Here is a 271737-nt window from a genome sequence, read left to right as displayed (position 1 = left end):
TCACTGTCCTTGCTATCCAGGCTGTAACCTGCAACTTTTCCATGCATGCCCCTTACGCAGCCGAAGCTTGAGCGTCTTCCTTAATTTCCTGTCATTGTCCGCAACATCCTGCTTCTGTCGTGCTCTTACCTCCCACTGGGTGGCCTTCTAGTAGAGACTACTCACGATAGATAGATCTATATTAAAAATTTGCTCCCTACCAACATACCTACCTTCCGACCGTCAGTGCCTCGAAACCTATATTTGAATTGCTAATCAAACGGCCATCCTCCCAACCAACTTTTGGCCTGCGGTGGGTTCAACCTCATTGCCCCTACGACATTGCGTTCTGCATCCCAGTTGCTCGACGCTGTCTAAACTAGGGGAGGAAATGCATTTGCCGCTCGCTCGATATCTTGGTAACTGCCAACTAGAGTAGTACTCAGATAGGCTAGTTATAAACCAAGCTTCTAAATGCAGAAATTGGGATTCATACCCTACCACGTATAGTGAGAGCCGCTCAAATACGAGAAAACGCCGGGCGGGAAGATATAGACTAAGTTGGAAGTTAGCTTCATGTTGAGGTAATAGGGATACACTTGGTCTCTTAATAATGTAAAACCAAACTGTCCTTCCTCAGCACCTGCCCACCGTGATCTAAATTCAAAACCGCAGACGAGCTTATCTAAATTTTCTATGTTACGTCTTGGCCAAGGACATATTTAACATGTGGTTATACGCCAGCGTACCAAGCGTGGCGAGGAACAGAAAGATAGCTCGAGAAATCTTCCGAATAGCAGGAACGGTGCAGGGGGGGGCTGGGGTATAAAAGGGGGTTATTTCTTATATTGGGATTCTTCGAGTAGGGATTGGGGGGGGGCTTTTAAAGTTCAATATATAGACATTTGGCTATATATATTTTAGAATAGAAAGATAGGTGTTGGAGGTCGAAAAATTATCTTGGTTCGAATTTATGTTTATAAGCAATATTTTAAAATAGCTTTTTGGGATTATCTCTGAAGATCTTCTAGCGCAATTTAAGATGTTCAGAGATAGTAGATACTTTAAAGATTAAATTTCTGGAGAAATATGTCCTACCCAAAACTGCGATATGCACTGATACTGCTAGGCAATTGTTTTTATTTATTTAAATATATTGCTTTTATTTTGTACAGCCACGGCGGAATGGAAGGAGGCAGGGAAGACGGACTTTTATTTGCAACAGTTTTAATTTTTTTTTAATTTTATACGATTAGAAGGACTGTGGGTTCTAATGGATAAATCATCACAGCACAGCCCAGCTGGCTGGCAAAGTAAAATCGAAACTCCTTACTATTTACGAAGTGGCCGTGCATACGTTTTACTTATTCCCACTCTACTCCTTGCCCATATCCCAAGACCATCTATTTCCACGGCTACCCCGTAGAGTCTGGGTTTCGTCACCTACCCCTCCATAAAGCTATCCTTGGTCTTCCATCTCTGCATAACTATTCCTTCCTCTCCCCCTTGTGTCCCTAAAACTCTCCCGTCCAACCTCCTAATATCCTCCCCCTTGACCCACAGCGCCGCCGCAACAGTGCTCGCAATAACGATCTGCACAACCGCCAACGCAATAGATGTATCTTTCAACCCTGGGAACATATTGTCCCCACCCCCCTGTACCCAAAGCGGCACGCCAATAATAAAAATGCCCGTCAGAAGATCCTGGAGGGCCCTGTGTCCACCTTCAAGCGCATCGGCCTCCTTGACTGAAGCGGCGGTAGCTTTGATGTGCATAGCACCTGCATAGTTGAGCACCACCGCACCCGAGACAGTGAGTCCAAATGCAAAGGACGCGATTTTCTTGTTGAAATCTTGACCTTGTGTATACAAGTCGAAGATTGAGTTTGCCATACTTGCGTCCGGTCGGAGGGTGCCCTCGACATAGAGCCCGAAAGCGAGGATGCCGGCAAAACCGAGCAAAATTCCTGGAATGGCTGCTCCGAGGTTGCGGAATGAAGAGGAACGACTTCCTCGGCGTGATAGCATATGGGATGTGACGGAGACGATAGTGTAGAAAATGAGGCCGCCGACGAGGGGCCCGGTGAACATGAGGCCAAGTTGAGTAGGTAAGGCCATGACTGGGGTGGGAGCGAAGAGCATGGAGAGTAGATGAGCGGTGCCAAATGCTGTGGCGACGAGCGGTGCGGTTAGGAAAAAGGTGAGGATGGTGCTAGGTGCGGAAAGGGCGCGGAGCGGGTAAAGGGCGCGAGAGAGTTCGAATTTGGATGTCCCCTTGGGGCTCATTGGGTGTAAGGATGAGAGGTATGACTTGAATCCTGAGGATGTACCGGCCGAAACGGTGGTGACGGTCCCAGAACGGAAATGCCCGCCCACATTTGATCGGTCAGACGCCCTCTTGTAGGAAGTCTCTGGCGTTCCGAAGATGAGGAGCACAACAGAGAATGCTTGAATGATATTGATGATCATAATCTGGTTGCGGAATCCGTCTACTCTCTGAGACACAAATCCTCCCACCATTGGTGATCCCCAGGTAAAGATAATGTTGGTGATGTTGTAGATGGTGATCCTGCTAGATCTTTCATGTACCTATTGGAAGTTAGCATGGCCATATCATTTCAAAAAGAATATAACTTACAAAATACATATCCTTCACCGAGAGCAAAACCAACGACTCGAAAGTACCCCAAGCAAATCCTTGTAGTACCCTCGAGATCATGAATTGCGAGTAGCTCCCGAAAATATGCATAGTCCACACCGCCGACAGCAGCAGCATCACTGAGCTGATGAGATATAGCAATCTCTTGCCCGTCATATGCGAAAGGGCGACACTGTGTAGGCCTGCAAATGCGCCCACTATTAATGGCAATCCCGTGAGAGCCGTAGTTCCCATATAACTGGTACCTAGTTCCACCACGAGAGCGCTGGTAACCGTGACCAGCATTGTTTTTAGGGCACCTATCACAGCGGTTCCTAGAAGGAGGGAGCCAAAAGCAAGCTCCTTCTTCCATTGTGGCCAGTTCTATACCATTGTTAGTAGCCACAGTGGCCTCACGGGATGGGGCGGACAAACTAGAGGATCTTCTGAGGAATCACTAGGCTGGGGATCCAGCTCCACGCCTGCGTTCTTTCCATTGCCAAATTTTGGAACCCGTCTTCTGTCACCCGGTTGGGCTTCATTCCTGTCCAATGTCGATACTACTGAGATGCCCCTCGAGCGACTTGGCTCCGGTTGTTGCGGTTCGGAATTCATCTCGTCCAACCCTGTTCGATCCAATACAAATAACTGGGCGGAGTTTCCTGTTTCTTTTCTCACACTTAAATGAAGGAATTGATTTGTGCCTTGCGAAAGCTAACTCGATTAAAAATAATAAAATAAAACTCGGTGTCTCGGTATCAAACCAAATACAAGAAACGTTACTGAACTAGCAGTCGAAGAAGAAGTCAAGGAGCGATGGTAGAAGTGAAAGGGCAATGGAAAGAACGGCGGTTTGAGTGGGAGGACCTGGATGGAAACGCATGAGATGAGAGGACTACACATATATCGGGTGTTTTCTCGGCTGACGCATTGCATGAAGACGAGATGGGATCCAAAGATTCCGGCGTCAGAAAGGGACTAATCGCACAGCATACATCCGAACGCAGACCATGCACGTATCACCAAACCCACCGTGCTTCTCCTTCTGGCAGCAATCAGCAATCTCGTGATCGCGAACCAGGTTGAACGAGAGAGGATAAGCATAGATGCGAAGCCTAAAGGGCGGTCTCGTCCAAAGCTTAGCAGCCGTGCGTGAGCGTGGGTGTGGTTTCGATAGGTTTATTTCGAGGTATTCATCCCAGATTCTCTTGATGCAGCGAATGAAAGGAAGCATATTGTTGCTCGACTAGGTGCCGCATGATAGAGTTGGAGGCTCCTGAAACACGTTGAGACTCAGACATGGAGTGAGTGAGGGGAATGCGGTTTCAACATCCTTGCGGTAACCACTTGCCGACTTCGACCACTAAAAAATCACGACAAGATATATAGAAGTGAATTGTCGTTTTGAGCAGAAACCCGAGCGTACGCGTTCAATCGCGCGATGCCAAAGCAATCAAGTCCAGAATGGGTTCGATATCAAGTTGAAATAAAGACGACACAAGTAGCATTGATTCTACTAGCAAAATAAAGTACCGTAATTGGGGGGAAAATAGGTGTTGGGATTGCTAAAGGTTGTATCTGTATTTCAAAAATGTCAGTTATCGCATTCAATCCGTTTTGTAGAGATGAAGGTAAATAAAACTACCTGATGCAATAGCCCTGGACTAGAAGTAGGTCATACCCGAATTGATGGAGCTTATTAATTGATTCTTAATTTTGGATTAAAAGAGCAGGCTTTAGGCTAGATATAGCAAATTTCAGTGTCCTCCAGTCCTGAAGTTAGTGCAAATGACAGTCACAGCCTATTCGGCCAAACAAGGTGGAATGAAATGCATGCATTGCCAGACATAAGAACCCACTCGAAAACCATACAAAGGTAGCGATGTTAAAAACATGATTGCTAGTTACGCATTCGAAAACGAACGTGGGGGGGTAATTCGACCCGTATCTCGTTTATGCTGATAGAGATCGACGACTGTATTGCTTCACTTTACTTGGATTTCATGAACGCTTTCAGCAGTTCAACGAGGATTCTAGGCCCGAGACTTAGCAACTGTTTCATGAAACATTGAGAAGAGCCTCGGCTTTGTCTGCCAAGGAAAACCCCTCCATCTTGAATCAGCGCTCATGAACTTCATACCATAATATTGATTCGGGATCCAGGTGCTTGCCCTTTGTGAGCTTCCGAAGCGGGGTCCTTTCACACGCCTTCAAAGCTTCAGCTCCTTCCCAGCGGCCTTAGCAGCCTTCTCCCCATCAACCAACACACACCAACCTTCATCTCCAGCCCCTCCATTACCTCCAACGGCCGCCTTAAATTCCTTAAGCGCAAAACTCAAGATCTCGTCATCGAAACTCCCGGGTTGTAACCACACAGCTGGAACACCAAGCTTCTTCGCCTCCTCTAAAACCTTCTTCGTGACTTTCGGAGGCGTGATGATGGATATCGAGGTCTCGGTGGGATGAGGAAGAGCAGAGATGGAGGCGAGCGCGGGGTAGGATTGGATTTCTACAGAGGGCCATGGTGGGTAGGCTTTTATGTGAGAGGAGGAGGGGTTGATCGGTGTAACTGGGAGAGAGTGATGCGTGTACCACGTAAATACTATAGTATAACTCGTTAGTTTTGTAGTCGGAGGGAAACGGACGAGAGATCGTACTTTTGTGTCCGAATTTGGTGGGGTCTGAGGATGCGCCCACGACGGCGAAGTGGGGTGAACGGAAGAACGTTCGTGCTGCTGCTTCTGTTGCCATCTTCCTGGGGGGTTTTTGATGCCGTTATGCGACGTTATTATGGTAATGGTATTCGAACTGACGGCTGTAGTCTGATGTGTAAAGTACTTGGTGATGAGTGAATGAGTGATGAGGACGGCGATGTAAACATTGATTTCAAATGCCTCGGCGATCGTTCGGATGCCGTCATCCTGCATGAGCTTCATTCATCTGGCGTGCCGACTGTCTTCCAAAGGTCGCTCTCAGCTCAGAACTACAGTAGAAGGTTGGAGTTGAGCCTGGAAAGGCGAGGACAACAGAGAAACGGCAACTCTGAGTGTAACTGGTCATCATCACTCCGTGCTGAGGAGGGGATGTATATACTTCTCGCCGCGTCAAGTATACATCCCGTCCAGGCCCCTTGCTCTCCACTGCAGATTACTCCGACTTCTGTCCTTGCTAGCCATGACTATTCCACTTATACTATAGTACTGACTGTGAGGCCAGTCGTTCTCACAAACCTCCAACCAGGCCTCTGTCTCCGCCTCCCGCATTTCCTAGAGGAATTTGACAATTCGAACTTCCACCATGGCAACTTTTGCGTAAGCTCCCTCCTCCACATAAACCTCACTCTCTGACACAACCTAGCAAAGCCTCCTTTAATGCCGCCTCTTATGCTACCTTCCGCCCTACCTACCCCCCTCAGCTATACAAGAAAGTACTCTCCTACCACCGCGGGCCCTCGTCTCTACTCCTCGACCTAGGCTGTGGCCATGGCCTCATCTCCCGTGAATTCGCCCCATTCTTCACCCGCGTCCTGGGCACCGATCCATCCCCCTCAATGGTCGAGCAAGCCAAGTCATCTACTCCCTCCTCCCTCTTAAACATCTCCTTCCGCCAAGCATCCGCAGAGGACCTGTCATTCGTCGAAGACGGCACCTTAGATATGGTAGTTGCGGGACAGGCGGCGCATTGGTTTGACTACAAGAAAGTATGGCCAGAATTAGCTCGGAAGATGCGCAAAGGCGCCACGCTGGCCTTCTGGGGCTACAAAGATAATTATTTTGTGGATTATCCCAAGGCCACGAGCATCATGGATGAGTATTGCTATGGCGAGAAAACCATGGGCCCATATTGGGAACAACCTGGTAGACAAATCTTGCGAGACTTGTATAGGGACATTGTGCCTCCCGAGGACCAATGGGAGGACATAACGAGGACTGAGTATGAACCTAGGATGATGGGAAAAGGGAGTGGGATTGGGGAGCTATTGATGTATAGGAGGATGAAATTGGGGGAGATAGAAGGATATACGAGGACTTTTAGTTCATTTCACGCTTGGGCGGCTGCGCATCCTGAGGAGAAGGCCCGGAAGGATGGTGGAAAGGGCGATATTTTGGATGAGATGTTTGATAAGATGCTGGAGGCAGAGCCAGAGTGGAGGGAGAAAGGGGATAACTGGCGAGACTTCGAGGTTGAAACCGAATGGGGGAGTGTTATTTTGATGGCTAGAAAGATATGATGATGGGATGAACTATGGGCAACAAGGCCGCCTTTGAACATAGATACCTACCTATGCCCCCTTTGTGGAGAGACTTTTCTTGTCGACGCCATCAGTCTCCTAAGAATAGTTTGAGCTCTCCTCCTCATATTGTAAAGCTACTAGGGGCGCGGATGCTGCTTATTTACTACTAGATAGATGTATCTTCATAGGGAGTACGAAGTACGGTACGGTACTTCAGACGCCAAAGTGGGATCTCGCGTGAATTAAACAACACATCGTCCTTTGCAGGCGGCTCGAAGGTCTAATTAGCCAATCTCCGTAATTCATGACCCAAGACGAATCAATTCCCAGCCACCAGCAACCAGCAACCAGCAACCATCAATCGTTTCGTTTCGTTTCGTTGTCAATATTGATCGCTCACGCTTTCAGGCTCACCGCCCGCCGTTGCCATGCCAGCTGCGATTGATTGACGGCAAACCCCCATGCACTGCAGGCACGGACACAAACCAACCAACCTGCCAACGCTCTCTCTCGACTCTGGACATCTACAAACAACTTCTGCCTTTGCAAAATACACAAAACTCTCAATCGCGATCTCTCCGTCCTCAAATACCATTCTCTCGACCCACGTGCGCCGGTACAGCAGACAAGAACCATGGTATGCAGCCAACCCCCTTTCTTAATAAAATACACGCACCCTAGACCTAGGGACACACCTACAGAACCCGCCGAGTTGGCTGTGTTGTTAGGTTCCCCCTTGATCCTCCTAGCAGAGGAGAGCCCCACCACAACAAACAGTTGGTGCGCGGCTTCACGTTCTCACGTTCACATTCACATTCTCAAACAAGCTCTTCCAAGTTTCAAGCTACTTTTACCCCTCCAACCCGAATCTACCCTTTTTCCTCCTTCTCTGCTACGTTCTACGGCTATCACCGAGGGAATAATACTATAATGGCATCAACTAACAACAAACCTTCGTCCTACGACGCACAGGCCTCAACAAACTACAAGGAAGCATTTGCGCTCTTCGACAAGCGCGGAAATCAACGTGTCGCCCTCGAGAGCCTCGGTGATCTGCTACGTGCGTGCGGGCAGAATCCTACATTGGCCGAGATCAGGGATTTGGAAAAGAATGTTGGCTCCGACTGTACGTCTACTCCCATCATCTTCCGACATCAAAATATATACGTGGCTATGCACACGGTGGGGAGAAAGGCGGCCTAGGGCTGACGGCAATTTAATACGTGTAGTTGATTTCGAGACCTTCTCCAAAATTCTTAACAGACCAGGCGGCTTCCGCGATCCGGGGGAACCTGAAGAATACTGCCGCGGCTTTCAGGTTTTCGATAAGGATATGACGGGTTTTATCGGGGTTGGCCAAGTGCGATATATCTTGACGAATTTGGGAGAGAAGATGAGTGATGAGGAGGTGGATGAGTTGTTGAAGGCGGTTGATACCAGTTCTGGAGAGATTAACTATACCGGTAAGTCCACATGCTTTTTTGCGCCCCGAACAAGGGATGGAGGAAGTTGAGGACCCTACGGCTCACTTTTTGGAATTACAGATTTGGTACGCACCATCCTCGCGAATTAGACATGGGCCAACACTGGAAGCGTGGTGTCTGAAATGAATGGATGGAGCTTAGTTGGTTGTATGATGGTACGGCAGGAATTCACGGCATGCAACAATTCATAGGGAATATGGCATCACCCAGGAGTGGGGAGTGGATGGCGTTTATGTTTATTGTATAGATTTGTTCCTGCTCGAATCGAGCTGGCAGGGCGGATCTTATGGTTCTTTTTTCGTACTTGGCCTGCGAATAACGCACGGCGATGAGTATGCTACAATGATGCATCTTGACAATGTTTTTGCTTTCCCCGTGACGCCATGCTATGCCCGCACGTACCTATGCCCGTCAATTCCAATGCTTTAAATGCCACTTGGTATAATTCCGTTGATCATTCAAACGCCGCCCTGGTCCCAGCATTAATACCAGCATCCACATCCGCCTCCCCAAGCTTCCCTTCCATCATAAAGTCCGTACTCATCAACCCCCCAGGAAGGATATATAAGACCTTCCCTCTATATTCTTCCCTCCGCCCACCCTCCTTCCCTTTGCCCTCGTCTATCCCGGCATCATCAACATCCATCCGCTCTCCGGCCTCCCCCTGCCCTGTTACAGCTCCCAGCGACGGCAAAAGCTCATATCCAACCACAATCCTACACCTCCCACACCTCCAAAGAACCCTCTTCTCAAACCCATCTTCCCTTCTTAGCAGTGTCGGTTTATTCGCGCTATCCCGTGTCATGCCCAGGACTATACTGTATCCTTCTTGTGGCATGTCCGCGACATCGCTGCCCGCTTCGGCTTCCTCGGTTGAAAATGGGGTCGGTGAGGAGGGAAGTGGGAGCGGGAGGATCAGCGCACTGTCGAGGCCAGCGTTGGGAGATGTTGAGCGTCGGGGCAGCGTGGAGAGGGTATGTGTGCTGGATAGAAGGAGGGAGTTGCAGATGCAGTGGTAGTTGTGGATTGTGGGCGATTGGATCGCCATTTTCCCTGTGAGAGGAGTTCTATTTGACTTCGATACTGACCTGCAGAAGAGGTGGCTCGTAGTAGCCGGGGGAAGGGCTGTCAGGATATTGATACTTTGTAGGAGTACAGTACTGCGATCGACCACAAGGCTGCGGATTTCTTCCGGATCTGGCGCCTCGCTCTCAAGAGTAAAAGCGGCACCAACAGGTCTTGTGTAGTAATGCCTATTAGTGCCCAGGCTTAAATCATGAGCCATGGCTAGAACTGTTAATTTATGAATATTAATCTACTTGAATTGTAATCTTTACAGTAGCAGCTACTCCGTACTATGTCGATTATCTATTTCTTTGCAAATACGTAGCATAGGCAGACTTTATAGATTAACTTTGGTGTGCCGCTTTTATTGTCAACTGCGAGCGCTGTGTTATGTAGAGCAATAGGTGGCAATGCTGCTGTAATAATGTCTCTGCCCAGCCTGGTCGCCCCTCAGTGTTTCACTGGGGCCCACGGACGAAGTCATAGTTACCTATCTTTACCTACCAACCTCACTCCTCCAGAACTCCAACCACTCAAAGAAATCTAATAATCATTCACCCTTCTACGACTACCACCGGGGCGTAGTCTCACACGCTCAACAGTGGCTATTCCCTCACCCCTTCGCTTGCGGTCGGCTTTCCTTGCTGCCTGCTTGTTCATAGCTATAATAGCTATCCTGGCTTCCACCCGCATCGGCCCCAGGCTGACCTCGCTCTTCACCCAACTTCGACCCTACGTCTCAACATCTTCAGTTCCCTCTTCCAGACCCATCCTGACCAGCACCATGGCGCCCAAAGAATACCGGAAGCCTCCTCAGGCGCCGCCTAGCTTCATAGCTACCCCGACCTCCCTGGTGGAGGATGCGAAGAGCATCTGTGACCGCACACGCAAGCTGCTCGACAAGATCGCTGCAGATGTCACGCCCGAGACTGCCACCTTTGCCAACGTCATTCTTCCTATGGCAGAGGATGAGAATGCGGCGGCTCTTGAGACCAGAATTATTGGCTTCTATCAGGCTGTCTCCACGGACCAGGCCCTGCGTGATGCCTCGTCCAAGGCAGAGGAGATCATGGACGAGTTCGGCATTGAGGCGTCGATGCGCGAGGATATCTTTAAGCTTGTTGATGCTGCGTTTGCCAAATCCGAGGATCTGGATCTCGAGAGCAAGCGACTGCTGGAGAAGGAGCGGAAGAGCTATATCACGAATGGGCTGAACATCCCTGCCGGTCCACAGAGAGACCGCTTCAAGGAGATTAAGAAGCGTCTTTCGCAGATCCAAATAGAGTTCCAGAAGAATCTGAATGAGGAGAGTGGAGGCATCTGGTTTACGAAGGAGGAGCTGGAAGGTGTCCCGGAAGATACCTTATCGACTTTTGAGAAGGGTACGGGAGAGAATGAGGGCAAGTTGAGACTTACGTTCAAGTACCCGGATCTGTTCCCGACGTTGAAGTTTGCGTTGAATGCGGAAACAAGGAAGAAGGTGTTTATTGATAATGAGAATAAGGTGAGTTCGTGTTCATTATAAAAGCGGCCTATGCTGATGCCTTTAGTGCAACCAAAATGTGCCACTCTTCAAGGAAGCTATTATTCTCAGAGATGAGGCTGCTAGACTTCTCGGCTACAAAGATCACGCCTCATTTAGGGTCGAGGACAAAATGGTCAAGACACCCGAGACGGTCAATGAGTTCCTAGACGACTTGAGAGTCCAGTTAACTCCCGGGGGAAAGAAGGAGATCGAACATCTACTAGAGATAAAGAGCGCAGATCTAAAGTCGAGAGGCTTGGAGTCATCATATGACGGCAACTTTTATCTTTGGGACTCACGTTTTTATCAGCGCATGATGGTCGAGAAGGAATTCTCTATCGATGAGCAGAAGGTTGCTGAGTATTTCCCTCTTCAGCATACCGTTGAGGGCATGCTTGGTATTTTTGAAGAACTTTTCGGGATGGTTTTTGTTGAGATAGACGGGGAAGAACGAACTAAAATATCAGGTAGGTGATCTCCCAATATTTCACTTTGAATTCTGCTAATGATCATAGAAACTGGAAAGGGGGCAGATATTGAATGGCATGAGGATGTGAAAATCTTCAGTGTTTGGGATGATGAGGGAGAAGGCGGAGCCTTTGTCGGTTATCTCTATCTTGACCTACATCCTCGTCCAGGCAAGTATGGCCATGCAGCAAACTTCTCTCTTCAACCCGGCTACCTCTACCCCAACGGCACTCGTCGGTACCCCGCCACAGCCCTGGTTTGTAATTTTTCCAAGCCTACACCGACAAAGCCATCTCTTCTCAAGCACGACGAAGTCGTTACCCTTTTCCACGAGCTAGGTCACGGCATTCATGATCTAGCTGCACGGACGAAATATGCCCGCTTCCATGGTACATCGGTCGTTCGTGATTTTGTAGAAGCACCCAGCCAAATGCTCGAAAACTGGTGCTGGACTCCATCCCAGCTAAAGGCACTCAGCACCCACTACGTAACTGGCGAGAAAATTCCAGATGATCTCATTGAGAAACAAATCAGCGTTAAGCATGTGAACGATGCCATTTTCAATCTTCGCCAGCTGCACTTCGGCATTTTCGACATGACGGTCCACACGCCCAAGTCCCATGAGGAAGCAGAAGGGTTCAAGCTGTCAGAATTATACAATGATCTCCGCACCCAAATTGCCGCCATCAAGGGCCCCGAAGCGCTCGGACTCCCCAGTAATTGGGGCAATGGCCAGGCAACCTTCGGTCATCTGATCGGCGGCTATGATGCCGGGTATTACGGATACCTCTCTAGTCAAGTCTATAGCACAGATATGTTCTATAGCGTTTTCAAGAAGAATCCAATGGATGGAAAAGAGGGGAGACGATATCGACACATGGTACTGGAGAAGGGTGGTGCGCAAGAAGAGATGAAGACCCTCGAGGATTTCTTGGGACGGAAGCCAAGTACGGAGGCTTTCTACCGGGAGCTGGGACTAAAGGCAAAGTGAAAGACGACTTTTGCTGCTTTGGCCTAAGGGCGGTCTGTTACCTGGATAAGTGGCTGATCGCTAGCCAAAATAACTTGCGCTTTCCACTTAAGATTAGTGTACAGATATTATATTTGGCGCTATCTACTTGCATATCCCAAGTCGTGACCTTACTCATGGTTACGAAATGACCCGACCAAGTAGCTGGGCTGGGATATCGTCAATGGTCAATGTAAGTTGTCAAATCCCTTTAGTGTCCCTACTGCTCAGTTGATACGGTTGCCGGGTATATGGAAGACAGCTTCCAAATGCGAAATAGTCTTTGCTTTCGAATCATTTGAGATGTTTTGAGCCCTTATCACGCCTTAATTTTCTTCACCAGTCACAAGTGTCCCTCCTAGATTAAAGCCAGTCATTAGTCCGCCAGAACCGGCATGTATTGCGCGATATATCTTACGCCTCAACTGAGATATAGAAGGTATTGTGAACTAGCAATATTCCGCACCTATTATCTCATAAAGCTAGGATTTGTCAGCCAGGTCAAGCGATCCCACTCTTGGGTTACTTATCCCGCAATTGAAGGGGCATATGAGGACATATTGCCGGTTGATTGATTTACTCTTGCGACTTCTCGTAGTTATATCACTCTAGACAACTCCAGAAGTCTACCTCCTTCTCCCCGAGGGATGGTATATTAATATTCTCTCATTCCTATCTTCTAGTCGCGCATTTTGACAAACCCATCCGTACGTCTATTACGTACTTTATATAGCTTGTTTCTCCTATATCTTTATAACCTCCATTCTTATAAACTTGCTTTCAGTCCACGATTCATCATGGTGAAATCAGCTGAAAAGCTCATAAACAAAAAGATTGTCGTCGTGGGCGGAACATCAGGGTGCGTGCCATCCCTTTTTAGCTCTTAAAACCCCTCAAACTAATATCTATGTACAACCTAGAATCGGTTTCGGCGCAGCACAAGCCTTCCTGGACGCCGGCGCAAAAGTAACAGTTATCTCCTCCAACCAAGAACGTGTGGACTCGGCCGTAAGCAGACTGAACTCCTCCGATGCCTCGGGCGCTGTCGGTAATGTACGAGATGAATCATCATTCGTTGAAGTGTTGCGTGGTCTTGCGCCTATAGATCATATTGTATTCTCGAGTGTGGATAAGATTATCCGTGGGAAACTTGAGGATTTAGATCTTGATGATGCGAAGTACTTGTTTGGTGTTAAGTTTTGGGGTGCTGTTATCACGGGGAAAGGTAATATCCCTCTTGTTTTGCCTAATTCCGTGGCTTTGGCAAGCTAATGAGTGATTTTGCAGCTGTGAAGAAATACGATATCATCACCCCAGGTGGCTCTCTAACCCTCACCTCGGGAACCGCAGCCCTAAAGCCCGGAAAAGGCGCCTCGACAGGCGCAGGCCTAAACGGTGGTGTTCTCTCCCTCACTAAGGGTTTGGCTGGTGACCTCGCAGACAAGAGGATCAGGGTCAATGTGGTGGTTCCTGGATTGGTAAAAACCGAGTTATGGGGCAAGTTGGGGAAGAGTGATGAAGAGCAGAAGGAGTTGTATGAGAAGACCAGCTTGCCAGTGGGGTTTGTGGCTACGCCCGACGATATTGCGGAGGCGTACTTGTATCTCGCTAGGGCGGATTATGCTACAGGAACGGTTGTGGAGATTGGTGAGTTTATTGCTTGGGACAAACGGGGTTTGGGGACGTTTGCTGACTTATGACTTAGGTGGGGGGAACTTGCTTTAAGACGGCCGATGGTAGGTAGGTGGTTTGGTGAAGGCGCTCGTATCAATGTCTCTACCCGTACTGCATATTTTAAAATGATCTCAATGGGATGTCTCTTTCCAAGTTGCATATTCTCATGACTCTTTTGTTTAAATGGCTCCGCACTGTCTGGACATTCCGCCAGAAACCTGTTTAGTACCTCTCTGCCGGTCAGCCTCAGTAAAACCTTCCCCGTTTGCTAGAACACTTTCCCTACTTGACAGTGTCTAGGTGGATAGGACGCAGACACCAGTACTGCGCTTCGCTTAGGATTATCTTGGGATATAAGGGCAGCCTCCCTCCCTCCTTCAACAAACACGCTCCCTCAGAAACATCATTCTGATTAAGGCCAGTTGTTCAACTAAGCTCAGTAGTATTCAAAATCTCAAGCAATTCAGAATCTCAACAACCTAAAATCTCGGTCAATCCACGTAAGTAACCCTCCTTGTCTCCAGTGGAGGCATCCAGCTCAAGGTTAGACACTTACACAGCTATGTTAGAACGCAAAATGGATTTGCGAAAATGTTCCGGCTTCGATTGCAAACAGAACGCTGTTTTCGGCTGTATGTTCTGCAGCTCACGTCTCTACTGCTCATTATCATGCTTTGAAGGAGACCAGGACTGGCACGGAGATGTGTGCAAGAGAATATACGAGTTCGTTTCGGCCAGCCCTAGACCTCCAGCTACTGAAAGCACTTCCTTCAAGCTGGGTCTTATGTTCCCTGAAGACTCTGGAGATGTGGAGCCCTATTGGGTTGAATGCACGCTGTGCCCCGCTGATGAAGAAAGCGGAGAATCGGCATTCGAAACCGTGGAGCTGCCATTGTTTGACCAAGGGATGGAATACCATGATATCGCGAGACAGAGACAAAATCCTGGCCCTAACATCAGAATATGGTTCGGGCTAGCCTTCCTTGTTGATGGTTCAAAACTGAACAAATCTATAAATCGACTCATTTGGAAGCTTTGCCGCCCTCCAGGTCAACAAAGGCGAGATTGGAGAGGTCCATTTTTAGCAATGAGCCTCGCTATTTCCAATGCCGACAAGGACGAGGAGATCTATCAAGACATGTCCGCGTCCGGTTTCCGTGATATCGCCAAGTATCTGGCTGTCCATGGCATCCCAGTCGGTATGAATGCTGTGGATCAGTTCCATAGGACGTTGGCTACTTTTCCTCTGCTTGGCGAAGTGCGAGGCGTCCGCATTAGCTGCTTGGGCGACATGAATTTCGACAACAAGGCGAAGTACCTTAGCGTCAATGTTTCGAAGGACCATCCAATCATGGTAAAAGGAATTGTTGCTGAAGTTTCTGGGCACATGGGCCTGCCTTTATATGTGCAGAAACTCACGCCCAAACCTGAGTGGGAAGCCCGACTCCATGGATTGAGCTGGGACCCTTACCAAAATTTCGAGCCATGGTTTCTTATCATGGGTACAAACCCGGATGAGGAAGTAGAGGATTGGGGAAATGCAGACCTTCAAATGTGGGATCTCTGTGTTGGGCCAGTTCTGGTAGTTCGGCAAGATGGCAAGGAGATCACCCCAAGCCAGGTTGAGGTTTTGGTAGCGTGGGGCCGTCATCTTAAGAGTGAGATGGAAGGAGAATTGGAGCCAGACGGTGAGTATTGGGAGAAATATGGGGATGTATCAGATCGTGAATTTGGAGTATACGATATGGAAAAGGCCCGCAAAGAGTTCATCAAGACTGAAATGTGTCAAGCCAAGTTTGAGGAGTTCCTTGAGGAGCACAAGAAGATGAAGATCAAGGAGGGCGATGCTTCCTGGGCTAGTGTTATTTCTCCTTTTGCAGTGTGATACGGGGTCGCTGCGGACAATGAAAGGAGGGCAGCAACGAGGTCAAAAGCCTATCAATGTTTCGGCTTTAGTAGGACGTCTACTTTCAAGTACTGAATTTTGAGGAGTTTGCTGTCTACATATCTCTAATACGCTATGGAATTCGTGGGAATAAGTCAAAGGCTTTGAGACGTTGTTACAAAAGATTAGCGACTGATCCAGTGTCCTCAAAATAGTTGACTCCCTCGAGGGCCGAGGTATTAATCTAGTCTCCGTGTATCTCCCTTAGGCAAAGCCATACTACCTTCATCGTCCCTCTCATACTCCATCTTTGCTATTGCCTTTGACTTGAACATTATTTTAGAACTACAAAGTGTAGCCTTTTTAATACCCCCCTCTCATTCCGTGTCACAATCATAATGCCCCTCAGCTTAACCAACTCACGGTAAAGACCACTACTTAGCGAAACTTCCAACTCTTCGCAACTAGACTCCTAGTCTACAGTCTACAGAATGCGACGGGGGTTTCGCTCTAACTGTGAAACCCAAACCCTGTATTGCATTGTCTCAATATGGGGCTTCCCAGTATACCTAGGTATTACATCGTTGGCAATATAATCTCATATTACCGTATCACTGGGCACACCGTAAATTCTCGACATCCACGTCCAGAACGCTATTCAGAGGATCAAGAGCACGGTATTCTGGCCAATCGATCTCGGTTCGGGACACAAGACCTATTCATTTCAATTAGCTAAATCAATCAATGCTCCCCGGAGTTTCTGCGCTAAAAGTAGCATGGAAAGCCATTGCATCGAAGCGTTGTGGTGGTAATCACAGTGTATTTCCATGGCTAATAGAAAAATTTCCCAACGCAGGTCGCCTTTCCATTATTCAATCCTGAATATTCGCCAATCAAACACATATTATATGGCCAGACCGTCCGCCCATCCCATATATCCCGCCCCTTCGCTATTGCCCCCGCGACATACCACTCCGCCCGCCTAAAGGATCTTAATAGCCTCCCCCTCTCATCGCTTCTTACAACGACGCATTTCCAAACTTCGCAACCATCTGCTTCGCCCACTCATCGTGCTTGGGATGATCAGGATGCGCGGGGTTCTTAGGATCCTGCGCTTCGCGCGCCAAGGCAGTGGGATCGAATTGCTGAGCGCGGCTGGGGTTGAAGCGGGGATCGACGTAGGGAGATGGGATTGCGCCTTTCTTCTGGGGGGAGGAGGAATTGTTAGTTTTGATTTGGTGTTGCTGGGAATGGGATGGGAACATACAGGTAATTGTGCCATTATGGATTGGAATTGTGGTTTTGAGAGCATGCTCCGCTCTAACAGGAATTCGCATTCCACGCTGATGGTGGAGACGGCGCGGTTGATGAGTGCTTTTTCTGGCATATTGAACGATAATGATAATGATATGTACTGTTTTGGACTGTTTCTTCTCTTAACTAAGATTGGTGTTGGATATTTCGCGGGAATAAATGGCGCAGGTTTAATGTATATATAGGGTTCTGTACTCTGTCGTCGGGGCGGAGTCGGCGAGCTGAGTGACAGTTGCCCCACTGTCCCTGTTGACGTCACTTGAATATTCTACGATCTTCCGCCGCTGTGGGCCAAAGACATCCCCCCCGTATCTGCCCTTTTGCCTCCGAAATAGGAATACTGCAATGTTAATAGTTTTTGCTGGTAGCTTTGCTCTGACTTGCATACAGGCTAAAATAAAAGCTTGTTATTCCTTGCTTCTGCCAAGGTCAGATAGATAAGAAATACTCTGAATTAGGAATCCAAATTACACCTGCTTTACGAAGTAGACCCACGACCAGAGGCAATCTTCTAATCTACCATGTATACCTAGGTATATATAGGTAGGTATTTATCCGTATAACCTATAATAGGGATTAGGTCAAGTAATCAAGTGATCTGGCTCTCTATGTTTTCGGTAAGCCTTTAGATCAACCTCGGATACTCGTTCCGTTAATTGCGAGCTGAACAACTGGGCTTATGCCGTCAGTTCCGCCAGGAACAACCGCAAGCAATGGTTCGGTTTCTCTATTAATAGGGTTTGCCGGTGCAAATCCGAAAAGCATCGAAGCACGCCAGAATCTCACGCCGAACTTTGTCCGGAGTGTTTGGCCCTGTTTTTGAAAGTTAAAATTGGATGGGTCACGGGATCTGCAAGGTCTGGCTTATGCCAGTTCCTGGGCTTTCAATTACTATTTTCTACCTAAGAACCTAGGTAGATAGTCACCCTTGTTTTGTCCTTATAGTTTCATACTCACATTATGATATATCATTATATTCCCTATTAAATAATTTGGAACCGCGAGGCTAGAGTCTAGGAGATCGCCCTATAAACGGGGGATCTATAAAGCAGTGCTAGGACATCCATATTCCTATTCTCATTTAACACCAGGCCACCCTGATATAGCAAGCCAAAGAACTTTCACCGAAACTGATTATCCTCCCCCATGCCATCGCTCCTCGGAAGTACAGAATGATAATACTGGTCTAAACCCCCACCAAAGACATCCCCACTGAACAAATCTGGCTGCAGCTGGAACATGGAGAAATCCTCCGCTTCCTTAGTCCCGAAGAGGTGACTTGCAAAATCTAGGTTGAAACTATTCCTCGCTAGCTCTTCGCTCTTCCCTACCGCGTATCCCTGCGCGGACAATAGCTGGCTCTGGTCGAAATCTAACGATATAGGATCGGCTCCTTCTTCCAAAGTGGTGGCTCGCGGAGTGCCGGTCGTAGATTGGTGTTGGGTTACGGGGTCTTCGTTATCCGCGGCGAGGAGAAGCTTCTTGGCAGTGGTCTGATCGAGGAATTGGAAGAAGAGCTGGAGGACCCAGTTTGTGACGTCCCATGTCTTTTGGAGCTCGCGCAAACCGAGGAGGCAGAGTTGGGCGCGGTATTCGGCGAGTTTGCGAGCAGTATCTTTGGATCGCCGGAGGCAGATTGTGTGGATGCAAAGCGAGTTGAAGAGACTCGTGGTTCTGACTGCTTTAGTACTTTGGGGTGTTATATATCGGCATATGTTTCAACTTACACGTGTACGTTGCTGTGCTGAACTAAGTCTTGTGACAGGACATCTTCAATGATGCGAGTATTTCTACATGCGGCCTGCAGCGCAATATCCCCAAGATCCTCCTGGGGAGTCCTCTCCGATCTAAGGTATGCAGATCGATACAGGAGTATATACAAGTTACTATGTCTGTTAGCTTGGCATCCTGGGAGAAATCCCCGATACGCACTTATATGATAGATGCAGCATGCTGGCCCAAAAGGAACTGGCAGTGGCGGAGGCTCTCATCTCAGGCGAGAGTTCGGATTCCCAGTTAATAAGATTATCCTTAAGCTTCGACCTCTCGGAGTCTGGTTCGGGCGCTTTTATAGGAGTAAATTCTCGTAGCACTACTTTTCCAACTGCAAACCTGTTAGAATTCATCAATAGAGAAACCGCACGGGGAAACCAACGATAAACGGCTAGTTTTGCCATTTGTATAGCGTAAAGAATATGCTCTCTCTTTTGAGTCCCTAAAAATCTAGGGTACGCCGAATGATCTTCCTCCTCGAAATCCGAAGGATCTAGCATCTCGATATCGCAATCTTCATCTCGGATACGCGTGGGAAGTCCTAGTGCTGCCGAGCACTGACGATCCCGTACCTTCTATTTGTTAACACTAGCGATGAAATATGACAAAAGACATACATATAACGACCACCAAATTCTCTTCCGCAATTTTCCATTAGCAAAGCTAGTACTTGAGGATCTATCACAGGGAATTAGCTTCTGATCATGGGAATTAACACAGGCGAGACTCACGAGCGATGCATCCCCTTCGTCTGTGCAAGACTAATAGCAGCACCGAGCCAGTGCCGGGTATCTTTTTCTAAAAGGGGACCTGCTCGCCAAAAGCTCATTAGAAACAGTGCCTGGGAGACGGTAATTTTATCCGTCTCATAATCTGCATCATAAATATCTTTGGCACGATTGTACAGAGTATTTCGAGCTTCTTGACGATCCGAGTAACCCATGTTCCTCATAACCGCCCCATTGCAGTGACTAGCGCCAACGAAAAGCACAGCTTGGAATAAGATGGGGGAAAGCGTGTTTGTGATGTAGGAGTTGAAAAACTGGTATCGATCTAGTACTGGGAAGCAGGGATGGAACCAGGAGAAGTAGGCTTCAAACAGAACTTCGCAGACATCATTCGAGGGGAATGAGAATGCGCCATCTTGCGTGAGATAGTCGATCCTGGCCGCTTTTCGGCGACTCTCAAAAGGCAGTGTAGATGTCTTCGAGCTCACCGCGGCTGGTATAGGATATCGAAGCTTATCGGTTGGAGAATGATGGCTGGCGGCTGCTGAACTCTGCGCGGTATGAACGAGGGATATGGAATTGGATTCTCCTAGGAAGACGGTGTCGGCACCATCTGCGCCGTTCAAAGCTCCCTGGGTTGATCCAGGTGAGGGAGGAGTGATATGGAAAATGGGGGATGCGGCGGTCTCTTCTTTGTGTTTGCCCGGTGCATTCATACTCATACTCGGGCTGGTATAAGTAGCATGGTCGTGTTTCGTTTCACTCGCGGCCGCTTCGAATGGCAAGGATCCGTTGGCTTTAGTTGTGCCAGCCCCAGAACTATTATTATTCGACTGACCCGAGCGGGTATGTTTAGGATGTCGTTCATATCTATAAACGCGGTTAGAGATTTACCACCGTTGAATTAACTTCTTGGATGTGGACGTACTTTCCGCGCCTCGACTTCATCAACTCGCACGGTATACTCGCAGTTCTGCAATTCTTGCACGGCTGCTCCTCCATAACATTGCATTTCACTCGGCGGGAATTGCATGTCTTACATGCCTTCTTCGCGCGAGATCGCATGCGCTGTTGCTGAGCTGTTGTTGCGCCTGGGGTTGTCGGCGGGTTCGTCTGGGAGTCCGCTGGAGCGGACGCTGGGGTGTTCGTCGCATCCAACATGATGTGGTCGCGAATTGGCCACAAGACATCTGAAGCGCCAATGGTCTAGGTGTAGCATTATAGGGCCTGCTCATGATATTTGCAGGGCATCGGGAGGATTAAATGCGGGGTTGAAAGACGCCGAGAATATCGTTGTTGATAGATACTCGTAGTGTACGTAGTATTTACGTCGGAGTATGGATTTGGATGTCGTCGGGAAGTCTGGGGGATTCCAGAGAGCGGGGCGGGGCGGGGCGGGGGCCGGGAGCGGAGTCCTCCACGCGCTAAGCACCTGTTACCAAGGTAATGGGAACCGGAATAAGCATATGTACTTCGGATGGAATACGTACATACAGTATACATATATATATACCGCAAAAAGAGAAAACAAGCTTCTAAATAAGTCGCCCTTACATCTTTAAAGCGACCAGCCTAGTCTAGCAGGGCCTGGTGAGGCTCTACTAGCGAGTTTCGTCACCACTCATATAGGGATCCCCGACTTATATGCGCAGCGTAAGGTATATAGTTGTATAGATAGATGTATTGAGATGATGTGATGCGAAGAGTGCGGTAGATATTGTACACTTGTCCCACTAAATATAGTATCCATATCGGCCAACACATGTCCTGATTCCCTGGCTTGTATTATACACATTACCTGGCTACGCCAACTATCAGTTCAGCCACATAGGATATCCCAAAACACCTATTATAGTCCGTCCAATGCTACAACCACATCATCAAGAATAATTCGGTCGTCGTAAGTATGCGTATGTTTTCGCATATCATTCATCAGGTCATCATCGTCATCTAAACTGGTCAACGCGGGGGGGATCTCAAAAAGATCAGGATCGGTGGTGCCGGGGAAATGTGCGCCGCCGCCGACGCCTACTAAATCCCCAGTGGAGGATGATAAGGAGGATGGTTCTGGGGGTGCCGCTGCTGTGGGTCGCGGTTCTTGTTGGGTTTCTGGTATTGGTGTGTATTCTGTCGGTATGGGTGTGGGTATAGATGTGGATATTGTTTCCATTTTCGTTGCTTCTTGTTCTATGGGTCGTTGTTCTTGACCGTCGTAATCATTGGGTAGAGTCGCTGGAATTGGTAGGGCCTCTTGGTGTGAGGTCGTAGCTGGGATATCATGTAGTGGATCCCGCTTTTCGGATTCGGGATTGGAGATCACTGGTTCAATATGTTGTGATTCGTAACACCGCTCTCTGCAACTAGCGGCAGCAGTCAAGATTTCTTCCAGTGGCTCAGAGTTGGATGGCGTATGCCGCCCTGAGTCTAAAGAATTGAACCTGGCATTGGAGGCGGCTAGTCCTGTGGGATGTTCCCCTCGAATATCCTGCTCGACCGAGCCAGAGGCCATCGTGGGCGTAATTTCGACTGGGTCACCAGCACCTGAGGTATGCCGACCTGGGGTTTCTGTGGTTTCCAAAATCTCGGATGTAGTACTCGACTCTGGTAGCGGAATACTGACTTCCGGAGGTGGAATATGGGCTTCTAGGAACGAGATACTGACTTCCGAAAACGGCATGACAGTCCCAGCCTTTTCGAACCTCTGAGGAGCCGGGGGAGACCGGCCTCGTCGTGGGTAAAACTCAGTGTCGTCCGAAACGTCAGTTACCGCATAATCATATACGTTGATTGATCGGTCTATTCCCAACGAGCTATATGGAGGGCTATGAACCCCAAAACTGCACGGATGATTACCATTTGTATAAGGCTTCTCATCCATATGCTGGGCATCGACCACGATAGGCACCGGCTGGGAAGGCCCTTCGTCAAACCTGTCTTCCATCTCAGGGAACAACGTGAGCAGCGCGGAAGCTTGTAGACGCCGTCGAGGATCATCATCAAGACAACGATGGCAAATATCCAGGAAGTAGTCTGGAATCTCCGGCGGAAAGCAGGCTAGATTCAATGGTCGTTGTGTTTCTGGTTCATCATGTTGAGTGGCCAAAGCAAACATAACCATGCCTAGTTGGTACAAATCTGATTTGACTCCAATGTACATGGATATCCGTTGGTTACTGTCAATGAGATCGCGAACTTCAGGGGGTTCCCAACCCACGGGGCATCCCCGTCTATTGATGTCTATGATCTTGGCGCGGTCATATTCATCAATGACGATATTTGAAAGAGTGAAATCTCCTTGCACAAAGCCTGCCTCGTGAATCTCTGCAAGGCCCTGAACAATCTCCCTAGCCCACCGCTCCCGCCTCTCCCAGGGGAGCTTGCCGTCTCCGTCGTAGATTACATCTATCAAGGCGCCCTGCTCAGCAAAACTAATGAGCAGTCCTTTGACAAACTCGCCCCTATTATCGAGGACCACGCCTCCAAACTGAATCACGCTGCGTGAGCCGGAAAGTTGATGGAGTGCATTGATCTCATACAAAAATTCATCGACTGTATCCGGGCCGGGGATCTCCTTTTTGATGAAGACTTGCCCGTTAACCCTGACCTTGTAGACGAAACCGGAGAGATGGGAGTCGAACACAAGCTCATCCTCCCTGATTCGCCTGCAGCCCAAGTGATTGATGGCTCTCACCGGAGGATAGGAGATAATCTCCGAAACATCTTCGACCACGTGAACGTGAAGCCGTTCATTCTCAGTCTGCAATTTCAGATTCGTGACCGTGTCATAGAATTGAATATCTGGGAGGGATTCTCGGATAGCCTCATATATCCGTGCGCTCTTGTCCCGCTGGAATTTGGTACGGAGGAGCTCCTCCTCCAACGAGCCCTCGGGAGCATTCCGGTAATCCAGCGAGACGGTCACCCGTCGCCAATGCGTAGGGGTTTCCGCAAACGTCACGAAGAATTTCTCCCTCTTGGACTTATCTCGAAAATGCATGCTCAGATTCAAGATCCATTTCTTCTCGAGCTCTTCGAGGATCATCTCATCGAATGCTTCGGTTGAGATGGACTGCGTCTCGACAGCTGACACATCCTTGGAGACGTCCACATATTCCTGGACCTCCTCTAGCTTCGTCTCTGGCGGGGGCTTGACGCCATTATCTAGTACTGCCTCGATGGTATCTGTAGTCTCTAGCAACTCCGGGGCACTTAGCCTGGGGGAACCGGCCAAAGCAATTGACGAGTCTCGCGCGGAGCCATTAAGCCTCCTGTCAACCGACACCGTCCGCCGCTCATCGGGGTTTGGAATGACGGGTACTAATCGATCCCGCAGCTCTGACTGCTGTCTCTTGAAGGTCCCCTGACGTGGTATGCCTGGCACCACCTTTCTCGAGATCCGGCGGGCGATGCCAATACCGGGCCGCGTGGTATCCTCCTGGAGGGGAGGAGGCAGAGGGGGGTGATGATGATTATGGTGATCCTCCTTGCCGAAAAGTCTCTTCCAGGACCACGGCATCTTATGCTCGGGGAATGCGGCTGTTCCCTCACGCGGCGGCTTCTCCGCCTGGGTCATGGTGGAGTCGAGTTCGAGACGGACCCGGCAGCTAAAGACCATGGTTAGCAAGGATGATCTCTTCACTCTTAAAGGCTCCAACGGTAACTGGAGGGGGGTCTCCCGCGTACATGCTGGAGATATCGCCACGGCCACGGCCAGAACTCTTGGAGAACCAGCGCCTCGACGCCTCAACCCAATGCTGATGATGCTGATACTGAGAGGGGGATGTTGTGGTCAGCAATTCGCAGCGCCGGGGTGCATGTCGGCACGCGGTCGCTGGTGTAGCATGCAGGTATCCGACGAGATCGACGTGGACGAGAGCAATGGCACTCTCCTGTTCTTGTACTGGTGGTGTATGGGAATCATTGCATTGGCATGATGTGTGCAATGGCGAGGAGGAGGTTCTTTTGGGGGGGAGGGGGAGGACGAGACAGATGTAACAATGGTTGTTTATAGGAACGAGAACGAGAACGGAACGAAACGAGGCGGTCGGGGGACGAGGAACCGCTGGCTGGCTGTTCAAGGGCGTGCTCCGGACAGTAGTGAAGTAAAGGCTAATAAGAGGGCCAGTGGCCAGTATTCTATGTGATGCGGTGAGGGAGTGAGGGAGAGAGTCTGCAGCAGCCCGAGACTGCAAATCCAAGAGTAGTGCAGAGTGCAGCGCAGAGTGCAGACAGAGCGCAGGGCAGTACAGTAGCAGTAACAAGGAGTGCGTCGTCCAGGCAGCTAGTTACAGGGCGTCCAGACTCTGGAATTGGCTCGATACAGGCACGAGATACAGGGCATCAAGACTGGTCCAGTAAGTACCCGTACAGCACGGTGAACAGTGAGGATACACCATCGTTCGAGTGCTTCACAAGTATGAGGTAGGTACCTATGAAGTACCTCCAAAGTACGAGTGCCGGGTACAGGTACCTCTCCGCTACCTCCACATGGTAGTGCTGCCACAACCCAACCTCCAGCCTCCAACCACCAACCGCCGGACCTCGTCTCCTTAGATCCTCGAAGCTTCATCCTCCTCCACCAACCCCCCGACTTCCAGCGAACGACACTGTAACACGAAGCAAAACGCCCGTTCGGCTCCGAGTTCCGGTGCATTGCTCCTTGGCTGCCTCGCTCTGCTTCACTCTGCTTCACGCTGCTTCACGCTGCCTCACTCTGCTCGACTGGCATCCATTGAGTCCAGCCGGTTTCTGGGCTGCGGACGGGCCCGACGAACGCCTGAAAGGTCGATGAAACTGCGCCCTGTCAGAGCCCTCGAGAAGCATTTCCTTCCAACCTGATTCCTGCCGGCCAATCCCACACCGTGCCGTCTATTTCTTTACGGCGCATTTCGCTGATTGGCCTCCCATTTTGAAGATATTCTTCCCCCCAAAGTGCGTGGGTTGAGTGTGGGAGGGTTTCTTTTCGCGCTTGCTTTATTAACGCTGTGCTTTTTCCTTGGTCTTTATTCTCGGGGATGCCGCTCTCGAGAGTCAATTCATGACTGTTGATCATTATGTAGATCGGCATCATTGGATCAGAACTAGAACAGAGCATCGCGGGATGTTTCTGTGGGTAGGTAAAACCTCTAAAGCTACGGAGTGGTGGACCTATGGGTGGTTTTTAGGGCTATCAGTCCCTGGGACCACATCAGAAAAACCCCCCTATTCTGCCCTATCTCTCCCTATTTAGGTCAGTAAGATGTTGACTAAATGCAGTACTCTATATCCATATCCAGATCCAGATCCATAGCTACAGTTACAGCTAGAGCACAAACAGATACAGATTCCCCACCCATTTCCACCCATTCCCACGCCTCAATCTTTTATTGATGCCCAACTCAGGCACCGCTCCCGTGCTCCGTCTTACTATCGGGTTCTCAATGAGGCTGGTTCTGCCCCCTCGCGCATGTCTGGACAAAAAACGTTACACGTACTCCATGCAATGCACCCTCACCCGCCTGCCTTCCATCGTCCTTCGATTGCCCCGTATTCCCATATTCCCACCATCAATTGGGTATGGGCGATGCGCTGCTACGCTGCGTCGGGGCTTCGGGACATCGCATCACAGCACAGCGCAACACACCAGCATCACCTAACGTGGCTGGGCGATGAACGAACCTATCTTCTTATTAACGCGTCGGTCGTGGTGTGATCTGGGGCTGTCTGCCCATGAGTGCGTAGATAGGTACGTACGTACGAACTGATACTTGAATGTCTTCTTGATGTCGAATAGCATTCCAATGTAGGGTTCGAGCCCAATCCCAATACTTCTCAACCCAGATACTCTTTAATTCAACCGTTTTAGTTCATCCAACCTCTGACCTAGCCGTTCTTGACCCTTTTACTCCCCCCTTTTCCCTTCTCCACCACTTACTTCCGTTTGACCACCGCCCACACCACCCCCACTCGCCCCCCCTTATCCACTCACGTAGGCTACCCACCTCCATCAATCCAATCTATACCTCCCTCCTCTAAAACAACCATCCAGATCCAGATCCAGAACTCGAACACTTAGCCAACTCAGAGCTATGATATATTCCCTTCGCCTCGAGATCATATTTCCATGCCACGCCTCGCTAGATCAACTGGCAACCAGCATTCCACCATAACCGGAACCCCACCCCCCTCATACACACGCATGCCATGTTGCGCATACGCATCCATTCGCAGGCATGTATGTATGTAATCATGCCATGCGATCATGATGTGATCCACATGTTCACTTACACTGAACTCTTCCATGGATAACCCGGGGAATGTATGTATGGTGGTCCGATCTTCTTCCAGTAGCCAGACATGATCCAGGACAACTAGAGGTGACATATCTGGTTGAACGGCCAGAAAATACTTATATCGCCACGCGTCGGGCACCAAAGCCAGATCATCACTCCACGGTCGCCAGCAACATCTCGTCGAAAATCAATAGATCAACTTGGCTCGACATGAGAGATAGAGATGCTAGCGTTCGGTTTCTTCATTTGAAATCTGGCTAATCTACATTTTACATTATATATCGTATCGTATTGTATTGTACACCAACCAACCCCCCCCAACGACGTGTAGGCGGGGCGCCAATCAATCAATCTGCCTTGATATCTAGATGCAGGAGAGAGGAGAGAGTATGTTTCTGTAGTTCCCGGTTCCCATTTGGCTCTGTGCTGCTGCGTGACGATGTATAATATGACCCCAACATGCCAGCCTGGAGGAGCGAGAGAATAAAACGCCCATGCCTATGCCCATGCAATCATAAACTCCCTTCTCTTTTTGTCTATATGCAGCTCATCCCAACCTCAACCGCATCGTATACATTCCTGCCCGATACTGACGTCGTGATGACCGGGAAATGCAGGGAAGGGTAGTATCGCACGTGTATACCTTACTGTACAAGATCAGCTCGAGTCGATGGCGGAATGATCGCTCGATCAATCATCATCTTCATCGCTCTTATCGCCCTTCTTTCTGGCGAGTTGCTCTTTCCATTGGTTGTTCACCTGTTCTGAGTCGAGGTCAGGAAACACGAGATCAAAGACGTCCGAGTACCATTTCGCTGGACGGCCCTCGATGCCTTCCTTGATGTTCTATTTGCTGGGGATTAGTTGCAAAGTACGAAATTAGAAAGGGTAATGCTTTCCACTCACCTCTGGAAGTTCCAACCAGTCCGACATGTTGTCATCTGGGAAGATGATCATCTTTGACCCCGCCCGCCTTGCCGCGACTGTCTTCTCCCGCAGACCCCCAATTCTGAGAACTTTCCCTGTGACTGTAAGTTCACCAGTCATGGCGATTGTGGGGTCAAGTGGTTTGTTCAGAGCTAGCGACAGCAACGAAGTGGCCATTGTGATACCTGCCGAAGGGCCATCCTTCTGAACTGCTCCTTCTGGGCAATGTAGGTGGATCTTAGCTTTATCAAAGAAATGGTTGTCTGAGAACTGCTTCGCGACCACTGACTTGGCAAACGAATAGGCAATTGCCGTTGATTCCTTCATGACAGCTCGTAGATTTCCAGTCGTGGTTAAGCCGGCGCGAGAATTCGGGGTCAGGGCACTTTCTAGGATCGACTCGACATAGAGAGCAGCACCTCCCATCTGCGTCCATGCAAGACCCATGGCTACTCCGGGCGGGGTGATATCGTACAGCCGGTCCGATGTAAAGATAGGAGGCCCAACATAGTCCTTGAGGTTATCTTTACCAATCGTAACATGGACCGTATCAGGAACATCAAGTCCAATTCGCGGAGTCTCGGTAGTCTCCTTCTCGATATTCTCTGGCGTGACTTCAACTTTAGTCTCGTCCTTCTTTGATTCTTCCATCGCAGCCTGACCTTCCTCTATTAGAGCCTCTTCCTCGGCAAGCACCGTCTCGCCAACATCCTGCACGATCTTCAGTGCAGCTTTGCGATAGACCTTCTCGATCTGCTTTTTCAAATTTCGGACGCCAGATTCCCGACAATAAGATTTGATCAACTCTTCAATCGCCTCTTTGTTGAGCTTGACATCGACATCCTTCAAGCCTGCTAGCTCCTTTGATTGTGGCCCGAGGTACCGTTCTGCGATCGCCATCTTCTCATCTGCCACATAACCAGACAGTTCGATCGTCTCCATGCGGTCGAGGAGAGGGCGAGGAATTGTATCCGTCATATTTGCCGTACAAACAAAGAGGACCTTGGAAAGGTCAACGGGAACATCAAGGTACTGGTCCAGGAAGGAGTTATTCTGCTCCGGATCAAGCAACTCCAGCAACGCAGAAGCGGGATCTCCTTGATGTCCTCTTCCTAGTTTATCAATCTCATCAATCAATATCAGTGGATTTTCTGTTTGACATTTCTTTAATGCTTGGATGATTCTTCCCGGCAGGGCACCAACGTAGGTTCTTCGATGGCCCTTGATTTCAGCAACATCGGCAAGACCACCTACGCTGAACCTGTAGTATTGCCTATTGAGTGCCCTTGCAATACTCTTGCCAATACTGGTCTTACCAACCCCAGGGGGGCCGACGAAGCACAAGATCTTGCCCTCCACAGTTCCGCGCAACTTGCCCACAGCAATGAACTCCAGAATTCGATCTTTGACATCCTTCAGCCCGTAGTGATCTTCATCTAGAACGGTCACTGCATGCTTGATGCCAAAATTCTCCGCGCTACGCTGGCCCCAAGGAATCTGTGTCAGCCAATCCAGGTAATTTCTTGTGACGTTGAATTCTGAGGCCGCAGGCTCAAGGTGCGCGAGTTTGTTGAGCTCCTCATCAAAGACCTTCTTGACCGCTTCTGGCATGGCGAGTTTCAAACCCTTCTCCCTGAATTTCTCGACCAATTTATCTTTGCCGTCTGATTCGATCCCCAGCTCTCGTCGGATACCTTTCATCTGCTCCATAAGCCAGTATTCGCGCTGTCGCTTTTGAATGGATTGTTCAACATCTTTAGAGATCTTGGACTGTAGTTGAGCATTCATAAGCTCTTTTTTCAGGACCAATAATGCCTTTTGCAATCTCTCCTCCACATTGAGTGTCTCAAGTACATCTTGAAGCTCATTCACCTCGCCAGCAGAGACAGCGGCTGCAAAGTCGGCCAGCTTGGCAGGTTCTTGCATTATATTGCCTGCCGACTGGCTCATTGAGAAGGTGGATATCTGATCGCGGAATAGGCCGTTGAGACTGGCGACTTCCTTGAAGACATTGACGATCTCATTGGTGACGGCCCGGATGATGGGACTTTTTGGGTCGTGAGGCTCCTCGGAAAGGTTCTCTACCTTGACAAGGCTAACGGGGTATTTGTGGAGGAAGGACGTTGGTTCGTATGCGGAGGGAGGTGTCTCAGTGCCCTTTTGTTGCTGTACAGCGCCTTCTTCGAAACTGGCCACCACGTCGCCCTTCTTGTCTTCTGTCACCTCAGCTTTTGTTGGTTTCGGCGGGATAGCATCAGGAACTGGTGGTTCTGACGGGGCTTCAGCCTTCTTTGCCTCGTCAACCGGTGCTTTCTCCGGATTAATCAAGGCAGACATCTTGATACGCCGATGGGGGTACAGAACAGTGGTAAGTCCGCTCCCTTTCTCCCCAGAAACTGGGAAAGCGCTAGTAATTTGTGCAAACACGCCAACATCATGGACCTGGTCCATATTCTCAATCGTGTCGCCATCCATATTCTCATCCTTGAACAAAAAAGCTCCTATGTACGGTTGGCCCCTCTTAATCATCTCCTGAATCGCCGCAATGACATTGGGATCCTGTACGGTAACCGCCTTGTAGAAACCCGGGAAGAGAGGCCGCTTGGTAATAGGAATCGCCATCACCTGGGGATATATGTCCGGAACCGTGGGTTTCTGCAGCGCCTTCTCAGGCGATGCTTTTCGTCCTTTCTTCCCTCCATCTCCATTCCCACCATCACCTGCACTTCCTCCAGACGCAGCGCTGCTCCCTCGGCCATCTGGAGCGCTCCCAGACGAAGCATCGCTCTTTACAGAAGTTGCAGAGTCAGAACTTTTGCTCTTTCCTTCCACCGCGGCCTCACCACTTGTCTCCTTAGCGGGCTCTACTTTCTCTTTCGTGTTCCCTTCCGTCGATTCCTCTATGGCAGGCTCTTTGGGATCCTTCGGTGCATCTTTCCGCCTTGCAGGTGAAATCGAGAATCGGGAGACGCATAAGGGCGTGGTCTGGGTAGGGGTAGGTCGTGAGGAGGTGGCTGAGAGCAGCTGGCGTTGTAGGGCACGAGATGGCGAGGACGTAACGTAGAGCCGGCTGGCGCAGATAATTGAATTGTGCCTAGCTGGTAAGGTCCGCGAGGAGTTTCGGAGCGCGAGCCGCCATGGTAGATTTTGGCCGTATAGCATAATAACTTCTCTTCACGGTTGGTTGATGCTGTACCTGTTTGCTGGGAACCTCACATGGGCCGGGGGCAAAATCCGAATATAATCTAAGATATAAGACGCAGAAAAGGTGCAGTAAATCTAGCCGAACAGATATACAGGAATGGAGGATGTGGTGGGAAGAAACTGGCTGTAAGTGATGGTGATTCGTATCCTGGAATCAACCTGGAGATTTATTGTCTTTTCGTCACCAACGGAGCTGCTTTCAAATCGATGCGGCGTTTGTCACGAGAATGCCGACAAGAACCATTTTGTGCCTAAGGCCACAACAGCTATTTTCCATGCGAGCTATGCCGAGGCTATTCACTCTACTTGCAGTATGGTCTGTATGTTATTATTAATAAAAGACGAAGTGCTAGATCATAGTACTCCCACTTCAAAATACTAGTGGACCCCCAATGGTTTAACCTAAGCTTCATTGTACTGTTCTACAATCAGCCAGGCTGCGAATTAATAGTAGGCTTTGTATATTCCTAATATAAAACCACCGATCTAAAATATTTAGAGCTGTTCTGAACTGTAGATGCGTAATGCATAAAAGGAAAGGTATCTATAGCTTTAAATTAAGATATTGAGCATCGCACTTTCTAGTTAGACTTTATCATGATATGTCCGAACACCTATGACATATACGGGTCAAACGGGCAGTACAGCTGGCTTCATCCATTGATATTTTTACTAATCCTAGCTATCACTACCTCCATGCATTAAGCCCCGCCCATGGATCGTTCGAGCCTTGCCCCGAGTTCTGACGTTGCTGCATCGTATTCTGTCCATGCCCATACTCTCCATGGCCCATGGCACCGGGTTGCGGGAACGTTTGCTGGGGCCCAAGCGGTGGTGGTCCTGGGGGAGGAGGTGGTGGAATATAGCCTGGAGGTACGTTGAATTGCTGGTGGGGCATAGGTGATTGGGGTTGTCTCCCATATTGGTTTTGCGAGAATTGGGTTTGGGTTGGAGGCGGCGACATTTGCGCAAATTGAGTCTTTGTCGGCGGTGGTGACATCTGTGCGAATTGGGTCTGGCCTGGAGGTGGTGATATGGGTTGGTTTGGATCACGAGGTGGATACATGCTTGGGTTGTACCCTCCTTGAGGTTGTGATCCATGCTGCTGGGCAATGTATATATCGGGTGGGTGCCGCTTCTGAGGTTGTTGGGCAAATTGAGATCCATTTGAAGGAGCGAACGATGGATGGGCTGACTGAGGGTGTGTCGTGGTTTGTGGAGGTGGCGAGGTGGGGACTTGGTACTGGCCTGCGAAGTTCGTGGTAGGATATCTGGTTGATGGCGATGGGTTTTGATATGATGTCGATTGAGATCTAGCGGGGTGGCCGGATGACGGTGATGTTGAAGTGGGATCCATTGACATACGCTCCATAAGCCCCCGAAGACGTTCGCGTTCCTTATCAGCTTTCCCGTTGGCATTGGCAGCTCGTTCTTGCTCAATCTGGTTGAGCAGCTGGGCGCCCTCCGATCGCCGATTGTTTACGAATGTCTCAACATTCTTATCTAGACTATCCACGGTATCTTTCATCTCGCTGTACCATTGCTTCGCACTTTGGAGTCCAGCCTCAAGATCTAAAAATTCCTGGTAAATCCGCTTATATTTTGACATAACGGCAGATCGCTGCCGTGTAATATTTTCATATTTGCTTTGCTCTGACCGGACTCGCTTGTCCTGCAACAAAGTATTGAAGGTCGCTGTGAGCTCCTTCATGAGCGATGATTGTTTATGGTTTGCGGAGAGGAGCCGATGTTGGTGGGGTCGAAACTTTTCGAGCTCCGCTTGGAAAAGCTGCGTCTCGTACGTGGATATGGCCTTCTTGTTAAGGATTAAGACTTGCGAGATGTCGTCGTTATGAACCTAAAACATGTCAGTGATTTGCATTACCTGTATTATTTGAAATGTATACCTTTTCCTTCAAGTCTTTTAGGACCTGGGATCTCTCACGCTTTAGCAGATTCAGCTTTTTGAGAATCTCTTCTACCTTAGAAACCTGGTCCATAACACTGAGACCAGTTTCCTCGAAGTCATCATCTAGTAGATTCCCTTGGCCACCAGTTGGGCTCCCAGCATTTCTTGACTTCCCGCCAACTTGAATATGGGCCTTTTGGAAGAGCACATCGGCCTCGCCAGTTTCACCAGCTGAACGCATCTCACCAAATTCTACTTCGTGCTGTCGAAATTTCGCATAAAGTTGACTGTCACTCCTTGCTGCCTCATCAAGGGCCTCTCTATAATTTCGAATATCGTTGCGAAGGGTGGATGTTAATCTAGAGCTTGGCTGTTGTGTCCAATCCGCTTCATATTTGGATCGCATCTTCTCGCATACGCTCTCTTCCATGTCCAGCTGCTTGCTACTCCGATCCAGCACGGTTACGACATCCTCTTTCTTCGATTTCAAGTAGTCGAAAGTAGCCAGAGGACGGTCTTGGCTTGCTATATCGTCGCACCACCCACGAAACTCATCATCGACAGTCAGTTCTTGGTCAAATCCGCCTTTTAGAACCTGCAAAGCATTGGGTAGCCTTAAATAGTCCAGACTTGCATCCATTTCGCTGTTCGCGGTTTCGACCCTCTCCGTTTCAGCTCGAATCAATTTCGCCTTCTCTTCGTCATACAAACTTGCCGATTCCGTGACCGACATCGGAACAATCTTTTGGAAGATATCCGGACCCGTAATACGTTGTATATCTTGTCCGGCATACAGTTCACTGACCGGAATCGCCTTGGCCGCTGGAAGTTTTGGAATAACTGCAAGAGCAGCCTCTGCCGGTACAGTTTGATGATAAATGTAGTCGTTGTCTTTAACGAGGGCAGTTAATTGTTCCTGAACGTTGGCGAGATGGCGTTTGGTAATTTCAACAAGAGCTGCCCCGGTTTCCGAGTTGAGATTGGAGTTTGCCGGGACATTCCCAGGAAATGAATTTGCCAACTTGGTTGCATCTCTAGCAGCGGTCTCGGCGACTTGTAGACGGGAGATCGCTACTCCATGGGAATTTGCATCATCATCTGCCAAAGCTTGATAGTACTGAGCTAAGGATGTCATGTAATTTGATTTGATCTATTGTGATGTCAGCCAGCTCCCTGATATATAACGGGCCATATCATGATGCGGGTACAAAGAGCCCGGCAAAGTAGGCGGATATCTCTATATATACCACGTATCCCACCTAGTTGAAAATGAAGAGAGCATACCTGAACCACGAGCAGCCACACCTTCTCAAAAATGGCTTTATTCACATTATCTTGCGTGCCCTCAACCGCCTGAGAATAGAGATATCCAGCTTGACTCGCAAGTTTCGCCAGAAGCCCAACCTTCTTGTCGTCGGCAATTTGCTTTTCCAGGAATACCTCCTGGCCCTGAGCCAACATGACCTGTATAAGAGTCTTTACCGTATCGCGGCTGAGATCTGTGGACGGGGCGTGTAGGAAGTTCTCGTTTATGTATGTGAACATGCCCGCAGATGCTTGAAATGAGTGGTATGCTGTTTTGAGACCGGAGTCCTCCGATCGGGTCTGTTGTGCTGCATGACATGATAGCACCGCAGAGATGTTAAATATGATCGAGGCCTTCTCGTAGGCTAAGGAGTATTGGGACGTGGGCTTGTGGGTGAAAGCGTCGAACCTGGTAAATGTGTATCCATTAGCTACATGTCACATGCATGTCCTTCAACCAAACGGGGGTCGCCATACCAGGTGAAAGAAATTTTGATGTGGTTCTCATCCACGGGAAATCGAAGATCCAGTAATTCGAGCTGCCCGTAATATCTGTAGAGGAGATCCCGTCCAGCGGCGCTGTCCTTGCCCGCGCCCCTCATATCCTGCCGTAACCGGTTCAGAGTGGCGCACTCTTCATTATACCGTTCCGGATCATCCCCATATGTGGCCCGGATGTAGTTCTTCAGCGGTTGTATCCAGTCTATCTCGTTGGTGGCCTTCAACGGCACCGAGATCATCGGCGCCTGCATTCTGATGCTGTGCTGAGCTGTGCTCTTGCGAGCCGTAGCCCGGACTCTCTCTCCTCGCTCTGGGGACACAGCACTCTGGTCGTCCGCCCAGTCTTTTCTTTCCCTTTGGCAGAGCAGCGGGGGATTCGGGATAAGCGGCGGTATCCAGAAGTCGTCGAAGAAGCCTGGCGGGGGATCAGGTCTGTGGTGCGGACAGGCGATAAGGATGGCGGTGGAGAAGAGGGGTGATGCCGGTGATGTCGTGTACTCGGTATGGAAGTATGTACGTAGTAGCGAAGTATTTAGAACCTCAGGTACGAAGCACCAGCAGGTATAATATAACACAAGTACTTTCTACAGAGCAACTCGCTTTCTTCCAGCTTGCAGCGCCAAGTAAAAGTATGGTATGGTATGATACAGTGGCACTACGTACCAGCGCACGTTGCAGCGGACATGCGACTATTCATGGTCCTTTGGGGTCGGAAAGCAGCGTGCTCATTGGGGAGGGGTGGATACAGTATTACAGTGCTGTACGGCACCAGATTCAAGCTCCTCGACTCCTGAGTCCTGGGAGCTTTGGGATTGGAATTAGCAGTCAGGCCTGGAAGCTTATTCGACGAGCAGAGCGGTTTTCCCTTGCATTGGTACGGCAAACACCTGCAGCTACAGACGGATATGTGGCCGCTCAAGAGGCCAGCAGGGCTTGGAGTGCCGATTGCACAGCAGTAGCGGACGCCTATGGTTGAGACGTGAGACTTGGGGGTGAGATATGATATGATAAGCGCTGAGCTTCGTCCGCCACCAACAAGAGCAGCGCGGCGGCGTGCTGCTACAGCGTACACCGTGCAGTAGTTCCGGGAGGCTACGAGTATGGGGTTGTATGGAGCATAGGGCATATATAAGTAAGGTATACATGTATCAGGCTAGACGCTGGCGATCCTGACTTCAGCAACTCTGGACTCTGTGCGAGAACAGCACAAAAGCACTTCAAGCCCACTCCAGAGCCCAATATTGCAATGTAGCCGCCGAGCTGGACTCTCTCAAGGGAGCTACTCTGGCTGCTCTACGCTTTCAGGGCCAAAATGCCCAACCGAGGTGTGCTGGACATGCCCGCCAGAGCCAGTGGCGTGTTGAAGGCCGGCCTCCGGAGTGTCATTGGCTCTGGTCCCAAGCTGCCGGGAATCAACTGCTTCGCGGTCCCAGGTTCCAGGAACTCAGGAGTCGAGACTCGAGACTGGAGAGCCAGGAGTCCTCAGCAGCCCAGGGGCAGCTAGCTACTGTATGTAACCGGTGCGATGCGACCCGCGACCGCGCAGATGCTGGCCGGAATCTGAGTCTCGCGCGCGCGTGGCGTTGGCTTTGTCTAGATCGAGCTGCCATTCCGTTATCACACTTGCTAGCGATCAATATCAATATAAAAAGGGCGATCACGGCCGGCGGTAGTAGGGTAGGTTCTTGACCCTACTTCGCCGTATCACAATCCAGGCACCAATAGCCAACTACTGGATGTAAGTGCAATTATACTAGGACTAGTGGTGGTGGTGTCAAGGTCTAGAGCAGAGAGTACGTCTATATGCGCCGTTCTATATTGTACATGTTGAGCATCGGGAGATGAGCTGATGGTACATCCTAATCCTTTCTCTCGATTATGCATACAAGACGCCTATTCTCCATGGCCATCACGAACTATAACCCCGCTGATACCGTAAGTCCCAGTACGATACAAGGCGACAAATGCTGTTGTACATTTCAAAAACTAAAAGTTTGGCGCTGAGCTTTTCTCAATATTACCCTCATCGCTTGATGGATCATTTCCCCTTGGACTTATCTGACGGCTTGTCATCGTCCTTGCCCGGATTTTTCTTGCTTGAATCCTCCTTCTTATCGTCCTGGGTCGAATCCTTTTTGGTTGCATCCTCCTTGGTCGCGTCCTGCTTGGTCGAATCCTGGTCTGTTAATTTATGCCAGATGGATTTGAGAAAGCCCTCCCGTTGAGAGTCCGGAGCACTGGAGAATGTCAGATCTCATTGTGGCCACAGTATATGTCATTCATTACTCACCTAGACTTTCCAACGTTCATTATACGCTTCGCCGTCTTGTCATTCAGCTCATCTGCTAGCATTTCGACGATGGTGCGTTGGTTGTAACTTAGGTACTTAGGCATGGCAACCTTGAACTCCACCTTGAGATCTCCCGAGGCGTTTCTTCTGCGCTCGAGTTTCTTCATACCCATCCCTGGTAGGGTGATCTTATCCCCAGTGGCAGTGCCCGTGGCGATCTTAACATTTACTTCGCCGTCTAAGGTTGGTATCTTGACTTCGCCTCCCAGTATAGCAGTGGTGAGTGGTATCGTAGCCGTGTATAATACGTCGGATCCGGACCGGCTAAATTTGGGGTCGGTTTGGACCCTTATGAGGACGTATAGATGTCCCGGAATACCTTTGGCATCCGGGTTGGCAGCAGTCCCAGTCACTGGCGCATCTCCCTCTTGGTTGATACGCAATCGCTGGCCATCCTCTATACCTCCAGGTATGTCCACATCTATCGTTTTCCGCTCTCTGACAACTCCATTTCCGGAGCACGGCCGGCACTCTCCTCCTTTTGGAGTCGTGACACCTTGGCCGCCGCAAGTACCACAGGTGGAAGCCATCTGGAAACCTCCTGACATGAAGTGTACACGAGTTCCCGTTCCTCCGCAGGTCTGGCATTCCGACCGTTTGGTCCCAGGCTTCAATCCGTTTCCAGAACAGGTTTTGCATGTAACTAGAGGCGTTATAGTAATGGCCTTCCTGGTACCCTTGGCGGACTCCATGAATGATATTGTAGTTTGCACACTAATATCGTCCCCAACCAAGATTTCCTCCTGGAATGGGCTTGGTCCACCTCGTCGGGGCCTTCCGCCACCCTGAGTAAATCCCCTGAATAGATCCTCGAAGTTGAAATCGGCTCCGAATCCAGCACTGCCAAATCCACCAGCTCCTCCAAATGGGTTTCCTCCACCGAACGGGTGTCCAGCACCTCCAAAGGGGTCCCCGCCACTTCCAGGACTGGGTCCGGCGCCTTGGTCGAAGCCGGCCGCGCCGAACTGATCCCAAGCGGCCTTCTTTTGCGGATCTGTGAGAAGCTCGTACGAAGATTGTGCTTCGGCAAACTTGTCCTTTGCAGTAGGGTCTTTATTCGTATCGGGGTGGAACTTCTTAGCCATGCCATAATACGCCTTCTTTATCTCGGATGCCGAGGCGTTCTTATCGACACCAAGGACTCGATATGGATCCTTCGTTGCCAGCTGCCGCGAACTTGCATGGAAGCCCTTTAAAACGTCAGTCGGTTTACAGTGGACTGGGTATTGACATGAACACTCACCCTATTTAGGCCTATCCGTACGGCGGAGGCAGTGGATCTCATCGGCTTAACCCTCGATGACGGAGCTGGGCATGCGTGGCATAGCTGACGTTTCTGTACGTTCGACACATCTTGGTGGAAGTGTTGCCGTCGAGATGTTCGTGCAGGGCATATGATCCGGGTGGTTGTGCCGGCCTTTGCGAGCAGGCTCGTTGTACCAGTCTTCATGATGTGCGATTAAAAATTCCTCATCTATGCCCAAAAACGACGCTCGAATTCTGTTCCAAATTATGGCCGCGATTATATTGACGCCCGGGTTGGAGGGCTGGAGGCGGTTTGCGATGCAATAGTTGCAAAGTTGGTAACTAGCAGAGTACGGGATGATGGCGCTGCTTGTCAAAACTTTTTTTGGCCGCTCGTGATTGGCTGCGGACTAAGCTTCTAGTGCAGTCCGAAAGGGGCCTGAATTTATTAGAGCTTTCTGGAATCCTCTCAGGATAATCCTCGGAGCACCGAAGATTTCTAGTTTCTAAGTTCTCGGTTGTAAACTTGTCGCCTCCGTACAACCAGATTAGACGCATTTATTAGGTTTGTCTAGAAATTCGTTTTCATACATGGTCGAGCCATGACAGAGTCCAACCCCACCTTTCATTATAACCTCGGAAATGCAACATGTATATGGTTTCTATCAACAAAGTACAACCCTTTTTAATGTTGGGTTTAATTCGATTGCCTATACGCCGAATAAATAGTACTGTGTGTCATTCTTGGACACAGGGTATCAAGCTCCAGTAGCTTTTAGTATTACGCCGATTCCAGCCCAAGTGTCAACCATGTGTCCAATCCAGGAACGCCCTCCAAATATAACAACCCCAAAATATACACCGTTATCGGGGCCGCTGAGGGGCAAATCGCATTCGGAAATTTTTATCTGTAGAGTTGAATTGTCAGTTTGGGCAAGGCGTAGAGTAAGCGGGAATCCAAATGAGGCGGGTAGACCAACCTTGCCATCGAACCTTGTACAGGAAATCCACAACCACTTCGTTTTCAGCTATGCCCATACTGTTAAAATGCTTGCGTACAGCATTTGCCAGCTGGTCTTTGCCTTGCCTCCGCTGCTCCTTCCGCCTAGCCATTGTTGGGGACATGCGACCAATTGAAGAGTGGGCGAGCACCATCTCATTGTACGGCTTGTTGAACGCAGCCGGTGTATTCAGGCGATAATCATATCTATATCCGTGGAGTATTTCGGGTTCAAAGCTTGACCATTGAAGCTGTTGTTCTGAGTTTCAGCAAGGGTTTAATTTTCGAAGGTGGGCAATACTAACACCCGGGGCAGCATCGGCACCAGCTGTTCCTGAGACTGCCGCAGGCGTATTACTTGGGCCTGCTGTTACCACATCTCGGAGTGAGCTTCCAGCAGCTGCTGTACCTGCTATCCGCCGGTTCTTGCCATTGGCCGCGGTTGAAGAGTTGGATCCAGGCTTCTCTTTCGTGCTCGAAGCCTCGGACCTCGAGTCGTCCTGGTGCTGTTTTGATTTCGAGGGCGGCATGGCGAGACAACAGGCCGCCTGTTTGAGAAGCGGTTGGTATAATCGTAAAGCTGTGATATATCGTTGTCAATAATGAGTAATGTGAATAGGCAGTCCCATCTCGTGTTGCTGTTGGGTGCTTGGGAGGAAGAAGGCCATCGTAAGGGTCGGCCATTCGGCGCCAAGCTGCTCCGCGTCCGGACTCCACACGTTCAACACGAAAAGACGCGCTAGAACAACGCTAGGCGAATACTTTATCCGTATCCGACCATATCAGCTATTCAGCATTGCATGTGTGCTGATCCGGGTTCCTGCTTCACAAATCTCGATTTTCTGCGCTCCAGGCGGCTGTTCGAGATAAAATGCTTCGTGTGACCAAACCCAAAAGCCGCCTCGTGTTGCGCGATTTACTTGGTCGCCAGGACGTCAACTCGTGCTCCTCGCCTTATTACGGACGAGTTCTTGCTCGCGTTCAATATTGGTGCTTGTCTTATATTCCTCATTTTCCTTTTCATGATGGCTTGCATATTGTTCTCCTGCTTAAGTCAGCCAAGGCGCCAAAAGGCGTGCGGTTTGTGTCCTGTGGCTGTGATGCGCAAATCAGATGGCCTTGAATAGCTTGAAGAGAATTCACTCCCACCTCAGCCTTCTCCCCCCACCCCCAAAGATCCCCGGATTAGCGCAATCGTGTGACGGGAGGCCGTCGGCGTCGCCGCAGGTGCTGGAGGCTAGAAGGCCAGAGGCCCTCATGCTTATGAGATCAAGAAGGATTCGAAGTGGGAATTTCTTTGCAAAAAAGCAAATTTGCTGCAGAACCGTCTCCTCGGAACGACAACTCAATCTTGGTGGCGGGCCCAGGTTCTAGGATATCGGCGACCGGTCGGTTGGCGCTCTGCCATTAATTTTTTCAATTTTTCCTTGCCCGTCGTTGTTGATTCGTTGCTAGTTATTCTTTTCAGCTTCCTTTTGAGTGGAAGAAGTCTTCCGTTTCATCGAAGAACTCTACTGAAGCGCGCTTTGGATTGTCCGACTTAGCTAAATCGGAAACGCATCACCCCAAACGTTGCTGTTTGCCACTAGGGAGATTGCACGGTGATCAGTGTTGATGATTTTGATGACAAGCAAGAGAGTAAGAAAGAGAAGCTAGCCTTGAGAAAAAAACAAAAACAAAAAACCTGATATGAAACCACGGCCACTGTATGAAGGCCCACCTGGTAAACACAGAGCAGCTCGAGAATGGTTCGGGCAACATGGAAAGGATCAAGCTGGAAATAACCCAGTACAATGCCAGAGATACTGAAGATCGCAAGGACACGAGACAACTAAGGCGAGACACTTGTCCCCAAGCCGCCGACTTGCTCGTTGTGGCCGTCTGACTTTGTGTGACGGTATCAATGGGGATGAGAGCATCACGACCAAGGCGTTTTCGGAGAGATACCTCGAAGATGAGGCGTGATACTCCTTATGTACATTCGTACTTCGTACTTGTAGTGTCGTGTAGTGCTGTAGTCTTGCAGCGTTGTGCTTGGGTTCCTCTGGTCGGGCTTGGATCTCCGGGCCTGGTTTGATCCCTGGTTATACGTCATGTGGTGTAGCGGCACACCAGTGGTGGAGGTGGAGGTGAACGCGGAGGCGGAGGTGGAAAATGGGATTGGGATTGGGATTGGGATTGGGAATGGGAATGCGTGATGCAGGAGCCGTCACAGCCACCAAAGTTGGGGAAACGACAGAAAAGTAAGTCGGTACCTAGGTATGTACGTAGTATACTACGCAGAGTACTCTCGTTAAGTTTACCGATGGCTTCATTCTATCCAGGTGCTCCTGAGGCTACCTAGGTACCTAGGTAGGTAAGGCAGTTATACGGAATAAGGCGAAGGGAAGACCTAGACTTGAGCATCAATATTAGCCGATCTACTTCGTAGTATGCCTCAAGACTTAAGACATTAGGGTCGTGGAGTCGTGGAGCAATGTACAGAGTACGTATGTCGGCACTCGGCAGACTCTCAACTCGAAGCACGAGAGAGACAGCTGACGGGGGGGGCGTGGGGTTTTTTATCCAGCCGAGCGAGCACGCAGCGACGCAACTGATACTTGGCAGCCTGGGCAGGTATAGGTACCTTACTCTGTACGGAATAGGTACTAGGCACTAGGTACTCACTCGTAGGCTGGCCACTGGTGGCTGAACAAGGACGACCATTCGATCGCTACCACGGTTTTCCCTGTGGTTGGCTTTTGGCCTCGTGCGTACGGAGTAGGTTGGTATTTGTCTGGAACTATTACCTACCTAGGTAGGTAGGTAGGTACCGTGGAGGCGACTTGTTAATATAATATTGTACTTCGTACATGTATGTATTACCTACCTTACCTTACCTTACGGAGTAGGTACCTTACTGTACTCTATATACCTTAAGACCAAGCCCAAGCTTTTCCTACAAGAGCCCGTGAGCCCGCGAGCCCGCTACCCGCCGCCAACAGGGACCACCAGATACATGGAGTAAGGTAAGGTAAGGTAAGGTAAGGTAACCAGAACTAGACCCTATTATTATGACTACGTCCGACTAGAGGGCTTACTCCGTAGAATGCCCCATGCTGATGATCCCATGTTGCGCCGGGCACGCCCGTGTCCTCCGTCGTAGTATAAAAAGAATGGGTACTTGGTGCTTCGTGCTTCGTACTACTAGGTAGACTATCACTCTCCACAACTACTTCGCATAACTCCTATTCTCCGGCGAGTACGTAGTCCAGGATTTCGTACAGTAGCCGCAGCTCATACAAAGTAGGGCTATATTGCTGTACCCACCTGATCTGCTTTAAAGCTTGTATGCGTATGCTCTCTTCACCTATAGCTACCACATAGCTACCTAGCTACGTACCTACCTAGTAGGTACGTCTCGATAGCTCAACTTCTAATGTGTACATGCACCTATAGGTACCTTGCCTTATGTCCGGAGTATATCCTTCCTGCTTCCCCTTCCTCTATGGCTCTAAGAAGCGCTTCGTTCCCCGTCCCCGCAAGAAGTCCCTCCCTATGTAATGTACGTAGTTAGAATACCTTTGCTTTGCAACCAGCTTCTCTCTCCTGCATCGCCGTTCAACTCGTGCAGGGAAGTTTGCAGTGCGCAGACGCAGGACCGCCTCGATGCGGCACCACGTACAGGCAGTCTTCGTAATATACGAGTACCTACAGGACCTACCGGGCCTCTAGACTCCAGACTCCAGTGCTATTGTGCTTGTAACTACACTGTACTGTACTGCACTCTGTACCTCCAGCATCGCCCAGACCTGTCAACGCCGTCAACGCCTCTTCTCCTCTCCTCCTCCTCTGCCTCTTCTGCCGCCGATCTCTTCCAGACCGCGCAACGCCTCACCACCGAGGTCGAGTGCTACTGTACGAGTACCTTGGGCACTACTACCTACCTTACCTACCCTACCTCCCCAAACACTAGCAGCAGAGGATGCTTGCTTAGGCGTACTGAGGCGCTGGCAACCCTGAGTTCGTAACTTTGCCCCGACTGCTGATCCCTGGAGAGAAGTTCCTCGGCGCCCATATACTGGCAACTTATTATAGGCATATCCGGCCCCCCCCAGATGCTAATAAATACTCTAAATAGTCGCTGGGCCCCCCCCGTGAAGCTGTGAACGAACCCCCACCGAGCTCAGTCCCTCGTCCGCATCCGCATCCACTTCCCTCCGCCGCCAGCCCCGATCTACCAAGTGCTGTACGCACTCCAGCCATCGACGGTATCTCGTACTCAACCTCAACCTCAACCTCATCGTCCTCCTCCACCCCGATCTCTCCACTGCTCCCACGACACGACACACCACATATATACTATATACGCCCGAACCACCAGCGATCTGCCCTGTGTCGCATCGTACTCCAACCCCGAGTTACACATCCACCTCCACCTCCACCTCCACCTCCACATCCCCACCTTCCCCTTCCCTGTGGCCCCCCCGCCGTCCCGCCCATCGCGCTACTTCGTCTGTAGTCGACTTCGTGGACGCGATCCTCGTATCATACCGAGCATTTTGTACGCTCAAACCACATGCGAGTGGCCCCTCCGCCAGCTTCCCCGTGCTCTTCCCGCAATCAAGTCCAGCGTCTGCATCGCGCAGAGGTACTCGGCCTTCCCGGCATGCCATAGTCGGCTCTCAGGTCAATTGACCCCGCGGTTGTGTGCGTGCGTGTGTGTTGAGTGAGAGAGAGAGGGAGAGGGAGAGGGAGTGAGAGACTTACCGCGTGTATATCTAGAGCTGTTTGGTCTGGTCTGGTCTGTTCTGCTCTGCTGTATGGTAAGTCGACCGGCCGCATTCCACATGATTACACGGCACGCCATTAGTTTGATGCCAAAAGCCTGATCAGCTCAATTCGAATCTGAACTGCGAAAACTCGTTGCTCATTAAGCCAAGTTCTAATAACTCTGGTTTGGTCAGATATGGTCAATGTGATTCGCTCATTTCGCCAGCCCTGACTGACGCCCTTGATTGTTACTCGCTGTCCGGCGACTTCCACCTCCTCTACGACCGAGCGATAGAGACATGGGACTATGACTTCCATTCTAGCGCCGCAACCTCGTCCTTTTCCTACAAGTAATATCATGTCACAGATGGACACGCCCGGCATGGCCCAGGTCCAGGATCCTCCCTTGCAGCGCCGGCCAAAGGGCGAGCAGCCTGATGAGAAGAGCCGCGGCAGGCGCCGCAGCCGCGCCAACATCAAGAAGGATGAGGATGGAGACGGGTCGCCCGTCGATGGCGCCGAAGGGCACTCGTCGGGGACGGATGGCCCCTCCAGGAAGCGCCGGAGGAGCCGCAAAGGCTTGGATAAGAAGTTCGAATGTCCCCACGAAGGCTGTGGGAAGAGTTACTCCAGAGCCGAGCATCTGTAAGCGGGCCCTACCTCTACTGCCCTTGGGGCGTTTTTACCCTTTGCACTCCTAACTAGCGTAAATTCAAAGCTACCGGCACCAGCTCAATCACACGCCGAAGCAAATATTTAGTTGTGATTTCCCCGAATGCACCAGGACGTTTGTCCGGCAGGACTTGTGTAACCGGCATCGGGATCGGCACACGGCGAAGGGGTCCCAATTGCATCGGAAGGATTCCATGTTGAGCCACAATCAGCCCTCGCCCATGGCGGATTCCGGAAAGCCATTGCCAATGCATGGCTCTGCTTCCCCAGAGGTGATGAGACCCAATCTGGCCGGTATCAAGTCCCGTCCAAATCAGCTTCAGTATCAATCTCCACAAGAGATGAACGCAAATGCTTATAATGGTAATGTATCGGCAAACGGAGCAGACCACTTCCAACAGGCTGGTGTCTTCAAACGCTCCAATAGTGATGGGATGCCCAGGGAGCAGCCATCCAGCACTGGTATCCCGAATAGTCGGCAGCAGCGTCATTCGAGCTTTGGGGTTTCCGATTCCAAACCCGTGGACTTTTCGCGGGCCCCGTTACAGACGACCGTGGGGCCTTATGGTCTGCTGTCCTCTGCTTCGGGGAACCAGAATTATCATTCTACTACAGCCAGCCCGCAAGGATATGTGAGCCAGCAAAATTTCCCTCCCTTCAGCCTGCCCCCTCCTGGGTTTGCTACTGCCACAACCACCGCGCCGGCTACACGAGAGACTGAGCCGACCTACACGGCCTCGATGTCTGCAGAGTATCCAAGCGATCCCATCCACCACCAGCAATCAGGACCTGATATGATGTTGCTGGATCAGATGACCGCGCCTAACACAGTGCCAGTATTTGGCGGGGAAGGATACAACCGATCACCTTTTGCGATTCCCGAGGACTTTGTGGCATATTTATTCAGTAACCAGCAGTTGGAACATTCCTCGCCGATGGGTCATATGGGGCCCCAAGGCTATGCAGCGTTAGTCTATTAATCTTTACCCAACTGTGTGTATGTGTGCAACCAAGTTTACTAACTAGCCGTCAAGTTACCCTGATGCTCAGAACCAGTATTTCGCCCCTTATTTCACCAACGATGCCAATCTTCCAGGGTTCTTCCCCCCAGGTCAGCAGCCTCACCATCCCATGGCTGTGACTAGCCTCCTCGATACTAGTCTTCCAGAAACTGTGCTCTCTGAAGAGAAGAGTCAGCAGATCGTCGACCTCATCAAGGACCGATTTAATGAAGGGGAGCATACACCAGTTGCCAAGCAGAAGGAAGCGCTCCTGGATGGCGACCGCAATGATGACAGTCACATGCTGAGCCGCAAGATGATGCAAACATATATTGGATCATATTGGTATAATTTCAGTGAACAGGTTCCAATCCGTTTGTCTCCCTTCCCCTTTCTTGCAAATGGTTACTAATTAAATAAACCAGTACACAAGCCAACGTTCTCGCCAGACAAGACGCCAAATCTTCTTCTGATAGCTATGATGGCAATTGGTGCTTCGGCTTTGGATAAAATGCATGGCTACGAAGTGACCGAAGCCAGCGCACATCTCTCAAACTTCCTGGCTTGGCATCTAAGGTGGGAGATATTCAGCGATTCCCACTTCCGACCTCCCGCAAAGTTGTGGGTCTTCCAAGCTCTGCTATTGCTGGAAATCTATGAAAAGATGTATTCAACAAGAGCTTTGCACGAGAGAGCTCACATTCACCATGCTACTACCATCACCCTGATGAGACGCGGCAGCTCCCTCATTGGAAGGTCGGCTCTCGACTCGCCTCCTAGTGTGCGGGACGACAAGCTCAATGAATCCCGACACTCGTCCACGTCTGGTGCTAACACTCCGGACGAATGGTGGAATCACTGGATAACCAACGAGGCCACTCGGCGTGCTGCGTTTGCGGCATTTGTTATCGACTCGACTCATGCGACGATGTTTGGCCATTCAACTGTCATGGTGGCTCATGAGATGCGGCTCCCGCTTCCATGTGATGAAGCCCTTTGGAACGCCACGAACAGCGCCGAAGTAGGCAGAATCGAAGCCCAACTACATGCCAGTGGCGTGAAACCTATTTCTTTCCTGGAAGGGCTCAAACGGACACTGAACGCACAGGAAGTGCGGACAAACTCCTTCGGGCGAACTATTCTTATGGCTGGCCTTTTGAGCGTTAGTTGGCATATGAATCAGCGAGACCTCCAAGTCAACTCCCTTGGGGTCACACAAGCGCTAGGCGGACGAGACAAATGGCGGGGAGCCCTTACTCGAGCCTTCGACCTATGGAAGCAAGATTTCGACAGATCTTTGGCGCGTAGCTCGGATAGTGTTCCTGGCCCTTACATGTATACTGAAAAGAAGGAGGAAAATGTTGTCTTCCAGAACAGGATGGTCCTACATCACTTGGCCCACATGGCCATGCACGTGGATATCGTGGATTGCCAGATATTTGCGCGGGCGAAACGCCTCTTAGGACGTACCATCGGCTCGCAGGATCTAAACAGTGCTCAACGCCGGATGAAGGATAGCTGGGCGCCAACGGCGAAGGCGCGGGATGCCACGTGGTACGCTCTCCGGTTTCTCTGCACCGTTCTGCTCCCGGGAGAATCTGGCTCCGGCATTCATGGCGGTTACGATGATCCGCCTTTCGACTACTCGGCCCGAGATGACACCCTCCTTAACCGACCGTGGGTGATGTATTTCGCAGCGCTGATCGTGTGGTCTTATGGATTCGCCTTGGAGGGGCCTACAACTGCGCCTGTTCCTGCGGCCCATGATTTCCCTGCCCAGGTCCGCGATATGCGTAGTTATCTACGACAACTGGGCCGGATCCGATCACCGGAGGAGCTCAAGTCTATGCGGGGATTCAATGGCTGTAGCGGCATGCTCATGGTTCTTCGAACTACCTTCGACAAGACCAGATGGGAACTACTACACGAAGCATCGCTATTGTTGAATAATTGCATTGGGCTGATTGGCGGCAGCCAATCCTAAGCGCTTGCTCTGTTAGAGATATGGGGATGTGGACGAGGGAGGGATGTGAATAAGCTGACAGTATCATGTCATATCATGATCGACCTATGTGTGTTGTGTAAATGGACGGCTCTCTTGACATATATCGTTGTATTTTATGGGACCCTGCACAATTGCAAGCACATCAAGGATAAGGGTGGGACTCATTTGTTTTCTCCAAACTATTGTTCGGGAGGAGGATTATTTTTCGGATTTCTTGTTGCTTTTTTTTTCTTCCCCCATTGCATGCATGTATACCCTGGAACGAATACGCCATACCTTTTTGCGACTTTTTTGGTGGTTGATGAAATGATATTTATGCATAGATGCTGTATGAATCGCTGGGGAAAGATGGGAAATACTTCTAGCATAGCATACCTAGGAAATAGGGAACGAGGGCCTGGAAAATAAAATTTTATTGGGTCGTTGGGAATGGAGAAAAACCTTGATACTGTCGTTTGCATTGAATTTGTGAGAAATGCACGCCTCCGAGCAAGAGGGTTTCCATCTATTTCTTTGACGATACGCCCATGAATAGGTATGTATGTAGGTAGGTAGGGAGGTACGTATTTACTTTCTAGTGCACCCTTATTTTGAATAATAGAGAGTTGCAAGAGAGTAACGAATAATTTTTTTGGTCGGTTTGGTGCTAGAGGGCGTTGAATGGAGTTATTAGATGATATGTGATTGATTGAATATATATATGTATATAGGTACTCAGTCTGGCCTAATGATATAATCGATATAGTAGGCGGAATCGGGTGACGTGCGTATTGGTGGTGGCGCTGCGGAAAACGCCCTGCGCTCGCAGTCGCAGCCTTACACTACCCGCGCTACATACAACGGACTTTACACCTTCAGTCAATAACTATTAGCACCTACTCGGTACACGACCTACCTACTCTACCTATTATCCATATCCTCACGACATACATCCCCGCGATCTCAACATCATCGAGCCAGAGTCGAAGCAGGAAATCTCACCCGGGGAGCTCTCTCTCCGCATCCGCCTCCAACAGATCATCACTCCTCCGCCTTGCTCCTACTGCATCCCAAGAGTCAAGATGCCCCGTGACCTGTTCCAACAACAACCACAGGACAAATCCCCTCCGTCGCCCTCGGCACCGACAATGTTTTTGAGCGAGTCTCCTAACAATATGTCTTCGGGCCCGTCAAGCCCAGACCCTGCCAATCCCGAGAAAGGCACTACTGAGCAGCAGCGACAGTTCGTCATCGTGCCGCCAGACCAGTGGTTCCAGGCCCATCCGCGCTCGTCCTCGCTGCTTCCCGCCAACCTGCATCCTTATGTGAGGCCGCTGACCGTCTCGGACGTAGAGTCTTGTGTTGCGCTAGAGAATGCCGCATTTGAGGATCCGAATGAGAGAGCGTCGAGAGAGAAGGTATGTAGACCTAGTGTGAGGTAGTTATCTGTTTGCTTTTCACGTGCTGGGTTTTGTTGGTTTCACATATCACATTATCTGGGCCGACCTATACCCAGGCAACAAAACATATATCTTCCAAGTGATATAATTAATCATATGATACAGTCACTAATATCAAGCGCAGTTCATCTACCGCCTTACCAAATGTGGCGAGCTCTGTCTGGGTCTCTTCACCACCGTCACCCCAAACAGCAACCCCCCCTTTTCATCCCCAACCCTCGCATCAGCGCGGGTTATCGAGACAGGTCGTCCCAGCGGTGACGTGAGCGTGCTCCTCGCCCACATTATCGCGGTTAAAACCACCAGTCATGTAGTTACAGATGAATCCATGGATTTGCCGCGGGATTGGGACGCCGTGAATCCAACGCCTTCGCCGCTTGGCCACCAGGAGAGGGGGAGGACGATTGTTTTGCATTCCGTGGCTGTGGCGCCGGGGTTCCAGGGGAAGGGTTTGGGTCAGGTGCTGATGAGAGCTTATTTTGGGTTGATGAATGGGGCGGGGATTGCGGAGAGGTTGGCTTTGATTGCCCATGATGTGAGTTTGATTGATTGTTTTATGGTTTTGGGTTATATTTTCCTATGTCTCTGGTCTCGTGGCACCACGGGGTGCTGCTTTCTATATTTGATCGCCATGGCTCAGATTGGCTATATTTCAATTCGACTCCCAAAAGCTAATCCCTTCTTCAGCATAAGGTATCATGGTATGAGAAGCTTGGCTTTACCAACAACGGCAAGAGCGCGGCTCAATTTGGTGGGGGCGGTTGGTACGACTTGGTAAGTTCTAACATGAATATGTAGCTATAACGTAGAAGGAGCTGGTTATTGACTTCTGCCCAGGTATACGACTTGCAACCGGCAGAGAAAAGGGCTAGATATGGTTGATGTCACCAGATTTAATGTATTCATTTTTATACCCCAGGTCTGGTTGGGTTTCGCCTCTTTGGCTGGCTATTAGGGGCTCAATGGATGTTACGGATATTTTGGTCTCATTTTACTGTGGATATGACGATGGCATGGTTAAATGGATGGGACATTTAGAATCGGAAGGGAGATGGGTATCATATTGTCTAATCGCAACACTTGTACTTGGCTCTATACTCCTACGTGCATCTAATATCCTCATAAGAAACCGAATCGTTCAAATCCCCAATAAAATTACCAACGAGCGAATAGCCCAAGACGGGAAGCCATATACCTTCGGAATCTTCCCAATAGCATTCGGTCCTGGCACCCTCTCGGCTTCACCGTGCCAGCTGTCGTCACACCATCTAAAATCAGCGCCCGCTTCCTCTTCAGCGGCGCCCCATCGATATTCACCGCTTCTCAGCAGCCCTTCACCTCCTTCCGGACAAAATCATAACATATCTAGCGGTATTTCCCATGATGTAGATGCGTCAACTTATCAGACGTCGCCGTTACTAGTGTCATGCCTCTACAAGACGGAGACCTATGCCGAATTCGAGATCAATGGGTGAGTTTGGAGGAGCGGCCTCAATAGTGGCCTTTGAATATGCGGTTGACATGGCGCAGAGTAGGTAGGCACGAAGAGTTAATATCGAAGAGAAATAAATGTAACTGTTGGACAGGAAGAAGAAAGTTGTGGAAATTGTTGGATAACAGCCTAGTTGCGATAGGCGATAGAGCGCAAGAAGCATCAAAACATTTCCAACGTGGGGCAGCATCTCGCTTAAGATAAGATTAGATTAGCGCCTTGGCATCACAGAATTTCTCGTGCAGCATCTTTTTGAAAATTGATTTTGAAGCCGAGGACAAGAACCTCGAGAACTTCCCTCGACATCCCCCCAACTCGAACTGCAATCTTGTTCGCGCCCCCGGACAGATACAGATTGCCCATCATGAAGACCACTTGGAAGGATATCCAGCCTGTTCCGACATCCCAGGAATTCCTCGATATTGTTCTCAGTCGGACTCAGCGGCGACTGCCCACGCAGATTCGAGCCGGTTTCCAGATAAGCAGAATCAGAAGTGCGTGCGATGCGGCACCTTATGTTGAAAAGTAAAGGAATAAATGGCTAATGCTTTGCAGATTTCTACACTAGAAAAGTGAAATTTACTCAAGAGACCTTCACAGAGAAGATTTCCCTCATCCTCGATGGCTTCCCACGGTTACAAGATATCCACCCGTTCCACAAAGATCTCCTGAATACCCTCTACGATGCCGACCACTTCCGGATAGCCCTCGGTCAGCTGTCGACGGCCAAACATCTCATCGAAATTGTCTCGAGAGATTATGTTCGTCTTCTCAAATATGCGCAGTCCCTCTTCCAATGCAAACAACTCAAGCGGGCTGCGTTAGGTCGGATGGCCACCATCTGCCGGAGGTTGAAAGATCCCCTACTTTATCTCGATCAAGTCAGGCAGCATCTTGGTCGTCTTCCCTCGATCGATCCTAACACGAGAACGCTACTCATCTGCGGGTATCCGAATGTGGGGAAATCGAGCTTTTTGAAGAGCGTTACCAGAGCCGATGTGGATGTACAGCCATATGCTTTCACCACTAAGAGTTTGTTCGTTGGGCATTTCGACTACAAGTACCTTCGATTCCAGGCGATCGATACCCCTGGTATCCTTGATCATCCCCTAGAGGAGATGAACACCATTGAGATGCAGTCTATCACCGCGATCGCACATCTCCGGTCCGCCATCTTATACTTCATGGATCTTTCCGAGCAGTGCGGATATACCGTTCAGGCCCAGATGCAGCTTTTCCAAAGCATCAAGCCGCTTTTCGCGAACAAACTCGTTTTCATCGTCATTAACAAGATTGATGTAACCCGACCAGAAGATCTAGACGAGGAAACCCAAGCACAACTGCAGGCTCTCCTGAAGCCAGGCGATGTTGAAATGTTGCAGCTCTCATGTACCACCGCGGAAGGCGTCCAGGAAGTCAAGAATGCAGCTTGTGAGCGGTTAATTGCCGACCGCGTGGCGCAAAAGCTCAAGTCGGGAACAAACAGCAGTGGTGCAGTCGGTGGGAGATTAGGAGATGTCCTCAACCGAATCCACGTTGCGAGACCAATGGATGGCGTGGTCCGAGAGCCATTTATCCCTGAAGCCGTGAAGAATATGAGAAAGTTCGACAAGGATGACCCAGATCGACCAAAGCTGGCCCGGGATATCGAAGAAGAGAATGGAGGTGCGGGTGTCTATAACGTAGACTTGAAAGACAAATACCTCCTCGCAAACGACGAGTGGAAGCATGACAAGATCCCCGAAATCCTTGATGGTAAGAACTTCGCCGACTTCATCGACCCAGACATCGCAGCCAAGCTCGCCGCGTTGGAAGAAGAAGAAGAGAAGCTCGAGACAGAGGGATATTATGACTCTGACGAATCCATCGAGGACGCCGAAGATGCAGACATCCGCATGAAAGCCGAGCTGATCCGCGAGAAGCAAACCTTGATCCGTAACGAGGCCAAGATGAAGAAATCGCTGAAGAATCGCGCCATGATCCCCCGTACTGCCACCCGTATGAAACTCTCGGATATGGAGGACCATCTCGACTCCCTCGGAATCGACACCACTGCCATCGCCGAGCGTGCCCGCTCGCGCTCTCGTGGCCGCAGTGTGGTCCGTAGCCGCACTGGTACGGAGGATGTCATGGATATCGATTCACCAGATTATGAAGCCAAGATGAGGGCTAAGAGCAGGGCGAGAAGCCAGAGCAATAGACGTGATGATGGTGTTACGAATGAGGTTGCCAGGAGCAAGGCGGATAGGGCACAGAAGCTCGGTCAAAGAAAGATGAATCGTATGGCTAGGCAGGGTGAGGCGGATAGGCATGTTGCTGCAGCCATGCCGAAGCATTTGGTATGTATTTCCGCTACTGTCTTTATATTGAGGATGAATATCGCTAACACGATCACAGTTTTCCGGCAAGCGCGGCATGGGCAAGACAAACAGTCGTTAATGTCTCATCTTTGCTTGCATTTTTTCCTGTTCTACCCCTCCCGCTCTATCTTGGAGTTATACGGCGCAAGATCAAGATGGTGGGATTCAGTACTTCACATTTGCGGCCCGCCGTCGCTGTCCTTCATGTGGCGGTGTCATTTTAGGAATGAAGGTTAAGATTAAGATTCACGATTATCAAAAGGAAACGAAGTAGTAAGGAAAAGGGGGGGAGTTATGCTTCTGTAACGGCTCGCATGCGTTATGTGTATGTAGCAAATCACTCTCTTGGCTCTGTGTGCATCAGTGCTCAGATTGGAGTAGAGTAGATAATCTGACGTATAAATAACCAAGAAGCGGCGACTTCCTAAGGAAATAGCTAGATTGAATTCGCCGTGACTCTGGGTGTGTCTTTCCCTTGTCCTGTACATCTCTACGTGTACTATTCGATATTCTCCCTATTCGTTGCCTCGCTATACTCATCGTTAAATAACTACATAATTTGCTAAATAATGAAGGCAAGGAAGGAAGGCGTTTGCTTCTCCTGACGCTACTACTTGCTATACTGCTGTAGATGCTGCATGAGACTTAAAAAATAATTAGTCAACTGCTGGCAGGATTTCTAAATAAACTAAAGGCCGACAGATTTGGTAGTAAATAGATGTGTGTTACTAACTAGTGGGTAGATTAGTAGTTGTTGCCTGTCAAACGAATGGTTTATGCTGAGAACATGTGGCCATCTTCAATAGTTACTAACTAGGTATGTAGTAGCTGCGCTCCATCTACGTAGTATGCTCCTTGCCATTAGCGGATGTCGGTCGGGCCACGAACTACGAGCACCTTGTTCTGAGTAGAAAAACAGAACCCGATCTTTTATTTTGCCCATGCTGCCTTCTTCTCGCTCACCACATCATTGATTCCAACATGTTGGCTACGTAGGTAGGTAACACTCTATTCGTTCAAGGACTATGCCATATTCCTCACGAACTTCCCTCAACGCGAGAGATCCGAGTGGCTTAACTAAAAACGCCAAGGTTTGAAATAGCGAAATTCTTGTATTAAATTCTAAGTGATAACCATAGGAAGTAGCTGATCGAAGATATGATTCGATTCTAAAACCTATCCATTAAGAGAAACCAGCAAGGTAACACAGCTATGTTCGTTGCAGGCAGAAGTCCAAAATATAAGAGCCCGTGTCCTCTGTTTGTCTTTTACCTAATAATTGGCGTATCCAAGTAGAGAAGTTAGACTCACTTCCATGCCAACAGGTTTGTAGAAGAGACGGGCGCAGACCTGGCTCCACCGTATAGATTCTCTTAGTAGGCAATAAACTACCGTATATACCATCCAACTGCTTAGACTCCCTAGGAGCATGTCGTCATTTGCGAGTTGACAGTCATGCCTATTTTGCAATCAGCAAGGGAGGGGCTTATGAACATCTTTGCAGAATCTCCTACCGTATTCAGCTGCAAATTCCATCGGACCGGAATCTTGATGCCATTCCTTGTAGTGCTAAATAATAAGGGTGTAGACTTCCAAGGCTGCCAAAGCTTGCTGGCATGTCTGCCAGCTCAGCAAAGTGGACCCCAAGTCGTTAAAAACTTACCTTTGATCCTTGTCTATACAAATTATCAACATCCCAAGAAACACTAGCCACGCACAAGAAAAGAAGCTAAACTGGCAAAGTTAGACCGAGGGATTGCTGCCCGACGAGAGGCATAGTCTTTACGTTCGTTGTAGAAATCATGTAATCTGCTCGTTTCCGCGTGTGACATCAAGAGGGTAGGGAGGGTTGCCACCCTTGCCTTCTCCCACCCCCCGCCGTGACGCCCCTATTGTGACACACAGACCGGATCGGGACCCGTTCGGGTCGTTACGAGGCGGAGCTGGAAAGGGGATCGGTTGTGGTATGAGCGTCCTTGGGCTATCTTCGACGCAAATCTCACCCGTGCTGGATTTAGTAACCCACGCCAACAAGAAAACCGATACGGGATATTTGGCCGACGAGAATGATAATCGTCGCTCATTGTGTGTTGAGCACACACCGTGGCTTTAGGTGAGCCGGGCAGAGCAAATACTTCAATTTCCCGAGGAAGACAGTAGCGTCCAGTACCAGATAGGCGCTCACAGCCTTGGCCGTATAACTGGCCGGACTGTCGTCCAGACTCTTGCCATGAACCAATCTCTTGCTTCCCACTGTGTCCCGAACCAGAGGAATTGATGTGGGGAAAGTAAGCAGAGCATAATTATGCGTAACATAGAACTCAGATCCCAGGAACCGTACGGCCGGCTTCATCCATATGCCTTTAGGGGTTACCGCTGCTCTTGCACCTTCAAGCTCTTAGGGGGGCCTGGCATCGCGGTCATTGAGGTGCAGGTCCCACTAAAGTAGTGCAACAACATCCCTCGTCTAGCATCGGTAATAGACTGACGTGGTTGGAGAGGGAACTGGAGAGAGTTGATTCTTGTGACAGCAAACATTTTCGACCGCTTTCGTTATTGGACAATCAAGAGGAGACCACCAATGCTGTCACGTATTTGGGTAGAATTGGGTCTCTGCGACGACCTTCGAGAAGCCCGTGGGGGAGAGTGGACTGGATGATGATTCGTCCTCCCACGTCGGCGAAAAGGCAGGTGGGCCAACCGTATACTAGGACGAACCATTAGATGCTGGATTTGATGGGTCAATGACAAGGCCTGGTTCTTCCTGTCTCTCCGGCTCTCGTTTCCCTTTAATCTAGTGTTTGCCTACCCCTGCACAGGACATAATTGATACATCCTTCTGACCACTTGTAACACTGACTGACTCTTGATAGATGGCGGCTGTGGAGTTATGCCTTTCCAGCAGGGCGGATGAACAGGCTGTGGCATCTCCCCATTCACGTATCCGGACAAATGCTCTCATATGGCAACGGGTAGGCCAGAAAGGGTAATAGAATGTGCCTCCGGCGATTGGCATATCTTCCAAATCCCACGCCTTCCTAGTCGCTTCCCCACAGCGTTGTGGCATTCAGCGCTGATCTACCGAATTACCCCAGTGGGTTAAGTGATATCCGGACAGAAAGCCAGTCTTGTCTCTTCCACCTCACCCTGAAGGTCTGTTCGACTTGGACGTACCTTAAATTATAGGGGTATTTAGTTCCGCAAATTCATTGTACGAGGAGAGCAACCACCAGCGCAGAATTTCTCGTTAAATAACTAAAAATGGCGAGGTATGTCGGCGTTCTTGCTCGTCCCCTGAATAAGAGCCTTTTGCTAAATCCCGCCTGGAGCAAAGCCATCCGGACGAAGGGACTAGTTCACTTGACGATAGCTTCCTAGAAACGGTCACAATACACAATAGAGAGTATCAACAGTATAGTATAACCAACTACGTGTACTTGGCACCGATCGATGAGGTAAGTCTGCCCAAGAAGTCTCTCACGAACTCCTCTAACTTCTGTCAATCCTCTAGGATGAGGTAGAACGACTTCAGATAATGCACGATGTCTTGAGCAGGGTATTTGATCAGCGGCTCATATTTCCTCCGATAACACGACCTCGTCGGATACTCGACGCTGGCTATGGAGCTGCCTCGTGGGCGCTAGAGGTTGCTGAACAGCACCCGCAATGCGAGGTATGCGATAACTATTTTTTTTTCACGCTGTTCAACTTTATCGTACCCGCTAGGGCCCAAATTGCGCGAATAATAGATGAATATGGACTGGCAAAGGGATGGACTAATAACAAGGCTGATAATGACGCTTAATAACGGATTAAATAACATTCAGAAATCACTAACATGTGGTTTCAGGTTATAGGAGTCGACATCAACCCATGGCAGCCGGAGGAGAGGCCAAACAACTTGTATCTACAGGTCGAGGACTTGAACGGAGGGTGAGAAAACCATTAGCTATTGCGGACAAAGCTAACTATGAAGATAGGATTAGTTTCCCTTCACGCAATTTCGATCTCGTGCATTCCCAAATGATGGCAACAGGAATCCATGCCAATAGGTGGGCAAGCTACTTGCAAGATATGTTCCGAGTAACAAGAGGAGGGGGTTGGTGTCAGATGGTTGAGCTATATTTCAACGTGCAGTCTGATAATGGAAGTCTAACAGACGGTTGGTCCAAAGCTGCTTGCTAAGGTTCGCTTGCTTACGAATAATCGCCCATCAGCTCATGCCTTGCGGCAATGGAGCAGCAGATATCTAGAGAGCCACGAGGGTCTGAAAGACCTTCGTGTTCCTCTGCGGCTTCCAACTCTGATGAGGGAAGCTGGATTCGTGAACGTGGAGCATCGGATGTTGCAACTGCACACTTGTGCTTGGTCAACGGGTGGGCATTTAGTTGGTGTATCAAGCCTTCTGTGCTAACATGCCCACAGACCAACGGGATAATGACATTGGTGCTATTAACAGGGAGAACGTACAGCGGTTCCTATCGTCGTTGGCAATATACCCTTTTACGGAGAGGCTAGGGTGAACCCAACAGTCCCAATCTCGAGTAGTAGCAATCTAACATTGCTTATTAGGATGGCTGTCCAAGACGCCCATCTGCTTATAGCACAAGCACGACTCGAGGCGGATAACCCAGCTTTCAAGGTGCTATATCCCTCAATAGCCCCCCAAGGAATTGTTTGCTAAAGGTTGTTCCAGGCCTACTTCCCGTTATATGTCTGTATCGGGAGGAAATCTCGTTCGCAGCGATAAAGCTGCCATGCTGTTGGGCTCTCTGAGGGACGGCGCTCTCGGTGCCTGACGCTTTAGGGTCGGATGGCCAAAGGAAAATGGTGTGGTAGAGTATCCAAAGTCATCAGCCATGCCTGTATTGTTTTGTTCTTCTTAATATCTTGTACCTCGGCGTAGCTTGACAGAAACCAACCTCCTCGCGCAACCGTCAAGTACTCCGTAGGAGGTGGTCCTGAATTCGTATCATGGAAAGCGCTTTCAAGAGTTTCTGCTCTCTTTGTCCGTGGTTAGCATCAATTTCATCAATTTATTCCCCGTTTTCTAAGATTGAATGGGGGATGCTTTTAAAGAAGCTGAGGCACGCGGAATGACATTTTGGTAGAATTCATAGCAACAGATATGCGAACGTTTCTCCAGGAATGCTTACGTCATCATCCGTTTTGCAAGTGTGAATAAGATATACGCTGGTTATACAGCGAAAGAGTCGTCTCGTCGGGCTGCGAGAAGGTGAGGGCGATTGTGATTTCCGAAAGCTGCAGGATCTAAGAGGGAGAGAGAGCAAGGCAGCGGTTGGAGGAATGTGGCCAAGTCTTTCAGAGCTCTCCCTTACGGGGACCCAATCCTAATATATCGGCAGAGACGCTGAGTACAGCATCTGAGAGGTTCAGGGGCTTGGATGGGAGTTCGAAGATGGTTCTGCTTCTGTTTGCCTGGCAACGCGAGGTAAGGACGTTGAAGGCCGGAACGGGGACGTAGTGACAGTCATGAAGACTTGGAAGTTGCTATAAAAACGGGCGTGGAAAGAGCGACAACGTGCTCCGCGACGGATTAGGCTTTCTGAAGGGAGGCATCGGTGGCATCTACTGAAGTCTGAGAAGATGGGAGCGGATGTAATTCGTACGCAGTATGTCTGTAATAATAGAGAGATGTGAAAGCGAAACGCGTTTGTCAATAGAGAGCTCAGGGATCCATATCCTAGCGGGAAAAGGGGCAGAGTTCGGTAATATCCACTCATTGCGGGGATTCCCTGGCCAAATATAAACCTTGACCTGGTTCTATTTCTACTCTGTACTCTGTATTCATACACTACTCTGCTTCTAGCCTTCTAGTCTCTATCCATGCAAGCGCCGGACGCTTGAGATCCCCCCTCGCACTCATTCGAGATGTGAGTGAGGAGCGAGAGCCTTACCAAGTACGAAGTACGAAGTAGGATCACCATCTCAACTGCGGAATACCACTATTATGACTGGGACTGGGACTATGATATCATGTTGTTAGACTTTATTAGTTGAATGGTTGTTTAACTGAAGTTGGACGGCTATGTACGAAATGGCCAGCACGAGAATCTGAGTGCTGGATACCAAGTTTTCCTAAACTCATGTTTGCCCCTAACGATCAAATGCTGATTCTGGGTTCTTGAGGACAAGACCCCGGAATAGCGGTCAGTTAGTGCAGTCTCCCCCGTTAGCAACAGAGGCTTAAGTGCAATATGTGGCTTGCAAAGCCTGATGCAACCGTTTCCCAATGGGTGTTGTGCAGCATTGGCGACCCGCGGAAGCGGCTTCACCGCAAGTAAACTGTATCATGTGATCATATTCTCTTGCGTTGTCATTGCTACCCGGGAAGCATGGAAGAGAATTTTGAGTGCAGCCAATGCCTGGACGGGCTGGAGGGAATTGTGGCGATTGGGGATGGGGATGGGGATGGACAGAAGTCAGGAGGGGCCAAACAAGCTGTTGCGGTGGTCTAGTAGTGGAATAGAAAACGGGAAAAAGGCGAATCCTAAAAGAGAAAGATATTGTTTTGCACTATGTGCTATCTTAAAAAAATTATAAAAGCCGGGGATATGGGCATATGCCATAGTATATACTACCAGAAACAGCTTTCTATAGCTCCCTGCAAATCCGCATAACAAACGCCATTGCCAACATTTAATGGCAGCCCTAACACGATGCTGGATAAACGCCTTCGCCATGCACAACCAGGCCCACAATCATACGAACAGCGGGTATCTATCATACGTTACGGATTCTCAAACGGTGGCTCTGAGGGTTCCCCAGTACCCCAGACATTCTCGAACGCTTCTCCTTCAAGGCCGTACTTGGGCTTGAGAAGAGCGTCAGGCTCCTTAGTCTGCCTCCAATGCCGGGATTCTTCCGAATCATCAGGACTCTCCGCTCCATCACCGACCGTAAAGGGATCGTTATCGTTATTGTCTTTAGGATCAACATCAGCACTACCTTCAGCAGGTTCATAGCCCTCGCGAATGTCTTCGCCCTTGTCCTTTCCATAGGTGCGTCTGGTTGTATTGTTAGCTAAATCTGCATGACCAAGGTGGGTGCTTACACAAAATGCTTGGGCTTGGTAGCATTCCACCCTGCACTGCCCTCCTTCCGTGCGCGAACTCTCTCTGCTTCTTCTGCAGGAACATCTTCAACAATCAAATCCACCAATTGGCTCCGATCGGATTTGGCGGAGCTAGATGAAGATGACTGATGTTGTAAGTTTTTGCCAAGTAGTGTCGGCGCTCGTCCTTCCTCTCCAGTTGAAATATACTTTGCCTTGCCTTTCACATCGTTCATTCTTTTCCTCTCTGTAGCGGAAGAACTGTGCTTGCGCTGCGTCTTCTTCGCAACTTCGTCGACTGTCTCTCGAATATTTTGCTCTCGTCGAATTCGATTATCGCGGGTTGGCTGTAATAGGTTCCGATTGGTCGACGTGGTTAATAAATCGGGCGATGCATTAAGCCATCGTTCTCGGGATGCTTGATGTGCGGTGATCACCGGATACTATACAAGTGAGAAAATAGCAACAGTGTGAAGGGTCTCCAACTTACGTTCCAGTCCCCATACTCTAGTTTTCTTGCCTTCTCGTACAGACGTTCTTCATCGGGATCTAGGCTGTCATCATCATCTGCGCTCCCATAGCCCTGGGCTTGACCATCGCCCTGGGCGGCGGTAATCACATTGCGAGGCTCACTTCGCCCGCCAGTATTGCTCAGTAACGGTGTCCGCGAGTTTACTGCTCCAGGGTTGGGAATCCAGTATTTCCCCTTTCCTCCACGCTCGTACCGCATGCCTTGCATCATTCTTGCCACGCGCGAAGCAGACTCTTCATGGGCGATTACATTATCACCCGAGTCGAAAAGTCGGTATTCATATTTATTCCCGCTGAAAGTCTCCTTGGTGTCCTCGATAAGATCTCGCACCCCAAACGCATCACGAAGGGCGTACCAAACAGGCATTCTAGCTGCAGAAATTGTGACATCTGCATAGTCGTGCCAAGAGAATGCATACCAGTGAGCAACTGCGAATATGGGCATTTCCACACAGATTAAAGCATCTTGTATAGCTGCTGCTAGTGTGTCCGACGTATAGCCTTCCACATTGTCTGGGATTGCACCTAGCCAAACCAGAATGGACAGAAAGAACCCCTGCCAATATGATGCGAAAATGATGAGTTTGACACATAGGAACTTCGGTACCGGGCGAAAAGGTTGCAGGTCTTTCGACATACAGGCCCAGAACATCCCGAGAGAGTAGAGGCTGAGAGTAACACTGACGTTATAGATAATACCAGTCCATAAGTACCCCGAGGTCAAACCGAGATTCCCCTCTTGGAAGACGTCGGTAGCTTTCATAATTATAGTTGCAAGCCCAAGTATGGGTTTGAGCCATGCATATTGAAGAATCCCACGTTTAATTGCCAAGAAGGTATGAGGGTCCGATATGTCGACCTTAGCAAGATAGTGATTCAGAGGCCATAAATGATGAACTGGTTCCCGACCGTGCATCATAATGATCAGAGATCGTTCCCCACCGAGAAAGTTGATTAGAAGCTGGAGGAATGTATATATGGTGAAAGCCTAGGGAGGTGAGCTATATATAGAGCATAGGCACGGCATTGGGATATACCTCATAAATATCACGGATGGGCTCGACGAACAGGGCAGCTTTTAGTGAGACGATACTCGACCAGGAAGATATGGAATATATTGGCACCCTACACTGTATCAATATCTCTGCACTTAGTCTTGGGACTTCAAGACCTACATGAACAATATTCGTACAACATATCGTTGGAGAAGAGGCTTGCGGTAATTTTTCCTGAGGCCATGTCAGTGGTTGAGTGATTCGTGGAGGGATCGATGTCTATACGTTTGGAGCCATACGGACCTGTGGGCAATGGTGGTTAGCAGCTGCCTGCCGCGGAGTTGGAGATAACTTACACAATGGACAATAAAGATGCCAGTAAAGACGCAACTCCGGCTACAATAATAGTAGCCCGAGTTAACCTCTCCCCCGTGCCACCTGAGAGCCCTCCCTCCGTCATGATGGCCGCGGAACGCCGATTGAAGCGTATACGCGTTGACGTGCGAGAACTTGGAAGCCGCGTTAAATCAGGTCGCTTTTAAGCAGAGAAAGAACGAAAGGCTGACATGGCCCGCAACTTCAGCTCTGGTGGCAGGAAAGTAGATTGAATAATTTGCAACCACGGAACCTCCTTTGGAAGCTGTGTCCAGGAGTCTTGATAGCTTGGGAGCACTTCCCACGGGTAATTGGGCGGTGACACCCGGCAGAATGTTTACCGTAATTCGCAAACAGCATAGTGCTGTTCATAGAGCTATCACAAGCACGACACTTTCGACTCAGAGCAGGACAATCGCTTACTGCGCATTGTGGACAAACATAAACCCCTGTGGAGCTATCGAGGAAGTTATAATCTTTCAAACCGGCTCATATCATACTCGTGCTGGTCACTCAGAACGCATGGCGAGTCCTTCTCGACTGGTCTGCTGGCTGAGGAAACGATGACCGGCGCGATCCGCTACTCGTTGGTTCATTGATGGGAAAGATGTCCACCAGCAGTGGAGGCCTAACAGCATCCCCGTTAAACGGTAACCTGGGATTCAACTGGTAAGCTATTTATGACAAGAGCTGCGATTATAGCGCTAAACTTCTTCAGGATTTTTCTGGTCGAGTTAATTGTCTGCGGCGTGCTGTAAGTGACACTGCTCCAGACTGCTCTGTCACCCTAGCTGATCACCACCCAGGAGCCTCTTCTTTCTCTTCTACTTCAATCGGCTTTTTGCAACGCTTGTATCCTACGGTCTGCGGGCATGGACATGGCATAAGTACCGGGTGTATATCGACATACAAGCTTTACAGATATCTCTATTGGGGGGCAGAGTATTCTTCAAGGGATTCAGGTATCATGGAAATAACGAAACCATTTTGATTCACAGCGGTTTTATTACATGGTGTTACTGGCATTGGAATGTCAGAGAACTGAACGTGAAACAGGGGAAAGATGCAGACACGAAGCGCGTGTCCTCTGGGTCGGAAGAGGAGGAGGGCCAGAACCAACACAGTCGGACATTCGATAGAGCGGAGAAGGGTGGCACGAAAGTTTCTACGAAACTTCCCTGCCGCCTCAGTGTCTCCTTGAATGGCGTGGAATGGTTTGTTTACAACCGCAGTGCAGCGTACGATGCCGTTATCGCCGGCATGACCCAGCCGGTCAATGAACGTTTAGGGACGGTTTTCAGTGAGATGACTGAGGATGAGGATTCAAATATTCGATTTAGAAAGAGAGGAAAGCCTACTGGATCAGGAGAGGTGGAAACTCCTTCCAACCGTTCAGCAGATATTGAGCGAGATATCCCACAGTTCACAGAGAAGCATGATTTCAATGTCCAACGGGATGATACAATACCCCCAACCTCGTCCTCAAACTCTCAATCTGGAACGATTGAAATGGATGAACAAGATCACACCTACACGGAGGGACCCTTCATCCTGCGGTTCCTCCCAATTCATGTCAGTTGTGTTAAAGCTGCAGTTGTTGTCGGAAACGAGAATACCAAAAGCGTACTTATTGTCAAGGCGGAGAAGGCGGAGGGAGAAATTGATGCGTCAGAGTCCAAAGCTTTGGATCAATACAGACAACTTTTTAATTTCAATTTCGAGCACCCCGTCGTCCAAATGAAACCTAACGATGACTACAAAGAAGACCAAACAACCGTTGCCTCACGAGTCAAGCGTGGAGACACGGATCAGCCAGATCCAAAAACGAATCATATCCACACCCATAGCTTCGTGCACCGTCATCGCCGGAAGGTGTGGCATGCCTTACAAGACCTTGTGCCTGCATTCCGAAGCTCAGTAGACTCTCTTTCAAGCTCAGACGAACCATATGGGTCTTCGGCACAAACCGTGCACGGTTCGAATGCCTGGAAGGGGCTTTCCCGATATATTGACGAGAGCGAACAGGACGATAAGGCTAGGTGGAATTCTATTGAGTACGCTACAGTTTCCACAATCGTCGATAGCCCCGAGGCCTATATGAGCTTCTATTGGGACGTTGTAGGAACTGTCCCGGAACAAAGCAGCCAGTCAGACAGAGATTGCGAAAAAGACTCGTTAAACATCAACGGAGATATTCCACCTGAGTGGGGATTGGACCTTTCACTAAAAGGGGGGCTTATTAATTACGGTCCCTGGGCGGATAGGCAACGTGTTGATATTCAGCGAGTTTTCTTTCCCAGTTTATGCAAGGACGCTTCCCCGAGCAAAAGTCTTGCACCTGGTCAATTTAGGATACCGACAGAATTCAAAGTTTACATAGAATTCAATGACGAGACTACGCTTCGCGTTCCGATTAGAGAGGGGTCGAAAAACTGGAAGTGGACGAAACAAGCAGATTCCGCAGACGCCAAACAAGGGGAGAAAAAGAGCCGTGGCAACAAGTATCGCAGGAGAAAGGCCGATAAGGGGGCTGCTGGACCAGAAATTCGTCCGTTCGGCTGGCTTGATATTAAGGTTGGGGCAAATGCAACTGTGGCATACAGAATGGATATGGTAGCAGGGTCATCCGGTTTTGCAAACAAATTGGAGCTCGACCTGCCAGATACCGAAATTACAACAAGCGTCAACCATGGCTTGCTCTGGCGGTCTGTTGAAAATCGAATTTCCTGCGACCTGTCCAACCCTCTCCAGTGGAACGGCCTGCGCACGTGGAAATTTGATATTACAAGCAATGGCCTAGAGCTCTTTATCCTTCGAGAGCATGTGTTTTTGCTTATAGATCTTATCGATGACTGGGGTAGCGGACCGCCACCGGAGTATCTTACATTTTCGCCATTTATATATCTGGTCAACCTGCATTTGGGCGATTTCAGGCTGTACCTGAACGTCAACGACTCTAATATTATAAACAATCCATCAGACTTTGACGATAACACTTTCATCATCATTTTCGGTTCCGTCCTGAATTCAACCATTCGCATTCCGCTGGACATATATCGGCCACACCGGAACGACATATCTTTTGACGTTGATGGAAAACATGGTGGACTCAACCTCCATGTTCCCCCGTGGAATACTCAAGCTACCTTTTTGAGCTCAACTGAGCTGGCTACATTAAAGGATCTTAGCATTCGAGGCAAGTACCAATACTGCGCCACAACATCCACCAGCAATACAGATACGTTACTTCTTAATGTACACGGCGACGCACCATCTGCTCATTTCTACGGCTTTGTCATTCGGTACTTCCTCAAAATCAAGGATAACTATTTCGGTGATGACATTCGATTTAAAACTCTAGAAGAATACCAGGATGTACTTCGTGCGAGGCGCGACGGGCGCGATGAAGGGCTTGACCGCCAACCTCACAAAAAGTCAAATGACCTAGATGTGATTCTTGCAATAACGGCTGATGACTCAAGTGTCATTCTTCCTGCAAATCTTTATAGCGCCAAAGAGCACACTCGGATTGAAATCGCTACTTTGGCTGCCGACCTGAGATTTACCAACTACTACATGGATTTAGACGTTGTATTGAGTACGTTGGCGTTTTCTCTGGGTAGCGAACAATCTGGAACATGCACACCTATAAGTGCAACTTCCAGCACACAACTTTTCGTGGATGGTGTTACTGCTTATGGAAACAGGCTCTTTGGACTTCCTCCAACAGAGCCAACCTATGTCTGTAACTGGGATTTTGCCATTGGCACTGTAACCGGCGAATGCACAATGGACTTCTTTGGTCGATTGACGAGGGGCGCTAAAGCCTTTGCATTTTCTTTTGATGATGATGAAAATGCCCTGCCATCAATTTCCGAGGTTATACTGCACGACATCACGTTTCTTCGTGCATCAATCGAATCTGTCCGTGTGTGGCTGCATGTCGAAGAAGCAGCGTTTCTGCTGTCTACAGCGAAGATATCAATAAATTTCAACGACTGGGCTGGGTCACATTATTCGAGCAAGTTAAACCTCACTGTCCCAGAGTTACAATTGAGTTGTGTCGATGCAGAGTCCGCATCGAGACATAGGTCACGAGTTCAGCATCCAGTTGAAACACACGCCTTTGTTCGAACTGCTCTATCAGTGGCTATGATCCAGCGGAAACTTGGGTTCGAGAAAGACCGACAACTACAACAGGAGCATGTCAAACGCCATGATCAGCGGACCCATAGGGCCGATTTTTTGTTGCATCCCTATCTACTTGATGATTCGATGCTGATCGATACGGACCCGCCAGCTATGTGTGTTCCTTCTCTGCCTACGCCTGTTACACAGGAGACAGAAACACATTCAGAAGCCCGGTCAGTAAAGTCGGACAAGTCGTCGTTGCAACATCGGAAGCGTTTTACAGAACGTAAAGCCTCGTTTCTATCCGTTTCGAGCTCAAGTCACAAAAGTGATAGCAGCGTCCTCCGTCCACTGAGCTCACGCAGATTGGGTGATCCATCTACCGTTGACTCTAGATCGAGAAGCTTGCAGACTAGTGCTGGCCCCGGTCGCCGGACACCGCTAAGAGACGTCTCTACTTCAACGGGCCGGCGCTCCTCATTCTACAGCGCTGTTGGAGATTCCAGGGGCTTGCCCCCATCTAGCGCTGCATTATCGAGTTCCTACATGGCGCCATATTTTCCACTGGAGGCTGTGGATCCGGATAGTAAAGATCTTCCTGTTATCCCGCAAGATTCAGAAAGCGACCTCGAGTGGAGTGAACCCGATTTCAGCTTGGAGGATATTCATCCCGACCACATTGATGGAAATGCTACACATTCTAGCTTTATTGTGGAATTACCGTCTGGTTTGGCTGGAGTCTTCAATCCCAAAGCCGTTGATGCGGTAGCAGGATTGCTTACCGCTTTGCAAGTTGATGATCCAGTCGACATACTAGATGAACTTCAAATTGATTGCGGAAATGAGATACCGGAACTGAAGAAGCAGAAGAAAATCGCGGGAAATATTGTTGACTTGAACGTACGAGCACAATGGCTAAACTTTCGATTTTTGAATGCTTTTCCTGCTAGCATCTCAGGGAACATTCAGGATATGCACGATCAATACGACCTCTCCATGCATAGGCTCACTATTACCGCTAGATCTCAGACGATGACAAGGAAAGAGGACTTATCCCAAGATGCTAGCAAAGCGTCGACGCTTCACTTGGCTCTGGAATCAGCAAATGTTTCTGCAAAGGAACGATACAGTGATATAACCGACCCGCAAGCAGCCATTAACGGATTACTCGAGGACGTCACATGCTGGGTAGTTTCGGGAGAGACTACTTCCGCAGCGGTAGCATTCAAAGGCATCGAGGTTGCTACTGCTAGCAGCAAAATTGAATACCTCGCCTCTTTACTCCATCGCACTGGTGTTATAGCTGCGGATACAGCAGAATCCTTCTCATCTCTCATTAGCCAGCAACGCAACCGCCTCCAACTCTTCACCTACCTGGTCGCCACCGCTGGCCAGCAAGCCGCAGACCCGCTCTTTTTAACCAGACCATCATATGTGTTGCGCTCGGCTCCAGATCATCTACGAACCAGTGATTCCTGGAAAATTGTGACTCGTCTCCATCATATGTACGATAGCCTGGATGCATCAACAAAGGAAGGGATCGCAACACGATGCTTGAATAATTCAGAATCGGTTCCAGAGTATGCGCGGGATCATGTTCTCGCTGCTTTTGACAATTGGAGAAGCTGGGATCTGAATGATGTTAAGGGGTGCCGTATGATGAGAACTATTTATGGACAGAAGGCCGAAGATGATTCGCACACTCGGGAGCCATCTCGACCGGCTAAACTAACCTTCAGAACCGAGCTGATTCGACTCGTGCTTGATCCTGGTCCTAAAGAGAACGAAATATCTTTAGTGGGTATATCTTCGACTTTCGAAGACAAGACTCTTGCGGTTGGCTCTGAGTCGGAACCACCACTAAACGCTGATATTACGTATATCACCACGATACAGCTATTCTGCGCCGATGCTTCGATCAATCTAAATTGGGAATTGTGTGAACTAGTTGATGATATCATGAAACTGAATCAGAATGAACAGCCTTCAAACCCTGGGAGGAATCCGTCTCCAGTTAGATCTAGTCGGAGTACGCTAAGGAAGCTAAGACACGAACTCCATGTGATTGTCGCAACGGATAAGGGCTCGATCACCATTGATACTGTAAATATACGGCTTGTCTCAATAAGTCAAGGTTTAACAGGATCTTTTGTCATGATTGACAACGCAGTTGGCCAGACAAAATCAACTGCAAACCTGATGCTTGCTGCTGAAGCTGCCACCTCAAAGATCAAAAGTCATTCCCAGGACCTATCTCTTTATCAGATTCGGTTCCCAAGCATTTATACCTCCTATGAAAGGCAACTCGACGATGGGAAACTGATCAACGCAATCAAGTTTGCTGGGAATTGTCAGGAACTGTCCTTCGTCATTCAACAGGATATTCTAGCTGTAATTGAGGTGTTGGATCTCATTATTGGAGATGAGATTGAACAACTTTACCGCTTGAGACAACGTCTGCCTGCAGCCGAGCCCCCGCAAACGCAGGCTATAGACCTTGCCCACAAAACTTCTTCCTTAACGAAGATCAACGTGGCACTGTTCTTAGATATGTACCAAATCAGTATACCTCTCCTTCAATCCCTGACATACGGCATATCTGGCACCGTGGCTAGAGCTTCGGTAGCAGCCCAACTGGGTTCTGAAGTCGTTTTTGATTTTGATATCAAAGAGCATTCTCATGATATCCAAACTTCGGTTGCAAATAAATCCAAAGGCATATCGCTGTTGCAGATGCCTCCCACAAACGGCTGTATCACTTCAAATATTTCAGAGGCAGAAACTACAGTGTCTGTATTTGCCTCAGTCGAACCCATCAAACTCGATGCTGCGGCTGTTCATAGACTTCTGACTGCGCTGAACAGGCCAGAAATCTCTAGTGTCATAGCTGATGCCCAAGCAGACATCAAAGGAATGCAAGCCCACATTGAAGAAATATTTGGCCAAAGCCAAACGATCGTTGACAGAAATAAAGAGCAAACCAAGCCATTCATATACGATGCTCATTTGACAGTGGCGGGTTTTGATATTTTTGCAAACGCGCATGGGGCACAAGGAAACCCCAGTAGAGCAAGACTGGACTTCAACCTCGGGTGTGTGCAGTTGGTGTTTGCCAACCGCCTTGAGCAGAATGGGCCGATTCTTGAGTTCCCAGAACTACGCGTCAGCCTCCGGCATATCATGTTTGAACTTTCTCGGTGGAATAAAGATTCCATGCAGCGTTGTGGCAATCTTTCTTTTGCAGCTTTCTTAACCGCCACATCCAAGATAAATGACTCCGGTGAAGCGGTCAGATCGTTCCATCTCAAGAGCGATGCCCTCAAAATAAACCTGTTTGCCGAAACAGCATCATCGGTGGTGGATGTTATGGGTTACTTGCAAACCAAGATTAAAGACATCGATTTGTCGCGCGAAAAGAATTACCTCCGCAAGCTCCGCAAGTCAAAGCCCAGGATCACAATTAATGAGGAAAATGACATAAGTGGCAGCAATTCTGGATCCGTAATGTTCTCATCGATGTACTCATTGGAGTTATTGAACATACAAGTATGCTGGGTAGTAGGCACCTACAATATAGATCCTTCTTCGAAACGGGAAAGAGAGGACTTGGTTCTATCATTGAAACGGATTGATCTCTCAACGAGGAAGGAGAATACAGCCAGGTTGACGATCGAAGATCTTCAATTGCAAATGGTGCCTGCATCCCAGGATAAAACGCAAAGGTCCCTTAACTCTGCTTTACTTCCAGAGATTGTATTCAATGCTGGGTATGTGTCTACTACAGACGCCCGTCGGCTAGCGTTCCAGGCTGCAGGAAAGTCACTTGACCTCCGCTTGACCTCGCAGTTCATGATACCGGGAGAGGCGTTGAGAAAGTCGATAAAATCTGCAGCTGATAAAGTTCGGGCAGCGTCAGCGACATGGTCTACTCCAGTCCCCGGGCCTTCTACTAAGACGCCCCGCCAGACATTCCTCGGCACCAAACGCATGGAGTCTCTTCTCGTCGATGCGTATTTCGCGGGCGCGGTAGTATATCTAGCAGGGAAAAAGATCTCTGATACATCCAATGCGATTCCAGGAATCAAAGGCGGCAGAGCTCCTCAGACTGGGAGATATGGACAGTTTACACAGTCAGATACCGGCAGCAATACTGTACTTCGAGCCCCAGGGTTGGCGTGGAAGGTGGAGTATAAAGACGATGGACTAAATGAGCCTTCCTTGAACGCGGAGATAAGGGTCGACGCGTCCTCTAACATCCTTTACCCTGCTGTAGTTCCTCTTATCATGGAGGTTTCATCTACTGTAAAAGACATCGTGAGCGACGAGGACGGCAACGGAGAGGAATCACAACCCAAGGGATCACCTCAAAACTTTATGGGTACAGACGAAGACAACATCTTAACTGCAGATCCTAGTGCCGTTCTTGGCCGAACAAGGCTCAATCTCGGGTTCCGCATCTGTCGGCAAGAGTTTAGCCTTAGCTGTCAACCTATAGCCCGAGTTGCAGCTACAGCCAGGTTTGACGACATATACATCACCGTTAACACTGTCCGATCAAGCGAGCATGGTCACTTCTTTGCCGCTTCTGCCACCTTCTCGAACCTGCAAGCCTCGGTGCAACATGTGTACTCTAGAGAATCAACCGGCAGCTTCGAGGTCGAATCCGTTTTCCTATCCTTGATGAATAGTAGGCATGTCAGCAATACCAGCGGCCTCTCTGCAATCCTTAAGATTAGCCCGATGAAAGTGCTGGTGAATGCAAAACAACTACAGGACTTCCTTTTATTTAGGGAGATCTGGGTACCACCAGAAATCCGGCAGCGCTCACCAACGCCGGTATCTGCAAACTCAGCCCTACAGTCGCAAGCCTACCTCGTCCAGAGGTATCAACAAGTTGCAGCGACAGGAGCGTTCCCTTGGAATGCAACAGTCTCGATTGCTGAGTTGGATGTGCAGTTGGACCTGGGGCAGGCCATTGGTAAATCAGCCTTTATAATTTCCAACTTCTGGATCTCATCGAAGAAGAACTCTGATTGGGAGCAAAACCTCTGCCTTGGCTTTGACAAGGTCGGGGTGGATAGCACAGGAAGAATGAGCGGACTGGTTGCCCTTCAGGACTTCAAAGTACGGACCTCAATCCAGTGGCCGGCTCGTGAGAAGGCCCTCAATCAGACGCCGCTCATCCAAGGATCCCTTGCATTCAGTCAGTTTCGATTCAAGGCTGCTTTTGACTACCAAGCTTTCCTTATTGCGGATATTACTTCGTTCGAATTTTTTATGTACAATGTTCGAAATCGTTCTCCTGGCATGGGTGATCATTTGGTTGCAGTCCTTGATGGTGAAGCTGTACAGGTCTTCTGCACCACAACAACTGCATCGCAGTCGTTGGCTTTGTACCAGGCATTCTTGCGGCTCGTTAAAGAGAAAAGAGCCAATTACGAGACATCACTGGCGGAAATCGAGAAGTTCATGCAGCGAAAGACTGTCTCGTCCGTCTCCCAACCAACCACGCCTCAGCCCAAACCCGACCAGCAGCCAGATGAGGACCAATTGGCAAAGACCCCAATCTCTCTTCATACAGACGTGATCGTCACCCTGAAGGCCGTCAATATTGGCGCTTTTCCAAATACCTTCTCGGATCACCAGGTGTTTAAATTAGAGGTACTCAACGCGCAAGCCCGGTTTGCTGTGACGATGGACAAGGGCAAGATCCACAGCAACCTGGGGCTCACGCTTGGGCAGCTACGTATAGGCCTTGCCGGCGTCAAGATGATTGACATGCCCAAGTCAGTTGGGGAGATATCGGTGGAAGATGTGGTAAGCAGCGCCACGGGTTCTCGTGGCGGGACGATCTTAAAGGTTCCGAAGGTCGAAGCGAGCATGCAAACCTGGCAGGTCCCCAGCTCCAACCACATTGATTACATCTTCAAGAGCTCCTTCGAGGGCAAGGTAGAAGTTGGGTGGAATTATTCTCGTATCAGCTACATCCGGAGTATGTGGGCGTCTCACTCCAAGGCTCTTGCGCAGCGGTTAGGGAAGCCTCTTCCGATTACTGCGGTCAAGATTACCGGGGTGCCAGATGAGGAATCGGGAGAGAGGAAGGAGGGCGAGCAGCAGAAGATTACAGCCGAAGTCAATGTGCCGCAGTCGAAATACGATTACACAGCTCTCGAGCCGCCCGTCATCGAGACGCCGCAACTTCGGGACATGGGCGAAGCCACACCACCGTAAGTGTCCTATTAATGAGCCTGGACCCCCCCCTCCGGGCCAGGCCCATACTCGTTCGTACTCTACTAACTCGGTTGATTCAGGCTCGAATGGATTGGACTCCACCGCGATCGGCTACCCAATCTGACGCATCAAATCGTGATTGTGACGTTGCTGGAGTTGGCCAGCGAGGTGGACGATGCGTACGCGAAGATTCTGGGGTCGTCATGATCTGCAGAGTCTTGTATTATTTGTATTTTAACATAGTTAAGTAGTGATTAGCATAGCGGGGAGTTGCGGTGTCAACCACAGAGCATTTCTAGCGCCAGCGCGAGGGTACTTACCCGAGGCCAGCCTATCAGGTCGCTCCTAGGGTGGAGGATAGGTACCTTGTACCTTTACAACAGACGATATAAGAAATAGAATAGTAATAATCCTAGTCCTAGTCCTCATCCTACGGAACCGTGGGAAATATAGTATAGGAGTCGTACAGTTGACTGGCGTGTGCCGGTATGCGTATGCGTATGTGTACGTTACCTTGCCTTATGACTCTTATCGGCGAGGACTCCTTCGCCTCGATGGGCCGGGTAGCCGTTGGAATGATTGGTTGGCAGAGGGAGAGCTGGTGACGCAGCCACTGGCAACGAAAGCATGCATGGCGAACAGGAACAAGAGCAGCGGCCGCAGAGAGTCAAGAGGGTCGAGCGAAGGGAGAGAATCATCGTCATAATATCAATAGCTGTACCTAACAAGGTAGGCAGGCAGGCTATGGGTGATAAGTTGAGAGCTGCTTGTACTGTAATAGCGTGGTACTGTGATAGCTCATGGCCTCATGGCTCATAGCTCCCAGCTCATAGCTCATAGCTCCCAGCTCTCTCTCTTCTCTCTCCAAGCATTCCTCGGCCAGCGACTCAGAGTCTCTCTCCAAGCCTCAGGGCTAGCCCTGGTTTGGCCCCGTGGCGGCGCCTGAGGCAGCAACGGGCGCTTCCCGAACGGAGGGGTGATTTCATGATTTAACCCTCGCTTGGCGCCTGCTCGATTTGCCCCGCACCGCCTTGCAAGATCTTTCTTCGCAAACCTCATCCGCCATCTCTCCGTCTCTCCATCTCTCCTCTACCTCCACCTCCACCTTCAGACAGAGCACCAAACCCCCCTCTCTCTTATCTCCCTCTTCTGTCGTGGTTCTTCCAGGGCAGCTTACGGTAGATAGAGCAGGAAGCCTCCCTCGAGAGTAGCTCCCACCAATCAACGCCCCGGCGTCCACAAAAAACCGCATTTCCCATTAATCAGCTTTTCGAAGCAACACCGCCAACATGGTCAAGTGAGTGCAATTCCCTTGTGCGCGTATCTAGAAGGTCGTCTGCACCAGGAACAGACGAAGAAAGACAGCAAGAGAAAAGGATGGCCTCGATTTGCGGATTTCATCCTCGGCATGGACTTCCATCATGGATGAAGCTGCCAGGACACCCCACTTCGGAGATAACAACAACAAGAGAGAGAGAGATAAATATATATATATATATATACAATATATATTTATACATACAAACACACAGAACATGACATAACATGGAATGCTAACTCGTGTCTGCTCTCTAGCTTCACCATCGAAGAGGTCCGCGCCTTGATGGACAAGCCCACCAATGTCCGGAACATGTCCGTCATTGCCCACGTCGACCACGGAAAGTCCACCCTCACCGACTCTCTCCTCTCCAAGGCCGGTATTATCTCCTCCGCAAAGGCTGGTGAAGCGCGAGCTACAGATACACGTGCGGATGAGCAGGAGCGTGGTATCACCATCAAGTCCACCGCCATCTCGCTGTACGGTAACCTGCCCTCCGAGGATGATATCAAGGATATCGTTGGCCAGAAGACCGACGGCCGTGACTTCTTGATCAACTTGATCGATTCCCCCGGTCACGTTGATTTCTCTTCCGAGGTCACTGCCGCCCTCCGTGTCACTGACGGCGCTCTTGTTGTCGTCGATACCATCGAGGGTGTCTGCGTCCAGACCGAGACCGTCCTCCGACAGGCTCTTGGTGAGCGTATCAAGCCCGTGGTGATTATCAACAAGGTTGATCGTGCTCTTCTCGAGCTGCAAGTCTCCAAGGAGGATCTGTACCAGTCCTTCTCGAGAACCATCGAGTCCGTCAACGTTGTTATCTCAACATACTTTGACAAGTCTCTCGGTGATGTCCAGGTTTACCCATACAAGGGCACCGTTGCTTTCGGTTCCGGTCTCCACGGCTGGGCGTTCACCATCAGACAATTTGCAGAGAGATATGCCAAGAAGTTCGGTGTTGACAGGAATAAGATGATGGAGCGTCTCTGGGTAAGCATATACATGACCTTGCGAATGTACCCCACCTAACAATCCTGCAGGGCGACAACTACTTCAACCCACACACCAAGAAGTGGACCAACAAGGGAACGCACGAGGGCAAGGAATTAGAGCGTGCCTTCAACCAGTTTATCTTGGACCCTATTTTCAGAATCTTCAACGCCGTCATGAACTTCAAGAAGGACGAGATCCCAACCCTCCTTGAGAAGCTTTCCATCAAGCTTGCTGCTGATGACAAAGATAAGGAGGGCAAGCAACTTCTTAAGGTCATCATGAAGTCTTTCCTTCCTGCTGCTGACGCCCTTTTGGAGATGATGATTCTTCACTTGCCATCACCTGTGACCGCCCAGAGGTACCGTGCAGAGACCCTTTACGAGGGACCCCCTGATGACGAGGCCTGCATTGGTATCCGAGACTGCGATCCCAAGGCCCCTCTCATGTTGTACGTCTCCAAGATGGTGCCGACCAGTGATAAGGGTCGTTTCTATGCTTTCGGTCGTGTCTTTGCCGGTACCGTCCGATCCGGTCTCAAGGTCCGCATTCAGGGCCCCAACTACACCCCTGGCAAGAAGGATGATCTTTTCATCAAGGCTATTCAGCGTACCGTCCTCATGATGGGTGGCAAGGTCGACCCTATCGATGATGTTCCAGCCGGTAACATTCTGGGTCTGGTTGGTATTGATCAGTTCTTGCTGAAGTCCGGAACTCTCACAACCAGCGACACCGCCCACAACTTGAAGGTCATGAAGTTCTCCGTCTCGCCCGTCGTCCAACGGTCTGTCGAAGTCAAGAATGCCCAGGATCTTCCCAAGCTCGTCGAAGGTCTTAAGCGTCTCTCAAAATCCGATCCTTGTGTGCTGACTTTCATCTCGGAATCCGGTGAGCACGTCGTTGCTGGCGCCGGTGAGTTGCACTTGGAAATTTGCTTGAAGGATCTTGAGGAAGATCATGCTGGTGTTCCGCTCCGCATCTCCGACCCTGTCGTTGCCTACCGTGAGACTGTCACTGCCAAGTCCAGCATAACTGCTCTCTCCAAATCACCCAACAAGCACAATCGTATCTACATGATTGCTGAGCCTATGGATGAGGAGCTGGCCAAGGAAATCGAGGCTGGCAAGATCGGCCCCCGTGACGATATCAAGGCTCGTGCCCGTATCATGGCCGATGACTTCGGCTGGGACGTTACCGATGCCAGGAAGATCTGGTGCTTCGGTCCTGACACTAACGGCGCCAACTTGCTGATTGATCAAACCAAGGCTGTTCAATACTTGAACGAAATCAAGGATTCCGTCGTATCTGGTTTCCAGTGGGCTTCAAGAGAAGGCCCGGTTGCCGAGGAGCCAATGAGATCTTGCAGATTTAACATCATGGACGTTACTCTTCATGCCGATGCTATTCATCGTGGCGGTGGACAAATCATCCCAACAACCCGTCGTGTCCTTCTTGCCGCTACCCTTCTTGCCGAACCTGGTCTCCTCGAACCCGTCTTCTTGGTCGAAATCCAAGTTCCCGAAAGTGCCATGGGTGGTGTCTACGGTGTCCTTACCCGAAGACGTGGTCATGTCTTCAACGAGGAGCAACGCCCAGGAACCCCTCTCTTCACCATCAAGGCTTATCTCCCTGTCATGGAGTCTTTCGGGTTCAACGCAGATCTCCGCTCGCATACTTCCGGCCAAGCCTTCCCACAGTCCGTCTTCGATCATTGGCAGCTTCTTCCCGGTGGATCACCTCTCGACGCAACCTCCAAGGTTGGCCAAATTGTACAGGAAATGCGTAAGCGCAAGGGTATCAAGGTCGAGGTACCTGGTGTTGAGAACGTAAGTTTTATGTCAATTAAAAGCACCCTTCGAGCACTTGCTAACACTGCATTTCAGTACTATGACAAGCTATAGATGCGTGCTATCTTGGTTGATAGATTTCCTCCGCAAATATTGCTTCGCTTGTTTACCATCCAGGTAGATTGTCAGCAGCTCCGGCACACACCCGCATCACGATTTCATGAAGAATATCGTCGTTCGCCTCCACCTTTGGCGGGTTCGGGGATTAAAAGCAAGCTGGACGTCCCCTTAAAACGTGATACATCTCCTACCCTGTTTCCTTCCTTTATTGTTAGCAGTCGAGATTTCGGTCTTCATGTATGTAACTGCATGGAATTGAAACACATCTAGAACATTATAAGTTTTTTGGTTCTTGTGAAAATTGTGAAGGTATATATACTTTGGTCTCATGTAAGGGCTATCCACTCTTTTGACTTGTAGCCAGACGAAAATGCGACTTATCGTCATCCATCCACCCGCTAGCATAGTATAGAACACAGCAGTGCTAATGCTGTAACAATATGTTCAACCTTCCAAGTAGACAGTTACTTTGTCTATTCAGATGCACTCAGGGAGAGTATAAAGTAATTCATTTCTTATAGCTAGGGGCTTAGCGGGGACATATTATCTACCGCTACCTGCTACACCTTTTAATCCTCCATGCTACCATAAATGGTTAACTCTCCCTGGCTGCCGTTCTATTTTAGGCAGGCGGTGATTGGTAATTTGGCTTTCACTAAAAGAGCAAAACAAAACGCATAAAACGAGATATTGAATTCGACTCCCAGTTACGTATGAAAATATATGTAGATAAATTACTTTAACCCCCTCAAAATAGCAAAAGAGTTCGGCCCGTTGTGGTGCCTACAGCCCTTGTCGTTTTTGTCGCTAGACATGCTACAAAGTATTTTTAAACTATGAGTGTTATTGTGCCTATTTTACCTAGGTACCTAGGAATATACGTTTAAAATGAAATCAACTTGGTGTTGAGGAAATCAAAAGAGGGCTACCTAGCTAGGTGGTTTGGATCAAGTTGTCTAGCCTGAATTGATCGGAAGGCCCAGAATCTACAGAATCGACAAGAGATGTATGCATTCGATCCCGGGTTGGACTCCTTTTTGCTTCATTGTCCTACTACTTTAGCAGATTAGACACTTTCCTTTGCCTACTGTGGGCTGTTTTGTCGTTCGGCGCATTTCTCGCGTGTAATTGCAATATAATAGAGGTGTATTATCGTAATTAATATCTAAGCTCCCATATATTCTCTAAGAACTTTGCAGTAACTCCTCAAGGTCATCATTTTAACAGGAACAGTTTTGTATTCTTGCAAATAGTGAGCTGGCATGCATATCAACCCTGCCAAGGTATCTATCTGCAATCATGGATTTCCCACGGCCTGTAAAGGTCACATCCGCAAATTCTAGCTACCAAGAGAACCCCTTGAACGAAGCTGGACTTACTCGGCCCCTTTCCCCGCAAACTGTGCACCCACCCCCTTTCTAATCCGATTCCTCCGAGCGAATTGAAATTCAAACTTAAGCCCCCATCTTCTCCTTCACACCCTCATGAACCCGGCTCCGGCTCCTAGTCCTCTGGCGTCTTCTTCGTGTAGTTGTGGAGCCTGGTGGCGCACCAACACTGCCGCTTCGACTTGGAGCCTGACTTCTGATGTTCTTCGCTGGCCATCCGAGGCCCGGACTGTTCTTGCTTGTGTCGATCTTGCCGCTATCCTTAGTTGCTGAAGGTTTCTGGTTCTCTTGAGACTTTGCGAGAGTTCGAGATGGCGGAGAGCTTCCACTTCGAGATTTGCTTGCGGGCGAGTGGCCTTGAGAATTCGAGGAGGAAATGGAGATAAAGGGGGAGGTTGAGCGGCGGCGGCCTCGCCCGCGCAGAGTTCTGGATTCCTCTGAGGCCGACTTCTTTTGTCTTGGAGAGCAACCTGCAGGCTCGCGGATAAGTTGGCGACCCCGCTGGGCTTCTTCAACTTCCTGGGCCATGGTTGCTGTTTGCTGAGACATTGCTGTGAATGGTTGAAAGGATGGGAGAAGATGTCTGTGTTTTGCGAGCTGGGTGCGCGATCGATCGTTCTTGGGTTGTTTGAGGTCTGCTTGAATGTTTATTGTCTTGGACTAGTCGGCTAATGAAAGCAGGGAGGTGTTAACTGCTCATCTCTTGATGTGCTGTTGAGGCCAAGTAGCTAACTGACCAGAATCGCCGGACAAGTCGATGTGTGATTGTTTGTGGGAAAGATTGCGTTTTGCGGAAGGAATTCTCGTCAGAGAGTTGAGGAGCTTCCAACTTTAAAGAGGAGGATAGATCTGACGATGCAATTTCAGGCAAGGCTACATGGTCGCCGAATAAACGTTGTGGATAGAGCGACTAAGCAGGCGGAGGTATGGTAGGTATGATGTCGTGGTCAGGCGTGTCGCCGGATGATAGGGGGTAGATGTTATAGGTTGTGAATTCCGAGCAGAGGGGTGGAACGGTATAGTTCTGAACTTTTTGCCTTCGGGGCGCTTCTTCTATTATACAGATAACTTTATCCTATAAATATAGATGGAATGGGATATAAAGTAAGACGATATTACCTTCCACTATCAAAAGAATGTACACTCTGTCCGGTAATTTGAATATCTCGACTCAAATAGTAGAAGGTTTCCTAAAACTGTTCAGTAGAGGGTAATACATCTGATATTAACAGAGGACTGCTGCTGTTATTATTCATACTAATAGGCCCTCACACCATTCATAAGCTTGGTCAAATAAATCCTACTTTTTCTCTGTCCTATTCCTCAAGGGTTGCGGTTAGCAATCCAAATAAAACAGCCACACTCGTCTAGATGGAAATATCGTCACCAGCAGTAAATACACTAAGGTATCATCAACTTTTGCCGAGTTTATAGTTAGAAACAAGCTACTAGAGGAAGCTGGAACACGGAAATAGGAATGGAATCGCGGCAGGAGGTAGTTCGCCGAGAGAAAGAGGAGCAGAAGACTTTTTTTTTTGGAAGAAGATTAGATACGGCATCGAAATTACGAAAAGAAACAAAGGTGGAGATAGGAGGCGCAATTATAAAAGAGAAGAATACAGTATCCTAGAGTCACGGAGCGATGAGGACAGCAACGGACAGTTGACAGGATAATATCCTACTTCAAACTTGGCAAATAGTGCGACTCAAAGGAAACTGTCTTCCCCCTTACAACTTCTATCAAACAAGGTGTATCTTGAACTTGACATAAAAACTGCATTTTAAAACGAGCCACTAATTCAATTCCGAAAGATGACCAAATCTAGCAAGCTCCTAGAGCTGCCTTAGGTGACATGTCAGTGCCTCTTTGTCCTATAAACAAACCAAAGATGACCACTTGAATTCGGCTCAGAGGGATTGTAACCTAATAGCTTCTAATTTATTTACTGCTTGGTAGAGAGGCAAGACTCTCGGACTCCCGGAGCTGTACTTCATAGTCTGCTATAGAAAGGGGGGACGTTTATGGTGCAAGGGAACGATTACCGAGACCGGGGAACTAAATTATTTTGGAGATCATCGCGACGCGACCTCGGCGCATCAATATCCGTCGAGCTTCAATCTCTACTACCAATTGGTTTACGCCGCTAATTTTGCCCCATCTCCATTCTCATAGACAGAATGGCACCGTCACAATTAACCATGATCCCAAGATCTATGCTCAGAGCCTCGAGGCTTTGCCAATGCCGCAGCTATGCCACTGGCACCACGCCTACTATACCTCCCATGCTCCTCAAGATCAGGCAAGCTCAACTCCCGACCCGTCCTCCCCCAGAACCTTACCTTATTTGAATTATAATGTTCTCGGTGGCCTTCTCAGCTAACCCTGCCTCTTCCAACTCTTTAGAAAGGACATGAAAACCGCCATGCAACAGAAAGATACCAACCGCCTGGCCGTCCTCCGTTCGATTCTCTCCCAAACCCTCAACGCCTCCAAGACCTCTTCCCCCATTTGCACAGATATGCAAATGCTCGCCCTCCTCCGCAAAACAACCAATGCAAGCAAAACCGCTAGGGAGGACTTCAAGAAGGCTGGACGCGAGGACTTGGTGGAGAAGGAGGAGAGTCAGATTAGGATCATGGAGGAGTATGTGGGCACTGTGGAGGTTATTGGGGAGGAGGATGTCAGAAATGCTGTGAGGAGTGTGGTGGAGGGGTTAAAGAAGGAAGGAGAGGCGAAGAAGGTGGGGATGGGGGAGGTGCTGAAGAAGGTTTTGGATAAGGATTTACTTGGGGAGAAGAATGTAGAGAAGTCGGAGTTGGTGAGGATTGTGAAGGACATATTGGCTAAGCCGTAAGAGATACCGTAGAGGGATGTTCAGAGTGCTTGGGAGAAATGGGAGTGTATCAGCATGTACAATACATTGCATAGCGTTTGGCGTCGGTAAGGACGAATCTCCATTCTTTATAGATGAATCTAGAGAAGTGATTAAGAAAACTGTAAGGCAGTAAGGAAGTTTCTGAGCCCCAGGTGAGATCTAAATACATATCCAAACAAAGAGCCCGCATTTCATGCAGCATGCAGATCTCGAAGGAAAGTCCATAGATTGTAGAGTCTCCCAGAATCTCGTAGAGCCAATATTTATCCTGGCATGTTGTGGCTCGACTTAGTGAGTTATATCCTAATGGATTCGCTTTTGGGTAGAGCTTTGGGATTTGATTCGGTTCGCATTAGGTTTAGAACGCTAATAAACTGGAATAATTATCGTATAGCAATAAGAATTTGCATAGCTACTGACATGATATATAAGTGTTCTCTTTGCCTATTAATATAATATTGCTGTGTAATATACTACTCAATTATAAAATAGTCGGTTCCCTTAAGTGGGCTAACCGTAGCAAGTCAGCGGCTTGTCCTATATCCTTCCAGGCTACCCGCTTGAATTAAGATACCTATAGGGGTATTAAGGTCTATTAATAACGAAGTATAATAGTTGTCTGTCGAGTGGATAAATGGCTTTAAGTTCGCTACAGCATTGGTTTCATAGAGACTGTATACCACAGTAGCTGCCGATCACCTCGTATCGAATATCCAAACCCTCTCTTACACAAAAACCCTCACTATGGTCTTTATTTGTTTCCTTTTTGCAGGGTAATACTTAATGAACTCCCCCCCCCCGCATCCTAAAACTTTGACCAGCAAGGAAATCATATTTAGCTCACAAATCAAACTCGGCTTGACATATTGGAAGTTCGAACATTGCTAGCAAGCCTATATTGCGTGCGAGGGATGGAGAAGGCAAACAAATGTACGTTAGGTGGGGGTGGTCCAGATTATCTCACCAACCACGCATTAAGGCTTGTGCCAAGCGCAGTACGGAAAGAAGTTGGGAGGAAAGGCCGGAGCAGAGCTTATTAGATGGTATATGCATACAGAAAGTGGGATTTGACGGGCGAGAGTAAGTGGCTCAACTCAAAGTCGACACTCAAACTTGGAAAATTTATCCCACCAACACCTTTCTATGTGGTATGGGCTGTGACGGCTGTACAGTTCCACTGGGCTGTGTTTGCAGCTTTGTCAAATAGCCTTGCAAGCTGAGAGAATTGTAATGGCATGGCATGATATGCAAACGCCGCAAAACGAGTTGAAGGATTTGGACAAGAGACAGCAAATATTGGAATATAATAATGCATCCAGGATATCGGCACAGCTTATTTTTAAAGCTGTGCCCATCGCGGTGGAGGTATACACATGCCGTAGGACAAGGATTTCTTTAAACTGCTCCAATGTTCTAAGGGCCGGGAGGCGTCAGCGGCAGATCAATGCATATATAGTGATATGGATGAAAATGTCCCGATATGGAAATAGTGTAGACTAGGCAGGAGGTTGGCAAGGTGGAGTATTGGTCTTTGTGGATATATGAAGTGCGAAGTACTTCTCCGCGGGAGGCAGAGTAGGCACAAATTTATTCGTATAGCTGCGAATGAGACATCTGACTCGGTCGAATAAGTATTGGCAAAGCAGACAGGGCCGAAAACATCAACGTCACTGCGGGGCCCAAAAAATAGGAATAACAATAGCGGTGTCTAGTTGTGCTGCTACGGAGTACAAGAGTACAACTAGTAGATTTACTCTCCGAAACAACAACAAAATAGCACATTCAAGACCAATCAGGGTAAGTAAGCCGGCACTAGCTAGTGGCGATTAGTTATCAACATATCGAATAGCCAAAAGACAATAGGTTTGGCGCAGCAGCCTCAATACGATGCAGCCAGTAATGTTGCAGTAAAACGACCGAAGGAGAACTCCACAGTATACCCACGATACGCCCGTTTGAGTTGCGTTCCTCGGCGCATGAGCCAAAGGGGCCTGGGACTGTGGGAGAGAGCATATGCTTCAAGTGACCAGAAGCTTGAATTGAAAAGCTAGAAGGAAAGGAAGCACCGAGGAGAGTTCGGGGCCTCGGCTGTCGGGGGTTGTGGCTTGGGGACTTGAGAAGCAAGTTCGGATTCAGGTTCAGGGAAACATCGGTGTGGAAACGTCAGCACTGCACGAGGCTCAAACCGGGTTGCATATGGAGGGAGTATACTTGTACTTCGTACTCCATGAGTCTGTACAGAGTAGCAGTGTAGCCTTAGCAGTGCCAGGTAGTTGTCCAAGATGCCGGGTCCAGGTTCAGCCAAGGTGGACAATAGCTCGTGGTCAATCCTACCACACCACCAAAACGCAGATCTCTAGACGGCGCCCTGACAACCTTTGTGCATGGCTTGGGCAATGGGCAACAGGAACCTGGGGGACGGGCCCGGCAGACTTATATCGTGGCTTCACAAATCGGGGTCCTGTGCACCGTTGCGATTCGCAAGATATTCCTGTTTGAGCCATCCAGAAACTCTCCATCCACCCAGAACTCTGGTAGTGCAATGACCCAAGGGAACACAGGGTGGTGCTGGTGGCATTTCTAGTCTTTGTCTGACTCTCTCTGGCTCTTCTGCTGCTCTTGAGCCGGGTCTGTTGGCCAGGTACACCTTAGAGGTGGGAAGACTTGCGCGTGGCAAACATTCGCCGGCGAGCTATCGACTGCAGTCTGCAGCGTCAGAAGATGCAGTGCAACATTGAGGCTGTGGCGCTGATTGAATGGAGCTGGGGTAGGGCCAAAAATAACACCTTCATATCATATCATCTCATGGCAAACTCCACGAGTCCACCTCCCTGGGTTGCGTGCATATTGGGTACGTTATAAACCATGCCATGGCGCCGAATGCCGGCTCGGTATATCCAACATCAGCCATTTTGATATCCACGACAAGGACGTGGGTAGGAGGAGTTGTCCAATTGATGAACTCGGCCGGTACGTAGTACTGCGTGCAGTACACTGGACTATTGACCCTCTCTCTCCTCCGTCCAGCACTCCATCCGGTGAAGCCTGAACGCTCCTAGGTTGGTTTGATACTTTGTGCCATTGTAATTGTACGAAGGAGTAGCATGAACCGTGCTATTCCTGGCAGGTCTTGTGGTTCGGCCCGCTCATGGATGCTTCGTAGATAGCAAAGAGGCATTAATATTGCGGAGGTATTATTGCGCACGTACTTGGTTCCTTTCATACACTACAGTATACACGTTCAAGCATTTTCTGGGGTACACAGTGCAACCTTCCCCGGGGCTCGAACAGGGCCGTGAATCCTTGGGAGACGGCGCCATGCACAGACTTCTGGCGGACTCTGTCGAGGAGAGGCGCGGATTGAGTTCAAGTTCGACGTTAAATTACTAATGGGCATCCTCCAGTACCTACTCCAGGACGCGGTAGCAGCAACTTTTGTAGCATCCATCCCCCAAGCCTGGAGCCTGAAGCTTGAAGGAAAAAGGGCTTTGTGGCCAGGGATGTGCTGTTGAGCCGACGCCGATGCTAATGCTAATGCTAATGCGTTGCCAATGCGTTGCCATCGATATCTCGACAAGTTGAGCTGACGGCCGTCCAACAGAAATAGAATCGCCGTCCGTCCGTCCCCTCCAAACTTGAGCCTCCTATGCGGGGATACAGCGACTTTTCGTACTCACTCTACGAGGACTCGAAGCCCCTTTGTACCACGCCCACGCCTCAGCCATCCCGTCCAGCAGCCCGGTATCGTGCAATCAAGTCCCCGAGAACATCGCCCATCATCATCCTTATGCACGGAGTGGCCATCCAGTCAGGCACGTTTGCTCCCTCCTCCCAAAAACTGATCCCCAGCGCCATTTGACTGCCGACTGCCCGCGTTGTCCGGTCCCACAGCCAATATTTTCCGCGAGGAGACATTGTCTTGAATCTGCACGAGGTATGTGTGACGGCTTCCTTCTGTCAAACGCTTCTTTAGAGATGTACGTTTAATAGCCCCCAGATGGCTAGAGCTAGTGAAGAGCAATTCAGTTGGGACTTGGTGGTCAGCGGATCGGGGGTGGAGGAGTGTTATCCGCTCATGAATTTCCGGGTTCTACCCTTTGAACGAGTATAGTATCGTCCTCGTGGCCTGCCCCTAATATGATGCTCACATAGCTCCACGCGCTCTGCGGCAGCCTGTTTTGATATGCCTCCGGGGCCGTGGAAAGGGCATAATTCATTGTTATGTTTACGTTGAGGCTGCGCGGCGCCTTTACTTTCCCTATATCTTAAGCAAGTCACAAGTGTTCGAGCTGTCAAGTGCAGCTCCTCGAGTCGTCGTTCGACCCAAGTCCAGGGAGCTGAGTTGGGCGTTGCATTAGTCTGAACCTGGGCCCAGCGCCACCAAGATGTAGATATCCTCCGGTCTTTGGAGGCTGCAGTTTATAGGCTTGCCCATTCCTGTGGCTACAGCGATGTCACTTATGCCTTATTCCTTGTTGCCATGTGTGGGGCTCCTGCAGTCACTATTTCCTGCTCATCAAATGCTGTACCGGTGGAAGCATGATTGCTGGGTTCTAAATGCTGGGTGCTGAATGCTGGCTACTGATTGCTAATAACCATCCATAGGCGCTCTGGATCTGCCATTGTGCTTCTCATTGCCCTATGAGAGTAGAAAGAACCAGGGCTGGGCTGTATATGTAACAACCATAACACAACCACAACCACGATAAACACAGAAACTACTGGTACAGCTACAGTACAGCCACAAGGCCTTGGCTTCCCCATGTCTGTCCTTGCCCACGTCTCCCCGCCCTATTTACATGCCCCCCAACATCATCCTACTGACCTACCCTACGCTTCACCCTGCTCTGTCCGCAGGTGGTAAGACTGGCGCTGGAGTCCTAGTTTCCAGGACAAGCAGCAATATTTGACTGTCAAGGGCACACCCTCTCAAGAACGCAGGACGACCGCACTCCTTCACAACTATCCCAAGCACCGGGCCTGATTCCTGTGTAACCCGGCATAGACGGCGGTGGCGGCCACGGGTATCAGTGTGCCATATGTCGTGCATCTGAACTTCCCGCACTTCGTAATTACTGCGTCTTGGGTGATCTTCTACCCTACCTGTCAACTAACCCCACAGTTGGGCTCCTTGGAACTTGGGAAACACATAAGAACCATCAATAGAAACCACACGCCCTCTGTTGGCCTACTATTACCGCAGTCATTTGCGGGACATCTCAGCCTGTTGTCACAACAACTTTGGCTGATATTCTCTGACTAGCCAAGCTTGAGGCAGAGTGTTGCGTTGTCTTCTTTCTTCGTTTAACCCCTCGCCCAACAGTTATCTCTGTCGCAGGCTCAACATATTCAACCCCTCTGGCGCTGGAAAATTTGCTGTTTGGCTACTCTCTCCCGATATCTCGATCAAGTTCCACCTGCTAGGCGCATCCTATGAAATTTCGGCCTTCGTGTGGAGCAGCATCCCTTGAGAGCAACCAGAATGCAGAACTCTGAGATGCCTCTAGAACATGGCGTTGAGGATGGTGACATTCAATCCGAAGAAGCTCCCGCCTCGAAGAAGTCTGGATCCAAGGCACAAGGACGGAAGAGGACGAAAACAGGATGCCTTAGTAAGTGCTGAGCTTATATCTTCAACTTCTTTTAACCCCAGGAAGGATTGCGACTAACAATATTGCTTTTAATCATAGCATGTCGAAAGCGCCGTATTAAATGTGGCGAAGAGCGGCCCACTTGTCATAATTGTACCAAGTCCCGGCGACAGTGTGAAGGATATAACCAAAGGGTCATCTTCAAAGATCCTCTTAGTTCATATCGACCATCACTATCTACGTCGGCGTCCACGTCTCGCTCTGGAGCTACTTCAAGCCAGCCTGCTGCGGGCCATGGCAGGCAGTATCAGGATTTTGTGTCCTCGCAGAGTGCACTCCGCATCGCTCCAAAGGCCGAAGAATCAACAAGACCATTATCCACGGTGGAAAATACAACCTCTATGCCTAGCTTGCCGTCAGTCCCACTCCCAGAGACGAAACACAGATCATATAGTTTTCAGAGTGGCTTTTCCATAGATTCCCTCGCTGATCATCCCCGTCTTGCTCAATCCCACGATACCAGGTCCGATACGGTGGACCAGTCATACGTTCCTGAGCCAAAACACCCTCAGCCCTCCCGAGAGCAGGCGGCATATTATGGGTTAAATGCTCCTAAAATAAAGCAGGAGAACAGAAATGAGGCGCACTTGGTGCCCGCGCAAAGAAGCCCTCAAGAATGGCCGGCTGGTCCAAGCAGTGCGTCTTCGTATGCACCACAAGAGCTATTTGAGGATTCTAACAGACAGTTCCCAGCGTCAGCAGCGTCCGCGGCATTATACCGTTCATATGCTACAACAGCGGATTCGGATCCGTCTAATGCGGTCCTATCAGCCTCAGATAATCTCCACGACCCATCTCCGAATCGGGTCTTGGCGGGTCTGTTGAGAAACCCGAAAGGCAAAACTCAACAATCCCCCGAAGTACAGCGAAGACTCAATTCCCAATCTCAAGTTCAGCCCCAGGGTTACTCCTGTGTTGGCCCTTTCCCTGCCGCTGAACCGACTTCTAGACTCTTGGTGTCTACACAAGATGTCCAAGATGCCGAGGATGACTCGATGGACGACGAAGATCCATTTGATGTCATTGATGACATGGATACGCAGATGGAGGAGTACGAGGACTCCGGGCGTCGGCAAGTCGTTTCCTCTGGCCATCTGCGCAATAACGATCTTGGCATTCTTGTCGCACTTCAAGCAGGGCAAGACTCCCACAACCTACATCCGCGTTCATTCACATCGTTCATCGACCGGCCTGATATGCTGGCTACCTACCTCCCATCCCCACAATCTTCTCCGTTAAATGATAGCATGACGGCAAAACTCTTTTGTCATTTTGTCAATGTGACTGGTCCGAGTATATCTATGTATGAGCGACATCCTGCCAATCCCTCTTTACTCTTCCAAGCACAACCTGTCCCACCGTCTCAGCAACATATATGGACCTGTAAGTTTTGCTTCCTTTTTCAAACACACGTTAATCCGGCTGCACTCTACAAATCCAACTAGCAATATGCGGATTTGGACAGCTGCTATATTAATACTAAACCTATACGCATTATTGACTTTAGAGCAGACACATTTCCGACATTGGCTCTCCAAAACCCTGCCCTCTTGCATGCCATGCTTGCACTTGCAGGCCTACATATTGCCAAACTTCAAAACCGACCCGCTACCGCGTCGTTGAAGCATTACCACATCAGTCTTCGAAGAACAGCAAAAAGTGTTGGCCTACCTACCAGGCGAGGGCAGCCTGCCACACTAGCGGCTGTACTGTTGCTTGGCTTTTACGAGTGCTGGTGTGCAGATCATCAAAAGTGGAGTAACCACCTTCTTGGGGCTAGGCAGTTAGTGCGAGAGATCGACTTCGCCGGTATAACGAGATACAGAAAGGCTTTGAAAATCCAGGAGCGCCAAGAAGAACGCATGAGGTATTACGAGGCCCAACAAGATGAAACTGGCCAGAGCTTCTATGATGACAGAGCTCGATTCCAAGCGTATACGGATGATGTGGATGAGAACATTGTTGCCCTGTTAATGGGCAAAATGGTCCTATTTGACGAATATGGGCAGGTTGTGGACGAGAATGCCTATGAGCCTAATACCAGGACATATACCAAAAGGGATGTGGAGTTATATGAGACACAGCGCGACCTTTTCTGGTGGTATTGCAAGCAAGATGCGTATCAAAGCATCCTGGGAGGAGGCCGACTCTTGTAAGTCTTCTGAGTTGGAGCATAGATCTGGAGCTAACTTAACGTCGTAGCATGGAGTACGGTCTCTGGAGTCTCTGTCCACCAAGAGCACCTCTTGGCCGTCTAAATGCAATGTAAGAATCTCGTCCTACTTACAAACGATGCTAACTTATCCTAGTTATGGGACTTTCGACCACTTAGTACTCTTACTGGGCCGCATTGGCGACTTTACATCCAAAGACCTGAAGAGGAAGAGATTTGCGATGAAAATTCGCGAACAAGAACGCGCAAATATAGCTTCCCAAGGAGACCCAAATCTATCAAACCAGAAGTATCACCAACAACGGATGCCGCCTATGCCTGACTTCAGTGGCATGGTCCCCGGCGTTGGCGAAGCTAAGCTTCCGATGGGATTTGAACCATCTCCAGAGTCGTCTCCACAGAGCTCAGAGAGCGAAGATATGGATTTCGAAGCCAAAACAATTGAAGCTGAAGAGGAGTGGCAAGATATTAGAAATGCTTTAAGCATTCTACAAGATCATTTCGGGGAAGAATTTCAAGCATTAGGGCCTGAGTTCTGCGGCAGGCCTGTCCAGACACCTTTCGGAACAGCATTGCAATATCGAACATACGGCATTGCCGGAATCTGGATGAACTTTTATATGGCCCTGATTGCTTGCTATCGAGCTCATCCTTCCATGCCCCCTGCCGCGATGATGGCTGCCGGAATAGCTGCACGGCAGACGGCTTTCTTTGCAAATGAGATAGGTCGGATAACTGCTGGGATTTGCCCCGATTTTAGTACGGCGAGCCACGTCAATCCAGGTGTTGGAGCCGCACTTATTGAAGCTACGATGTGTCTTTTCGTCGCGGGAGTGCAGGTAACGGCCCTCTTCCCTGTTAGGTCGAATACTACTGACTATCATGATTTAGTATCAACACCCCGACCAGCGTGTGTGGACAATCAACAGACTTCGCGACATCGCCCGCCTAACGGGATGGCAGACGGCACTTGCGGTTGCGGGCGGTTGCGAGGGCTCATGGGTCAAGGCGGGGGAGATGGGACATGGCCCGCCGTATGCGAGGACCAGTGAAGTAGAATTCGCCCCTGACATTTGGAATAGGCCGAGGAGGGTGGACAAAGAGCTTGAGAATAGGAGTAACCAAGAAACAAGGATGGTGGTTAGCAGGTCTGAAAGAGTTCATTTTGCCCTCGGGTTACTGGGCGTGGAAGGTGACTTTGAACATCTGAACATGGATAACGAGGGGGACCAGGGGATTTAAGGAATATAAGAGACTTCCGTGACTCGATTCGTCAATTTGGGTTACCTCCTTGTTACAGTCAAATGATTGTTGTCCCATTTTGTGGTCAGAGTTTGTGCATATCTGGTACCAAGCTCGTTTGCCCGTCTAACTCCGAATATGCTTCATGCTCTATCTTTGTAATTTCTGGTAAAGCCTTGCTCAGTTCGCTGGTAACCTCTCCACAACCGCTGCCATTTCCGCGTCTGTGTAAATCCTGAAACCCCTCTCCTTGGTAACGCTTGCAAGTTGCACATTCTTTGAATCTAGCTTCTCCTCCATCACCTGCTTCAGCGTCTTCAGTACGAGCGTCTCTGCTTCCTCAATAGTAAGGGACTGTGTAGAAGTATTAGTACCCGGCAAAATCGAGGGCTAGCTGATTCGTACCTTGTGAAACTCATTCTGCAACTCTGCTTGTGCACCTTCCGATCCAGAACCAATCGCCTTCGCATCATATCTGTAAAATGTTCCACTTGGCTCCGCATGGTACAGTTGTGGTCCATCCTCATCGTATCCAGCAATCAAGAGGGCAACACCAAATGGCCTACTCATGATGCTCTCCTCGCCCTCAGCCCCCTCACCGAACCTAAGCGCCAAATCACAGATGGCTTGCGTACAGCTCTCGACCCTCAGTGGCTCGTTGAAATGGAATGAGTGATTTTGAGACTCTACTCGAGCGTGCTCAACCATCGATCGTGCATCGGCTTGCAGGCCGGACATCGCGCAGCCTATGTGTCGGTCGATTTCGACGATTTTCTCGACGGAGGATGTCTCGAGGAGGGTGGATGTTACGCGCTTCTCTACGCCTAGGACCACGCCTCCACCTGTGGCTACCCCAATGGCGGTTGAGCCGAGTTTGATTGCTTCGAGGGAGTATTCGACTTGGAAGAGACGGCCTTCTGGGGAGAAGGTGCTAGCTGTATGTTAGACATATTTTTATACCGTATGTAGCTTGGTTTAACATACTTGATGCCTCGATCTGCTAGGTATTAGCTATGGTTCTTGATGGCGCCTCCATTCCAAAGATTTCCGCTACTCACCATATTCTGACCGAGCAATAAACATCTTGATGGGACCGGGGTGGGGAAAGTGTCAACGATTTGGTTTCTAATATCAAACAATGGAAGGTCGAGTACGAAGCTATAAATCCGTAGATTCTTCTGGCTTGTCGCGGAATGAAAGCAGAGGGTTTGCCGGGAGGTAGCAGAATGGTATCTGGGTCTGAATGTCGTCGGAGCACTGCGCAGGCAATCACAGGAACACGAAGCTCAAGAAGCTCCAACGCCGCTAGCCTCAATTAGGCGATGGAGTTCGACCGCGGGTCGCGACCTTCAACCAACAAGTCGCGTCTCCTCAGGCACTTTTGCGCCGAGTACGAGGAACAACTTCAACAACAAGTGGTGCTCACGAACATCAAACACCTTAAACGCCTCCGCCCCGCCTCCCACCCTTTCCCATATTTTCCGATTCTTCTAGCAGGGCCCAATGTGATCGATATGTCTTCTTCCTCCCATGCCAGAGTAACGTCACGTTCTGAGCGGAGGACGACCAACGACAATGGAAGTGCTCAACCCCGCCCCCCGTCTGGGCTCCAGGGTGGAAGTAGAAACGAAAGACCAGATCCCCGGCGACAGCAATCGGCTGAACCTCAGTCGCAACCTCCTGTCCCTGGAGCAGCACATAAAAGAGCGGCGTCAGGCACGCAGCGAACCCATCGCGGGGTTGAAGAAAGGCGTATAGAAAGAGTGCAAGTTACAACGCGGGAGACACTGGCGACGAGGACGAGGAGCCCGGAACGCAGGCCTGGCCCTTCAGCGCAACCTTCAGAAAGGCAGAGGCCAAGTGAGCCCCCTCGACCATATTCTGGAGATCCCCGGCCACGACCCGCCAAGGTAGAAGCACCTCAAGGTATATACTCTTTCGGGAATTGTGAGAATCCTACCGACGAACTCTAACAATCCCTCAGTGGAACCATGGCTTCCAGAAGCATCTCTAGTACCCCATACTTCTGCACCGCTGGCGTCACGAATATCTATACCGGCCCTCGCGTCTCAGGCACCTCAATCCTTGCAGCCCACACCACTCCCTGAGTTATCTTTAGAGGTTCAAGAAGCGGTAATGCTGGAAGATATATTGATGGTTTTTATGGGATATGAAGGGCAATACATACGGTTTGCAAGGAACTATAATCCTTCCGAGGAAAAGGACCGGCTTGCGGGACCTACTTTCAAGATACTCCCGGGACTGGATCCTAGTTTACAGGATCTGACAACGACGATGTTGAAAATGGCGACCCACTACGGAGCTGTTGAAGCGTTTGTGGAAGTTCAGAGTCGTGATGAATTTGGGGCTGTAAATCACGCTCTCTGCGCCGCGATCCGGAAACTACTGCTGGAATACTTGGTTTTGATTGCTCAATTAGAGACTCAATTTCTCACAAATCCTGGGTTCACGCTACATGTTTTGAATATTCATACCCTTCAAACCAGCCACATGATGTTCCAACTCTACTCCTTGGCTCACGAGATATTGAAACGAAATTCGTTACTAGAGGAGGACCTCGAGGACTCTGACGATGGCCTTGATGATATCGAGAATATTTTAGAGAGTTTGCGGGAAGGTGGGGATCTTGGCCCAGGCAATATCCCTGGGAAAAAGATCTGTAAAGGGGGTAGCGTCCTGGGTTTAATCACAAAGCGATTGGAGACAATGTCAGGAGATCCTGCAGCTCGGTCGCTTCTCACGTCCCTATTACGGGATGCCAGCCGACCGTATATGACGATGCTCAATGAATGGCTTCATTATGGAAGCATCAAGGACCCTCATGCTGAATTTTTGATCAGGGAGCAGAAGAGCATCAAGCGTGAAAGGCTCGAGGAAGATTACACCGATGAATACTGGGAAAGACGGTATACAATACGAGAACATGATGTTCCCCCACAACTCGAAGGTGTCAAAGATAAGGTGTTGCTGGCTGGGAAGTACCTCAATGTAGTGCGAGAGTGCGGCGGCGTTGATGTGAGCAAAGCTGTGACCGATGTTCCACGCTCATTTGACGACAACAGATTCTTGGATAACGTCAACAGCGCGTATGCGCATGCTAACCAATCGCTGCTAGAGCTTCTGCTTACCACGCATGCTTTACCTGCACGATTGAGGTCATTAAAGCATTACTTTTTTTTGGACCGGTCGGACTTCTTTACCTACTTCCTCGAGCTTGGTACTTCCGAGCTTTCGAAGCCAGTGAAAAAGGTCAATACGGGCAAGCTACAGTCATTACTTGACTTGGTGTTGCGACAGCCCGGCAGTGTCGCGGCCCAAGACCCGTTCAAGGAAGATATCAAGGTTGAGATGAATGAGATAAGTTTGACACACTCGTTGACACGCGTGGTCAATATTTCTGGGATTGAGCAGGGTGAATCCCTTCAAACTCCAGTTTCCCAGCCAATTAATGAACCCGACGCTTCAGCTATTGGCTTCACTTCTTTACAACTAGATTATTCGGTCCCGTTTCCGGTGTCACTAGTCGTTAGTCGAAAGACTGTCTGGAGGTACCAGGCCTTATTTCGATACCTTTTATCTTTACGATACCTTGAGCAACAACTGGTGTCATGTTGGCAAACCCACAATCGAGTAGCTAGTTGGTCTCACAAAAGCTCAAATCGAGATGTGGAGATGTGGAAACGACGCGTTTTCACCTTACGTGCAAGGATGCTGGTTTTCGTGCAGCAACTCCTGTATTTTTGCACCGCAGAAGTCATCGAGCCCAATTGGCAGGCGTTGATGGCCAAGGTCAAAACTAAGGAGGATAGTAAGGGCGGTATATCTTCCGTTCGAACAGTTGATGAGCTGATGCAAGACCACGTTGATTTCCTTGATACGTGCCTGAAGGAGTGCATGCTTACAAATAAAACACTTCTGAGGGTATGTAAATGCCTAAGGTCCCCCTCAACACCCAGATGATATTGACCACGAAAATTTAGATTCATTCAAAATTAATGCATACCTGCACCTTTTTCGCTACATACACTAACTGGCTGTCACGGGAACTTGAAAAGATTGATCCGGACTTGACAGGCACCGAAAAACCAAGCAATATGAATAAACAACAATGGCAACGATATCAGGCGGATCGAGGTCGACGTGGTGTCGATTCAACGGCTTCCAATTCAAATCCGTCCGGTGGTGACCCGGTGCGGTTTGAGAAGATGAGCGAGAATATGAAGAAGTATGAAGAGAATTTTAGCAAGAACCTTCGGATATTGCTTGATGCACTGAACCATTATGCTGCGACCGAGACAGTGGTGCTGCTAGGGCTTTGTGCAAGGTTAAGCACAGCCAACCAAGGCACGCAGTACAGCGGAATGAGAACAGAGGAGGACGCGGGAGCTCAGGCACGAGAGTAATGAGTCTATGACATGATATTTCGAAGCGTGGTTTTTGTTTTATTGAGGGCTGTGATACGAGTAATGATACCCAGCGCGTCGTTGACAAGAAGGTACCTTACGGGCGGATCAGGGGTTTGCCGACACCTACGATTATGGCAGGGACCGATTAGATCGTTGGAGCTGCTGCTAGCATTTTATAGACCAAATACGACCTTTCCTCCCGCTTTCGAAAACCGTCCACGCTCGCGATCTACTTTGTCTTTAAGCATTAATGCAGGGCTAAGGGAGATTAGAAGGTATATTTCGTGGTGCAATATGAGCTCGGCTATGTAGCAGGAATTGTAAAGCACAGTGCGATCTCTCGATTGACGCTGACGTTGATGCTAACGGACAAATAAATAGGAGATATTGGCCAATCGTGGATCTGCCAAAACCGCTTGGTCCTCGGATACTGCAAGACCTGGATCTTGGGACTTCTACGAGAATATCCTGACCGTGTTTGAACATGGATGCCGATCTTTAAATAGCATGTGGTGCTGATGAGTTTCTTCGGAGCAAGCGCCAGCACAAGGTTAGAAGAGCGCACAAGGAAATGGTCTCATGATCGAAAGCGACGTCTAAATTAAGTTTTACAGAAGCGGAAGCATTGTAGGTTTAAATCCCTTTACAGCGACGAGCGCGCTGCCTGAACGAGCTCGTGCAATCGTAGCACATAGCGGGGCTAGTGTCACTGAGTACAAAGTTAGAGAACAAAGATAGGGAAACGGGGACGGAGGTTTCCATACAGTGGGCTGTTCTCGTATTGTCTTGCTAGGTATACCGCCCTAGACAGTGATGGCATGCTGATTGTGAGCGGCAGATAAGCATGTAAGGGGAGGAAGAGGGGCAGATATATAACTATGCTAACGAGGCAATTCAGTTCCGGAAATCAGCATTTTCTAGCTTTCCTACTGCGTACAACACTTTTCATTTATTCTTATTACACGTTCTCGGAGGCATTTCTTGTGGGCACTATCGATTTAGCCCATATCCAATTTTGCCAGGCCCTTATTCCATAATCAGCTCATACGGTACTAGTCGGGTGCAGTATGGGGCCCCATGGGGTGCGTAGGTACCTAGGTACTTTTACACGCACCGGGGGTGGCTGATAATACGGTTTAGTGTTGCTAAGTCAACCTCAGCTAGTGTAAGCACGTTCTATTACTTGAAGTTAGCTAACCCAGGCTGATAACCTATTACTCGTAACAGGTACGAAAAATAAATGGGAACACAGTTTACTTGACTAGAACAAAATAGTAGTCACCAAAAATGTTAGTAGATCATCCTCACATGTTTCCACTCCGTTGTGTATATCTCTATGACTAATTCTCTACAGACTATCTAGTAAACATATCTAAAACTCAAATTTTCGCGATCCGTCAAATCATCAAAAGCGTGCACCATCCTCTCGTCTGTAAGGGTACCAGCCTGCGCAGCAAATTCCGCCTGCAGCCGATCCTTCTTCCCATTCTGCCTCTTCAGATACCATCTCAGGAAAATTATGACAAACACCAAAAGGCCGTAGCACGCCATATGAGTAGCAAAGGCCGTTAGGTAGCGGGGCTTGTCCTTCTCGAGGAAGACCTGGGGCCCGATGGCATTGCCGGCGGACCAGGAGACGAAATTGGCTGCGACCACGACAGTTTTCTTGGTCTGACCTCCGATGTTACGTGAGATCATGGACATGCCGAGCGTTTGCGCCGCCCAGAAGGAGAGCACAATATAATAGGAGATGAGGAGGCCGGCTTGTTGGGCTTTTCCAGTATTTTCGACGGTCATTAAGACGATAGTGCCGGCGAAGGAACTGGATGATGTGTTTAGTGGTCCCTCTTTCTGAGTAGCATTTAGGGAATGAAACTTACGGAATAACATAGATAAGCATGATTATCAAGTTCTGACCCGTTTTCTTAACGAGCCACATGCTGCTCAGTAGAACGATGATGATGTAGGCGCCGAGGACCATGGCGAGCAATTGAGTTTGCAATAAGCTAAAGTTGAAGCCCTTGATGATGAGATTGGCAAAAGCGCCTAGACCACTAGTAGGTAAGGTTGTGCAGAAAGCAATGAGACAATAGCAATACATCTGCGGATCCTTGAACGCCTCCCACATCTGCTCCTTTCGGAACTGCTTGTTTTGCACGCCAGTCTGGTTGCTACGCACACGCTCAACGAGGAGTTTCTTGTCTTCCTCGCTGAAGCACTTTGCACGCATGGGAGAATCGGGCATCCATACGAGCACAACCACTCCCCAAAGAACGGAAAATGCACCGTAGGCAATGAAGATTGCTTGCCAGGACTTCAAAGGTGATGGTGGCGACTTGATGAGCGAGAAGCAGTAGGCCAACAGCCCTCCGACAATTTGCTGGGCTCCATTCATCATGTACCAGTACGAGACGGTCGCCGCTTGTTCTTCGCGCTTATACCACATCGATGACAGGTACACAAACGCAGGCTGACATACTGCCTCCAAGATTCCGAGAATTGTTCGAAGAATGACCAATGCCGTGAAGTTCTTGGCTATGGAATGAAGGGCCAGGACCATACCCCACAGTATGATGGAAATACCGAGATACTTGGCGATCGGAAGACGCTGGATGAGGAGATTTGTTGGATATTCCACGACGAGAATGGCAATATAGATACATGTTGTCAACCAAGGAAACTGCAATGTGTTAGGTTATTTCTATAATCAGTTGTAAGAATCACAAACCTGCGTTTCAGATATGTGGGCATCTTGCTTGACTCCCATAATAATAGTGAAACTCATGGTTCCCTTATCGATGGCCTGGAGAAAGTACGTGAAGATCATAATGCTAAGCACCCGCTTATCCACCATCATCTTCAAGCGTTTGTTCTCTTCGGGCGAGATCACCACGGCGGTAGTGCTAGCATATTTGGCGACTTCAGCGTCAACTCGATCATAGTTCATGTGTTCTTTGATCAAGTCATCGTTGCCGTGCTCAATGTGCTGGGGGTCGAGCGATTTTGATGGAGAAATCTTCTCGTCGGCCATTGTGATGATAATTGAAGCGAAGTCTATCCCGGGATTGAAAAATAGCTGTCAACACTTGTAAGAGAGAATAGTTGGAGAGATGTTGGTGTTTAGTACTATTAGTAGTCGTTCCCCAGATTGCGGATTGGGGTAGAATCCACCCCCGCGCCCCCTCACATGCGGTGTACTGTACCTGGTCCGCTACGGGGAGTTTGTTCATGGACAGGGTACGAAGCTATAGTGCGTCAAAAGTATATGGAATATCTTGCTCTTCCAGGGTTGTTAGACCACGGATTAATGTTGCCAGGTCAAGCCTAGCGTAAGCACGTTCTATAAACCGCTTACAGGGAACATACCACTCTTATAATTAGACCAGTCGTCAGTATCTATTACTTAGGTTATCTTTACTTTGACTTTATCTACTCATAACTACTACTTTCGAGTTGGTTTATTCGTAAACTTATGGTCCTAATAGAATATATTTAAGCTTGGACTGCGACACGGTTAATATAGCAATATAACAATTTTACTACAACTTGAACTATATGATTACCTTACCTAGGTTGGTACTCTTAACAACTTTGATGTTCATATAAATCCTACAAATACTACTTTTAATGATAAAATATATTAAAATATACTATTATAATAATTGTACTAGTACGCTGGTATAGGGCGCCGATACTAGTAAAAATACACCAATACACTAATTAACATTAATTGCTATTAATATTATATAAGAGCTAATAAATGTTAATACATCAGAGCTATGGTTTTCTGACTATTCCCCATGGTATGTTTTAGCAATGGCCACACCACTACAATGGTCGGACAGGGGGTTTACAACACATGCCGGGGCGGAATTGAGGGGCCCCGGACCTAAGCTCCTCAACCTCGCAAGCGTTACTCGAGTAGAGATCTACCGAGGCGACGACGGTGGCCAAAGTGGACTATTCGGAGCAACGATGACCGAGCATGTAAAACTATAACCCACCAATAAACACGACACAATGCCATGTTGGTTGAAGAACTTCAATCCTTGTACGCGACGTACTCGGAAATATAATAAATTTCTAGGCTTTGAAAATTGTCTGAGTGCGTTCAATTATTGAGAAATTGTCATCATGCCTCTCGTTGCCCACGCCATTGCAGCTCAGGATGTTCATAAATCCGTGGAGAGCCTGATACACCATCTCGTCAACGATAAAGACGAGACTGGCGAATTCCTATTGAAATTGGACGATGGGAGGGTGATTGATACAAAAGGGTGGGCTGGTTGGGAATGGACTCATGGAGTTGGGCTTTATGGCCTCTGGAAATACCACACGCTTACGGGTAATGATGAGACGCTGGCGATCATTGAAGATTGGTTCGCCGCTCGATTTGCCGAGGGAGGAACAACGAAGAATATCAATACTGTTGCTGCTATGCTCACGCTCGCTTATGTGTATGAGAAAACGGGCAACAAGACATATTTGCCATGGTTGGAGAGCTGGGCAGATTGGGCAATGTACGATCTTCCTCGGACAAAGTACGGAGGAATGTCCCATCAAACCTATAACGCTATCAACGCTCAAGAGCTCTGGGATGATACCCTGATGATGACCGTTCTCCCTCTGGCCAAGATCGGAATCCTGCTAAATCGACCAGCATATGTCGACGAGGCTAAGCGGCAGTTTCTGCTCCATATTCAATATCTGTTTGATCGAAAAACGGGGCTGTGGTTCCACGGATGGACATTTTCAGATGGCGGGCACAACTTTGCCCAAGGATTATGGGCGCGTGGTAACTCGTGGATCACGATCGCCATACCGGAGATGTTGGAGCTTCTGGATCTGCCGTCTAACGACGCATTCCGTGTGCACCTTCTCGACACACTAGAAGCTCAATGCCAGGCACTTCTCAAATATCAAGAGCCTAGTGGTTTGTGGAGAACTCTTTTGGATCAGCCCGTGAGTGAAGGCTCATACGTTGAAAGCTCTGCTACTGCAGGTTTTGCATACGGAATGTTGAAAGGCTTGAGGATGCGATATATCAAGGGTGACGAGTACAGAGATTCAGCAGTAAAGGCGGTGACCGCTGTTTTGGAAAAGATTGATGAGAGAGGCGAGCTGCTTGATGTAAGCTTTGGAACAGGCATGGGTCATACGTTACAGCATTATAAGGATATCCCCCTGACGAGCATGCCATATGGGCAGGCCATGGCAATCATGGTACTTGGCGAGTTCTTAAGGGTATTTATATAAAATAGAAAGAAAGAAACCCAACATCTCCAAAGTTTTACGTGGTTAAAGTTACTTTACTCTTTCGTCTTTCATCTACTGCATACAAATTTCTGCGTAGCGGAGGCCGCCTCGCCCACACTCAACTCATCCCTCCACCGTCGATGTCTCCTGAACCGATCGAGATGGCATCTTAATCGTCCACCACAGCGGACCAAGAGTCGCTGCTTCAACGCCCCCATTCCCCAGCCGATATCGAAGCAAGTTACAACAGCATATCAAAAGCCCGAAATGATGACGAGGGGGCGTCACTTAGCAACAACAACCCGCCCGACCGGTTGGTGGAGAATGATATCCTTCCAGAGATACCGTGCCAGGCCGCAATACGGGATGGAGCAGTGTATACATCTTGATTCTGTCTCATGTTTATAGGTAGCGGTATCTTTGCGACTCCAGGTGCAATTATGCGGTTAGTAGGGAGTGTGGGAACAGCATTGTTGCTCTAGATAGCGATCGCTCTGATATTCTGGTTGGGTGTGTAAATTGGGTTAGAGTATGGATGCATGCTGCTAAGATCTAGGGTGAGCATTTCTCTATGATGTGCGATATGAAATAGTACTGAGAATACAAAAGGGATAAGTTTATCTCGAGTCCGTCTACCGACATCCGCTGTTTTTGGCTTCTGTTCCTGTTCTTATCCCAGTCAAGTCCGTACTTCTTGGATTTACAGCCTTCAACTGTATTGTGTTCGGTGAGTACGTTTTGTATGCTTTAAACAGATAACCGTCCCAGTTCGAAGGGAAAGTTCTTGCTCTTGGATTATCACCGTCACCATTGTTATCCACAGCTGCTTTCTTAAGCCAGAAATCTTTATACAATACCCATCTTCATAACCTTACAAGTCTATTCATGATTATATTCTGTTCAATGAGCGAATAGAGAGCGTTATTCCGTTTAAAACCAACGGTAGTTAATCGGGGATGGTTCTGTGTTGAACTGGGGAATTATCCCAACTGCCATGTTCAAGGTTTCCTACTCTTATGCCGGCCCTTCCAACGGCAACAATGTCCTCAATAAAGTGAAAGAACCCGGTCATGTAATTGTTTTATCGAACTTACTTTTTGGGGACATCCTGACATGGAACAGGCTCGAGTTGTGCAAGAGATAGCGCGAGAAGGATTTATTCCCTCCTTACATTTCGTCTCTTTCTCAAAACCATTCGGAGCACCAATATGAGCTCTAACTACTCATTACACTCCTTCTTTCTTGGTTATTAGTATTCCTGATACAGTTGTCTATTCCTTTATTCCACACGTTGGAGGTTATCCAGGACGGTTCCTTCTCTGTAGCAGGCTCCCTTAGCTTACTATAGCCTCGATACAAGAGACTAGATTTGCATACCCCATATAAGGCGTCTCTTCCGACAGTTGCGTTCAGATTCTGCACTCGATTGAGATTATATTTGCACCATTTGCACCACGCGAAGGCTTGAATTGGAAACAACATCTCTCTGACGTCAGTTACGTCTTTGTAGGGACTGGTACGTAAGCTAGCCATTAAAATGTCCAAACTCACAGCTAAATTAGTGTATACTATTTTGTTTAGCATCGATATTGGTATGTTTTGGCCAATATCGACGAATAATCTAGCCCTGCTACTAGGAAGAGTTCCAATGCTTGCTCAAACCTAACATATAAACTAGGGCTTGCTTTCTCTAGTACCTCGTATGGCCTAGGGGTATTTAACTGATCGGTAAATACTAATCTCAACTGAATTTCTAGGTAGGTACATCACCGGCTACGTCGAGTGCTGGAATGACAAGAACACCCAATGCGACAAAGTCGGCTCCGTTGGTCACCTACCTGGCAACAGGGATGGTGTACGCTTGAATTGGTACGTACGTACGAAGGTACTTCGTATGTAGGTACTTAGTAGGTAGGTACTTTGTACGAAAGTGAGCACCTTGGTTTAACGACAATAATACTTCACCTGCTAACGAATACTTACTATGTATAGGTAGGCAGCAATGTGGATTGCTGCTCTGACAAAGCTCGGGAAAGAGACTCCTAAGTTGCAAATGCTACCCATCACCTGGATACAGAGCTATGTCCAATGCCGTCCCTAGCAAAGCTCTCTAGTGCGGAGTAGTATGAGTTGGTTATTTGTTACCTTAAATCTACCTTTACACATACTACCTAGGTACACGCCCCGTACCTAGTGTATCATGAAGTACTGCGTATAATGGCCGCTGTTGTCGCGACGCCCTGGCGCAGCTCGTCATTCTCAGCCCGCCTTTCGGGCGTAGGAGTAGCAACGAGAGCGAATGGTCTTGACTCTTGATCTGCGGACGTAGTGAGGAGTGGGGGGGGAAGGGCTTTTGATAGGGGCCAAACAGTAATATGTAGCAGCACCCTTTGGGTGTCTGAATGTGGGCGGCGGCGGCGGCGGCGGTGCATGGGATTGAACATTGATCATTGAACATTGATCATTGAACATTGATCATTGAACATTGATCATTCATTGTTGATTGAGGTAGTTCTGGTGGCGATCAATCGGTTGCCAATAAGCACATGTCCGTGTCCCAAGTAAAGTGCTTACATACATACTGTTATATTGGCGCCAAACACCAGTAAAAATTTGACCGCCTTCTTGCCCCTCCAAAACACGCTATAGCACTTATTTATTAAGGCCCCAGCCCAACGCCCACTCGGAGGCGTTCCCTGTTCACCCTTTATCCACTATCTACCAGCTATTATCCATTATCTATTTATCTATTATCCTTCATCCCACCTCTTCCTGCACCACTTCGTCCCCTCATCCAATCTCACCTACATTCTCACACTCACACTCACACTCACACATCACCATCCACCACTCCCAGACCCCCCATACGCATACACAGCCACTGCTCATAGCGTCCCCTCAACCACCCCCCCACCGTGTGTGTATATGCAGCGACAAGCAGCAGATCGTTGGGCTCGCAAAAGATACTTCGGATAGCTCTGCTGCCGTTTGCATTCTTTTCCCTTTACAATATAATATTATACACCTGGTGAGTGTGAACGGTCCCATTCCTGATTGCATTGCACGTTTCTACATACGTGGGATGGATATACATGCACAGTGCTGGCTGCAATCATGTCTCCGAGAGAAGCGGTGAATTTCGAATTGGATGCCATTCTAGCAGCTGCAAAGGTTATGCAGCCTGCTGCTTGTCATGCATCTCCGCCAAAACAAACAATCTTTGAGGTCTCACGAACTTTAACACCAGAGCATGCTAACAATTCTCTTCTACTCCAGATCAAGCCCACTTTCCGTCTTCCTCACCAGCAGTCTCCAGATCTATCTAGATCGCCAAAATGCACATCTCTGCTATGTTCCCCGAGGCTGGGCAGCCTCGACAGCCCCAATTCTCCTTCGAATTCTTCCCACCGAAGACTGCGCAGGGCGTTCAGAACTTGTACGACCGGATGGACCGCATGCACGGGCTCGGTCCCAGCTTCGTCGATATTACATGGGGAGCAGGAGGACGTCTTGCCTCGCTGACCTGCGAGATGGTGAACGTGGCTCAATCGCAGTATGGATTGGAGACTTGTATGCACCTTACCTGCACTGATATGGGCGAGGACAAAGTTGATGAGGCCCTTAAAAACGCCTACAAGGCCGGCTGCACGAATATCCTCGCCCTCCGCGGTGATCCCCCGCGAGAGGAGGAGAAATGGGTGGCGACGGAAGGTGGATTCCAATATGCGAAGGATCTGGTCAAGCACATTCGAGACGTGTATGGTGACCATTTTGATATCGGCGTTGCCGGGTACCCAGAGGGCTGCGATGACCAGGACGATCCAGAGCTCTTGCTAGAGCACTTAAAGGAGAAGGTTGATGCCGGCGCAACTTTCATCATAACACAGATGTTCTACGATGTGGATAACTTCCTTGCGTGGGTCTTAAAAGTCCGGGCCAAAGGCATCACCGTTCCCATTCTTCCAGGCATTATGCCCATCAATACCTATGCGAGCTTTGTCCGCAGATGCAACCACATGAATGCTACCATTCCCCCAAAATGGAGCCAAGCTTTGGAGGAAGTGAAGAACGATGATGCAGCTGTTCGAAACATCGGAACAGGGTTGGTAGCTGAAATGTGTCGGAAAATCCTTGATTCAGGCCTGATTCATCACCTCCACTTCTATACCATGAACCTCGCTCAGGCCACCCGTATGGTCCTCGACGAGCTGGATCTGGCGCCATCTGAGGAGCGTCCTCTTAAACCAGCCTTGCCTTGGAGAAAGTCCCTTGCCCTGGGCCGCAGGGACGAGGACGTCCGACCTATCTTCTGGAAGCATCGAAATAAATCCTACGTGGCACGGACGCAAGACTGGGATGAATTTCCCAACGGTAGATGGGGTGATTCCAGATCGCCTGCTTTCGGTGAGCTTGACGCATACGGTATCGGCCTGAAGGGCACCAACGAGCAGAATCGCAAGCGCTGGGGCGAACCAGCTTCAATCGAAGATATTGCCGACATATTTGTGAAATATCTTGAGAATGGCGTCGACAGTCTTCCCTGGAGTGAGGCATCTATTACAAGTGAAGCAGATGTCATCAAAGATGACTTGATTGCACTAAACAGGCGAGGACTTCTCACCATCAATTCCCAGCCAGCTATTGATGGTGTTAAATCTTCTCATCCGGTGTATGGATGGGGGCCCAAAAATGGTTACGTGTATCAGAAGGCCTATTTGGAACTTTTGATATCCCCGAAGCTTATCGATGAATTGCTTAGAAGAATTGAGCAAGACCCTGACCTGACATACTACGCCGTCAACAAGGCTGGTGTTCTGAAGACCAACACTCCTGGCGAAGGCCCTAACGCTGTGACTTGGGGGGTCTTCCCGGGCAAGGAGATTGTCCAACCAACCATTGTGGAGACCGTTAGTTTCCTGGCGTGGAAGGATGAGGCTTTCCGTCTGGGATTAGACTGGGCCCACTGCTACTCTGCACTGAGCCCTAGTCGCCAGCTCATCGGAAATATGATGGAGACATGGTACTTGGTCAATATTGGTATGATTCTCTCCCTCATTTTATAAAATGAATCAACTGACCATATTAATAGTTCACAACGACTTCCATCATACTCATGGCATATTCCCACTATTCGACGGACTCTCGGTAGAAGACCTTGAGAAGCCATTCGAGGTTGCGGGTACCAACGGCGTAGAGCCTAGTGGCGTTAACAATGCAGTGCCCAACGGCGTAGGGGACACGCCTTTGACCAACGGCAATACTGGAAATGCTTAGTCCTTAACAAGACTTGATAATTCAACATTCAAATACATGACGACGATGACGATTTCTTTCAACATTTTTTATGCATTTTAGATTGCGTAGAGCGTCGGCGTTTTGGCACGCTTTCAACATGTTCGGCGTTCAAGTGAGCGAATGATCTCAACGATCTCGCTGAATGAGATGGGGGATTGGGCGATTTCAAGGGTGCATACCTTGGGGTGCGGTAGGGTGTCTTTTTCCGAAAGCGAGGCATGAATAGTATGCCCTCAACGGCTTTCCTGCGCGAGATTCAACAGTTTGGCGCTCTTTAGAGTGCTGGTGTTCGGGCAGGCTTCAACAAGTTTGGCGTTTTTAGGCAGATCTCAACGATCTCGCCGGGGTAAAAAGCGTGGGTTTGACATGTCTTCAGACAGTGGATTGGGACCGGTTGGGGGTTATCTTCTGGCAAGAAAGGCCGTCATTATATGCCTTCAACGGCTTGCATCGGGTTAGACAATCTCGAGACGGAAGCGAATTCTTACAATTAGTATGGTATGAATTTGAGAGCAAAATTAGGAATGTCTGTTATTGTGAAGCTACTATTTACAGGTTTCTATTTTACCCAAGGCCCTGATCTTATCTTGGCTTACTCCGCCACTTTCCACACCAATCTTTCACCACTCACTTCCTTCCGTCTCAAGGCATCCAGCGCTGCCTGTGCTCTCTCGAGCAGAGTAGTCCCTTCAACGACACGGTACTTATTTGGCTTGATAATTCCCTCCGCTAGCAAAGTTGGCATAATCTCTGGTTGGAGACGTTCTTTGAATACCTCATTCTACACAGATTTCCAAATTTCGGATTAGCTTTCACGTTTTTTTGTTTCTCATCGATGCTCGTCGGGTGATGCTCTTTGAAACCCAAATCTGGGAAGTGACCCAGAGAAAAGACTTACCTCTAGATAAAAATGTGTTCGCACCCCTCTAACATCGACCCCGTCCGCCCACTCCACCGCCTCCTTGGCATCTAAGGCGTAAATTGGCTCGACCGTCTCACTACCATCCCTCACAATAACCGGCAACAAAACCGCCACCCTGGCCCCTTTCCCCACAAGTTTAGAAATCGGGGTCAAACTACCGTCCTGGCTTCCGATGCAATCTAGCACGAATTTTAAGCCCCCAGAACTAGAAACGGAGTCCAGGATGGAAGGAATGCAATCTGGAGAGCGGTAATCAAAGACTTGCGTAGCACCGAGGGATTTCAGGAGCGTGTTGTGGCTGGGGGATGACGTGGTTATTAGATTGCTGTACCCCCAGTGTCTTAGGATTTGTAGGGCATATTGACCGACGGAGGAAGAACCTCCCCAGATTAGGATGGGTGAGTTGGAGTGTTCTGGTTTGGGCGTGGAGGGGAGGATGGGCCAAGGTAGTGGGATAGAGAGGTCTTTGGTCAGGGCATGAAAGCTGCTGACGACGTTGTTAGGGAGGGTTACAGCTTCTTGAGGAGTGAAACCTTGAGGAATCTGAGGCTAATGTTAGGATATAACCAGGAGCGGTGGGGAAGAGTAAGACCTTTCCAAGGAGGTATTCTGGTACAGTGACGTATTCTTGGTGTGATTTCTCCTTTTGCTCACGCCAGGTGAATCCAAAAACCTATTTATCATCTTCATATCAGCGACTTCTCCTTTCACTCTACTTTCATTCGACGTTCTCCTTCGGAATGGACCATACATATCCATAACCTCACACTCATGGCCCTTTTAACCAAACAAATAACTCACCTTATCACCAACCTGCAACTTCTTCACTCCATCCCCTACCTCCACGACAGTCCCGGAAGTTCCATCTCCCAGCACCTGGGGATGCGTAACCAACAACCCTCCATCATTCTGATGTAAATCCAGCGGCGTGCTCGCTGTCCACTCAACCCTGACAAGGACCTCCCCTGCTCCAGGCGCGACGGTAGGAACTTCAAGGATTTCGAGGGCCCCGCGGATGGAGGCTGTTACCACAGCTTTGTGAGTTTTAGTGGCCATGGTGTGTATATCACTTGAATCAGAAGGAGGAGAAACTCGGATTGGTTGTTTGGAGGTTATAGGAATTGATCGGATAAAGATGTGAGAGTGAGAAATAAACAAAACCTGCCTAAAGAAGGTGCATCTAGGAGCTTATATATACTTGATTTCCTTACAATACCTACCTACCTAATAAGGCACCTTGGGTACCTACAGTGGGGTTTCATAATGTAATTTACAGTAGTATGGCAGTGTTTGATTTACAAGCACTTAATCACGTGATGAATATATTTCGGAGATAGGTAAATGGCTTATTAAGATCCCGAGCAGACCTATTATTAAGGACCGATACTACTTTGTATTACCAAATTAAGTAAAGATATTCTAGTCTCTTAAATTATACCTTGGATCTGCGCGGTGAAGGACGTGGAATGAATTCAAATGATGCTTTGAGGGAAAGACTTCGGTTAATTTGTTGGATTGGTGGAATCCGTCCTCCCAAGCAGGAAGTACTAAACTCTTTAACAATTGAGGCATTTATAAATCAGAACCTAGTGGGCTATTAAAGAATTGGTTTATTCCTTCTAGTAGGGGTTCGTACTACTTCGTTTCAGTCATATGCTCTTAGACAAAAACCTAAGCTATGCGTCTCAGCCACCAATTATGGTCTGACTTAGGGAACCATAAACATGCTGTTTTCTTTTGATCATCAAGTGCCTCGGAAATGCCTTTACAAAATCCCAATATAATAACATCAAATAATATATTTCGATGCGAGCACCACACGCACCGCCAGCTTACAGCTCTGTCTGGCTGGGGGTTGGATTTTCTGTAGTTGTCGCTCCTGGTTTTCGACCATATACAATTACGCTGTACACAAGTGGTGTATTAGCAGATATATTGAGAGCATCCCCCACAATCTTCACATCGTAAGGCAGTAGAATTATAAGGGATGAATGACCCTAGACAAGCCAAGCAGACGGGGACACCTACAACTCATAATAACTATGATCTGGAATATTATTAGCATGGTAATAGCTCAGAGAAAGACGCGCGAGCCAAGACACTTACATCTCATATTTGCTATATCTTTTCTAACTTGCACCAAAAACAACTCTATCTGGTCCCGGGACCATCCATACGCCTTGTTAAACATTCTCAAACTCATGCCGCTTATGCCCCTTAGCAGATTATGCATCTCAAATGCTCCAATAAGCTTTAGCCGTTTTTCTTTCGCCCAGGGTGAGTTTGGCATTTTAAAGCGCCTCTCAGTCACGTCTTCGAACCCAGCGGCAGTTAGATAAGAAGCATACTCGATGCAGGCATCTAGAGGGACTCCCAATCTTTTCTTGGGTGTCAGTTAAGCTGATAGACGAAAGCATTTTGAGCATTGTTGAAATGTGTGGAGAAGTGCTTACATTGACGCGGCTTCCAGAGCATGTCTGCTGTAGGTCATTAAACCACTCTCAGGGGGGCATGAGCCATCATCACAACAAAGTTTGGGATATACACATTGCAATTCGATATAACCGCCTGGCTTGATATGACTGAAATGCAGAAAAGCTTGCATTAGCAGGTTTCCTCATGAAAATAGAAGGATATCTGTACTCAAAAGATTGCTGCACGAGTTTAGGCCAGTCCCGCACGGAGAGAAGTAAATCACGGGCGTGTATGAAATCAAAGCTGTTTGGCTGCAGGGTCCAGGGCAATTCAATGTCATCGATCTCGAAGCGGCAATTTGCAGGTACCCTGATACGTCAGAATGGAGTTTTAAGGAGAGATCCTGGCTCCAGTGTCTCTTCAGGTCTTACCAGTGAGGTTGAACGGGAGCAATATCCAGACCCAAGACCTGTTAATTAGCTTAAGTTAAAGGGGAAGATATAAGAATAGAGTAGAGGGTCAATTTACCTCGGCAGAAGGATAATTATCTGCCATCTGCAGAATTAAAAATTATTTAGCAAGCGATCTAGTCAAAGGGGGACTCGCCCACATTTATTGCCCAGATTCCCGTCCCTGTTCCCAGGTCCAGTATTTTCTGTGGCTGCGGTCCAATGGGGGCGAGGAATAGCCTCTTTTCTAGAAGCATCACATATTTCGCATGCGACATATCTATCCTATCCAGCTCCTCTTCATCAATCGGCAAACCATACTCTGCAGCAAAAACGCACCATAATCAGCCAACGAGCTAGGGGCGTGTCGATATACAGATCAGACTTGCCTTCGTTTCCGTAGGCTGCATACGTTCTACCATGCTCTTCTACCCCCCGGGCAATCGAAGATGCGAGGGTTTCGGTCAAGCTCCCAGCGCTGTATTTAGTCAATATGAAAAACATAGGAGATGACGAGGCTTTTGGAGACCCGAGGGGTCCTTACGAGGAGCCTGCATAAGCTGAATCGGTATCAAAGCCCTGGGTGAGGCATCAGCATGCTGTACATTTGTTCCGCCCTACTACCAATGGAAACGAAGATCTCTGAAATACACGCAAAGTGGGGCAGGACGGACATCAGAACTCTCCGCCTCAATAACGTCGTACTCATACATGGCCGGCGTCGGAAGCATTTTATGATTTTAATAATGCACCAGGAATTGGGCTCGCAATGGAATGTCGCCGGAGTGGTCCTCGACTCCTCGGCACCTCGTGACGATTGACCGGAATCGACCGGCGAACAACGACACGAAGCGCACACAAATCAAGAGCAGGCTATCTATGGCGTTAGAATAAAAAGATCAGGATCGATCATCGATGCAAGAGGGGATATATATAGGTACTAGGTAGGTAGGTAGATATGGAGTTGGTGATATCCTGTGCGCAAGAGGCCGTTGTAAGAGGTGTTGCAGTTGAATGGGGTTCTGTCGGGTGGGTTATTAGGTTGGGCTGGGCCGGGCTGATGTATTGTAGCTATACGAGGACACGGTGCCTGGGTACATAGGTACGCACACAGAATACATCCTCTCGACTCTAGGATGGAGTACGGAGGACTTGCTCCTACAGACTGGTAACCGTCAAGGAATGCCATCCCATCCCACACCTCACCTCACCCGTCGACCGCGCCTGAGTGTCTAGTTCCATGCCTCGTACCTACCTTTGGAGCATGCTTCCTATGCTCGAGACACTGCATGGAACATACGAGTACCTTCGACGTACATGTATAGTAGCGGTTGGTAGCAACACCCCTGCGGCAGCTGCTAACTCGTGGGATCCGAATATGTCGTACTATGTACTTACTATGTATGTTAGCAAGTACTAGGTACGTACATGTGCATCTACGTGCTGGACGTACTGGACGTACTTTGTAGGGGTTCTTTCAACAGAAGGAACCCATCCCCACGCATACGATAAGGTACTTCGTACTTCGCGCAGTACGTCGCACATGCGAAATATGTGTTCACGACAGCAACTACACTGTAATCGTGCCTGCTGTGCCTCCAACCCTGCACTCGCAGATCCGCTCCCGGGCGCTGCGGCAAGTTGTTTTGCTGCAGAAGCGTGGCACGGGGGGAATTCTCCAGCAGAAGCGAGCGGCGACCGAAGCGCATCGGAAGACTTCGTGCTTTGTCCTTGCCAGAGGCGCTTGGGCTGAAGTGCAAAAGACTAGTGGTATAGTACGAAGTACTGCTTACTGGAGCACTTCGTACTTCGGACTGATTGCGCCTACAGTCCCCTTTTACAGGTCACGGTTCGCACCGCACGGCATCGCGCCGTATCGCACTGACCGCTGCGTGGCTGCTGAAGATTCAGTCTCCAGGGGGGGACTTACTACTGTTTCCCGCTGACGGAGACGAGAATACACTAGTAACTCCACAGCGAGAACATACTTCGTTGGTACGGGCGTGAGAACGAAGTACTACTGCTGCGTATGTTGGTACCGATGTGGCCACTACTGTACTCCCGCATGCACACGGTGAAGAAACCCGCAATCCCGGGGAAGTCGGCTGGGAATAGTGGGTGCTTGATGCTCCCTAGTTCGTCGTGGACTTGTGATGGCTATTCGTGGATGCACCAGTCAAACCACATCATTATTGACCCTCCTCCCTCCCCCACGGCCAGTCTCGCGGACTACACGGGTCCCCCTCCCACCATTCCTAAATCGGGATAGATAGCCTCCTCAGCAATGACCTGATTGAAATATTCACAATGCCACATCTGTCCACCACTCACGGCTACGAACCTCCCCGAGAGCCTGGGACGTCTCCGTTTATGTCTCCAGCTTAGAAACCTGTCTCCTTACACTCCCGGCGAAGTAACGAAGAATATGGGTTCCACGGAATCAGAGCTTGTCCGCAAAGCCGAGGCTCTTCTGGCTGCTGCCAGGAACCTTCAAGAACATCCCAATGAGCGGCATGCCCTGCTGAGACAGGTCGAGCTCTTCCGCCAGGAGTTGGAAGACCCAATGGATGCCATGATAAGGCAATGGACTTCCGTAGGCCGAATCTTCCCAGGTCCTTGATCCACCAAAAGGGGTACTTGCTGACCCGGTCTCATCAATGAGTAGATGAATACAAGTGCTGCAATAAATGTCATGGTCAAAATGGGAGCCTTCGAAAAGATGCCAAAGGATAGGAGCATTACTGCAAACGAGCTTGGTAGCCTAATCAATCTCGATCCATCCATTATAGGTTGGTCACCAGCGCACCTGATCTGAGATTCCCCGTCTTAACATTGTGCAACCCCAATCTAGTGCGCCTCATGCGCATACTTACGGGGACCGGCGTGGTGGCACTCGCGGGAGAGGATACTTATGCTCACACCCCAAAATCCATGACCTATCTCCAGGGTGCAGCCTTTGACTTCTGGAACTTGTGGTAAGTCTTCGAGGCAGCATGGGCTCAAAAGATGACGCACAACCTGATTGGATATCCACAGCATAAACATGAGTTATAGCTATTACCACTGGCCCGAATATTTCAAGACCAAGACATCTGAGGATTTGATCGACCTTCGAAAAACACCATATTCATCCGCATATGGCATGGAAGGCTTGACATTCTACGAGGTCCTTGCCGCCTCGCCGGAGCGTTTGGAGATGTTTAACAAGGCGATGATGCAGCAAGAGGCATCTCTACCAGTCCTTGGCATGTTTCCATTTTCGTCCTTTAAGGCAGAAGTAGAAGCAGAGCCACAGCGAGCCTTCGTAGTCGATATTGGAGGTGGAAGGGGCCAGTCTCTCCTGGGGATCCGGAAGGAAACCTCCAACGCATTTGGAACCGGCTCGAAGATGATATTGCAGGATAAACCCCACGTCTTGGACACTATCTCGCAAGATCTAATCCCTGGTATTGAGAAGATGGCATACGACTTCTATACCGAACAGCCTGTAAAAAGTAAGCCAAGCTTTGCCTCAAGAATATGAAGGCATGGGTAATGCTGACAAAAACACAGATGCACACATATACTATCTCCGCCGCATATTGCACAACTACCAAGACGGTGTTTGCCAGACCATCCTCAAAAATATCGCTGAAGCTATGGGCGCCACCTCTCGTCTTCTCATCGCAGAGCTGGTTGTCCCGGCGACCGCCAAAGTTGGTGAAGACGTAAGTGCTTATTGGATGGATATGGTGATGATCTCTATTGGTGGTAAGGAGAGGAGCGGAAAGGAGTTCAGGGAACTGCTCGACTCGGCCGGGTTGGAGTTCGTCAAGCTTTGGCCTGCTGCGGTGGGTGACCATGCGGTGGTCGAGGCAAAGAGGCGGATGTCATGATGCCGATGCAAGGTTATTAAATGTGATGGGTTCAATTCGCGAAGGCGCTGATTCGTCCAATGTATCCATGTTTTATAACTACCTAGGTATTTATCTGAGAGCGTTGTTCGAGCAAGGTATCTCCAGTGCACCAGCCCCGGAGGTAGTTGATTATGTCATGCTCGGTTACTATCGTAGGTGCTCAAGACTCAAAGTACTAGGTAAGGTAGGATTTTAAAGTTACGCACAACAAAACCTGAACGGAGAACAGAGTGGAATTTAGCCCATAACATACCTAGGTAGCCTTAAATAAATATATGTGAATAAAAAAAATTAACATCTAGACTAGCGCTCACGTTGTCTAGTACCGATGTATGATCACCTGCTTTATGAGGTGCCTTTTGTGCCTGTTCAAGAGTCAGCTCGCTTAAATAAGCTGCCAAGGCCAAACCTTTTGAGCGCAAAATTAAAACAAAAAGGCAAAAACTATATCACAATAAATTGTAATGACCAGAGGGAGGCTCGATCTCCCGACCTTGTCCGTATTCGCAATTGCTCGCTGTTAAGGACACGTGATAACCAACTACACCATCCGGCCTGTTTATTGGAGAGAAGTCGGCTATTTTAAAATATTAACAAGTGTTGTTAGTGGCACAATCTTAGTACGTTCTAGGATGTGACAGTTTTACAGGGACCCGACTTTCGACATCGTGTGTAGGCAACGTCTAGGATCAAGGTATAAAGTAAAGACTGCTTAATACGTGGCGTCTTTGGGTCCTCCTATTTAAATAACCAGAGCTATGGAAAACCAGTTTGGCTTAGATACAAAGTAGATGTACGATTTGGAGGTCCTGCTCCTAAATCCCAAAAGTGAAATATCCCTGCACAGCAGCAACGCTCAATGCAGCAGCACCTTACACCCCTCTGCACTCGTTACCACAATTGTGAGACTCTGTCTCTCCTGGCCCGTCTTCTCCATCTCAATCTGAGGCGGTAATCTTAAGTTTGGAAAGGTCTGAACAATTTTCAAGATGGCATATGACGCTTCTGAGAGCGCAAAGTCCTCTGCAAACATCAGTATGTAAAACTATTTTCATTATATTTATGGAGAAACTTACTACCGAGACAGACCCTCGGCCCACCGTGAAAAGGCATAAAGCCAAATCCGACTTTTCTCTCCAAGTCGGTGTTCTCCCAACGTTCAGGAACAAAATCATTCACATCGGGCCCATACAGGGAAGCCAGGCGATGCATGTGATATGTTGACCAGCCACAGCCAGTCCCTTTACGGATGAGGACCGGGGACTGTCCATCGGGGCCGCCGCCAGAAGGAAGGATGGTTGTTTTGACTGCAACGCGCACATTCACGGGTAGTTGGGGATAGAGGCGATGCGCTAAGGGACAGGTAAGTGACGTGGTGAAAATAAGGGGGCGTACAAATAGAGGGAATATAAACTAGAGACTTACTCTCATTTATGACGCATTTTAGGAACGGTATTTTAGCAATAAAGGCTCGAGTGATCTCTTGCCCGTCAGGGATCACGGAATCAATCTGACTGCGCAGTTTGGCTAGGACTTCTGGGTGTCGGATGAGGAGAAAGCTGTGGATCAATAAGCCTCGGCCCGTCAGGAGGGAGATGTATTTACATTGCCCATGACATTAGACAAGCAGTTGTATCTCTTCCAGCAATGAGAACGTGAACTAGTTGGTCCCGCACCAAAGCCGGATCTTTGAGATCTTCGTAAAGGTCAAGAATGAATGGGTATCTTTCGGATGCTGATTCTTGCCCGTTATTTTCTCTATCCTTTAGGGCTTGTGCAACAAAATGGGCTGCATATTGTTTCACTACTTCGCAAGAAGCCTTGAACTTCTTGGTTTTGTATAGCCAATGGAAGTCCGCCAGTCGTAGTCTAAGGGCAGAAACCATCGACGCATAATCGAAGTTATTTGCAAACGTGTCCTGCGCATCATCTCCAAGAGTCCCGACAGCTTCTCCAAAGATGAGATCAGTGGTTGTAGCGAGGGTGAATTTGAAGAAAAATGGCTGTAGATCTACAATCCCGTCGTCGGCTGCAGAAAGGCCAGAAATCAGGTCGTTGATATGCTCATCGAACACCTTTAGATTCTGATACTGGATTCGTCCAAATTGACGTCGGAGGATCTCTCGGGAATGTCTCCAAGGTCGGCCATCCTGCGTGAAGATTCCCTCTCCAAGCAGCGGGTACAAACCAGGACGTCGTGACCCGAGGCCCCAATCTAAAGGTAAGTCAATTAGCAGCCAAGAATCACTGACGAGCGTGGGTACTAAATACCTTCAAAATGTGTTGATAGGATTGCTTCTATATTCTTCGGATCAATCGTCAGGTATCCATCTTGGCCAAACAGGGCAAGTCTCATGTTCGGTCCGATCTCGTCGAAGTACTGGGACTGGAAAGCCAACAAGCGCTGTGATGGGAGAGCATCATATTGTTTCTTGAGCACGTCCAGCGCAAAAGGCCAGCTGGAGGGTAGCACTGTTTCCATACGCATACAGCCGTGTTTTTGGCCGAACGCCTTATCTTCCTATGGACAGTTAAAGATAAAGCCTGTATGTTACGATAGGGTCCCGGAAACTCACTTCATATTCCCGCCTGGTTTGGATGAAATTGTAGATGAAGAAGGCTATCACCAGAGTCGCAATACCGAGAGAAAGGCTTCCAACCTCGCCTGCAATGGCTGCGGCACCCAAACTAGGCACTACAGGAACGCCCATCAGCACCGAAATTTAGTAGAAGCTGCCCAACGCAATGAAAAGTATAGAAACCAAAAAAATCACAGCTCCAGGACGTTCTTGGGGGCTCCAGTCTACAGATCTCACGACGAGACAATCCGGCCTCAGTTGCTAAGCGCTTGACTATACGCAAATGGCCGTTGGATTGGTACAGTAGCGCCGGCCGCAATGGCGCCTGCATAAGGTGTGGCATCATCCGGCAGACCAACCAACATTTGGGAAACGGATGCTACCAATGGTTAAATCACCATGAAACATCCCGCCCAGCTGATCCAGCCTGATCCGATGGCGACGAGAAGCGTCATCCCTAACCAACGTGATACAGAGCCTGTCAGTTCTGCCTTTGCATACCTTGATCAAAATCCCATCGTGGATATATGTTCGTTTTGCAAGTCGCCATCTTCCATTTGCACGCTCAAAGACCCTGCGACAAGGCTAGAAAATACTCTGGAGTGAAGACCCCGCCAAGGCGTTTGCCTATTGAGTCAGTCGATGCGATCGATACCATGCCTGCGGTGTCGAGATTACGATCCATGTTGAGGCTTAACATATCCTAGTTGGCAGCCATATCAAAATGGCGGACCCGTTCTCAATCACCGCTGCGAGCGCTGGGCTGATCGAGATACTGTGGAACTGTAGCGGCTACGTCAAAAAGATTCTCGAGTCGGCTGGGAAGATCGATGAAACCATCTTCGGTCTGGACCATGAAATAGGTGCACTTATCTCGGTCAACAAATCTCTAGAGGAAGCATACAACGCAGAGAATATTAAGTTTCCTGGCACATCTTTGGTAGAAAAAGCTCGCGTCGAAAGTCTGTGGCACAATGTTGGGACACTATTGCAAGACTGCCAAAAGACGGTAGAGGAATTGGCGGAACTGTTATCGGAAGTTAGTGGCACAGCATCATCTGCCACCTCAAAGCTTGGTGGGAAGATAGACAATTTGAAGAAATCCATTCGAATGGACATCAAGGATGACGAATTTAAGAAGATACGGTTGAGGCTGGTGAACTACCAAAATAGTCTCCAGGTCTTACTAACTGCGCTCACTCTGTATGGTGATATCTATCGGATTCATGCTTGTGCTAATTCGCTACAGTGCTTATACACGGAGTTCCCAAGACTCAACCGATTTATCGCTTGGTTATCTTTCTCAAGAGATGCAAACGATAGGGTTCAAGCTTCAATCCCAGATAGCTTCTCTGCGACCAAGGCTAGTCTCTATAGGTAGCACGCACGTAAGTCTCCCAGTGAGGTTGGTGAAGATATTATGCTGACTATATTCAGTTCCTCGACGCTATTAATTCTGCAGCTGCGGTAGCCAACCTTGTATCAATCAACAAGCACTTCTACATCCCACAAACTGTTAGCAGTATATTCACCGGTAGACAACAATTGTTGGCGGACCTGCAGGGGTATTTCGACGTCTTTGGAGAATCTACAAAGCCCACGAGTATTCAGAAGCGGTTCATTGTTTATGGTCTTGGTGGATCTGGCAAGACGCAATTCTGCTGCAAATTCGCACAGCACAATCGGCAAAAGTGAGTGAAGATCCTATATTCTTTGCTCAGACCTAATCTAGATTAGTTTTTGGGGTATATTTTGCATTGATGCGACGTCTCCTGAGACCGCCGAGCATTCATTCTCGAAGATACTCAAAATCGGAAAAGTCGAGCCCAGTGAAGGATCTAGTCAGCGTGCTGCGAAAGATTGGCTGTCGAGTCTTGACCACCCATGGCTTCTTACTATTGACAACGCTGATGACCCATCTCATCCCCTCGAGGACTATTTCCCCGACGGCGAACGCGGATATATTCTTGTTACCACCCGGGACCCAACGAAGAAAGTACACGGGACAGTAGGCCCGAAGTTCTACCACTTTGAGCAGCTGGAGACAGACGAGGCAAATAATCTACTCTTAAAGGCAGCTTGCCAGCCTACACCATGGGATCTTTCAATCATAAAATCTGCCGACTCCATCGCCGCCGCCCTTGGCTTTCTACCTCTTGCATTAGTCCAGGCCGGCAGAGCCATCATGAATGGTATATGTTCGTTAGCAAATTACACCGACCATTACCACATGAGCTGGCAGCGGATTCGGCATGCTCGAAGGAACTCTCGTTACAAGGGGAACGAGACTACGAACTGGAATGTCTACTCAAGCTACGAAATCAATTTAAAAAATCTGGAGGAGTCAAACGACGAAGAAGCTCTGGATGCAGTAGAACTCCTGAAAATGTTCTCCTGCTTCCATTGTGAAAATATCCGCATTGATTTCCTCATCACTGCTGCAGTCAATCCAGCAGTCGAGCGAGAGCAACGACAAAAGGATCAAGAGGAGGAAGCTCGAATGAAGTTACTTGCCAGAGAGCAGACATGGAAGGAATACTTTAGAGATACGATCTTCGGAATTTTCGAATTTGTTACAAGGGATCGAGGCCCTGCTATCCTCCCTGGAGTACTACGAGATGAAAGACATGCATCCCTGTTTGACGAGCTACGTTTACGGTATGCCTTAGGGAGACTCTGTCGCATGTCCTTGATCACTCACCACGAGTCATCAGACATATACTCGATGCATCCGTTGGTGCACACGTGGGTACGGGAGCGGCCTGAGATGAGCATCACAGAGGGAGCACTCTGGTGCCAAGCTGCTACAACCGCTCTAGCACAATCTATTCTTCTACCTCCACACGGTTCTTCTGAGAAAGAAGAAGACATGCGTAGGAGTCTCTTACCGCATATCAACCACGTTCGAAAATGTCAGATGGACATCAGTCTGAAGATAGCCAACCATCGGAAAGGACGAAAATTTACTTGGATGCCAGCCCTCACGAGTGGGTTTGGAAGACGACAGGCCCTGGAATTCGCAAAATTCAGTCGGGTTTATCAGGAATGCGGTTTATGGAATGAGGCAGAAGAACTTCAGGTCGCGGTGAAAGTCTTCATTTGCGACAAGTTGGGCAACGAGCATCCTGCCGCCATCGCCATAATGTTATTCCTCTCGGCTACCTATTGGAACCAGGCTCGTACGAACGAAGCAGCAGAACTTCAAGAACAGGTTTACCGAGCTTGTCTAAAATCTCTAGGTCCCGATCACCCAAGGACGCTCAAAGTCATGGACACGTTGGGTTCCAGTAAATGTTTTCAAGGGAGGTATAAGGACTCGCTACAGCTTCACGAGAAGGCAATTGAGGGAATGAAAAAAACGCCATTAGCCAAGGAGGAAGATCTGTACATTGCAATGGGAAACCTAGGCCGAATTTTATGGAGGTATTTCCGTTACGGGGAGGCGAAGGATGCACATACACAAGCTCTACAGGGCCTCAGAAGAATATTAGGACCTACTCATCTCCAAACTCTGACCGCCATGGAAGATCTCGCCATGTCATATCTCGATTGTGGAGAAGAGTGGCTGGAGCGTGCACATGACCTCATGATCGAGGTCCTTTCGCAACGAGAGTTTAGGCTAGGTAAAGAACAACCGTTCACCCTTCTAGCGATCTGCAATCTTGCTCGAGTAAAGAGTGCCATGGACCAGACTGCCGAAGCAGAAGAATTGTTTCGAGATGCTATACCCATCGCGGAACGGAGTCTAGGCATGAACCATTTTGGAACACTCTCTGGGAAGGCCCACTTTGCACGGGTGCTCGTCCGGCAGAAGCGGTATGATGAGGCGGAAGAGATATTTATCAAGGTTGTTGAGAAGCAGAGGTATGCGAGTGCGGCTCGAGAGGATGGTGATCACCCTGATCGGATATTCGCACTGTGGTATTTAGTCGAATGCTATGCGTTGCATGGGAAGGTGGATGATGCACTTGAGCGAGTTGACGAACTCGACGAGATCGTTGCTACAATTGGTGGGGAGGGACTTGGGAAGTTACATCCAATTCAGAAGAGACTGGCTGTGAAGCGAGGCGAGTTGGAACGTGCCCAAGGAGGAATTGTTGGTGAGCAAGCAATCTGAGAGAACGAGAGAAGTGATATGCACTGTTCCGCAAAACCCACCTACTAGTATGAAGTGTGTACTAGTCCCTGTTTTGCTCTACTAGAGTAAGTACATACTAAATAATAAATATAAAAATTGTACAATGGATGGACCAGCAGTCTCTTGTAGTTCGCCAGTGGGTAAATAGACCACTGCAAGCGCGGGTGCTATGTAGCAATACTAAACGCCAAATTCCTATTCCTAACGAAGCCACAAGCCTAGAAACCTACTTTGGGCGATCTACTTTTGCAAATTTTGCTCATATTTCGAGGTATAACACTATAGCGTACTGGTCCGGGGTAGGTATCATCCAAATAAATCAAATCAGATATTTAATTGCTAACTTAACTACTTGCAAGTATTCAGTTATCCGAAGCGGTATTACGGCAAGTCAGCAGCACCCCCCTCCGAATCAAAGGCCGCTCTCTATAAGTGAAGATAATTCTCTTTAATATAATACATTAAAACCGTCTGTTTCCCACGGCACCGGCCATTCGGCTTAGCTAGACGTTTTCGACGTTCTAGTTTGTGAGATGGAGAACCTCGGACTCAACTTCCGAATATCAGAGTAACTATCCAACGTAAAAGTGCGTGTTTCTACGCATGCAAAGGTAATTCCAAGTCACAAACGCTTTAAAGTTGCTTTGGACCTGGGTGATTTGACTATGAAAAGGGCTTCGCAGTTATGCCGTGTTACTTTCTTACCAATAGCTTTACAGAAATATTATTGAGCAACTAGAAATGCAACATCGTTAATTCGGTACATCTCCTATTGCGATGCGCCGAACCCCTATTTCTACAAGCGAGGAATCGGCAGCAGCTTTGGGGGCCGGAGGCGTACGAGTGGAAGGAGCCCAAGCTCGGGCACAACAATACCCTCCTAGCTTTCCGTATCTCGATAGGTATTCTACGTGATCGCTATAATTTTATAATGAATAAACAACAAAATCAACCGATCTAGCAGATACTTACTCAGGGGCATCCTCCTCGTGGGCTGGCTCCGACGCCCCTGAGAGCCCCTCTCATAGCACCCTCACGCCAGGCCAGAATTTTCGCTAACCCCCTTACCAACTTGCAGCTTGCAACTTGCCACTTGCAACTTGCAAGTCCTCTCGAGCAATGTGTACGGAGCACTCCGTACGAAGTATGGGCATTCGACTAAGCAATTTGTTCCTGAACAAGCATTCGAGCCCTCGGTCGTCTACCCATTGGCCTTAGTATTACTTTGTAGTGAAGTTGGTGGGGTATGGGCAGTGTGGGAGAGGGGGGCAGCCTAGCGCCAACAGGTGTTGGTTTATCGGGTCCGGCTGTGATATGATATGTTTAGTTTCTAGCAGCGATGCGAGCAGTCTTAATCGTCTTTTTTTTGTTGAGAGCGATTTGTTGATTTTTACAATTAACTGCTCTTTCGTGGAAAAACGGCTGGCGATACTTCGTCATCGTACCTACTTACTCATCAACGTCAGCGGCGGTGGCGCATTGGATGCAGCTGTGGTGCCTGGTGAACGATTAATAATTGGCTGATTGATCATTTGGATAAACAAAATAAAATAAAAATACGAAGTGCTAGTACGAAGTAATCATCATTGCAAAAGCAAAAGATTACATTAGCTCACTCACCAGAAATAGGTGGAATACTGCAGCTCGAGTAGAGTGTAGAGCACCCAGGTACTGTAGTATGTAACTGTACCCAGCGCTTCGCACTTTCGTGCTGTACTCGGTATTAATAACATTGGAGAGGTACACGGTACTTTGTACTTCGTACTCCCCTACTGGAGATTGGAGTACTACCTAGGTACTAGGTACCTTGCGTCTGGCCCCTAGAACGAACCCCTATCTCCCCCATCCAGTGCTACGTATGGGCACCGCGTACTAGGCATACGTACTACGCGCCTACCGGACGATTACTTGCTATACTCCGGTAGCCTCGTCATTTGAGGAGCTTCCCGCTGCCTTGCGCAAAGCAACTCAACTGTCCCAAAATACAACGTACCTCCCCATCCCTCGCCGCCAAAAGAACTGAACACCCTGCAGACAGCCATCTTCTGCTTGCACTCCCCAATCTACTTATACGGACCATCTCTCCGTTCGCCACTTTTCGACTCCCGAAGTGTCCTGTTCTGCCCCTCCCGTTCCAATATCAAAATCACTTCGAGCCTAATTGTTCCCCTCGCCTCCTCTTCCCGCCGTCATTCGTGTCTCAGTACATACCTGAGTAAGCTTGCAAAATGTCTGTCGATTCCTGTTGTCCTCATCGTGCTGGTAACTGACATGTCCTCCGTTGTAGGCGCATCACCCTCACCATAACTGCACCCACCCACGATGATGCTGATCTGCTTACCCTGGAAATTCCCAGAGATATCACGGTCAGCGTGCTGAAGGAATCTGTGCAGGCCGAGTCAACGATCCCGGCGGCCTCTCAGCACCTCTACCATAACGGCCAGCTGCTCAACGATGACTCGAAAACAATGGAGGAGCTCCAGATCGGAGACGGGGAGATGCTGGCCTTGCACGTTCGGGACATGGCGCGAGCAACTCAACCACAACCCCAGCCAGCACGCCAACAACCAAATCAGCAGTCAAGAGGCGGACAGGGCTATCCAGACCCAGAAACACTCCGGTTACAACTGCTGGGCGATCCGTTGATGAGACAGCAGGCGGCAAACCAACGGCCAGAGCTTGCGGCAGCGTTGGAGAGCCCCGAGAGGTTCGCCCAGCTATTTCGCCAGATGCAAGACAACGAGCGAGAAGAACAGGCCAGGCGGAGACAGCAAATTGAGGATTTAAATGCGGATCCATTTGACATCGACGCCCAAACGAGGATTGCAGAGATGATTCGAGAGGAGCGTGTCCAGGAAAATCTCCAAAATGCTATCGAGCACAATCCAGAAGGTAAACGGTCGGTTAAATTCAGCTCAAAGCATGGGGGCTAATGGAAACAGTATTCGGCCGAGTCCATATGCTATATATCGATGTTCAGGTTAATGGCCACGACGTGAAGGCGTTTGTCGACTCCGGAGCCCAGACGACAATTATGTCTCCCTCCTGCGCCGAATCTTGCGGGATAATGAGGCTGGTAGACAAGCGGTTCGCAGGTGTTGCCCATGGCGTGGGAACGGCCGCAATCCTTGGACGAGTGCACTCGGCTCAGATCAAAATTGGCAGCTTGTTCTTGCCCTGTAGTTTCACGGTTATGGAAGGAAAAGATGTGGATTTGCTATTAGGCCTGGACATGCTGAAGCGCCACCAAGCTTGTATAGATCTTTCCAGAGACAAGCTTGTCATTCAGGGCGTGGAGGTTCCCTTTCTCGGTGAGGCTAACATCCCAAAGCGTATGGAGGAGGAGAGGGCCCAGGAGCCCAAAGTGGCTGGGCCAGGTGGGACTACAATCGGAGGACAAACAGGAACAGTCTCTGGGCCATCCAGCCAACAAGTACCGGCCACGCCTTCTCCTGCGCCTGCTCCTGCATCTGTGCCTGCCCCTGCGCCTGCTACCCAGCCTCAGCAACCGTCATACCCCGCGGAATCAATCGATCAGCTTGTGGCATTGGGATTTTCACGGGAAGAAGCCGTCAACGCTCTTGCTGCATGTGGCGGCAACGTAGAATTTGCCGCGGGCTTGTTATTCCAGGGTTGATGTAGCAGGGGAAATATTGGCGTAACTGTGATATCGGTCTATAGATAGCGCAAGGAAGCAGGCGAGAAGGAGTATTACATGAATGGATGGGATAAATAGGAGCTACATTGCTTCTTTACTGATACACCTGTCGTAGCCTTTGATAGCATAGCTATTAAATTTACCTTATGGCATATGATAAATGGCGGACCTTATCCTGAAGCCGACGACCAATATCATGAAATTGCCACTCGAGATGAAGCATTTGAACTGTGATTATTTGAGGCCACCTTCGTCTACCTCAACTTATAAACACATGGCTTTAGCACTGCTGCTTCACTCGACACCGGGGTTTCCTCCTCTGTATCAATGAACTTGGCCTTTGGCTTCCTCTTCCAAGTCTCCACGCCGGCGTCAGCCATCCCCTTGGGTTCTGGAACGCATTTACCCTTGATAGGGGTCAGGCCCTTCACAAACTGCATCCTCACAAACATCTTGTTGCTCAAGTCTATCGCGCCCTCGCCATTCGAGTCGACTCCCTTCAACATGAAGCCACGCTTCCTCAGCACTTCGACGAATGCACTAACATCTGTTTCTTGCTTCGCATCTTCATTCCCATCAACCTCTACCACCAGCGCGGCATCATCCTGGATCGCCTCCTCATCCTCTCGCTTCCTCCTATCTTTCTTGCTTGGTACCACTGCTTTCTTCTGCCTATTCCCAACACTATGTTCCACTCTGCCTTTATTCCCCACCCGCCCAAAACGGCTCTTGATCTCCGCAACCCACAGTTCGCCTTTCCATCTCAGGACCCGGAATGCTTCTTCAATGAAATCAATCCAGTTCGTGCCCATCAGCGCGAGGCAGAACACGGCAATATCTATGCTGCCATCTGATAATGGCAAGTCCGAGATATCGGCGCGGGTGACGAGTCGGCTGGGGGAGTAGAGATCAAAAGAGTGAAGTTTCAAATGTAGCTTCTTGGAATCTTTTTGCAAAGAAGCTGATAGGGCTGCATCACCACAGCCTAGGTCTGCAATGTGGCATGTCCCCTCCGTTCTCGGTAATGGAATAGTAGCTACTTCAGTGCTTGCTTCGGAGCCAGCTTTTTGTCGAGGTGGTCCCCGGATCTTGCCTCTAGCTTTTATTATGCGGATGTATCCATCTACCGGATTTTCGGGCCATACTTCAACTTGTCGCCGAAATCCCTCGTGGTATTCTGTGAACATTTCCGGGTTTTGTTCGAATAGAGAGAGGGAATGAGCCGAGGGCGTAGTGTAAAGGGTCTGGTTAAGATGTCGGAAGCGGGCTGAGATGAGTTTTTGTCGCATGGATGCTTGAAGAGGCGTGAGTTGTGGAGTGGGTTTGGTGACCGATGGTGCTTTTCCCTGACCAGCTGTTTTCTCGACTTTTGAGGCTTCAGGCTCGCCTTGACCGGGTTCCGTTGCCTGGCTCAAGGCCAATTTCTTCTCGCGTCTCTTTTCTTTCAAAGTCTTCTTCTTGATCCTAGGCTTGGGTGCAGCGCCCACGCCTTCATCGCCCTCTCCTTTCCCCTCAGCTCCACCATCTGAAATCCTCTGGCGTTTCTCAGCAGGTTCCTTGTCTTTCGGCTTCTCCTTGCCCTCAATCACCGTCTCCCACAGATCTGCCACATTAGAAGCATTCACGGTGTTAATCTTTGATTTGCCGCCACTGCGTTTGCGTTTCTTCCCGGCATTGGGGGTGGCTTCGCTGCTCTGGTCCGGTGTCGAGGCATTGTTGTCTTTCTTCGGCGCAGAATCTGTTTCTAGAGTTTGGGTCCGTAACTGGCTTGAGGACACCGACCAGCCTGGAACAGCAAACATGGCGATTGTGGTGGAGCTCAAGAGCGTGATGAGGGCAGAGTCGCGAGGCTGTACTCTGTTCTGGTGTCTTAAATTTTATTATTTATATTTTTGCGGAGGGCGGGAGGGGCCGTTCTGCCCAGTCACAAGCCAGAGAGGCCCGACATCCAAACTCCGTACAATAATCCAGTAAGTCACCTCTCGCGTCACGGTAACACCGTGTACCTTACGTAGCGCTCTTCAACTACAACAACTACGACCATCATGCCCCTTGAGAGGTAACTGGATCAATTCACCTCGCGATGCCGAAGAACAATCGGCCTCCAACCACAGGCTATGCTCGCATTGCCCAGGCAGAGGAGTCGGACGATTCAGACAACGATGACCATGATCTCTCAAACAGTTACCCAACCTTGCATCAAGCCTCTGCTCCACGCTATGCCCCCATCACGCAACCTCGCCCTCACGGTGGCATGTACACAGATGGCATCACATCGCCAACAGTTCCACGAAGACAGCCAAATCGAAGACGAATGGGAAGCACTTCATCGGGGGTGGATATCAAGGCCATAAATGCCCGGCTAGAAAGATGGGCAGATGAAATCGCTTCCAAGTTCAAGATCCACAAAGTCAAGGGCAAGACAGCTGAAGAGGAGAAATTGGAAATACACCATTCAGTCTTTCAGGCCCCCGAGGGCGTACGGCCCGCAACCGCTGAAACCCTCGCCTCGGATGTCGACAATGGCCGGATGATGGATTCGGAATTCGACTCCATAGTTGAGAGTGTTAGAGTTGCCATCGAGCAGGGTATACATCCGTTAATGATCTCTCAAGGGAGCTCTGGCAGTTACTTTGCCAGGAACAGTGATGGAAAAGTAGTCGGGGTCTTCAAGCCCAAGGACGAGGAACCATACGCAGCGGGGAATCCGAAATGGAATAAATGGATACACCGCAATCTCTTTCCGTGCTTTTTTGGGCGGGCGTGCCTGATCCCTAATCTGAGCTATGTCTCTGAAGCCGCGGCATACACATTGGATTGCAGGCTACGTACGGACCTCGTTCCATACACAGGTATAGTGCACCTCTCCTCGAAATCTTTCCATTACGATTTCTGGGCTCGGAGAAGTTTCTACAGGAAGAAAAGGGCTCTGCCACCAAAAGTTGGGAGCTTCCAGGTATTTCTAAAAGGATACAAAGACGCGAATATTTTCTTGCGGGAGAACCCTTGGCCGGATCACTCCACGGGGCCATATAGACCTAGCGACCCGCGGAAAAAAGGCAAAAGTTGGAGGAAGACCTGTAGGCCTATCGGCTCTCACTCGGACGATGAGGATGACGAGGAAGAGGTTCCAATGGCACCCGCATCTGTGGGGGGCCATAGTAGACAGTTTATGTGGACGGATGCGTTACAACAATCTTTCCGGGAAGAGCTTGAGAAACTTGTCGTTTTGGACTATATAATGCGCAATACAGACAGAGGTTTAGATAACTGGATGATCAAGGTGGACTACGATACTCAAAATGTGTCCATTGTGTCGAAGCCTCCCCAGCTTGATGGCGACCATGACGAACCGTCGCCTCGTTTGGTGCCAACGTCGAATGTTAGCCCGCCAGAATCGCGCCCCTATAGAGTACAGCAGCCGATGGAGGCCACCAGCAGATCAGTTACGCCGTCCCAGCTGGCCGAGCCGATGATCTCAATCGGCGCCATCGACAACAGTCTCTCATGGCCGTGGAAACATCCCGATGCCTGGCGAAGCTTCCCGTTTGGCTGGCTCTTCCTGCCAGTGTCCCTCATCGGCCAACCGTTTTCTCAAAAGACGAGGGATCACTTTTTACCCCTCCTTACGTCCAAACAGTGGTGGAGTGAAACGCAATTGGAATTACGAAAAGTTTTCAGCCAGGATGCAGATTTCCAAGAACGAATGTTTGCGAGGCAAATTGCGGTTATGAAAGGGCAGGCGTGGAACGTGGTCGAAACTCTAAAGACGACTGATCATGGGCCACTGGAGTTGACCAGAAGGGCACGTGTGTGTGTATGGGATGACTTGGTCGACATTCCCGTGGCAGTTCCCATGCGAGTACCGTCTGCTGAAATGCGGAGAAGGCATGAGCGCGGCCTTAATGGGGGTCTTGAGGAGGAGATGGATATTAGTGCTGCCAACTCCTCAGCTCCACAGCCGGACCTTCTTGGTTTATCGTCTCCCCCGGCGGAGCTACCGAATCCAAATCGATTCGAACTAGCCAGCCCTCGCCCTAGTGAAGAGGTATCTGGTTTTGAAACCGATGATTCACATGCGACGGGAATGAATGATCACGCCCAGCGGAATATTTTCAAAAATGGCGAGACAAAATTTTCTGGGCGGCCTCAGCCAGGCCACTCACGATCCCGCATGAGCTATGATGGATTCCCGAGGCCATCGCTATATGCCCCACGCCGCGAGAGTAGAAGGTTTTCTGTCTCGAGCAGAAGCCGTATGCCAATGTTATATGATGGGGATGATGCCGAGGGTGACCTAGGGTATGCAGCAGCCGAAGGGATGGAGGGCCACCATCGAAAGGTTATTGTAGAACGTCTAGAAACAGTGAAAAGCAAGAATCCGGTATTTACATGGTGTTAGACTAGGTGGAGAGCCAAGAATCTCCTGGTGTATTATAATATAAGGGATTGGGGCGGGAGAGAGTACAGGCGTTATAGCATACGGCCATCTATAAACAGGCTTTCGTGGGGAGCATAATGGGATATGCCTAACTTGTTCACAATATTTGCCTGACCTACGAAGCATAGTCTTCCGAGATGCTATGGAGTTCCGTTGCCTAGGCAAGAAGAGCGGGCTGAGCACAGCAATGTAAACGGTGCAGGTGCAGATGCAGCTGCAGGTGTAGGTGTCTTAGCAAGGCCCGTCTCTTGTTGTACCTTACCTGCTTATGACATCTAACTATCCCAGCTTCAGGGGACAACCTGTGTAAACGTTACAATACAAAGTCGAGCACCCAGGTGCCTGGTACGTAATAATGGTACACAACTATGAAGACATCCAGCAAACGCTGTGATGCTGTGTACTTCCTACGAAAGTACATTATAAATGGCCCGATTGTGTGATATTTTGCCACTATCTTCAGTGCACGTGGCTTATAGTCGCTCTTATAAATAGCCCAACTTGGACAAGCGCAGTGACCAATTAGTATACGTTACTCAGCGTCTCGGCGCGGCCGCCGATCTGCGATTCAGCCACAACACCACGCCCTTGATTTCTCAGTCGCCAACCGCGCCCCGAGATATTATATTGCGATATCGATAACGAATATTCACTGATGCTTACACTGGCACTCAAACAGGCACTGGCACTTCCACTTCCACTTGCGCTTTTCACCTCCTTGGGCCCTGCATGTACGAAGTAAATACTACGCAACCCTTCGCCTTCTGCGCGCTTGCCCGGTACCCCAGATACCATCACGAGTGACTGTAGCACCGCCGCATCAACAGAATCACCGCGGTCGTCACCCTCCGATTATTCCCCTTTGGCTATATGCCATCCGAGGCCAAATATTTGCTTGACACTTCTCTTATTCTCTTCCTTTTGACGCAACACCTTCCACATGCCTTTTTGCATCCGAACCCGACCCTCTATAGCCTTGTAGTCTAGCGCAGGCTACTGGTACTCGAGGGCAAAAGGTGCATCTCGACACAACAGCTGCATGCGACGTGCAACCCTATGAAGGAGAAATGGCCTCGTGGAATCAGTCAAACGGTGCGCGCTCACACTCGTACCCTCTCGCCCAACCCGACCCCACGTCGATCAACGCCGGCAGCCTCGGGGGTCCCCAGCCTCGGTTTGGCTCCTCCACTTCGTCGCCGCAGAGAGCGCTGTCTCAACGAGATCATACCTATGGCAATATGTCTTCTTGGGGCCATCGTCCACCCTCAAACGTCCCTTTAAATGCGAACGGTGCACCGGCTTTTGCGTCTCAGCCTTGGAACCCTAGTCTGCTGCTGAACCCCCGCGGTTTCCATCAACCCCAACAGAACAGCGAGAGCCCTTCTTCGACCGTTTCTGCTGCTCCTCAGCTCTCGTTTCAGTTTGACACTCCAGATAGCACCCAGCAGACGCCCCATTATTCGCACTCCGACCCCACATACCACAACGAGAATAAGACGAGCAGACAAAGCGGCTTCGCACAATATGCGAATGGGAACGAACAAGTTGGGGGTATGGGTCATATGCTTGAGCGTATGCATAATGTCACGGACCGGAGTATGTTGCCACCGCAAAAGCGCAGGAAGCTCGACGATGAACAGGATGAACAGCGGAGGAAGCCTGGGTTTGGTGGTGGTGGCAAGGGCGGAGTGCTGGGGGGGTATGTGAGGGATAAGAGGGATGAAGGTCAACGGGAAGCGAACGCAAAAGCAACTGTGGTGGATATCTCGGCGATTGATGATGAGGTGGAGATCGCTAACGATCCAGGAGACCAAGAGGTCTGCTTTGGCCGAATAGAAGGTGCTGAGATCAGTGCATTCAAAGTGCCAACGCCACGGCCCGGTGCTGTCGCTGTCTCGAGTGGGTTTTGGCCCCAAGTTAAAATACATCTACGCCGGCGGGTGGGAGAAAGATCAAATATCATACATGCGGTCGATAGCACTAGAGAAATCATTGGTTGTGTCGACGTCAATACCGCTATTGGATTGGTACCGCTACTTGACTCGAAGTTCGGCATCCGAACGGTGTCTCGAATCCTCACCCGAGCACGGAAAGAAGGTGACCCATCTCCTGGTGCTCAGGTCTCCTGCCGGTACGGCCTTGACTTGAACTTATATGGCCCAAAGAAGTATGCTATGCAGATTGGTCGTCACCTATCTCATAAACAACTGTGGCTACGTACCCCACTCTTTGTGGAGGCGGGGATTAGCCTCTACAATCCACATACGGTTGAGAGGCCTCAGCAGCTAATTTCAAGGCCTACTACAGCTTATGGCGGCCGGCCGCAAGGCCCTGTACGAACGACTGAGGAGATTCGGAGCGATGTTCTAGGCATGTTTGATTCCCTGGAGAGATCTGAGAACCTTCCAGACCTAGAACCTGATTCTCGGATAACCACCGACCTTTTGCGGCACCAGAAGCAAGGCCTCTACTTCATGACGAACAAGGAGAAAGAGCGCATCTTTTCTGCTGATGAGAAAGGCAATAGCTCGCTATGGAGGCTCCACACCAGCAGTGTTGGCCAGAGATCTTACTACAATGTAATTACTGGCCAGACAGTTCAGAACAGCCCTCCTCAAGTCCTTGGGGGTATTCTGGCCGACATGATGGGACTTGGGAAAACACTGAGTATCCTGTCATTAATCGTTCATACATTGGATGCCGAGGCACAGCAGTGGGCCGAAATGAAGCCTTGTGAGCAACGAGATGACAGGGACCTTTGTCCGATGAGAAAGGGAAAGACCGCTCTACCTCAAATCGAACAGACTCCTCTGGTGCGTAATTGCAAAGCCACATTGTTAGTCTCACCCCTCAGCACCATCGCAAATTGGGAGGAACAGATCAAGCAGCATGTTAAACCTGGCACTTTGAAATACTACATTTATCATGGCGCAGGCCGCACCAAAGATATCAACAAACTCGCTGATTATGACCTGGTCATCACAACATATGGGTCCGTTGCAAGCGAATTCAACCATCGAAGCAAGAAGAAGGGCGGTAACTATCCTCTTGAGGAGATGAACTGGTTTCGAATTGTGCTCGATGAGGCGCATATGATTCGAGAACAGTCGACACAACAATCAAAGGCTATCTGCCGGCTGCAGGCATCGCGCAGATGGGCAGTAACTGGGACTCCTGTTCAGAATCGTCTCGAGGACTTAGGTGCCCTTATGACATTCCTTCGTGTGAAACCGTTCGATGAGAAGGGAGGGTTTGCGCAGTATATTATGGCTCCATTTAAGCTGTGTGATCCAGAGATCCTACCAAAACTACGGCTATTGGTTGACAGTATCACACTTCGACGTCTCAAGGACAGGATTGATCTCCCCCCTCGCCGTGATCACCAGGTAAAACTCGACTTCAGCGCCGAGGAACGTGCAATATATGATATTTTCGCCAAGAATGCTCATGACAGGGTTAAGGTTATCGTTGGCCAGCGAGAGAATCGCTTAGGCGGAAAAGCATATGTACACATCCTGCAATCGATTCTTCGCCTTCGCCTCATCTGTGCCCATGGCAAGGACCTTCTGTCTGAGGGTGATCTCCAAGTGATGCATGGTCTAAGCAAGGATTCTGCTATTGAATTGGATAGCGATGACGAGGATGACCGACCCGCACTATCCCCAAAAGAAGCATACGATATGTACAGCTTGATGATGGAGACAAATGCAGATGCCTGTCTTAGTTGTGATCGGAAAATCGGTACTATGGAAGTCGTCGACTCCGAAGGAGAGCCCAAGGATGAAATCATCGGACATATGACGCCTTGCTTCCACATTATCTGTCCTGGATGTATTGACAGATACAATGCACAGCTAAAAGAGTTAGCACAAGGCCAGGCAACGGCGGAATGTCCAATATGCAAGCAGCATATCAGGCTTTCCTACTTCCCCTTACGACAAGGTGGAGTTGAAGATGCAGGCCCCAAAACGAAAGGCGATAGCAGCGGGAAACATGGTAAAGAAATTAAAGGGTACAGCGGACAGCATACCAAAACCAAAGCCCTTATCCAGGATCTCCTTTTTTCCAAGCAGGAGTCGGAATTAGCACCGTCCGAAGCCCCAATCAAAAGTGTTGTTTTCTCCGGTTGGACAGCCCATCTAGACCTTATTCAACTTGCTTTTCAAGAGAACGGTATCAATTATACCCGCCTAGATGGGAAAATGACGCGCGTTGCCCGTGGTGCCGCCATGGACGCCTTCCGCGACGACCCAAGTATTCACGTCATTCTTGTCTCCATCACAGCCGGTGGTCTCGGGCTCAATCTTACTGCCGCAAACAAAGTATATGTCATGGAACCACAGTATAATCCCGCAGCCGAGGCGCAGGCGGTTGATCGTGTACACAGATTGGGACAGAAGCGAGAGGTAGAGACAGTCAGGTATATCATGAACGATAGCTTTGAAGAAAAGATGCTAGAGTTGCAAGAGAAAAAGAAAAAATTGGCGAGCTTGAGTATGGATGCTGAGCATAGGGGGCGCATGGATAAGAGTGAGGCCGCGAGGAAGCGGTTGGAGGATTTGAGGAGCCTTTTCAGATAGACTGTATATTGCCTTTGCCTTTTTTATTTATTTTAGCGTGGGAAGGTATGGGGGAATGGATGGGAGGCAAGGCGTATGGAGAGCATCGAATACCTAGAGGGTTCTACAAAGGAGTTTTCGGCAGGTATACCTTATCTGACATATGCGCGCAAGGGGAGGGGATTTGACAGCTTTTATTTACTCCGCTACCCACTACCCGCTCCTATGTTTCCTAGGTTATATCGCACATTAGAGGAAGCATGGATGCGTCGGTTACCAATTAACCCTCGGAGGGTTAAAGCCATTGAGATATACATAGACCTTATTTCAGCATATACTTGGCTTCAATAGATCCAGCATCCGTATGTCGTTCTTGGTATCTGGTTTTCATTGTGACTTTTCCAAACTTAAGCGCGAAGTGAATTAGAAGTATTAAGGACTCGACTTGATGTAGGTAAAACAAAGGCGGTATAATAGAGTTGTACTGTCTAACAACCACATCATATATTTAGAGCGTTCAGTGATATTATACGGTTTAAAGTCTCATGAGTTCATACATTCCTCAGAGCCGTTTTATTAGGTATTGCACAATACGGCTGATTCCTAATTGTTTATAGTACCCTGTGTAGGGGAGGAAGAACGAGGCAGATCATCAGAGCCTCTACCAGTCACTTTATTATCCTTGAGCCATCGCCTATGCCAATTATATAGCATAACTCTCTTATTCTCGAGAGACGTATATCTCGTCTTACAATGATCTGCTTACTGTACATACAAATACACGCAGCCCTCCATTTCGATTTGAGTTTAATTTTAGGAATGTTCAGCCACATCTGCTCACAAACACAATTCCATTCGGCAAATAGCTTAGAACCCCCTCCATGACAAATGCGCGTCACTTATTGAGGACCCCATTCGTTATCATCAGCGATATCGTAATCCAAATTCTCCATCGGTTCTCTCTCGTGCGACGCCATTCCGCGTGGGGGGCTAGATTCCATAGCCATGGCATCCCCTTCGTCCATAGCTGTGTCGTCACCGTGGGGTTTAGACGTATTGTTGAGATTGACGGGGGGTAGAGGGGTCTGCACCCATGCCAGCTCGACTTTGCCGACCGAGGGTATCTCGCCGTCCGAGAGGCTGCGCATGAATTTCTCGGCCATGAAGCGCTCTTTGAATGTGATGGTTGTCCGTACCGGCGTCGTGTCTATGTCGGTGTAGTCCCCGATGCCCTTGGATGTGTTAGCATGTCTGATTTGACTGGGAAAATAAGGGCTACGGAACTTACAAGCAGGTATTGTCTAAGACCCTCGTCCTTTTCGGCATCGGAGAAATCAAGACCAGTCAAAGCCACTGTTTTAGGTCGGTTGTCGAGCCTATACGTCCCTCCTGCAAAAGGTGCTCCGCCACGACCCCTGAAACCTCCACGATAGCCACGAGGAGCATATGTCCCTCTCCCTCTATAGCCCCCACGTCCACGGCCACGCCCTCGAAACGCAAATGAGGTATCATCCGTCAGCGAGGTATCGAGTCCCAACGACTGGGCTTCGGCCTCTAATGCGGCAAGTTGTGCTTTGAGTGCTTCGGTCTGCGAGGTAGTCTTCCCATCACCTGCTGGGGCAGGAGCGCCACCGTCCAATTCAGTGCCCGGCGTAGCTGAAGATCTTCCCGTCTTGGCAGCTAACTTTTCCATGAGCTTCCTCTTTTCCTCTGCTCTGTTCTTTGCGAGTTCTTCCTGGCGTTTTTCTAATTCTTTCCGTGCTGTTTCCATTTCCTGCTTCCGTTTCATCTTCTCCTCATAAACTTTCTGAGCCTCTTCCTGTTTACGGGCAAATTCTTCAACGTCGATCTGTGGATCCGAAGCCGCTCTCGTTTCATTTGAAGGTGTATTTGCAACACCGTTCTTTGCTGCATCTTTGTCTGTACTGAACCCAGCCGGTCGTGGTAAGGATTCTGTATTAGAAAACCAGTAGACTTTGACAAATCTATTATCAAAGATGACCTTTGGTGAGGTATATGCAGCATTTGCAGCATTCCAATCCTCATATTTGACGATTGCCAGCCGCTTGTATGGTCTCATTGAGATATCAAGTATGGTCCCGAACTGGGAGAAGAACTCTCGAACCTCATCCTCCGAGAACTTGTCCTCTGGAATATTTTCGACTACGATAGCAGTCTTGCTCCTATCGTGATTAGGCCTGTCAGACGAGAATTCTGCTCTCCCTCCTCGTCTATTAGGATTGCTGAACTGGCCACCACGATCACCTCGTGATCCTCCGCCACGGCCTCTACCCCCTCTGCCCCGATCCGCATCCCTTGTATTACCGAAGCCGAAGGAACCACCATCACTCTCGTTCTTCTCAACTCCTGCCATGAGACTTGCATTTGAAGGATCGTACTCGTCAGTCGTCTTTCCGGGCGGGACAAAAATAGAGTTGTCGCCATGCTCATACATGCAAGTATTCCCTCTTGCGCAGAAACCCTTCTGATCGTAATCTCGACATCTCTGTTTCCTTGGATGCGTACTAGGTCCGGTAGGTAATCCTCCAAGCTCGGGAGTTGGGAAACCCATCCCTTGCAGGGCGTACATAAACGAGGTCGGATCCGTAGGATCAAAGGGAGGCATGCCAGGAGGAGGGCTGGGCATGGGAGGCATAAAGCCTTGCGCAGGAAGCGGTCCTTGATGCATAGGTGGCCGACCTCTGGGATAACCCCCTCTTCCACTGAAATTATCAAACCCTCCACGGCCTGGAATAGGGCCTCCCCGTCGCGGCTGCTTGAATAACCTTCCATTCGGATCGCTAGGATACTGCTGGGCATCACCATCACCTCGGTCATTATATGAGCGCTTCCTCGAGCCGTTCGGTGCTCCATACGGCGCCCCTAGTGCAGCGTTTCCATAAGTCGGTATCGAGGGTCCCGTTGGTGGCGCAAACGGTGCAGAAGGCCGTGGAGGGGCCGCAGCACCCGGGATGTACGACTTGTAGTGAATGGCATTGAATACGTCTTGAACGAAGAGGGGCGAATCGTCTCCTAGAAAGGGTGGAATTTCAGCCATGCACAGCGCTCGAACGGTTTCTGTGTCGCCATCGTGTCGAAGGAGGGCCAGGACGTAGTCAGCGAGAATGTCTGCGTCTGCATCTGAGCTTTTGATATGGATATGGTGTTAGCTGTGTTGCGACTGGGGGAAAGGTTGGCATTTCGGAGGTGAGGTGGTTCATACGTATCCTCGAGTCTTTTTACAATCCACTTCTTTAGGAGCGGCGCATCTTCTTCTGAGAATAGCATCGTCGCGGCGGATCGGTACGTGTGATGTGTTCAGAGGCTGAGTATAATCATGTTATTGCTATTGCCGGCAAGCTCATGTTTAGTTTTGTTTCGCGACGAGAATAATGTTAACTTTTCGTAACCGCGACTGTGACGGCAAGTCGCAATGCGATGTGGTCCGTGCGCTTTATATCAATCCTACTTCTCGACGAGCCTTGTTTGCCCGTTAGACACACATCGAAGGTGAGTTAACACTCTTAACATTACCATTGTGTATAAATAAAATAAAGTTTTCCCACACCTATATGCACACCCCAGTTGGGTATCATAATCATAACTTTCATATTATTAATGTTCTGGGAATCGCTGCGCTTGCACTCCGTAGATATCATGAAGTTGGCTATCAATGGGATACGATGTAGAATCCGCCAACGTCTATGTCACACAGTACACGTTGCCACATACACCAAGTCAAGTCTTCATATATCTGTCCTATGGCTAACCTAGCTTTACTGTTTGTCGCAAATTTTCTATAATTATTCTCATTTACATAGTAGCGTTAAGCGTCCATCTTACCTCGAGCACACTTCCTTCGGCTTCGTTGGCCCTGGAGGTACCTTGACAACAGTAATTTCGAGCTCTTCCCCTTTCTTCTCATATTCTGCCTTTCTATTTGCAACCGTGGTTTCCTCCGCTGGTGGTATCTTGGCAAACCTGAAGGGCCAGTTCTTGAAAATCCTTCTTGGCCATGATAGCAGCCCGGTAGACCTCATCTTCCTACCAATCTCTTCCAGATTCACACTTTGTGCTCCTTCCTCCATCTCTGAAATTCTTTCCACTTGAACAGGACTCTTCGACCAGGTGAATATCTTGAGTTTCCCGAAGTTGAACCACCAAAGGAACGCTGCCCCAGCCACCACTCCTAAAATTCCGCCCATTAGTGCCAAAGCCACATCCCTCCGCAATTTCCTTCCTCGCGAGTGATTGGCTTGTGTTTCTAGACTTGGAGCTGGATGCACTCTTCCTGGTGGCACAATCATGCTTGGTGCTGTAGTGTCCGCAAACTCACTCGCAGGACTAGGTGGTGGTTTCCCCGTCGTCCAGTTTCGCGGCTCGGGGCCAAGGACAAAGTCCATCGTACCACCGTTATCAAATATATCGGCCCATGTCAGCCAAGATTGGTTCCATTGCTGTCCATTCACATTCAGTGACTGGACATAGTAGGAATTTCTTGAGCCGCCAATGGCCGTAATCGTCAATTTTTGGCCGGCAGACAGAGAGATGCTTGTGTTTACGAACCAAGGGGAGCCTATTAAAAAGGTCGTTTGCCCTACAAGTGGGTATAGGCCTAGCATATTCCAAAGAAGCCATGACTCCATAGCGCCTGCATCGCTGTTTCCCGGTAGTCCACCTGGTGTTGGGAGGTAGTATGAGTTTGCGATACTGCGGCTTTGCTTGACACTTAGGTCTTGTCTCCCAACGAAGTTGTACAAGTACGGCGTCGTAAATGAAGGTTCATTTCCTGGGTTAAAAATGGTATTGTTAAACCCCGATGAGCGGCTGGTGGGATTAACGCCTGGTTTGAACGTCATTTTGAGACGAGAAGTAAATGTATCGGGGCCTCCAGACAAAGCGATGAGGGTGTTGATGTCATGGTGTGAGTTGAAAGAGTATTCCCATGGTAGCGCCTCATAATACGCGTCTGCCCAATAGCACCCTCCGCAAGAGAGAGGGTCTTGCGCGATGAAGCCGTCTGAGCTCCGAGGCACCAAGAACCCAGTAAAGTTGACCGAAGTAGCATTTGGATCCCAGTGGTTCCTCCAGTTGCGAGATCGCTTGATATACTTCTCTGCGTCTACCTTTTTTCCAAGCCCCATGGCTACTTGATATAGCGAGAAATCATTGACCGAATACTCCACCGCTCGAGTAACGGCTCGACCGTATTTCGGTGTGATGAAGCCATACTTGAGCCAGTCTGGAAGTGCCCCTCTACCTTCCTTTGTTGATGACGATGGGTCTCGAGGATCGTTGTTGTTGACTGGAGCTACCTCTGCATCTTTAACCATAGCTTCGTATCCGGTGGTCCAGTTCACTGCACCTCGCACACCCTTCACATATGCATCGGCAAGAACATTGTCTGAATTGGACCCTCCTTGAGTCACACCGTTAAAATTAGACGACCTACCATCAGGCATATATCCTTCAAAGCGGAAAATATCAATGAGGGACCGGATGTACTCTTCGTACATGCTGGGTTGAAATACTTGTAGCAAGGAGAATGTGCAGCGGAAGAGGTCCCATGTAGTGAAGGTGTCGTCATAATATGGTTCTGTTGACTTCCACAGTGGGTTCTCGCCAGTACGGTTCGATGGTATTAGATGCATGAAGTACATTGAGCTATACAGCATTTGCAGGTTACCCAAATTGGTTTCAGTGGTAGTAACTTTCGACAATACGTCCTCGTTCCATACCTTCTTTGCATTAGTCGTCAGCGATGAAAGCGTCGTCCCGGCCGGCATCTGAGTGTTGACATTGTGACATGCCTGGATCCCCGAGATAAACGAAATTCCAACTCTGGAGGTAACACTGACTGTGTTGAAACTAAAAACTGCCCCAATACGAGCGGTCGATGCAGCAGTGGGCACATCACTGTACCGAGATAGAATGCCTGTATCCGGACTCTGCTCGACAAAGGTCTTGACCATGGCTGGAGTATCGAAATATCCGCAGAAATAGACCCTCCAGTCAGGCGCTCGGTTCCAGCCATTATTGTAATCTCCAAAGCCTTCGTAATGACTCCCGGAGGTCGTGATGTTCCCACGGACATAGTGTTGGGAAAGGCCTTTGTTCCTGCGTGAAGGGAGGATATGAGACACATCCACAACCACATTGGTTTGTTTTCCAGGTGGGAAAGTATACTGATAGAAGCCAGCTCGGCTGGTTGCACTAAGTTCCACCGTGATATTAGGTGCCAGGGTAGCTTTGTAGTAGCCTACAGAAGTGATATCTGGTTGACTGCGAGGTTGGTTCTGATCGACTAGAGGGTTGCTGATATGCCCTAGCACTGGCATCTGGGAAACCACCCCATATTTTGGGGCACCTCCCGTTCCACTCTCGTGCATCATGGAGAAACCTGTGAAGTTGCCTGTGGGTTGGGATCCGGAATAGCTGTCTCCTCCAGCCAGGACGTCCGGCCCAAGCTTTACCATGGCAAACGGGAGTGAGACGCCAGGGAAAGTGTTGCCCCCATTGGCCCCACCCATCTAATCAACCGAACAGGTCAGTTTCTATTGCCAAAGGAAGCTAAGTCAAGAGGGTCTTACAGCTGTAAGAACATATTGTGAAAGATCGGCCGTCTGAGCACACACAACAGCCACGAGTATTGCCAGGAGAGGGGCGTAGCTTGACATCGAAACCAGGAACCAAAGATATCTTCCTGTTCTCACCACCTTTCAATTATGCAATCATGCTGCTCTCATTTAACTATTTCGAAACTATCAAACTAGAAACTCCCACCTCAAGTACTCGATCGAGACTTCTAGATGAGGGTGCACGTGGTCAAGTCACGTGGTCACACTGAGGACCGTGATCCTGTTGTATGGTCCCCTCGGGCTGTTCAGCAGACCGACCGGAATAAGTTCCCCTCATAAACGGGGCATAGCACAGATATGATTCAAGTTGCAAAGGGAGTAAAGGGTCCAGCAAGACAAAGGAACGAGCGGCGCAAAGATATGTTGTAAAAGAAGTGAAACTGGCTCTTCTTAACCTTTGTCAGGAGCATGTGCGCGCCCTTCCGCGAGAGCGCAATGGATCATTATGGTCGGATCAGGCGTGGGAGGCAGTGAACACCATAAGCATGTTGCAGTTGCTAGGTCTTCATAGGGTCAGATGTGTCGTGAGCAGGTGTCTCTGAAAGTCTTTCAGGATCTAGATGCCGTCGACATCTGACAAGCTTTTCGCTTCGGTCCTGATCATCACCAGGGGGGATGTCTAATATGGCATATCTACATGATTACATCTACCTATTTCTTGGGGTTTGAACCTATTGACGCCTAACTTCAGCCCGGCCAACGGTCAGCGGTCACCGATCCCTGGTTTCTTCATTCCTAACCATGCCCAGCGGTATATGTGATATGGTACTATACTTCGTAGCTCCGGCAGAAGCTTCTAACTCAGTACCTTACCTATGTTTTACGTAGTATGTTGTACGGTCAGATTTGGCCCGGTCCAGATCGTCGCGCAGTTTACCCAGATCAATAGCCCAGCAATAGCCACTTCACCCGGGACTCGGAGGAACATACCAATATTTTCCCTCCTACCTTAAAATCTACCTAGGTAGCCAATAAGTTGGAGAGTGGATCTTGTACTTGATCTCGGCCCGCTACTTACCAACTCACAGCCACCACGGAGCACTTGTCAACAATAGGAAGCAAGAAAAAGTCTTAAGAAATGCGACGGCAATTGACAACTACTTACTAGGTACCGAGGTACCTAGAGGTACTCGAGCAGTACTCGCTTGATAAAAGGGGAGCTGCTCACGTGATGCTTTGGGTTTGTTGCCGTCACAGTTACACTACTGTGGTATTCTTATACGGAGTAACGTGCCTACTTCATACCTAGGTAGATACGTATAGGCATATGATAAAAGTGTCTGATTCTATCAACCTCCGTTAGTCTCCAACGATACAGCACTTTGGTAGCGCGCCATCAACTGTCACTCCCCTGGGTAGGTTGACCTTAGACGAGGCCTGCACGTCGTCTAGTAGTAGTAGAGGATGGATATATCCCTTTATAACTCTCCGCCACATCGTTTATTCTATCTAATTCAAAGGAAGCGGGGAATGTAAGTTTCCAAGATCCTGCCAAAACACGAATCACGTGACTGACTCCTCCATTGTCACTCCCTACCAAGGTTAGGTGATCGAGAGATATAATAAAATTAAAACCCTCATAATTTATAGAAGTTGTAGGATCCAACAGCCCGTTTCTGTCTCAAAATAGTGTTGCAGGGCTGTAAGGGCTGTTGTCTCATATAAATATGTTATACGATAACGGCAAAAGTTATGGATTTCTCCTATCCTTCCAAAGCCTTCGGTCAGTAATAATGCGCGCCCGCGCCCCCAGACTTATTCTTGGGGATCTGACGTTTCGTTGTGACGTGGACCTCTTCCAAATCCCACGCATCCCCTTACTTGATTAGTGGTCGCTCCTTTCAGCTTCTCACTTCGGCGCTGCAAATAGCGGAAGAGGTACCACAGTAGGAGATCAGCCACCGATATCACAGTGAGCATGATATGAAAGCGAGGGCATACGAGCTGACACAGAGAGGTACGCTCTGCGAACTGGTAATAAGTGGAGGTGGAAGATATATTACAACATGTGTCGCTAGAATCAAATATGAAATATGAAATACTCCCGGATGGCTTCATCTGGGAGATGTCTCAAGACCATGTTCAACGGGAAATTGCCACCACAGCTCCATGTCGAGCCAGTTGTTTATGAAATAGCTATCTTCGCGAATCGCCAGTTGGTTGTTTGGAAACCCATACGTGAATGGCCCGCGATACGTGCTTCCTCGAACAAACTCAAGCAACAAACACACAGCAACCTTGGCCTGAAACATTGTCTGACGCGCATCGCACGTGGAACGGTCCCATTCCTGGATCTCGGAGTCTCCAGAATCCAGAATCCAGCTTCACCAGACCGTGCCCCTCGCGCGACCACTGGCGGCCACGAACGCGAAGGTTCCAAAGATGGAAGATCGAAAACGGACGTCTTGTCTCGGTGTTCAAGTTCCCAAAATTCCCAAAACACCAGGTCAGGTACTTAACCGCCATTGCCTGCCAAGGGCCCGATACGCCCCTATCAGCGTCCACAAGCTGGCCGCTGGTAGGCCCTGTGGCGCCCACACTTTCGCACGCCAGCAGGGAAGCAGAGGATCGAAGGATGAAGTGGAGGATCATGAGCCTCTCGATGCGCTGCTTATCCGCTGCCCACCAGACACCAGAACACCCACTTCCGCCGGTAGAACCACTTCCCAGCAACCCATGGCAGCCTGTCAATATATCGATCAGCGTCGGGCGCGTCGGCGAGGTGCACCCCTCTCATTACTCGTCGCGACGAATCAAAGGCCGTACTTTGGCTCTGCGAGCTCTCACGCTCTGCAGCACGACTTTTCCCCAATGGAAATAGACTTTTCTAGGCTGTGGGTGTAAAGCTCTCTGAGCCTCTCTTTCTCTTTGTCAACCTTCCCCTCGGTCCTTATCCTTATCCTTCTCTCATTCCCTCTTTTTTTCCGGTTCTGCGTGCGTGCAGAATGAAGTCGTGGTCATGAAGACATTGAGCGGGTATCTCGATGATGCGTATTCAGCATGGCTAGGTGCGGCGCTGGGTTGCTGCTCGCCGCAGAGAAAACAGACGCTGAGGCGTGGTCATGGTCATGGTCAGTATATCGGCGCTGCTCGTTACAGTTTATCTAACATATGAGGCGCAGAAGTTGAGAAGCCTATGAGGATTGAGCATTATCAACCACGTTTGATACCGTCACCGGTTTCCGAGCCTCAAGAGCGGCCCACGACTAGAGGGAGAGAATGGCGCGAACGGAGCAGAAGCTTTGCCTCTCGCGCATCTAGCCGTGGAAGCTTCTCTGTGAGAAGAAAACTGAATGCGTATAATGGACCGCGCCGGCCGCGGATAAGTGCGCCGTCTGACTTCCGGGTCGTCGAGCATGCTCTTCCAAAGATACAGAGGAGGTCCAGAGAGTTCAGACCGCTGGAGTTGAGCATATACATGCCCCAACGCCAGCTGTCACCAATCCTACCTCATTTTGGCACAATGGACGATGTGACCCACCCCGATAACATGAATGATTTGACATATCCGCCATCTACCTTCTGCCATTCGAGAAGCGAGTCTGCTTTATCCTTCAGCATTCCTCGAAAAGCAGTGCGTTCAGGTTCCCGGACGTCCTCAGACTGGACTGCACAGTTCCAACCCCGGCCAGAATCCATCAACACCCAGGAGTTATTAGCAAAACTCGAGAACGATATGCCCAAGCGCCCAGCACAAGCACGTCTACGAGCAATGACGGAACCGCCGACTTATGAGCGGATCAAATCGGCTCTCCACGAGAAGTTTGAGCTAGAGCAGCGTTTGAGAGACATAGATGAGGTGATCGAAGAGCGAAAAAGCATCTACTTCAATAGTCGCCCCACCAGTCGAGCGACATCTCGACCCCGGAGCATCTATTCAGAATCACAAGGTACTTTACCCCTATGCCGTTCCAGGCTGTCCCTTATGGAATCTACTTTCTAACACGAATCAGAGCCAATGCCCAGTCCTCCAGCTATGAAGCCCTCCTTTGCAACCCGTGTTGCTTCTCCAGCCTACAACCAACGCCCACAAACCGCCCCTTCAAAAGCAATCCACATCCCGTCCCGTCTGAAATCCTTCACCGAAGCTTCCTCCACGTTTACCCCGGAAGTCCCTCCACCACCGCCACCCAAAAGCCCCCTCCGCTCCCTACCACAGTCGCCGCAGGATACTATCCTACCACCACCACTTCCCCTCGTGCTGCAAGCACCGCACCCGCCCCTTCGGAAGAAGAAGTCCTTCTCCCGCGTATCGAACTGGTTATCCCGCTCAACCGCTGCCGAGGCGCCTCATTCCCGGAACCTATCCCTTGACTCTGTGACCAACACACCAAAACCCGTCACATCGAGAGAGGGCTTCTACCAGTGCGTTGATGTGGCGAACCAGGGTTCTTATGGCTACGGCTATGATGCGAGGAGGAATAGCGTGGGGTCTGTGAGCACAGTCAGTACCCTTGAGAGTGATGTCGATGACGATGACGATGAGGATGAGTCTGCGAAACAGAGCGCCACGATTACCCCCGAGTCGAGCCCTGGGAGAGTGAAGGGCAGGGGTTTCGAGCCGCAGAGAGAAATAGAGAAGAGTATAGAACTAGAGAGGACGAGGACGTTCGGGGAGAAGCAGATGAGGGCCGATGAGAAGTGGAGGATGGAAACGCCGATCGAAACGGGACTTCATATCCCCGGACGGAATAGTGTGGGCGTTGCGTTTTGAATGTGGGTTAGCAATACCACTAAGTGTTTAGATTTGCGCTGGGCGTTTGTTTATACATACCTTCCAAGCAGGGCTTAGAGGCCTTGCGATAATAATAATAATATGAACGTTCTAGGGATATGTTCTAGCTAGTGGATATTGTTGAGTTGGCTCGCTCGGTATATCTGCGGTGGTACCCATAACAAAGAACTTGCACTTCGTGGTTTATGTATATCCTTTGGAGCACCTTAGGCTGCACCTGTATTCTTTGATATCAATGCTATCTATCTACTCAGCTGCTAATACCCAGCCCTAGGTCCATGCGACCACCCATTTTCATCACATCCATCCATCCTTCCATGATGCGAAAATGGTTATCTCCACTGGCCACGTCCAGGTCCTAACTCCAGCCCATACCCATCATGTTCTTGCATGCCTATTCAGCTGCATTACTTCGGCTTCTAAAAACGCTTCTGAGAAATTTACCAACCTCCATCGCTATGCCATGCAATGAAGCAACCGAACAACCCAAAGCAGAACTTCAAGACTAAGAATGAAAGATTGGAAGATTGGAAGGTAGATGAACCTTGAAATGCGAATCTCAGGCATTAAAATGGAACCTCTCAGCTTCCAGTCTTCCCAGACCATCCCTAGGGGCTACATATCGTCGTCGATAAACATTTGTAAAGTCCTGGAGTAGGCTGCGGACCTTCCGGAGGCCCTCTTGTCCAAGAGTTAATCGCTCTTTGATACCTATCATGAGCTTATCGATTTCAGCCTCGCTAATTGTGCCAGATGGAAGCATTCGAACAGTTTTATCAACCCATGCGGCAGTTTGTTCAGGCATTATCTCAAAGAGTCCCAGGAGTGCGCCGCTACCATCGGTGAAACAGTCATCTGGGAAGGTAATCATCATGCCAGCCATGATCTGCTTTACTAAATGCTCGCCATTTGCAAGGATAACCTGTTGTACAGCGCGTTTGATCTCAGGTGGATTTGGGCTGTTGCTTGAACTTGGAGGGTTATCACCACCATATCCAATAACATCTCGCAGATAATGAAGAGCTGCAGAAAGCGGCTCTCGCTGCTCAAGTGCCAATGCTGAAACTCCTGCCTGGAAAATCGGGGCAAATAGGTCCGAGCGAATCAGTTTGTGGGGATAGTAGAGTAGAGCATCCACCAACAGACGATAGAAATCCTCAATGACATCCGGCAGATCTCTTGGTGGTACGTCGCTCATCATACGGAGCATGTTTGTTGATTGGGCCTCGAAGAATGCGTAGATAGCCTCTGTTGTATTCTCGTCAACGTGTTCTCGATCCTCGGAGAATTCCCGCAAAATTGCGCTTGTCACCCAGAGAAAGCAGCCTTGCTTGGAGGTAGCGAAGCCGTTGGCAAGTTTGTTGGCCATCTGAGGAAGCAAAGGGGCCATGGCTGTACGGTAAGAGATCACCATATATCGCCAGCAACGACAGATCCGTTCACAGATGGGTGTGAAATCTGTGAAAGTGTCTAGTATTGTGGATAAAATTGGAAAGATTTCCTGGCAGTATTTTACTGCAGGATTTTCCTGGCCAGGAGCGACGTAGGGTGTGACCATCTGGATGAAGAGTGTGATCAACTGTAAATGATCTGATTATTGTTAGTAACCTAGAATGATCGGTAAAACCAAGAATACGAACCTGCAACTGCTAGCTTTCCGTCCTCATCCGTTGCCGCATTGGCCTTCGCCATTAGCCTGGCCATCAACGGATCACAATAATGCTTCATGAGGTCGAAGATTTGGGCAACCGGTTGCACTGCAACAACTGACGCCACACCCTCGGTGAGCTCCTCCTGACTGATACCGGGCAATTTGTCCAGAGTCTGGTCATAGAATTGTTGAAGCTGCACTACTTGTCCACTCAGGAGGTGTTTGCAGTCGGTGCAGAAAAATTTCATGGCCATGGCAGCAGCTCTTATGATCTCCTTGGAGTCGGTCCCGAAAGAAGACACAATGTAGGTGAATTGGGATTCCAGGAGCTCGGGGTGGTTCGATGTCCACTCCGTGTAGCGGCCTAGGACCATAATGGTCGCAAATCGCAACTTTTCGTGATGTGGTATCTGTACGATAAGGGGCATTATCTGCGGGAGTATGATATCCTCATCTTTGTCAACCATCCTTCCCATGGCACGCATACTGAAGAGTGGGGCTTCGAGTTGCTGCCAGTGAGGTACTGAATTTGGAGTTGCTTGACTGGCATAGGAAGTCATCCATGCTTTGATACGTTCAAGCACTTTGGAAAGACATTCCGTAACGCCCATTATCTCGCAGCAGTCTTTAAGAACATCACCCATGTGATGCCTAAACTCGCGGAATTTCTCTTCGGCTTCGCGGTCCCCGTCGAACAAATCTTCTTGATTGTTGCCCTCGCTCGGATATTCGAGTTGCTTCAGCATGACATCAACAAGCTTCGCATAGACGTCCACATATTGCATCCGAGCCTCAATATATATCTCTAGGATGAGATAGAGTTTCAACTCGTACCAAAAGATAAACGTCAAAGCGATAGCTTCACGGTCCATATCCAAGGCTGCGCACTCCAACACAGCCTCCACGAGTGGCCGGAAGCCAATCGGTTCACGGGCGATCAAAACTACCCATGCTTCGCCTGCTTCCGCGAAAACCCGAGTTATCCCCTTATAAGCTTCCGTATCTTCGGCGTCGGCTGCTTGACGAATTCGAGGGCGCAATGCAATAACACGAGGTAAGAGGATCTGGATTGTCGGGAGATACTCATCCACTTCACGGGTCTCCTTAAAGATAGCGCACAGACATTCTGTTGCCGCCTCGAAAGACCTCTCAGTATCCAAGGCACCGAAGACAATATCCAGTAACGGAGAGTTCACAACGTCAGCTACTGGTATCTCACGTAGCCAAGATGCAATAACCTCCAGAAGCTGAGGGTTTGTAGCCGCGGATGCTGAGAGACTTTAGTCCACGTTCACGAACTGAGCAGACAAAGAATACATACCTGATGATTGGGCGTATCTGATTAGGAGTTGCACAACCTGGCCGGCGTTGTCCCCCAATAACTCCTGCGTTCTCTGCTGTAGCTCTTCTTCCTAGTATTACGCATTAGATTCGTATACAGCTATTCTCTCCTCAACCCAACGTCGTTGTAGATGCTCGCAGGATGGTGTCTGTCGGTCCACATACAGTCAAATTGATCTTTCGTCCCTCGGTGACTTCCTCTGGGAGAACCTTCAGGAAATCCAGTATACAGGTAGAACTCTCGGCGTCATTGCCCAGGGTTGACACGACCAGCGGAACCACATCCTTCCACGCAGTCATTTGGACAGCGAGTATCGCTAGGCAAACGCATAGTTGTATTCGGATCGGTCGCGGGCCAGTTGCGAATAGCTTCAAAAGCCCCAAGACCTGGTCTCGAAGTGCTGGTAGGGAATCATCGGGTATCTGATTGACATCATAGGTGATCTAGCAACTTAGCATTAGCATTCTAATACGACTCTAATGCGCTTACCTTTCCTCTTAACGTTGTGGCAGCAAATAACTTGGCCTCTGCATCTGCCTGCGATTGCAGAATACCGATGGTGATTTGCCATGCTTCGGTCTGTATTGAATGTGAGTCTTGCCTTCGGGTCAAAAGAGGGGGGACAAGGGTATAGTTCGGCGCACCGATTTTTGAAATCTCTCTAAGAACTGATGTGCTGCCTTCTTTTGCTCCCGTTGGCCGTCGCGCATAGTTGACATAGCCGTCAAGACAGGCGCGTACGCCTGCTGGGGATCGCTACCGTCCGCAGCCATGATTACCATTGGTGATGGAGGGGTAAACGCAGGTGGGATATAGGGGTTTAAATGCGCCGGAAGTGCATGCAACACTTGATAGCAGTCGTTGCCCAGGTTCCGTCGATCCGTCGATCCGTTCGCAATAATATGACGGTAAGAGGGGGCAAAGGTGGAAGTAGAGTGTATCTTGTCTGGTTGTTGTGAACGGGAGGAATCATTGTCACGGCTGGATGTCGGTTGCCCTCCAAAATAAAAGCACGCACTAGCGCGGTTTGCAGCCTTGTCACAAAAGCTTGAGCTGCCGTCCACCACAACGACAATCTACATCAGCACCAGAGAGAGCGCGACTGCGACTATTACTCGGACTTCGATTGCTCTACATTCTAGCACCTCCAATACCCTCGAATTATTTCCAATACCACCACTTCAAGATGAATCGCGGAGGTGGCGGTGGTGGGCGCAAAGTCCTTTTACCCCCAATCAACTTCATCTTCAAGCTCCTCCAGCAACATTCAACCGTCCAGATCTGGCTTTACGAGCAGTTGGCTATCCGAATTGAGGGCAGGATCAGAGTAAGCTGAGAGAAGACATGACATAGGCACTTTGCTAACGTATATGTCTCAAGGGTTTTGATGAGTTTATGAACCTCGTTATTGACGACGCGGTGGAGGTCAAGCAAGCCACCAAGACAACCGAGGAGAGCCGGAGATCGTTGGGTAGGCCACCTAGGATGATGCATTATGATAGTACGGGTTCTAACGGGCTACAGGTCAAATACTGCTGAAAGGAGACAATGTGTCGTTGATCCAGAGTGTGACTGGGTAATAAGGGAAAAAAGGCGTTATGCGTTCGATTTGGGTTCTGCGACTGGTAAAAAGCACACATGAAATATAAGTGGATTTCATGGAGGAGTCCGTTTGGGAATTGGTTCAGCTATGAGAAATCCGACGCTTCAGGTGGTGTTGATAGTACTGCCTACTACTTTCCCATCTCCCATAAACAAGCCGTGCAGAAGATGGTCATGCTCTCCAACGGGCACTGCATGTTCGTTATTTTCTTGCAGGAATTGCTCGTCAAGAGCGAGACCGTATAGCAACGCTCCCGTCCTTGGACCATGTGACAGCTCTTTCACCGCTGGTCCTCGACCTTGTATGTATTTATGCAGAAAGTAGTCATAGAATCCCTTTCCATGGCCAAGACGTCTCACAAACCCATTGCGAGGGTCGATGTCAAATGCCACACCTGGCATGAGTACCATGTCGAGCTGCCCCACTTCCGTTGGGGTTGTTGAGTTTCCAAGTATGTGTTCTCGTTCATGAACTGTTTTTGGCTCGATGGATGGAATGCCCCAACTATCTTGTTTTAAAGACTCATAATCTGCCATTGAACCAAGCTTTACCATATCCATGACCGAACGGGGAGTATTAGGCGACTGGTTTTGAGACTTGTGAAGGTAAGGGACAAAGACCTGTTTCCCTGATGCAAGTGCGTCACGGACTATAGCATCGGTCTGGATCTCCCCGGTAGGCATTGACAAGTAAATCCCAATGCGCTTTGCGTCCTGGTATGGCTTGAAATTTGTAACTCTCTGCAACACCGCAGCACCTAAAACGCTTTATTAAGGAAAAAGAAGCCCGTTTAGGGAACTCACTTTGAGCACCAATGGACTCTGGCGAGACTGTCAGGAGCCTCTGCTTCATGACAGAACGTAATTCCTTCTTTGCCGCCTTCAAGGCAGACGCAGAAGCCATTTTACAGATGTTGATTCTCGATTCTCACCTCGCCCATATTAAATGTAGCTTTTCTTCATAGTTTGTTAGCCTCTTCTTATTCCCAAGCTATTTAGGCAGGCTTACAGGAGGTATTGTTGTGAATACAGGAGCCCCTGATCCGTTTCTAAGGGAATTACTAGCTTAAAGGGACAAACCAAATCACTAACGGCTGTCACAAATAATATGGAAAGTAGAGAATTTAGCTTGTGAACGGCCCCCTACTTTGTACCGGATGTCAAGAAAACGCTTAGACGTCACAACAATCCCGGATGTGGCGCATGTGGCTGCGGTGGCTGGAACCTGGGATTACCTCATCCACGACAACTGTCTCCGAACTGGTAATTCTTGGTTCGTACTTCAAGCACCTCCCTGCGGCAAACCATCACCAGACGCGCCACCAACAATGCTTTCATTTTCTCTTCAATCGCTGCTAATAGCAAGTGCAGCCCTGATAGGTTCGACAGCTGCGATAGATGCTCAACTGGTCGGGACGTGGTCGACGAAATCTGCGAAGGTTATTACGGGTCCGGTATGTTATATCCTCAAGATCGAAAGCCCGCAACGACGGCATGTGAAGATCGGGAGCGCTGATTCGAATATCAAATAGGGCTTCTATAATCCTGTGAACGATAGCTTCATCGAACCTAGCCATACAGGCATCTCATACTCGTTCACGGCCGACGGGTTCTATGAGGAGGCATATTTCAGAGCCGTTTCCAACCGTATGGGAACCAACACACGACCTAGATTACCACGTAGGGGATTCTGCTGACGGAACATAGCTACCAATCCAAAATGCCCCCTGGGAGTAATGCAATTTCAACATGGAACTGTTATCCAGAATCCAGATAACTCCTTATCACTTACCCCTTTCGCGGTAGATGGGCGACAACTTCAGTCAGACCCATGTGCATCGACTAGTCACGCAACATACACCCGTTACAACCAGTCAGAATCTATGCAAGTCCGTTAACTCCTTCTCTATGTAATATTTAAGATATTAACATATATTAGAAATGGCAAGTCTACGTCGATCCATACACGAAATTGACACGCCTCGACCTCTACCAATTTGATGGCACTCCAATGAACCCCATGTTTCTTGCATACACCCCACCAGTCATGCTCCCAACAGTAACCATGAATCCTACGCAGGCGGCTGCCACGAGCGGTGGAAAGGCGAAGAGAAGCGCGAGCCCGGAGGAGATGGCTATTCCGCTGAACGTAAATGCTGAGCACATCAAGAGAAGAATCGAGAAACCGTCATTCGTTGACCGTGTCGATCTCAATGTACTCTGGTGGGCTAGTGTAGGAATGGTTATTTTCGGAGGCACAGCATACCTGTTATAAAATGCTGCTTCAGTTTGTTGGGTTTTGCATTGCATATGTGCTCGCAGAAAGGGTTAATTCGCTGGATGGTTATGAGGCACGGTATACCAAGACGGGGGAAGGGGAGTTCGGTTGTGGGATTGGTTACCATTGCCGCCTTATTCAATTCATCAGTCGAGCAATGGGAATACGTGGCGTTAGTGTTAATACGGTTGTGTACTCTAGATAGGCTGTCTATGTAAAACATTTGTCCCAGTCTCCTCCTTGCCTTGCAAAACTTAAACTGTCTACAAACGCCGCCAATGTACACCTCCCAAGTTCATCCCCGCCACACGTCTCAAGCGGCAAGACTCGATCATTGACGATCACTCGCACAAACTCCTCCTCGGCGCTTCCGCAGGTCATCTTCTCAAAGTACGCCCGTGCGGCAAATGGCCCTGTCCATGATGCGGAATATCCATTTGTTTTCTCCACATCTTCTATGGTCGTATTTGATAACGATTTGGTCGCGTTATACAGACCTAAAGCACTAAAGATGGTTATCATGTCGTTATCGTGACTGAAATCTGCATACAGGCTGGTATTCCCGCCAAGAGGAAACGTCTTTTCAGAAGAATCCAATGTGGAATTGGTGCTAGTATGATCATTGACAGGATTATTGGTGAGACGAGCAATAAGTTCATTAGTGAAGCCAACACCTTGAGTTGGCCCAAGAGGGTTTCCCCAGGAGTACCCGTAGTACTTCCCTAGCGATTGATAGTAGTCGTAAGCATGCCATTCCGCCTCGGTGAACAGACCACAGAACGGGGATATTTTCCCGCTATCTGAGGCAATGGTGTTGAACGGGCATAGATCCATCATGTAGATTGTGTCCTCATTAGTAAAGTTGACTCCTGGAAGATTCTCCATTAGGCGGGTGGTGATGGGTGGCGCAAAGATCTCCATCCAACCATTTTGGGCATTATCACCAGTTGAATCTGAGCCATCTTCAAAAGAATCGCAGAGACCATGGCTCAGCGTGTTATTCGATCCAGTGGTTTCCGGGATAACAAGGATGTCATATGGATATTCATCAGGCTTGGAAGGGTCGTTTTGGATACGGGAATCGTGAAAGCCTTGAGTCCAATTTTGAGCAGACTCGACAACCCGGTTTTGACCTGATGCACGGATAAAGGGGGTGGCATGTAAAGCGAGTGATTGGTAACGTTCATAAAATTTAGTGCCCGAGTTGATCATTTGTTGCTGGCCAAAAATGGTAAGCTCATCAGCACCGAGGGTGTATTTGTAGTCTTTGATGAAACGGTAGTCTTTAGAGTACGACTTTGCATTGGTGTGAACAAACTCTATGATCTGCATGTACTTGAGGGTCTTGGTGAGCGTTGGATCTCTCGCGCCATGACGAGACAGAATCTGTGCAAATGTGATTCGACATTGATCTGGCACATCCGTCGCAATTTGTGATGGTGACTGGACAGAGAAGTATGGCGAATATTGGCCCCAGAAATGTGATATCTCTGGCTGGCATTGGAACCCCTGGTCAACAGAGTCACACCCTTGAAAGTGGGAAGAGCTATAAGCTCTAGAATGTATTTAGCAATTGAAATCCCAAACAGTATCGAGAAAGAAGAGATAGAAGTGGTCTGAATGCCTAAGAGCAAGACCTATAGGGAACCACGCAAGAATTGGAATACATATAAATCAGACATACCCCATAACCCAGTACAAACACAATAGAGCACCGATAACCCCCATACTCATAATGGCCAGATGATGTCTCTTGCTACTTCGAAAACTGCTCAAATGGTGGTCGAAAATAGGTTGGATCTTCTCATGGACATCAGTTGGCAGAGAGGTCTCCCCGGGACACGGTGCTGATGGAAGACGCTCATATTTATGTCCTTGACCAACCCCTTTCCAGTCTGCTCTTGTTAAGCCGGACATGACCCTTAAAGGCTACCGCCTCGTCGTAACGGCGAAGAGAATGAGAACTCCTTGACGGACGTTGGTTATTGGCTCACGAAGGCTTGAAAAGGGAAGGTCCGTAAATGGGATATACACCAGGGCATAGTAAAGGCACGCCAGCTGTAGGGATGCCTGCAAATATTAAGAACACGAGGACCAGGAAAATAGTGACCGCGTCCTAATGCTTTTACGATTTCGCGATGCCGAGCTGTTTCATCGAATGTATTGTCCACGTGGCTGTGATTCGTACGAGCTCAGGTTGTACTCCGTACCCGCCAAGGTTCTCGTCGTTTAGAGGCACATGTACGTCGCAGGACTCTGTATAGATTCACGTGTGAAAACATTTCAACCGCTGGGTCTAGCAAGTACCCCTAGTTCGAACACTGAAAAGGGAGAGGAGAATAGATTACTAGCATTTCATGCTGCTAATGTGAATACTCAAATTAGTAACCAAAGGAAGGTGGATATTTGTACTTTTAGGCCTCTTGAGGGATGAAATTGTGCTACTGCTCCCAATACGGAACAGAGTCGAAGTGCAGGTTGTACAACTTTTGGAAAAGTCTCCTTTTTAATCAAAAAATGAAGATCTAGGCTTGTTTTATGATCTAAGGATATGTAATTTGTTCAATGGTACAGTCTACAGCCCCTATCCAGGGGTATATCTACAAACGGCTGATGATCGCTCCAGCATACTCGTGCGTCTTCGCCTTCCCTCCCAAATCCCCGGTCAGTGTCTTGCCTTCTGCAAGAGTATCAAAAATGGCTGTCTCTATTCTTGTCGCATGCTCGTTCAATCCCATATGTCTCAACATCATGATAGAGCTGAGCAAGAGCGCAGTAGGGTTGGCGAGGGCCTTCCCCGCAATATCAGGCGCGGAACCGTGAACAGCCTCGAAAATAGAGCATTCGTCTCCGATATTTCCAGAGGGAGTAAGACCAAGACCGCCAATGAGGCCAGCGCACATATCGGAGAGAATGTCGCCATAAAGGTTAGGCATAACCAGGACCTTGTCGTTGTAGGGTGTGGGATCCGTCACAATCTTCAGGCAGGTGTTGTCAAGAAGCTCGGCGTCGAACTCGACGTGGGGGTAATTCTTTGCAACTTGTTTTGCGGTACCCAGGAAAAGACCATCACTCATTTTCATGATAGTAGCCTTGTGAACCGCGCGAACCTTCAGCCGCCCGATATCCTCGGCGTATTGGAAGGCGAATCGAAGTACCCGCTCGCTCGCGTCTTTGGTGATAAGCTTGATGCTCTGCACAACACCGTCTACCACCACGTGCTCAATTCCCGAGTACTCTCCCTCGGTATTCTCTCTGATCAAAACTGTGTCCACGTTGTCATAGGGCGTCTTGTAGCCGGCGATTGAACGGCAGGGTCGAACGTTCGCAAATAGGTTGAATGTTCGTCGAAGGGTTAGGTTCAACGAGACGTGGCCTTTGCCAATTGGTGTCTAAAAGCGTTAGCCATGATAATCGCGGTTGGCCGAGAGCGACTCCTTACAGCTAACGGGCCTTTCAAAGCTACTTTGGTCCGCTTGATACTCTCGATTGTTTCTTCTGGGATTGAGGTCTTCCCATTTCTTAATTGGGGGGTGACATCGACCGGCTCCCACTTAATGGGGGCCTTGAAACGTCGTTAGCAGGTTCTGCGGTCAATTAATCCGTGAGTTGCGTACCTTGGCAGCCGCAAAGATGTCCTTCACGGACTGAGAAATCTCAGGTCCGATGCCGTCACCCTCGATCAAACTGACCGTGTAGAGTCCCTTAGAAAATGTCAGCCTCCGGAATCTCAGTAATAACCTTCCCAGGGCCAATTGAGTCTGTGACAACAGCCTAGACTGCTATCTTGGACGAGAATGTTGCCATCGGAGCCTTACGTCTGAACCCTTTTGTCCATGGAATGTTGCCACCTTCCCCTTCTTCGAAATATCGGTCGCATAACCGCGCTGGCACTACGTTGAGATGTTAGCTAGTGCATGTACCGCAAAGCCCATGAGCTGGGCCTAGACGGAGGAGGTCGACATACTTGGATTTGGATGGATGACGTCCAGGCGCGAGGGAGTCCCTGGAGGCATTGTCGCCGCGCTGGCGCCGCAAAAGAACGTACTGCCAGCATTCTGACCAGACTATAACGACCAGAGTATGTTGCAATGTGTGCAAGAGCGGATTGGGGGAGTTTGTGGTGGGAGTCGGATTGGGCGGAACGGAGGGGAAGTGGGAAGACTGAAGATTTGCGATAATGTCGGAGGCGTAAATAAGTACGTGCAATACTTGGTACTTGTACGACTTTTAGGCCTGCTGGTCCTTGGCGGGTGGTTGCTGGTGGCGCCGTGAGCGGCTCAGCGGAGCTCGACATGGACCGGACTCGTGCACGTATCATAGTACGTACCAGAGCGCGGTACAGTAATACAGATAGCTACCACCACAACCACCATCTATTGACAGCTGGTCCCCAACCATTGTCTAACACTACTGCTGGGCTCTTAAGATTGATGGGCTTCAGCAACCTAAACTTAAAAATACTCCAATGCCGCTGGTCGCCATCCTCATCCATACATCCCCCATAAAACAGAACAACAAGGATGGCCGATTCCGAGCGCACAGTGCTGGAGCATTACCAGCTCTCAACCCCCTACCCCGTGGAATGGCCAGCAGAGAAGGATACCAGTGATGCATCGGATGAGGAGGATTCTCCCCAAGCCAGACAGAATGGACTCCGGCGATCCAAGTCGAGATATTCTGCTTTGGAACGAGCTGCGAGCGATGGGAAAAGCCTACCTGGCGCACAAAAGACTGGAGACGGCGTGGAGAATCTGGTTCAGAGAGACGAGCCTGATCCTCTGGGGACCACCGATAGCGTGGTGAGGGTATTGCGGCAGCTGGGTCTGCCAGTGCAGGAGGATACTCGATTACGTCGGTATCCCTTCTCTAAACCAACCGACGAATATAGCTGACGGCCCCAGGTAATAGATTCCTCCTGTCATCTACAACCTTCTCCCCGGCGCTTTTCCTCTCCCAGGCCCATTCAACAGCCTCTACGCAGTCTCTTCTGGAGGGCCTCGACAACCTCTCGAGATCAATTGATCAGAAATCTGCATCCCTGAAAGTGCTGGTCGAGTCGAATTTCGAGCGTTTCGTTCGCGCAAAAGCCACCATTGATAATGTATACATGGAAATGAAGTATAGGGGCGACCCCCCTACAACTGCGCGTCCTAGGCCTCATTCACGCCATGCCAGCAGGAACAGCTTCCGGATGAGTAGCGGCAATCAGGCGCCAATGACAGTAGCTCCTCCTGACAACAAGAAGAAAAATGCTCTCACTAAGGAGAGTGAGTACAGCGTTTTGGGAATCAAAAAACCGCTTTTAGATGTGTCTGCAAAAGCAGAAGAGATCTGGGGTCCGGCTCTGGGAGGCCGCGAAAAGGAAGACAACTTGAAGACTTTGTCCATGACTTTTGAACGGCATAAAGAACTCTATGAAGTCAACGGAGCCATTACAGATTGCATCAAACGGAAGGATTATGAAACTCTTGTAGAGGAGTATGGAAAGGCAAAGCGATTTGCAGATGATGCAAGGCGATTGGCAGAGGGTTTAGGGACAACGGCCCCAACAGATCCCCAGTTACATGAGATTCTGCTAGCTGCTCGTGTATGGCATGATGTCGAGGAACAAATCGAAGGTTTTAAGCGGGATATCTGGCGGAAGTTGATTGCTACGCAAGATGTTCCAACGAAGGGCGATGGTGCTTTAAGTGGTCCACAAGACCAGCATTTGGAATTCATAGGTATCTTGCTCGAGTTGGGCGTCACTGATAATCCAATCTGGGTTTGGCTCCTTAGTCGCTATGATCATTTGAAGAACAAGATTACCACAACTTCTGAACGCTCGAAAGTCGAGATTGAAGTGTTTCGAAGGCGGTTGGCGAATGGAGAAAGACCCACGAATCAAGTGGTAGCGTCACATTTACGGTCTCTGTCGCGCCAAACTGCAGAAGACAAACCAGCGACTATAGACTCCGCAGAGGTCATCGAACTTTGGGAGAAGATGGATAGCTACCTGAACAACATGCTTTCCACCCAAGGAATTCTTGGGGAGGTTATGGTATTCTGGCAGACCGTACAGAGTTTCATGGAGGGAAATGCACAGAGGACCTTACCAGTGGGGATAAATGGCGAGTCCCGAAAACACCACAGGCTGTCTGCTCAGGGCACGGTGGAGCTGCAGAAAGGTACGGTTGAATTATTCGACATGATAAGGGAGAGCGTATCTGGATTCTTCGCAGATCCGCCCATTGAAGATATTTCCTCTCTATTTTCGCCTTTGCCACCAACGCCTAATACACCAAAATCCGCTGGCTCGGGAAGTTTTACGCCGACAGGACTTCGAGATCCACGGTTTAATTTTGATCCGAATAACCTACCGCCACCATCACCCAAGAGAGGGGAAGCCTGGGAAAAGTTCGCGTTCTGGCCGCCATGGTCCAATTCCCTGAGCGGCGTCCACTACCTTGCCAAACTCCTTGTCTTGGTTGGGACTGGGGCCAGTGAGATGGCTTCGGTACCACTTATAGCAAATGGAGATGGCGCTGCGATGGAGTGGCTAAGAAGCTTTGTTGGAAGTGCACGTGAGAGATGTGTGACAGCAATCTGTGCGGCATGGAATAAAGATGCCGAGAACATCAAGGTACTTGAAGATTGGAGGCGATCTTCTGAAAGGCGTAACTTGACCAGAATGCCAGCAAATTTCGGGGCATTTGAAAGTGCTGTCCTGCTAGGAATGCAGAAGATTCTGTATATCTCTGAGGCGAAAGTAGGTTCTGCTGCGGTTGTTCTCCCACCGCCGGCGAAGCTGCTGCAGATGGTTCGAAGCCAATTCGTAACAACTCTCTATAAGGCGCTGAGTGGGATGGTTGAGAATGCAGAAAGAGCAGTGCAGAAGCCAGATGACGACTGGATAGCCGAAGCTGATGGCCTAGCAAGCCCTGTTGCAACAATAATTGCAACCAGCATTGGCGCTGGAACCGTGGATGCTAGTGATAGGGTATGGTTTCTCTCATCTTCCAGAGCTATTTTCAGCTAACTCCGATAGAATGTTCGGATGCTCTTGACACTGAGTAATCTTCAAGCTCTACGGATTGACATCGTCCCGAACCTCACGACTCAGTTCGAGAATGCATTCTCGGTGAAATTGACAGATGAATCGAAAACTATCCGCGATGTCCTAGGCCAGATTGATGCTCGCCTCTTCCAGTCTTATACGCGCCCAGCAGTAGAAACTTTGGGCAAGATAATTCGAAGCGGTATATTGGCTTCAGACTGGGCGCCTGCATCCAATGAGAAACCGAGGGAGGTCCGACCGTACGTTTATGAGGCACTTCTCAGCGTTGTCCTTGTCCATACCCAGGTCTCCACCACATCGTCGTCCTTGACTGCTCCGGTCCTTTCCCATCTCTTGGAGCAGGCTTCTCGGGAGCTGCTCGAGGCCTTCAAACAACGGCAACGGTATACCCTACCAGCTCTCATGCAAGCAACACTCGACGTGGAATTTGTAGCTCAGACTCTCAGCCAATATACGACAGACCGAGCAAGCGAGATGCAGAGCCAGATTTACCAGGAGCTAGATAAAGGGACGGACAATGAAGCAAGAACAAAGCTACAGAGCGAACTGCCAGAGATGAGGGCAATTTTGAAGAGGCTACGGGAGGGGAGTAGGAGCGAATTTGCCTGTTTTAAGAAAACCCGCCGCCCGGAGAGAAGGCCTTCTCAGCCTCCACAGAATTTGATATAGAGAGAGGAATAGAAATGCCCTTTAATAGAACTAAAGTCTTAAATCGCGTTATGCATCTAGAAGACTGTATTTTATTTTATTCACGCACTTTAGCACAGCGGATGTCTTCGTTTTCTCAAATGAACCTCAATTCACATAACATACTCAGTTGAAGTGAATGTCTCAAATCGCGTGGAACATTTGAAAGCCATCTTATTAAATATATTTATTTTATTCGTGTTGCAAAGCTATCGTGTGTGGCAAAGTTATCGTGTAGCAAAGTGGCAAAGCGCAATGCGGCTTACCCAGCATACATGGTGGCTGGGGTTAGACCGATGCGTGCAGTCGTGACTGCATCTATCTACTATCGTACAACATTATACATAAAATCATAATTCGTGAAAGCTTCCACCTGTAAAAACCCCCCCTTAACTAGCCATATAACGCCTTTGAACCTATTCTGGATCCGGGATAAGGAGACGTGAGCAGTAGCGAAGTTCATAGCTGCGGGAGTCTGTCTCGTCGAATACGTCGGTATCGCGGCTATCGCGGCGGCTAATGATATCTGCTTCTGTAGATTGCGTTAGTTAATAGCCTGTGTAAGGAGTTATATTCAAAAGACTTACCCTTAAGCTGCAACTTCTCCAAGAACTCCTGCACAGCTGGATCCCGATCACTTGCAATCACGCCATCCTGACCGACAGTAGGGTCCGCGGGGACATGCTTAATGCGCTCCAGCATATTTGTCATGTTGGCGACTTCCCTGGCTTGTCTAGCATACACGTAAGGCTTCTCGGTGAGTGGCCATGTATCCTCGAGATTCTTCTGCCAGCTATCAAAGAACCACGTAGTCCTTTCAAGAGCGTTCATGATGAGGAGTCCGACGATAAGGAGTTCAAATGATCGCTTTGCAGATGCGTTAAGCAGTCTACGCTCCAACATTCCGAGCACAGACGATGCCAACTGTGTAGCCCGCTTCTCAACTGCCTGGTCGAGCTGGGATCGGATAGTGATGTACGTTTGATCGGGCCGGGAGATAACGGTGTCAGTTCCTGAGTTTAGCCCAGGCTTCTCCACGAGCGACCAAACCATCTCATGGTCCATCAACATATGGATGGTGACCCAGAATTCGATGGCGGCGTTAAGCAGGGTATCCGAGACGTGAGGAAGCAGTTCAGTAGCCGTGGCCAGGGTAACTTGCATAAAATGAGATTGCTCGCGCTTAATAAACTCCGGCTGCATACGCTGTGTGTATCCCTTAATCTTGGAGGCGATGTCATCGCTGTCGGTGTCCAATATCAGACGGACGCCGGTGACCAGGTCGCCACCCAGTCCAGGGTCAACGTTGCGCTCTTCCCGAACATGAGTCTCTACAGCATGAAACACTGCAGAGATACCTGTGTCAAGGTGGTGTGATGCTTCAATCTGAATGGCGGATGGTTGCACCTTCATCTGGGTTCTGACCTTTCGTACTTTCTCAGCCCCAATAATAGCGTGCAGGCCCGCCTCGTACATCATACACAGAGTAGCCAGCCGTTTACGTGAACAAGGAGTCTTCCAGATACGGGCAGAGTCGACCTTCTCACACTTGGTGCAAGGCGTACCTTGTGAGCACGGCTTTTTGAGCACTCTGCAACGAAGACATGCTCCGAGCTTCCTAACCTTCTGAACTTCAAGGCGACGGTCGGGTGGAAACTTGGTGCGTGTCTTTTTCTTAATAAGGTGGTTCGTACCAGGCTCGACGCTGAACTCAGAAGTCATCGGCGTGCCGACGGCAGACACTGGGGAACCAGCATTCAGAGGTGAGCCGGCGGAATTCATAGCAAGGGCTGGGTATTTGCTAGCCTGCATATGTTCATTGCTCTGCAGCATAGGGGCATCCGGTGCATGATAAATATTATCACGAGGGGCCTCCATGATCCATGGTCCCTGCGGGTGGTTGCCAACGAAGAGCTCGTTAGACATCAACGACGAACCTCCCTCATTATATTGCCTGAGTGTCTCTTCGAGAGCATGGTCGCCGTATCCACCAGCGGAATGGACACTGATGTTGGTATCGCGATCCAACAGCTGAGGGTCAAGCATTTCGGGGCCGAAATGCGCCGTAGCTGCTTGAGCTATGCTCGTAGCAACGCTGAGATTAGGGGTAGCTGAGCGGGAGTGCGACATATGGGTGTAGTTTCCAGCCTGGAGAGACGTGTTGGTGTTTTGGTATGTAGGAAGGTGGAAGTTGAGATCATCGCTGCTATGAAAGTTTGAATTGGCAGGTTGCAGTGAATCGTAGCTCTGAAGAGAAGGGTCTATCATGTTGACACGAGTTGCCTTTTGATCACCGGCTAATAACAGTTAGTACAGGATGAGCAAATCAACCTGAGTCTGGTGAAACTTACACTTCTTGTTGTTCTGAACGCGCTGTTCGTAGCTAAGCGGTGGATTCTCCAATGTATACTGCTCCTGAAGCATAAGGTGGTTCGCAGGATGGGGATGAGGCTTGGACGAACTGGGGCTGGCTTCCTGTGTGTTCTGAACTGTGACGTCTGCGAGAGTTCGGAGAGGGCCCCAAGCGTTCGAGTCAGGCGGCAGCACAGCAGAAGGACCAGCACCACTCATCTGCATGCCTCCGTTGTTCATGTTCAATTGATTATTTCCATTATCGGGGATGCCACTGATTTCAAGAACAGCGGAACGACGTTCGTCAACCGAAAGAGCATGGCACTTTTTGGTAATGTGCGCGTTGAGAACCTCGTTACGACCCTTGGGAAACTTCTCACCACAGGCCTTGCAAGTGTGAACGTATCGGTTCGAAGAATCGTTCAATTTGGGGCCGCGGTCAAAGTACTTGACGATGAGGGCTGGAGAAAGGTTAAGGTCAGTATAGATCGATCATATCATCGGGTAATGCAAAAGTGTGGAAGAGAGGAAGAGTGGAGGAAGTATGGAAGTGTGAAGGTGAGGAAGTGTGAAAGTGAGGAAGTGTGGAGGCGTAGAGGGGCGGAGGGGTAGAAGGTGAGAGTAGAGGTGTAGAACGCGTCTCGATAGTGATAAATGTAGGAATTGAAATAGAATCAGCAGGAGGACTTACGGTTGGGCTTGCGACCCATCGTGATTGACCTTCCAGATCGCGATCTTGGGGCTTGGAAAGGCGCTTTGCGTTGGTTGTTGTTTGTTTGTGGAGGTAAGAGGGGACGAGGTGGGATGAGGTGGGGGGGATTGAGTTGAGTTGAGTTGAGTTGTGTCGTGCTGAAATCTTCGATGGGGATTGAGGTTGTTGTTTGGGTAAGGAAGTGGGATGAGAGAAGAGGAGAGGAGAGGAAAGCAAATAGATCCGGTTGTAATGTTGTTGTGGTGTTGTTGTGTTTTGGCGGGCAGCGAGATCGAGGTCGCTGTCGCTGTCGCTCGTCGCGGCAGAATCGAGGAGCAGGTGGTGAATTCAAGGTCGGTGAAGCTTTTATGCCAGATCTATTCCTCCATACCGCCTGCAAATGACCGATGTTGGACAAAACTAGGCGGTGAGCTGTTTTTCCCCCAGAGTCGCGGCGCCCGGATCAGCTTAGCGTCATGCGCGCGGGTTGCGGCCCTGCTAGCGCCCGCGTATGGCGTAAGGCTCGCAGTTACAATTACTTTCGTTCTTCGTATGGGGTTGTGCTGTACACTCGAGTCTCGAATATAAGGTAGGTAAGTTAAGGTAGGTAAGGTACGTAGGTAGGATATGTCTGGTTGCTTCAATTCCTTGAGTTTTACTTAACTAAAGGCCACACAGAACGCCAAGATATAGCTTCCCTCCAGGCCTACAGAGTAGCTGAAAGATGCTGAGGAAATTAAATAGGAATGAAGGTTCATTTTATTGTCGAGAGCATGGACCAAACCCGCGTCTCGACGCGTGCTACAATATAAATAGTACAGTACATTTTCCACAAAGCGAGTATCTCGCACTCGATACTATCCTCTCCACTCCACCTGGCATTATAATGATCCTCACTTACATCTTCGCCTTGCCCTCTCCAACTAACTCTGCCGCGGCTCCAGAGATACACAGCTTGCCGGTCTCCTTGACGAATGTCTGGAAAATAACTTTCTTTCCTTCCTTCCACATCTCGGTTACCAGCGTCTGGCCGGGCAACACTGTGCCGACAAATCTCACCTTAATGTTCTTGATCGGTCCGAACTGAGTATAGACAGCCTTGCCCGCGATGCCGAAGAAGCAGAGGCCGTGTAGGATAGGAACCTTGAACCCGCCCATCTTTGCAAATGCAGGGTCGACGTGTAGGGGGTTATAATCTCCGCTTAGGCGATACAGCACAGCTTGTTCTTCCGTGGTTTTCTCCTCAACGATGCAGTCTGGTGCACGCTTTGGTGCTGGGTTGGCAGCTGTGCTGGCACCTCTATCTTGTGGCTTCTTGTTTCCTCCGAACCCGCCAGATCCTCTGATGAAGACGGTGGATTCGTTGTAGAAGACTGGCTTGCCGGTCGCTTGGTTGACTGTCGTGATGCCTGATTTGACAATGGCAGCATTGCCTTTGTCGACAACATCAACAAGTTTGGCGTGGGAGACCAAGGTGGCGTTGGTGGGAATGGGGTAGGAGAGGATTTCGAGGTATTGTTCTCCGTGTAGAAGCATCATGGGGGAGAAGTTGGGGACGATGTCGTCAATGTTATAAGGAGTTTCGGCGGAGAAGAATGGGATCACGCCGAATGTTGGCAGGGCTTGGAAATTTTCGTGTCCCTCGCTGTGTGTCATTGATATTAGCTGCGCCTCCTGGAACAAATTCAGAAGTCTGGGGGGCAACGTACAAAACCAGTGCCAGATCGGTCTTCTTTGCTCCAACACCTAAGTTGTATAGTGCGACATCCCTTTCGTCGTATTTGAACTCGGTGCCCTTACTCTCGGCCTTCATGGCCTTCTCGATATTTGCGAGGATCTCGGGGTTTGAATTGCTAGCAGCATCACCCTTCTATTTGCAAAATTATATGTTAATAAAGTTTTATTTCCAAGTGAGTGTAGCTACATATGTACAGAGGACCACACCAGATGTGATGATAGAGAAGGATCATACCTTGCTCGCACCACCCTTCTTATTTTGCATATTTGCCATAATGCTCTTCAATCCGTCTTGACCATCTTCGGGATGGTCTGCACGTCCATCATCGAAGTTGTTAATTTTCTCCCACTTCTTCAGCACCTCCTCGGGTGTCAATTTGACATCGATAGGGAATCCATGGCCGCCAGTCCGTTGCCATCTTGTTTTTCCAACCCAACCGCTACCAACTTCGTAGAGACCGCCAGTGGGTTGGCTTGGGACCTTATCTGAGCAGAGAGCGACAACCAATGGCGCTATGTACTCTGGCTTGAATGCTTGGACCAGCTCTTCGGGCAAGATGGTTCTGGTCATTGCTGTTCCAGCATTTGGCGCAATTGTATTGACGTAAATGTTGTATTTTGCGCCTTCACGAGCGAGAGCACGGGAGAAACCAAGAATACCGCATTTCTATGTCTGTTAGATTTTGTGCCAAAATGGATGTCAGGGACTTACAGCTGCAGCGTAGTTGGCTTGTCCAAAGTTTCCATAAATACCACTGGTCGAGGTGGTGTTGAGAACACGACCATACTTCTGCTTAAGGAAGTACGGCCACGCAGCCTTGGTGACTTTGTATGTGCCTCTCAAGTGGACCGACATGACCTGGTCCCACATCTTGTCGTCCATGTTGGCAAATGCCTTGTCTCGGAGAATGCCGGCATTGTTAACAATAATATCAATACGGCCAAAAGCGTCAATGGCAGCTTTAACGCATGCGTCTCCGTCTTCGGCTGAAGCCTTGACACCCACTGCCTTGCCGCCGGCTTGGCGGATCTCGTTAACAACATCGTCTGGGTTCATTAGGTCGTTGACAACAACTGCAGCTCCGTACTTGGCGAATGCTAAGCAGTAGCTACGGCCAATGCTAGAAGGAGAGCATGCATTAGTAACCATTCATGATCTACAAGCTGAATGATGACTTACCCAGCGCCACCGCCAGTAACTAAAGCAACTTTGCCCTTGAAATCAAGAGTCTCGCCCTTATCACTGGGGCCCATCTTCATCGACTGTTCAAGCAGTCCCAGGAAATCATTTGTTCCACTTGGGTACTGTGCATTCTTGGGATCGCTAACTTGATCCCACTTCTTCAAAATGGCACCTGGGGTATATGAATCATCCGCCTTCAAGAGCAGACCACTGGAACGCTCCCATCGTAGTTTTGCGATGTGGCCTCCGCCAACTTCATAGATGCATCCGTTTTCTTCCGTATCTTTGTGAGTGAGCACTGCAACTAGGGGAACAACCCATTCCGGCTTGAGGTTTTCCAGAATGTCAGGTGGCATGACGGTTTGTGTCATTCTGCTGGCAGCTGGGGTTTGAATTAGCACACCGTCTACTCTACAGGGAATAGAACATACCAATTGGTGCAATGACGTTGGCGTGGATGTTGTACTTTGCTCCCTCCTTGGCGAGAGTCTCTGTGAATCCGACCATCGCCAACTTGGCGGCCGAATAGTTGGTTTGCCCGAAGCTGCCAAAGAGGCCTGCCGCAGAGGCAGTGTTGATGACTCGGCCATACTTTTGTTTCCGGAAATGCGGCCAAGCAGCTCTGGCACACTTATACGAGCCCTTGACGTGGACGTCGATAATCAAATCCCAGTCCTGGTCAGTCATGTTCTTGAAGCTGATGTCCCGAAGGATACCAGCGTTGTTGATGAGGACATCGATGCGACCGTAGTTTTGGATGGCCGTCTCGATGATCTTGTCGCCATCGGTGACGCTGTTGTAGTTGGCTACCGCCTTGCCGCCAGCGGCTTTGATCTCGTCGACCACGATATCTGCGGCCTTTTGGGGGTCATGGTTAGCAGGGTTTTTTTTTGAGGATAGGGTCGGATTGAGTTCGGGTTGGGGTTGGGATTATAATCAGGACTTGAACAACGCACCCTTGAAGAGTTTCCCTCGCCTTTGAACGAGCCTCCCAAGTCATTGACAACGACACTGGCGCCTCTAGAACCGTAGAAGAGTGCGTATGACTTTCCTAAACCACCTCCTGCTCCTGTGACGACGACCACCTGGCCATCAAAGCGTAAGTCCGACATTGTGAGGGGGTGTTGATATGGTTATGATACGATCGGGAGTATGGAGGGTGCGGTATAGAGGGAGAGGGAGTGAGAGGAAGCTGGTAACAGAGAGCTGTGGCAGATGCTCGGGCTAATAAGTACTGATAAATGGAGGGCAGGAGAGGGCAATAGAGAGAAAGGGAGAGGAGGCCGGTAGCAGAAAGCCGTGGAAGATGTTCGGGCTAATAAGTAGAGGGCAATATACGCTGGACGGTTGACGAGGTTGCCCACATACCTCGGCAACATTTGGACCTATCTTATGACGAGAGGCCCCCAAGTGGCGCCTGCTACCGCAAGATGCCGCCAGCACAGCCGAACACTGTTGTTACTATGAAAATAACCCCACATCAGCACCGACTTGGAAAGCTTATTAGGATTTATTGTGACTTCACATGCAAAATGTTACAGGTAGAGGTAATAACTCGTGTTCACGTGCCTCGCTCCGTTAACATTTTCTGGGGTAAGGTCTGCTATAACGGTGCTACATATATTCCACGTGTGCACAGATATGCCAGTACCATCTGGCTAAGGCACGAGTTAGTTGTTCAGTGATGATGGCTCTTCAAGGTATCTAGGTACCCTTTGTAAATATCGAGTACTCTTACGATTAGACTACGTCTAGTACTTCATCTTCACCACTTATTACTACCGATCTATGCCGAACAGGTGCCGTCCTACGCCTGAGATGCTTTGCAGCCCTATGATTCCAACCCAACATGCCTTTATCAACCCCAATTAGCCTCCTCGTTGCCTCACGCAGGCCGAACCGAAGCCCGAAGCTCCTTATCCCTTCTTTGTGCCCATTGTTGACGTGTCCATGACCATGTCCCCAGATCCGTCGCTGAACCAGCAACCGGGAGTCCCCCCACCTACGACAACTACACCCGCTGGACAACAACACACCCAGCAGAAGCAGAACACAATCATCGACGACAAATCCCCCCATTGTATCCCCTTCATCATCTCCCACCTACATCACCATCTTGCCGACCCCATAAAGGCCAACCGACCTTTCGTTGTCGGCCTCAATGGCATCCAAGGCGCCGGCAAAACGACCCTCGTGTCGGCTCTCGCAGAGAACCTACGAGTGAAGGAGGGGTTGGAGACGCTGGTGCTGAGTATTGATGATTTGTATTTGACAAGGGAAGACCAGGTGAAGCTGGCGAGTGAACATGCAGCGAATAAGCTTGTCCAGTATCGTGGGGAACCAGGTCCGTAGAGTCCCCCCCCCTTTTCCTTCAGCAGTCCCTATGTTTGCCAGGGACTTGCCAACGACGAGGCCGAAATGGAGGAGAACCGCCCCGAGACACAGCGAGAACCACCAAAGGCTAACTGTTCAATCTGCAGGAACCCACGACATGCAACTAGCCCACGCCACCATAACCTCCCTCCTCTCCAACCGCGAAACCAAGATTCCGTCCTACGACAAATCCCTCCACAGCGGCCTAGGCGACCGTCTCCCTCTCTCGCAATGGAAAACCGTAAATGGCCCCTCTCAACCGCCCATCCGCGTAATAGTCCTCGAGGGGTGGTGCGTAGGCTTCCGTTCGTTGCCCCCTTCAACCATTGCCGCGAAACAAGCCTCCCCAACATCTCTCACGCTACAGAACCACAAGTTAGAAGACTTGCTCTTTGTGAATGAGAAATTAAGGGAGTATGATGTTTTGACAGATGCGTTTGATGCGTTTATCCACATTGATGCGGAGGATACGAGGTGGGTTTATGACTGGAGGGAGGAGCAAGAGAGCGCGTTGAGGAGGGAGCGAGGGGTGGGTATGAGTGTTGAGGAGGTGAAGAACTTTGTGGATGCATATTTTCCAGCTTATGAGCTGTTTGTAGAGGGGGTGAGAGATGGCGTTTTGAAGGGTATGGGGCAGGATGGGAAGGCGAGGCAACTAAGGTTGGTGGTCGGGAAGGATAGGAGGGTGAAGCAGGTTCTAGAGATATGACCGCTTCAATGTAAATAACAATGGAGACTGCGGTATTTGGCTTGAAGTTGGCACTAACCCCGAAATTACATGTAAGAATCAGCCATATTTATATATATTGTAACCATCAACGGGCAAGCTGGCGACATGGAAAGAGTTTATGCAAATGGGTATCTTCTTAATGTAGCAAACGCCTTGCAGAGTGCTGATGCCATATGTTGGAGTATCCGTTTTCCGTACCATAATGCTAAGTGCAGCCAGACGCCCACAGCTCCCTTCCCTACAAGCTATAGCCTATACATAGCAACACCATATCCTATTACTATATCACCGCGGCTCACCTGACTACTCTTATACAACATACAGTCATAACTTGCGTAAAAGAGACAATCATATATCTGCGAGCCTTTTCCCTAGCATTTGCCAGACCATACCCGATATTCGATATTCTAACGGCCGGTTCTGAAGAGCGTGATCAAGACAATTCTCGAACAAAGCACCTAGGTCCTCTTACCCCGAAGTACCACCTCGCCGGTATTTTTCATATCCTCCAGCTTATCCTCGTACTTTTGAGTCTTGCTTCTCACTAGATTTTCCCTTGCCTCGTAAACAGCCTCAAATCCTTCCACAACCTTACGCTTCTTCGCTCGCGCCGCCTGGATTTTCTGCATCAACTCGTTCATCCTCTCAAGAATAAGGTCTCCGGCCAGCTCCCATTCGGCCGTCGGCATCTGTTCGAAGACATCACCGTAGGTTGACTCATTCTCATTTAACAAGAAATCCAATTTATCGTCAACAGTAGCTCCCCGGTCTTGTAGTTTTTCGGGCAGATGATGAAGACTATCCCCAGAATTTATGTCCCAACTCTGACGTTTCAGCTCCGCGAAGCTCATGGCTTTTAGGCTCTCATCATCATAATCTGGGCTGGGAATATATGTCCACTGCTGTTGACGGGTTGGGCTTTCAATCCGACCCCCTGGCGACATTTCATCACTGTCTTCAACATACTGGCCCCTTCCAGCTCCTTGCAGTCGAGCAGACTCATCCACATCAGACTCTTCTGAACCCAAACTCTGGTCCCAAATCTCTCTATGCGTGTGATGCAGCTGATGAGGAATAGCCTGAGTCTGAGCTTCAAAACGACCGTTTGAAGAGTGACCCCGCTTCTTGGAAACCCCAGGGTCTGAATGTAATATATGCTCATCGGAGCCTAGGTGAGCATAGAGCTTCGGTAGTGAACTAGGGTGCTGGAAACGGCCGCTGATGCCTGGTGGGTATTGCGGTTTTGGAGCCTCAAGCTGCTCAGCTTTTAGTTGTGACTGGCTCTGCTTGTGATGGAGTCTCGGATGAGCAACTTCTTCAGATGGATACATGGCGTCATTATTCCTTGGGTACATAGGAATGGTCCGGTGGTAGCCATCGAAGCCATCGTCAGCAGCGTCATTCTGTGCGTCAGAATAGCCGTCCTGCTCATAGCCTTGAAACCCTCCTTGCGCTTCGCTCCTGGTGTCTTCAAAACTCGATCCAGCCGTGGTATTAAAAATGTTTCTCTCGTGGGATGGCTCTGGTGTTTTGGACGACGGATACTGAGGATTGGGAAATGTGTTCCGACCATTTGAGGGATTTGAGGTGTAACCAGGATTCGGCGCAGTACTTGGTAAGCTTTGAATAGTAGGAGCCGGGCTGATGCCTCGCCTCGGGTTACTGGGGACTTTGAGGTTCATTGCAGCAGCACGGTTATGTGGTATACCTCCAGGAGGTGTAGAAGTACGTGAATCCACAAAAGTAGTTACACCCGACATATTTGAAATCTTTGTGACAGGAAGTATGGTTGGAGAGTTTCTCGTTACTATTGGGCACTCGACCTAGAGCAGAGAGGTGTCAGTCTATCTTTCGCCAAAGAAAGTAGCTTAGATAGTTAATTATTCGGCCACTAACTGAGTTGCGTCGAATCGATTGTGGAATCCGACTTGCGACTCGAATGTACCAGTGAGCCTCTAGTTTGATGACCAATCAAAGTCCCAAGGGAACACCGGTGGAAGAGCTTAACGTTCTTGGATCACTTTCATAAAATTAGCTGAAATTAGCCGTGAACAGGACTCCATATGGTACGCGTTGCTGACGGGATATTCGTGAATAGTAACACGAAGTTGCCAGTTGAGTGCGGGGAGGGAAATTCGCGGAGGTTGGTGATACGCGCAAACGCGAAGGCACGTGATACACGCATTTGAGCTGGGGCCCCTTGGGGTGGTCGAGGGATCTACTTATTATTACTCCGGTCGGTAGGTAAAGGTACATGGTGATCTATATACATACTATATGCTCTAAGTACAAGTATCTAAATTACTACGCAAAATACCAACATGTATCACAAAGCCCGAATCCGACTTTAGCCCATCAATAAGTTCCTCATCTGGTATCCGCCACACTCTGAACGCCTTGTGGAATTCCTTTAGCCATCCTTCAAACACCTCTGCGGACCGAAGCTGTTGGGCCACAATACATACAGTGGGATTTCCCACATCATCAGCCGTATGTGCTATTCCGTGTCTGAGTTTGCAAGCATCGACGCATGTCTGAACCAACGGCTTAATGAGGTTGTCATTATAGATGCAGTCGCAGGCAATCACAGCTTCAAAGCCGGACTTGCCTTCAAGCGCAGGTGGAATTGTAACTTCATCCGTTTCCCAATCTAGAGTCTGGGTGACAATGTTATTATTGGTCACCTGAGACTTATTGATTGAGGCGGAGCCCTTCTTGGGGTTTGCCATGCGTTTCTGGCCTTTGCTTGCCAAGCGTGGCTTGGCTTGGTGATTCTCCTCGAGATTCTGATTCAAAAGCTTCATCACATATTGCTGATCCGTCAACACGTATGATGCTACATGTGGGCTAAGTGCCAGCCCGATGATCCCTGATATTCCACATCCTAGTTCCAGGAGAGACGAGTTAGGGGCCAAAATGGCGGTTTTGAAGAGCAGATTGGAAGGGGAGGCAATCCAAGAAGCGAACCGCGGGGTGATTTTCCAGACGACTAGAGATACGCATACGCTTTAGCCATAGGATCCTGTCAAGTTCCGATGAGTTGGACGCAAGTACCTGCACCCGTCGTTCCACCTCCTCGGTTGGAGGAAAGTATCGTTGGCGACTGATGGATCACCAGGTCACGGTCGCCGACTGTCAACTCCAGCGTCGTGGCCTTGGAGTCGACAAACCCGAGGTTCTGGGACGGGATGGACTGAGAGAAGAGGAGAAACGACTCTAACGGACGTACTTAGCACGTCTTGGAGAGCTGTTGCTGGAGAGTCTTACCTTCTTCTGGATCGTCGATTTCCTGGCCCAGCCTTGCCAGGAAGGCTTGGAGAGCCATCCAAGGGGCTAATAATAAGACCACTTACCTCTCAAAAGCGCTATGCGGTGCTTCGAACAAACGTTACTTCGTACAACCAACGATAGAACAGCTGAGGCGTGGGTTGTCACTTGACGCTATTGCCCAGTCCCGAGTCCAGACTCCATTCCAGCCTCGCGACTAGTGGCGGCGAGAAGACCCTGCACAGGATCTGCAGACACCGCACGGAGTACGAGGTACCGGGAGTGTACAGACAGAGTCACAGACGAGCACCTAGTACTTCGTACCACCGCACGTACTTGTGCTCGAGTATGTAGTGCTAACTGAACGAATCGCTGGCGAAAGGTTTTTTCAAGGCGTAAATTGCGGTACGCAAATATGCTCTCGAAATATGATATTATGAAGTGTGCGAGGAGACCACTCGAGGAGGAGGACGAGGCGTGCGGACTCTACGGAGTGTTTGTACCGAAACACCAATATCCTCGGACGCCGGACTGAGGATGGTGGAGAGTCTAAGATTCCGTACGACTCCCAGGAGCCGCCCAGAAGCCTCGGCGCTGCGAACCGAAGGCGGAGTCCAAGGCAAAAGGCCAAAGACGGCAAATGCCATGCATCGGCGGTCGCTGAATGAAGAACAGAGTGCTTAGCATCCAGCAGTAGTCCTTGGTAGTTGGTATGTAGTTGGTAGTTGGTACGGGACGGGGTCCAGTAGTGCTCGGTTGGGAGGATCGCTGGTGCTCTATATAACCTTGCACAGAGTATCACGAAACCAGGATTGCCCTGCACGGCCAGCTTATGACGCTTCTCTACAGGACGATAATCAGAAACTCCAGACTCCAGCTCCCCCAAGCTTGTCCCCCAAGCTCCCCAGCCTCCCCCGGCAGCCAACCACCCACCGCGCTATCAATTATATCCCAAACATCCCCCAATCCTTGATCCCAATCCCTGAGCGCAGCCCCCTTCGCGATCCCCATCTTTTCTCCCCCTAGCCCTGCTCAACAAGTTAGCAACTCCTCTCCCAACAGCGCCGCCGATCAGTTTGTGTCGCCGAACTTCCTTCATCATCGAATATTCGTGCGTGGTAATAATACTTCGTGCTGATAGTTCCACATAGCTCCTAGTTGACAGAATCTGAGCTTCCTGGCGAGCTCTCTCTCCCAAGATGTCGCTCAAGAATATCACCGTGCAGCCACGCATCGTCAAGAAGCCCCCCTTTAGTGTCGAAGCTCCAGGCTATGCACCTGTCGATGGCGAGACAATCCCGCGACGACATCCTGCCGCCGCCCACAAGCTCATCGATCGCCCATCTGAGGACTGCGCGACGGTGTTCGACTTTGTCAAGCGCAGCGCCGCAAAATATGGGAACGCGAAGGCCCTGGGCTCCCGGAAGCTCATCAAAACCCACCAGGAGACCAAGAAGATCAAGAAAATGGTGGATGGCGAGGAGCAGGAAATCGACAAGAAATGGACATACTTCGAGCTCAGCGGATACAACTATATGAGCTTCCACGACTACGAAAAATTCGTGTTGCAACTCGGAGCCGGATACAGGAAGCTGGGCCTAGAAAAGGACGATAGGATACATATCTACGCCGCGACCAGCGCGAACTGGTTGGCCGTATCACACGGTGCAACTTCCCAGTCGATGCCCATCGTCACCGCATACGACACGCTGGGCGAGGAGGGTCTCAGACACTCCATGGTGGCAACAAAGGCTAAACTTATCTTCCTGGATCCTCATCTCCTACCTACACTGATCAATCCGCTAAGTGAGGCAAAAGATATCAAGTATGTTATCTGGAATAGCGAGCATGATGTCAATCCAGACAACATCGAGAAGCTCAAGAAAGCACATGAACACCTCACAATCATGAGCTTGGAGGAGCTCAGGAAGCTCGGCGAAACCAATCCAGTCGACCCAGTGCCACCCACCCCGGAGGACCTTTGCTGCATCATGTATACTTCTGGTTCTACTGGCCCTCCCAAGGGTGTGCCACTCAGGCATAAAGCCGTCGTGGCAGCAGGTAACCATCCCCTTGATGCTTATTTCCCATCATAGCATGCTAACAATTTGCAGTTGCGGGTGTTAGTGTCATTGTCGAACCGTATCTTGGCCCGGGCGATAGCCTGTTGACATATCTGCCACTTGCACATATTTTCGAATTCGTCTTCGAGAATGCCGTCTTGTATTGGGGAGGTACCATGGGTTACGGCAACCCAAAGACTCTATCAGACTCATCCGTCAGAAATTGCAAGGGCGATATCAGGGAGTTCAGGCCAACAGTCCTCATCGGTGTTCCCGCGGTGTGGGAGACCGTCAAAAAGGGCATTGTTGCTAAGGTCAATGCTGGTAGCCCCATCGTCAAGAGCCTATTCTGGTCAGCCCTTTGGGCAAAGACCAATATGATGCATTACGGCATACCGGGGGCTGGCATCCTGGATGCGATTGTGTTCAAAAAGGTCAAGGATGCAACTGGCGGACGATTAAGAATCTGTTTGAATGGTGGTGGACCCATCTCGAAGGATACCCAGCGGTTCATTTCCATGGCTATCACTCCTATGATCAATGGATATGGATTGACCGAGACCACCGCAATGGGTGCTCTCATGGACCCGATGGCATGGACTGATTCGGCCCTGGGAACTGTTCCAGGCTCCGTCGAGATCAAGCTGGTCGACTTCCCCGATGCGGGGTATTACGCCACAAACAAGCCCTACGCTCAAGGAGAAGTTTGGATCCGTGGCTCAACAGTCCTGGAGAAGTACTACGATAATGAAGAAGAGACCAAAGCATCAATCTCCCCAGATGGGTGGTTTATGACTGGTGACATTGGAGAGTTTGATCACAATGGACATCTACAGGTCATCGATCGTAAGAAGAATTTGGTCAAGACGCTGAACGGCGAGTACATCGCTATTGAGAAGCTTGAGTCAATCTATCGATCTGCGACAGTCGTTGCCAATATCTGCGTCTATGCAGATGCACAAAAGACAAAACCGGTGGCAATCATTGTTCCTGCCGAGCCAGCTTTGAAGAAACTGGCAGAGCGGCTCGGCGTCAAGGGCGAAGGAATCGAGGACTTAGCGCACGACCGGAAGATTCAGGCTGCGGTTTTAAAGGAGCTGCAGGCAGCGGGTAAGCAAGGTGGATTGTCGGGTATCGAAATTGTGGAGGGCGCAGTTTTGGCGGATGAAGAATGGACACCTCAGAATGTAAGTGCCCTCTCATTGCATGAAGGATATGTACTAATTGATGTGACGTAGGGCTTTGTAACATCAGCGCAGAAGCTAAACCGAAAGGCTATTCTGAAGAAGTACCAGAAGGAGATTGATGCTGCGTATGCCAGAAATTCTTAGATGATCGATATCCTAATGGCGATGAAGCGAATGTACATGAGAACCGAGGGCCAAAATTTCGATTTAAGCGGTAGCGTTGTATTTATATTACTTTAATCCAGCTTCCAGCTTCCAGCGCAGTCCAGAAATGTATTGGCTATGTCACCCGTTATCTGTTTATTGATGCCGCGTATTGCTACTCTAACATCTGTAGGTCTTTTCCTTGTCTACGAAGTACAGTGTGAGTAGCATGGCAGCATGGAGGCCATGTGCAGACTTATGCATCAGCGGATGGTCCAAATACCATATAAACAGCAGGATATTGAAGCCTACTCTAGTAATAGTAGTATATTTGGCCGCCCAGCCCTGCATAGGGCATCCGTTGGATATCACTCCTAGCTATTTAATAAGCTTTGCTGTGTATCACAAGTGTTTGGAATGTCCTAATCCACACCGGCTGTTGGGCGCCTTCCTCAAAGGGAATGTATCTATTTTCTATTTGCCGGCTACTCTGCACTCGAGTTTTGTTGCACATCGCAATTCTTCCCCGTGAAATTCTCAACATGTGGTCTGCGAGTCGGGCTTTCCGCAATTGGCGGCCGCCCAAATAATGCCCTCATAAATAAAAAGCAAAACCATAGCACACAGCTGCTCCTTCCCCGCAGCCCGCACCACCCCCTGCGAGCCAGGTTCAAGGTAAGGGTTCAATACAGCTCACAACAGGGATTTTATAACCGAGCTTCAACCGCGTACCGAGGCCCCTTACCAATCGCCTGGACTCGTAACGAGACTAGTAGCCCCTCCTCATCATTTGTAATACTCTTATAATGCCGAATAAGCCGTTTTCCGGGAACCTCCGAATGGTAATGGCTCAGTGGTCTAGTGGTATGATCGTCGCTTCGGGATATCTTGTGAGATCCCCCTCGGAAGAGAAACAAGTGTGTCAGACCCGGGTTCAATTCCCGGCTGAGCCCGTCGCATTCGTTTTGCCAGGTGATGTTAGTGATTATTTTATGTGCAAACTGTGTATGTAACATTTTCTTTTTTTTATATTTTGTTCCAAATGCCGTGTGCTTTTTTGGTGGGGATGGATGGACCATGCGAGATTTATTTAGCCAACGCGCTGTTGAGGAGGGCTAGCTAATACGAAAGAAAGGGGCATCGATCAGGAGAGGTACTACACCTCTCTATGTCTCTTTAAGCTTGTAAAGCTCATCGGGCTCTTAGAAGCCAGCAAGAGGTGAAATTTAGTCACTTATGAGGGGGAAGGAAGTAAGGCAGAGACTAATTAATTAGTCTTAGGAAACAAATAGAGCAACAAAAGCTTCAATTAACAAAATATTCAAATACTCAAAATCTAATAATGATATTAAGCAAGCCTAAAGTGCCTACCTAGAGCTACCCGTCATAGATTACCTATGGTTCGTTCGCCTTGGATGCTCATTTGCAGGAGGCAAACCCAACAGTGGGTGCCATGGTGTGATAAGTAGGGCTTGAGTACCTAACTAATATAGACCAATTTTATATGCCTCGAAAAAGTCTTAATAAATATGTACTTCGTAGAATTACAGGTGATATAAAGGCGTGTCCTCCTTGAGTGAATCAAGACATTTAGGGAGAAATCGCCCCTAGTGGACCGGGAAGCTTGGGCCAACCATGCTTCCCAAATCAATCTACGCGACAACGTCGCGTCAAACCACAACTTCAGAGAGCACAAAAGCTTCTACAACCCACGCAATGCCGTGATTAAATTATTCTTTCGACCTTTTCAGCCCACAAAAATATACCAGTTCATGTCTGCCAATTTCCGTCTCCTCTGTGTTCATAATGGCACCGGCATCGCCAGCAGTCACACGGAAGCGCAGTAGAGCGCTCCTTGTTGATGAGGCACTGGATGAGTTGTCGCCGCAAAAGGAAAAGTCCGGCACTCCAGGCTTAGGGAGCCTGAAGAGGAGAAAACTGAACACAAAGGCATCTTCGTCTGGAAGTGAAGGCCGCTGGGGATCGATTGGGCAGAAATTCTCCGGACTCTCGGGATTGTTTGGCTTGGGCGATGGGAACGGGAAGGAAACCCTCGACAACGCTGACGATGTGGACGAATTGGTGGGAGATAGGGATATTTGGCAGGTTGATTCAACGGAAAACGAAGCGAGCCCAAGAGTTAAGAAGTCTAACGGTGAGACAAAAAGCACCAGGGACACAACGAATGTCATGTCCCAGACTACGAAGCCACGAAGGCAACAGAACCTCAAAGCGAACGAACCGGATAACGATATTTGGGAAGTTGAGGCCTCCGAAGAAGATATGGCAAGCAACAGTGGGGCTCATAGGCACAGGGGGCGGGGTAAAATCGATCCCAAGAAAAGCATGTTAGCACCAGCACCTATGGCTAAAGGTCCGGACCCGAGCCTGAAGCGCCCGCGTGGCCGCCCGAGAAAGTCGGATATTTTAAGGAAAGCAAAGGCGGATTCGAGGCAGGAAACACGACAACGGATGGTTTCTCAAAATTTAGAGGTAGCCGATGCGCCGAATGGGCGGGAAAGCGGCCGAACGAGTGATGAAACCTCGCCACAGTCCGGTTCCGAGCTTGCGCCCTCATCCATTACTGCCAGGAGAATAAGAGGGGATAAGGAGGCTGGTACCCCTGGTCCAATCCAACGAGCTCCAAAAGGCATACTTACTCCCACCAAAAACATGGGTAAGAGGTTGGGAAAGAGTGTGACCTTTGAGCAAAAAGGAGGAGAGTTGGATCTAGGCTTCAAAGATCTACCTAGCTCCGCAAACCGCAGAGAACAGAAAGCCAGTCTGGTAGTGAGTTCAAGCTTGGATTCGCGGCGAACTCCAGATAATCAAGTTCAATTCGCAGCAACTGGGTCAAACCAGTCTGCTCAAAGCACGGAAGACATGTCTCGTACAGCAGCGGAGGATGACTCTTCTGATAGATCCGATGAGATAGTCTGCCAAGCCTGTTCTGGGCTTCGTTCTAGGAAAGGAAATCAAATACTACTCTGCGACGGATGCGATTTTAGTGTCCATCAAAAATGCTACGGTGTACCTGTGATTCCTGAAGGGGACTGGTACTGTAAGGAATGCAGACCTAGTTCTGAAGCGGAGATGGAGGTAGACATGATAAACGGGACAGGCATTGCAACAGCTGAGAGCAATATCCCAGATATAGTAGGATTAGAAGTTCATTTAAAGAAGATACAGCGAACCTTACTGGACCGGTTGACCGGCCAGAAACGCATCAGGCTGCGTGGCCATGATGAGCAGATGCAAAAGGTGCACCAAGTAGTAGAACAAACAGTTCTTGCTGGGGAAGGTAATTCCATGCTGGTCATTGGAGGCAGAGGGTGTGGAAAGACTACAGTAGGTGTCCCTCTTCGATACGTTGGCAATGCTAATGTTTTGGAAGCTTGTGGAGTCGGTTATATCCGATATTTCAACCGACCACCGAGAGAAATTTCACGTTGTGAGACTGAATGGATTTATTCATACTGATGATAAAGTAGCGTTAAGGGAGATCTGGAGGCAACTGGGCCGTGAGATGGATGTGGAGGGTGATCTAGCCACCAAGGTAAATTGCTTTGTCCACAATATACTAATCATACTAACACATTGCTAGACAAGCAATCATGCTGATACTTTAGCAACCCTCTTGGCTCTCCTGTCCCACCCTTCAGAAATATCAGGATCGAGTTCTGAGCAAATTGCCAAGTCTGTAATTTTTGTCCTTGATGAATTCGACCTGTTCACAACACATGCGCGGCAGACTCTGCTGTATAATCTGTTTGACATAGCACAAGCAAGAAAAGCTCCTATTGCAGTCCTAGGCCTGACAACTCGTGTTGATGTAGTCGAAAGTCTTGAGAAGAGAGTCAAGAGTCGCTTTAGCCATCGATACGTGTATTTATCGTTGGCCCGGAGTCTTCCCATGTTTTGGGAAATCTGCAAACAAGGTTTGACCGTTGACGCTGGCGAGGTTGATGTGGAGCTTGGCCCAGAACAGCCTGGGCAGAAGGAGTTTCTCCTGTTCTGGAATGCGATGGTTGATGTAAGCACTTGAACACGTACCAATTGATAATACTAACTGTCCTAGGATCTCTACACAAACGATGATCATTTTAAACATTATCTTCAGTCATACTTCTATCGGAACAAGTCGGTCCCTGCATTCTTTGGCTCATGCATTCTTCCAATTGCAAGTCTCTCACCAAGTAGCCTTCCTCTGGCGAGCAGGGCCTTTCTTTCCAGTGCATTGTCAGTGTCACCGCCAGACTCCAAGCTTCATATCCTTCCGGGGCTTTCGGAATTGGAGCTTGCTCTCCTTATTGCTGCTGCGCGTCTTGACATCATCCTTGATACTGATACATGCAACTTTGCAATGGCATACGACGAGTATTGCTCCTTGACCTCTCGGCATAAAATACAAACATCAAGCACCGGGGTCGCCGCTCTTGGCTCAAGTACAAAGGTTTGGGGGAAAGACGTCGCGTTAGGCGCATGGGAGAAACTAGCGGCGTACGAGCTGCTGGTTCCTGCGGGCATCGGTGGAGGTGGCGGACGAGACTTTGGGATAGCAGGCCGCATGATGAAAGTGGACGTGGGGCTCGAGGAGATAACGGGGAGCCTCGACGGGTTGGCTGGAGTCATGGCCAAGTGGTGCAGAGAGATATAATAAACCTTGCAGCCCTCTCATATGTATGCCCGGACTTGCATTCATTAACCCACACACATGATGTGAAAGTATTGATACTTGAGCATTGCCGGAGTTGTTACCATCCAGCCCGGTTAGAAGGCAGTTGCAAAGCGCAGCCTAGAATTTCCTAGGCCATCTCCGTTTCCATCATGTCAATAATAACATCTCCCACTAGAACTCGATATATTATCATTCCATAGTGGCCCCGCATACCGCAGTTGATATGTCGTATCTCATGAGAAAATCGAGGTATGGCGCTATCATGGTCTGCACGAAGGCCGAGTTCTAACTGGCTGCGCAATCCCAGCGGCTGCACAGCTCACTCAGCTCCTATGTGCTGGCGAATGTTATACAATATTAATATCCCATGTCCAACACCAACTGCCGCCTGGCTGCCTTGCTGCCTATCATCTATAGGCATGGCATCTCTCTCGCAGATCGTAAGCCTTGTCGAAGTGCAGTGCGCTTTCAAACATGGTGATCAATTGGTGCAATGCTCGCCTCACTTCTGAGAACATCAGCGCGGGGGAAAAGCAGCCGCTGCAGTCCTTTTGAGTCACGGCTGCCTTACTGTTGCCTTTCAGGGTGACTCCCCGCCTTGTCTTCGATTTCTTTAACCCGTCTTATATCACTTCTCTCGTCTTGCAACTTGCAAGCCTCTGGAGTAAACGAGGAGGAAAGTCCCTCGTCGAAGCGTTGGTAAACATGGCGACTAGCAACGCCCACCTCCTAGATAAGGAGGTGGCGTGTGTATCATCCTACGCTGGAAAGATCGCCGCCGTATTTCATCAATTTGCCCTCCTTGCCCAGAAGCACCCTCGCAACTTTGGGGGAACCATCAATATCCTAGATGCGACTGTCGCTACTCTCAATCAAGTCTCGAGCCTTCTGAAAGACGAGGCAGGCGTCTTTGAGAATGAAAGCAAAAAAGTGCTTTTTAGCTCGGAGGGCATACTATACGTTGAGCGCCTTGTAAAGGAATGCGCTAAAGAATTGGTCAAAGTCGAGTCTACTATCTCGAATGCTAGCTTACCGTCAAAAGAGTTCAGGGCCAAAGCCAAGAAAGACAGGAAGAAGGCAGTGGGGACGGAACCTGCCGAAATTACCTGCTCTGATTTAAGTCTCGACGAGAAGTCATTCTTGGATAAGACCGAGAACGTTAAATGGAGCTTGGCCAATTATGACCTCGACGAAAGCACGGATCGGCTTTGCGAGCTCCAACTCCACCTCCTCTTGGTTTTCCAGGTTGTCACAGTCGGTGCACTTTCTCAAGATCTGTAGGCCATCCCTTCTACTCCTACGTCCCTCAAAAGAAGTCTTCAAACTCATGCAAATGTAGATCGACTGGCAAAGTTGACGTCAAAGCCATCGTCACTTTTCATGAGCGTATCCATCGCACAGCAAAGTTGGCTGGCATCAAAGTACCAAAACCTCGTGCCAAGCCAAAGAAAAGATATGTCTCAAGTGACAGTGATAGCCTCGACAGCGACAGCGGTAGCGTCAGTGATAGCGATAGTGGCAATGACGTTGATATCCCAATAAAGTTGGTATCGACCGTCGCACCACCATCTCCCAAATCAAAGCCGCTTAACCTTCCGCTAGTAAGAGATCCGGTGAAACTACCTCAGCCTCCATTAGTAACTGTAGGTTCTTGGGTTATGAGAAGGTACTCGTATGAAGCTAACCATGTGAAGACCCACCCTCCGTCTTATTTTGAGAGTTTTAAACCTACCATCAATGCACCTCCAATCGCCATAACCGAATCAATTCTTCCAAGTACATTCAAAACGGTTCCAGCCCTCGATAGGAAATCAGAGAAATCAGATACCTCTCTCGCATCAAACAGCACAGTAGAAAAGAAGCCGATAGAGGAAGAACCGGCCAAAGAAAAAGAAACCAAGTAAATCACAACTCTCTTCGTTCGTTAATTTTGCTAACCTCATAGATCCGCCACCCCTAAGTCTTCCCTCTTCAGGTCGGAAACACATGGCTTCAAATTCAAGCTCAAGAGTTTTTTCCGTAGCAAAGAGTCGCTCGCTATTGAGATGAGAACAACTCTCTGCAATGCCAATTCGCATCTTCTAGCATTTGTGGTCCAGAGGACCAACCAGAGGCAGGTCCCGCACTCGGCATTTCACTCTCTTGAAGCAACACATATACGTACCATTCTATCACAGTTGAATGACAACACTTGGTACAATACTTTTGCCTCTCTCAGTGCTGCTGAACACGGGACTCTTCACCATATCATATACCCGCACGTCGATGGCCAAATCTACGAAAGGGAAGTCGTCGTTCTCAAAACCATCAAGGAAGAAAGCAACAAGCCTACTGCCTGGGTGGCATTGGTGAAGGGACTCCGGCAAAGACCTTCATTTCCTCCTGCCTCCGGAGGCCGCACCCTTCTTGTGATCGTCAGGGAAATCCTCGTCGATGGGAAGCCGCTGGTGCCAAAAGGTCTCCTCCCTGGCCCGGGTTTTGGCCCTCGAGGAATGCCGCCGCCATCCAAGGCGCCTCCCATTGTTCCAGTTTTCCGACCTCCTCCACCACCAGGTCCACCTCCTCCTCGTCATACTTTAACTTGGAATACCAAAATCTCGGATTTACGCTTTCCACCCCCGCCTCCACCACCGCCTCCGCCTCCACCTCCACCTCCACCCCATATCTTGCCACGATATCCTCCCGTCCAGCATGGAGGGCCGCCGCCGCCGCCGCCCCCTGCGCTTATTCCCTATCCGCCTCCTACCAGCAGCCAACCTCTTGGATCGCGACCCGGCGGTATTCGTTTCTCAAATACCACAGTAATGACAGAACATGATGCTACTATAGCTCTGACGACCTATAACGAGTACAACGTCCGAGTCGCTGAGACAGCACCGCCCCACCCTGCCCGTTCGTGGACCAGAGTGTCTATTATTCTAGAGAGCGCCGAACGCCACCTTATTGAGCAACGTTTGGACCAATTCCAGCGTTCAGGTGGCAACATCATTGAGGCTAAGATGCGTCTCACGGCAGACCAAAGCGACCAGGTAACGCGCTTAATGGACGAGCTCCGTTTTGGGGAACGAGATCTCCGATTTGAATGGTACTGGGTGGAAATTAGCCTCTTCGACCAAGACGGACACATAGTAAATCTCGCTCATCAAGGCCAGAGCCATGTAGCTGAAAGGGCAACGACGATGCACCTTATTGCGAAACGCACGCTAAAGCCGCACTGTCTACCTTTGGCGGTGTATAATTTGTTGATGAGAAGTCCGCCACCTCCATTGATGCGGCCGAGTCAGCCAGCTGCACCCGCACCACGACCTATTCCGATACCAGCACCGAAAAAGAGAAACAAATATTCGAGTGATAGTGATACCGGGTGTTATAGTAGCAGTGTTGGCTACAGCAGTGATAGTAGCGGCAGTGATTATGGAGCAGTGAATGTGAAACCGCCCTCGAGGAGGCCTAAGTTGCTAAAGAGGCGCCCCCACAGGTCCAGAAGATACAGTTTCTGCTCCGACTCGGAAAGCGAGGAGGAGGATGCTATGAAGTTGGATTTGCAGCTTAAACGGGGAGATGATGTGGTCCAAAAGCTTCTACAATTATGGACACCGCAATGTCACGAACAGGACAAGGAGAAAGCAATTGAATGAAGAGCAATTGAGTGGTTTATGAGGGCTCGATCGATTGAGGTACGGTGTCCGATTTTATCTGCGCTAATATGGTTTGCTCCAGCTAAGGTCGTTTTTCGATTTCTTTTCTAATATTAACATCCATATATGATTAACGACATATCGATTGTTTCACACTTTATTAGGTTTAGTTCGCCTGCGTATCTTTTTTGGATCTCGACTAGGTACTATATACTATCATAAAACTATGTTTAAGCTTGCGCCATATATCAACCCTAAGGAATTTCCTAATACCAGCTTCTCAGCGCTATAGAGCGAACTACCACTATAATTAACGAACCTTCTCTACTCTTTTTACTACAGAATCCTCAGAATCCTTCTCAACCTGGCTGTAGTAGTTGTGTTGTGTTAACCCCATCATCTGCCTCGGCATTACGGATTCAACTGATACAAATTATATTATAATATCTTCACCGCATCCGGAATGGCATAGATCCCACCACATTGAAGCCAGCAAGTCCAAGGCACTCCGACCCCAGTATATAATTGTTTGAAACAAAACTAATTCCTTCCAATTCCCGGGTTTTACGACGTAATGCCGTGTAAATAGTATCCAGACCCCCTTCATTAACATATCCCATTTAACCGACTCTAAAGGTCCGCCCTCTGAATTAATATTTCACTGTATCAAAGCAATTACTTATATTTATTGACTCTTAGCTTTGGTAAAATTAATTGCATAATAGACCTAGCTAGATAGAAATATATAGGCCAAACGATACTTCAAAAGTACAAAAATGGTTACTAAGGTTTATGGGATGAAATCGACTAGTCGGGCTTGCAACTATTATAAGTTTTCTATCCCATGAGAAAGTTCTAGAGACGCCGCTTTCAAGCTTCACCTCGAAGATGCTGTAGCAACCATGTCCTCTAGCTCCTTTTCGGTCTTCCCCTTGTTTGTGGGCATGTACATGAAATCATGCAATCTCCACCCAAAGAACCCTTTGGGACTGTTACCCATTCCCCCGCCCCTTTCCTCGGTGCTTTTCCATTCGATTAACTTGGGGCCATTCGATGCATTATCTTCTCCATCGTCGAATTCAAAGATCCGAAAGTCAGCATTTCCGAGCTCTGTATTAGAAAGCCCAATGCGTAAAAACCCAGCGTGGCTCACAACAGCAATGACTTCCTCCGGTCGGTTCCTTAACCATGTCCTTGCCGCTGCTCCCCTCTTTAGCAATGCCTCCTGGGAAAACTCATAGAGGCCTTCCTTGGCGGGGAATACTGGGTCCATCATAGACCAGTCAAATTGAGGCCATTCCAATTCAAGTTCGGGCACAGGATGGCCAACATCACATGGGTTCACCGTTGTCTCTTGAATCTCTGCTAAGGCGATCGCTTTGACGCCCCTTGACATGAGCCAGCCAAGGGCCTGCTCCGTGGTCTGCAATGTGCGTTTCATCGGCGAGGTGACAATGAGGTCTATTTTCTGGGCGAGAGGTACGTGGTCCTGTAGATATTTGGATAGCTGAGTACATTGCACTGTTAATCCATTTTCGCTAAGAGGGGGGTCATGAATCGAGTAGTCCTGTATTTACTGGTGTTAGTCGTAAGTTGCAGAAATGGCACACGTTTGCTTTGGCAAGACTTATTTGTGATATCTATGCAATGTTAGGGCCATTATTGGTTTCTTAGAGGGATGCCAACTAACTATGCAATGCTTCTGCATGGCGGATCAAGATAAGAGTTGGCGCCATCCTCACGATATTGAAGCTAAAAGAAGTATGATATGGAACTTTAAAAGCGAAATCTGAGGGTGCTGGCTCATATAATTAGGCCCAGATCCGAAGGATACGCACTAGAATTTAATAAATCATATGAAGAAGACACAAGGCCTGTATTCATTGTTCAGGATTGCGTTAGGTATCAATTGTCGTCAGTTCCACCAATACTCGTACTGTCGCAGACAAATGTGACGTGGCAGCCACTCAGCCACAATCAACCCTACATTTCAACAACTACTTGATCCTCCTTCCCGCATCATAACATAAAACACAATATCAAAAGTTGAAAAGATTGATGTGCTATATTTCACAAGCCCTTATCCACTTAGAGAACTCTTTATGTCTCATTTTATGCGCAAATGTGCCGTTAATTGCTCCATTGCAATGATTTTCTGAGTTTTGGACTTTACTTCAATTCACCCAGGTGAAGGAAAATTCAGCATCTGACCCGAAGAGTCTAGTATTATGTGAGTAGTGGTTATACAATAGCAATCACACCTAAAATCCATCTAATAGCTCAAAATAGCAAAGAATGAAGGAATGAAGAGCCTCGTGTCCCTCATCACTCGCTCAGAGTCAATTGTTATGCACCTACGAGACGGAGCCCAGAGAAAGCCGCCTTATGCGCACCCTCTAGCAATTTCTTCAAATACTCTCAGTTAGATAACACGAAAAATGAAATCAGGGTAGTGCATATCTCACCTTCAAGCTGCGAGATAGCTCCCATAGTATGCCATTTGGTCACTGTGTCACTTGACCACAGTCCCTCATAAAAGGCCCTATCATGTACTTCGGGCACGGATACAGAATTATTCTCAGTTGCAATCCACTTCAAAGTGGCATTTCTGGTAAAGATTCTAGATGCAGCCATCCACAGACTACGATTACGGGGTAAGATCCTCATCATATAGATCGATTCAATCTAAATTAACTAGAATAGCTTGATTGAGAGTAGTACTCAAACGGCCAAGATGAGGGCTATTTATCAACAAAGCGCTACTGTTTGTGTCTGACTGTAAGAGATATCAGATTCCTTTGATCCATTTTCAGATATTGATGGGGCATGTTTCTATTCCTAATATCTCTTCAAATGGCCTCCCACAGTAGGCCCTTTTATCCTTCAGTTACATTGGCCAGTTAATCCCGCCGAAATCAATGCTAAGACCTCAACTGTGGAGAAACTAATGCCGAAAGTTGTCTACCATAAGGACCTGTTGAAGATTTTGCTAGAGCTTCTTAATTTTCTAGGTCTTCAACCTTCGATGGTCATCCACGCTTTACTAAATTTGAAGCGTTGAGAAGGCCGCATGCAATTCGTCTGCTATCGTCTCATTTTCAAACAACAACCGCCATTTGAAGGCTCGCGGCTTTGTTATTGGCAGCCTTAACGCGGTTTCAACGCCATTCTACATGACACTCTCAGGCATAGATGAAGCTAAAATTCTCCAAGCTTTGCATCCATTCAGATAATGGTGGACGCTCTTTTTAGCGTCCAAAGGCAGCAGCCTAGCTGATCAAAAGAAGTTCAATCGTACGTTTTGCGGTGGGCCCTAGGTAGCAGTATATGGCATCTACCATGCCCAGATATTACGCCTATGCTACGAGGTTTTGAGATTTATTAATTGATAATTTATTAATCTGAATAAGTAAAATTAAAGTTCCTATTTATTAAATTGCGAAAACTAATTATTAATATTATCATAATCAACTACTAAATCTATATGCTTAACATCCTAAGATTGGAGGCGGCGGAAGTTGTATATACTTCTACGAACCTGAGCATATCTAGGTTTATTCTAGAATAACTCCTCACTTTGACAAGCTCTACGTACGTAGTTAGGCTTCTGGTAGTATAATTCCCAACGCATGTTATAAATTATTACGAGAGCGAAATCTAAAATGGAATAACCAAAAAGTTAGTCTAGGAGATTATTAGAATCAGATTAATGTCACTCGGACGGTAAACGTGGTGTATCACGTTCCAAACCATACAGTCAAGTATGATTTATAATTGAAGTTGGGTTAGGGGGAAAGTAGATGTGGAGCTCTAGAATAGCTGGGAGAGTTTTAAAGGACTTTATTAGTATATTTTTTTATGATATAATGAAATTGTGATGACATTGATGGAAGAATGGATGGAATTGATGTGGGGAAACATAATACTCTCAAAATGACTCGCGAACATTATCCCAATTCATTGTCTCCCTAACTATTGATTGTACCTATCTGGATTTGACATGAAATTTTATTTACAGATCGGATTATTGTATATCCTTACCTCGATCATCTTTGGATAAATAACTTTAATTTATGATTTAGACACCCAATCCATTATCATATGCTTTTGTGTATATTATTTCCGGTTCTAATGAAGGCAAGCTGCATAGTAAACCTAGCTCCCTAATGACAAAAGTGGCAAATAACCAAATGAAGCCCTAGAAATGTCAAAACAATCAATTATTCGCGAGCAATACTTTTAACACTAACCCATACAAGGCACAGCAGAAGTTCGAAATATACGGCTAGAAAATGAGTAGCTAGGATCTAGACGCCTATAACATTCGGCCTTGGAAGAATATTCCCAACTAGGAACACTTATTAAACTGCACTCACAGCCTGTCAGTAGGTGAACTCGATGTGGCTCAAATGCAGTTGATGCCCGGTATCCATAACTTCCAGGGCGCAAGCTTGTTTGGGACTCGCACCGATTCTCGTGATGTTGGCCAATTGTATGCCTCCTAACATATGGAGGAAGTTCCTTCTTTGGAAGGAGCTCTTTTATCTCATGACCACTCTTCCCAATGCCGGAGACGGCCTCTCGGTGTTTTTCAAATCAGGGGATGAGGGCGCACTGCTCTCACAAAGACAGCTCGAGAATTAGGCTGCCATAGAAAAGAAATCAATTTGTTTTCTAAGAAAGGACGCATTCTCGGAGCCAGTGTTTCCAGAAACCACAGAAACCCAAGAATCCTAGCACAATGGAACGCAATACAGTGCAATACAACACGAGGCAACCTCCTATTCACAACCGGGCACGCGACAACAACATCACCCGCGATCGGGTTAAGATCCTAGGAACTTCCTAAGGCTCTCAAGCTATTTTACTAATTCCTTAATATCATGCCGCGAGGTTGCCGTCGCTCGAGACGACACCAGCGTAGCGGTCTTTGCTCTTATCTATCGGCCTGTAAATAGCCTGAACCTTGTGAACATTTCTCCTGCAACTCACTCTGGTCTCGCAGCCGGCCATGACGGGATCCCCATTTAGTCATAACGGAAGGTTATCCCTCTCCATCCAGTGCCATCTCAGCGTAACATCGGGCGTCCCCAGAATTCAGAATTTGCGCAGCCGTTCGCGCGGGTGGTGGCCTTCCTATCGAATTTTCATCTCATCTCACATCCCACCACCGTCCTTTGCATTTTCACCGCTTCCTGTACCAGGGGTCGGTCATCCCATCCACGGCACTATGATGCCATGCATGTTTACCATGCTTGTCTCCGAACATGGGGATTATTCCCCTGTAATGCTGGTATATATTAAAACCTCAGACTTTATCCTTTACGGGACAGTTATTTTCGGAAACAGATGCGTTGGAAGGGATGCGAGATAGTGAGAGTGTAGATACAACTTTGACTCACCACAGTGCCGTCCCTAGAAAGGCGGGAAGATAAGACGGGGCAGAAGAGTGATAAAACTGGCTCACCGGCTCGATACTCGTATTGCTGGTGTGCATAGATTTGGTACCCCCGAACGCATCTGCGACCTTCAGCGCCTATTTGCGATGTCAAAACATGTGGTGCCCAAAAATAACCATCGTATATCTTCAGCGATCGGACAATATATGTACTCAATATCAACTAGCAACTAAGATTCCGCATGGGACTTCCAATGCAGGGCCGTAGATTCGCGTCTTCCTCTCCGCTCCGGAAATGTATAACGGAACAGACCCATCCCAGTAATCCTGCCCTTGTCTTGGCTCCTTATTCCTCATTTTTTTAAAAAAAACTTATTCCTGCCATACTCGCCGCTCTCTAAACTCTTCCCTTGGCTCTGGGATATATATCCCTACGCAAACTTGCAGGATGGTGACGGCGTCGCTGCGAGGCATCTGTCGTGCCAACTAATCGGGATCCTGCCGGGCAAGGTCCGTCGAGCAGACCGAGCCTTTACACCGCCTCAATAGGAGTCAACAGGTTTTCAGCCGTGCCAACATATTAAACTGCTTCATGATATTGTGTGGCGCGGAATGGACGGAGATCGGGGAGACACTGGAAAGGCCCAGACACCGCCGCAGTGCGAGGATACATTATCCGGACATGGCCAGCACTGGAAATCTGGGACTTTGGAGACAAGCGCGAGGACAAAACATGATTTTGGCGTATCGGTCGACATCTGCATATTACGCAGTGAGGCACAGCCGCAAATTTCGACCTCATTTGACTTCGTGTGCAACTCGAAATGTATGTACGTCGTGTGGACGTGTTACTAAGTATCGGTACGTGGCCTTGGATATTTTTCTTTTGTGCTACCAGCGGGATGGTTAATCCGATTCGTACCTTAATATTCTATATAGTACGAGTTAGCAAATATTATATTAGCAATTTGGACTCCCATATTAACTTACGGGCTTGGAGACTACCCGGCGACTTCACGTAGAATATCAGGCAGGGCCGGTTAATGTGAAACCAACCCTCCGGACACAGCACAACATACTGTAGCATAATAGGTCTTGAACCCTAACAATTCTGTTTTTTTTAGATCGCCACTTCCAACGAGTACCCCGGATTTTGGCTTCCCAAGGATAAAGCCCAGCATCTCAGATCAGATGCGGACGCGACGTGGGGGATCTAAGATCTAGACCCGGCATTTCGGACCGTCCACGTAGTCGATGGAAGAGCGGTACTGTAACCATCTAGCATTTGGTCAGACCTTTTCACACAATCCCTTACTTTTGGTCCGTCGCCACGATAAGATGGGGAACCACAGGCTTACATTGCTGTATCAATCGCCCCAATCACACCCTTGACGTCGCAATGTACGGCGTAGCTCAGTTCTGGCACTGATCCTCCAGCGCCCGAATATCCGATTGTCGTTACACCAAGCTCTTCGCTGACGTCGCTCTGCCAGTCAATAATAAACCTTCAAGTACTCCGTACGAAGTCACAGTGTTGGGAGGAAGGGCTCGTACCAAAGTTTCTCCTCGCCCGGTTGCGCCTTGCTGATATCGACGACGACAGCCAACCGGAGCCAAAGGATCGTTCAGGCGACGCATGACGGTCTCCCCATATTACATGGCGCCTGCAATGCACTGCACTGGCCATGAGATGGCATCCCAGGAAGGCCACAAGATGGTACGGTATAATGGTACTCTATACTTCGTGAAGCAATCCGCAAGTAACCTTACGTGCGTACTGTAGGGTCGTACTTCACCGCGAGTATAGTCTCATAGAGCACAAGCTACACAAGTAGCCTACCTGGTACCTTAGGTAGGTATACTAAACGCTTCACCGACTTCCAGCACTCGGGTAGTAGCGGCATCCTATCCTAGCTTTACTATCAAGTTCCCGATGTGAAGGTGGTTATCTCTCTAAAAGTTGTAAGAATAATTTAGGAAGGTTGTACTCCAGGAAAACAAGGGTTTACAGGCTAACAGTTGCAAGTTCAGCGACTCGCTAAAACTCTCAACGACTACTCGTACTTGTCCTTTGGCTTGGTCTTGTCACAGTTTATCACTTGATAAATAGCTGATAGCTGTATCTTCTACAAAACGCCCGCCTTCCATGCTATTGGAACCAACAAAACCGAATACCTGCCGCTCTTGGTTTTCTTCGACGTGGAGCTAGCTCCCCATCGATACGCCGGTTTCTCTCCCTGCGCTTCCTCTGCACCTCCTGGACGCCGGGCTATACTCTGTACTTGGGACTTTGCTTGCAGCCTTGGAGAAGACTCCCGTGTGGGGAAAGGAGGACATAATCCACTTCGTAATAATGATCCTCCATGTTGCACGGAAATATCTCCGCTGTGGCACCCGCATATCCACCACCATCGGGTATGCCCGCCATGACTTGCGTAAGTCCCTTGACCGCCTGGATACGATATATATCATCCTTGCAACATATCCCCAACTCGCCCTCTCACCCTCATCCCGAATCTGCTGTTTGATATGGACTGCACTGCTACGTACAAGTCTCCAACCTCACCCTCTCGAGGCCCCCCGGGAACAGGGTTTTCCCAGGTTGCACCCTTCATTTGCGTGGCGTTACCCCAGATATAATGCCATACGATAACGATAAGAGAACCAGCGTTACGACAGATGTGGTAGCGTGGCCAATAGGTGCGTAAGGTGGGAGGACAGGGCAGGATATTAGGCCGTGTGGCGTGCCTAAGCCACTCTCTTGCGACTATCCAGCTTCAAATGTCCAATGTACGTTCCCACGTCAGCACGGAAAAAGTTCCCCATTTCCAGGTATTTGACAACATTATGTGCCCGATGTCAAGGGGCTGCATAGTGCGATGTCTATTTTTTGCGGGCAGAGCACACAGAGCGGGCCTTCCGGACGACTTAACCCAAGACGGCTTCCGGATGATAAGAGTCTCGCACGGAGGTGTCTCTCAAGAGGCAGGCGACAACAGCCCTTACCACTTGGCTAGTCTGGGGTCGAGGTTGGGGACGCTGCACGAACTCTCGTCAAGCAGCGACCAGATAGTAGAACGGTGGCTGATGGAGAATTCCAGGTTGCCAATTACTGCTTGGGAACCACCAGTAAACACCACACACGCGCCGATGATTGCGTGCCATTCAAACTGATTGGCGGAGTCACTCACTAGACACCGTGCAGCGCTCTCCCGCATCTGTTTCCCTTGGGCTGAAACAGCTTTGGAAGCTCAAGATCCTGTTCAATATGCACACCGAGTACCCAACGAGGAACAATATGCCGCAGGGGGTCCCGTGCAAACGTGGGGTAACTTTCGAACGAATAACAGGGCCACCGATCCATCCGCACTTGCTCATCGACCCTCAATAGCCTCGAGCTTTGTCAGATTTCAAATCCACTATTGCTAAGAACAGACACTCGTGGCTTCTTGCAACATCATGAACCCCAACCGTCCCAGATATCATAATAAAATTATTCCAAATGCTCGTATTTCGCTCCGTCGCGGGTGTATCGTGGCCACCTTGTATGGTTACGAGCCGTCCCTGTTAGGCTCCCCGCGGCCAATCCCTCCGCATTGACAAAAGGAAAAATCGTATCAGCTCCCGCACCAATAGCTCCCCAAAAGAAACGTTTCCCCCAATAAGCATAGGAGGTTGGGGGGGGGGGAAGAAGCAACACTGACACGTGGTTGAGATAGAGGTCACGAGAGGGGATGGCAAGAGATATATGCCTGCAGATATCAGACATTGTGAATTGGAGAAATGACGGCTCTTCTGGACACTCAATGTATCATAGGTGTGGTTTTCATCAGAGGGTATCCAGGACCGCCCTGTGGCACAGAGCCTGCTTCTCGGTGTTCATGCGTCCGGATTTCGTGGCCGCGGCACAGATCGGAGTCTAATCCATCTAAACATCGGTCCCCGGAAATGATGGACGGCAGATAAACAGATGTAAGAGTAGGAGTCTGGTAACGAAATTCCTTGATTTCGCATACCGTTGAGTTCAACAGTTCAACTATTGAACAAGGGTACATGTCGCGTTCCGTTCGGCCGCAGGTGTGTGACACGCGTCCTAGGTAGCGCAAAGGGAGGAGAATCGCGTCTCCAGAAAATTTGATATGTTGGTATAGACGGAGAAGAGGCTCAGACGACACCGCCGTAGAATCCGGAAACGATCCGAGCCATGTAACACAACACTTGGGTCGAGTCTCGATTTCAAGAAATCAGGATTCTTGTTAGGCTTCTAGAAATGTGGCATGATAACGGACGGGCATTAAATGAAGATCACAGTCGCAACCAGGTCAAGAGAAGATTCGAATGGGCTGGAACCGATACCGATACAGGGGCTCGCTTAAATAGGGGGTAAGGCGATCATCCCATGACCCAGTCAGTATGTATCGCCCATACTCTGTAGGTCAACAATCCGCTCCAAGTCTATGAATCATCAGTACAATATTCAGCTCTTTTGGTTGTTATACCTCTAGTTATACCTCTAGTTATAAATTCTGTTTCTGCACTTCCTTGCATGTTTTTCTAGTCGGTGTGAGTAGTCGGATGCATGGTCGAAAGGTGAAACAGCTATACGGCATTTCCCTTCAACTCACACCAGCATTTGGGTTTGGCTCCTGCATATTGTATGCATCCCTTCACCAAATTTGTAACGCTCTCCCGGTTTGTCTGTGATTATACTGAGCTCCAGGTATAGCAGGCTTCCCTTTTGCATGTGGAATTCTGACCGATTGCAAGCGCCTTGTCTCCATCTCGATTCCATGATAGATAGTTATGCAGCGGGAGCATCGTGGACCCTGTTCAGTTAATCACCAAACACTTGTATTGGTCAAATAGATGGAGATAAGCTGTATACTCTACCCCTCGCTATCCCAAAGTTCGACAGTACCTGGTGCCAGCACCCGTACCAATATATAGCGCATACCTACCTATGTATATATGAATGCTTGGGTCTGGAATTGGTCCTTGCTTACCGATGAACCCGCAGCCGAGCACTTTATTTTTATCTGAACTGCATCAATATCTCATGTCTTAAGGCCGGAAACATGGTCCTGGATCTCAACTAGGGCTGCCGACTTATAGTACTTCTAGATATCTTTATTTATTTGCTTATTTTTTAAAATAATAACCAATATGTTTATTTTTAAGTTTAATCTGGAAATTCCTTTACAACTACTTCATCTGGCACCCGAGGTTTCTTATGCCTATACCGCGGATTATGTCCTGAGCCGGATTCCCGATTCTTTTGGGAATCACATGCAGATGCCCTAACGACGGCCTAGGCCCCTGTGATTTTCTCTGAATATGCAAGCCAAACTTTCTTTCCCGTTTCATTCATTGCTCCTGACTCCTGAGGGCATTGGAATCTCAATGTGTTGTCAATGTGTTGCTAGTACCACACCCCTACTTCATCACACCTCATCCTCTTGTCCATCCCGATCTTCGCCGAGTCCAAATTGAACAAATTCAACGCTCTAGAACTCTGTCTCACAACCTGCCTACCCTTGGACCGCCTGCGGGGACTCCCCTCCCACAGCATCCGCTGCTCCATACGCTGCTTTGTGCACATCATCTCATACACAAGTACGTAACACCTCGCATATCGGTACCACCAATATCACCGAATCCGCCCCTTTTCCCTGATTGCCCGAGAACCCTCAACCAGGTTTCACTTCCCTCCTTCTTTCCTGTCCATTCCGGACTCCGAGCATTCAGCATTATGAGCTGGCCGCTCCCGATATTTCGTATGGTACCTTAGACAGGCATCCTTCACTCATTTCTCCCCTTTCCTGATATCTGACACGCATACCAATTTAATCTCCGCTGAGAGAGGGGGATCGACACACCATCTACATCCGCGAAGCCAGTACGTACAACTGTTCCATCCAACACATCCCCCAACCCACGTACCAACCACCAACCAACCAACTTCCCAACATTCAGCCTCAACCTTCTTTTATCCTCATCATATCGTGCGGGGAGAGAGAGAGGCTTGTTGTGTACGGCTTCTCGTCTTCAGCCTCATCTCACTACCAACATAGGGCAACATTCCCACCAAGCCCCAACAGGATCTAGCAGAAGCAAGAGATAACAACAGAGTAGGCGAGAAAGCAAGCTCAGCCCTTCATTTACTCGTATGGAATTTTCACTCTGCATTTCCTCCCATCCGAGGACTTAGATGACTTGCCGGCTCGGCTTCAAGATAGTCAGCATAGCCCGCCAAGCACAGCATAGCGGATGGCCGCGGCTATAGTGGTTTCGTATTCTGAAAGTGGTTCAGGGCACGACGATCGTATTGGATCCCTCAAGCGACCAGCTGCCGCGGCGGCAGTACTGTAGGATTGCGGGTAAAGGAGATGTCGTTTTTCTTCTCCTTTTTGGGTTTTCGTTCCTCTTTTCTCCTGCAACTTGTACGATTATCATCTGCTGGATTTCCCCAGGAGGTCCGGCCCTTCCTTCCGGATGAAGTAGCTTCAATTGCCGAAGCCCCTTTTTCTTATCTGATTATCTTGAAATCTATTGAGTATAGCTCGAGGCTTCGAAAGTCAGACTAGACCATGCTGCAGGGGGATCGCTCGCGCATATTGGCGTCATTTTGAGCTTCCTGATCGACATAACTTGTGCGGAGTATTTTGCACGGGCCGCAATACTACTCTGTAGACCTGCATTTGGGCGCCCCCGGGCCTTTCTACATTGGAATTATATCTCTTATGTGGCTTTGCTCCTTCGCAAGCAGCCAGGATTCGGGGGAACTTTCAGGAGGAGCGAGGCGCGGGGAAGGGTCCGTCGGGTCTGTCAATTTAGCAAATTGTCGCCACGAGTGAATAGCCATGGGGAGGCTGGATGTGACGGGCCCTCGATATTCGCCGCCCTCATCCATCAGGGGCGTCAACACAGTTTGTCAATAAAAAGCCACTCGCATCATATTTCCCCCTCTTTTGCTATTTATTAATTCTGTCACCTTGGCTTACATATGTCCTGTTTTCCCTCTTCGGCCGAGGTTTTCTCATGCTGTTTGGTGGAGTACATAGTACATACCTTCGTATATTATGCTTAATTGCCCTCTGCTATAAGCCTAGGGTGCTCGGTTGGTTGAACCGGGTTCGGTCACTTACTCGAGCTCGGTAGAACTGTGCCTAAAGCGCGCGGGCATGTACGTATCTGTGCATACTATCCGTGACATTTATATTGCTTTGGTGATGGTTTTGGCGGCGGTTTGGCCGGGGTAGGTGATATGGGGTTCATTTGTCCTGCAGATGGATGCAGTGCGTGTATTGAACGATAGGGTAAGTGAGGAGTAAGACTTTAATTCTGAAGATCAATTTAGTCAAGTCCATATTAGCTTTCCTTTATTAAATTCCCCCGAAGTACTACGTACGGAGTACCTGAAGAAAACACATACATACATTCAGCCTACAATATAAAATCTCCCCATTCCATAATCCCATTACAAAATCACGCAAAAGCCCAAGTCCAGCCCAGAATCATATTCTAAAACATGTCCAAGAAGGATTCCCTGTGCGTATATTACCGATCGCATCGGCACCATCATGCCTAAGCTGCCCGTTTCTGCTCCATGCATCACCGTCTGCCCAGGTAATAGATGAAAAGCGAACCTTAGACGGAGATCTTACAACTCGTACCGAACAAAGCCCTAGCAGACCCCCTACGGTACATATAGGTTCCTGATAGGATGAATGCGGTATTTGCTTCCTGGCTGGCCTAGAACAAAAAAACAAACCTTCGGCACATAACTGCCTAAATACACGCAGAAGTAGCGTGCAGATCATGGATCTGTACCATTTGTACTTTACTTCTTTGATTGGTATGTGATATGGGGGAATGGGAAGTTACTTTGCTTCTAAACAAGTACGAAGTAGTAAAAGTAAAAGTAATAATCAAACTTTATTCTACGGAGAATGGGGTTTTTTTGCTAAGTCGTGTTCCCCAATACGAATGAAGGAATGAAGGAATGAAGGAATGAAGGAATGAACGGACGATAATGAATTGGAACTGCCGGATCCTTGACTAAAACCCTTCATTGACACCTGTTCCTACCTTCAAGGGGCCCTTTCCCCAACTTCCACATCCTCCTCTTTGCATACATTGCTTGCATACATACATCGGCACAATCAACGCCAAAAAATAACCCCCGACTCTCGCCCCTTCGAAGAAATGAATCTCATCAACATCATCGGCCGCCACTAAACCGACAATCCCATCCCCATCCCCATATCCTATCGAAACATGCTTCTGCTTATATAATTTGCCTACCTAGTACCTTAATTATCTATTTGACCGAAACGCCTTATAATTAATTTCTCGAGCGTCCGGGCCTTTCTTCACATGCCAATTTAATCCTTCCTACGAGTCATTGTGCACGGCGGCCGCCGCATCTCGTCCTTTTACCCTGCCTGACAGGCTGGCATAAGGTAGGGTAAAGAAAGGTACATGTACATACATAAGGTACCTAAGGTGCAGTACATACATAGTGGTGGCGATAGGGCCCAACCGGAAAAGAGTGCTATCTACCTATCGCGTGTTAATGTGGTAGTGCATCATGATGGTCAATCTATGCTGTGCCACGGATTGTGGTAGAGTGCCTTCGTATCAGATTCTTAATTCTTATCGGATGGCACACGTACGGAGTAGGTACTGTAAGTAGTACATACCTTGGTAGGTACATTCTTGCTGTAGAGTTGAGATGTGGAGGGGGGAGCCTGAGACATGAGAAAGGTGTGAAGGGTTGGCAATCTGTCGAGATCACATGCAAAACCAGCCCCTTAACCTGCTACTCCCATTGGCATTGTCGTCATCGTATCTCGCAATCACAAGGCATAATATCATACACGGCTGGTGGAGAATTCATTTTTTTCATTCAATTCAAACTGCGCACATGCAGCGAACTATACTGCGAGCTATACAGCCAAGGTATGCGTGATCGCCCTCTAATACTCCATCCCAATTGAACCCCCGTCATCCCGTCCAAAGAACCCAATGAATCCAGTTCCCCATCCCCGGCCAGTCTATGAGTAGAGACGCTGAAGTAACAAGAACAAATAGCAAATGGTAAAAAACCCAAAATAAGAGGAGAGTAATTCCTCATCCTTATTAAAGGAGAGACTGGAGAGTCGTGAGAATGTCATGATGTAACGGTCCCATTTCGAAAATGGCGAAAAGAAAAGAGTGAACAAAAGGAAATGTTGAAAAGCAAAAGTCTATAGTGCGCGGTAATTTATCTGTACATCATCATCTGCATCATCGCCCAGAAGGCGGTAACGAAACCCGGAGGAAGTTTCGAGCAGAGCCTCGAGATGCTCCCATTAAGAATCTTGATCCGTATTCCGGTGAATTATGGCCCGAAAGCCCTTGTAATCTTCTCACAATCGATCCATCAAATCGCCTCCCGCCACACTCCCGGTTGTACTGCTCTGCCCGCTCGAGTTGAAGCCATTATCGCTCGTTAACAGATCTTGAACTGCCACCTTGGGCACCTGCGGGACCGGAAGTTTCCGCTGCGCGCCGTCGGTGCTGGACATGATGTCGCTGATGGTGAGACCACTCCGTGGCGCGGCCGGCGTTGGCTGGCTGGTGATATGGTACGGGCCGTCGAGCTGCGGCTCCATGGGCGCGAGGGCTGGCGGCGTATGCTGTAATGACAGGTTGCGAATGCCTGGGAGATCGTATCCCCCTCCATACGGCCTGAGACGCGGCGAGTGGGCGGGCGTCGCGAGGGGGGTGTGGTCGGGCGTGGGCGACAGCGAATCGTGGGAGAAGGTCGGCGACGAGGGCGCGGTGCTGTTTGGGGAGTTGGGCCGCGAGCGTTTGGCATGGCGATGGGCGTAGTGATCGTCCTCGTCGTGCGAATGGGACCGCGACATGGCATAGGCCGAGAGCGAGGGCAGGTGATTCCGGCTGCTGTGACTGCTGTGGCTGTAGTACGGGTAGTGATGTCTCGGGGCGCCGTGGTGCGGGTGGTGCGTGGCCAAGGTGCTCTCGCGTTCGACCTGGGTGGCGGCGGTGGCCAGGAGGTTGATATCCAGATGGTGGTGACCCTGCTGATGGCTCTGCGGGTGGCTCTGGTGGCCGTTGTTCGGGCTGCCGCCGAGACTCCGGCCGTATGGGTTCAGATTCGAGGGCACGACGGTCGAGTACGAGGCGTACGAGTGCGGAGGAGAGACATTGGGGGAGCCGATGGCCGAGGCGGGGGCGGACCGGGACGCGGACATGCTCATGCTGCTATTGCCATTGCTGCTGTTCTTGGGCGGAGGCATCATGTTCGCCATGGCGGGGGGCAGCTCCAAGGGGCCATTGGGCAGAGGGTGTTGCACGACGCCATGCTGTGCCTGGGCCTGCGCCTTGTTGCTTCGTCTCGAGTTGGGGTTGTTGTGTATCCGCGAGTGTCGGGTGAGTTCGTCAGAGCGGGAGAAGCGTTTGGTGCAGCCGGGGAACTGGCAGGCATGGGGTTTCTCGCCGGTGTGCGTACGGATGTGCCTTGTTTGATGCTCGAGGCGGTGGAAGGCCTTTTCGCAGAGGGGGCACTTGTAGGGTCGGGGGAGGTCGGGTCGCTCGTCGGCGGTGTGCTGTTGCTGTAGCTGCTGCTGCTGTTGCGGTGAGGCTGTAGCCATGGCGGGCATCATCGTGACGGCTGCCATCTCTGGGTGGTGCTGGGTGTGGTTGTGGTGCTGTTGTTGCTGCTGCTGCTGCTGGTGATAGCGCTCCAGCTGCTGCTGATGCTGCAAATCGGCCAGTTTCCTTCTCGCGGCGTCCTGTTCTCGCTCTCGCTCCCTATCCACACTGCTGATGCTCTTCTGCGGGTTCAACAGATTTGCGAAATTCCCGGCGGACGATGCGGGTTGCATGTGATGGCCGCTCGCAGCGAAATTGAGGTCGCAATGGAAATGGAAATCGACAGGTTTTCTGTATATATTTTTATTTTTCGACTGGGGGCGGGGAGGGCTGAGGTATAAGGGCGGGTGTCGAGAAAGTGGGGGGTGGGTTGTGGAGGAGGAGTGGGCGAGGGAGGATGATGTTGGTTTGGTGGATGAATGTTGATTTTGTTGTTGGCCGCGGGAAGAGTGGCGGTGTTGTACCGTTTTATATCGTGGTGGGTGGTGGTGGTGATGTTGTTTTTATCAGTGGCGTTATAGGATGGGGGATGGGGGGGGAGGAGGGACGGGGACGGGGCCAGCGTGGATGATATAGTTTGTGGAGGGAGGGAGGGAGGAGGAGGAGGGAGAAGAATAAGGGAGGGCGATAGGGTTGGAGACGGGCTGTAGGCGGTGGGCGGTGGGCGGTAGGGTTTGGTGGTAGGGCGGAGGGTGGAGGGTGGAGGGGACCGAGTCGAGTGTCAAGTCGAGTCGAGTCGAGTCGGGGCAGCGTAGCGTGCGTACAAGCGTATAGCGTCGAATGTGGTCGGTGTAGTGTATTGTAGTGTATCGTAGTGTAGTGGTGTGGGTGGTGTGCAGGTAATCAGTGCAGCGGTGCAGTGCAGCGCAGTGCAGTGCAGAAACTGGTACCTGGGTGCTGGCAGGTAGGGGGGTGAGCGAGCTGCTGTAGCAGTGGCTTTAGGGGGTGCGGTGGCCTGTGATGGGGCCTGCCCGGGGGGGCTGAGGGTGCTCTAAGACGCTGTAAGGCGCTGCACCTGTCTCTTATACACATCTAGATGTGTATAAGAGACAGCTTATAGGGACACAGCGACACAGCGACAGCGCGACAGCGCGACACCGACACACACGCCACGCCACCAAAAGCCCGCGCCCGGCACCCCAAGCCCTCCAAGTCCCCCAAGACACACGCCCTCCGCCCTCCTCCCCTTCTCCCCCACAACACTCCAACTGCCCGAGACAACGCAGTGTGGAGTCCCCCGGGTGTGTCCCTAGCACCTCCGGACGCCCTGATGATAGTGAAACCCTCGCCGGACACCACGCAGAACGTACATGCCGGGAAACAACCGGAGCCCGTCAACCCCCTCGAGTCAGTCACTCAGGGCGCAACTTTATCTTTTCTTTTTCTTTTGTTGGCAAGGAAGATTTATGCTATGAACCTATTATGTATATGGAGTACGGTATATTAATCATACATGTTACACCTACGAAATAGTGAAAACAGTACGCTACCAAGTACTACTGTCTAATTATTAATAAGTGCTACAGTACCTACAGTAGTAGCTACCGAGTAGCATGCTGCACAATGCACATTGTTTATACGCACGTATTCATTTAGGGCTACGAACGGGGAGTTAGGACAACCACTCCGATAGAAATATATACTCCCAGTGCCACCTACCTCTACTTGCACATCCTCATTTGGGTTTAAACCTTTCTCCATGCTAGTATGATTCCCCATTCCCCTTGGTGCGTCCGCCGTCCTGGAGCCTGAAGCCCGAAAAGCCGGGGGCCTGGAGTGTGCGCCTGAAACCCCGCCGACGGGTTCCGGTGTACGTGTTGCTTCAAAAGCTTGAGAACCCTTTTCCTTTTTGCTGGGGAATTCCCCGGGGCGAGTCTGCCGAGAGGTGGTGTTGCCAAATGAAACTCCTTTCTTTTCTTTTCCATTCTTTCATTTCTTTCTTCTGCAAATGGCAAATGCTCAACGATCCTTACTTTACTGCTATCCCCTGATACGAAGTATACGAAGCACAGTAACTGTATATTCCCCGTACTTTTTCTTGATCGCTTGCTTGCCTGCCTGCCTGTGTGTGCATTGCTAGCGACATATCATATCTCCGGGAGGCCTATCCACCATATCCGGCGTGCCTGCAGCTGCTACTTAACTGTACGAAGCACCTGCACTATGCTGTGCTGCACCTCTCGCCCGACGCCCGATAAGGCAATATCTTGGATTCTTGGAAATGACGCCAGTGTGTTGGCGGTGGTGCAACAACAGCTAGCTCGTGTAGAACCCACCGAACCACATACATTTGTACTGGTTAACGAGCAGTACGAAAGGCACGAAAGGTAGTCGAACGAGACCCGATGAGGCAACATTTCAAGAGCCGGATAATTAAAGATCAGGCGAACTGATCACCTCTGTCTGCATACTGCAGAGGCCATTAGAAAACACGGGGTTGCTCCTCGTCCGTCCTTCGTCCTGTCATGCTGCCTGCCCCCTTATCACCCCCTATCCTATCCTATCCCATCCCCTCCCTCGCATCCCGATGATCTTCATCCCCACACCAACATCGCCAACCTTATTCCTCTAGACTACGCTTATCGAAACGCCTCTTTGGGCTTTGCCTCTCGTGTGTCTCGTGTCTCGTCTCTCTTAATGCGGTAATGCGGTAATGCGGCGGTGAATTCCATACAGTTTCCTCCTTTGGCCCTTGACCCATCCATCCTCCATCTCGAAACCAGGTAAATAATACTTACTTGTCCTCGAGCAACCTCTCACGGACAGAGACGACCCAATCAAGACTTTATAAAAAAAACCCTAATATCAAAAGTAGCTCACGTCTTCCGCTTCCCCGCAGGCCCAGACACAAACACCTCCCTACCTACGGATCCATGATTCCCAATCTCGTCAATGGATCGCTATTATGCGAGCTACAACCTTGTTGACTGACACAGTAGCCGAATCACAAAAAAAAAAAGGAAACCCTCTCACGTCAAGAACGTCGGGGTGACTTCCGGCTCGACAGCCGGGGCATCCGCAGAAATAAACACGGGGAATATTATTGGGGGGAGAAAGTGGCGTAGCTGATCATTGGAGATCTTTCCGGTGCAAAATGAATGCCGTTCCGTTCTCTGTACTACGTACACGTGTCAGTCACATAAAGCATAAAACGCGAAAATCACAGGCACGAGTTGTCGGAGGACATGTAAAGTTATCTTGTGAAGATGACATGACATCAGCAGCTTCTTCTTCAAGAGGAAGCTTTGCCGTGGAGAAGCTGTTATATTTGGAGTCGGACGTTTCCGGCAACGCACGTGGAGGGACTGAGGGTATGATTGATTGGCAGCTTGGGGGGGGAGGGGGTCAGACCAAGCTGGCAGCAAGTTTCCCCCTGAAACATCCCATAGCCATGTACGGAGTACTGTAGCATGCCAACGCTGGTCGGACAATATTGAAATCTCGTGGATTTCGTGGGGGCAGCGTAGCTACGCCGTGCTTCGTACATGTACCCCAGATCATATCGTACCGGGGACATGCAACGTTCCTCTTGCTCGCCCCTGTTAGGGGTACTGGCTGCTATGCCGAAGCTCAAATCACATCATACTATTTTGACCCGAGAATAACCTGGAGTAGGTACTACTGCGGAGAAGGCGCTGTAGGTGTGGACTCTTGAGGGCCCTCGGAGCTTCTCCGACAATGTTATTATTGTTGACATTATTGACGGTCCGGAGGCGCTTCGTGGGGCTTCTTGCCGTTGCCGGCTCGGCGCCTTCTTGGAGGAGAGTACAACTATTCATCTCATCGTCCTTGGCTCTTTTATTGAGACCTTGATTCTCTTTTGTCTCATCCGTGCAAGAAACTCGACAGTCGGTGAGAATCGATCCATGCCAAGGGCACTGACGGTCTCCACATGAATGGTCCCGGACGTGTGTCGGTCAATCTTTTCTCCCTTATCTCGTATACCCGGAGGATCGAACGTCTGTCCTACCTATCAAAACCAGAAAATCCGGGGTCTAGTCAGAGGGACTTCCCTATTCGAGTTACTGGATACCGTGGGCCTTGAGCATGATACGGCCAAGCCGAACTCGTGGATGTCTAGACAGTCTAGTCCAGATAAGAGATTGGCACCGACGACAAGAGCGCTGAACTTCACAAGGCCGTCATGGATCGAGTGTCCAGATAATAATACCTTGGAACGTGCGTGAGAAGCCGCAAAATGACGGCATCGGAGATCGATTCGCAGCGCTGGGCTGGGGTCGTTTATTGCTTCATTGTACTCCGTATGTGAGATGCGACGATGTTGTTCTGTTCCTCTGTTCCAAATTCGCAAATTCGCAACTTCCAGCTCACACTTCTTGTAATTGTACCCTCATTGTTCTTCCTTGGAAGCTGCCAAGACTACAATTATTTTCGCGGTCTGGGAATGCTGTTGCCTTGATAAGCATTGAGCCTTGGTCAAGTGGATCGGCTGTCGAATTTTAGCTCCAACTTCTACACTGTCATAGTACGAGTACTTGTACTTCTTTATCTAAATAATCCGAACTCCTCGTGAGATAATGCCACGCGCCCTCCGTCCCGGGTCCTTTTCGGCGTCCCTCCTTCGTACGGAGTCGCAAGTTCTGACTCGTGGGCCTAAAAAAACCTTCTTCCCCATAATCACGGTCTACTAAGCTTCCAAGCCACCGAGGCCGATGACGACAACAAAGTTGGGGAAGTCTCCACTTTTTGAGTCTAAGAAAGTTCCATTACAGTTCTGTGGTCCGTAGGGCCGATTGCGTTTCGAGAGATGTTAAATTTTTCGAGATATGTCCGGGCTAGAAAATCCAAACCCGTGAACCGCAGCAAGGGCAATTCCAAAATAAACTCCAAAAAATGCGGATTTCTTGTGAAACCAAACGTCGGGTCCAGCCATTGCAATCCTTGGAAGCTCGCAAACCGCTCAGTCAGCGCTTCCTCGGTCCGCGGCCAGGCCGATATGGGCGGTGAATCGATGATGCCACGAGTCCTCCGTACGACCTTCGGAGATTTAGCTTGGAGAAATTGGGGCAAAGAAGAGAGTTTTTTTTATATGTATTTTTAAGAGTGGATAAACGGGTCTCGGGACTTGGTGAAACTAGTGGACAATGGGGGCATAGTGGGGCATTAAGAAAAACGTGGTAGGGTTCTCTAGGGCTATTGGAGAGTAGGAAATGTGGTCCATGAAAAGCATGTGCGTGCAATCGTCAAAATCTAGATTCGGTAATCTGTCCTTGATGGATCCGTCGCATAAGTTCAGAATTCGAGAAAACATGAAATGCCGCGGTTAAACCGAGGAGGAAGTAAGTTATGGCATGAATGATATTGCCAGTTGCCAGTGCACACCTCGAGTTTCCTTCATGTGCCCTTCGTATTCTCCACAACACCTCACCGAAAAAGAAGCTGGCCGAAATCTATCAACAACATCTTTCATGCGACATGGAGAAGGCATGTGGATGAGGATATGCCAAGAAACATATGGAGGCAATGACCTTGTAGAGCAAGGCCAAAACGGGGTCTTCTTTCATGCTTCTAGAAAGATCTTGCACAGAGTGGTTCCTTCACCAACACTCCGGAGAAAGGTGGAGATTTCCGCTCGGGGATTTGGAGGAGACAGGAATGGCCAAGACGAGGTAGAAGGACGGTCGGCTTTCCCCAAATGGCAACCGGGCCTTCTGGCCGGCCAGTCAATGTGCTCACGACCGTGCGGCTAGTCACGACTTGGTCCCAGGGAGTCAGGACACCGAGGCAGGCGCTGCAGAGGAATGGCGGAGCCGCGGAAAGGCGGCGGAACGGCGGGAGAGCGGAGAGACAGAGGAACAAAGGATGCTCCGCAAGGGGGCGGATTGATGTTGGTGCTAGACAAAAAGGGGGTTTCGTATCGGTTACCCCTTTTCTCGTACGAAGCACCTCCGTATTATTGCGTGCGGATAATAATGTTCGGTTTCCACCAGTCGCTGACAGCAGCGGCCCAGAGTCAGACTCCAGTTGCCAGCCTCAGTTAAACCGTCACTTATACGAGGCACGAAGTAGTGGATCTATAAGATTTCAGCTAGGGTCACAGTGTCTCCCCCAGATAACCTCAGCGGCACCTTGATGGGGTAGAGACCGTAGGATACTGTCCGAATCCCACCTGCACCGTGCATGATTCGGGTTTGAATGTTGGCATTGGCTGAGCGGCGGTTTGCCAAGTGCTCCTTGCAATAAAGCAGTATTTGTTCGGCATTTGAGAAAGGCACCACTGGGCGTGTCATTATTCCTCATAGGCTTATTATACACGTACATTTTGGTCCGAAAATCCGGGTAACCACCTGGCTGGAATTACTCCGTACCTGTACCAGGGCTGACCTTTATGCCTCGAATACCCTCATCACATCCGCGTGGGACGCCCACAAATAGGTTGTTGGCCTATGGTTGCAGGGCCAAAATATTCCGGCTTGACCAGTCAGCACTCTTCTCAAAGAATTCTCTCTTCTTTCCTGGCCTGAACATCGTTCCCAACAGGTCACCTGCACTTGCAAATCCATGGTGAACAGCAACATGAGAATGGAAGCCGAAGGGTGACAATGCCACGGACTCGCAGACAAATTGATCAGCCTCAAGTCAGCTGCACTGTCTGGGTTCCAGCACGCCTGCCCAAAGCCCAAGGCCCTGAGCACCAACGCACAGTCCCCAAAGATAGCTGCTTGTCTTCAGCTCCTAGCTACACTGTTCTGTTCTGTACTCTGCAGTTCTGGTTACGGTCACCTTTGCCGGACCTACTCCATGATACTCAGCAGGCTGCTGGTTATACAGGGCCCCTCTGGTCCCGCTGGAGCTCCCCGCAGTGATAAGGCGCCTTCCACCAGCTGGAACACCAATGCGACGAGCGCTTGGAGGAATTGATAAGCCTGAATAAGCCTAAATGCTGGAAGGCTGGTGATTATTCCAGATTCTGCGGCGTCAACAGTCGAGGCTGCTCTGCGCCAGGAGAACATGCACGGAAAAGGGGCAAGTCGCGGCTCGTCCCATGGTCCCATGATCCCTCCCATCACAGATCCCGAATGCGGAGAGGGCTCTGATCGTAGATGGACCCCATGTTGGGCGTGGGGGTGGGGATCTGCTCAAGAGATATTGAATCCGCCGTCCGGAATAGTAATCTGCGCAGTCCGAAGCAGTGATAACACCACCGTATGATACTGTAGCCCCATTTGTGCCTTGGGTAAATAGAAGAGGATACGCGGCAAATGCGCAGTGCCGTGCCCCAAGGGAACTCAGCATCCATCCTGCCTTTTCTCGATCTCCCAGCAAGGATGTCGAAGTAAGTATTTTTATCTGCACGGAACGGCTCAGCTCAAGACTAGCAAGAGCCGCGGGGCCAACGGCCAGCGGTCCAGTGGCTCCAGTCCCCGCAAAACAAAACCACCCGGATGACTTGAGAGCAATGCTGCGAGGCTGCGATGCTTCGTATTTCGTACTTGGCGGTCACGGACATGTCGTCGCAGAGGTCGCGGAGCAGGTTCCACGGCATCCGCGTACGGAGAATTGCTTTTTGCTCTGCGGCTTCACACAATAATATAATAATGACCAACAACTTACAACTTTGTTGAGCCCAGGCGTGGGGGTGTTCAGACTCCAGAATGACGCCTTCCATCCCAACCATGGGGCGAGCTGACGCGCGCGACCTGGCAACGCAATTGAGCCGGCAGATCAGTGCGTTCCGTTATCGTGGGTACAGGACATGTATATTCAACCAGCACGTGGGTTAGATGGGGCCTCCAAATTGCAATCTGCTGAGACGAGGCTCACCTCACCTTATCACCTCATCCTGCTATTTCCGCATGCCATGGCGTGAGATATGATGCCCCGTGGGTTGGCGTGGATCCAAAGGGGGTTTTGCGGTTGCAGCAAGCAATGCCGTGCATCAATCAAAGTCCGTGATATTCAAGAATACGAAGTCATTGATGCCCGATTACATAAAGAGGTACGTACCCAGGCTGGGTCCGAAAGCGGGATCTCTCGCACGTGCACACCGCCCACGTGCTTTGCAATCCGTTGTATTTCGTACAGCCTGGGAGGTGTGCATTCGCAGCATCCTTCCTGGCAGCTGGTACGTAGCAGTTTATTCGCAACATACTTTTAAAATCTACAACCCCCAGGATGTTCCCGTTTTCGAACCTCTCCAGATTCAACTGCCCATCTGGGCAGTTCCCCATGCGGACACGCATTTACGGCTCCACCAAAATGCCGACTCCCGACTTGAGAAGAGGAGCTGGCAAGATGCCTACTATCGCGGACATTTCCCATCTTCGCTCCGTCGTATTGCGAGCTATCCCTCCCCATTATTATTATTATTGCCCTTGTCTACCTTCCTCCGTATGGACTGTACCTTACACGGTGTCTTTTCCACTCCAGGGTGTTGACAAAAGAGTGGATATATCAATACATAGCCAACGTCATGTACAGTACAAGAGCCCTTTCTCCTCAACCCCCACCGTGGGGCACAATAGATAGACAAATAATTTCCGTCTTTCCACTATCCACTTTCTACGCCCACCTTGTCGACCTCTTGCTTTTGTTCGAGGCTAACCCTTTCTTCCCTGTACAATAGCATCTCAAATTGCTTGTTCCTCTTGGTCACATTCTCTTGCTTTTGCCCTCCGCTTGCGGGAGTTGCTAAATTCCGATATCGTCCTGTCACCTGGGGCCCCGATGTGCTCCGCTTTTCAAGAAAATGCTCTAAGCCCGCCCATCAAAAAAGGTCTTTCCCTTTGCTCCACATTTTTGCACCTTCCTAGCTTCCCAAGAAAGGCCCAGTGGCACCACCTATCAACATTCTAGCGGGCCAAGGGATAATAGGCGCAGATCTGATCATCAGCTAACGTCAGGGCAACCGCTGTGGCTCACGTCATTTAAACACGGATAAGGCGGCTTTATTCCCTGGCTCTGGAGGAAGGGGGTTGTTTATCTAGGAGACTAAAACTAGTGCAATAGTCGATGACCAAGCAAGAGACTAAAGAGGTAGTTTGATGGATATTTTGCGCAGATATTTTTTCTTTCTTCTCCGCTTTAAAAATGTTCGATGACCCGATGTGAACCCGAGACTACGCCGACTATTAAACTAGGGCAAGTTGAGATGGAGCTTCAGTCTGTTACATCAGGGTAGGGGTCTCGGCTTATTTCGGCAAATCAATATTGGGAAATCGAAGGCCAAAAGGCGTTCATCATATACCTATTCCGTACACGGTGAGCAGCCATAGCTATACAGAGTACAAAGCCCCAAAGGTGGGGTACATCCCTTAGCCTTTTTGAATGCTATTGTAATTATCGAGTGCCAAAGTTGTCGAAGATATGTATGTCTCAGCCTCGTAAGCTATGAACTCGATGCTCGTTGGCCCGCGTCTACGGAATATGTATTGGTCCACGGTGGCCTAAATTACTCCGACAGTGCAAATCGCCCGGCTTTATGTCGCCCGAAGATGTGATGAACAGATATGTGCTATTGGTTTGCTCTTATTAAGAATTTTTATGGGGTCGAAGATATGAAATTTGAAAGAACACAGGCCCAACTCTAGGTTTTAAGGCAATACATTCTTATATGCTGCGGTACTCCACAGAACTTTACTCCCAGGGGGTACTGTTATCATGTAGTTTAACTATGCTCAACATCAGGTTCCCTAGGTAGCTTACAACCGCGCCAATTAGTCTCGCGTATTTTGTCACTTGTCGATGCCCCCATACGAGTCACAGGACGTTGAACGACCAAGGGGAAGAAAGTCATTCTCTACTCCGGACCTTCAGTCTTTCCGGGGTCGTCTAACTTCTAGAGGCCCCATGAATCTAATATATAATACCATTGCAATCCTCGCACTCCATCTGTCGTTTTGGATAGACATAACTTTGCGTGATTTGACGGTGATCTCCATTTCTCAGAGAATAACTTAACTCTGCTCTGCCTATGCGATTTCAGCTAGCTTGATGAATTTATGCAAACATTGGGGTTAGCAAGCAATACATGCACTACCTTGCCATAGGCAAGATACTACAGTGGGATAACCCACACCCGTTGGCGAGCCCCCCCGACACCTACCCAGCCACCAGGTCACCGGTGCCTAATACCTGAGGTGGGGATAAGGGAAGTTTGCAGGTGCGAGATATGGATATTGGGCTAAGAATTGTTATTGTTTCCCAGAAGTCGGATGCATCTAGCAGACCAGTTTAAAGTGATTCTGTGCTCAATATGTGACTTGTGCCATTTCTTCTGCATCAGGAGATTACTCCTTGATGCCAATCGGCCTTTAGAATTTACTTTAATATTGGCGGCCCCCTACATAACTTTTAACTATGTGGGTGGGGGGCCATATAACCCTTTAACTAAAGCCGAATATTTGCGAGATTTAAGATATATAACAATATAGAGTCCACTGTTTCTTAGACCTCGTGAACTATTTTACTTTGAGTTGGAATTTAGATGGCCTTATATCCTAATTAATATAGTACTTCATTTATTTTTCGGATTATAGGGTAAGAGTGCCCCGAATGCCCAACCTCGACACACTTCCGTCGTTGACTTATGACACTGAAGGTCTGGCATGACAAACAACATGAAGTTGTATGTGAATTTATAATTCCTACTGCTTATTGGAGTGTGAGGAAGAGCGGAGGTCGACTTCATAATTTGGCGATGTAGATCTCTTGGGTGGGCACCAATTGTCAAAGTCTCAGGATGGTTTGGCTGTATTTAGGGAATTGCGAGTGGTATCTCAGACAGATCTCAGCGTGTATTCATCTGACACTCTCTGGAACATCTCAAACTAGGACGCCTGAAAGGACAACCCCAACCGATCCTCTGATTGGGGTTATTTACCAAATTACGAGGAACAACAAGTATGGCCAGACTAGATTTTAGCCTGGTGGTCCACGAGAGATACCATCACCAGGGCATCGATAATCCACCGATGATGCCCTTGGGACTCTCGACAACCAGCAGATGGCCTCGACAATAGCTGGTACGTGCATCATGCCGTCAATGATGCTACGATTATAGACATAGACTATTCTTACTTGAAACAAGCAAACACGCAAATAATACTAATGGGAGTTATAATTTTCGTTCATTATGATATACAGCAACTCGAACCTCTAGCCCTGCGTATATAAGGGTATAACTTCGCTCAATAAAAAATCCCTACTGTAAGTATAATTTTACACCCCAATATACTAGGTATATAACATAACATAGGGCTGCGAAATCACCAAGACTCCCACATTTGACCACCCATTGAAACCAAGCGATTAAACAGCTCGTCTCTTAGTGCAATAGCAGTGAGATGCTTCTCATTCCCATCTTTATCAGTTATGATAAGTCCATCTGCGATCTCTCGCGACGTTGCCCATCCCACGACAAGTTTCGCCTTCCAGCCGAAACCGCCTACCTTTTTTATTTCCTTTTTGGTACAAGAGGGTTAGCAAGTGGGTCAAGAAAAAGAAGAGAGGAGGTGGACCAGACAAGGGAGAAAATATGAAATGACGGGAAATCTACGAACCTTGATATCGGCGACAGCAACCGACCAAATAGGATCAATATCCTCCTTTTCCGTTGTCCAGCTTAGGGCAGGACTTGTCGCTGTCGTTGTGATATACGCATGTCCCTTCTTCCCCCGGAACCTGGATGGGAAGTCGATCGGCCCAGAATCGGTTGGGGGGCCTGACCTCAAGACACCAAGGCGATTCTTGGAAGGTTCCGCTCCCGCCGCTGCCTTTAGGCGGTCGGTTCCTAAGATGGTCTGGACGCCGCCTTTTGTGGCTTGCTTCATGGCAGCGATGATGCGGTGGCCATGTTTCTTCTTCGGTTTTGCAGCATCCTCGTCGGCTTTTGTGGAGGTGGTCGGGTCGGGATGGATAGCATCAGCTACCTCGGCGTCTGACGCATCTTCCATAAAGTTAAGTGAGTATTGGAAATATCTTCTAAAGTTCGTACTTGGATACTTACCTAGATGCTCGAGGTTCTCGCCAGCGGTCTTATGCGCGGCATCTGGTGGCGGAGGACCAGAATATGGCGGCGGTGGAAGAGGTGCTTTATTCGCTTCTCCGATTCGGAGTAGAGTAATAGCGAGCTGTGCATTTGTAGGTACACCCTTGAGTACGTTGTTTTTAATTTCAAGTAGCTTTGTCCAGTTAGGAAACTCTCTATTGAGGTACGACAAGCCACGCCAGATCACTGGGTCGCCAAAGAGACCGAATCCGAAGAAGAACCAATTTATCTTCATAAACAAATATGAGCTGGTGAACATCGAGGCCAGGAAGACAGGTAACAGGACGGAAGCAAGCTTAATCCGCGGCTTTTCCTTGGGGAAAGGTGGAGTAGGTGATAGGGCATTTCCAAAGCGCTCCCAGCCATCAGCAATGCCGGATAGTACGTGCATAACAGGTCTTGCTTTTGACCACATGACAGCAGATACTGGCTCCTTGGTTTTATCATGTGCCGCATTGGGTTGATCGCCGGCACTCTTGGCCTTTGCATCTGCAGCATTCATAGCTACGTTAGTTGGGTCTGGAGCCGCTTTTTCAAGACTACTTTTTTCCTCCTCATCAGGATGAGGATCGCCCTGGGGATGCTTTCCCGCCGCGCTGCTGATCGCTATTGAGGCAAAACCGTCGACAAAGTTACTTGCTTCTTGCTCGACAGCTTCTCCGGGATGCTTCTCGGGCGCGCCAGTGAGACTGTTGTCGCTTCCTAGAACACCCGCAGGCGGCTTCTTCACTCCCCCGGTAGTAGAGTCGATCAAAGCTATAGGTGCAGGCGGAAAACAATAATCCCTCGCGGGCGAATAGACAATTAACAGCATGATGAAAGCTGTGATGACCGGAACGAGAAAGTCGACGGCCCATGCCGTAAAATAGACGGTTGCGAAGGCAATAGTACGGTTACGCTCTCGCCATGATCGAATCCTTGCAACATGTTTGTAGAACCCGACCATGCCTACTACAACTGTCATATATAACCGCTCCATACTTGCTCGTAGTTTATCTGGAGAAAACTCCTCCTGATCGGCGATATTAAGATCGAGGCCCCCAAGTGGTGGTTCGGGAAGTTGTTTAACGTGGTACATTTGCTGTTTTCAAGTCAATTTCTTCCTGCGCTATATCAAGGCAATCTATAAATGAGCTGATGAGGCCCTTCCTTACCTTATTAAAACGTCTTATTAGGGTCCATAACTCGTCATTAGACAAACCTCCGACGAGGGGTTTCGGCACATCGACAGGATCCTCACTCCATCCCAGATCGCGCACTTCGGTCTGGCCATGATCCAGCTGTGCAGCGCCCTTTTGATCATGATCTGCGTTGGCGAGTTCATGACTCTCTGTAGGAGCTTCTTCTGGCACGGACTCGACGACTTTGGGCTTGTCGACGATTCGTTCTTGTTCTAGGCGCGGTGGTGGTGGCCCGGCGACGGAAGCCGGGTCTGTGGTTGTGGTTGGCATTATGCAGCACCGCTCTCAAGTGAAGGTGGAATTTAATTGAACGCAGTAGCAAAATAGCACCAACAGGAGCTGAGTTGTGATGTAGAAGATGAGGCATCGCGACGTCCTTGTGTTGGTATTGACATATAAAATGGGTTGTGAGCATATACGTCATAGCCGGCTCGAGCTTTTAAGCGGGGAATGTTGACATTGACAAATGATCAAGGAAATTTAGTGTTACTCCATTCTATATTCCCATTGGCGATCATTTGGCGTTGTTGCTGGCGTATAAAAGTAGAATTCCCCATATTTGATGGGATGGCAAAGAAGAATGAGATCATCGCGCAAGGGGCTCGCTTAGGACCTGAACACTAAACCAACCGGGTTCCCGCAGCCCAGCTGGCTCGGCCTATAGCATACGGAGTAGAAATTCAAAACACAACGAAGAGGTTATAGTGATTGGCTTCCTGCTCTCAATAAATGAAATGGAAGAGTCGCGAGATGACAATGAGACTTGCTTACTTCCTCTTTATAATTTCAGAAGAATGATAGTGTTGCATCCATGCTTTAAAATACCCTGGAGCTTCACATGTGCATGACTACCTACCTAGCTACATACCCACTAGGTAGACAAGCTATTGCAACTTGGGACAGCAACTGGTTGCAGTATATTGGTCAAAGGGCGAGTTCGTCCTCGCTGTCTTCTATCTCTGTTAAACCAACTACCGGCCCATGGCCTTCGTCAACTTCCTGTTCCGAGTTCTGTTCCTCGTCTCCATCATCCGCCTCCAATTCTCCCGGGGCGGGTATCAAGATGTCCTCACTTCCTTGCCACTGGGGCGGCATGGGTGGAATATCATCCTCGTCCTCTTCGGCCCATCCGTAGTCTTCGTCATCATCACCTTCGCTATCAGGGACTTCGAGATCGGCTGTTGAGAATTTGCGTTTCTGGGGAAGCTTTGTGACAATAGGCTTGTTTAATGCCGTAGATAATGGTTGATGATTTGATTCGAGGGCAGAAATCGTAGGGAGCGGCAATGGAATTAATCCAGCCTAACGGATACTTTTGGTTAATTACTCATACTTTGTGCCACAACTACTGCCCCATCGCACGATAATCGAGTGCAAACCAGGCTTGACATACCTCATCCACGGAAAACCCCACCAGCCACACCTTCTTATTATGAAGTGTCACACCCTCCGCCTTAATGACTTCAGCTAATCTCACGTCGTTGATTGGCTTACCCTCGTCGTCAATCCAACCCCAATCTCGAAACAGACCAACCCTACAACCAAGGCCATGGTCCCAAGTTGTTGAGTTGATAGCTGGAACCAGGACAGCTCCTATGCCGGGGCGCATTTTGGTAACGCATCGTGAACAGATGACTATAGCAATGTTCCTAGTAGCGGCGAGCTTCTGGAGAGTATTGAGCAAGTGCTGAAGAATGGGGAACTTGCGCGCGGATGGATTTGGTGCTAGTGAAAGTTAGCGAAATCAACTTCACGTTATGAAAATGCGTAGGGGTGCAATTTACCGTGTGGAGTTTTAGGTCCTGCTGCGGCATTTACTGGGCGGGGAAATGCAGTACTGATGAGCGTAGAGAAGGAGTCAATAACAATAAGACTGGTATTGGGCCGTGGATGGTCTGTTGTTGAACGACAAAATAAAGCGAGGAGATGTGCAAGCGTTGGCGTTGAGAAATGGACTAAATTCTCTAGAAGATCTGACGAGGGGGAAGGTGCTGACGGGGAGCATGTTTTTAATTCAGCCCGAGCTTGACGAGGAGAATCTAGCATCTGAGCAAATCGAAGAGCTGGTATAGGATGTGAAGCATCTACGCCATAGACATGTTAGTATTAAAGAGATAGGCCTTGAAACGTCTAATGCCTCCCCAACGGGCGGTTGTGACAAGAGAGAGTAGGCCAAAGAGGCCCGACTTTGGAGCATGGCAGACTCTGGGGCTTGAACGCCCACGAGTTGAAAATATAAACTGTAGTCTATGTTTTGGGTTTATTCCAGGATGGAACTTCAAGCAAAGATAACCCTTCCACCAGCCTACAGCGGCATATCAAGGTATTAAGAACATAAGAGCAGTGTGACCTACCTACCCAGACCACGCCCTCGCCAGCAGTTAATGCGCTGATGGCCAACTGAATACTAGGACCCTATTTTAGCAGAGGTCCTAGGTAGTTTTCTCGGGGCACTGCTCACCCAAGTGCAGTTTTACCCACGCCTGGGGGGCCATAGATCTCGGTGACCTTCCCTCTGGATATCCCGCCAGCGACGGGTTCCGACTCGTTTCCCCGGACCAACTGGGGTTTATTCTGAAGCGCGCGGTCAAGAAGGGGCAGCCCTGTGGATATGCATCGCGAGGGGGATTCTTTGAGGTCTTGGAGAGCCTGGGCTGCTGAGACGGTGGGCATGCGATCTAATAGAGCGAGCTCGGGTCAGATTGAGGAGGGAGTAAGAGGGGTCAACGGGGGTCTTACGCGGGGAGGACGAGGAAAAGTTAGAGATGCCTGGGCCGTGGATAGATTCGTAGTCCATGTTCATGTATCCTCGACATGGCTGTGGCTATGGCTGTGATAGTGGTTGTGCTTGCTGGGTAGCAGGCACAATGACCTGAGTGTTTGAGGTCAAGAATTGGAGGTGGACGCGACGCGACGTCTCTTTCGCGGGGTTTGGCACCGGCAGGGGTAGGAGTATATAAGACTTTCCACCCCGGATTCGAGTCTACTCCTACAAGTAAGAACGTACTGAAGCACCCACATTTACGAATCATTTTAGTTAGGAATGAGTCTGTGGGATATGCTCTTTGACCTACCTAGGATACCTAGCCAAACTAGACTTCGCAATGCTAGTGTCATTCTAGAACCACGCCCCCTCAAGGTATTCGGAGTTAAAGTACCTACCTAAGGTAGGTAGGTATACATTTAGTCTCCATCCTTTTATTCTTATTTCTTACCTTAATAACGCAGAGGTCCTTTCTTGTACATTTCCTTAAAACTACTTCGATTTCAAGTTATTCTACGATGCTTAGCTTTCCTCAGGCATTCCTCTAGTCATCTATATAACAGGTTGTCCTTCTCCACTAATACAACAATTACAGCCTCTGAATAAAATGTCGACACCAACAAGAATCAAAACGCGTATCTTCATCCTCTCTGATACGCTCGACTTTAACTATTTCTCCCCAAAAGCCGGAGTTCTCAACCTCCCCCTACCTAAATCCGATATCCTCTTGCACTGTGGCGACCTCACGGAATACGGTGATCTCCCATCACTTAAGAAGGCCCTCCAAATGCTCGCCCTCATCCCGGCGGAGCTGAAGTTGGTTATTCCTGGGAACCATGATTTGTCGCTAGACCATGATTTCTGCGCGCGTCAAGATATGGACCAGGGAAATAGGGAACGAAACGTGGGAGGTGCGACTAAATGGATGGAGCTGCATGAACAAGCAATAGAGCTAATGACCCAGAGCGACGAAGTGAAGCGGGCAGACGTTACCTATTTGACGGAGGGTACGCATAGGTTTGTGTTACGAAGTGGTACGGTAGTGCGGGTTTATGCCAATCCATATACGCCTTATCCAGAGGCATCTGAACCATGGGCATTCCAATATCGCCGCGACCAAGACAGATTCAACCTGCTGCCAGAAGATGCAGGGGATGGCAAACACAGCATTGCAACCAACCCAGTTCCCGACGGCGAGGCTAATATTGATATTATAATGACACATGGTCCACCCAGGGGGATTCTTGACGAGTGTCAAATTGGGAATATCGGATGCGAGAATCTATTAAGGGCGGTTAGCAGGGCCAGGCCATCGTTACTAGCTCATGGGCACGTTCATGCTGGCGCCGGAGGAATGGCCATAAGTTGGGATAGGGACAGAAAGATGAGGGGAGATGATGCCACCGTTTGGAGGGAACGGCTACAGAACCCCTTCCCAGGGGCTGTGGAGATGGGAAATGCAAAATCGGAGGGGAGGTCTGGGGAGGAGACGTTGATAGTCAATGCTAGTATAATGGGTGATGGGTACAAAGCTCGGAATAAGCCTTGGATTGTGGATCTGTATTTAACCACACAGGAGGAGGCGTAATAGGATGGAGTTGCACAAATCCCTTTGCTTACCTTGGTGAACTGTAACCTTAACCCTTATAAATATAATATTCTACTTACCTAATTAAGTATCTAAAGAGCTAAACGTGTCTTTTAGTTCCTGCGAATTTATAGTTTAAAGTGTGGCATGTCACATATAATTATGGCTCCACTTCAACAACTCCACAGACTTTTCGTATATTCATATCCCTCTTTGTAGACTTACCCCTATTCTAGGTATCCGGTATCTACACTGGAGCCTGGTAGCTCTCCAATACAATTGAAAGATTTATTAAAGAGATAATATGTATTAGCGATTACAAACTATTCATAGTAGCATTATCGGGGTATCTCCGTTCCGTCCCTGCAGCTATAACAACTCACCCCCGCCCCAAGAGTCTACTCCACACCTATGCTCGGATGCTTCTTCCTCGCCTTGTTTAACGCCAGTAGCAGTAAACATTCCTCCAACAAACTTCCCCCTAGGTTGCAATATATAACCTAACTAAACATGCACAGCTTGCTGGACATGCGGGTAAACATTGACCATCCTCCTCCATAGATCAGGATACTCGTGGATCAAGACCTCTGGGTCAAACGCCATAGCGACAAAGAGTGTCGCGGTGCCACTCTTAATCGGCACCATGAAGATATTGCAGATTTGCAATCCGACAAGGAAAGCAAACGCCATGACGACGGCGGTAAAGGCGTCCCCATCGTTATAAGCAGGCTTCGTAAATGAGAGGTAGAGGTAGGCTAGGAATGAGCAGACGTAGGCGACGAAGACAGCACCCATAGTGAGGACGGGGTTGATGAGGCATTCGTTGATGAGGGCGTCAATTCCGCGGTCGCGCATCATCTGCCATGTTGTCTTGACGTATGGTCAGTGGTGCATATCAAAGAATGGTGGAGAGAAAATACCTTTGCAGCCGGGATATAAGCTTTTCCATAAAGAGCAATGTACGAGAACGCATACTCGTTTATAAACCGCACCGCCCACTCGAGGAGTCCGATGAAGCACTGTAATACGCAAAAGATTATCTGTCCAACGATATTGCCTTGAGCTGCTTCATTTTGCTGGGCGATGTTGCATGCTTGGCGGAGACATTGTATCAAAGCCACCAAAAGGCTTCCGAAGCTAATACTTCCGAAGCTGTATGTCATCGAGCGCTTGAATGCGCCTCGGGTAGCTCCTCGTGGGAATCCTTCTGGTTTCTGAGAACAGAAATACCATGAGCCATAGACACCGGAAATTGTAACGTGGATCACGTTCTTGATAACCTCCGTAATCCAGTACGCAGCAAATGTAATGAAGACAATGAGCCCGATAACCTTGGCTTTGCTGCAACTTCCGCCGCCGGCAGAACAGCCGGGGGCCCCAGGATAATACTTTGCGTACACTGCAACCAGTGTCACGGAGAACCACGCGCCAAAAGCAGTCGCGACCAGTCCACCGATGCATGACACTATGAAGACGTGGCCATAGTTTTTGGAGACATCAATGACGGTTTGGAGCAGTAAGACGGAGAAGGGAATTCGAGGGATCCAGCTGATGAAGCAGACGATGTAGAAAATCGAGAAGATTAGGTAGACGATGCCAGCGCTCCCTGTGATCGAACAAGTCAGCTAATCCGAGCTAAGGATATTAGGAGTATTAAATATACATCTATGCTGCATGCGATATGGGGATGGCATAAAAGGAAGAAATTGATTCAAGGAGACTTACACCAATGTCTTGCAAAGTACACAATCGCAGTCCCGATCCCAAACACGATCTGCAGTATTCCTGTTATCCAGATGGCCCTATATCTAGTATTAACAATCCGTTCTCTTTTATGGGCACATAATATCTTACTGTTTCGTAAAAGCGCGGATGATCCAGAAATACCCCAATGACAGGAAAAACGCAACCGCCAGAACAAACATGCTATTCAAAAATCAGCACCGGCCAATTGAAGGCCTCCAATCTCGAGCACCTACAATAGGATGACGGTATTGGTATTCAAGGCCACTTCCGGCCCAGAGTTGTATATTCCACTCCCCTGCTGGCCCTTCGTATGGCTGTACCCATAGAGACTCAACCCCGAGACCGCGATGAACCCCGCAAAGGTTGCGAGGAAGAGAAGCGCAGCCCAGATATCATTGAACTTGGGCTTGTCAACCTTGAATTTCTGCTCAAAGTCGTGCTTCTCATTTGGCGGCCCCGTAGGCGGTGGTGCCTGGCCGTAATTTGGTGGTGGAGCTTGAGGATAAGCCTGGGGCTGTTGAGGCTGAGCGTAGGGTTGCTGCTGTTGCTGTTGGTATGCTTGTGGAGGGTATGGCGGCTGCTGTTGTTGCTCCCATCCCCGCTGCCCCTGGTCCTGCGTCTGCTTCTGCTGCTCCTGCAGCTCGTAAGGAGCTTGCGCTTGCTGGTAATATGAATCTGCGGCACCGCCGTGCTGCAATTGATTGTAGGCCATATTGTTGACCAAGTCGTGTTGTTTCACCTGCGACCCGCGACTGCGACCTGGGATTGCGATTCGATTGCGCTCCGGAGGGCGACAAGGGAAGCAAGTTCAAGCACGAGATAAAATACGATTTGGCCAGTAGATACAAATAAAACCTAAAATGGAAAACGAAAATTAAAAAACCCCGTCGAGGAGTCTAGCGTAGGTGACGTTGTTGAGGCAGGATATGCAGGATATTGTTTATAAAGTGCGAACTAAGGAGCAAGGAACTTGGCTCAGCTACACAGGGATGGCAGATCGGATCGATCTGAATTCATTCATTAATGACGTACAAGCATCTGCCGAACTTTCTGGGTTGGCCAATCAACGCGCGGGTTGCCGGGAAGGCTGAGCACGGGCCACAACCCACCAGTTGGGTTGGCCGAGGTTGGTTAGCCACTCACGTGATTGCAGGGGGTCACGGAAGGGGGAACGGACAAGGACATTGGAAGGAAGAGCTTTAAAGGAGTTGGAGAGGAGCTTGAAAGGAGCTTTAAGGAACATTAATATGCCCTCGAGGAGATGACAAGCGAATCTACTTCTTGTCTTGTATCTAAACTACAAGTAACCTTACTCTGCGCAATGTGACACTGCTCTGATCATCGGAGTTCTAGAACAAAGTAAATTCTCTAATTAGGTACCAAGGTACTCTAATACCTTACGTAACATGATGATGCACTGGCGAATGCATATCCTGCACCTGGTAGTTATGTATCAACGCCCATCTAATGCCATTAAAAGTACGCTCCACCCAATGCTGATGCTCCCTACATGGGAAAACACAAAAACAAATCCCTTTTAGCCCTAATAATCCTTCCCTTTGCCCTATCTCAACATGAGCACGGCCATTCCGAAGCTTATCAAAAGGAGCTCCGTTGGTCGCTGTCCCAAGCTCTCACTGCCCCCACTCTGAAATGTCACGTTTGAAGCGGCCGGAGAGGCGGCGGGGGATGCGACTAACGAGATCGAAGGGACGTGTGGTGAGGGGCCGGTTGATGAATCGATGAGTATTGAAGTGGCGATCGGTGAGGGAACGAGTGTCGCAGGGGCGACCACTGAAGCCACACTACCTGGTGTCTCTGCAGAATCACTTCCGGAGGAGGCCGAGGGGACGGATGGCGCGGCGACTGAGGAAGGGATTGGGGATGCGGTTGATGATGCGATGGGAGATTCTGTTGGCGGTGCGGCTGGCGGTGCATCTGATGATGCCACTGACGGGGCAACTGGAGATGCAACTGATGGAGCAATTGGCGACGCAACTGACGGGGCAACTGGCGAGACCACGCTGCTTGGACAGATAGTCGTCACGGCCGTTGTAACGACAACTGACGAGGGCACGCTCTTTGGACTCTGTTCAGGAGTATCCGGCACAACTGACGAGGGCACGCTCTTTGGACTCTGTTCAGGAGTATCCGGCACAACTGACGAGGGTACGCTCTTTGGACTCTGTTCAGGAGTATTCGGCACAGCAGTCGAAGCAGAGATGGTTGGTGCCTCCGCGCTCTTCGAGTTCTCTACCCCTTGACTTGGTGGAACAATCTTCTGCTGCCCACCGACCATCGGCGGAACGGTGCCAGAAACCAATAGGCCTTGGATCGTCTCCAGTGCACTCATCTGCTGGCCCACGCCGAACGTGCCATCAAAGCCACCCACATACCACCTCGCACCACATGTAACACCGTCGGTAGGCCCAGAGCAAGCGGTCGCAGCGGCTTGGGCTGACTTGGTGAGAAGGCTATTGACTGTAGAAGTAGTGAATGGTGCGATTAAGGTGCTAGCCCACATGAAGCGTGACAGGTAGGCTTTGAAGGAGTACTGGTCGGTGTTGCATCTGTTGACCGTCTCGCACGCAGGCTCGTACATGACGCTGGTTGCATTATCGAATGGGCTGAAGAATTTCGTGCTGGCGTCCAGGAAACCTTGAGTACGCTGTTTCCACGCACCGGCGCCATTGGTATGGTTGTACATCATTGCTGACCCATATAGGTAGATACCAGCATTATACGTCCACATGATTTTGGTCAAGGATGTGCAGTTCTTCAGAACGTCTGCACCATCGAAGACGTGGTATTCATCGGTGATCAGGCCAAGGTCGGCTGCCCAGTTATAGGATTTATCTGCCCATTCCACATATGTCTGATTGCCAGTGAATCGGGCCAACCGGGCAGACAGCTGGAAGAAGGCGCCGTTCGAAACGGTATTCTTGTAGTTGTAGCCGTTGTTGGACTCGAAGATCTGCCATCTCAGCCCTCCGCCGCAATGATCGGTGCCCCAGCGCTGAACCTGGGTGTTCCAAAGCCTCTCGACGAGCTGTACCCACGAGTACTGGCTGCCCTGTGGCTGTGGGAAGCCTTTCTCCGCCGCCGACATGACAGCAAATCCCCAAAAGGCCTGGTCATCGTTTCCTTCATCTTTCTGGTGTAGGGGAACCATGAAATCCCAGTTTGGACCAACCTGGCTCATGAGAGCTTCGGTCAGAACCTTGTTGTACGAGGCATCGCCGGTGAAGTGGTAATAATCCATCAGAGCACCCCACATGGCTCCAGCCTCCCACCAGTAGTAGGGAGGAGGAAGGACACCGATCGTCTGGGGGGTATTGGTGACATTGCCGGAGTAGTAGGTCATCATACCGTGGGCGATGGTACGTGCCGATTCCTTTATGGAATCTGGAGATATGTAGGTTAGCATGGGAACCAGCAGCTGTTGTGATGCCTTACTAGCATTGGTGACATCGAGTCTCACGGCCGAGACGCATTGTGCCGTGGCCGCGAGGAGCGCAGCTGCAGCTCCCAGTAAGCCCCGCATGTTGATTATGATTTATTACCAGCGTGATACGTGGTGATATGGAGGGTAACTGGGGAGGAGTTTCGACGTTGACGATTGATGGCGCGGGGAGAGAGGAGAGAGAGAAGGAAAGAAGAATTATTATCTTAAAAGGTGACACGGTAGCACTGTAGCTGTCGAGATGGGATGGGAAAGAAGGGAAGTGAAGTATAGTGAACGGCAGAGCAGGAAAGAGTAGCTACTCGAGTACTGTAGGTAGCTATGGCACCGGAGCTACTCTACTTTGTACTTTGTAGTAGTGAATCACAGGAGTAGGGGGGAGGGAGTGTCAACAGGGACTTTGTAATTGACAGACAGGATAGGATGGGATTCACAGTTGAGCCGCTTGGGTTGGGTTCCTCTGGGATTTACCCTTTCATTAACGGCTGCCCTCCGCACCTAGCACCTAGCACGCAGTGCTCTACGTACAGAGCGTTCTGCTCGTTGTTGGTCGTCGGGCGCAGCTAAGCTTCCTCAGGAGGAGCCAACTTTCTCTACGAGGCGCCCCGGCTGCCCCTGGCTAAGCCAGGCCTGCGCAGTACCGACGAACAAGGTACGAGTTACGCAGCGCCATGGTTTTGTTTCGAAACGCCCCAAAGGGGCCGGGGCTTGGAGAAACATGAAACAACGAGCTGGCTGCGCTCGTTGGACCACATTGTTTGTCGCTGCCGCGCGCTCGTTCGCCTGCGCCAGTCGGCCTAATAATAACAATAACAATAACAATGATAATAAATGAAAGACTGCAGTGTGCCGTGTGCCTACGACTCTGCGAGTACGGTGCTTGTTCCGCAGCCAATACAACCTAATATTCCCACCCTCGGTGTAACAAACAGCTGGAGGTCTTACTTATCGAAGAGACATCATGTTTGGGCCCGGGTCTGGACCGGGGATGTATGTGGGTAACAGGTACAGTACTGTACTCTAGAGCCTACGTGAAGCACCTGGATAGTTAGAACCCGGTGCGACTGGATTCGAACTACTAGTACGTAGTAACTATCCAAGTACATATACTTACTTCGTACTACCGGACGTGCTCCGAGGTATCCTTATCCATAGCTACCCCGTAGAATCCCTGCTTGGATGGATTGATAACCTTGAACCTATCACAGACCGGGGACTTCCTTATACCACCCCCCGGAAATTGTACATGAGTTTCAGCAAAAAAACCCAGGAATAGGAAGGTGAGGGAAGATATAATTTGACGATTATCATAAGTGCATAGACGGCTAATTTCGCCATACCAAAGATCACCGAGGAGGAATACAACGATAAAACAAGCATGTGACTAGCGGTCAATTAATCTATTTCTCATGGTAGATATTATGTATACAAGCAAACGCTGCGCCTTTTTGAAAATGAATTAATTTCCGCTAACTAGAACTTCATTCTAGGCGAGCGAGGCATGGTAAGATTTCATAGTCATTGCAGGGGGAATAGAACTGTTGGGTTTCATCGGAAAGTGTTCTGTACGTCCACTGGAAAGCCAAGGGGTCTCGCTTTATTGACATGGAGGTTGGAAGGCTCCAAAATGCATCCAGCAAAACTGCTGGGAGGGTTCCGGCCAAGTTCCAAATGACCGGATGAAGGACGAAAAACGAAGAAATGTTCATCAGGCATCGCTGCCGAACAAGCTGCTAAGACCTCCCATCTTCCACTGTTAACCTGATCAGCAACTGGTGTTCAATAGCAGTATGCCAAATTGACCAGCGTCAATGGTCCTATCTCATTATATGTTTGCAATCCAATACCATTCGTCTCGGGCACAAAGGCCGAGATTATGGCATCGTCCCATCACTGGGCAATCGCAAGAGTTTAATTTCAGCACAACTTCGGCACAACCAACAGTCATTGAAAGGACCGAATTGCAATTTGACATGTGTGCTATTTCTCAACTTCTCAACGCCCTCATAAAATATGTTCTGTCACTGTGCAAAGAGATGGATTCCATTAGTAGATGCACGTAGCATATGTAATATTATGCCTCTGCATGCTTGTATTGTACATCGTTTGTAATTAAGTCGTGGAAGTATTGGGGGGAAGGGGGAGGTCGCCACTACCGACCCGAGACATTAATATCAATAATATGTACCATGGGAAAAAAATGAACAAGAATCCGAAGGATCATCATAGCTCCCCATGCTCAGGTGTGTGAACAATCGCCTGCGAAGGCTCACTGTCTTTGAGGAAGAAACTGCCTTTCGATAGCTCAGAAAAGGCTTTGTCGAATCGCGCTCCCATCAGCCATGCGGCCCCGATCTTGAATTCGTTAGCAAGATGCGTATTTTGAGGGTGTAAATAGAAATACATACCATCAAGGTCGATATAACCACAAGTGTGCCGAGGGCGACAAATAGGAGCCAGAACATATCGCCCTTCGACTCCTGGTCTTCTGCCTCCTTCTTCGTATCCTTAGCAGCGCCATGGACCAAAGATAGAGCCTTGGGATCTTGTGTGGGAAAGATGGACTCGATAAATTGCTCAACCTATTGACGTTAGTGAACGTGCTAATGAAAGCTTGGAAATTTCGTACCTTTCCACAGGCAATGCTGATTTGGAGAAAGTTTGGATCTTTCGGGTTGTTTTTCTTGTGTATCCTCTGGGCATATCGTTTGAAGATATCGCACACCGTCCGCAGGTTTTGCGACGACTCCATCATTAACTTGCAAGCATCTCCTTTGGTGATCTTGACGTTCTTCTTGAAGACATCTGGGTTTTGAAAGACGAGCTCTAGTGTCGCGATCGCCATTGATTGTGGAATAGCTACAAAGTTAAAGACCGATTGGTCTTTGATGCCGGCCATGTAGAATAGACATTCCTCTGCGTGCCGAAGAGAGTTGAGGACCATCTCGGAGCTGCAGGCCAATGCGGCTTGGATATTCTTAGGGTCGAACAAGTCGTCAAACCTATCAACGTGCTTGGACCAGATCTCCTTCGGCCAGAAGCGCCTCTTATCGTCAAAGTCCTCTCGGATATCGCGAATAATGTTCGTCTTCTGTAAAAATTGGCCCATCGACTCCGCCAATTCTGGCCGCCTGAGCAGGGCTGGGTTGGCAAGTTTACTCTCCACGAACAGCCTCGTCAAACCTTCTCCCACCAAACCTGCAACATAGTGACAGTATAACTCGTAATCTGCAATAGTGTTTACACCATTGATATTATGCTCGGCATTGTTTGCATAATCGGCCATCCCATTGCCCATCTGTTGGGTAATATCCTTGATGATCGCCCTGTATTCAGGCTTCACCTGGATGAACTCTGCGACCACGCAGTCGAAGTGGACGAGCAACTCCCGATCCTTCTCGCCTGGTCCATTCTCATCGAACGTCCAGCCCTCTTGTTCGATGATATCCTGGAAATTTCTCAGGAGCGGTTCCTTCTTCTCCAGCGACAGGGTCATGTCATCTTCGATCGTGTCGAGCCCGCGCAGGATCAGATAGAATAGCGCAACGGGGACCAACAACTCGGGATTGAGCTCTTGTATAACAGAGCTAAAACTCCGGCTGGTTAACTCGAGATAATGGAAACATTGCTTGAGCGTTGGCGACTCCTTCGCAGGGTTCCGCGTGTGGACAGGGTCGTGCCAGACTTTCCTGCAGGGGGCAAATGATTAGCATTGGCAGTTCCACCATCACAGATCAGCTCCAGGCTCACCATTGTATTATTGACCGCAGCTGCTGCGGATGGACTGAGAAGTAAAGGAGCTGCTTGAGAAGACCCATGATGACGTTGGGCGGATGGAGAGCGTGTGGTGCGGCGGTGATACAAGGAGAAGCGCAATGGTCTAGCCAGAGGTAGAGGAAGCTGGGGTGTAGAGTACAAAGGTAGAAGAAGGGGATTTGATTAAATTCTTAGAAGGTTGATGTTGGCCTAGGACCCAAAGAGGAGAACGAGACCAGATCCTGTACAGGAGATAATGGCAGGGCACGTAGAGTGGGGTTGGACAAATACAGGCGAGCGCGGTATGTAGGACTGAATGGTGTTCTGTTCAGCTGTGGATGTAGGTGAAGGATGAGGATGAGGATGAGGATGAGGTTGGGGATGAGGTCGTGTGGGTGTAGGTGTGGATGTGGGTGTGCGTGGTTGTGAGTATTTGGAGCTATTATTATTGAGATGGTGTTCTCCTCTTTCGCTCTCGGTCTCGCTCGCTTCAGTACAAATTTCTGCAGCCCCCCGGCCGAACCCAGCCGAACGATTCGTGGAGCACGGAGCGCGGAGTGCGAGAACGCACCAATTAGAGTATTACAGGCGCACCAATTGCAGGCGTCACCTTGTGCACTTCTCCCTGCTCATCTTAATCCACCCACTGTTGCCAGTAAAGCTGCCTCTTCCATTACTCAGGTGAGGATCCATATCCATCGATAAGGTAGTGAAGACATGTAGTCATTATTGTGCAACGCACTAGCATGTTGTATCTCGTTAGATGGGCAAACGGCCTTGGAAACATTTACTATGCAAAGTCCCAGAGGCAGTAATCATTTTTTATGTGGGATAGGGGGAAAGACCTCTTCGACCTCTTCCGTGGAAACCCAACTCATCGATTCACCGAACCTCTCCTGAAAAGCTGGCCTCCTTCAGCTTCTACATAGACTTGACTAACTTCATACTGAGTGCAAGCCCGTTCACGCAGGTGATTGCCCCCGTTAACAAATTGTTTGAAATCCACAAATTAAGTATATGGCATAGTACTGTACATCTGATTATATTTAGTCGACTACGAGCTCTCTTGCACATTGCAATTCTAGGACCTAAAATATATATAAGATGCCGTTCGAATCGTGGTAATGTAGCCGAGGGATATACACAGTCCTTATCATTTATTTATTCCGAGCTCTTGTATAGCTCGCCTGCTTTGTACTTCACCCTTTCTCGCCCTACCTAGTAGCGCAGCTAGCATCGCCGACAAAACAGTCGTGCTTACTTTTCCGAACAAAACCAGTTTTCGCTGGGGTGAGGATTCGGGGATAGTAGCCATCTGCTCTTGAGAGGTTGTATTCCTCTTTCGTTCTCGGTCTCGCTCGCTGCAATGATTTCTCGCTATCGGCGATAGCTGGGGCTGAGCCCAGCCGAGAGATAATTTGCGACGGAGTGCACGACGCGCCCGAACACGCCAATTTGCAGCCTGAACCCATGGCATTGTCAGCCTTGCAGACAACCATATTTCGAACTCCTTTTGCATTTCACCTCCATTCTCGACCATTCAAACTGCAACCAGCGTCGCCATGCCGCTCCTCTTCCGATTCTCTCTGAATAGGCAGCTGGGGTAAGCAACACCACGCCAATCGCACGACACTGGTAACCAGGTCATTGTTTTGACCGGCTATGTGGTAGTACGAAGACGACTAGGACACCAAGGGACAACTATCCTCCCTCTTCGCTGGCCGGATCTACTCGCCCTTCGACCTCCTCGCTCCCCGCATACCATTCGAAAGCCCCGCCATGGGTAACTCCGATGCGGCCGAGCCAGATCTTGAGATGAGCAGTGCGAGGCTGCTGGGGGAGAGCGGGACGGAGGATGAGCCTGGGCACACTCAAGTGCGCCGCCATGGGGGGCAACTCAAAAGGGGGCTACGCACGCAAATCATTGATATGTCCTGCATTGGTTTGAATATCATGAGTACGGTTACTCTGGTCTTCCTCAATAAGTGGTGCGTATGAGGAGCATGAACCTGCGGCCCCGGACATTTTGCCACTTGAAGGTGGTCTTGATATAAATATGTGCTTACCTATATGCGGCCAATCTAGGATATTCCGGGACCCCCAGTTGAAGAACATGCAGGTATCTTTCGCCATGTGGCATTTCGCCTGCACCTCGATCGTTCTGTGGATGGCAAGCCGATCCCCATTCCACCTCTTCGTCCCGGTTCGCTTGCCATTCTTGCAGATGATTCCGCTGTGCAGCTTTTTTGCGGGATTCTTGATACTGGGGAATCTTAGCTTGGCCTACAATTCGATTGGCTTTTATCAGTGCGTCTTCAGTACCCTTGAATTCGAGCCTCCCAGAATAGAACCCCAAGACTGACTCTATACTGCAGACTTGCCAAGATAATGACTACACCCTGCGTGGCCGTACTCCAGTACCTCTTCCTTGGAAAGTCCATAACAAGCCTAACAATGGGAGCTCTAGCCAGCGTCTGTGTGGGTGTTGCTCTCACTAACACTGGAGCTGCGGGGACAACTACCCTGGGTGCCTCGATAGCCACGGCGGCTTTCGTAGTCACGGCATTCTATCAGGTCTGGATTGGAAAGAAGATGAAGGACTTTGCGGTGTCTAGTCCTCAGTTATTGCTCAACCAGGCCCCCATATCAGTATTGCTTTTGGCCTTTTTGGCCCCATTTTTGGATACTCTCCCCGATGTGTCGCATATTCCGAATGATACCCTCATCGCATTGTTATTATCTGGTGTAGCCGCAGCTTTACTTGTAAGCCTCTCCGCTCATTCATCATTGGAGAATCCTTTGCCTGACCCTTCCCAGAATCTGTCCCAATTTTTAATAATCGGTCGTATGAGTGCCTTGACTTTTAATGTTGCATCTAAGTAAGTCTCCCCAATGTCGAAAGAGGCGGCGGATCTAACATCCCATAGTGTAAAAACAATCATCATCCTCTCGTATGGGTGGATCAGTGAAGGACGACTCTTGACCATAAAGGACTCTTTAGGCATTGTTTTGGCACTTGGTGGTGCTACATTGTATTCTCAACTCTCTCAGAAATAAGCATAAAAGGCTATGTACAAAATAAATAACATGAAAATGGTATAATTTTTCAACCGCCCATCAACCTTCTAAAAAAAACCAATTACCCCTATCGGCGAGACCGTGCTGTTATACAAGAAGATTGCATCATCGAGATCTAGCTTATATTTTCCTTACCCAATGATATAACGCTCCCTAGATACGTTATACATCCAAAGTCTCATCATATTAAAATGTAGATAATTCGACATAAATCATGCCTTTGGCTTATTCAGCATAATAGATGAATAACTGTAACGAAAAATTAGCGTGTTATCTTCAATTAAAAGAGGTACCGCACAACTTACTAGACAATGCCGCCAACAGTTATCAAGATCCCGAAGGCGCCCATATCCGTCAGACCCCTCCCACTCAACGCCCACCCAATAGTCACAATGCTCACGGTCTTCAAATGCCCCACCACCGTGCTTGAAACAGGGCCAGAACCAGCAACAATAAAGAATTGCGAGATGTTAATCAGCGCCGCAAAGCCGCCACTCATGAGAATCATTAGCCAGCGGTACCGTGGTACATCGACCAAAACGGGAATGTGGTCCACTAATGGGACCGCGAATAATAACATGACGGAAGAAATCGGGGCCTGGTTAAGCAGTAACTGCGACGAGGACATCTGGAGCTTCTTGTGGTAGGCGCCGATGAGCACAGTGTAAGCTGACGACGCACATACACCCGAGAGGGCAAAGATAACCCCAATTAAGCTGGTGGTTTGCACTGGCCCATCAGCGGTGGCTGGGCCCGCGGGTTTCGTGTCGTAGTAGCTGGTTACTCCAACGCCAATACAAACAGGAACCAAAGCTAAAGCCGCTCTCCGGGGGATGGTGGCCGAGTAGAAAACGTAGTTGATTATGGCGGTCAACGGGGTGAGTAGGACACGGCAGAGCTGGTAAACTGTAACGGTGCAAAAGGCGAGGGAGAAGTTAGGGAGCACAACATTCAGGCACATGGAGAATGCAAGCTGGCCGTTGTTAGTACCACTACATGATCTCGGAGACGTGCCAGGTCAGGTGATTGGGGGGACATACAGGAAGCATCTCGACAATGCCTGCGCGTTTTGGGACAAAGGCCCCAATACTAGGGCGTGATACAACCCATAGCGTTAAGCCGGTACACACAAAGTGGAAAGATGCAAATGATGTTTGCATTAGCTTGAAGGCTGGGTCATTGAAGATTGCCTTGTTGGTGAAGACGATACCGATGGTGGCCAGCATGTTGAGCGCCGTCCAGACCAGAAAGTTCCGCTTTGCTTCCCGGGATGGCTTCGTGGGAGCTGACGCTGCTGGTGGCATCTCGGGGGCATATTCCTTGTCTTTGCCTCCATCTTGAGCCTCAATGTCCCGGGCCAAAAGGGGGATGCTATTTTCGGCGGTGGCCGAAGTTGACGTTTTGTCGGACATCATGTGATGGCGTGGGTGCGTGCGATTATCGGCTTTCTAGAGACGGTGATGAAAGAGCGGATTCATTCATGCATCGGGCTATGCAGTGCAATGCAATACGAAGGCCTTGTCGCGTGTACCTGGAGTAAGGTAGCCGGCGCTGTGTTGTGTTGTGTTGTGTTGCGTTGCAAACGCGATGGCGACGGAGACGGAGACGGACTCGTGCTGATTCTGCTTCGTGCTTCGTACGTACAGAGACGGGTTCCAGCAGACGGAAATTATAAGAATGGAACGTGTTCTGAAAATGCGGCTGACACGGCAAACTGTGCCCCGGGGCGGTGGGTCCTACGCGCCAGAGGGATGGAATCTGAAACAGCAAAAGGAGAATATAATAATAAAGATAAAGGTAATAGTAATGAATGAGAGTTGTGAAGCAAGGAGATAGTGCAATGCGCAAGATGGCCAACTGTGCGTAAATAGGGTTAAGGGAGCAGCAGGAAGTATGAAGTTCGCGTTTATGACACGGATGGAGGCGGAAGCCACTAAAGAAAAGGGGGTTCGGGGGGGGCTGAGCCACAGTTAGTAAGCTGCATTCACAGTCAGCCACAACCACGTCAAGCGCAGGAGCTGAGGACTGTCTCTACCCCGTATTACTATGAGTATAACTTTAACCTGTCAATAACCCACATCATCAGGCTGCTTGTCTCAGTATCGCGAGCAAGATAGGTGCCAGGAAGTAAGGCTTAGCTAGGTTCTCCTTTTCTGTTGCCCGTCATTCTACCACTTTGTATATCTATTCCCAATTTTAACACGGAAATTAATCTACCGGAGATTTGTCTGACGACACTTTTTTCTGGCTGTCTTCTTCAGAATCCCCCTCGACGAGTCTCAAATTTCAATGTTCGGAATGCTCTCCATGCTACTAGACTCCCTGAGTCTCCCTCTCAATTTCCTTGCGTCAAGCTTATGAATAATGTATCGGAATCTTCGGTTTCCCCATCCCCGCTTCGAGTTATAACTTAGGTCCTTCTCTTGGCCCAGCGGCGCGGGAATGCCCCATCGTTTCGCATTGCTTACTGTTCACATGGACCACTGCATTTGTTTCGGGAGCATGGCAGCCTTCAATTTCCTAGGCTGTCCCTCGCCCATAGGTCGTACCAGCGGACCGTTTACAGTTTCTCAAAGGGGCCATTCCTCATAATACAGTAGTGTCAAGGAACACCATGGTTATGGATGACTGCTACTTTCCTCCGCCCTGGGGACCTGGGTTTTAGCAAAGAGCGAGTAGTAGATATTAAATCCTTGACCTAGACGACTATAGAGTCGAGGCACCACACAGAATGGAAATAATCCTTCTGCGCTACGGAACTACGAAACTAGCTGTTTCTTATACGTACTATGGTATGCTCAGGAGCTATTATTGACCATTGCTTTTATTTATTAGTCATTTAAGACGCCCAATTTTTGCTATTCTCCTCAGAGGTTGCCGGCCCAAAGTAATAACCAACCGAACTTTGCTGAAATTAGGTGTTCGGCGATGTCTCTTCTACCGGTCTAACTGGCTAGGTTCTGTCTTCTAACCTACCCGATGAGTCTCTATGTCCCTTATCATGACATTCCACGCTGCGAAGATGATATGGAGTATCCCCTGTTTCTAGATATCCCTGCCTAATCATAACTATGGACATGTCGCTTCGAATGTGAGAATTCACCTCATCAGCTCGGGAGGCTTGGAGACGAGTTGTGATGAACCGGGAAACAGCTGGACACAAAAGGTTAAGTGGCCTCTCCCATCTTGTATCCTCCTACATCTGTATACATTCTACATTCATTTTATTCATGATCAGCCTTATCCATTGACTGGAACTTTTAAGTACAATTCACTCTTTTACCATGGCGGATTTGGACAATCTTGTTATCCTGTGCTTGTGTTTATACTTTCCATCGTTCACCTCTGCGTGGCTTCCGGCATGTTCATTCACCGCATCAACGTTCGCAGCCTCAAATTGCAGAGGCCCAAACTTCACTACCCTTAGCTTCGCTCCCTCGAGATATTTCACCCAAGGAATTGCCTCAAGATACTCCGATAACTCAAACTTTTGCTCCTCAAGTCTCGCTTCCCGAAGAAACTCCTCCACCAACTCCAACTACTTCAACCCCTTCCACTACTTCGTTGGTTGAAGCCCCACTGCTGGCTAAACCTGTTGCATTAGCCCAACCAACTTTGGTACCCCAACCCATCTCTATGAGTTCAAATGGGGGCGATTGCAAAAAGCTTGCTACTTACGACGCTAGCAATTGGTTCGCTAGCTTCAATTATCAGGATGTATGTTATGCGATCCATAATAATTGGGTCTCCTAGCCATATTTCTAGGGCCCCGACCCAACTGAGGGGACTGTTGACTATGTTTCTTTGGACGAAGCAAAAAGCTCTGGCCTCACCAGGATTGTCGGCAACCAGGTCTTTATGGGTGTGGATAATACTACGTTGATTCCAGCTTCATCTGGCGCGGGACGAAAGAGCACCTAGATTACGAGCAAACAAGAATTTAAATATGGCCTTCTGATCGGAGACTTTGCTCATATGCCAAGCAGTACCTGCGGCCTCTGGCCTGCTTTGTAATCTTACGATCTATCTACCTGGTGATGGAGTGGAGTAACCTTAAACCACTGGCTGATCTGGCTATTGAATAGCTGGACCATCAACAAGGACACCTCCGGATACGGCGAAATTGACATCGTCGAATCCTATAGTACTTTGACAAATAGTTTCATGACGTTACACACCAAGGGGGAATGCAGCTTTGTACCGCCTACAAACTCCAACAGCAAGATCCAGACCGGTGAGGTGAGCGAACAAGACACAAACTGTCAACTGGACGCCGGAAATGGATGCAGTGGGGTGGGACCTGAGGGGGCATATGGCGATCCCTTCAACGCTCAAGGTGGAGGAGTTTATGCCATGGAGTGGAATGAGAACTTCATTCGCATATATTACTTTCCCCGAAACTCCATCCCGGCCGATATCACTGCGGAAACGCCGGACCCAAGCAAATGGGGTTTGCCAAATGCAAGCTTCGAGAAACAACACGGGGGTTGTGATATTACTAGCAACTTCCCCGCCCAAACCATCGTGAGTACTGACCGTCCATAAACCTTAAATGGCTACAGAACAAACTAACCACCATTAGTATTTCGATACCACATTTTGCGGAGCTGAAGCTGGCGGACAGGCCGTAAGAATGCCCCTGCTCCTTCGAAACTGTTTTCTTCAAATACCCTTCGTGTTGAACCCCTTGAGCCCGTCTGGTCTCGGATCCTACTATACTGTGAATACTGACTCTAGTTATTTAGTGGGCTAGTTACGGCGGCGAGCAAGACTGTCAAAAGTTAACAGGAGTGAGAACCTGTGAGCAATTCGCCCGCACGCACCCAGAAGTATATGATGACGCCTACTGGCTTGTGAATTATGTGAAGGTCTTCCAGAAATAATCTAGGCGAAGGAGAGCGATACAGGGTTCATTCCTAACGTGGTGAGATAAATATCGCTATCTATGAATAATTCTCAAGACATGATAGAGTGTCATACTGAGCCTTTGAGAGGTACTTTACTTTTGACAAGCTGGCTCTTCTTTGAGGTTGTATTCTAGAGGACTTCGATTCTTGATGTACATTTATATATATATACCCACGGCTGCTAGAGCAAGATGCTGCAGTTAGCCTTTTCAGAACTCCTCGTATAAATTTAGTCCAAAAGATATAGCTACCAAGTACGAGTGCTACACGTGTGACGTAAGGTAAAGGTAGCCTTAAAGGTTGTTATTTCTTTATCCCCCACCAGCCCCTGAGCTGAGCAACTAGCAGCGCTGGTGGCGGAAACCAGCAGGGCGCATCCATGCTTACCTAAGGTGCTCGTATCGTATTGGTAAGTTGGTACCTTAGAGCTTGTACCTTTTCTCCCCCCACCATGATTGTTTAGCGCTGTTCTGCGCCTTTCCCCTCCCCTCCTGTTCTCCCTCACCGACTCCTTTTACTAATTATTCTCGACCTTCTCCCATCCAACATACAACTCGATCCTCCTGCTCAACTCCCCATTATACCCCAATACCACATCCTATTTCACAAGAATCATGGCTGCCAAACCCGTTTATTTGATTTGGGGCGGTGAGGGCTGGGTTGCTGGCCACTTGAAGACCCTCCTTGAGAGCCAAGGTATGTCTGCCGCCTCCAATATACCTTATATACCTATATACCCACGATAGACAAATACTAACGGCAATAACCTAATAGGAAAGGAGGTACACACCACCACCATCCGCATGCAAAACAGAGAGGCTGTCATCGCCGAGTTGGAGAGAGTCAAGCCCACTCATGTCCTGAACGCCGCTGGATCCACTGGACGCCCAAATGTCGACTGGTGCGAGGACCACAAAGAGGAGACCGTTCGCAACAATGTCATTGGTACCCTTAACCTGACCGACTGCTGCTTCCTCAAGGGCATCCATATCACCGTCTTCGCTACTGGCTGCATCTACGCCTACGACGAGGCTCACCCCATTGGCGGCGCCGGATTCCTCGAGACTGACAAGGCCAACTTTAATGGATCCTTCTACTCAGAGACAAAGGCACACGTTGAAGAGGTTAGTAACCCCTGTGTTTGAGGACCATACACAATCTAACACTGTTCCCAGGTCATGAAGTATTACTCCAACTGCCTCATCCTTCGTCTACGTATGCCGGTCAGCGATGACTTGCACTCCCGCAACTTCGTCACTAAGATCGCCAAGTACGAGCGTGTCGTTGACATCCCCAACTCCAACACCATCCTCCACGACCTCCTCCCTGCCTCCATCCTCCTTGCTGAGCACAAGGAGACCGGAATCTACAACTTCACCAACCCCGGCGCCATCTCCCACAACGAGGTGCTCAGCCTGTTCAAAGAGTACGTTCGCCCAGACTTCTCCTGGAAGAACTTCACCTTGGAGGAGCAGGCCAAGGTCATCAAGGCCGGCCGAAGCAACTGCAAGCTGGATACCACCAAGTTGGAGAAGAAGCTTAAGGAGTACGGCTATGAGGTACCAGAGGTCCACGAGGCATACAAGGGATGCTTCCAGAGAATGGCTGCTGCTGGCGTCAAATAGATTTGTCTAGATCTGGCCGTTACCAAAAGTCTCTGCGTAATAGAATGAATATATATCTGCCTGTTAGCGATTGAATACAAATCAAAACAAGTTCCGTCCATGATTCCTAGTCCTAGTCGAGTCGAGCCGAGTACAAGAATATGTATAAAAAAAATTGTCCATAAAAAATCGCTATTGTAGACTATATTAGCAATTACCAGCCGAAGCGCAGGCGCAAAATGATTACTTTGTAGATAAAATAAAATTGCATTTTGGTGCATGTGCTGTTCGGCCTCGTGCGGCACTGTGCTACAGACTCAAGAACTCGATAAATTTAGCTTCGCCTGACATCCCGCTTCGTCATCCCGCAGATCTTTTGATCTACGGCAACCTCCCAGAGCCTCCAACCTGCCAGTCTTACTTCGAAGTGCCAAACTGCAAAATCAAACGTATCCAGACACCGCAGGTTACGCGCAGGTTTCACCGGCACCGGCACATCAAAGCATCTGCCCCTCTATACAAATACAGCTACAGGCGCTACTCCATTTTATCTTCCACTCTCTGGCCTGGCCGTAGCCTTTGTTCGTGCTACCTCTTCCTGTGCCATCTGATTTTCCCCCTCGGCGCAGCAAAGGAATTGGAACTTAAGGCCATATCGGCCCCAGCACAAGATTAGTCTTCCGACTTTGTGGCTATACTGAGTTGAGCATCATGGTTGCCGATACAGTTTATTACGATGCGCTAGGCGTCAAGCCAGATGCCTCGGAATTGGAGATCAAGAAGGCATATCGCAAGATGGCAATCGTCACACATCCCGGTAAGCCGGATTACACTAAGCCATCCGTATTTACATCGATGCCCTTATGCTAACGGATCTCTGCGCGCAGATAAAAACCCTGGCGACGAGACCGCACATGCGAGGTTCCAAACCGTCGGTGAAGCCTACCAAGTGCTCAGCAACACTGACCTGCGGAAAGCATACGACAAATATGGAAAAGATCATGCCCTGCCGCAAGAAGGGTTCGCTGATCCTGCGGAGTTCTTCGGCACCATCTTTGGAGGGGAAGCGTTCGTAGATCTTATCGGCGAGATCTCGCTCATGAAAGATCTTACCCGAACAATGGATATCACGATGCAGGAACAACAGGCAGAAGAGGAGTTCCCTGGAGAGGAGGCCGCGAAACAAGAAAGTCTAACGGAGGAGCAGGCGAGACAAGCGGCTGCAGCGACTACAACTGGGGAAAGTTCACATGCTGTGCCGGGCCCATCGGTCGCGGACGCGGCGGAAGGGGATTATAAAGGGGATTATATCCCACCGGCTTCTACGCCATTTGAGAAGCCTACTGGTACCGCTGCCGCCACTCCGAGTCCGGTTGGGTCTGGAACGTCTACTCCAAGAAGGACGGGCATCCCTATGCGCCAGGCGATTATGGACAAGACGGAGGAAGACGCACAGATGTCTGCTGCGGGGTTGACTGAAGAGGAGAAAGAACTGCGGAAGAAGGACAAAAAGAAGGGCGGGTTGACGAAAGCCCAGCGCGAGGAGCTTGCGGAATATGAGAGAGAGCGAGCTCGTATACGAAAGGAGAGAGTGGACACCCTAGCAAAGAAGTTGGTCGACCGAATCAGCATATGGACCGAAACTGATAAGGGCCGCGATGTCACGGAAGCCTTCCAAGAAAAGACCCGGCTGGAGGTCGAGAATCTGAAGATGGAATCATTTGGGCTTGATATTCTACACGCGATTGGACAGACTTATATGCAAAAGGCTACAGCCTTGTTGAAATCCCAAAAGTTTCTCGGTATCGGCGGTTTCTTCTCGAGACTGAAGGACAAGGGAACGCTGGCAAAAGAGACCTGGAACACAATTTCTAGTGCGATCGATGCGCAGATGACGATGGAAGAAATGGCAAAGGCTGAGGAGAAGGGAGGAGAAGACTGGACTGACGAAAAGAAAGTCGAGTACGAGCGTCGCGTAACAGGAAAGATATTAACTGCCGCGTGGCGTGGAAGCAAGTTCGAGATTCAGAGCGTGTTGCGAGATGTGTGCGATGAGATCCTGAACGACAAGAAGGTACCTATGTCAAAGAGGCTGGAGCGTGCCCAGGCGCTCGTAATCTCTGGCGAGATTTATTCAAAGGTAGGTTTCTTGTCCCATATTACACATAGCCAGCGTTTTTTGGTAACTAATATAAATCACAGGCGCAACGCAACCCAGAGGAGGAAGGCGACTACATGGCCTTCGAGCAACTCGTTGCCGAGGCTGCAGCGAAGAAGGAGAAAGATGGCAAGAAGAAGGGCAAGAAAGGATCTGATGATGGGAAGCATCACCATCACCATGCTGCTACGGCCGAGGAGACTGCGGCCGATGCGCCTAATGTGCCCAAGTCTTAAGCCGCCATCCTGTCTTCACCTACGGCGATGTTCACTTGAGGATCGACCTTTAGCGGAGCAAAGGCGAAAGGAGGCCGTCTTAAGAAAACCCATTATGAAACTCCTCCTATTCCCCCATTTAGCTCTGGACGTAGACGAGACTTTAGATGAGCTGCCAGCGTGATATGTGTCTGATTTTAGGCTTTAATTCAAGACTCCGGCACAGGAAGTCTAGACTAAGGTGCTTTGGGAGGAATGCTTTATCGGTTTTTGTTATTCCCATAGAATAGATAGTAGGCGATGATATACACCCTCTTTTACCTACCCTTGGTCTGGAATGATGTATCGAAGCACTTTGCTTTTCCTTGCTCGCGATTCGGACATATTCTGCTACTGTGAAGATAGAAGTGCTAAGGTAGGTAGATAGTTGGCTCCCATTCTTGACATCGGTGTACTAAGAGAAACCGAAAACTGTCGTTTTATTTCCAGACACTATACTTTTGAGGAAGCATGCTAGTCAAGCGTACATCAACACTGGCGAGTTTTCAAAGTTCGTTTTAGGGTTTATTTATTTGCTTTAGCTGCACTAACTACATCCCCTCCAAGAGCTCCCTACCTAGCCATCCTATTCCCAGTGCCTCGACCCTTATATTCTGACCCCTGCAAGGGATTGTTTTTCTACTTCCATGTACTTTAACCAAAAGGGGTATCGTGAAAAGAGTACTATACGCACAAAAGAAAATAGAATAGCAGTGGTGGTGGTGGCAGATAGATCGATCCAGGCCATTATAGAGCTGTAATCATGAAACTCCAAAGCCGCAATGAGCCCAATTTATGGCCCTCCAGAAAACGCCGTCCCATGATATATGCCGTCAACGCCCCAAACCAGGTCCCAGAAAAATCAAAACCGTCGAGACGGGTAGACATAAGAAATAGTGCCGTTCTGGTGAGTGGTGTGAGTGTCGTCTGTCGGTTGGTGTCGAGCTAATTGTACATGTTCTTTTTTTCCTTATTTTCAATTCTGTCGTGCCGTTTGCACTATTGCGGCGGTGCTGGTGGTTTAGGCGCCACAGTCGAGGTCGCAACTGCCTCTCTCTGCGCCCCCTCAAGCACGATTCCACTGTCCCTATCGTCCCGCCGGTCACCACCCCAAGGCACGATCTTATTTGGGACAGTCATCCTAGCTTCTCTTAAAAGCTCCGCGCCAATGTCGCTCAATCCTTCATTATCCATTGGCTCCTCTACTTCGTCCGGCGCGAGAACCCGCCCTCCAAGTTCCACATCACTAACCCTGACATGATATTCTAGGGCTTTCCTCCCTTCACTTATGAGCGCCTCCGTCCAGTCTAAACAACGCTTTAAGCCTTGATTCATCTTCTGACTATCGATAAGCAACTGCTGATGCTTGCTTAGGTCCAGCTGTAATCTCTTTTCATCTTTTCTCCGGTGCCTTAGATCGCTTTCCGCCATGGCGGCCGGACTGAGCGACCCGTCGTCCATGGAGTCGGTCTCATCATCCGATATTTCTGACTCATCCTCCTCCTCTTCGCTCATATCTGAAAGCATTATGCCCTCACCATCGGCGCCTATACTAGAGAGCGTACCGGTTGAGCTACGTAGCGAGGTTGTGGTAGCAATAGATAGCCGGCCTGATCTGCTTAATCTCCGATATCGACGTAGTTCAGCAGTCTGTTTCCGCATCTCCCGCTCCAAAGTTCGATTAATGGCTGCTAGTGAGGAATTGGTGATTTCGAGATCAAGAACCTTTCGTTCTCGTCTTGCGTTTGCGGCAAGTTCATTTAGCTGCTCAAGCGAATGCCCGCTTTTGATGGGACTTTGAGGGAGCACCGAGGAAATAGCATCGTCAGATTCTGCCTCGAGCGGTTCTTCGGGCGTAGAGACAAGTTCAGCCGTAGTTAGATTTAATGGAGTCGATGGCGGTCCAACCTCCACCGAGCTCGCACCAGAGACCTTCCTGAGCGATGATCCTGTCGAACCCGTGCTTGCGGACCGCCCATGACTAGACACCCTAGGAGTAACCTCGATGCTAGATCTCCGTGCTGCAACCAAGCTATTTGGAGGCTGACCTCGCCCACCAGTTTGCGGTCGAGGGAGGACCGGAGATGGTAATGGCGGGGTGTTCCGTAAAGAGGCAATAGAGGCTTGTTGACTGAGTTTTGACGGAGAGAGGGGTCTCTGAGGCGGCGACAATGTACCAGGACTAGAGGTTGGTGCACGGGCTGTTGTTACCCGTGAGGACGATGAGACTGTAGAGCTGGGCCGAGGAGGGGCGAAATATGGCGAAGGGGAGAGTTGAAGATCCGGAGTACCATTAGCATGGAAAAATTTGGGCTGACCACGCTCTTCTGCAACACTAGACCCAACTGCAGACGCACTGGAGCTCTGGGGCGGAGATGGAATGGATTCTCCGTTCGCATAGAAGAAGTTTGACGATGTTTTAGACTGAAGAACAGGTCTTGGTGGTGGTGCTGCTTTTGCATCACTTGCAAAGAAGAACTTCGAACTTGCAGTTGTAGATGACGTGGAGTTCCTGGGATATCCTCCCACCTCAGACGCCGCAGTATTGAAAGAGACAGTTGGGCGTTTTGGCAAGTCTTTGTCCATGCCAGAAATACCCAATCCAGGTCCATGGGATGGAGTATCGTGGAGGACTCCCGGTGATTCATTTACTGATAGTGGGGCGGAAGTTCCATTGGGGGTGCCCGTGGGCGTCGTATTTACGCTGTCAACTCGACTCTTTCTAGAACCTGACCGCGGCGTAATGTTGTTATTGAGGAATGCGGAAATGGGGGTAGAGAGGTCCTCCTTCGATGCTGGTGTAGTCGGCGTACCACTATCTCCACCCGCACCTGCACCCGCACGCGGTTGTCTTCGTGATAAAGGTAATGGTGTTGTATGCGTATTTGGATTCGGAGACGGCGCAGAGCCAGCGACGCGGGGAGTTATTGCAGGTCGGTGGGATACCTTGGCCGAGGCACTGAGGGTGGGCATGAGCGGGCGAGAAGCATTATGTTTATGATCGTAAGGGGGCATATTGGTGTTGGCATTGGCATTCCCGCTCTTTGCTGTTAACGGTGCGGATCCCTTCTGTGTTGACGCTCGCATCATGGCATTGTGGTCGCGCGAGAGCAGTGGTGGACGGAGGGGCTTTGTAGAGGGAGGCCGGAGACGAGGGCGAGTCGGGGTGGGAGTGGCATTGAGACTCGAGTTGGAGTTGGCGTTGACGTCTTGGTTGGAGTTGGAGTTGTTCTTGTTCCTATTGTTGTTGTTGTCTTGTAGATCCAAGAGATGGTTGTTTTTCGAGCGCGCCCCGGCGATGATGGCCGCCCTCATTGCATCGCGCGGCGTCTTACCAATCAGCACTCCGGCCTCCAACACCACTACAGTATATCGTATATTTTTATCGCTGTTTCACTGTTGAGAACCCTCGGGCGGGATGGGAGGATACATAATTACACGACGGCTTAGAATTGCGACGGACGAGGTGCAAGTTATGAGCTACGGAGACGACGGGTCACGACAGAGTCACGATGATGACTGCAAATGTACTTTTTCTGCTCCCAACGCGCTGGTCCTTGTTGACGTGGCTCCATCTGCCCATCCATTGCCCAATGGCCATACTCGTTGTGTCTATAGAAGGTCTATAGTATGACGGAGTATTGTTTTGGCGGGGAGCCCAGCAGCTGCACGCTTTGATTGAGATTCATGCGGTAACTCGGGGCGACCACCGAGATGTTTGTTTTGCTTCAAGGATCATGTACTTTATTTCGGGTATATAGGGAGATCAGCGAGCGTATAATAATAGGGGTATGCTCCGTATTTTAGTAGTACAAGTACGAAGTATTTCAAAGGGGCGCCAGGCTCTAGGGACCTACATACTGTATACGAACTTGGAAGTATGTCAACATGCCAACCGATAATAAGATAAGCAGTCTAATAGAACTCCACGGAGCGGGTTCGGCCCCTTACTTGTACCTACGTCCCGCAGCTAGGCTTACTATTGTTGTAGGCTTGACTAGGCCTACAAGGTACCTATTCTTAGGCTTATCTGGTCCCGCCACTTAGGCTTTTATTTCAACGCCGACAGTTCGCCGCCAACGCCCGACCTCTCTGTACGTCGTAGAACCAAAACCACGACATCACCGTCACAACACCACATACCACCCGCTCGAGAAGCTTTGTGCGATGGTCCTTCTGGGGCTCTCTATTTTGATCGTCTCTGTATCCTTCCTCTGCTACAGACATCCACCCTCCACTTGGCCGCTTCGACAGTGGCAATGGCTCCGACGACGGCCTTCGCCCTCCATCGAGCAATCCAAAACCAAAAGGCAGCATAGCGATGCGCCGGCGGCAATAACGAACCATGCACCAACTACGATAACTACAAGCCGTGACAAGACCGCTATTGAATTCGCGACAGCTGTATCAGGGACCGCCACTGCGCCTTTGGTACCCAAAGAAGCGCTCAGGGCCGACTTGGACCGCAAGGCTATGCCCCCTCCCCCACCACCGCCTTTGAAGAAACAGAAGCTCAACCCCAAACCCGATTCACCACCTACAACTCCTCGAGCAGCCACAACTACAGAATCCCCAACAACACCGACAGTTCCCTCCTTCACCTTTGGACTGGAGGATGATACCGACTCGCTTCCCCCGCCCTCATTTCCGGCAGCGAACTCTGCCCAAAGAGCCTCAACAGGAGCAGGAGCGCGTGTTCCTCCCCGATTGAACCCCGTTCTTGCTTTCACACAACCCGCACAAGCATCTGGAATGATGCCTCCACCTAGACGCGGGCCTCTTCCTCTCCCAAACCGAACACCGGCGGCAGCTTCTTCCTCTCTCGCCCCTCCTCCCACACATACCGCTATCCCGACCAAACCTCGCAAGAAGGTCCTTCTAACACCGGGCCATTCGCCTCTCGACTGGGCCAGGCTGTCCAGCTCACCCACCGCTAATCTCCGTGGTCTCCCTCCCTCAACAGGTTACCTCCGCGTCCCGCCCTCGTTACTCAAGCAGCATAACGGTCGCAAGGGGAAGGATGCGTGGACAGTGTTAGGGGGGCGGGTGTATAACATCACGCCCTACTTGCCATATCACCCTGGAGGTGTGCCGGAGCTGATAAGAGTTGCGGGCCGGGATGGGAGTAAATTATTTGGGGAGGTGCATCCCTGGGTTAACTGGGAGGGGATGTTAGAGGGGTGTTTGATTGGGATGGCGGTTGAGGAAGGGGAGCGGGGTAGTAGTCTGGAAGATATGGACTGAGGGATTGCCCGTCTCCGAGACTCGTTTGGGAGGGGTTGAGCACTAGGAGGTCGGACACGACGGGCTTCAAATATAACAGTCGACGGAGGACTAGAATTCCTGTATGATATATGCATACCTTGCATTGAAGGCGTTTTGGGCATGATCTAGAGGGGGCATCGAAAGCACCATGGAAACCGGTTTCCGCCGTGCTGAAAGGATATAGGGCAATATGGTAGAGCTGTATAAATACCCAAGTTAGTCTTAGAGATAGAAACGCGGCAAGATGAAAGCCGCCAGCAATAGATGCCTATGATACCCCAATTCACTCGTCTTCATTCGTTACCAGCTGGCGTTTCCTCGCCTTGTGACGAGATCCAAATCCAAATGGCAATATTAACCCCTTTTCCTAAACCTAAACTTCAACTCATCGTCGCTATCATCATCACTCGCGTCCCTTCGTCTTTTACTGCCGCCGATAGATAATGGCGTCTGCTTCACCTTCTTGGGCGGCGCCGGGTTTGTCAAGGTGGTTGCAGCAGGTCTCTTGTTCCTACTCTGCGATGGCAAACTCCCAGACTCGCTTGTCTTGCCTCCTAATGTCTGCGTTTGCGAGCGAGATGCCCTATTTGTCTTTTGGGGTGGTTCATTGATAATTTCAACGTCAGACCCCGAGGATATCACTGTAGCGCCGTCTTGCTCTGGTGCCGCAGGCATGGCACTTTCCTCCTCCGGTTCGCTCTCTATAGCTAAACGACGTCTTCGAGACGGCGGAGCCTGTGTTTTCTTCTGTTGACTGACATCGTCTTGTCTTTCCTTTCCTTTCCTCCTATCACTACCACGTTGACTCCCCCCCTCCCTACTGTCTCTATCCTCACCATCGAGCCAATAGTCATCGCCAATCCCAAAATCTTTCTTCTTCACTTCCTCCAAGGGTACAATGACCCTACGGAGATCCCTTGCATTCGGTGCGGGCCCGCCTTTGCGGCGGAACTTCTTGAAGTTCCTCCGCCCGTTCCATCGGTCGTCCCAGCGTTCGCTCTCGTCTGCTTGCGCTGCTGCCCGAGGCCGCGGGTTAACCCGCGTCACGTCCATTTCTTCCACTTGTACCAGGTTCCGTAGGGAAGCTATATCCATGTCAGCGAGCGCTTCTTGCATTGCTTCTCGGTCCGCTTCCGCGGCCGCGGAGGCTTGCTCCATTCGCTCCCGAATGGCTTCTTGAACATCGATTTGTTTCTGGGGTTTCTTCTTAGGTAGGGGGCTGGGTTGTCTCTGTTTCTCCGCTGGAGTCGGTGGAGGAGGCGAAGGGCTCAGCTCTCCGCGTGCCTTTCTGGCGGCATCTGCAGCTTGCTGTAATTTCTTGAAACGTGCTGCTGCCGGTGCCATCGAGTCCAACATCTCGTCGTCTTCGATTGGAGTAGCTCGTCCTCTGCGACTACGTCGGGTTTGCCTAGGAGGCGACGGTGAAGCATTCCGCTCAATATCAACATCCATGTCTTGTGATACAAACAATCCTTGTGATTGAGACTCCGCAGCTGGGGCTGGATCCAAAGCCATAGGCTTTGCCTCTGGAATCGAATGGAGATTTGGCAGGGCGTCAAAATCATCGTCATCAAAGCCCTTGAATCGTGGGCCTGCCGTGCGCCGAGACCTACCTCGTCTAGCCGGTTCTTGAGGTGCAGCCTGTATTTGGGGTGGTGGTGGGGGAGACTGTGTAGTTTTCAGAGCCTGAGAGTTTTCAATGGGAACTAAAAGTCGCCTATTAGTTAAAGAGATCATGAATTAATTGGCCCAACCATACCAGCCGTAGATGAAGGCGCAGTTGAGTCGATCTCAAGAGGTTTCCGTAACGCACTTGGATCGATACCAAGTATAGCATCAAGAAATTCGTTTTGCTCAACCAGGCGGTGATCCAGACGGAGCGCGACCCCCCTACCAAACTGCGCGAACCAGTCAGTCCCGGCACCCTTCGCGGGATTGAATCTGACGATGACGACTCCTTTCCCTTCGCTCCCATCTTCGAATTCCCCAAGGCCTTTCTCACCAGCAACGCTCTTGACGTATCTAACAAAATCATCCACAGTCGTCTGGTTCGGTATAACATCACGAAGGAGTGCCTTGCCACGGCCTGCGGTTATTGGAGCTAACAGGGTGTCAAATTGTCGACTATCGTAAAATATAAATGTGTAACCCTCAAACATATCTTGCCGGCTTGGGTCTGGCGCGTACGCAGTATAATCGCGACTAGTTGGTTCGTCCCCCTTCGGAGGAAGGTATTGCAGTGGATCAGGAAAGTTTGCGAAATCCTCTTCTAAAGGTGCAGGACCACTATCGCTAGCAGTAGCAGCTGCAACAACGGCTTTGATGTAGGAATCACTGTGCACAATATATTTCCCATCAATCAATGCCTGCAGTCCCTTGGATGTGTTTCGTTTCTTTGCAACAAGGTGGGTTGCTAGGCCACGATCGTAGTCTTTGAGAACCTTGATATCGAGAGGCCCAAGAAGGTTGTGTAGCGGGGTATAGGGATCCGCTCGACTTTCTTTAGATGTGAAGGAAAACGTAAAGCAAACAGGAATCCAAGTGAAGCTGCATAGCATTAGCATATGAAGATCCCACTTAATGTTGGGTATCAATACTGAAAGTGGTGCTTATAACGTCCAAGGCTAACCACATTATCCTTGCGCTCAAGCGGAAACACTTTCCCCCTAATCTGCTCCCCATTCACTAATGTGCCTATTTTCGTTTTGAGGTCGGTCAATATTACTCGGGACCGAGATGACGCGTTTCCCTTAAGTAAACCATTAGCTGTGTACGTTTCCAAACGGAACGCTGACTATATACGCAGTCATTTGGCGCTTCGGCTTCGACTTCGACGGTCAGATGCTGCCTTGAAATCGTCTTCTCGGAGATAATAAACTGCCCCTCTGTTTCTCTTGTCAGCAGGCAATCATAATCTATTGCCAATACGGTGCATGCTAACGCTCTGATAGAGTTCTCCCAAACATATATTTCTTCCCAGGTCTAAGCCATAATTTCTTGCCTGTCAATGTGTTAGGGACACCACCGGATGGAGGAGGACAAGTAGAAGGTCACCTTGCAAGACATCGCCCTCGTTCTCGAGGACCCACATAATTGTGGACTTTCATCGAGAGTTAAACTTGTGATTAGCGCAAGTTCTCCGTGGAGTTAGACTGCGCGACGAAAGGATATAGTCCTCGGAGGTAGTGTTCGACAGATTACCTCGAAGAGGTGTCAAGCTGTGGTCTGTCGGGGTAGACGCTAAAACGCGTGGTCACGTGCTGATAAGTGAAGTGGGGATACTAGATAATAACATATCTTACTAATTGGGATAGGGTCTCCCCTGCGACATATCACAATGATCCTACGACGCTAAAGTGATCCATAGGTTGAGAGACCATCGGCCGACTTATATCACAGCACAGAAATCAAATGATGAGATTCATGCAGGTTTGCACTCTGTATATTTGCGGGCATTGATTGACATGAAAATGCTAGAACATAATGTATACCAAACGCCGTGATATCTCCATATGTGATGAGTAGTAAACAAAAATGAACCCTGATGCCTTAACTATTTATTATAGGTATATATATATCCCACGTTCTATCGTCTCTCTACTAGCAAGACATGCATAGCGATATACGCTAAAATAATGAAGCCGCCTGCAAATACTGCAAGGCTGATAACATCGGGCCATAGAGCCTGGGTGTCAAATCCGAACGAGCTCAAAATCGTCGCTCCTGGAACAGTGATGTCCAAACCGTACTTTTTATCCACGAGTGTCAGGTACGTGACCTCATTGACGATGAGAGATTCGAAGCCGTAGTGGAAGATTGAGATCGCCTGCAGCCATAGAGCAGACTTGGGAATGGCGTCATGATTGAGCAGGAGGCCTGCGAAAAGCAAGCTAAACAACATCACAAGACTACCAATCAGATTTGCAACACCACTATCCTTGCAAACGATCCCGATAAAGAGGCATATACCAGCGGCTGCGAGGTTGAAGAGTACAAGGATCAAGATAAATTTGAAGAAATGAGGCGCGTCCGCAACTAACCCAGTCATCGGGTATAGAATTGACCCCATGATAATTGGTGGGATGATGCGGAGAGGCACGATATCGAAGATCACCTTAGCAACGAAGTAAGTGATAGGCGAATAATAACCATTTGCTCTCTCCCGAACAAAGAGGAGCCGTTCGGTAGCGAAGACAGTTAAGCTGGATAGTGTGCTGAAGCCGAAAAGCGCAAGGACGAAGAAGAAGAGCCCAAGTCGATTCTGGAATCCAGGAATGTCGTCAGTCAAGCCGTAGAATAAGTATCCAGAGAGAACCGCAAGTAGGATCGCAATGGCGTAATGAGTGAGCATTAACATTGGGTTGCGGTAAAGGTTCCTCCAAGTCCGTTGTGACAGGATTACAAACTGTCCAAGGTATCCGATTCTTGCATAACCCCTGCCCATCGCGCTAATGTGATTATTGCTGTCACCTTGGGCATTGCCATTTGAACTCCCATTTGCAGTATTGGCATTTGCTATGGCAGAATGAACCTCAGCGTGAATGTTTCCCGCAATTTCGGAGTGTGCATATGCTGCTACAAGGATGTCGAGGTCATTGCCGCTGCCGGCTTCAGGAAGCAGATTATCAGGATCATCCAGACCCTGTTGTGGAACGTAGCGACGCTGTTTCTGAAGCCCAACCCAGTGCTGTGAACTTGCCACATTGGGATCGAGGGGTTGCTCGTCAGGTTGTGAAGTTGGGGTTTCGAGCCCGGTTCTCTTGCGGGTGTAGAGCTCCCTCTCCTGCTTTGCTCTAACCGAGTCTCTGCGCTTTCCTTTAGGTCTCTGCAGCGAATCCCCTGGGCTACTGGCCAATCCATCTTCAATACTCCCTCCAGATATGCTGGCTATTGATTTGACAGCTCTGGTGCTGCTTGGCCCAACACTATCACTGATGCTGACCGCCAAACCTGGTATTCCCTCGTCTGCTGGCGTACGAGGAGCGCCGACATGCATCGTCAGATCCACCAGATAGTCTGCAATATTGAAACCTGGGGGACAGGAATATCCAATGCGATCGAAGTAATCCTGACACTGAGAAAATTCGCCGGAATAAACAGTTCTGCCCTTGGCTAGAAGAAGCAATCGGTCGAATAGAGCAACAATATTAGACCGTGGTTGATGAATCGTAAATATGACGGTGCGCTTGTATGTCCTCGCGAGGGTAACAAGACACTCAATTACATTAAACGCATTGTAAGCATCAAGCCCACTTGTTGGTTCGTCCAGGAATAAAATGCTTGGGCTGGTGACGAGCTCGCAGGCGATGCCAACTCTTCGTTTCTCCCCACCAGATATACCGCGTCCCTTGCCTTCTTCAGATCCGATCAGAGAGTCTTTGATAGCAGATATTCCAAGCTGCTTCTCAACCTCGAAGACCCTCTGCTCCTTTGCTGCTCTTCCCATATCACGGGGAAGTCTGAGGAGGGCGCTCGTCATAATGGTTTCATGCACGGTTAATGTTGGTAGCATCGTATCCTCTTGATCAACAAATCCAACAACGTTCTTGTAGTCATTGTCGTTGACCTTCTCGCCGTTGACGTAGAAATCCCCTTCTACGGTGCCTCTTTTGTTCTTCCTAGCCAGGATGTCCAGGAAAGTTGTCTTGCCAGCCCCGGAAGCTCCCATGATGGCCATGATCTCCCCTGGATGAGCGACTCCTTGAATACCGGTTATTATCTTTTTTCCATTCAGATCGTAGCAAACGTTCTCGAAGTAAAGGGAAGCGGGCCTATGATCCGACATGAGCTTAGCACTTTCATCGTCAGAGTCATCCAGATGGATCGGACCATATCTGAACTGCCTCCTCGAAAGAAACCAGACAAGCAATATGACGGCAACCACAAACAGGGAGCTAGCAGCAATGACCCCAGCTATCAAAGGAGTGTTGATCCGTTTTACCGGCCGTTCGAATCCAGGTACCTCGGTTTCGTACAGACATTCGCCAGATTTGCAGTCAATAAAGATACTTTGGTCCCCGAACATCTGCTGGATCAACACATCCATTTCGGGTTCCTTGAATCGACAATCGTTTTTCGCATCGTTTTGCTGCTTGCAACTGAATGTGGCCGGCCCTCTAATCGACTCATCTAGGAATTCCGATATATCAACGGAACCATTCTCGCCACAGAGCATCCGACCAGGGATACATTTGCATCGGATATTTTCACACTTATAGTTGGTACTATTTTGATAGTAGTCATTGTCGGCGCTGGAGGTGCAGGTGTCGAGTGTGCAATAGAAGGATTCTTTATGCTCAACCCAGACTATGTCGGGTCAGTATTGGATATCTCCGCATCGTTCTTGCGCGGAACTTACACTGAAAATCGCAGGTCTCACGCTCTGAGTTACAATCGAAAGTCACTTGGGGTCTTCTCCCTTCCAAGATCTCGACGATCTTCACATTCGTGACATCACACATTTGGTAATTCTCCTTCACCACCTCGCCATTCTGGTAACAGACCCCGCCCTCGCCCTCTGGCATCAGAGCATTACATGCCTGGTTATTGGTGCACACATTGCAGTTTATGCCAGTCCATCCGTCGTCGCACTCGCAGTAATCGCCTTGTCGCATCGGCCGGTCCTTGCCATGTGCTAAAGAACCGCAGACTAAGTTACATAGGTCAGTATGTTTGTCCCCCCTATCATTCAGAGGTCATGGCCGAGTGTCGTACCTGGAGCCAAGCAGTCGTCGCCCCCGTACCCAGGAGGACAAGCACATTTGCCATTGAATTGGTTACAATCCGAGTATTGGCCGCAGTCGAAGGCAGGTAGTAGACAATTGAAGCTGCTTCAAGTCAGTACATCTTCCAGTTACTGCCGGAGCAGGATGTTGGGAGCGTATCGCATCGTACCATGGCGGGCAGTTGTCGGGTCGATCATCCATTAACGCCAGCTGTGTCTGCATCATATCCGCGGAGGAGTAACTTTGGTTCTGGTTCTTGAATGCGTATGCATAGCCCATCCATGATAGTGCCAGCGTCGCAAGGACAGCTGGACTTGGGAGCGGGCGCATCCTGTTGTCGGGGCTGCCTGGAGCTTCTGATCGGCGGATCAAGTATACGAGTAATACTGTACTCCAGCACAGTATAGATATGAGCGGTGTCTCGAGCCGCGATAAGCTACTGTAGAGTGGAGAGTGGGGAAGCTTCTACTTCGTAGAGCGCCTTCATCAGAAGCACCGTCTTATAGCGATATGATATGTAAACACACGGGCCCGGCGCGGAAACAGTTGCGGCATCAAGCTGCAGAATAGGAACAGGGAGCGAAATGAACGTGGAGGGAGTGTGTCGGTGTTTGGCGTCTACGTTGGGCAGCTCAGTAGTATATTGTGTAGGCTGAAGGCTGTAGGATGAGACAGGTTGCGGAGTCCTTCGCACGGTGCGAGTGGTTTGGAGGCTGTGTCTCTTGTGCCTCAGGAGCTGAGCCAGCTACTACAGTGCAGTGCAGTGCACAGCTCCCAAAAGCCGCTGATCTTGGCCTTATAATTCCCTTATATACATTGCCTGGTCGATATCGATATCCAGCTCTATCTATTCTGTCCGCACCCCTTCGCGTTGCCTACGGGCTTGTCAATATTGACATCGCTCAACTATTCTCTAGGCCTTGGAGAGCCGAGGTTCATACAAGATACAAGATACAGTATTCGTACGAGTATTGTCCGTCTCAATACCCCCACTCTCTGTCTGCGCGCTATATTCATCGGTACATGTACAATTACTCTGTAAGCTGGCTACGATACTAGGGAGAGCTCACTACTCCGGATCTACAAACAATACGAAGCAACAGGTTCCCCAAAAACGAGTGTCCGTTTCACCATCACCGCAACGCGATCTCAGCGATATAATACTTCGTGCCAGCAACCCAAATCAGAACGAGAATTCAACGTGGGCAATAGTTAAGTTCTTGCGAGACCTACTCGAGGCACCCACCACCATCGTTGTCACTGTTATCGCAAGCCAACCGATACCCCGCCATCATGGTGAAGCTTGAGCCGTTCGACGTCGAGCAGGTATGTGGTGGCCGACACGAAGCTAGCCTCCATCCTCTGGTGCAAATATGCTAATACGTGTCTTAGTGGATGGATAAGTATGAGAACTCGCCCGGAATCAGAAACCTTGCCGAAACATGCGCCGCATCTATCTCTATCGATGAGCTCGTGGCACTCTGCGAAGATCCAAATACCCCGCATCCTTTAAATACGGCCACGAAACTTACATATGGAGCTATCCGGGGATCGAGTGCTCTGCGGGAACGCTTGGCTTCTCTATACTCTACTAGAGCTGCGGCTCCTCTTCCCGGTGATAATGTCCTTATAACCCCAGGAGCGATTGCCGCCAACTTTCTCCTTCTGTATACCCTCATAGGCCCTGGAGACCACATTGTTTGCATGTACCCCACGTACCAGCAGTTATACTCCGTGCCTGAAAGCTTGGGTGCCGAAGTGAGCTTATGGAAGCTGCAGAAGGAGAAAAATTATATTCCAGACGTGGAGGACTTGAAGTCATTGGTCAAGGAGAATACGAAACTAATCATCGTCAATAATCCCAACAACCCGACTGGGGCCACAACCCCCAAGTCAGTTTTGCAGGCGTTGGTTAATTTTGCACGAGAGCGGGATCTTATTATACTTTCGGATGAGGTGTATAGGCCACTATTCCATGGAACTTCTCCTGCCGACCCAGAATTCCCGCCTTCGTTACTCTCTCTGGGCTACTCCAAGACCATCAGTACTGGGTCAATGTCAAAGGCCTACTCGTTAGCAGGCATCCGGATTGGTTGGATTGCGTCTCGAGACCGGTCCATCATCGAAGCTATTGCCGCAGCTAGGGATTACACCACGATCGCTGTTTCTCAGTTAGATGATCAAGTTGCAACATATGCTCTTTCGCCATCTGTGATGCATGCCCTACTTGGACGCAATATCAAGCTGGCAAAGACCAACATGACTCTTCTCGAAACTTTCATAAACGAGCACAATCATATTTGCTCGTGGGTTAAACCAACGGGTGGGACCACGGCCCTAGTCAAATTTGTGAAAAAAGGGGTGCCAGTAGATGACATGCAGTTTTGCATAGATGTCATCGAGAAGGCGAAGGTTATGTTTGTCCCTGCTTCGAAATGCTTCAGCCCAGAACTCAAAGGCTCTGTGCGCATGGGGTTTGTCTGCGAAACCGAAGTTCTTCGTGAAGCATTGAAAAGCCTAGGGGAATATATTCGGGAGCATCTAGCCTGATGTTGTAGCAAGGATACTCCTGATTCTTAAGTGATGATCAGCGTAGTCTTAACAGAGCAACTATTGGTACTTTTGGATACAATATGACACCTTGACTTATTCATTAGCAATGTGGAAACCGATGCCTGAAGACCAACCCCTTCTAAGGAGAGATATATATCACAATAGAAATCTCTCATTCTCAGATTATAATCAGAAAAGCGACACTACTGGTTATATTCTAGCGGGGTCTCAATTGCACTCAGTGGTGCTTGATAGTATCTAAAACATGTTGAGACATTGTATCAAAATTCAATTAGCGGAATTAAGATACTTAAGCTAGTGCGTTCTAAACTATTTAAAATTTAGAGTTTTTAAAAAGCGGATATATCTTCCCAAGTCAATGACACTGTAGGCTCTCCTACATATACTATGTCTCTTCACCCTCCCTCCCGAGCCCGTCTTCACTGGCCATGGCCACTTGGTCCACCTTAGTGGTATTTTCGTTGAGAAGATGGGTTGTGAGCAATATAACGCTACGATCAAGTCACTCCGCTCTCGCGAACAAGCCCTAGGGACCGTGTCCGAGGCCGAACGGGCTGCTTTCAAGGGTCCAGCTGTCTTGATAGCCCTCAGAAGGGGATGGACACGAGTGGAGCCATTGTTGTGTATGGCCTCGACTCGTCTTTTATCCATTGAGATTATATGACGGATAATGAGAGATATCAGGGCGAGCCTACAAGCACTAGAGTTGTTAAGTAGTAGCTTTATTTTGATTCCTGCTGCGAAGGTTTTCAGTAAAGCCAAGCTTGCTGGCTCCAAGAAGGGACCACAGGGGAAGATGTAAAACTTGACAAGCCACAGCTGGAACGAAAGTCGACGGAAGCAAGATCGAGAAGGTCGAGTTTAATATGGCGGAAAGCGAAGTCGAAGGCGCTCGCGATTTTGAGAGGAGAGAGGGAATTCAACCAACGACAACACAGTGATAAAACAAGGAGAGGAGAAGCCACGGCTCAAGGAGGTATACGTTGGACTTAAGGAGGAAGGAGCATCAGGAATACGTGCACCTGATCAAGCCTCCGCAGAAATCGAATGACGACGGAGTGTGCTACCATTTCGATTGTTACCGTCAGCCCCGTCGATGCTTCTGTTGATGGATAGGTTAGAGGCTTTGCACTCTTGAATACGATTCCACTTTTGCATATACGGTTTATGGGATTTGGATCCCTATCCTTGGTTTTGTGTTCTAATGAATATTTGCACCACTTACTACTTCTCTTACCACATATCGAGTCGGGTTGCTTTAACATCTACTTCCTGTCGCGAGGAATTGCTCGGTACCTTACTTGTACATACAACCACCCCGCAAACCCCGCGAGCAAAACGACGTGGCACTTGCTCATCACTGACACTATGGGAGTAGTGCGGGCTCTCCACGATACGAAGCTAGAAATCAAAACGAATGCTTGCTCCGTATCTGCGGATGTGACCAAATCTCGTTGAGCGCTCTTTAATCTATTATACGGCCAGCGACCTTCAAGGTATACGCTGGCGTAACTTTAATAGGCCGTATGTAAGTCGAAGGTCCTGTGACGCTCTAAGTGCTGGTGCTACTCGAGTGATCGAATACGAGATAAATCCAGGGTGGCAGCAACGGCACGTCACATCGCATCTACAACCACAGTCGCGGGCATCTGCAGTCGTAATTGGCATTGTAGGGAGATGCCATATATTATAAGAAATTGGCCTTCTTTCCTTTTCTCTCTTTTTTCTCAGTTCAATTTCAACTTCATAATTAGTTTATCCTTCGGCACGCTGCATTCTCACACATTCTCGCACGCTCACCAAACAAACCGCCAAATATATTACCCATTATTGGTATTAATTGAAGAAGAAGCCATCCATATACGAATTCCACGATGCGCGCATCTCTCATTGCCAGCGTCTTGGCTCTCGCCATATCCCAAGTCACCGCGGATTATAACCAATCTGCGCCCTTCACAATAATCCTACTCTCTCAGAACTCGACCCTTAATGGTGCCTCGCTCGCCGCCTGCCATGAAGGCGCTGCCATTGAAGGACTCTGTCTTGCTGGTGGGAAATTTGGGGAAGCTACACAGTTCACATACAATACCAGCTCTCCAGACGACAAGACGGGCATCCTTGCCTACCAACTTATTGGGGGGAATTTCAATGTGTCCTGCCCAATGCAATTCTCATACAGCCCGTCATCCAACGTCGCAATGCCCATAATCATCCCCGGGACGACATCTACCCTCGTCGGATTTGATAGAATTGGGCGGATGTTTGTCATGAGATACCAGGATGATACTCAGCCGCTGCCAAACAATGAAGAGACACCGCAGTTTAGATGGTATATTTGCCAGACCTATTACGGATACCCGTACCAGACATTGGTTTGGACTGTGGGTATTAAGGCACCCCAGAATCCGACTTGTGTCTCCGCTCAACCTGTAAGGGTGTTTGTTTGACCGTCTGCTGCGCTGAGTGGCTTGGGATTATTGGATTTTGGGAGTTTGAACCGGCTTGGGGGTCTGACTGGATTGGGGAGTGAGAATTATGGTGGAGAGTTGAAGGCAGAATGATGATCACTCTAGTAATGCGCAGGGAGATATTTTAGACAGGATGATATGAGGGATAGGGATGATGAAATGTTATCCTCTACAGATTCATGAATAGCAATTACATCCATCATTCTCCAAGGCCCTGAATATGCCAAGGAATAGTAACTAGCATAGTGCCCTCTTTTTCGAGGGAGAGCTTGGTGACGCATTTTGTCATGGCCAGAACCGGAGTGGAAATCCCTTCAATCGATCGGCTGATCGTATTATTATTAGGAGAGCATTCCCTACTTATTGCCTGCTCTCTACTAGGATGGCTGAAGAAACAAATCTTTCCAGAGCAGCACTTAAGGCCTTAAATCTGACCGTGCACGGTCCTGTCCTTGGTAATAGAGCAACTTAGAGAGACATGGCTCTCATCTCTAACACACAAGGTTGCTATACCAACAATCAGAACAAGAAAATGGCTAGACGATAAGGCACTGGGGTTAAACACGTGATCTGCCTCCTCGTCAGCCATCATAATTAGCGAAGGCTGAACAGAAAAATTCCCAATTGCCTCACCGCTTGCCAACTCACACACGCCACTATCGTCACCGAACGTCCCAGCCAGCCATGTTTTGCGCTCAATTGCAAATGAATCTTGTGGACGCTCTCTGTGGACGCGGCTTTTGATGCTCAATGCCGTCTTAACTATCCAGATGGCAAGTTCTGTTAAGTACCTGCCTAGGGAGTGGGAAGGTCAATGTCAAGGAAAACTTTCAAGCTGGGGGAAACTTTCAATCTCCCAGCCTCATATATATGTTCCTTGCTATGCTGGTACGAGTACCATCTTCGCTTCACTGATTGATTATGTTCCACCTGTCGAGTGCAACACAACCCCATTAGGGTCCAACTCATGCACGAGCACAGCTTTAAGACGGGTCGTCCGCCCTACGGAAATCTCACCAATGCTTTGTCTAGCGCCTAGTGGGCGAGCTACCCTTCCCAGAACGCCTTATTTGCTGTCACTTTATGGTACTTTGTGCATATAGTGTGCACTATTTGCTTGTTGAGAAGGGCCGTTGGACAAAGGCAAGCTTCACGTTCCGTATCCGTGCATATTGATTTGGCTTGCAGGCTGAGTGGCTACCTGGGCTGTATACCATACAATCGTTATCACCTCCATGATCAATGAAAATAAACACAATGCATGGCGTTGCTAGTGTGATTCTAGTCTTTTCTTTATGTAGGAGCAGGTGCCCACTGGCTGAACTGATCAGTTACGCGTAGTACACCCAAGCTTCGCTCGTTTAGTTGAAGATTTATTATCTCTTTCCTCGGTTTATTTGGGGAATCCTCTCTGTCCTTGCACAATCCGAGGATCGTTTCTAGTCAGTTTGAGTTTCTTCAACTTTGTCAGCGAATAATCAACACTTTGCGGAGTTTCTATGATAACTTGTCAGCCATGATTATCAGGGTCTTGGCAATATGGGTCGCATTGTTTCCCGGGCTTTCGGTGCAGGGACGTAATGAAACTCTGCCACTTGGTCCTAGCAGAGGTAGTTCTCAAGGGCTATTAACTACAACTCCTTGCGATGCCACAGAAATTTCAAAAACGGCTCTACATCTGACGAAGGAATCATACTCGGAACCCCGAGACAGTCTCTCAATCCTACCTTCAACACGCCCTCCACCAGGAGCCCAAAGTTCATTCACTACGCTCGTCTCTGGGTCGTCGAGTCCCTGCGAGTCGTCGTCGATTCCGATACGCTCTAAACCATACAAATCCCCTGCGTCCGAGGCCGCACCAAGCTACGTGGTGGTCTCACCTCCGGTATATGTACCTCAGGCTACGACATCTTGTAGTACATCGGCTCTATCGCCATACCCCTCTCATGCAATCGCCCAGTCATCTAGTCAGTTTACGCCGTCGTACATGTCAACGTCAATTGTCCCATCGACACCCACATCAGTTGGCACATCTGCCGCAACTGCTTCTTTCCCCTCTCGTCCGCTAGTCACACAATGCATAGAGCAAACTCCTTTTACCATAACTGTAACAAGTGACATTAAGACAAAATGGAAGCATGTGATTACCTCTTTTGTCACTGTTTATCAGACGACTTTCGTCACAAGTCTCCAGACATTATATAGGGACAAATCCCCTGTCACAGCTTTTACTACTACGAAAACATTGCCGGCGTCAACAAGCATCCAAACCACAACATTACCTCCGTCTTTGGTATGCCAAGCTGGAACAACACATGTTACAAATTTCAACTATGGCAACTTCACAACCACAATTGGCTGTTGTAATAAAACGCAGAGTACCTCGAGGACGTATCAATGTCCCAGCTTTTGCCCTTACACGCAATCAACACCTTGCATACAATCCACAACAACAAAACTCCTTCCTCCAGTTTTCTTCCCTCCAACTACCGTCACTAGTACCAGCATCTTTACCACGACTACAACTGCTCCCGCGGGGTCTGTGGTAACGATTCTACCCACGACGTGCGTGCCCTCTACAGTTACAATAAGTGGAAGCTGCACATCTTCTAATTCGCCTATCCTGGTCCCAACAACAATAACATCAACGGAGTCTGCGTCATCCTGCTATTCGTTTACAGTTCCATCCCCAATTTCCTGCCCGACAGTATCAGCATGCACATCGGCCACTGTCTTTGTCCCAGCAAGCTGCTCATCTTCAACACCATCGATATGCCCTCCCGCAATAGCTTGTTTATCGTCAGTAAGCTGCTCACCAACAATAGTATATAGCACACTATATACTACTACTGGGCCATCAGACACGAACAGCTGCACTTCTTGCCCTGGTAACCCGCTACCACCGATCAGCACTATAATCTCTACTGTCACATTTACCCAGCCTAATAATGGTGTTATAACTTCAACAACCACGCTTGTCCAAACCGGTATAACCTCTGTTACTCCCACACAGTCTGGAATTAGCAGTACGATAACCTCAGTCGCCACACCCACAGGCCCTGAAAACAACAGCGCCATAACCGTAACGAGCACCGTCACAGGCTCCTGCAACAGCACCGTGCCGCACCCCTCAGAAACAACAACCCCAGTCATCGAGCCATGCAAGCCGTGCAGAGATTACTTCATTCTTTTCATCCTCTTTCTTATTCTCTTTGTCATCACTTTACTCTTGCTTATCGGCAGCACACTATATTGGTGGAGATTAAGGCATAGGTGTAGATGCTTTACATGCCAGATGATAGCTGATCAATGTGCCTGTCCTGGTGGACCGTTACTTGGTAGTGCTGCCGGGGCTGCAACTGGGGCTGCAACTGGGGCTGCGGTCGGCGGCTCAGGGGCAGCCGCACCGGCAGCATCTGGAGGTGGATATGGGAGCTCAAGCGGTACTGGGCCACCTGCACCGAATCCCACACCGGGACCAAGTAGCGGAGGTTATGGTACGGCGTATTGAAATGATGGACAAGAGAATCCACTTATCGAGTTACTGTGAGAAGTAATGGTTTGTGGAGCATGAAAGAGTTTTAGCCGTGCACCCATGTGAAAAGAGGACTATGGGTTATATGTTTTATGAATAATGTTGGATTGGAGAGAATGGCGTTGAAGTATGAGCGAGCACATTACAATCCGGAAGTTAATGGGATATAATGTCTCTCACTTATATTGGGCGGAGCGTAGGTATGAGTGGGACGCTTCCTTGCAGGATATAAATGTTTTAAATGAAAATTGACAGAAGATATAGATTACCTGTCAATTAATGAACAAAAACGCAACCCTTGATCACTGCCCCTGATCCTGTAAATTGCCAGTGACCAGGAACCTATTAATCTTCTAGGTCATTAAATGGAGAATATTCAAATACGCCCCAACTTATAACCGACACAACCAATTTTCTAGTCCGCCATGGACTGAGTGCGGCCTAGCATAATTATTTTTCCAATGCAGTCATTACACCCTTTTGGAGTGGAAAGAAATAGGATATAGCTTACATTAATTCAGAGAGCAGTTTTGTCTACCTCTGGAGCAATACACATTTCGAATCAACGCAAAGGTAAGAGATAAACATATCGCCAAACTCACTCACTCAGATTTAATTAAGTTGGCATACAGTTCGTTCTTTTAAGCAGCCATATGGATTAGCTACCGTGGTTTTTTTCGACGTTATAGTTACAGTAGCCCAGCACTGCTTCATTTAGTTATTGGACTTTAGAAAGCAACGGATGCTCCAATCACTTAAAGTAACCTACCCGTTCCGTCCCTTTCCTCCAAACTCGATTGTTTTTAAGCAGTACTCGAGTATCTTGTGGTGGCCAAGAACTTCCAAGATATTGGCTCTCTTTGCAAGCTACCTAGGTAAGCCACGATCCGGGAAGCTTAACTACCTAGTAACTAGACATGACCCCCGGGTCTAATTTGCTTTGTTTGTGGGGGCAATTCGTCAAAACGCCTTTGATGACGAAATACGAGGTCCAGGCACACGCAACTCTAACCTTAGCTTCAACCCGGGCTGACAAGCACATTGTACTTTTGTAACGAATGTCTACCTCAAAACCTCACATTCGATTTCCCAACCACTTCCCTTCTACCAGCACAGCGCAAATATGGTGCAAACGGCGGGGCTCCTCAATTCATTCCTGGCTGCCATCCAGGCTAGCTTATCAGTCCTGTTGGTCATCTTCTATGGCGCTATCGCAGCGCGATTCAAGCTCCTGGACTCGCATTCTGCGAAATCTATCTCGAAGGTCTCTGTCAAGATGTTTCTCCCGGCACTTCTCCTGACGAAAATAGGCTCTGAGCTGCATTCCGGCTCCGCGCATCGTTATCTCATTATCCTCCTCTGGGCCTTCGTCGCGCATATTGTGTCTTTCTTAATCGGCGTTGCCGCGCATCTCCTGCTTGGCATGCCTGACTGGATTACCGCTGCGATAATGTTTAATAACACGACGAGTTATCCTTTGCTGCTTATTCAGTCCTTAGATGAGACGGGCATTTTGACTGATCTGATTGTAACGGATGAGTCTACGAAAGACGCGATTGAGCGAGCAAAGAGCTATTTTCTGGTTTTTGCGACGGTGTCGAGCTGTCTGACTTTCGCCGTTGGGCCGCGACTGGTAGATGCGGAAACGGCGCCGAGTGATTCCGAGTCCAGTAAAGATGGTGATCCAGAGGAAAGTGTGGAAAATGAGGAGCAAAATGGAGATAGGCGTGGAGGTTACGATGCCGACGATGATGTTCCTGTTTCTCCAACGGATCGCACCCATCTGCTGTTTTCAGGATCCCCAGGTCCCCGACGACGCAGCTCTTTGGCAGCCACGTCCTTCTTCCCGTCTACTCGGCCGCAGGAAGCATCTATCAAAACGATTATATATGACCGTCGCCCATCATATATCAGCAAGAGACGGTGGCTGGGCATCAGCGAGAGGACACAGTGGTGGCTCCTCTTCCTGTACGACTTTCTCAACGCTCCCCTACTTGGCGCCGTACTAGGTACTATTATTGGCATGGTGCCAGTGCTACATCGTGCCTTCTTCAATCATACAGAAGATGGTGGTATTTTCAGCGCATGGTTAACTGCTTCTTTTCAGAATATCGGCAGCTTGTTCGTTCCTCTCCCCGTGGTGATCGCTGGCGTGTCATTATACAACGCCACGAAGCGTACCAAAGAAGATGCCGACTCTGGCCATTCGCCCAGAGAAAGCGTAAATACGCCCTGGCTCACCACAGCGTTTGTTCTTATGGTGCGATTTGTTGTGTGGCCGATCCTATCTATCAGTGTCATCTATCTCTTGGCAAAGAAGACAAATTTTCTGGGCGACGATCCGATGCTGTGGTTTGCCATGATGCTTATGCCCACGGGGCCGCCGGCTATGAAACTTATTACAATGGTAGAAGTTAGTAATGCGGGTGAAGAAGACCAGCATAAGATTTCAAAGCTGCTTACAGTGAGTCCTGATTATTCTTATTCCCACTATCTATTATGGGTTTGTGGTCTGCCGATGCCATCTGAAGGAGAGAAGCGCATATTGGAAATGTACTCAAATTAAAGGGACTAACTTCCTTCTAGATCTCTTATATCATATCTCCAATTTTGGCATTCACCGTGGTTGGTAGTTTGCGGGCCAGTCAGGCTGCAATTGGGACATGAAGGGTTGAAAATAAAGTCCTATGTCCCTGAGACATCTGGGAAATGTATGGATCTGTGCCTTGGATGCACTACTTGCTTTAGAACACATAATCCACCTGGGCAATCCATCGCTTGCTATACAATTAGCGTCAGCATACACCAAAAGAGGCAACAAGTCGACAATCAACCCCTTTTTGGTATAACCACCTATGTACACGACTTACTAGGTCTCATCTATTCATAACTTCTCTCTTACAGTCATCTAGCAAATGTGAGAGGAGAGAGGAAATGAGCGAAATGTTATCCGGGGACGGAAAGACTTGCTCTGAGGTTTTGGAACATGTGCATTTCGCGTACTTCTTCTGTCCTCAAGGGCCTCGACAGAGGAGTTTATCGCATACTGTCGAAATATATGGCCATGATTATAGACAGTTAGAAGAGAGTTAGAACACCCCCTATATATGATTGGGAGTAGATTGGTTTCTGGAGCTCGCTTCGCCCTGAAATGGGCTGGCGTTAGTCTACGTTAAATATTAGCTTCCAAAGCCTAAATCATAGGATTTGCTTCCTGCAATGTTCAGCGAGCTGCCGCTGAACTTCAGGCTTTCAGCGCCATCGTTCAGCATCATTAGTTCAGAATGTTGGCTCTGATTGTAGGCGACTGGGGTGCGCATCTCACCAGGGCCACGCAATCATGAAGGATTATTTTGAATACTATAAGTGCATAATTTTGAATTGATACAGATAGGAGTTCCGACTATAGTACCATAGGATTTTATTCCATTACAGTATTATCATTGGGTCTTCAGCAACCTCCGCCATTCAATCCTCTTGAGTTTGCGCCTTGCGCACAAGGCCAACACACCTGTATGCTGTGATAATATAAGGCATGAACAAGCCCATAAGCCCCCGCCGGAACAAAACGTTATTGATATCACCAGCTTCCTCGAGCCGTACCACGGGCCTAACGGGTTGAAATCCAAATTTTCCGCATAATGGGATCTTCAAGCTCAAAAGCCGCCGGCGCTGCCGGAAAAGCAGCGTCTAAACTCTCGTCGAAACCCACACCCGCAGCCCGCAAATACCCTACCCGTTCCCCTCGAACCACAAGCTCGTCCGCAACGAATTCACCAGCAGATGCGGCGGCTCCAATTGCACCTGGGGGAATAGGATCAACTGTACACCCAAATTCCAAAGCTCCACCACCGGATGACGCGGGTTCGTGCCCTTCCTATCCTGTGGCTCCTCTTCCCTCCACCACTTCTCCTCCGGCGAAAGCTCACGAAGACAAACAATACATGAGAAAAGCAGAGCTTAATGCTGACACTTCTCCCACACATAGCAATCAATACCGAAGCCCCCGACCCAGATCTTAACCCGGCCTATCAAGCCCGTCTCCAACAACTCGGCGCCGTACAACCAAATCCCACACTCTCCAACTCCTCGACGTTTAATTCCCCAGCCTCCTCCACCAACCCACAACAAGAGCCATCATCGTTCCAACCCTCCGCCTCGACGCCTTCACAATCTGTCTTCCCATCAGCGTCCTCAAACCCAGCAGTTAGCTTGTTAACCGCGAGATACAGGTTAGCGGAGGAGGCGGAAAGGGAGTTTGAAGAGATTGGAAAACGTGGCGCGAAGGGAAGGCAGTTTGTGGATGTGTTTACGTTGAAGCAGGTTTTGGTTATGAGGGAGCGGGGGATGATGAATGAGCAGATCGAAAGGACGTTGGAGTTAAAGGAGGGGGTTGTAGGGAGGCTTGGGAGGAGGGGTGTTGTTGGTGTTGCACGGTGAGGATGTCTATTAAGGAACGATGTGTACGACGTGGATTGTAATATTTGGCGTTAGATGGATCTGGGTAATGTGGTATAATTGTATAAGTGGAAAAGAAATCGACCCAGTCGACGTAAGATTATTTTGATCATGTATCATTACTACTGGCTCATTGTCTCTAAATATACAGAACGCCTGGAGATAAACACTATAATTAATGAACTCCCCAACCGATAGACTAGCGTCCAAACCCGCATCATAAAGGTTCCATTACCACGCAGCATGGCCTCCATCCATTCGTAAGTCCGAACCTAGATAGCGTCAAATATATCAGTTATAGTTTGCCAAATGACCACCACATGGATTCTTACCGGTCATGAAACTGCTAGCATCACTGATCAAAAATGTTGCTGCGCCACGGTATTCCTCTGGCTTGCTCAATCTCCCGAGCATATTCTGGGTGGGCCACTCTACTTTCCGCTCAGGGAATTTCTCAAAGAGTGCTTCCACCATGGCGGTCACGATGTAGCCAGGCGAGATAGTGTTGCAACGGATGCCGTATTGGCCCCATTCGCTGGCCAGGTTTCGGCTTAGCTGCAAAACGGCGGCTTTGGAGGCATTGTAAGCCGGGCAGATGAGGCCCTGAAAAATGGTGTTAGCTTGGTTCGAATGTCTATTGAGATGGGGGAGTGGATGAATGTAGCGCATGAAATGCCCTCCAGGAACAAACGACAAATTATGACGCTGAGACAAGACAAAAGTAGCAGAATAGACTCACCCTATTAGCAATTGTCGCACTCATGCTTGCAATCAGCACAATGCTTCCTCCATTCCCAAACTTAATCATCTGTCTTGCCACAGCCTGTGCAGTCAAGAAGCACCCCGTGACATTAACGCCCATCATGGTATCAAAGTCTTTGGCAGTATATTCCAATGCAGGAGTTTCTTGTTGAATACCGGCTGCAGCGATTAAACCATCTAGTCTTCCATGCTTGTTTGCGATTTCTTCAACAATGCTGTTCAATTGCTCAACTTCTCGTACGTCCACGCGGTAGTAGGTGAGGGATGTGCCCAGCTCATGCTCAGCACGCTTTTGGATTCTGGCGAAGTCGCTGGAGGGTGTCTCGAGACGGTCAAGGGCATAGACTATGAGAAACAGAAGTGTAAGTAGATGATTCTGTGCATATGTGATTTCTTTCCTCGTCTCCATGATATAGTTTAAATGTGCATTGGACGCCTCAAGCTCCCTCGTTTGAAACAGCACACTCAAACATCCAATACCAAAAACAAGGAACAGGTGAGGAAGGGGCATGCAGCACATACCTGTAGCACCGGCTTCCAAAAGAGCTTCCGCCTGGACTAAACCCAAACCCCGTCCGGCACCCGACACAAGCACCACTTTGTCCGCGAGACTGAACTCGGTGAGCCGCTTTGCGGTCCCTACTTGCACGGGAATTGTCTCTGCTTGAGGCATGGTGGAGTTGGCGTGTGGAGACATGGGGGGATCGCACAAGTTCAAGTTCAAGTTTGGGGGAGAGAGCGAGGGAAAGGGGTGGGAGAAGGAGAGTGGTGCGGTTGTGTGGTTTAGGTATACTTGATGCTAAGGGTGCGGTTGACGGATCGAAGAACGAGGACGACGAAGAGGTTTTATAATGAAGAGCAACGAGAAGAGAGAGAAGATGGAAACTAGAAACTGGAAGCTGGAAACTAGAGACGCTGGTCACGATCCGGAGAAGAAAACGCAGACTCGCAGAGCGCCCGGATTGCCTCTTTCAACCTCTATCTCGACTGGAGCGGGGTGCTGGTGCTGAGCTACGTATGGGCTGGCGGAAGGGATTGCCGGCGGCAGGGCTTTTGGCTTTGGACCTTCAGCCAGGTTCTAGACGCCAGACCGCGGTGTGGGTTGGGGGGCGATGGGGTTGTACGTTGATGGCGTTGATGGCGTGGGTAGCGTTGATAGCTGGGTACATGGGCAAAGACCCAAGAATGCACTAAGGGTGTCGTGGGTAGTGAGCGCATGATGGGCGTTGTAACCTCAGTAATAAATCATATGCGGGGTTGAAGATCGACAGCGATAGCGGCGCAGGGCGCGGGCTGCATTTCTTCCGGCGTTGCCCAATGTTGTCTATTGTATAGAAGCTGTAAACATACACCTCGCCGTTGCCGCTTAAGGTAGATAGGGGCCTAGTTGGCCGATTCTAGTGTTTTCAACGGTGTTTACTTCGCAGTTGTTGTTGCCTCCTTCCTTTTGCCTCTCCCCCGGAAGTCCACGCGATCCCGGGTTCCCCACGTTTTGGCTGGCGGATTGCCAGATAGGGACTTCCGCTCGGTTCGAAGCGCGTGCGGCACGTGCTTCGTAGTATATTATTTATACGAGCACCTCGGACCAGGTACCTAGGTACCTAAAGCGAATTAATAAGTTGCTACTCCACCGGCCACGAGCCATAAAGTCTGGCCGCTCCCAAAATCATTATTATGTTACTACCTAGTACGTACAAAAAGTCTTTTAGAGCGGCTTACCAAATTCCCAATTTCCAATTCCCTTGTACCTCTCGCTTTCACTTGGGGCGGGGACTGCCCCCATAGGTAAGGTGCCTAAGGTAGGTACGTACGCAGTGTGTACATCACGTGATGCACATCAAAACTGTGTGTCAGCGACAAAGCAAAGCCAACTGGTCCTGTTTGAACCTCGCAATCACAATGTGCTCGAATATGAAGTACAGCTTCTATCAAATCTCTCCTTGTAGCATTCAAAGAATGTGGTTGTCCAATGCTCTACGGGATCCTTGGGGCCCGATCTCAACATGCAAAGCTACAAACTAGCGTCGACATTAATATTGCGGATCCGAGAGTTGCCAACCCCAAATTTCCACTGCCGGGTTGTTTGTTTGTCGCTGCTTACTCCCCTCAGAAATCACTGCAACCACGATACTTCGTAACAAAGATGCTATGTTCGATCTGCACAGCTATGATCAGGACACTATGCCACAATCCGCATCACCAGACCTACAGAAGCTGGAGAACTGCCGCTGACGGCTGCTCTGTCTGTTCTTGCTCCTGTTCATGATCTTGAAGCAACGGAGCAATATTCACCAAGGAACTCACCCTAGAAGTGTGAAGCCTTTCTCTACTATTGCTTTCTTTCCCCTTGAAATATTTCCACTGCAGGTGCTTATATACGCCGTGCTTACGCCAACAACCTAGGTAGTACAAAGTCCCTAGAGGTACACAGCCATCAAAAGGCTGCCCACGTGAAGGCTTCTAGTGAGGCTGAGTCGCAGTCGACCCCCAATCACGGCCATGTTCGTCTTTTTGCAAGACAGGATTCACTGCAATTGCTGCTTTTCTTATACATGAGCTCCTAACTATGGGATTCTCTAATCTCCTTGTTTGGACTCTGGAGAGGTTGTGCATGGCGCGCGGCTCATCTTTCAACCGTGACCTCCGCCTTGACTGCCCTTCAAAGGCACAGAGCCTCCCAGTCTATGCAAGCACCGGAAGTTGGCATTCTGCAAGCTACCTGGTAGTTTACACGCCGGCCCTGCGTCTCGTTCTCTTTGAGGCCCTAAGCACTTAGGTAAGGTAGGTATTGATATTGAGTCAGCCTTGCAGCCAAGAAGATGTACTAAAGATTAGTGCTCGCCTCACTGCCTCAGAGCTGGCTGCCTATTCTCCAAATATCTGAAGGTGCTTCCGTGGCACTGCCTACCACTAGGTCTCGCATCATTCTTCATTTGAGGCCATCTTCGAAGCTCTTTAGTATTGCACCATGGATTCCTCGTCCGTTATCGCTGCTTCGGCTGATAATAGGTCGGTCTCAGAAGTAAATCTGATCGGCTTCGCTCAAGGTGCGCCGAGGACGATCGCTCCCTCGTCAATCACATCATCGTCAAGTCCTGACCTCGCTCGCGTCTTTGTGCGACTGCCAAACGGAACCAAGTTTCTTGTGCCTGTGCCTCAGGATGCCAACGTTCATGAGCTTCACATTCAAGCCTTGCGCCGTGCTGGGAAGATTGGTGTTAATGGTACCCCGGAGGACACGCTTCTGGAAACCATTGGCAACGACCCGATAGTCCTATTCTCCGATGATCTACTCCTTGATGTTATGGATCTTACTGCCGATAATACTTTCGGTCTGAGGCCCCTCGTCAACCCATCATCATCCTCCCTAGAGTCCCAAGGGGGAGGCACTTCAGCCAACCTCTCCGCTTCAAATATATCCTTTACAGCACCCAACACTGGCCATTCACCTCATGGAGAAGATTCAGTGGTTTATATCCGATGGATTACCCTGGAAGCCGCATTGGACAATTCCTGTCTTCGACAACTTCCTGTCGACGGATCCCCTATCCCCAGTGGGACTACCTTGAATGACCTCTATATGATTGCCGTAGATCGGTTATGCGGTTCCTCGCCTCAAGGCACATGCACAAACCCGACGAGGCTAAATCTTTTCCTCCGGGAGTGTAGTCTACATGCCTTGAACAATCCAGCCACCCTGAGCGATCTTGGGTTGAAAGGGAACCGGCGTGGGCCTCTCAATATCTTCATCGAATTCGTTGGGCCGGAACGACGGCTTTCCCTCAACCACCTCTCTTCGTCCAACGACCCCAAGAGTCTGTGGAACTTTGACTCTACCATACGAGGCATGAGCACGTTCATCACAAGCCTCCAGATATTACTGAAAGAAATTGAACGGGGAAATTGCAGCCTAGATGGAATTATTGAGGTGCTCTGGGAACTTACTCATTTCCCACCCCTCCTACTTGCTTTCAGGGCTGTTCATGAATCGAGGTTAGGCAGTGAAGCACCTGTTGGCCCCCTTCTCCTAGTTGCGTCCGCATTTCACGCGATATGCCGCCGGATGGTACCATCTGAGATTTGTCCATCCTCCGAGAATCTCCTTGAAGCATCTCGTCAAATTACATACTGGATCTGTTCTATGCGTTCTGAGGCATCTCTTCTGCGCAGCAGCGCACAGAAACTGATACGTCAAGCACAGATCGAAGAAGCTGCGGATAATCGTAGTCTTACACCGACTTTCCTACCTTTCAACGAAGTTACCCTGCCATTAGCACCGGGGACGGGGCCCCGTGAAAAGACCTTCTTAGTCAGTTGCGAGATTAAAGACAGTGCTCTGTGTCGATTGCTTGGCCTCGCCATCCATGAAAATGCCGCTCGGCCGTGGGACTTCTACTTCCACTCCGTCGGCGGTTGGAAGGACCTTTGGAATCACAAAATTGTGGCCCTGCTACAACCAAAGGAGTTTGGGACTTTGATAGACACTACAAACTCGGATCAAGCTTTTCGCATGATAGGACCTCTGCAAATCGGGACTTGCTTAGCTGCTGAACTCCCGGTCATAACATTAAGTGCAACCGGATATGTTTCCAGATATGATCATGAAGACATGGAGTGTGCTGAGAGGGCGTTCATCACATGGAACGCTATTGAAAAGAGGACCAAGCTACCGGGTAATCCAGGGCAGTTTCTGTCCCAGAAGCTAGATCCTATCTTACTACAACGCAAGGGAACTCTTAGCTGGGCGCTCGATGCCTGGACGGAATGGACAAAAGCTGCCGATTTCGGTGCCCCCGAGGAGGCGATTATCATTTGTGTTGATACTAGTTCAAGTATGGCCTCAGCCATGCCATATGGTTGGCTTCTAAACCAAAATGCCTTGGGCTCGAATCCCAGTCGTCTCACCGAAGTCAAGGAGTTCTTCAAAAACCAGGCTCTTCGAATTTCGGCTTTGAATCTTTCAACTTACCTAGGACTTGTTACCTTTGCAGGGTCTGTGGTGACCAATCAACCGCTCACACCCCTACACCTAAATTTCAGCCATCAACTGGACGGAATTCAGGCGGCTGGAAATACGGCCATCTTTGACGCGCTCGACAGAGCATCTGGAATGCTGGTAGAGTTGCAGCATCGTTACCCACAGACAAAGTGTCGGATCATACTTCTTACCGATGGCTGCGACAACAACTCCAAGGCAGTGCCTTTCGAGATCTCTTCAAGGCTTTATGAACGGAATATTGTGCTTGACGCGATCGTAATTGGGAGCTCGGAAACGCGCGAACTTTTCAAAATCGCAAAAAATACCGGAGGGTATGCTTTTAAGCCACTAACTCAGCAGGCCCTGTTCCAGATATTCCTCTTGGAGACTGTCTCAGATATACGCACTCGTCCAGATATCGTTAGAGTCAAGTGCAACGGGAGCTTGGACTGGAGTATCTTCGTGCCAAAGGCTGCAGATATGTCCGATCCATACAACTTCCCTCCATGCAGACCACACCCTAATCAGGAAGATTATTTCATTGCGCTGGCCGATGCGGGACAATTCATGAGCCGCATGTCTCGGAGACCAGGCGGGAGTGCGGGCTCTGTCTACTCGGTTTCAACGACATTGAGCAATGCGTCAACATTAACTGCTACGGCTGGAGGAATCTCACGCATTCTTCTCAGCGAAATAAAAGCAATGGTTGATAACCCCCATAAATATATGGATATTTACGTTAGCCAGAGCAATATGGGCTTTTGGAAGGTGGTTATGCAAGGCCCGCCAGACTCACCATACGCCAGAGGAACGTTTCTCCTCTATGTTGAGATTGGGCCCGAGTTTCCCAGAAAACCACCGTCAGCTAGATTCATCACTCCGATGTTACATCCGAATATAACCAAGGTAGAGACTGCGCAGAATAGGCCTCCATATCTAAACTGACATGTGTACAGCATGGCCGCGTTTGCCATCCCGTCTTTGATCGGGAATGGAGTCCGGCAACCCGTGTGTACGCAGTCCTCCAACAGTTATACGGTATTTTGATGTCGTTCGAGGTAAAGCTCCCAATAGTCTTGCCCTCTCAATTCCTTGTCCCACCAAAGCTCACATACTTTAGGCAAGGGATGCAGTCGATCCTCTCTCAGCTCTCCGCTTTTTGTCAGATGAGGCAGGAGGCCGCCGTGAAGTGGTGAATTATGTAAGCATAAAGCTCCATTTCGATCTCGCTATGTGCAGCTTTTTCGCCCATATCGAGCTTTTCAATCCCATACTTACATTAGATCAAAAGGTGTCTCGATTCGCGCAGCGCCCCCGACACCTCCATCGTGCAGACATAATCGGGGATGATCTATCCTCTGTCGGATGGTCATCGACCAAAACTCCCTCAAGTTATGCAAGTAGCGTTGTCAGCGACACAACCATAGTCTCAGCAAGCTTAAATCCGTTCGGCGCTCACGCCCAGAACTTGGGACGAAATCCCTCAACTAATCCGCCAAGCTACAGGACTGCCCCGTCTTTGTCGCAATACTCAATTCGCTCAGTCTCTACGCTCTCGAGTGACCTGGCGAGCCAACGACGACCAACTCCTCAACCCCCCACCGCTGCTGGAAATCAAGCAAGTGGGAATGCGAATGGGGGCCCACAGGCTGGAAATGGCGGAAGAGGGCGAGTGCCTAGCGGCAGCGTTGTTTCCTCATCCGCATCTGTGGTCTCGGGCTCGAGTGATAATGGCAGCGAGGCTGGTACTGTTTCCAGCAGGCGTAGTCGGCGGGCATCCTTTTTCGCTAAGCTGAGGAATGTCGGGAGTAATGTTTAGGGCGATTGATATTACGTACGGAGTATGGAGTATGTTGGCTGTTTTTGGTCCTTGTGGGCTATGAGGTATTATTTAGCGGGTACGACGGGGAAGATTGGGTGGAGTTATAGGTCGTGTCGTGCGTCTAAATTTCATACCGTCTATCATTCCGGGACCACTTTAGCTATTTCTCGCTATTTTGAAGTTAATATCTAGATCTCAATTCTATGCTTTGCAAGCTTGGTCGACACTGAACGAAATACCGCGGAAACTTGAGGCTTGGAGCTCTATTTGCTGAGGGGCTTCGTTTTACACATCGTTTATTATCAAATCTGCCTTCGTGTCGCCTTACATATTCTCTGTCTTGATCCACGTCTCCTTGCCTTGAACTGCACGAATTTCAATTGTGCCGATCTCACCCCAATCGGAGGTAGCACAATATAAATCAATTGAATCCAAAATGAAATAATTCCTCTCTGTCTCTATCCCATCAATTCGACCAATCTCAACGCCATTGACCACATCTGTCTGTACACCGATTACAACCGGGGTAATATAGTTATTTGTCACAAAACGATGATATAGTTGCATATTTGTTATAGAAAGTATCATGAGTGGCATATTTGTAAATATCCGGACTTATTAACTAGGCCCAAGCATATTAAGCAGGCCTGGCCGGCCAGTTAATGCCTCGACTCTTCAACTGCAAAAGGCCGACAGGTCGAAACGTAAAAGTACCGGTTTTAGATTTAGACTCCACGATGAGCTCAATAAAAAGCACATCTTCATCCATGATCGTTTTTCTGACTATCTCCATATGAAGATAGTCGCCGGAGATTTTAATACCTTCTTTGCTTCCTACTCTCGATTTTCCCAGTATCTCTGCGTTCTGGACAAAATTTTGCAAGTTAATGCCCGATCGAGCTTGATGAATGTCAATCCACGGACGCTTCCCTTCTCTGCGCCAATTCCTTTTTCTAAGTCCGAATATTACGATGTTATGTAGCCCTCCGTAATATAACAAACTACTCGGATAGTCAGGGACGAGATCAAACCTTAAATAGGTGCCACTCAGACGAGCAGCTGCAAATGGCCAGTGGGAGATGAGCAAATTTAGCGGCGTCCTCTTCAAAGATTACTGTTCTGGAGAGAATTCTGCTCTTTTAGACGTCGCGACATATAATAGCACGCTTGATCTTAAGAACGTTAGGAGGGGCTCTACTCAAAGCGCTCAAGCACTGGCTTTTCGTTGACTAGGGTCCCAAGCTCGAATAGCAGAAGCAATATCACGAGAAAAGAGACCAAGTAAGGGGTGTGGAGGAACATAGAACTTAGAAGGATGAGAGGCAGTATATCCTGAAAAGTCTTAAGCAGGCAGGAGAAATTTGGAATTTTTGATGATAGTACAGAAAACACGAAACTATTTTCCGGAGTATATATAACAAATAGCAACGATAAAATGACCCGCAAGACTGCATGTTGCGCCCTTTGCCTATAAAACTAGAGTCGCGAACACCGCCTTTCTTAAATAGCGAAAATAATCAGCCGCTTAGTTACCCATGACCCCTCTGTCTCCAGAATATGGGCCTAGTCAGCTTAGACGCCTTATGTAACCTAATAAATCAACATCGAACCCATCAGACTCCCTGCTTAGAATCTAAGACTTCGGCTACTTATGCGAGGTTGACGACAAGCGGTAGTGTGAGGGATTGGTGGGGAGATACTGGGCCCATGGCGTTTCTTGTTGGGATGGTAATGGCAATGCTAGAACAAATGACAGTTAAGATATCTTTAACATGGTAATAATCACAGAAATTATGTAATTTAAGATAAAGAAATTAATGTTTGATAGATGATCTTCACAACCCCTCCCGTAATCGAGCTCAAGCAGTTGGCTATGAAATTGTTCTTCCTATCCACTTCAATTTACTCATTTTGTCAGTTGTCGCGAGTCCTTGTGAGGACTTGAGTCTCTGGTTCTGAAGGGCAAGGACGTCTTTATTCGTCAAGTCGCCTTGCTCCACCCAAGGTTCGCGAGAGCCAATTTTCGCTGCTGTTGCGAACGCATAGTCTGGTACACTAATTAGCCAGGTGTCTCTCAACACTAGGGCGCATGCAACTTACCTGTTCTACGGTACCTTTCACGATATATCGTATGATAGACACCTGCTTCTTTTGCCCGAGCCTGATGACGCGGGCAACGGCCTGAGCCTCTACCATCGGATTCCATTGAGGCTCAAAAATGTGGACGCAGCTTGCAACTGCGAGATTGAGACTGGTTTTGCATAATCAGGATCATTAATCATACTCGTGGAAGGGTAGGAATCCAGGAGAGAAACTTACCCAACGGCGCCTGTTCCGGTGGTCATCATCAGAATGCGGATCTTACTGTTTTTGCGGAAATCGTTCAGGATCTTGTTCCGCATAGGTAGGGAGGTGGTGCCA

The 271737-nt window shown here is 49.2% G+C and overlaps 80 protein-coding genes across 80 annotated transcripts in view; 42 read left to right on the top strand and 38 right to left on the bottom strand.

Moving 5' to 3' along the window:
- Positions 1-1422: 1422 nt before the first annotated feature.
- BP5553_03218 (uncharacterized protein) lies at positions 1423-3232 on the bottom strand (the record flags this gene model as incomplete). The annotated part of the gene is made up of 3 exons (XM_032011841.1): positions 1423-2568; positions 2618-3001; positions 3053-3232. 3 exons carry the CDS (start codon positions 3230-3232, stop codon positions 1423-1425), a joined length of 1710 nt encoding a protein of 569 aa, XP_031871534.1.
- Positions 3233-4827: 1595 nt separating this feature from the next.
- On the bottom strand, positions 4828-5544 carry BP5553_03217 (uncharacterized protein; the record flags this gene model as incomplete). The annotated part of the gene is made up of 1 exon (XM_032011840.1): positions 4828-5544. The coding sequence occupies one exon, from the start codon at positions 5542-5544 to the stop codon at positions 4828-4830; it is 717 nt and encodes a 238-aa protein (XP_031871533.1).
- A 370-nt stretch (positions 5545-5914) lies between these two features.
- On the top strand, positions 5915-6848 carry BP5553_03216 (S-adenosyl-L-methionine-dependent methyltransferase; the record flags this gene model as incomplete). The annotated part of the gene is made up of 2 exons (XM_032011839.1): positions 5915-5928; positions 5975-6848. The coding sequence occupies 2 exons, from the start codon at positions 5915-5917 to the stop codon at positions 6846-6848; spliced, it is 888 nt and encodes a 295-aa protein (XP_031871532.1).
- A 933-nt stretch (positions 6849-7781) lies between these two features.
- BP5553_03215 (Uncharacterized protein) lies at positions 7782-8424 on the top strand (the record flags this gene model as incomplete). The annotated part of the gene is made up of 3 exons (XM_032011838.1): positions 7782-7977; positions 8081-8314; positions 8396-8424. The coding sequence occupies 3 exons, from the start codon at positions 7782-7784 to the stop codon at positions 8422-8424; spliced, it is 459 nt and encodes a 152-aa protein (XP_031871531.1).
- A 365-nt stretch (positions 8425-8789) lies between these two features.
- BP5553_03214 (uncharacterized protein) lies at positions 8790-9620 on the bottom strand (the record flags this gene model as incomplete). The annotated part of the gene is made up of 1 exon (XM_032011837.1): positions 8790-9620. One exon carries the CDS (start codon positions 9618-9620, stop codon positions 8790-8792), a length of 831 nt encoding a protein of 276 aa, XP_031871530.1.
- Positions 9621-10184: 564 nt separating this feature from the next.
- BP5553_03213 (putative Saccharolysin) lies at positions 10185-12384 on the top strand (the record flags this gene model as incomplete). Its single annotated transcript, XM_032011836.1, has 3 exons — positions 10185-10904; positions 10951-11392; positions 11441-12384. The coding sequence occupies 3 exons, from the start codon at positions 10185-10187 to the stop codon at positions 12382-12384; spliced, it is 2106 nt and encodes a 701-aa protein (XP_031871529.1).
- Positions 12385-13199: 815 nt separating this feature from the next.
- On the top strand, positions 13200-15961 carry BP5553_03212 (uncharacterized protein; the record flags this gene model as incomplete). Its single annotated transcript, XM_032011835.1, has 4 exons — positions 13200-13261; positions 13323-13627; positions 13690-14049; positions 14601-15961. The coding sequence occupies 4 exons, from the start codon at positions 13200-13202 to the stop codon at positions 15959-15961; spliced, it is 2088 nt and encodes a 695-aa protein (XP_031871528.1).
- Positions 15962-16980: 1019 nt separating this feature from the next.
- Positions 16981-17348, bottom strand: BP5553_03211 (Uncharacterized protein; the record flags this gene model as incomplete). Its single annotated transcript, XM_032011834.1, has 2 exons — positions 16981-17166; positions 17229-17348. 2 exons carry the CDS (start codon positions 17346-17348, stop codon positions 16981-16983), a joined length of 306 nt encoding a protein of 101 aa, XP_031871527.1.
- Positions 17349-18396: 1048 nt separating this feature from the next.
- BP5553_03210 (uncharacterized protein) lies at positions 18397-20937 on the bottom strand (the record flags this gene model as incomplete). The annotated part of the gene is made up of 6 exons (XM_032011833.1): positions 18397-18949; positions 19003-19161; positions 19208-19620; positions 19666-19726; positions 19780-20646; positions 20705-20937. The coding sequence occupies 6 exons, from the start codon at positions 20935-20937 to the stop codon at positions 18397-18399; spliced, it is 2286 nt and encodes a 761-aa protein (XP_031871526.1).
- A 688-nt stretch (positions 20938-21625) lies between these two features.
- Positions 21626-24349, bottom strand: BP5553_03209 (Protein kinase-like (PK-like); the record flags this gene model as incomplete). The annotated part of the gene is made up of 1 exon (XM_032011832.1): positions 21626-24349. One exon carries the CDS (start codon positions 24347-24349, stop codon positions 21626-21628), a length of 2724 nt encoding a protein of 907 aa, XP_031871525.1.
- A 3388-nt stretch (positions 24350-27737) lies between these two features.
- Positions 27738-31136, bottom strand: BP5553_03208 (Lon protease-like protein, mitochondrial; the record flags this gene model as incomplete). The annotated part of the gene is made up of 2 exons (XM_032011831.1): positions 27738-27893; positions 27954-31136. 2 exons carry the CDS (start codon positions 31134-31136, stop codon positions 27738-27740), a joined length of 3339 nt encoding a protein of 1112 aa, XP_031871524.1.
- A 730-nt stretch (positions 31137-31866) lies between these two features.
- On the bottom strand, positions 31867-35144 carry BP5553_03207 (Uncharacterized protein; the record flags this gene model as incomplete). Its single annotated transcript, XM_032011830.1, has 4 exons — positions 31867-33036; positions 33086-34237; positions 34372-34801; positions 34870-35144. 4 exons carry the CDS (start codon positions 35142-35144, stop codon positions 31867-31869), a joined length of 3027 nt encoding a protein of 1008 aa, XP_031871523.1.
- Positions 35145-36931: 1787 nt separating this feature from the next.
- Positions 36932-38693, bottom strand: BP5553_03206 (uncharacterized protein; the record flags this gene model as incomplete). The annotated part of the gene is made up of 3 exons (XM_032011829.1): positions 36932-37130; positions 37184-38433; positions 38487-38693. 3 exons carry the CDS (start codon positions 38691-38693, stop codon positions 36932-36934), a joined length of 1656 nt encoding a protein of 551 aa, XP_031871522.1.
- A 659-nt stretch (positions 38694-39352) lies between these two features.
- Positions 39353-40018, bottom strand: BP5553_03205 (Uncharacterized protein; the record flags this gene model as incomplete). The annotated part of the gene is made up of 3 exons (XM_032011828.1): positions 39353-39396; positions 39469-39739; positions 39794-40018. The coding sequence occupies 3 exons, from the start codon at positions 40016-40018 to the stop codon at positions 39353-39355; spliced, it is 540 nt and encodes a 179-aa protein (XP_031871521.1).
- Positions 40019-44598: 4580 nt separating this feature from the next.
- Positions 44599-47897, top strand: BP5553_03204 (uncharacterized protein; the record flags this gene model as incomplete). The annotated part of the gene is made up of 4 exons (XM_032011827.1): positions 44599-44885; positions 44959-45879; positions 45947-46287; positions 46339-47897. 4 exons carry the CDS (start codon positions 44599-44601, stop codon positions 47895-47897), a joined length of 3108 nt encoding a protein of 1035 aa, XP_031871520.1.
- A 1082-nt stretch (positions 47898-48979) lies between these two features.
- BP5553_03203 (putative polyamine acetyltransferase) lies at positions 48980-50239 on the top strand (the record flags this gene model as incomplete). The annotated part of the gene is made up of 4 exons (XM_032011826.1): positions 48980-49315; positions 49482-49892; positions 50045-50131; positions 50195-50239. 4 exons carry the CDS (start codon positions 48980-48982, stop codon positions 50237-50239), a joined length of 879 nt encoding a protein of 292 aa, XP_031871519.1.
- A 974-nt stretch (positions 50240-51213) lies between these two features.
- BP5553_03202 (Nucleolar GTP-binding protein 1) lies at positions 51214-53288 on the top strand (the record flags this gene model as incomplete). Its single annotated transcript, XM_032011825.1, has 3 exons — positions 51214-51343; positions 51405-53188; positions 53247-53288. 3 exons carry the CDS (start codon positions 51214-51216, stop codon positions 53286-53288), a joined length of 1956 nt encoding a protein of 651 aa, XP_031871518.1.
- Positions 53289-56470: 3182 nt separating this feature from the next.
- On the top strand, positions 56471-57893 carry BP5553_03201 (Uncharacterized protein; the record flags this gene model as incomplete). The annotated part of the gene is made up of 8 exons (XM_032011824.1): positions 56471-56478; positions 56544-56664; positions 56721-56882; positions 57060-57142; positions 57190-57371; positions 57427-57585; positions 57635-57728; positions 57782-57893. 8 exons carry the CDS (start codon positions 56471-56473, stop codon positions 57891-57893), a joined length of 921 nt encoding a protein of 306 aa, XP_031871517.1.
- Positions 57894-59960: 2067 nt separating this feature from the next.
- BP5553_03200 (DUF300-domain-containing protein) lies at positions 59961-62270 on the bottom strand (the record flags this gene model as incomplete). The annotated part of the gene is made up of 7 exons (XM_032011823.1): positions 59961-60237; positions 60285-60727; positions 60775-61803; positions 61853-61940; positions 61991-62044; positions 62096-62113; positions 62167-62270. 7 exons carry the CDS (start codon positions 62268-62270, stop codon positions 59961-59963), a joined length of 2013 nt encoding a protein of 670 aa, XP_031871516.1.
- A 522-nt stretch (positions 62271-62792) lies between these two features.
- BP5553_03199 (Uncharacterized protein) lies at positions 62793-72754 on the top strand (the record flags this gene model as incomplete). Its single annotated transcript, XM_032011822.1, has 4 exons — positions 62793-62854; positions 62904-62939; positions 62992-72543; positions 72628-72754. 4 exons carry the CDS (start codon positions 62793-62795, stop codon positions 72752-72754), a joined length of 9777 nt encoding a protein of 3258 aa, XP_031871515.1.
- Positions 72755-73836: 1082 nt separating this feature from the next.
- BP5553_03198 (Elongation factor 2) lies at positions 73837-76756 on the top strand (the record flags this gene model as incomplete). The annotated part of the gene is made up of 4 exons (XM_032011821.1): positions 73837-73844; positions 74123-74855; positions 74906-76681; positions 76739-76756. The coding sequence occupies 4 exons, from the start codon at positions 73837-73839 to the stop codon at positions 76754-76756; spliced, it is 2535 nt and encodes an 844-aa protein (XP_031871514.1).
- Positions 76757-78216: 1460 nt separating this feature from the next.
- BP5553_03197 (uncharacterized protein) lies at positions 78217-78699 on the bottom strand (the record flags this gene model as incomplete). The annotated part of the gene is made up of 1 exon (XM_032011820.1): positions 78217-78699. The coding sequence occupies one exon, from the start codon at positions 78697-78699 to the stop codon at positions 78217-78219; it is 483 nt and encodes a 160-aa protein (XP_031871513.1).
- Positions 78700-80573: 1874 nt separating this feature from the next.
- Positions 80574-81005, top strand: BP5553_03196 (Uncharacterized protein; the record flags this gene model as incomplete). The annotated part of the gene is made up of 1 exon (XM_032011819.1): positions 80574-81005. The coding sequence occupies one exon, from the start codon at positions 80574-80576 to the stop codon at positions 81003-81005; it is 432 nt and encodes a 143-aa protein (XP_031871512.1).
- A 5503-nt stretch (positions 81006-86508) lies between these two features.
- On the top strand, positions 86509-90092 carry BP5553_03195 (uncharacterized protein; the record flags this gene model as incomplete). Its single annotated transcript, XM_032011818.1, has 6 exons — positions 86509-86638; positions 86717-88060; positions 88190-88829; positions 88880-88942; positions 88987-89689; positions 89742-90092. 6 exons carry the CDS (start codon positions 86509-86511, stop codon positions 90090-90092), a joined length of 3231 nt encoding a protein of 1076 aa, XP_031871511.1.
- Positions 90093-90272: 180 nt separating this feature from the next.
- On the bottom strand, positions 90273-91175 carry BP5553_03194 (Proteasome subunit alpha type; the record flags this gene model as incomplete). The annotated part of the gene is made up of 4 exons (XM_032011817.1): positions 90273-90446; positions 90498-91023; positions 91077-91089; positions 91151-91175. 4 exons carry the CDS (start codon positions 91173-91175, stop codon positions 90273-90275), a joined length of 738 nt encoding a protein of 245 aa, XP_031871510.1.
- A 431-nt stretch (positions 91176-91606) lies between these two features.
- BP5553_03193 (Spindle pole body component) lies at positions 91607-94516 on the top strand (the record flags this gene model as incomplete). The annotated part of the gene is made up of 3 exons (XM_032011816.1): positions 91607-92018; positions 92077-94034; positions 94094-94516. The coding sequence occupies 3 exons, from the start codon at positions 91607-91609 to the stop codon at positions 94514-94516; spliced, it is 2793 nt and encodes a 930-aa protein (XP_031871509.1).
- A 1362-nt stretch (positions 94517-95878) lies between these two features.
- On the bottom strand, positions 95879-97550 carry BP5553_03192 (MFS general substrate transporter; the record flags this gene model as incomplete). The annotated part of the gene is made up of 3 exons (XM_032011815.1): positions 95879-96341; positions 96400-97199; positions 97248-97550. The coding sequence occupies 3 exons, from the start codon at positions 97548-97550 to the stop codon at positions 95879-95881; spliced, it is 1566 nt and encodes a 521-aa protein (XP_031871508.1).
- Positions 97551-98653: 1103 nt separating this feature from the next.
- On the top strand, positions 98654-99775 carry BP5553_03191 (Six-hairpin glycosidase; the record flags this gene model as incomplete). Its single annotated transcript, XM_032011814.1, has 1 exon — positions 98654-99775. The coding sequence occupies one exon, from the start codon at positions 98654-98656 to the stop codon at positions 99773-99775; it is 1122 nt and encodes a 373-aa protein (XP_031871507.1).
- Positions 99776-101312: 1537 nt separating this feature from the next.
- Positions 101313-101821, top strand: BP5553_03190 (uncharacterized protein; the record flags this gene model as incomplete). Its single annotated transcript, XM_032011813.1, has 4 exons — positions 101313-101367; positions 101454-101475; positions 101537-101648; positions 101768-101821. 4 exons carry the CDS (start codon positions 101313-101315, stop codon positions 101819-101821), a joined length of 243 nt encoding a protein of 80 aa, XP_031871506.1.
- A 1289-nt stretch (positions 101822-103110) lies between these two features.
- BP5553_03189 (Methylenetetrahydrofolate reductase) lies at positions 103111-105049 on the top strand (the record flags this gene model as incomplete). The annotated part of the gene is made up of 2 exons (XM_032011812.1): positions 103111-104812; positions 104865-105049. The coding sequence occupies 2 exons, from the start codon at positions 103111-103113 to the stop codon at positions 105047-105049; spliced, it is 1887 nt and encodes a 628-aa protein (XP_031871505.1).
- A 613-nt stretch (positions 105050-105662) lies between these two features.
- On the bottom strand, positions 105663-107048 carry BP5553_03188 (uncharacterized protein; the record flags this gene model as incomplete). Its single annotated transcript, XM_032011811.1, has 4 exons — positions 105663-105851; positions 105969-106535; positions 106585-106665; positions 106794-107048. The coding sequence occupies 4 exons, from the start codon at positions 107046-107048 to the stop codon at positions 105663-105665; spliced, it is 1092 nt and encodes a 363-aa protein (XP_031871504.1).
- A 776-nt stretch (positions 107049-107824) lies between these two features.
- On the bottom strand, positions 107825-109587 carry BP5553_03187 (S-adenosyl-L-methionine-dependent methyltransferase; the record flags this gene model as incomplete). Its single annotated transcript, XM_032011810.1, has 9 exons — positions 107825-107897; positions 108021-108039; positions 108099-108370; positions 108446-108574; positions 108839-108876; positions 108936-108962; positions 109196-109334; positions 109401-109435; positions 109531-109587. 9 exons carry the CDS (start codon positions 109585-109587, stop codon positions 107825-107827), a joined length of 789 nt encoding a protein of 262 aa, XP_031871503.1.
- A 1694-nt stretch (positions 109588-111281) lies between these two features.
- On the top strand, positions 111282-111521 carry BP5553_03186 (uncharacterized protein; the record flags this gene model as incomplete). The annotated part of the gene is made up of 2 exons (XM_032011809.1): positions 111282-111449; positions 111519-111521. 2 exons carry the CDS (start codon positions 111282-111284, stop codon positions 111519-111521), a joined length of 171 nt encoding a protein of 56 aa, XP_031871502.1.
- Positions 111522-111557: 36 nt separating this feature from the next.
- BP5553_03185 (O-methyltransferase) lies at positions 111558-112731 on the top strand (the record flags this gene model as incomplete). The annotated part of the gene is made up of 4 exons (XM_032011808.1): positions 111558-111645; positions 111708-111831; positions 111893-112350; positions 112409-112731. 4 exons carry the CDS (start codon positions 111558-111560, stop codon positions 112729-112731), a joined length of 993 nt encoding a protein of 330 aa, XP_031871501.1.
- Positions 112732-113494: 763 nt separating this feature from the next.
- BP5553_03184 (uncharacterized protein) lies at positions 113495-115463 on the bottom strand (the record flags this gene model as incomplete). Its single annotated transcript, XM_032011807.1, has 7 exons — positions 113495-113508; positions 113629-113775; positions 113829-114104; positions 114178-114311; positions 114358-114967; positions 115024-115273; positions 115329-115463. The coding sequence occupies 7 exons, from the start codon at positions 115461-115463 to the stop codon at positions 113495-113497; spliced, it is 1566 nt and encodes a 521-aa protein (XP_031871500.1).
- Positions 115464-116055: 592 nt separating this feature from the next.
- On the top strand, positions 116056-119905 carry BP5553_03183 (Uncharacterized protein; the record flags this gene model as incomplete). The annotated part of the gene is made up of 5 exons (XM_032011806.1): positions 116056-116534; positions 116581-116719; positions 116769-117022; positions 117069-119431; positions 119829-119905. The coding sequence occupies 5 exons, from the start codon at positions 116056-116058 to the stop codon at positions 119903-119905; spliced, it is 3312 nt and encodes a 1103-aa protein (XP_031871499.1).
- Positions 119906-121697: 1792 nt separating this feature from the next.
- On the top strand, positions 121698-123106 carry BP5553_03182 (uncharacterized protein; the record flags this gene model as incomplete). The annotated part of the gene is made up of 3 exons (XM_032011805.1): positions 121698-121731; positions 121828-122372; positions 122450-123106. 3 exons carry the CDS (start codon positions 121698-121700, stop codon positions 123104-123106), a joined length of 1236 nt encoding a protein of 411 aa, XP_031871498.1.
- Positions 123107-123381: 275 nt separating this feature from the next.
- BP5553_03181 (uncharacterized protein) lies at positions 123382-124929 on the bottom strand (the record flags this gene model as incomplete). The annotated part of the gene is made up of 1 exon (XM_032011804.1): positions 123382-124929. The coding sequence occupies one exon, from the start codon at positions 124927-124929 to the stop codon at positions 123382-123384; it is 1548 nt and encodes a 515-aa protein (XP_031871497.1).
- Positions 124930-125210: 281 nt separating this feature from the next.
- Positions 125211-127529, top strand: BP5553_03180 (Phosphatidylinositol 4-kinase-like protein type II subunit alpha; the record flags this gene model as incomplete). Its single annotated transcript, XM_032011803.1, has 1 exon — positions 125211-127529. The coding sequence occupies one exon, from the start codon at positions 125211-125213 to the stop codon at positions 127527-127529; it is 2319 nt and encodes a 772-aa protein (XP_031871496.1).
- A 1106-nt stretch (positions 127530-128635) lies between these two features.
- On the top strand, positions 128636-132148 carry BP5553_03179 (p-loop containing nucleoside triphosphate hydrolase; the record flags this gene model as incomplete). The annotated part of the gene is made up of 1 exon (XM_032011802.1): positions 128636-132148. The coding sequence occupies one exon, from the start codon at positions 128636-128638 to the stop codon at positions 132146-132148; it is 3513 nt and encodes a 1170-aa protein (XP_031871495.1).
- Positions 132149-133026: 878 nt separating this feature from the next.
- BP5553_03178 (uncharacterized protein) lies at positions 133027-138804 on the bottom strand (the record flags this gene model as incomplete). Its single annotated transcript, XM_032011801.1, has 4 exons — positions 133027-133359; positions 133416-135273; positions 135971-138657; positions 138718-138804. 4 exons carry the CDS (start codon positions 138802-138804, stop codon positions 133027-133029), a joined length of 4965 nt encoding a protein of 1654 aa, XP_031871494.1.
- Positions 138805-141724: 2920 nt separating this feature from the next.
- Positions 141725-143479, top strand: BP5553_03177 (uncharacterized protein; the record flags this gene model as incomplete). The annotated part of the gene is made up of 3 exons (XM_032011800.1): positions 141725-141836; positions 141888-142655; positions 142719-143479. 3 exons carry the CDS (start codon positions 141725-141727, stop codon positions 143477-143479), a joined length of 1641 nt encoding a protein of 546 aa, XP_031871493.1.
- A 580-nt stretch (positions 143480-144059) lies between these two features.
- Positions 144060-147266, bottom strand: BP5553_03176 (uncharacterized protein; the record flags this gene model as incomplete). The annotated part of the gene is made up of 6 exons (XM_032011799.1): positions 144060-145090; positions 145141-146421; positions 146473-146563; positions 146658-146936; positions 146983-147072; positions 147138-147266. 6 exons carry the CDS (start codon positions 147264-147266, stop codon positions 144060-144062), a joined length of 2901 nt encoding a protein of 966 aa, XP_031871492.1.
- A 413-nt stretch (positions 147267-147679) lies between these two features.
- BP5553_03175 (Sm-like ribonucleoprotein) lies at positions 147680-148073 on the top strand (the record flags this gene model as incomplete). Its single annotated transcript, XM_032011798.1, has 3 exons — positions 147680-147820; positions 147874-147964; positions 148018-148073. The coding sequence occupies 3 exons, from the start codon at positions 147680-147682 to the stop codon at positions 148071-148073; spliced, it is 288 nt and encodes a 95-aa protein (XP_031871491.1).
- A 127-nt stretch (positions 148074-148200) lies between these two features.
- Positions 148201-148999, bottom strand: BP5553_03174 (NagB transferase-like protein; the record flags this gene model as incomplete). Its single annotated transcript, XM_032011797.1, has 2 exons — positions 148201-148853; positions 148900-148999. 2 exons carry the CDS (start codon positions 148997-148999, stop codon positions 148201-148203), a joined length of 753 nt encoding a protein of 250 aa, XP_031871490.1.
- Positions 149000-149252: 253 nt separating this feature from the next.
- BP5553_03173 (Protein ROT1) lies at positions 149253-150370 on the top strand (the record flags this gene model as incomplete). Its single annotated transcript, XM_032011796.1, has 4 exons — positions 149253-149549; positions 149628-149742; positions 149803-149984; positions 150035-150370. The coding sequence occupies 4 exons, from the start codon at positions 149253-149255 to the stop codon at positions 150368-150370; spliced, it is 930 nt and encodes a 309-aa protein (XP_031871489.1).
- A 213-nt stretch (positions 150371-150583) lies between these two features.
- Positions 150584-152290, bottom strand: BP5553_03172 (Phosphoglycerate mutase-like protein; the record flags this gene model as incomplete). The annotated part of the gene is made up of 2 exons (XM_032011795.1): positions 150584-151928; positions 152058-152290. 2 exons carry the CDS (start codon positions 152288-152290, stop codon positions 150584-150586), a joined length of 1578 nt encoding a protein of 525 aa, XP_031871488.1.
- A 683-nt stretch (positions 152291-152973) lies between these two features.
- On the bottom strand, positions 152974-154670 carry BP5553_03171 (putative isocitrate dehydrogenase (NAD); the record flags this gene model as incomplete). The annotated part of the gene is made up of 5 exons (XM_032011794.1): positions 152974-153765; positions 153816-153938; positions 153991-154077; positions 154192-154266; positions 154341-154670. 5 exons carry the CDS (start codon positions 154668-154670, stop codon positions 152974-152976), a joined length of 1407 nt encoding a protein of 468 aa, XP_031871487.1.
- Positions 154671-154896: 226 nt separating this feature from the next.
- Positions 154897-158102, top strand: BP5553_03170 (Uncharacterized protein; the record flags this gene model as incomplete). Its single annotated transcript, XM_032011793.1, has 3 exons — positions 154897-155227; positions 155278-157355; positions 157404-158102. 3 exons carry the CDS (start codon positions 154897-154899, stop codon positions 158100-158102), a joined length of 3108 nt encoding a protein of 1035 aa, XP_031871486.1.
- Positions 158103-158536: 434 nt separating this feature from the next.
- Positions 158537-165195, bottom strand: BP5553_03169 (uncharacterized protein; the record flags this gene model as incomplete). The annotated part of the gene is made up of 11 exons (XM_032011792.1): positions 158537-158652; positions 158708-160417; positions 160472-160933; positions 161164-161540; positions 162065-162808; positions 162873-163033; positions 163136-163567; positions 163613-164021; positions 164081-164465; positions 164515-164941; positions 165040-165195. 11 exons carry the CDS (start codon positions 165193-165195, stop codon positions 158537-158539), a joined length of 5379 nt encoding a protein of 1792 aa, XP_031871485.1.
- An 844-nt stretch (positions 165196-166039) lies between these two features.
- Positions 166040-167165, top strand: BP5553_03168 (p-loop containing nucleoside triphosphate hydrolase; the record flags this gene model as incomplete). Its single annotated transcript, XM_032011791.1, has 2 exons — positions 166040-166427; positions 166564-167165. The coding sequence occupies 2 exons, from the start codon at positions 166040-166042 to the stop codon at positions 167163-167165; spliced, it is 990 nt and encodes a 329-aa protein (XP_031871484.1).
- Positions 167166-167644: 479 nt separating this feature from the next.
- BP5553_03167 (uncharacterized protein) lies at positions 167645-168946 on the bottom strand (the record flags this gene model as incomplete). The annotated part of the gene is made up of 1 exon (XM_032011790.1): positions 167645-168946. One exon carries the CDS (start codon positions 168944-168946, stop codon positions 167645-167647), a length of 1302 nt encoding a protein of 433 aa, XP_031871483.1.
- A 522-nt stretch (positions 168947-169468) lies between these two features.
- On the bottom strand, positions 169469-170511 carry BP5553_03166 (Uncharacterized protein; the record flags this gene model as incomplete). Its single annotated transcript, XM_032011789.1, has 3 exons — positions 169469-170175; positions 170241-170402; positions 170454-170511. The coding sequence occupies 3 exons, from the start codon at positions 170509-170511 to the stop codon at positions 169469-169471; spliced, it is 927 nt and encodes a 308-aa protein (XP_031871482.1).
- A 1141-nt stretch (positions 170512-171652) lies between these two features.
- Positions 171653-173847, top strand: BP5553_03165 (Acetyl-CoA synthetase-like protein; the record flags this gene model as incomplete). The annotated part of the gene is made up of 3 exons (XM_032011788.1): positions 171653-172514; positions 172568-173703; positions 173755-173847. 3 exons carry the CDS (start codon positions 171653-171655, stop codon positions 173845-173847), a joined length of 2091 nt encoding a protein of 696 aa, XP_031871481.1.
- Positions 173848-175653: 1806 nt separating this feature from the next.
- On the top strand, positions 175654-178504 carry BP5553_03164 (uncharacterized protein; the record flags this gene model as incomplete). Its single annotated transcript, XM_032011787.1, has 4 exons — positions 175654-177195; positions 177242-177403; positions 177452-177880; positions 177926-178504. The coding sequence occupies 4 exons, from the start codon at positions 175654-175656 to the stop codon at positions 178502-178504; spliced, it is 2712 nt and encodes a 903-aa protein (XP_031871480.1).
- Positions 178505-179230: 726 nt separating this feature from the next.
- Positions 179231-182163, top strand: BP5553_03163 (uncharacterized protein; the record flags this gene model as incomplete). Its single annotated transcript, XM_032011786.1, has 4 exons — positions 179231-179802; positions 179865-180168; positions 180220-180425; positions 180471-182163. 4 exons carry the CDS (start codon positions 179231-179233, stop codon positions 182161-182163), a joined length of 2775 nt encoding a protein of 924 aa, XP_031871479.1.
- Positions 182164-196971: 14808 nt separating this feature from the next.
- BP5553_03162 (putative carbon repressor protein 1) lies at positions 196972-198453 on the bottom strand (the record flags this gene model as incomplete). The annotated part of the gene is made up of 1 exon (XM_032011785.1): positions 196972-198453. One exon carries the CDS (start codon positions 198451-198453, stop codon positions 196972-196974), a length of 1482 nt encoding a protein of 493 aa, XP_031871478.1.
- A 10995-nt stretch (positions 198454-209448) lies between these two features.
- Positions 209449-211681, bottom strand: BP5553_03161 (Uncharacterized protein; the record flags this gene model as incomplete). The annotated part of the gene is made up of 4 exons (XM_032011784.1): positions 209449-209643; positions 209743-210128; positions 210189-211311; positions 211385-211681. The coding sequence occupies 4 exons, from the start codon at positions 211679-211681 to the stop codon at positions 209449-209451; spliced, it is 2001 nt and encodes a 666-aa protein (XP_031871477.1).
- Positions 211682-212335: 654 nt separating this feature from the next.
- BP5553_03160 (uncharacterized protein) lies at positions 212336-214208 on the bottom strand (the record flags this gene model as incomplete). Its single annotated transcript, XM_032011783.1, has 6 exons — positions 212336-212713; positions 212805-213136; positions 213196-213495; positions 213766-213818; positions 213873-214089; positions 214151-214208. The coding sequence occupies 6 exons, from the start codon at positions 214206-214208 to the stop codon at positions 212336-212338; spliced, it is 1338 nt and encodes a 445-aa protein (XP_031871476.1).
- Positions 214209-214782: 574 nt separating this feature from the next.
- Positions 214783-215763, top strand: BP5553_03159 (uncharacterized protein; the record flags this gene model as incomplete). Its single annotated transcript, XM_032011782.1, has 1 exon — positions 214783-215763. One exon carries the CDS (start codon positions 214783-214785, stop codon positions 215761-215763), a length of 981 nt encoding a protein of 326 aa, XP_031871475.1.
- A 504-nt stretch (positions 215764-216267) lies between these two features.
- On the bottom strand, positions 216268-218221 carry BP5553_03158 (Protein PNS1; the record flags this gene model as incomplete). The annotated part of the gene is made up of 5 exons (XM_032011781.1): positions 216268-216633; positions 216684-217369; positions 217489-217565; positions 217618-217689; positions 217743-218221. 5 exons carry the CDS (start codon positions 218219-218221, stop codon positions 216268-216270), a joined length of 1680 nt encoding a protein of 559 aa, XP_031871474.1.
- Positions 218222-219073: 852 nt separating this feature from the next.
- BP5553_03157 (uncharacterized protein) lies at positions 219074-221053 on the bottom strand (the record flags this gene model as incomplete). The annotated part of the gene is made up of 2 exons (XM_032011780.1): positions 219074-220914; positions 220966-221053. The coding sequence occupies 2 exons, from the start codon at positions 221051-221053 to the stop codon at positions 219074-219076; spliced, it is 1929 nt and encodes a 642-aa protein (XP_031871473.1).
- A 2142-nt stretch (positions 221054-223195) lies between these two features.
- Positions 223196-224790, bottom strand: BP5553_03156 (Uncharacterized protein; the record flags this gene model as incomplete). Its single annotated transcript, XM_032011779.1, has 4 exons — positions 223196-223327; positions 223381-223554; positions 223602-224661; positions 224723-224790. The coding sequence occupies 4 exons, from the start codon at positions 224788-224790 to the stop codon at positions 223196-223198; spliced, it is 1434 nt and encodes a 477-aa protein (XP_031871472.1).
- Positions 224791-227182: 2392 nt separating this feature from the next.
- Positions 227183-227785, top strand: BP5553_03155 (uncharacterized protein; the record flags this gene model as incomplete). The annotated part of the gene is made up of 3 exons (XM_032011778.1): positions 227183-227491; positions 227546-227607; positions 227656-227785. The coding sequence occupies 3 exons, from the start codon at positions 227183-227185 to the stop codon at positions 227783-227785; spliced, it is 501 nt and encodes a 166-aa protein (XP_031871471.1).
- Positions 227786-228018: 233 nt separating this feature from the next.
- Positions 228019-229218, bottom strand: BP5553_03154 (uncharacterized protein; the record flags this gene model as incomplete). The annotated part of the gene is made up of 3 exons (XM_032011777.1): positions 228019-228055; positions 228112-228779; positions 228847-229218. The coding sequence occupies 3 exons, from the start codon at positions 229216-229218 to the stop codon at positions 228019-228021; spliced, it is 1077 nt and encodes a 358-aa protein (XP_031871470.1).
- A 2224-nt stretch (positions 229219-231442) lies between these two features.
- BP5553_03153 (uncharacterized protein) lies at positions 231443-232689 on the top strand (the record flags this gene model as incomplete). The annotated part of the gene is made up of 5 exons (XM_032011776.1): positions 231443-231523; positions 231572-231684; positions 231892-232330; positions 232389-232433; positions 232552-232689. 5 exons carry the CDS (start codon positions 231443-231445, stop codon positions 232687-232689), a joined length of 816 nt encoding a protein of 271 aa, XP_031871469.1.
- A 638-nt stretch (positions 232690-233327) lies between these two features.
- Positions 233328-234338, top strand: BP5553_03152 (UDP-4-keto-6-deoxy-glucose-3,5-epimerase UDP-4-keto-rhamnose-4-keto-reductase; the record flags this gene model as incomplete). The annotated part of the gene is made up of 3 exons (XM_032011775.1): positions 233328-233409; positions 233488-233837; positions 233889-234338. The coding sequence occupies 3 exons, from the start codon at positions 233328-233330 to the stop codon at positions 234336-234338; spliced, it is 882 nt and encodes a 293-aa protein (XP_031871468.1).
- A 690-nt stretch (positions 234339-235028) lies between these two features.
- Positions 235029-236711, top strand: BP5553_03151 (putative Uncharacterized J-containing protein C3E7.11c; the record flags this gene model as incomplete). Its single annotated transcript, XM_032011774.1, has 3 exons — positions 235029-235134; positions 235205-236457; positions 236520-236711. The coding sequence occupies 3 exons, from the start codon at positions 235029-235031 to the stop codon at positions 236709-236711; spliced, it is 1551 nt and encodes a 516-aa protein (XP_031871467.1).
- Positions 236712-237728: 1017 nt separating this feature from the next.
- BP5553_03150 (Uncharacterized protein) lies at positions 237729-240044 on the bottom strand (the record flags this gene model as incomplete). Its single annotated transcript, XM_032011773.1, has 1 exon — positions 237729-240044. The coding sequence occupies one exon, from the start codon at positions 240042-240044 to the stop codon at positions 237729-237731; it is 2316 nt and encodes a 771-aa protein (XP_031871466.1).
- Positions 240045-240896: 852 nt separating this feature from the next.
- Positions 240897-241973, top strand: BP5553_03149 (uncharacterized protein; the record flags this gene model as incomplete). Its single annotated transcript, XM_032011772.1, has 1 exon — positions 240897-241973. One exon carries the CDS (start codon positions 240897-240899, stop codon positions 241971-241973), a length of 1077 nt encoding a protein of 358 aa, XP_031871465.1.
- A 375-nt stretch (positions 241974-242348) lies between these two features.
- BP5553_03148 (uncharacterized protein) lies at positions 242349-245085 on the bottom strand (the record flags this gene model as incomplete). Its single annotated transcript, XM_032011771.1, has 6 exons — positions 242349-243700; positions 243754-244541; positions 244592-244743; positions 244797-244879; positions 244936-244995; positions 245049-245085. The coding sequence occupies 6 exons, from the start codon at positions 245083-245085 to the stop codon at positions 242349-242351; spliced, it is 2472 nt and encodes an 823-aa protein (XP_031871464.1).
- A 495-nt stretch (positions 245086-245580) lies between these two features.
- BP5553_03147 (uncharacterized protein) lies at positions 245581-249049 on the bottom strand (the record flags this gene model as incomplete). The annotated part of the gene is made up of 4 exons (XM_032011770.1): positions 245581-248300; positions 248353-248643; positions 248709-248821; positions 248889-249049. 4 exons carry the CDS (start codon positions 249047-249049, stop codon positions 245581-245583), a joined length of 3285 nt encoding a protein of 1094 aa, XP_031871463.1.
- Positions 249050-250012: 963 nt separating this feature from the next.
- BP5553_03146 (putative aspartate aminotransferase) lies at positions 250013-251269 on the top strand (the record flags this gene model as incomplete). The annotated part of the gene is made up of 2 exons (XM_032011769.1): positions 250013-250045; positions 250112-251269. The coding sequence occupies 2 exons, from the start codon at positions 250013-250015 to the stop codon at positions 251267-251269; spliced, it is 1191 nt and encodes a 396-aa protein (XP_031871462.1).
- Positions 251270-253167: 1898 nt separating this feature from the next.
- On the top strand, positions 253168-253740 carry BP5553_03145 (uncharacterized protein; the record flags this gene model as incomplete). Its single annotated transcript, XM_032011768.1, has 1 exon — positions 253168-253740. The coding sequence occupies one exon, from the start codon at positions 253168-253170 to the stop codon at positions 253738-253740; it is 573 nt and encodes a 190-aa protein (XP_031871461.1).
- Positions 253741-255277: 1537 nt separating this feature from the next.
- Positions 255278-257272, top strand: BP5553_03144 (uncharacterized protein; the record flags this gene model as incomplete). Its single annotated transcript, XM_032011767.1, has 1 exon — positions 255278-257272. The coding sequence occupies one exon, from the start codon at positions 255278-255280 to the stop codon at positions 257270-257272; it is 1995 nt and encodes a 664-aa protein (XP_031871460.1).
- A 1147-nt stretch (positions 257273-258419) lies between these two features.
- On the top strand, positions 258420-259963 carry BP5553_03143 (Uncharacterized protein; the record flags this gene model as incomplete). The annotated part of the gene is made up of 2 exons (XM_032011766.1): positions 258420-259760; positions 259883-259963. 2 exons carry the CDS (start codon positions 258420-258422, stop codon positions 259961-259963), a joined length of 1422 nt encoding a protein of 473 aa, XP_031871459.1.
- Positions 259964-260937: 974 nt separating this feature from the next.
- Positions 260938-261736, top strand: BP5553_03142 (Uncharacterized protein; the record flags this gene model as incomplete). The annotated part of the gene is made up of 2 exons (XM_032011765.1): positions 260938-261160; positions 261285-261736. The coding sequence occupies 2 exons, from the start codon at positions 260938-260940 to the stop codon at positions 261734-261736; spliced, it is 675 nt and encodes a 224-aa protein (XP_031871458.1).
- A 249-nt stretch (positions 261737-261985) lies between these two features.
- On the bottom strand, positions 261986-263189 carry BP5553_03141 (putative sorbitol utilization protein SOU2; the record flags this gene model as incomplete). Its single annotated transcript, XM_032011764.1, has 4 exons — positions 261986-262026; positions 262087-262357; positions 262494-262861; positions 263039-263189. The coding sequence occupies 4 exons, from the start codon at positions 263187-263189 to the stop codon at positions 261986-261988; spliced, it is 831 nt and encodes a 276-aa protein (XP_031871457.1).
- A 2295-nt stretch (positions 263190-265484) lies between these two features.
- BP5553_03140 (Uncharacterized protein) lies at positions 265485-269313 on the top strand (the record flags this gene model as incomplete). The annotated part of the gene is made up of 3 exons (XM_032011763.1): positions 265485-268400; positions 268451-268552; positions 268615-269313. 3 exons carry the CDS (start codon positions 265485-265487, stop codon positions 269311-269313), a joined length of 3717 nt encoding a protein of 1238 aa, XP_031871456.1.
- A 1984-nt stretch (positions 269314-271297) lies between these two features.
- The window catches only part of BP5553_03139 (uncharacterized protein), a gene marked incomplete at both ends in the record, with an annotated part of 3152 nt that continues 2712 nt past the window's right edge, over positions 271298-271737 (bottom strand). The window contains 3 exons of the mRNA XM_032011762.1: positions 271298-271363; positions 271417-271567; positions 271636-271737. The exon at positions 271636-271737 is cut by the window's right edge and continues 81 nt beyond it. Coding sequence (XP_031871455.1) covers positions 271298-271363; positions 271417-271567; positions 271636-271737 — 319 coding nt within the window. The remainder of the gene's footprint in view (positions 271364-271416; positions 271568-271635) is intronic.

This window comes from Venustampulla echinocandica (genome assembly GCF_003357145.1).
Source record: "Venustampulla echinocandica strain BP 5553 chromosome Unknown scaffold_1, whole genome shotgun sequence".
Classification (NCBI taxonomy): Eukaryota; Fungi; Ascomycota; class Leotiomycetes; order Helotiales; family Pleuroascaceae; genus Venustampulla; species Venustampulla echinocandica.
Note: the sequence above shows the minus strand (reverse complement) of the source record. Positions and strands in the feature narration are given on the sequence as shown.